This window comes from Sitophilus oryzae, unplaced genomic scaffold (genome assembly GCF_002938485.1).
Source record: "Sitophilus oryzae breed Bouriz unplaced genomic scaffold, Soryzae_2.0 scaffold_1297_pilon_pilon, whole genome shotgun sequence".
Lineage (NCBI taxonomy): Eukaryota > Metazoa > Arthropoda > Insecta > Coleoptera > Curculionidae > Sitophilus > Sitophilus oryzae.
In genome coordinates this window covers 9,997,087-10,285,444 of record NW_022145945.1, presented here as the reverse complement: position 1 = coordinate 10,285,444, position 288,358 = coordinate 9,997,087, and the positions used below count along the sequence as shown (strand labels likewise).

Sequence of the window (288,358 nt, the reverse complement as noted above, 5' to 3'; positions counted from 1 at the left end):
TGTCTGAGAGTTTTTTGACATGAAAAATTTGATTTTGATGTCATTATGACTCCTATTTGTAGAGGGCGCCACCTGCATGTGATTTAACTGTTTTGAAGAGTAATAACTTTTTGTCCGTACCTGTATAGAACTGCTGAGTTAAAAATATACATTTTCGTATTTTTTACGTAAAAAATGTCTCTTGGTAAAAATCGTTACGAGCAACCCTTCTCGAGATATTTAGAATGGGAATAGTCAATACATGTCATTATTGACAAAAAATAAACATGTTAAGTAGATAGTTATTGGACTAAAAAGATAAATTTGGAAAATTTTTATTTTTTTAAATTAATCATAAAATTTTGTTCGAAAAAATGATGATTGGTGATGATTTGGCACAAAAACATTTCAAATTTATGATTTCCGTCTACTAACTATTTAGTCAACATATGTTTAATTTATGTCAATGATGACAGGTATTGATAATTTCGATTTCAAATATCTCGAGAACTATTACTCGTAGCGATTTTTATTAAGAGATCTTTTTTACGTTAAAAACGTCGTAAATGTATATTTTTTTAATTAGTAGTTTTATACAGGTACGGACGAAAAGTTATTACTCTTCAAACCAATTAAAAATATGTAGGTGGTACCCTCTACAAGTAGGAGCCATATTGACATCAAAATCGAATTTCTTATATCAAAAAACTCCCAGACACCAAATTTCATCCAAATATTAATGTTACTTCAGAAATTATTTGGAAAAAATCGAAATAAAAATTAAACTTCTACACGCTGTATCTCCGAAACTAAGCATTTTAGGACATACATTTATAAGAACTTGTTTACTTATTTTTATCTGGAGAATATGCTTCTGAAGTTTCCGCAATACAATTCGGATCACCCTGTATAGATCCAGGAGAACTGGAACCTGAATGTATGTTCATGAAGCTTGGTGTTACACCAGACCCGACGGATCCGACTCTTTTAAAATACGTTTTTTTATGAAATCAGTATTGGACTAACGGCTATATAAGTTCTTTAAATTCTCATTGTTGGAAAAAAACAGTATTAAATTATGTACCCTACCATTTAAAACTCCGGAACTGATACTATCCTACTTGAAAATTCACCCTACAGTTTTATGTCCCAAAATTGCAATAAACTTAAACCACTTTCATCAAGTTTCAATACGAAAGCTTTATATTTGGCAATTTCAACATATGGAACATAAATATTTCCAATATTGTACTGAAATTTATTTATATGTTTATACAAACAGTTCATTTTAAAACAGAACCTTTATGCTTTGTTTTATAGACTTTCTAAAGACGCATTCGCCAGATATGGCATGTGGATATATTAAAGGAAGGAGATATTTTGACAAGTAAAGTATTCTAGTACCCTTGTACCTGTGTACCCTACAGATTGTCTTTACAAAGGGAAAAACTTTTTATTATTGACATTTTGAGAAAAATGCATTCTTCATAAAAGTTTTTGCTTGTTATAAAATGGTTAATCCCGTTTACCTTTTTCCAAATTTTCATACCGTTTTAGAGAAAATTTTAAAAAAATATGAAAATATAGTTGAATTTTAGTCCTAAGAATCAAAAGACGTTTCTATGGCAATATTCCGTAGGTAACATTCTATGATAGACTGTTATTTGATAGAATTTTAATTAACGTCATATTTTTTTACTTTACTGTTTTATAATGTTTAAGAAGCACAAAATTTATTTAGTTCAATGTTATGGAAAGGGTGATAATAGGTATCGGAAAATGTGACAGTTTAATAACAGCAAAAAATATGATAATCAAAATTAATAAGAAACATCTATCAAAGAATGAAATCAAAATGATATTTCCATAGAAACGCCTTTTTATCTTTAGAACTTATTCAATCATATTTTCATGTTTTTTTTTTAATTTTCTCTAAAACGGTATGGCCATTTGGAAATATATAAACGGGATTAAGCATTTTAGAACAAAGCAAAATTTTTTATGATGACCTTTTCCTATAAATATCAACAATAAAAAAGTGTTTCCTCTTGTAAACACAATTCAGGGACATACTGTATGTATAATTTAACTAAAACTATCAAATTACTTAACCGAAAACCAACAAAAGAGAAATAAAAAGTTAGATTAAGGTCGAGTTCACAGATTGTCGGACTTCAAAAATCAATCGACGTTTTTTTTTATAGTGCCAGTACTCCATTTTGTGCTCAATTATTTTTGATAAAGAGAAAAAATTAATCAAACAAGTCTCAAATTACAGGCAATTAGGTGCCATTTGAAAGCGTCAAAATAAATATAAAATAAATGTAAAGATAATATGAACAGAGATAATGGTCTAATTCTTTCCAGTTCTATGTTCCCCCGCTAGCTCTATTATAGTCCCGGTAATTAAATGTTACACTCGTTTGGTTTTGATTCGCTTGACTAGTTCTCTCACTCATCACGGTCAGTACCAACTGAGCGCCTATACAGGGTGAGTCTTAAATAAGTGCAAATATTTTAGGGGTAGTATATTTCAACACCAGAAACACGCCTATGAGGTTTTTTTCGCGAAAATTGTTTCTTGAAGATTTGTATTTTTTTTAGTTTTTCATTTTTTTTATAATATGGCCACGTATGAACTAAATTTACAAAAAAGAAAAACCAGAAAAGTTCCAGTGGTTCTCAAAATTTAAGCAAAAATCATTATTTTTATTAATTTTCAAAGTAAAATAACTCAGTTATTTTGGACTTATTCGAAAAAGGGTAAAGAGAAAATATGTTTGTTTTATCGAGATCTACCAGCCCCGAAAATATTAGCACTTATTTAAGACTCACCCTGTCTAATCGTATAATTTGTAAATATTAGTTTAGTTTTAATAATCTGCTGAGTATGCTAACATGGTTAGCGAAACGCGCGCCCGGTGTCTCAACGTAAAGTGCTTTGATGTATTGTGGTAACTTAGTGTTTTATTTTGTTGAAAATCGATTCATTCGTGTGAACATGTTACAAGTTTGGTCAGCTGTTTGAACAAAAATAGGATTTGTTCTAATCTTTGTTAGGGTCTTTGAAGGAGCAGTTGCTTGGTATACAAAACTAGAGCAACGTACAGCAAGGCAAAACCTGTGCAAAGTGCAGAGACTGGCATGTATTTGCATCACAGGTGCCATGAGACAACAGCAGTCCAACAGCAGCAATGGAGGTCATTCTAAACCTAACACCACTGCATATTGTCGTCGGTAGTTATGCCAATGCGACAATGATTAGAATGGTCATTGACGGAAACAGTACTGGGAGAATTTTGAGGTCAGGGGCTTGGAACACCCTCAAAAAGAAAATTCCACTTCTCCAACTCCCAGTGGATGACATACCAAGAATTTACAACTTTGAGAAACACCTCACTGTAGTATTGAGTAACAAAAATGATTGGAAGAAAGAAACGCTTACTCAGCATATAAAAGACCATACCATCACGTGGTATACTGATGCTTCCAAAACCAAAGCAGGGACAGGGATAGGAGTATTTGGGCCGAAAACTAAATACTCCGAATCAATGGGCACCTACCCCAGCATCCTTCAGGCAGAAATTTACGCTATCGAAAGATGCGTACAATTTATCTTAGATAGGAACTATTGAAAACAGGAAATTGCCATCCTATCCGATAGTCAAGCAGCACTTAACGCGATCAACTCAGTAACCATCAATTCGAAGTTGGTCAGAGAATGCCGAGAGCAGCTCAACAAATTAGGCAAAGAATATTATAAAGTCCTCCTACTCTGGGTGCCTGCTCACCAAGGGAGTGAAGGCAATGAAAAAGCAAATGATCTAGCTAGAAAAGGAGCGAATACTCCACTAACTGGACCAGAACTGTTCTGTTCTCCAAATGGGAACCAACTGAAAGCGGAACTGAAGAATCTGGAAGACTCCATCCGTAACTTGGAATGGGTGTCCTCCAACGGTCTAAGACAAACGAAAAAATTCCTCAGGACTTACGACCGAGAAAAATCAAAGGTTTTCTTTGATTTAAGTAAAAACAATCTTCGGATTGTCACGGGGTTTCTAACAGGACACTGTCTCCTCAACGAACACCTCAGTAGGCTGAAACTGAGAAACAACGGCGAATGCAGATTTTGTGGGGAAAATGGGGAAACACCAGAACACCTTATCACTGAGTGCGCCGAGACGACGACCATTCGTGCCATGAACCTTGATACGTCTGATGTCGAGGATGGAGAGCTGGCCTCTGTGGAGCCGTCTCAGATACTGGCTTTTGTTAAAGCCCTGAGACTGTATGATGAGTTATAACTCGTTATAACTCAAAAAAGGGGAACACACAATAGATCTGTAAGGTCGCGGTGATTAACTCCCCTCCTAAACATTCTACATTCTACATCCTAGGGTCTTAGAAGGTTGATATTAAAGCACCTCTATCCTAACTTATTTCTTTGAGGTGGTTTTATGATACCTCTCAAAAGATTTAGATATTCTTTATTACTCTGAACAACTAAACCATCAACTAACGGCTAATAAACAGTGTTTTACCTCGGTTTTTGCCCACTGCAAGGTCAATATCGCCCCGACAAAATGATGCAGTTATCGTTTACGATATAATGTATCGCTTTTTTCTTTCTACCTTGTTTTCAAGCTTAAAGGCTGTTTACACGTTGAATATAAATTATGCTTCCACTTTTATTCACGGTAAAATTAAAACAGAAACGAGGTGTAGTATTTATATTTGTTTATCAGCTCATTATTAATATCCTTGTGAAAATTTAATTTGTCACACGTTAGTTTTTTTGTGTCTATATATAAAATTGTAGAAATTTTTAATTATTTTCCAAGGTAGGGTATTGAAGTAAAAAGTAGAGTTTTTGCTGCCAGGACTTTAATCTGGATTGGGATTATTTGGTTTACCTACGTGGTTTCCGAAGCGTGTTCCTTAATATGGTTGAGAACAAATCTCAAAGTACTACCAAAGGCCTACTGATTTAACGAGGTTTATTTTCTCTTATTACCAATAAAATCGGGTAAACTTTTTTTTGCTGAAATCACTTATAGAAAAACAACAAAACATCTAGTATACAGGGTGTCCCAGACTGAGCGTGCATTAGAAGTTTCTAGAGAACTACAATAACTACATCGCAAATTTTTTGCACATCATTGTTTCACAACGAGATCTATCGATTAAAAATATTTTCAATATGGCGGCACTTCCGGAAATACACATTTTTTATTACATATTTAAATTCTCTGTAAAATTTTATGAATTTTGATAATAAACACTCTATACCTAACATTAACCGTTTTTGAGACAAAAAACATTTAAAATTTTTGGACCAAAAAAACTGCCTATCAAAAATATGTGTATAGCCTAAACCTCAAATTTAGTTATAGCCACTGTGCCATTAACTACAGCCACTGTGCCATATAAAGAGGAGACATGTGGATATCTATTTCAAAAATGAAATTGTTCGAATGTCATGTCGAATGTGTCAAATTTTCATAAATTATTTTTTCAAATGGAAGCCCACTTTTTTTTTATTTCGCTAGTGAAAAGGCTTTTCAGTTCGTTACTTTTTGACTATACATGTTCCTATACCTAAAATAAATTGTTTTTAAGTTATTTACCTAAGATTTAGTTTTAAAGCGTATATTTTTCTTCATTTTAACCAGTAGCCTATGACTCTAAACGTCAAGTGATGTATAACAATAGATCTGGCCATGTTATATTGTGATATTTTGTTCAAAAAGCAGTATGTTATCGGTCATCATTTCCAAGCCAACTTTGCGCTGTTTTTTTTTCAATCATACGGTATACTATTAATAATATCAACTATTAGATATCACTAAAGAGCGGAAATACGGGAATATATTTTTATAAATACACTTTTAAACTCCTAAGCAGGCAGTATTTATAATATAGGGAATTCAAATAATTTATTTTCTGACAGTCGGAAATAAATTGTCTTACTGTTTGACACGTAATGTCAAAGGAAGCTAGATTAAACCAAGAAAAATATACATTTTCAAACTAAATCTTAAATAACTTAAAAACGATTTATTTTAGCTATAGGAACATGTATACTCAAAAATAGAGATGAGCAGAAAATCGCAAACTGCGATTTAATCGCAGCGATTGTAAATTCGCAATCGCAACCTGTGATTCCTTTCCATAGCAAACTGCGACTTGCGATTGAAACATATATCTGCCGATTTTGGATTTTTAGGCAACCAATATTACACCAGTTGCGATTTGCAATCGCAGTGGGCAAGCGAACGAAGAGCTGCGAACGAAAATCACAGCATTGCGATTTTCGTTCGCACCGGCGTTGCATCGACACGGCACTGAGAAGCCGAACGATGAGCTGCGAACGAAAATCGCAATATTGCGATTCTCGTACGCCCCGGCCGGCGGCGGCGCGTCTTCAACACGGCAGTGGACAGGCGAACGAGGAGCTGAACGAAAATCGCAGCTCATCCCAGCATTGCGAACGCGATTTTCGTTGGCACCGGCGCGGCATCGGGAGTGGGCACGCCAACGAAGAGCGGCGATTGCGATTTTCGTTCGCAGCTCCCAACACATCGGCCTAGACTAGATCGCAAAATCACATTCGCAATCAGGGCCCCGTAATTTTTATGAAGCGTTGGAAAATAAGCTTATATATGTTTATATACCGCATAATATATATAATTTATTAGTTTTAAATTTTGATAATAGTTTCAGATTTATTATATAATTATGGATTGAGGTTAAAAAATTCTTGTTTTCGGTTATGACTAATTATAGTTACAGTTGCTCCCAGGTAATGATTCAGGTAAAATGATTCATAAGGACAGTTTTGGATTCAAATTATAAAAAAATTATCTATTTTTATCCTTTATTTACTAGAAGATATAGAACACGGAAAAGAAACAGCCCTTTTTATTTATTATATTTTGTTATATATTATATTATTATAAACATTTTTATAACAATCCATAATATAATATAATTTTCTGAATATACTAACAGTGGTGGATGGGCTGCTATGTTAATTTAAATACATCCTTTACAATCAGTTTTTTCATTTTAGAGAAATTTTAAATATAATAAAATGTGATATTGTCCTTTTATTTATCTAAAAGTTCGAAAGTTTGCACTTGCACTGGACGGGCCGTATCAAAGCCGTCGGCGTCGGCTTCTTTTGAGTTACATATAAAGAAAATGTTTTTAAAAGAAAACAAGATAAAATAAACAGTTTTTTTTCTAGTTATCTGAATTATGGTTGGCGGCAACCTTTTTTATAATAAATTTTTCGTTAGTATACCTACTGTCTAAAAGCACATTCGAATATTTTGAACATTTTATGTATTTTTAATTTCCCTTTTAAATTTATTCGGTCTGTTCTAATCAAAATGTTTAAAAAAGGAAACTAAGTTATTTGTGGATTTTTTTTGGTAGGTAATTGATGAAAATTTTAAGTGCAATATGTGTGCAGCAAAATATCATAAAAACACGCACTACAAATTTTAAAAGGCACATGGCATCGAAACACCCAACAGTTTCTTTGTAAGTTTTTATTAAAAAAAATTATTCCGCTATTTATTCTGTTTTTTATTAGAAATTTTGGGATTGAGCTTCCCAGATTACAGCGTACCAATTTAAAAATATCAAAATCGCAATCGCAGGTTACAGTCGCAGCGATTTATAAATCACAATCGCAGTTTCAACTGCGATTGGAAAATCGCAGTTTTGCTCATCTCTACTCAAAAAGTAACGAATTGGAAAACATTCATTGAAAGTGGGGTTGAAAAAGTGAAATAAAAAAGTGGGTTTCAATTTGAAAAAAATGATTTATTATAATTTTTTAATCGCTCAATTCCATGACAGCTACTGTCATTATTATATGACATTTAAACAATTTAATTTTTGAAATAGATAGCTACATGTCTTCTCTTTGTGTCACAGTGGCTGTGGCAATCACTAAAACTCACTTTTAGTCTGTACACATTTTTTTGACAGGTAGATTTTTCGTCCGAAAATTTTAAATATTTTTTTTTCCCAAAAACGGTTAGGTATAAAGTGTTTAACATCAATATTTATAGAATGTTACAGAGAATTTAAGTATGTAATAAAAAATGAGAAAGTTGCTGTCAACTTCCGGTATTTCCGGAAGTGCCGCCATATTGAAAATATTTTTAATCGGTAGATCTCGTTGTAAAACAACGATGTGCAAAAAATCTCCAATCTAGATATTGTGGTTCTCTAGAAACTTCTAATGCACGCTCAGTCTGGGACACCCTGTATAAAAGCCTCCCCAAACACAAAATCATAAAAAATTCTCTGCGGAAATTCATGTATCTCTTTTTTTTAGCTGAAAACATGTTGCTGCTTTACATTCTAAACACTTTCTTTCTGTTGGTGTGAACATTGGTATGAACTTAACCTAGTAGATACTGTAATTTAGACATCAATATCGTAGCGATAAAAAAACAAAATAAAGAACAAGGAACTAACAAACCAAGCCAAATCAAACCAAAGCAATCCAAACATGCTGTAAGCTAAAACGCACCTGTTTACGAATTCCAATTGCCAAGTATTTTTCAAATCTTGCTATATTTTACAATATGCTTGCTATATTATCAATAAAGTAAATGGTACACTTCCGCGAGATGTTTATGTTTAGAGAAATTTCTAGAATGAAAAAAAAACGTGGTTTCATGTAACTGGTTTCAGTTATTCTAAAGTTGAAAAACTGAAAATGATGCATTTCCGCAGAAAAATTTTTGTGACATGCTTTTCTAAAATACTTCCGAATACTAAATAAACAAATCTTTCTTACATAACTTATTTCAGTTAAACGAAAATCGAGCCATAAAATCAATCGCAATCAAGAAAACTTGAATAAAAAAATTAATAGAGCATATTTTATATTATCCATAATTTATAAGTCTCGGGTATAAACGTTTTTATTACTGGTTTTAAGTAGAATTCAACAACCACTTTTTTATTTTAATACGGATTACAAACAGCTGTTTCTGACGCGTATCTTCCAGAAAAAAGAACAAATACATAGTGACAGGTGTTTTCCGCAGGTCTTTTCTGCCCTCTTCGCTTAAATAATTATTAAAAAGGAAAAAATGGGGTAGCCGTTTTGTGTGTTAATTTATTTATTTTGTTCGCTTTTTTAATTTTTCCTCATTATTTGTGGTCGTGTGGTAAAAGCCAACAGCAAAGGGAAAGAGCAAAACGAAATTTAAGTTTGTTGACTTTAAAGGCAGGTTTGCATTGGTGCAATAGTAATAGAGCCAACTAGCATAGCTTTTTTCTAATATATTCTACTTTGCTCGTTTTGGTCGTGCAGCTGTAGACATATTTCTAGTAATTTGAAAAGATAGTACAGTTTACGGACAAAATACAGACATCAGAACCTTTTAAAATAAAAAAAAAATATGTGTACACTATGTGCACATTATTTGAAATAAAACGTCTTAATAACAGCTATTCAATTGGAGGATTTGAAGGACATGTTTGAAAATGTCACATACAGGGTGGCGCCGTTTTTATCCGTTTGTAGTTATCCGGGTGGCGCCGGCGCCGTTTATATCGAAATGAAATTTTGGCCGGCGTATGTAGGTTAACTGAAAGCATTTTATAAAAATATATAGTTATACAGGATGTCCTCAAAAAAAGTTACACATCAAAGTTGTGTTTTTTCTAATGGAACACTCTACATATTAATTGGTTTTCGGATTCTAGGAAAAAAATAAAGGTCAGTTTTATTAAAGAAGCATATATGTACCTAAAATCTAAGAATTTTGACATATTTCACATTTTGTGAAAATGAAGAGTAAATTTTAAATTTCGATAACAGCTATCTAAATTTTAGTTGACCTTGTATAGCCTGATATTTAATTACAGTAACAATTGTATGTTAAATCAAATTGAAATTTGACCCAAGAAGTTATACAGGGTGAGACAAAATTACAATGGAACATAAGTCACTTTTAAAAGCAAGTTACACCTTAATTTTAAATGGAACACCCAGTATATTTTTCTGGTGTTAAATGGGGAATTTATATATCTTCAAAATATTATTAAGGTTGCCTACCCCTCAGACAAAGATTTTCCTAGATATTTAAATTTTTATGATTTTGCGTCCGTAGATATTTATTATTTGAAAAAATCTAGGTGGCTGTGTGATATACATTTTGTTAATTTAACAGAAATTAAAAATTGTAGAGTAAAATACTCAACGATAATAAAAAGGAACACGTTTAAAACATAGTTTAATTATTACAGTATTAAAACTAGATATAAACCTATAATTATGCGACAAAAATTAGCTAGATGAAATCAAATGCTCAAAATGCTTCCTGTCCCGTAACTGCATAAAATGATTCTTTTCAAAAGAATTTTTCATTTTAAAAGGCACATGTTGAGTTCTACCTCGAAAAGCAGCTACAATAATTTCTCTCATGTTGTCGACAATAGTTGGTCGAGTTTTGTAAACACTGTCTTTAACATATCCGCATAAAAAAACCAGACTAGATAAAATCAGGAGCATTTAAGTATTCTATTAATCGGTGAATGCACACTGCATTCACCAACTAATAGAATCATATCAATTCTCTGTGATGTAGGATAAGTTTGCATTTTCGGCAAATTTCTGAGACATTTGGCTGACACAAAATAATAACTAGTTGTTAAAGTTGGACTAATTCTACAGCTATGTTGAAGTAACGCCAGACATATCACCTAGATTTTATCAAATAATAATTAAGATCTACTCGGATCAAATCATGTAAATGAAAATATCTAGGAAAATCTTTGTTTGAGGGGTAGGCAACCTTAATAGTATTTTGAAGAGACATGAACTCTCCATTGAATATCAGAATAATATACTGGGTGTTTTTTTTTAAATAAAAGAGTAACTTGCTTTTAAAGGTGACCAATGTTCAATATTAATTTTGTCTCACCCTGTATAACTTTTTGGATCAAGTTTTAATATGATTTAAAGTACAATAGTTTATTTAACTACATATTAGGCTCTACCGGGTAAATTCTAATTTAGGTAGCTTTTATTTTAATTTAAAAATTGTTCTTTATTTCTAGAAAATGTTAAATATGTCAAAAATCTTACATTTTAGCCATATACTTCTCTCATAAAGCTCACCTTTATTTTTCTCCCAGAATCCGAAAATAAATTAATATATAGGGTGTTCCATTACAAAAACATAACTTTTTTGGGGGAAACCCTGTAGAACTCTCTATATTTTTAAAAAGTGCTCTGAATTAACCTACATATGCTCAAAAAATTTCATTTGAATGCAATCTGTCGTTCTCTTTGGAGCCTCCGCGGCGGATGAGAGGCGCCACCCTGTATAATGCTGTTTTAATATAAATGTTATTTTCAATTTATTTCTGTAATCTGTACATTGTCTGTGTCCTCAATAGCCTGCAAATGTTGTGGAATACCACCCAAAATACACACTTTTATGCAAATGCCTAATAACGTTAACACTTAAATTTATTTAAGAAGAGAAAAAAGTTTGAACCTAACTAACCAATCATATTTATAGTGGTTTACAGTAATTTTGTTAAATTATACGAAAATGTTCGTTGATTATTGGTTTGAAATAAATATGACAATGTCCTCCAATGAACATGCAAGTTATTTAACTCTAAAGGTAGTATCAGACATAGCTACTTTTGTTGCGCAGCTTTATTAAAAACTGCGCAACTTGATCTGCTGCAAGTGTGAATACCTAGGCAACCTGCAACGTTGCGATCGCAGCTTGGTTGCGTAGGCTACTTTTTTGTTGCGCGCAATTTAAGATATAGCTGTGTGTGAACAGTTGTTGAGGAAGGTTGCAAGTGCAGCAAAAGATTACTAATCAGTTGAAACTTTTACTGCGGACATCCCTTACCACTTTTTTCTCACTAGCGCGTCAAGTCATGGTTAAGGTCATGTCGTGTCAAGGCCGTGGTGTGTCACGACCTTGAATGTTTACTCCCATCACGCGTAAAGAAGTTTCACTTTAAAAATAGAGGACGGGAGAATACAAGAATGCCACAGGCGAAACATTTTTTTGTAACCTATATCGTAATATAGAGGAATTTTTAACCAATTACTTTGACTTTGTAAAGTATAAAATAAAATAATTATATTATAAAAAAGTTTTATTTCAATTTCAATTCATTTGTTGTTCGAAATGTTTTAATTCAATATAAAAGCTTCCATCTGAATTTAAAAATTTAATATTAAAAAATGTGACAATAATAAGTTTCTTTATGAACCCGAGGCCGTAACTGCATTTACAGTTATTTGAAATAAAAAAATATTTAATTTAAAGGTAGGATACATATAAAATTAAACATACGCTAAAATATATTTTTTTTTATAAATGTATATCATATATTCAATCAATACTGAGAATTTTAACATCTGGCAGAAGAGACTTAGACACAAACTTCTTGAGTATGTAAGAAGAGTACAATGTATGCATTTATATGTACTGAACAAAGGGAGATTTTTTCTCATTTAAACATCTTACAATAACATGTAGTATAGTATTAACAATAGTATTACGATTGTGACGATATTCTTACACTCAATTTTGAAAAACACTATTTTGTTTCTGGTGTTTATCAACGACATTGCAAATCTAGACATTAGCGGTAAAATCTGCCTCTTTGCGGACGATACTAGTTTCACTTGGAGCGGCCCACATGTTATGCACCATTAAATTTTGGTGCTTTTCTAATCTCCTATGCCTCAACCTTTCAAAAACTAAAGTTCTGTCATATAAAAGTACTATACAACCTTTGGACTTAATAACACCACTATTGACGTCGTGGACTCTGTGAGATTCTTAGGATTTGTTGTAGACAACTCGCTAAAATGGGACTTGCACTTCGAAGCTTTATTAAAGAAACTAAGCGCTGCCTGTTTTGCGCTAAGATCAATTTCTAAGGAACTTAACTCATCAACCTCTAAAATGGTCTATTATGCCCTTTTTGAGTCGCATCCTCGTTATGCCCTTCCATTCTGGGGGTACTTGCTGCGCGACAAAAATTTGATCGTATTTTCAAACTTCAAAGAGAGCAGTTCGATACTTATTGGGACTAAACAGTAGAACTCACTGCCAGAATTTCTTTAAAAATTTCAAAATACTGACTCTTCCTTCCTTATTCATTTTTGAATCCGTTTGCTTAATCCGCAAGCACATATTCTCTATTCCGGAAAGGCCTTCTCACAACTATCCACTTAGGAATGCGGAGCACGATATTTATCTGCCAACCCCGAGCTCAGAACTAGTTGAGAGCTCAATACTGTACAATGCCAAGAAAATGTACAATCATTTGCCTTCGAATATCAAGTCACTTTCATTCTTTCCCGCATTTCGCAAAGCTCTGAAATTATACTTACTGGAGAGAGCCCTATATGCGGTAAATGACTTTTTTTTTATTTTTAATCATGAACAATTTTGAATTTTAAAATTTTGATCATCTCACATACTGGTTAAAGGTCTAGTATTTAATATTTAATATTTTATAACTCTTGATTTTATGATATATAACATGATTTTATCCATTTACAGTTTTCCTTTTGTAAAATTTTCTAGATACGCCTGTGTTCTCTTTTCTTTGTAATTTTATGACTATTTTTTTTTAATTGATTTGTATTGTATGATATTTTTTTTTATTATTTGTATATTTATTTTTGTGTTTTTTTGTTTTGTAAATGCTTTGTCGATGAAGCTGTTTTGGCTTTTTGTACAATAAAGCGTTGTTTTTTTTTCATTTCTTTCAGATGTCCCGAAACATAATGATATTATCTAGTTGTCTTTGCGAAAAAAAAAATAGATATAAGCTTCTTTCAACCAGGAAAACTCGCACCTGTATTTCCGATAACTGTGGCAACGCTGCAACAGCACACCGTCGCATTTTTCTCACTCCGACTTAATAATATCTAGTGATGGGATAACTAGAGCAAACATTCACTCGAGTACTCGAGTATTGAAATAACCGACATCGCTCGATTATGAACAAGCGATCCAAGTGACGAGTTACGAGCGACGAACGCAAGCGATCTCAGAATGAAATCCGATTTTAATGTGACATACTCGATAAAAAGCCGAGGGAATTTTCTACATACATTGCAGGTAGCAAATTTATACGACGTTATCCGTTGCGTATCTGAGGAACAAAATTTTACGACCTACATCAGTAGTTCCCAAACTTATTTTTCTCGTGGGCCACTTTCAAAATTTTACTGGTTTCGGTGGACCCCCTGCTGCTACATTTCTACCACATTCTTAAAGTCGCCAAAAAATAAAAATTGTGTCACTTCTGAGTTCTGTCCCTATATTACGATATGTAAAATAAAAACGAAAAATGGTACATTTTATATCACTTTATTTATTAAAAGAATAGAATTACAAGAAAAAATATTAAGGTAATATAGGTTCAGGTCATAATTTTAATTAATGGGAAGGATGTATCTGATGGAGTGTCAGCAAACGATCAATGTTTGGCTTTATTTTTGTGAGCAATAACCGCAAATCCCCCGCTCTGTGATGTTTAATTTGCTCCTTTTTTTTTGTTAAGAGGTTTGTAACGGCACTAAAACTCCTTTCGACAAAGTATGACGAGGGAAAAGCTATTAAAATTTCCTTGCGATTTCCACAGTCCAGGATATTTTTCGGGTATTTCTGCTTGCAGCCAAAATGTTGGGTAGCCTTTTCTAAATTTCACCTTCAGCTCCTCATTAGTGCTTAGCTCGAGCAGCTCCTCTTGTAATACAACATTGGCCACTTCCGTTTCATCAAATGGATTTATGATCCATGGTGGTATATCCATCGTCAGTATATCTTCAAACCTGGGTTTCATAGAGTCATTGCTCAAAACTTTGTTGCATAATAGGCACATGGGCAATTGTTTGTCTGCCTCTGATGGAACAAAACCATATTTCAAATAATCGATACTATATTGTCGATATTTTTTCTTTGCTGTAGCCATGTTTCGTGTCAGTTACCTTACCTGTAAAAAAAATGTTTTAGTAACCAAGTTTTTTTCTGAATATAGGTATCACACCGCAGCCTTTGTCAGCACGCGGAAATAGAATTACAGCTTGTAAAGGGACCAACTAATAAACCGCTGAGACAAATACAGACGTTTTCACAAAACGGTATCAATTTTAAAGTACATAATTTACCACTAATTTTTAATAGTATAAATAAAAATTGGTGTACTCAGTATCGAATACTGATCATATTTGTGTGGGAAAAATAAAAGTCAGAAATCCCAAAATTGTCCATAAAAACGATAACTAACATTTTATTAAATCAATGAGTTCACGCGCTCCGTGTATTTGCGTATTTTTTGTCTGCGGCTTCATTGTTAAAACGTGACAAACTGGCATCGAAGTCCAAGCCCCGCCCTTTTCCCGTCGCCCGCGCACCGCTCGCTCTTTCCGAAAAGGAATAGTTTTGATAAAATAGTTACTTCAAAACCAATTTAAAATGATTATGAAATTACTGTTTTATAAAATTAGTAGTTATTTGCAAGAAAAATTACAAAATTAATTGCTCTGCAATATTGCTTATTCGGCCTTTTTAGAGAGGCAGTGTTTCTCTCGTGAAAAAACAATTGAATAAAACGTGCTGTGTTTGTCTTCAAATCGAAAGAGGACAATTAAAATATCTGTAAGTTACTAAGTTACCTATCTATACAGGCCGTTTGTGATCAACCGACTAGTACACGTAAACAAAATACTTAAGTACTATAACAAAAAAAAGGTAGGTTACTTACTTTTCTCCGGCACTAGCAAACACAGATATAAATTTTCTCACAACTTTTTTTCCAAATTCCGCCTTTTTTTCGAAATTCCGCCTTTTTTTCGAAATTCCGGAAACAAATGAATGCGTTTGCCTTTGGCATCAAGTATTTATAGTGGTGATCAAGTTCATGTCTGAACAAGCATTAAGCATTGTCGGGCGGATAGCGCTTTGCAAGTCTGTACACGAAATTGTACGTAATATCGAATACGCAAGTTTGGACAAGTAACAGTCGCTTGCCTTATTAAAATATTATCTGCTTAGATAGGTACTTAAAACAATGTAGGTAGGCCCTTATAAAAACTATGCTTACATTTTTGCTCTTTACTATCAAAAGCAGATAAATTTTCGTGGACCCCCATTAACATCTTATGGACCCCCATTTTTTGTTCACGCCTACGTAGACCCCCAGCAAGTCTCCCGTGGACCCCTGGGGGTCCACCTGGACCACTTTGGGAATCACTGACCTACATCGATAATGCCTTGAAATAAACTAAATGAAGCAAGCGATCAAGCGAATCGCTCGTCGCTTGCTACTTGCTATTCGTCACCGAAAGAACATGTGATCTGCGCACGCAACTTACTGCTTGGCGTTACGAGTACAAGCAACAAGCGACGGGCGAAAAACCGTATTTTTAAATACGAGCGATATTTCGCTCGATTCAATAATCGAATACTTGATTATTGAAATCGCTTGAAATTAGAGTACTCGATTATTGAAATTAATCGGCTTTCCCATCACTTGTAATATCTCTACTAGATAATATCCCTACTAAATCCTATAGAGTTGACAAAAATAACAGATCTAGTATAAATTACGTACGATAGAGACGATTGTATTAAAAACTAGTTTTATATAGGATTATTTGTTTTGTAACATTACTAATGAATTCTAAACTGTATTGCGACATTTAAAATGAGTATTACCGGAAAAACATTACGGTGGCTCTACTCCAAATGCGTTGGCAAATCGTTACATAAAATTCTACAGATTTAGGAATCGTATTTTTGATAAATAATATCGTAATATGTATATCCTGTACTGGCATTTTTCCTGGAATGGAAACACGAATGTTAATGAGAATATGTGTAATAATGGATTTTATTTTCAAAACAAAGATAACTGCACATCAAACCATCTAAAGCATTATTAGGGATGCAGGTCTGAGATTCGACGAATATCTGTGCAGCCGTGCGAATGAGCTCTTGGTCTCGTAATACCCGGGTATTTAATTAGCTGGATACGTTTGAAATATCGGAATTTAGCTAATACGGAGTGCCTGCGTATTATGCAGTATGCGACAAAATCGACAAAATAGAAATGAGCATAGAAATATATTCGGATAACATAAGGGGGTTAACAATATATTACACAGGTCTACAATTTTTTTTCGGTGCTGATAATTCCATGTTATAATTTTGTTAACTAATGTCTAAGAAGTCATGCAGAGGGGTTAAAACAGTGAAACTACGTACAGGTTCATAACTATAGGTATTTACTAAAAATAGTTATATTTAGATATATTTAATGGTTACTGTGTATAGTAAACTTTTATTTCTGAAGCTATGCCTTATACTCGGCCATCTAAAGAGATACCGTATGATCGAATAAAAACGGCGTCAACGATGGCTATGAAATAAAGATCGCTGTCATTTTATATGTAAAATTATATGGGAAATGTCATCGATCGTCATTTCCAAGCCAACTGGACGCCGTTTTTTTTTCGATCATACGGTATTAACTTTATTCTATATTTTTTTAATTGTATATGTTGTAAAAATGACCTAAAATTGCTTCTTTTTTGTTTTTTTAAGCAACAAAGTGACGAATAATTTATTTAATTAATAGAATTATTAATTAAATAATATTAGAAAAAATTAATAGAAAAGAAAAATATTAGCTAGTTTTAAAAAAATATACACTAGTTACGAAACGGAACATATATTTCAAAACGTTAAAGGAGCATGAAAAGTGTCACTTTAATTGCCAAAATTAAAGTCAATACTACACAAGCAGCGTACAAGTAAGAAGCGCGCAGCATTACCTATTATAAGCACATAAAAGTAGCTTTTAACCTGCAAAATAATCTCATTACTTATTTTAAAATTGTTTATTTTCCTTTTTTATTATACCTGCAATTTCTCGAAAACTACACGTAGCATTAAAAAAGCAAGTATTCTTGTAGAATCAGGGTATCTATATATACTGTTGCGGACCCGTGTGGACTCGGCATAACCTAACTAGCTAAAATGTTCCGCCCCCATATGATCTTAATATCGCATTAAAGAATAGACACCGTAGTGATTCATTCGAACATTCGAGAACCATCGAGCTCCACTGGAATGGAATAGTACATACGAGAACATTCGAAACCTTCTCTATGCACCTAATGATCTATGGATTATTATAATAGGAGAATAGTCAATTCTGGTAATGTTGCTAAGGAAACATGGTCTATTGTGAATGAGTTGAGAAACAAAGCTTCTTCGTCTAGCAATATCTCTACCTCGCCTGAGAACCTTAACGATTACTTTGTAAATGTAGCGAAAAACTTAACTAATACCATATGTCCTCCTCATGATCCACTTTCTTATCTCTCTAATGATAATGTAAACTTACACAGTTTCTTTTTTTCGCCCGTAGTTCTTGAAGAGCTTCGGAGTACAATTAATACCATCAAAAATAAATCCTCTTCTGGGACCGACGGGCTAACTTTAAAAATGTTTTCGAATCTGCCAGAAAGCACTCTGAATCACCTAACAACTTTAATAAACATGTCGTTCCAAAATGGTATTTTTCCAAAATGTCTTAAGACGGCAATAATCATTCCTCTGCATAAAGGCGGAGACAAAGATGAAGCTTCTAACTATCGCCCAATTGCACTCCTTCCAACGCTATCTAAGATCATAGAAAGGTTGGTTAAAAGAAGGCTGGTATCTTTTGGAAGGCTTTTCTGTTTAAGTACAAAATACTTACTGAATATCAATTTGGATTTCGAAGCAACAAGTCCACAAATGACGCTATGTTTTCCCTGCTTAATAATGTTTACTCCAGCCTAAACAACCATCATTCTACAGCAACAATTTTCTGTGATTTTTCTAAGGCGTTCGATTGTGTAAATCATAAGATCTTAATTAATAAACTGCAGCACTGTGGGTTCAGGGGATCATCTCTCGAATCGTTTAAGTCGTATCTGAGCGACAGAAGTCAACTTGTGAGGGTGGATACCACGTTGTCTTCTAGCAAGCCAATAGAATGTGGAGTACCACAAGGCCCAGTACTAGGCCCTATTTTGTTTCTTCTTTTTATTAACGACATTGCTAACATAAACATCAGTGGCAAAATATGTCTTTTTGCGGATGACACTAGCTTCACTTGGAACAACAAGGACATCACGGCACTTCATAGGATTATATCAAATGACTTAATCACCATTAAATCTTGGTGCGATTCGAACCTCCTGACTCTCAACATTTCTAAAACTAAAGCTTTGTCGTATAAAAACTCGTTGCAGCCTTTTGTACTTAACAACACCACCATTGACGTCGTCAAATCTGTAAAGTTCTTGGGGCTTGTTGTGGACAATTCTCTGAAATGGGACATACATATCGAAGCTTTGTCAAAAAATTGAGCTCTGCCTGTTTTGCATTAAGGTACTGTTTCTAAGGAGCTTAACTTGTCAGTGGCTAGAACTGTTTATTATGCACTTTTTGAGTCGCACCTCAGGTATGCCCTTCCATTCTGGGGTACGTGTTGTGCGACTCAATTTGACCGCATTTTCAGGCTCCAGAAGAGAGCTGTTCTATATTCACTGGGACTAAACAGCAGAACTTTTTTAAAAAATTAAAAATATTGACTCTTCCTTCCTTATTTATATTTGAATCCATTTTCCTAATAGGTAAACATGTATCAGCTTCTCAAGGAAGGTCATCTCACACTTATCCACTCAGGAACGCGGAGCAAGATCTTTATCTACCTACCCCACGCTCAGAGTTAGTTAAAAGTTCAATACTATACAACTCGAAAAAAATGCACAATCACCTGCCATTTGAAATCAAATCCATAACATCATTTTTCATTTCGCAAAGCATTGAACTCTTACTTACTAGACAAGGCTTTCTACGCCGTAAATGAATTATATTTGAATTGAAAATCGAATTTGATCTTGAAAACACTGGTCTAATGTTTGCTATTGCTATATTTACTAATGACATCGAAATTAAATTATTTAGAGGTCATTGATATTTTGCTATAAACTGGCTAAATATTTTTGAATATTATTTTAATTTTTTTGTTCTTTGACATTGTAAACATTTATAAATGTTTATTTTAACAATAAGACTGATAATATTATTTATATAATGTTTTGTATTATCTTTTGTTTGTTTGTTTGTGTACCTTGTTTTTTTTCTACTTTGTTTGTTAGTTTACCTTTGTCTACAAATTGAAAAATTTTTTGACAATAAAGGCATTTATTTATTTATTTATTTATTCGAGAACTTTTTAGCTGTGGGTATAAAAGCCGACGGCCGGGGCCTGAACAGGACAGAATTAAATAGATGAGTACAGTTGACGCGCTAAATTCAAAATAAATTCTTTCTAGATAAATAGTTATAGATCGTTTGTAAATAGTTCTTTGAGTCTTTTATCGTTATTATTTTTGTTAATTAGTGTTAAATAAATTGTGTTTAAATAAATTGTGACTTTCTATCCACACGGAACCGACGAAAAACGTAACAATACTTAAAATCAGTTTTAGTTTTTGCGGCACCAAAATCATTGTAGACCTGTGTTACATGAATAAAAGGTTGATTCTCACTATACCTTCCCTTCCCATTCCATATCAGTTCCTTTTTTTTTTATTGTATTGACGCTATACGTAAGCTTCCGTTCCGTATCAGTTCCATGCTTTTTATTGTACAATTTATACCATTAGGAAAGTTTTATTTTAAAAATTTGTATCTATTGAAAAAGGTAATAGATTTAATTAAGAGGTGAAAGAATAAATAAATATCGACAAAATGCTAACAGAGCTGGTACAAATCTAAGAACATGACAACGCTGTTTCCGATACGCTTCAGTCCGTCCGTCCGCCAAAAAAATTTATGGAAGGAAAGGATATGGAACGGAAGGGAAACGGAACGGATAGTGCGTTTTTTTTCCTATTCAATTACATGTTATAATATTTTATGTAAACGGAAGGGAAACGAAAGGTAGCTAATACGCAAGGTATAGTGAGAATCAACCTTAATATTACGAAGTATACAGGGTCCGCCAAAAGTGCGTCGGGCATCTGTAGCTCGTAGAGTAAAAAAAAAACTTGGAAATTTTGTTTTAAGTGTAAACCTAAAGTATGTACTAGGATGTATTTCAGTATATTTTATAGATCGCTGCGTATACAGGGTGAGTCTTAAATAAGTGCAAATATTTTCAGGGCTGGTATATTTCGATAAAAACCCTATTTTCTCTTTGCCGTTTTTCAAATAAATCCAAAATAACCGAGATATTGTACTTTGAAAATTTCCAAAAAAAATATTTTTTGCCAAAATGTTAAGAACCACTGGATCTCTTCTGGATTATCTTTCTTGTAAATTTAATCTACTACCTATGTTGCCATATTATCAAGAAATTATGTTTTTTTAACTAAAAACTAAAAAAAATCCAAAAAAGTTTCCAAGAAATTCGAATAATACGAAATATACTACCCCTAAAAATATTTGCACTTATTTAAGACTCACCCTGTATACACGCGGCAGAGATTCCACGTAGACTGGACGAGTATGTCACCGCGAACCATTAATTTATCGAATTTTTATTCACGGGCGCTTCGCAGCGCCGGTTTATCCATAAAGCGGAACAAGCGGCCGCTTGGGGGCCCGGGTCCCGAAGGGGCCCGTATTTCGGTCATGAAAAAATATAAATATGAAAATGAAGTAGAAGTAGTAGTAAATATTTTAACTACAATTTCTTTATTATGTACAATATAATGTTCATAATCAACGATCAACCGACAAGCGTATAGTAGATATAAATGTCGGCTTGAACTGTGACGATGAAGCGGTCGCAATTTTTAAATACTTAATACTGACACTGTTCGCGTGTTCGATTTTACAAAATTACTACCCCGGCTATGAACCGAATATTGCCTAGTATAATGTCATAATGTTATATTTTTATTTTTATGTTAATATTTTTATGTATGTGCAAGTGTGATTTACTGTTTAAACTTATTTTAATAGGCATTTCTTATTCTATAAAAAATAAAAATTAAGTACAAGATTTTTCATAATTATTTTGTGATTCTTTTTTTATTATCACTTTTTATCGAAATAAAATATAAATAAATACGAATTATTCTAAATTATTTAATTCCGGTAATTGCGGTGTAAAATTTCTCTTAAACATCTTAGTGATACTAGATGGTCAGCCCGGGCTGATGCAGTTGCTGCTCTCAAACTAAATTATAAACCAATTATAGAATTTTTTTCTGCCATTGCGAATGACCAAGATGAAAAAGCAATAGCAAGAAATGAAGCCTCTGCACTTTTAATGAAAATGCAAAAGTCGAACCTGCATTGTTGACTACCATATGGTTTAAAATCTTAGAAAGAGTCAATGCTACGAGCAAAGCTTTGCAAGATCCATCACTAAATATATCTCCTAGCATCGAGTTATTGAAGTCGCTAGAATCATTTGTTCAAACAGTCCGTGGAAAATTTGTATGTATCGAAATTGAGGCAGCGACTTTAGTGAATGACGCTACCTATAAAGAAGATATTTCGCCTAAAGTGGCAAAGAGAAGTTTAAAGTGGAAGCCCATTATGTAATATGTGACTCCATAATTCAAGATTTCGAAAGACGAATTAAAAGCTATCACACTGTCATCGAACGTTTTAAGTGTTTTTTTTAGCAATATCGATGAAATAGCATTTGAAGAGTCTGCCAATATCTTGAAAAATACATATAGGTAAGTCGGATGTAGAAGGAGATGTATTAGTGATGAAATGGCTCATTTTCGAATACTATGTGCCAATATGAATAAAAAGGAAATGATTGAAAAATTTGAACTCGTGCAGTCACTAAAATCAACTTTCCCTAATGTGCTTACGTTGCTTGAAATTTATTTTACTATGCCAGTTTCTAATGCTAGCGGGGAACGCTCATTTTCTGCGTTAAAAAGGATCAAACTTATTTGAGATCCACCATCCGCCAAGAGAGACTCGATGCTCTTTCTCTGATCCACATAGAATTTGATCCTTCTATGTGGATCATTCTCGAAAAATTAGATTGCAATTTAATAATTGACTAGTTTGCAAAAGAGAAATGTAGAAAGAAACACATTTGATCATTGTCCCAAATTTTTATTTTGTTTACTTATTAAGTTATTTCGTTTATGTTCTGTTCAAAAATTATAAATGTTTTATTTTTGGGTTAAATGTTGTTTAATATTATTTAAATGTATTTTATAAAACGTTTAATAAAATACATTATGTTCGTTGAAAGTTTTTTTTTACGTAGATAATTTAGTAAATCATACAACACACAACACACTACATACCTAACCATAATCAGTATATATAACAAACGTAGGATAGGGGGGCCCGAAAAAAAATCCGCTTGGGGCCCAATGGCCCTTAAAACCGGCCCTGGCGCTTCGTCTACTTTTTTACGAGAAAGATAGATTTAAATGGTAGTAGACCGAGCTTGGAGAACAGTGCAGTTAATTTTAATTAATAAATAAGTTATTTCTTCTGATATTTTTTCTATATAGATTTTCCAAGTCTAAATATATATATTTTCTCGTTAAACACACCCTATGCCCTGTGGCACAAAATTGAACTTGTAGCTTGTACAATTTCGCCTACAGCTTAGGAAAATGCATTATCCTTTGAGCCAGGACGACAACCACTATCCCTTTTGCAATAAACTGTTCGGGTCAAGGTCATGATCACGGGTAATGTATTATCTGCAACAATATACCGATCTAATATTAGGTCTGTTTTAACAAGGTTAGGTACACCACTACATGCTGCCCAATATGTAATAAACCCGATACAATCGGAACTACTCATGATACGTAGGTATACTATAATTTATTTATTCTCTTTTTATCTTATTTTTGTCAAAAGTGTTACTAATTTAATAATACAGGTATCTAATTTTTTTTACCACTCATTATTTTTTAATGGATAGTCTTTTTTTTAATTGTAGTCTGTTCGCATCTTCGTTAGAAGTTTTTTCTATCTCAATTATTTTTTTATTTTATTTGCTAAAGATACAGTATGTCCCCGGATTGTCTTTACAAATTACAAAAGGAAAAACTTTTTTATTAAGGACATTTTGAGAAAAATTAATTCTTCATAAAAATTTTTGCTTTTTCTAAAACCCTTAATCCCGTTTATACTTTTCCAATGTTCCATACCGTTTTATAATAGTGAAAATTAAAAAAAAACATGGAAATATAATTGAATTTTTCCTAAAGAAGTCCTAAAATATAAAGGAGTATTAATTTTGATTAACGTCAAATTTTTTGCTGTTGTTAAAGTCTCACATTTTCCGATTAACCATTATCATCCCTTCCGTAGCAATGAACTAAATAAATTTTATGTTTTTTGACATTTTCAAACAACAAAAATTGTTTTTTGTAATTTTCTCTGAAACGGTATAGACATTTGTAATAGCATAAACGGGATTAACCATTTTAAAACAAGCAAAAATTTTAATAAAGAATGCATTTTTGTCAAAATGTCAATAATAAAGAAAATGTTTTCCTTTTGTAGAGACAATCCGGGGACATACTGTAGATATATTAGAGTAAAAGTCTCTGTTCTTCAATTTAAAATAAAACCTTTCGGTTATTTATACATTACCAATGCCCAAATCCTTGTTTTTAAAACATTTGTCTATCTGTCTGTCTGTGTTTGTTGTTCTAATCTCTTACACGACTGAGCATACATGTCGGAATATTTATTGACATATAAAAGACCCTTTAGTGCATACTCTATACCATATTTTCATTTCATTTTAACATTCATCTGTGGTACGTGATAATTTTTAATCTTAGATAGGCTGTAGGCCCTAGGTTCAAATTCAAATTCAAAATGTGGTTTACCTTCAAGGAAAATTTGATCAAGTGCGAGTCGGACTCGCGCACGAAGGGTTCCGTACCATTCATTATCTATACAACATTATACACTATATTATTACAAACTTTTTTCCGATTTAGCTGAAATTTTGAATGCGCGTATAAGTAATTAAAAAAAAATGAAGAAACACATTACTAAAAATTGTATGAATCAATAATAAATATGTAAAAAGTAAAAATAAATATGTAAAAATTAAAAAAAACGATTAAAAAAAGTCGCCTTGACTAGGATTCGAACCTGCCTTACTACGGCTCCAACGTCATAGCAGCGTAAAGTCCTAACGCTTTAACCACGCGGCCACCGAGGACTTGAAAGATTCTATGTAAAATTCTTACTTAAAAGATAATGTTTAGTGAAAGTACTTTTTTATTTATAAACATTTATTTAATTCTGTTTTTAGTATTTGTTCTTAAAGCGGCAACATAGATACATTATCTGTAAAAATTTCAACTGTCTAGCTATAACGGTTCATAAGATAGAGCTTTGTGACAGACGGACCGACGGACAGCGAAGTCTTAGTAATAGGGTTCCCGTTTTTACCCTTTGGGTACGAAACCCTAAAAATGAAGAAACGCATTACTGAAAATTGTATTAATCAATAATAAATATGTAAAAAGTAAAAATAAATATGTAAAAATATGTAAAAATTAAAAAAAAACGATTAAAAAAAGTCGCCTTGACTAGGATTCGAACCTGCCTTACTAGCTACGGTTCCAACGCCATAGCAGCGTAAGTCCTTACGCTTTAACCACGCGGCCACCGAGGACTTGAAAGATTCTATGTAAAATTCTTACTAAAAAGATAATGTTTAGTAAAAGTATTTTTTTATTTATAAACATTTATTTAATTCTGTTTTTAGTATTTGTTCTTATAGCGGCAACACAGATACATTAACTGTAAAAATTTCAACTGTCTAGCTATAATGGTTCATAAGATAGACTTTTGTGACAGACGGACGGATGGACAGCGAAATCTTAGTAATAGGGTTCCCGTTTTTACCCTTTGGGTACGGAACCCTAAAAAAGATAATATATAACCCTAACCCTAAAAAAGATTATATATACTATAGAATTCAATATGGAATAATTTGAGAAATATTAATTTCTTTTAAATTTAGTAATTTGTAATATTTGTAAATGTTTTTCAGTCTGGGAATTGCTTCTAACTACTATAAAAAGTGTCTTAAGAAAAACCAAAACCACAATCATTAAAACAAGAAAAAGAGTGCATCTAGCATCTACCATACACCTCCATTTTTTCCGACTCAACTCCCAGTTGATCAAAAATATAAACTTAAGTCATAAAAACGACTTAAATTACAATATATTGATATAAGTCTTTACGAAAATGACTTGACTTGAAATAAAACGATTTAAATCATTTTGACTTTCTAAACGACTTATTCAGACTCAAGATTTAAGTCTTTTTTAAACTGACTTATTGCAGCTCTGACAGTCAGTGTTATATCTCACCGATACTTTGTGTAATTTTTTTTAAAATTAAAGTCAGAAATTCTTTTAATTTCGTATTATCTTTTTCATGGTAGAATAAGTGATAGTAGACCTAATTCTTCAGTATTTTCCAACAGGACAAAAAATAATTTCTAATAGTTATTCACCGTGGCCTGGCTACAAACAACTAGATGCAAGAAAATGTTAATCTTTCCTTTGAAAAATGTTATAAAAAATGTTAAAATTTCTGAATGATTTTCGCAAAAAGATGTATTACCTAACACTAGCGTACTAATTAATTCTCCAATTACATCAGTTCCCTTTGGGAAACATGCCAAAAAACAACGACTTGTAATAACCAGAAAGCTTCACTTCAGTCTCTTTGAACTAACTCTTCCCTTACCCTTGGCGGAACTTTTATCCAAATTAAAAACGCGCCAAAAAGAGTAGTTTTCCACAAAATAGAGAAAATAAAATGCCGCTAAACCCGTAGAGTCGGCGTCGTTCCTAGTTAGCGGACTCGTGATGTTTGTGTACTCTAAAACTTTTTATGATATCTTTTAGGTAAAATATGAAAGTACAAACACCTCTGTAGTATTTAAAAAAAATAGATTAAAAGTACATACAAAATATCTACGCCAGAATAAATGTTTTTAAGTATTAAATATACATCTAAAATATCATATATAAAAAATAAAATGGCGTCAGAGTTGGCTGGAAAATGAAGATCGCATTAGTCATTTTATGAGTAAAATTATGTAGGCCTCTTTAACAGTATTCATTTATGAATTTTGCCATATTGTTAAAAAATGGAAAATAACATGGTTTTTAGATTTTCTAAAAAAAACTGGCATCAGCATCAACATCTTATTTTAAATATGAACATAGGTTTTTTACTATACTATTCAAAACTTTTTTATAAATTCAAAATATATTGCATTATAAAACTCATAGCATATGCTATTTGATTTTTTTTATTCGTATCGCAATTCCTGTTACCCCAATACGTTGTCAATAATTAAATAACTAATGAATAATAATTATTATTGATTGAACCACCTTGTAATATCTATTTGTTCTTACTAATTATTAGTACTTTCTTTATTTATACATTTTTTTCTAATTTTGACAGTTAAAACGACACATTTTTCATAATTTATTGATGTATGATCGAAAAAAAAACGGCGTCAAAGATGGCTGGGGAATGACAATCGATGATAACTTATTCGAGGTCAATTTCTAGAAGTCATTTCTTAAAAATTGACATAAAACTTGTCAAAAATTAATTTTATAAAAAGATTAAAAAAGGATAGAAAGTTTCTAGACACACAATCTATTTCCAAGAAATTAATTTTTCTGGAATTTTAAACTACACCATTTAATATTTGTATTTTCTTCAATATAAAAATAAATTGCAACCTTTAATTACAAGCCAACTGGCAGCAAGCGCCATTAAAAAATAAAGAAGAATACAGGTTAAGCAAATGACGTCTACACTGAACCAAAAGTTGACGTAAATATAATGAAAAAGTTCATTAATATAATGAATTAAATCATTAATTTTGAGCCGATGAACGATTTCATTGGCACAATGAAAAGTAATTCATTAACTCTATGAACTTTAAGTTCATTAAATCAATGAACAGTGTTCATTAATTTGAAGAACACATTCATTGGTACAATGAACAAATTTCATTAATATAATGTACCTAAATCCTTATATTAATAAACCGTTATCATTAATACAATGAAATAATTTCATAACCTATTTAGTTATACATTTAAAAGTCGACACTATTAGTAACTCTTGTTACCCCGTATAATCGATGATGAAGATCGCTGTCATTGATAGTCATTTCCCAGCCAACTACCTGTAATAATTCTACTAGAAATAGATTTCTATTTGAACAAGCCCTTAGCTACAAAGGTAACAAAATTACTAATAGTGCCGACTTTAGGAATCCTTTTACATTAGGGATTATTAATAAAAACAAGTGCAATAAACTAATAATAATTTATTAAACTCGATATAGCATATACAAATTAAAAATTTAAAAAATCGAATCGACGAAGAGAATAGTAATGTTATTATTAATTTTAGAGTAAATTATAATAAGAAAATTAATTTACCAGTCGATATCCTGAGGGATTTCTATAAAAAGAGCATTTCTTCATTATATTAGCTGTATCCTTAGACTTGATAACGTCTAGACAAATTTGCAACAGGCTTTCCAAGTCGCATCAAGTGGGTCCGATGTTAAATTGTCGAATTTGAGGGCTTGAAGGCAGGTCTCAACATCTTCTCCCGGTTCTAAAAGACGTATATCAAAATAATTAAAAGGCCAAATATTAAAAGAACATTCGAATTTACCATAATCAGTTCCATGCCTCGACTTGTTACTATGTTTTTCTTCTTTTTGTTTTTTATCTTCTGAAACATATTTGGAAACCGCTGTTCTAATGAGTACCCACACCCACGCCCACACCAGAGATCTCACACAGCGGAATTTGATTTGACAACACAACAAATTAACTACAATACGATAGGACTTTTATTTAAAATATTTAAAATATTGAAGAGAACACTTACCGCTCTAATGAAACTAAAGCACAACTAAAGCTTCATTGAATAACTCAACCACACAGATGTTATTAAAGTGCCAAAGTAACCGATCAACATGGCGGACATTTAAGCCCTAATATTTTATTCATGATATTAATAACCGCGTACATTAATATAATGTAGTATGTTCGTAGTATTAATAACATTGTTCATTGTCACAATGTACAACTCATTAATCAATGATTTAGTACATTAATATAATGAATATGTGTTTATTAAAGTTTCAGCACTGAAATAAAGAATGCGTTCATTGGGACAATGAACGCGTTCATTATATTAATGAAAATCTTACATTGATTTAATAACCAGATTTTCATTATATTGATGAAATTAGATTCATAGTATTAATAAATCGGACATCGATCTATGATTAACAAATCATTATATTAATGAAAAAAATCATTGTCCCAGTGTTCAATGTTCATTAATATTATGAACAATATTTTTTTCAGTGTAGGGCTTGACCTCGCCAAAATCATCATCGATTGTCATTCCCCAGCCGTCTTTGACGCCGTTTTTTTATCGTTTGGTATTTACGAAATATGTTTCTTTTCACATCTAGTGATCAAATAAATGGTTCGTCACTAGACACTTAAAAACCAAACCAAAACAATTTTTTGGGTATCATAATTAATATTATAATATTTAATTATTAGGTATATAATATTATATAATCAAACCAAACCATTATTATCTTATAAAGGTTTTTTTATATGACATATAATCAAGTGAAATAGACAATTATTAGTCATATATCTGTACCCGTTGTACCCTAGCAGCAAACCATGCAAGTCCAAATTGGCATATTTGAAATATAGGTCAAAGTATTTGAGATATATCGAGTATAGGTCAAGTTCCTTAGATTTACAAGTTTACTTTTTATATTCTACCAATTACTCTTTCTCGTTTTACGCTATAAGTACCAATAAATGAAATAGCGGTTAAAAATCAAATTAAATCCAATATCCCGGGGCTAAATGAATTTAAGTCATGTAAACGCAGCTTGGTCACTTTAGTATGTTATGTCCATGGGACCACAGTGACGAAAATTGATTTTGACAGTTTTGCTATTACCTATAGGGTAGTCAATTTAAACTTAATAAAGATAGTAAGTAAATTGGTTCCAAATTGCAACATACATACCTGATTTACAATTTCCTGTTAAATGTTTTCTTATTATATCAGTAATATACTTTTTTTCATAGCAACTGTTAAAATTGCCTTATATCTATCAAAAATAGTAGATAAAATAGTACTTTAACCGCAAGGGTAGATTAAATGATACTTTAACAGCGAGGATAGGTTAAAAACTTTATTTCTTCCCGCACGTTTTTTTAATTGCTTCCATTTTGAAAATGTTTTTATTTCCTTTCCATAAGTTATTCGGGATTTAAATGGAAGTAGTTTGGATATGGCGTTTGTCGCCCCAGCCTGAATATCTGTTGGTAATTTACTTATTTCGTTTTCAGCCATTTCTGGCTCCAATTCAATCAGCAATCGACACGAAAGAGAATTAAAAAGGGATTCTTAATATTCTATTCTTTAAACTCCATTTGTTACACAAAGTAGTCCGTTTCCCAACTAGGAGTACCTAGTTGTATAAATAACAATTTAACATTTAAGTCTTGAAATCAATTTCAATAAACAGTAATTTCCATTTCAAATACCGCTGTCACTGTTTTTCTTTAAATGTATGGTCAAAGTAAAATTAATTTTAAATAGAAATTATATAAATACTGTACAAGTTAAAAGAGGCAAAAATTATATTTAATTAATTAAAATTTACACAAAAATACTTAGGTAGTCCTAATATCTAGTATCATATTAGAATTATATTTTAATTGAAATACTTGACACAACAAATCTATATACTCGTAGATACCTAAAAAATATTCGCTTTTTTACCTGCCCCCTTAGAATCAAGATTTATATTGCGCAGAGTGGTGCTTTCCGGACCACCCTAATTTTCTTAAATCGACGAGGGGCAAACTAGAAAGGAAGCAAGCAAAGCAGAGGTACTTTTTAAAACTGCCTACCTACCTGGTTGTAGAGAGGGGTTGCGATTTCTCAAACAATAATATTTTTACACTGGACACTAGTGTAATTTTATGTAATGTTAGTTTCCAACGCTATCTAAGATCATAGAAAGGTTGGTTAATAGAAGGCTGGTATCGTTTCTGTTTAAGTACAAAATACTTACTGAACACCGATTTGGATTTCTAAGCAACAAGTTTACAAATGACGCTATGTTTTCCCTCCTTAATAAAGTTTACTCCAGCCTAAATAATCACCATTCTACAGCAACAATTTTCTGTGATTTTTCTAAGGCGTTCGACTGTGGGTGAATCATAAGATCCTAGTTAATTAACTGCAGCACTATGATGGGTTCAGGGGAACATCTCTCGAATGGTTTAAGTCATATCGGAGCAACAGAAGTCAACTTGTGAGGGTGGATACCACATTGTCTTCTAGCAAGCCAATAGAATGTGGAGTACCACAAGGCTCAGTACTAGGCCCTATTAAGTTTCTTCTTTTTATTAACGACATTGCTAACATAAACATCAGTGGTAAAATATGTCTTTTTGCGGACGACACTAGCTTCACTTGGAGCAACAAGGACGTCAGGTCACTTCATAGGATTATATCCTTAGATTAACAATATTATATCAAATGACTTAATCACCATTAAATCTTAGTGCGGTTCACTTCCATTCTGGGGTACATGTTGTGCGACTCAATTTGACCGCATTTTCAAGCTCCACTAGAGAGCTGTTCGATATTCACTGGGACTAAACAGCAGAACTCATTGCCAAGACTTTTTTAAAAAATTAAAAGTATCAGCTTCTCAAAAAAGGCCGTTAAATGCTGTGTTTAGCTGTGGACGTAATTTTAAATATTATATCTTTTTCCGACCAACTATAACGGTGCAAGCGCTACCGAAAGTTGATGGAGTTCGCACTTTCTGGGAAGAGCGTTAGCTTTGCACGAACATGGAGCGCAAAAGAGTGTCATTTACACCCAGCACACAGTCATTTGAAAAATAATTATCATTATGGACAATATATAGCTACAGATATGTAGTACAATTAAATAATTGTACTACATCAATATAATAATACATCAATATAATAAATTTAAAATATTTTGAATGTAGATCAGATATATTTTAAACAAACTATTTTGGGTTGATTTTTTCATAATTTTGTTTTCATAATGGATACCTAGTTATGAGTTCCACGGAGTTCCGCTTTTAATTTAATATAATTAAAATCACTAATGTATGTTGATACAGGTATAAAAAATCAGCTTTCCCAAATCTACCCTTTTTTGAAATAGCTCTTTATTTGCAAGGAATCTCGTGAGTTTCTAAGTTTACTACAAGCTTTTTTTCATATATTATTGACAGTAGAACGAAATTCAAATGGCTGTGCTCGGTGTAAATGACGCTCTTTTGCGCTCCACGAAAGGTGCGAACTGCATCAATTTTCGGTAACGCTTGGACTACTCTAGTTGAATGGAAAAAATTATATCTAAAATTAGCCCTACAAATGTAATAAGAAAAACAATGAACAATGTGTGGATAAACATACGAAAGAAAAATTAATCTGGATTTTTGTCAAGCTAAACATTACGCCAGGAAACGAGAATATGAATTCGGAAAAAAATAGTGTCAAAGAGATCATTGTTTTAAGTGGTTGGGTTGACCCTTAGAAGTAATATACCAAAAGTCCCCAGCCATAGACCTTGTGCGTTAGCCGAGGGGGAAGGGGAAAAAAAGACATGTTTATAGGTTTTTTATTATTATAAGCATCCTAGCGAAAAAAAGTTTTATACAAAATAATAGTAAATTTAATTGTTCACAAAAAAGGTTCTATTCATGTTTTCACCGTAAGCAGTAGTTAAGGGTGTATAATAGTTTGAAAATACGAATAGTTGGAAAAAACTGTGTATTGTGGAAGATTAACACAAACCAGAAAATGTTTTTATAAGTATATAAGTATTTAAGTTTTTATGTGGCAATATCAAGTACTTTATTGTTCGAGTTCATCGTCAAAATTATCATCATCGTAGTCGCCGTTGATGCTGATGATTGTAGGACCGTTGGTACACGAAGCGTGGCAAGTGCTGCACACAAGCGAACAAGGTATGCCTGCTTTACGGCACCCGCAACGGCTTCCGCAACCAGTCTTGCACCCGCAAAATATATTATTACCTATTTAGGGCAGATTCTGGCGCAACTGGGTCCGTGCTTGTGACAGGGGTGAGGAAGCCCTCCAACCCATTCAACCATCCCCAAGCAGTTGGCTCCTGCTGCTGATTTCCATGCAGCCAGTGCTGAAGCTGCAAATGATAATTAATTCGTTGTTGGTCATTACAGTAATACAAAATAAATGTTAAGGTAAACAAAGCATATATTGACACAAACCTGCAAATAAACTCTGAGGGAGTGCTGGCGAGCAGCGCCTCTAGTAGGTGGAAGTGCCGCAAAATCAGGCCTTCGCTTTCATTTTGTATAGAACATTTTTTTTCGCTAGGATGCTTAGTTTTCGAGATAATAGCGAAAAATATATAAACCGGCCCTTTTCACCCCTTCCCCCTCCTCCCACGGCTAACGCACAAGGTCTATGGCTGGGGACTTTTGGTATGTTACTTCTAAGGGTCAACTCTACCACTGAAAACAATAATTTCTTTGACACTATTTTTTTCCGAATTGCGGTATTTTTTGGTGTTCGTTTCCTGGCCTACATAGCATTTTGCCGTGTGTGCACTGGCAACAATAGTTTGAGGACTTTATTTTATTATCTTTGCCTAATTTGTTCAGCTTTTCTAGGCATTCTTCGACCAACTTCGAATTGATGGTTACAGAGTAAATCGCTTTCACGCTGCTTGACTATCGGATAAGATAGCTATTTCTTGTTTCCAATAGTTCCTCTCAGTCATTTTACATAAGAATCAGCTGGAAGGGATAAAGAATTGCAGACCAGTGTAATTTTATAAAGATCCGAGATTAGCCCATCTCTAACCCCGATAAGAGCAGGGGTTGTTGCTGGCTCTCGCACCACGCCGTCTTCGTACGGTGCGTGCCAAACGGAGCGACCCCGACCCCTTCCAGAGGGGGTTGGTGGTGTGTTAATTCACCCACCGACCGACGGCCTGTCTTGAATCGGCGCTCCGCGAACGAGCAGCGTCTCGATGCTCCGAGCGACCCTACACGAGGGTTGTTAGTTTAGTGGCGGCTTTTATTTGAGTGATCTATCTGTTTGTGCGTCGCCGGGCAATCTCGGGACGCCGAGGATTATAATTATTGTTTATTTGGACGCGGTGTCTATTGGCCGTTGAATAATCTGGTTGGTGAGTTTGGAATTAATTATCTTCATTTAACAGATAATATGTTGATTCAACAGAATGTCCCCAGATTGTCTTAAGAAGAATAAAAACTTTTTTATTATTGACGTTTTGAGATAAATGCATTCTTCATAAAAATGTTTGCTTGTTCTAGAATGATTAATCCCGCTTATACTTTTCCAAATTTCCATACCGTTTTAGAGAAAATTAGATAAAACATGAAAATGTAGTTGAATTTTGTCTAAAGCTTCATTCACAACCTCGTAATTAGTGGAATAAATTAGTGGTTTCAATTATACTTTATACTGTTTAGTTTACGATCATTCACAATGTTTAAAAAAGACAATTAAAATTAATAGAATATCCTAGCAACAGCTTGCGTTAGTCAGTTGTATCCATAGAGAAAGCCTAATATTTAACTTATAAAATAATCAACTTTTGATTTTTAACCACAATTTCTCTTGACGGAGGATAATCAAAGGCCAAAATGACATTTCTAGCAAATTTTGAAGTATAATTAGTGGTAAAATTAAAAGTTTGATAACTTTTTCTACTAATTGAAAATGTCTACCACTAATTTTGACGTTCTGAATGCTTACATGGAAATTAAAGGAACAAACTTCTACGCTAATTGAAACCACTAATTTATTCAACTAACTCCACTAATTCCGAGGTTCTGAATGAAGTTTTAAGCTTCATTCAGAACCTCTCAATTAGTGGAATAAATTAGGGGTTTCAATTACACTTTATACTTTTTAGTTTACGATCATTCACAATATCTAAAAAACACAATTAAAATTAATAAAATATCCTAGCAACAGCTTGCGGTAGTCTGTTGTATCCATAGAGAAAGCATAATATTTAATTTATAAAACAATAAACTTTTGATTTCTAACCAAAATTTTTCTTGACGAGATAATCAAAGGCCCAAATGACATTCCTCGCAAATTTTGAAGTATAAAAAGTGGAAAAGTCAAATAAAGTAACTTTTTCCAATAATTGAAAAGTACTACCACTAATTATAACGTTCTGAATGCTAATTGAAATTACTAATTTATTCCACTAATTGCGAAGTTCTGAATTAATCTTAAATCCTAAAAATTAAAAGGCGTTTCTATGGTAGTTTAGTTTCTATTTCAATCTTTGATAGATTGCTATAATTAATTTTGATTAACGTCATATTTTTTGTATCGCATATATATAAAAATACATATACATATTTAAAGTATCACATTTTCCGATAACTATTATCACCCTTTCCGTAGCATTGAACTAAATAACTTTTGTGCTTCTTTAACATTTTAAAACAGCAAAGAATATGACGTTAATTAAAATAAAATTCTGTCAATAATAATCTATCAAAGAATGAAAACGGAATTCTATTACCATAGAAACGCGTTTTGATTTATAGGTCTTTGAAAAAATTCAACTACATTTTCATGTTTTTTTTTTAATTTCTCTATAAAGGTATGGAAATTCTGAAAAGTATAAACGGGATTAACCATTTTAGAACAAGCAATAATTTTATGAAGTATGCATTATTCTAAAAATGTCATTAATAAAAAGGTTTTTCCTCTTGTAAAGACAATCCGGGGACATACTGAATATAATAATAAAAATTGGTCAAGAATTCTAATAAAACATTACCCCAGGATTTTAAAAGATTAACCTTTAACAACTAATAAAGAGCGGAAATGTAACATAACCGCTATGGTCCCGTGCGGTCTGGCATACCACTATGTTATTTTTTATGTATAAGATAGTATAAATAAACACAACTACTTTTATCAGGATCACTTATTCATAAATTACCTGAAATAATAATAAAAATACTGAACTACACTTACCGGCACGAAAAACAGGCACCTTAAAATGTTGATGTATTTTAAAGTTTACTATATTTTATTCTAGTGGGCCCGATTATAATCACTTTTTCAGCAATATATGTTCCTAATGTATTTGACTTTGTAGCTTCTCTTTCTAAATTAAAAACGAAACAATCTGTCAATTACATGAGAGAAAACAAAATGCTGATATTTTTGTGAAAATTTTAAACACCCTGTGGAATATCTTAAGACAGCAAGTAATTTAATAAGCATTTTCTCATTTAGCTACATTCTGTCTCGATAGTTTGTTATTTGGTTCATCTCAATAGCTTTATTTTTGTTAGAGATATTCGCTTTTGAAGAACATTTTTTCGTAATTTTTACATTAAACCATGCCTTTGCTTTTGGTTCTAGTCAATAAGCCTAATAAGTTGTGGTCCAGAAGCAGTCCTTCTTGACATAACATTTGCTTCGTTTATTTTTCTTCCGATCACTTACATATACGTTTCTTAAGTGCAATTAATGATAAGCTTCTGAACAGCTGAAACGGCACGGCGGTTTCTTAGTGATAAATCAAAACACCTTCTAACGTTGGACACATGAACATTTGCCACATCGTGTAGGAGACACATTTGTGAACTGCAATATTGTCGAAGCATACATATACCAAATAATGCATCCAACGTTGGTTCCAGCATTCATCATCGTGTATGATCAACTTAAGACGATCATCTCGATTCAAAGTTGTCATTTATTTTACATTTAATATTATTTATTTATGAACGTCTAGCATATGAACTTGTCTCGAGGAAGCGAGTGGAGTGTACTTGGTGCACACCTAAATCTGTTAGCGAGATAATTGTGATTAGGGAATGCAATCCCGCAAATGCTGGATCCCTCTGAGATTCCGCGGGATCAAAATTGCGGGATTTACCGTGCGGGATCTGCGGGATCGACACATTACTACTGGGTAACCGATTCGATTTCAATCAAGATCAAACCGCTTCGTTTTGGGCCGATGAGTCGACGCTCGGAACCCAGGGGATTCCCCTTACGGCTTGGCCATTAAAAATAAGTGAAACAAACAGGTTAGTTGTTAGATTTCTTTCTGACTTATGTGTGTAAGTGAAGAAAAGCGTTTAACTAGTACTTGTGGACAATTTCGTCAAATAAACTGCCGGACATAATTATCGGAACAAGCAAAATTTTAGGGTAAATTTAAAGGAGAATATCTCTTGAACTAAAAAAGATTTTGGGATGCGGTTTGGTTGGATACTATTTTTGTAAAGTACACATTCAGCGCTACAACATATTACGAAATAAGCAAAATCGATTTTTCAAAAATTTTTCGAAAAAATTCCTCGGTCCCTGTCGATTTTGTCAAAAACCGAAATTTCTCAGATCGCAACTAAAATATGCTCACTGATAGTAGGTTTTATGTAGAATTGAACCTCGAAACCCGTTTTCGGATATCTCTAACAGATTTCGAGTTATTTGAGAAAATCTACAAAAAAAAATATTTTTTTCTGTTTTCCGAAACATTTAACACCAAATATCTCTGGAACAAAAGGTGTGAATCTCAAAAACGATACTATTTTTGTAAAGTACACATTCAGCGCTAAAAGATATTACGAAATACGCAAAATCGTGTTTCCACAATTTTTCGAAAAAATTCCTCGGCACCCCCCTGTCGATTTTGTCAAAAACCGAAATATCTCAGATCGCAACTAAAATTATGCTCACTGTTAGTTCATTTTGGGACCAGGTTTCAGATACATCTATTGTGATTAAGATGCTATATGGTTTTCGAAAATATATTTAGTGAATTCTCGCATACAGGGTGTTTTATAAGTGTGCAAATTTGGTTAATAATCTTTTTTACCGCAAATTTACAATTTTTAAAAAATCGAAATTTTTACCAAGTACGACTAATCTGTATTGAAATTAGAAAAAACAATTTGATCGGTTTTTTTATTTTTTTTGTTTTAAGGAAAATACGACGTTTTTTTTCGAAAAATATGCATTTTTAATCATACGTATGGTCCTAAATGGTACAAAAAGCTTTGTACATTCTGCATATGCCAAAAAAGAGATGTAGAGTGTATCTAAAAGCAGATAACTAACACAAGTTAAAAAAAACTTCAACATCAGAATAATATTTTTATTTATAAAATAAGTAGATAAATTTTAATAAAATTTAAGTTTATTTAATATTAAATCTATTTTTTGAACACTCTGAGATAAACCAAGAAATAAACTATTGAGAAAAGATGCACCTAGATGATAAAATGACTTTTAAATTCCTTGCTTTTTTTCAATGCTAGTAAATATATAAACCCGTTTACCGGCGGTCATTCTTTCGTCAATTGTCTATACCGCCGGCTGTAATTTAGCCAGTTTGTATTTTATAGTGGTTTGAGTTTGGTTTTTGTTAATCGCATTTATATATATTTGATCTTGAGCCATTAATTTGAGAAAATGAACATATTCAATAACTTAAAAACCAAGTCTTTGGAAGGGTTAGTAGATCGGCCGGCGGGATTCTACATGCCGTGCAGTTGAATGAAAAATAAATGAAAACCGCGTTGCGCAATTTATTAATGACCCTAGGGAATAACGTGCGGGGCGGAGTCAGGCGTCCAGAGGCAAACGGTGGTAGTGGGTTAGTAGGACAGATAGAATACATAGTACAAAAAACTGTATGTCTTTTTTTAATCAATTTTGCATAATATGCTTAATAAATTTTTAAAATGGTAAAAAATATTGTTTTACATGGAGAAAATAAACCCTCAATGCTTTCACCAATTTTTGCGTATTTCAGATGGCTTATAAACGATAGAATTAAAATTTGCTTTAATCTCTGTTTTATTATTGAAATATTTTCACCTCTATTGGGAAAACAGTGTTTTCAACTCAGTAAATTTTAATAAGATTCAAACTGAGTTTGAATTACTTACTTTTAATAGAAATAAAAATGTATTATTTTAAATGACGTCTATACATTTTTTAACAGGAGCGTGGGTATTTCGCCACTGAAAGAAAAATTTAAAAAATAAAAAATGATGATTGAAAATGTCTTTTGTGAAATGCGTAGAATAAACGGAAACTAGCTTGTCATTGGCTTTTTTACTTGTAAAAAATTTGCATAACGAACAAAAAATTGTTATTAGAAGCAAAAGAAAAATCAGATAAAATAAAGAAAAAATATTTAAAATATTTAAAATATTGTAGACATTTTAAATAGTTTAAAAGTCTAATTAAAAAAAATGTTTCAAGTCAAGCTGTATTCCGTTTAGGGCATTCAATCCCGAAAGAAATTTTCAATACCGGGATTTCGGGATTATAATTTTTCGATCCCGGGATCCCGGGATTGGTCCCGGGATTCACCAAAAAATTAATTACGTTGGAATTATATTATATTTTCTTTCTTTACAAAATTTTATTGAACAAAAAAAACATTAACATAAATTAAACGTCATCCCCATTACAAAACAACATAACATATAAGTTTATTTAACAAAAAAAAAAAAAAAACATAAAAGGAACTAAAATATACATTTTTATTTAATTTACATAACCAATCGAATACAGCATAACACAGGATTACTAAGATACTAAAATAACAACTTATGCAGTAACAAAGATGAGGATCTAAACTTGGTTTTTTGGTTTTTGAAAAAATTTCTTAAAAAAAACAAGCCGATCAAGAGTATTATCACTCAAACTAGATCTTCATCATCTTCAAACTTGATCAAACATTCAGGGTTGTTTATAAGCGCATATTGTACTATCATGAAAGACTTGTGTACGATTTAAATTAAGGAAAAAATGTAATGATGAATCCCGAAAATCCCGGGATTAAAGAAAAGACAATCCCGGGATTTCGGGATTGAAAAAATGTCCGGGATCCCGGGAAACGGGATCCCGGGATTGAATGCCCTAATTCCGTTATAAAACTAGATTCACAAAATAGCTTTTTGTAGAACTTTGACTTAAATGTCACGAAATGAAGGAAAAAGAAGCGTTCCCTGGAACCTTGCCGAGTGTTGTATCTTAAAAGTTGATTAGGTAATTAACTTTAATCTTACATTATTTAAAATTATACTTACGACTTCTATTTTAAAAATACTTACTTTTATTGGTTAGGCTGGGCTATTGAAATATAGCGATACCAATTAAAATTTTAGTTACGTAAATGAGGACGCGATTTTGAAATTCATTGTTGCCAAACATGGACCTATTCGGCGCCGGGCTGACTAACTGAAATATAAATTTACCGCTAGGGATTCAGGTGGTAGCTCTGCTGTAAAAATTGTCAAGTTGCCACATTATTTATTTATTTATTTCCTGACATTGTCATTCGTTTTGACACATTAGTTTTGTATTAAGAGTTTTTGGCTTAAATGAATTGTGTTGTGATACTTTAAGTTTAAAAAATTTTACTAGCAGACCTTGCAGTCGAACATTGTTCTTTTTAGAACCTCTTTTAATACGAAAAGCTACGTTGCAAAAAAGCTCAACGCAACCTTATTAGAATATTTATTTCAACGGGTAATGGCCCTTTATGCCTCTTTAGTGCTGTTAAGGAGGTGAGTTTTGGTGATGTAAATAATAACTGTTTATATATATTTATAATTAACTTATTTTTGTTTCCGAAAATATTTTGATTAGAAGAAAATATGTAAAAGTGGGCAATGCTGTGGCGGTTAATCACGTGCGGTTAATCACGGCGGTTAATCTGCGGCGGTTAATCACGTTATATTTGTGTTTATGAATTCAGAAGCCGTTTATTCACAAGCCGAATTATTTCACTTATAGTTTTATACTCTTAGAAAATTATTACTAAGGTGGTAAGTTGCAAATTAAAGAAATATACCGATTATCAGTTACACGTAATCGTTTATAAACAAGGACAATGTTGTTTACTATTGAAATTATAGAAAAACAATAAAATTCATAGCCATTAATTATTTCATAGGCAATTCGTGTTTCCGGTTAACTGTAATTCCCTTTATATCTTTATTGTAATGCCGTAGTTATGTTTTAGTTGTGTTCTATTGTATTAATAAACGACTTAGGCCCGTATTTATAGTTGCATCTCGAGACGCCAAGACGGTCTTGGGCTCTCGAGAGCGGAATCCACAGAATACACAAGCAAACGTCATTTTAGAGATTGCGATTTTCATTTTGGAGATTGTCATTTTGGATAGTTTATGTTATCTGTGGATAGTTTCTTAACCTAACTTTTTTAGTAAACAAAATAAATCCCTTGTAGATCCGTTTTGTCTGATTAAACAGTTTTGAATTTTGAATATGTTAGAAGAGTTTGAGGATATTTTGGACCATGTGGAAGAAGAAAATCGTCTTCGAGTTCCAAAAAGATATATACGGGATGCAGGAAATCCAATAGAAATGTTTAGCGAGGGGGGATTTATGCCGATATAGGTTTAACAAGGCTACAATTACAGAAACTATTTTACCTCTTATAAATTGAAGACTTGCAAAAACCTACCAATCGTGGTTTACCCATTCTCCCCGTTATTCAATTACTAATTTGTTTACGGTTTTATACGACTTGTAGTTTTCAGATATTAAATGGAGACATGCTTGGTATTAGCCAACCTACAATAAGCCAGATTATCAAGAGGGTGTCCATTTTAATAGCAGAACATTTGGGTGAATTTGTATGATGCAACCATAAATGGTTGAACAGCATTATTATTCCAATGATACTGCCTTCAGCTTGTGCAGATGATAACAACAAATGGGATACATATATTAAGAATATAGAAAGAGCTATAAATACATCTGTGAATAAATCCACTGGCGAAAAAAACTCCTGAATTATTATATGGATATATTCCGAAGATTGAAGATGGATAAGTGAGATTATTGACGGTAGAGAATGAAAAGTATTCAATTACCTGAAAAATTGAGAAAAGAGGTCAAAGAACATATAGAAATGGAACAAAGGAAGTATAAAAAAATTATGATAAACATATAGATTTAAAGGTATCACAAAGATAGGAGACATGGTCTATATGAAAAGTGCTACTAAATATAAGGGACTATTTACAGTGACACAAGTTCTACCCCATGACACAGAAAAACACATAAACAGAAGTATTTAGAAGAATATGTTTAATGTTTAATGAATACTACTTTTGGTTTATTTAGTTTTGAATAGTTTCATAAATTTTTAAAATCTTTAAATATCATAAATTTAGAATGAATATTTTTTTTATTGTTGTAGGTAATTTTTAAGTTAGTTTTGTTAATTAAGTCTTGGAGACTAAGACATAGTCAGGTTGGACGAGTGTCAGAGAATAAATTAAATTTATAAGTAAAGGCAAAAATTGTCAGTCACTGATTTACGTAGCAGACTAGAAAAAAAAGAATAGAGAAGAATGTCATCTAGACGAGAAGAAATAAGGAAGCAGTAAAAACGCAATAATCATAGAATGTGTATTGTGAAATATTATTCTAAATAAAACTATAAAACATGGAGTATCAACTTTATATAGAGTGGTCAACTCAATAAGAATACAGAATTTACACCAAGGAATAAAATCTTGAAAATTATAGGTATACGGTATACATCCAATATTGTATATTATGTGATATGATATTTATATAAATATTCATGATGAAGAAAATAAAAAGACAATTTTTTTAGTTTTAATGTATTAGTGGGAAAATTCTGTGTGACCAGTTAAAACAAGCACTTAACTGTCTGGTCATAGTGAGCGTAAAACTACTAAGAAATCATATGTTATTTAAGTATAGAAAAACAGTATTTTTATGATAACTAATAATAGACTATAAGAAATTACTTAAAATATGTTACATGTAAATATATAAACACTAACTTAACACTAATAGAAAAGTAAATAAAATTATTATATAGGTACTAGTTACCTTGGAACATTACTTAACATATTACATAATTACTAGATATACATATATTAATACAATAAATACATTAATTTGCAAAATGTTGAATAAGATTTCTTCAAAAATCTAACCCTCTTCCTTTTTATTTATAATTGGAATGTGTAAATTAGCATCTTCAAAATTATCTAAATTTTCCCTTAAACCAATATTATGAAGAACAGCTGTTGCACAAATAATAGCAACAGTTGTTTTGTAAACCTCGGAGAAATGGAAGACGTTTTTACCAAGTCCCAAATAGCCTTTCAACATTTCGCTTTCTTCTATGGGCAAAGTTATACCTGGTTTCTTGTTGATTCCTAGCTGTAGAACAGAAGTCAATAGAATTGGCCTACATCTATATGCATTGTCTCCAAGAAGTAAATCACGAATATCACGCCTTTCCATTAGCATTCTTAAATTACTTCGATTGAATATAACACTATCATGACTTGACCCAGGATATCCAACTATAATATCCATAATTTCCCTTTTGGGACCTGAACATTTAGACTAAAAAAAATTTTTGCGATTTTGAAATACTTCCACATTATTGCATTATTCTTGATTATCTGGCTAATTGTAGGTTGGCTAACACCACGCAAGTCTCCATTTACCATCTGAAAATTACAAGTCGTATAAAACTGTAAACAAATTAGTAATTGAACAACGGGGAGAATGGGTAAACCACGATTGGTAGGTTTTTGCAAGTCTTCAATTTATAAGAGGTAAAATAGTTTCTGTAATTGTAGCCTTGTTAAACCTATATTGGCATAAATCCCCCCTCGCTAAACATTTCTATTGGATTTCCTGCATCCCGTATATACCTTTTTGGAACTCGAAGACGATTTTCTTCTTCCACATGGTCCAAAATATCCTCAAACTCTTCTAACATATTCAAAATTGAAAACTGTTTAATCAGACAAAACGAATTTACAAGGGATTTATTTTGTTTACTAAAAAAGTTAGGTTAAGAAACTATCCACAGATCACATAAACTATCCAAAATGACAATCTCCAAAATGAAAATCGCAATCTCCAAAATGACGTTTGCTCGTGTATTCTGTGGATTCCGCTCTCGAGAGCCCAAGACCGTCTTGGCGTCTCGAGATGCAACTATAAATACCAGCCTTAGACAAACTTCAGTAGCGTAGAGACAGTTAACATAATTAAAATTTTATTAATAAATAATTCTTTCTCTGGAGGGTTGAACACGAGGTTGAACATTTATTGAGTGTAAGTTTAGGTGAATAGCCTAAATTAAAAATTTTATATTTATTTTCAACCCGGCTTCTATTGGTATCACCTCATTTTTATAAGAAATGAATATTCGGTATTGTTTGGATTTCGTTCTAATGGTAAAACTGTAATAATGATACCTTTATTATTTTTAATACAGAGATAAAAATATTTTCTTGATTCGACACTATTGTATTATTGGAATAACAACATATTTTCTTCGATTTTTAAGTTTTTTGGTTGATTTTCCAAATTACTGTGAATATAAATTCTAGGATACAAGTATTTGAACTTTTCCTTAATTCGAAGAAAAATTTGTGGAATTTATTATACTTTTTGATACTTTAATTTTGAATTTTATTTTTATTAAGAATGATAAAAGTGTTTTGGCGCGGTCGAGTGAAACTGAGTAATATTTTGTTGTTAATATCAAAATTATTCAAACCTTTATTATTGTTCTAGAAGATGTCCGTCTAAAGAAAATAGTTTTATATCAGTTTATACCATTTACCATTACCAATATGGCTCATACCACATACGCCTATGGAATAGGGAATAGGAAGCATAATTCCGTTACAGAGCTCCATCTTTTCATGATAGTTTGACGCCGAATGGCGAAAAAATCGTCCCGTTTAAATGAAATTTTGTAAGTCGATAGATTAAACCAAGGCCAACTTGACAGGTGTCACTGAGACAGTTTTGACGCAAGAAACATCAAAAGTTATTATCGTCCGATCGTGACCAAATTTGGCGGGTAGGCTGTGTGAGCGACGGTACACACGGTCCCACTCAGCAAAGATGGTTCAGCTACTATGTTTCGTTTACATCTTCATCAGGTGAGACTAACGATTTGATGTTGAAGAAAAATGTAGGTCGATTTCGGCATAATAGGGGACGGGCTACAGGATGACGCCTTCGACGTTTCGAATCGATGTCTCTAAATGGACGAAATCATCAGGATTTTTCCCTTAATTATGGGTCGATTGGAACCAAACTCGGCACATGGATAGAGGTACTCAAGTGGAGTCCTCAGACGGCCAGGAGTAAGAAGAAATTTTACGACAAATATGTGCACACAATTTTTTTCTTTAGATATCAAATTCCAGCAATTATTAATATTTCTAATAAAGCGTCCACACGATGTGTCAAACACCTTCCAAGTTGTCATTTAAGGATCGTGTAGGAGACAAACTTGTGAATTGCAGTATTGTCGAAGCAGATACCAAATGATGCGTCCGACGTTGGTTCCAACGTTGGAAGCATCGTGTAGGACCGGCTTAACTAATACATCTAGAAATTCGAACTCCCTTGATAACCATTTTGCCAATTATAAATCGGAGAACAATGCAGCCGAAATAATTGAGCGTATAGATTTATCCGGCTTATATATTTGAATTTTGAATATATATGAATTTTAGGCAACGCATACAATTTTGGTACTAAGGGATTGGATACCTGCAGTTTTGTTACAGTTAATGTTACATTGTTTTAGAGTTTTTTTAATATCTGCTATCATCTTCGACTGCACTGTGCTCTATTAGTGCAGAATATGGCTTGGAACTAAACAAACGGAAAACCAAGACGATGATTGTTGACCGCCTCCGCAATAACTAACCTGATGTCCGAACCGTGGCTGGATACGAGGTTGTGAGCCAGTTCAACTATTTAGGTTCCATGATAGCAAACTGTGGAGGATGCGAGGCTGAAATCAGACGCAGAGTGGCAATGGCGAGGAATGCAACAACAAAGCTGACTAAGATATGGAAGACTTCAGCAATCACACGAAGAACTAAACTGCGCATTGCGAACTCCCCAATATTCCCCATAGCTATGTATGGCTCCGAAACATGGACACACCAGGAAAGTGATAAGCAAAGAATAAATACCTTGGAGATGTGGATATATCAACGGCTGCTGCGAATACCATGGACGGTTCATCGAACAAACATTTCCATTATAGAGGAACTAAAAATTGAGACACGTCTGGTTACCAGATTAAATCAGTCAATCCTCCGATATTTTGGCCATATTGCCAGGAGTGGCACCTCAGTTGAGAGACTGATGGTGGAGGGGAAGGTAAAGGGAAGACGATTACGTGGAAGGTCACCTAAGAGGTGGGTAGACCAAGTCAAAACCCTAGTGGAACACAACCTCCCGGAAGCTTCACATATGGCGCAGTGTCGAACACGGTCCGAGGAAGTGTCACCATACTCTGACGTAGAGTGAAGGACCGAAGAGAGATCATCTTCGACAAAATTACCTGAGTTTTAATCATCTGCTGATGACGCTAACATGGTTAGCGAAACGCGCGTCCAGTGAAAAAGTAAAAGTGCCCATTTTGGTGTATTGTGGTGAATTACTGTTTTATTTTGTCATTGGTTATGATTAAAACAAAAGCTCGTATTTCACCTGATACCCTTCTCGAAGTCTTACATAAAGTCCTTAACGATATAATCGTGCCCGGCAAGTAAATTATCACGAAAATTACTGCCACTCTCCGTCGCCGGTCGCGCCGTATGAACATAAAGTTTTTCCGGCTGCTGCGACGATTCGAACCGGTCCGGCAGCCGGTCTTTGTCTCTCGCACAAGTGAATGGCAGTGTCGTGCGACGCCCAAACGCAACTGCCTTATCAAATATCCTAAATAACACGAAACGCCACAATCGTATTGCAAGTTTGGTCTGGGAAAGTTTTGTTCAGAACTAACAATCATACCGAAAGTGGTCTATATAAGCCCCCAGGGGTGACTTAGAATATTTAGCTAGAATGTAGAATGTTTGGAAGGGAGTTAATCACCACACCTTACAGATCTATTGTGCCCCTTTCTTGAGTTTAATTCACCAAACAGAGACCAACACATTTGTCAATTACCCTCTCATTATTCACCCGAGATAAAATAATAATTGGCTTCGTCTGGGCCCGAATTCTGGAACTTTGAGATAAAAACGTTACGCTTTCAAAGCGGTAAGCGAAAGTATTCGATTAGCGGAACGCCAAGCAGTTGACTTTGGTATTCTCGTTACCGTGCGAATCGTTTTCTGGATACGCATTGAGCACATATTGGCAGCATCGCTATTTCTCAGGTATCCCTCTAATAGTCAAATATGGATAAGAATGAAAAATGTCAATGTTACGTGAATTTTATAACCTATTGTTGAGTTATGTCAACCTATGATATGTCATTATACTTATTGTACGGGGGAAATGTTGAAGACTCCTCTCAGCATTTTCGATGTTTTTAATAAAATTTATAGCTGCCAAATCGTAAATTATCAATTACTAATAATAATAGCTCCCGTATATAGCGTTTAACGCTTTGGGAGTAGCAAGGTACAGCTTGCTATACTAGATCCGTTCGGTATACAAGGAAGGTAATGTGGCTAGCACTACGCTTCAACCGCCTATTATTACCTCAGGATTGTGAATCCCAAGTACTTATTTAAGGCTGAGTCGACCTAGGTACCCAAACTATTTTTATTTTAATAAAAATAGTCGGCTGATGAAATGCCGGATGTGGGAATCGAACCCACACCTTGAGATTGGTAGACGAGAGCCTGTACCTCTACGCCACCGGGCAGTGGCGGATACAGAGGGGAGGCCCATGGGGCCCGGGCCCCCCCTAAAATCTCTAAATTGGGTTAATTATTAGCCTTTTGGGTTAAAAATGGCGCCCTAAAAAGCAAATTCTACATAATTTTTTTATTTGGGCCCCCCCTAAAATAAATTCCTGTATCCGCCCCTGCCACCGGGCACCTATTATCAATTACTTATTGAGGAATTTATAGAAGAACTAGTTTTCACTTAAGAGCAAGAGAATGCACATAATTACTATTTTTTCTCTTTTTACTGACAGTTCAACATGTAAAACGATCCTTTAAGGTAGCCGTTTTCGAACCGCTTCAAAACATCGGGAAAGCCAAAAATTCGCTGAATTCCCGACGAGAAGTTAAGAATTAAAATGGAGGAAAAAGGAAGGGGCCGTATGCACCGTTGCTCACATAGCGTACCAACAAAATCCTGACTTTTTGACGACGTTTTGTGCACTACTAAACCCCATCATCAATCAATCAAATTAAAAAATCGTCCGATTTAAATGAAATTTGGTATGTCGATAGAATTACCAGTCTATCTCCAGCATGTCGATAGACATGACCAAGGCCAACTTGACCGTGTAACTGTGACAGTTAGTTCTCACGTAAGAAACGTCAAAATGTGATGTCCGATCGCGACCAAATTTAGTGGGTATAGACTATGTGGGCGATGGTGCACACGGTCCCACCCTGCAAAGTTGGATACAATGTTTCGTTTACATCTTCATAAGGGTGGGACTAAGGATTTGATATTGAAGAAAATTTTGAGTCGATATCGGCATAATTGGGAACGAGCTACAGTATGATGCCTTCGACTTTTCGGACCGATGCCATTAAATGGACGAAATCATCAGGATTTTTCTCTTAATTATAGTAGATTGTAACCAAACTTGGCACGTTGTAGAATGTAGAATGTAGAATGAGTAAGAGGGGGGTTAATCACTGCGACCTTAAAGATCTATTGTGCCCCCCTTCATTGAGTCATCACACAATCCACAACCCATCATACCCCTGTTGTAGAGGCGACAGGGTCTTTCCCATCCTCCTCTGAAGGTACACAGCCTCCCACAGTTAGAGTTTAGCCCTCTGTGCCGCTCTTCACAGTCGAGGAGCTTGCCTCCGGCTTAGGAACCCGGGGGCTGGAGGCTGGAGGATCTGTCTCCATTTTCTTCCACCTCTTTAACTTGGTTTCTCCTTAGATTTGGTACCGGTGTTGTCCCGTATCTATAATAGAGGATATGTCCCTCTATCTCTATTGCCTCCTTGGATTTGAGGTCAATTCCTATTGTAAGGACCAACTTGGCACGTTAATGGAGTCCTCAAGCGGACAAACGGACTGACGGTCATTTTAATACAAATTTTGTGAGAGTGAATCAAATTATTTATTAATTTTTAATTTATTACTTTTTCAACATTTCAAACTATACATTTTCAAACATGTCCTGCAAATCCTTCAATTTAATAGCTGCTGATAAGAAGTTTCACTTCAAATACGCGCACGTAGTGCGTACACAATTTGTTTTTATTTTTCTATGTGTATAAATTCACATCTATAGAAATAAAACACATAATGGCTACGCTACTGAATAACTAGAGTTCTCTCCATCTACCAGTAAATTATATTACAACTAAACCACGAATAAGTTCCGAGATACTCGCTCTGGATGCGATTTAAACAAGAATTTTAATTGGTAGTAGTATTGCGACAATTATTTATGCGAAAGTATGCGTAACGCATAACAATATCTCGAAGGTAAGACGTAGAATTAAGAAAATCCGCCTTACGTGATAATAAATCACAATTATAACATAGTTATTCATTCATGACAATAAATAATACTTTTTTGATACTGAAATTGCACATACAATATTATACACAGGCAGTTCTAATGCATTGTAAATATTCATTTATCTGGACTACTTACTAATTTGTATAGAGACAAATGAAATAGCCTTCTCTCCGTCCGTGCATTTAGTGGTTATTTATAGTCTCTGTTATAAACTACACGGCTTTAGAGATCGTACATTAATGAATTACTTTATTTCGCTCTGGATTCGAAGTTCTCTTGTATCCTTTTCGTTTTTCAATATGAACAGAGAGCAGAATGTTCCGTACGGAGCAGCTGTTCGCTAATGTCAACTATCAATTAATGCTAATATGTTAATTACTTACCTTGCTCCAAGCAAGGCAACGCGTTTGATACTAACATATAAACGTATATTCGTATGATCGGAAAGATTATTTAATTTAATATTTAATTTTGTACTTAACAACACCACCATTGACGTCGTAAAATGTGTAAAATTCTTAGGGCTTGTTGTAGACAATTCTCTGAAATTGGACATGCATATCGAAGCTTTGTCGAAAAAATTAAGCTCTGCCTGTTTTGCATTAAGATCTGTTTCTAAGGAGCTTAACTTGTCAGTGACTAGAACTGTTTATTATGCACTTTTTGAGTCGCACCTCAGGTATGCCCTTCCATTCTGGGGTACGTGTTGTGCGACTCAATTTGACCGCATTTTCAAGCTCCAGAAGAGAGCTGTTCGATATTCACTGGGACTAAACAGCAGAACTCATTGCCAGGACTTTTTTAAAAAATTAAAAAATATTAACTCTTCCTTCCTTATTTATATTTGAATCCGTTTGCCTAATACGTAAGCATGTATCAGATTCTCAAGAAAGGCCATCTCACACTTATCCACTCGGGAACGCGGAGCAAGATCTTTATCTACTTACCCCACGCTCAGAGTTAGTTAAATGTTCAATATTATACAACTCGAAAAAAATGCACAATCACCTGCCATTTGAAATAAAATCCATAACATCATTTTCTTCATTTCGCAAAGCATTGAACTCTTATTTACTAGACAAGGCTTTCTACGCCGTAAATGACTTATATTTTGATAATCGAATTTGATCTTGTAAACACTGGTCTATTCTCTTTGAAGTAAAAATGCATAGAATATAGGAAAAGCTATAAAATTATATACAGCCCGAATGTCGACATTTCACAAGGAATACATTTTCTTAAAAATTAGTGTCATTATTTTCAGCAAATTAACCAGCTGTCATTGAAGATCATTGTTTTGGCAAAATAAACTTAAATCGCCTGACGAGTTGATGAAATCATTTAAAAATTATTTTTACTATAAAGTACATTGAAAGATCTGATTGACCTTATCACAAACTATTCCCCTATAGAACATTTTCTTTAATGGCAATAACTGAAAATAAAAGTTAAACTTTGCGAGCAGTCACCAGAGGCATAACTAATCCTTAAAGTCATAACAATTGTTGACGTATGGGGTCGCATTTGTCGCTATTTGAATTTTAGTTGATAAATATCCATTTGTTATTCCCATTTGTCAGTACCAGTACCAGTCAATATTTTTATTTCGGTCTATTTTGTGAATATTGAGTATGTGATTTTAACTATTTTTTTTCTTTATTTATACTCTCTTTTATTACACAGATAAGATTTGAGACAATGACAGAAAAAAGGCAGATAACTTTCATACCAATCCATTTATTTCACTAAAAAAAGTTTCTAATATTTTTTAAGTTAACTGTAGATGGATTTATACCGGGTGCGTCTCAAAAATGGCTCACCCCTATAACTTTTTTATTATTTCACATAAAAAAAAACGAGATTTGGTATATTAGTATATGACATAAATTAGGATTGATTGACGTATTCAATAATTATTTTCGGCCACTTCCTGTTTCACCTGAAATGAATGCAACTTTTGATTTTTAAATGGCGTCCTCCGTATTGTTTTACTTTATTCTATAGAAAATGACATTTTGAATAGAATGACATATCATATGTCAACTTTTGACATCTTTCAATCTAATTTTTAATCAAGAAGTCTTGGAAAAATAAATTTGATCGTCTAATGTTATTCGTGTCTTGTTCTGGTCGTTTAAAAGGTGCCCAATTTTTTCAAATGGAATGAGGGTGGCTCATTAGCATATTTGGAAAAAGATTTTTTTTGCGAATAATTCGGTATTTCGAGTGAAATTGTCGTTATGAATCGCATGTTACAATTTCAAATAAACCACATTCGAAAATTCGAAAGATTATGAGATAAGAATTATTATGAGAAAATTCGAAAGATAAGATATGTCATTCTGTTCAGAGTATTATTTTCTATCGAATAAAGTAACAAAATACCAAGGGTGCCATTTAAAAATCAAAAGTTGTAGTCATTTCCGATGAAACAGGAAATGACTGAAAACAATTGAATACGTCAATCAATCCTAATTTATGTCATATACTAACATACCCAATCTCGATTTTTTATCTGCGTCGTCTCTTGTTGTTTTTAACCAGTTTTATTGGTTTATTTCAAAAAAGACAGATGATATTTCAATATTATTGGAGTGATGGAATGAAGAATGCCCAAATCTGGTGTTTTTTGTTTTTTTAAGTTAAGCGGATATAAAATCGATGAAAAATTAACTGTAGACCCAGAGTACATTGTATAGTTAATATTCGGTGCCCAAAGAGCCACCAATAGCCACCAATAAAGTTTGTATACCATCTCGTATTTGGTATTAAAAACTAGAGTAGCTCTAAAATAACGATATCACACGATAGGTACATAATAAATAATAGATTTTAGTACTGCAGAGAGATAATGTCAAAAGATACTGTTTAAAAAATTAAGATTTAATAAATAAACATATTTTCAACGAAAAGAGTGATAGAACATTATGGTGGTCTAAATATTAAATAGAGTGTCTTGAACCCACTTTACATGCTGAATTTTCAGGTGGCTACCTTAGTCCCTCTAATTTGAACGACCTGGAAATGCTACACATGTGTTGTTGAAATAGTACGTAATGTGTTGTTATGCAAAGCGAGTTAATTACATATTATTCTCTGAGCAAAGCCTTATCGCTGTTATGGAGTGTTTGTAAACAGATTATTGCTATTTGAGTTCTACAGTGGATTGAGATATCAAACTGTCTGTATTGTTGCAGATAAACGCTACTTCCTAATAATTAGTTCTCGCTAACACTTTCGAAGTGAAAATATCAGCAATTGTTGTAAATAAATAAATATGTTTTTTTAGGTAATCGTTGCTATTTATTATATTATTCTACATGCATACAAGATGTTACAAAAAATATGTACCATCTCTCGTGGAGAGATTCCTCACGTAAAAATATGATTTGCTTTTCATAGCAACATAGCTCCGATTCTGCATTTTTTCGTAACTACAGGGTGTTAAAGTCTTAGTAATATTTCGAATGTTACTTTTAGTAATTCGAATGAAATTTTGAGGGTAAAAATTACCCAAATTACTATAAGTGCTACATATTTTAATGCTAAAGAAGTGTCGATAAGATTATCAGGGACGTGCATATGGGTTATCACTGGAATATTTTTCAGAAAAAAGTCAATGGCGCAAATATTTTTGTGCGCTTACTATATAGAACGCTTACTAAAAGTTATCTCTTGATATTTTGTCGAATTAGGCCTCTTTGATGAGATAAACGCAATTTTATTAATTATATCACAATTAATAAAATTAAAATTCATAAATTAATATATATTATACCTAATTTATTATTCAAAATTATTACTATTAATTTTTGTGACTGTTAGTCCAACATACATCAATTTCAAATAAAAAAATGATGGTATTTACGATAATTTCAAAAAAACTAATTTTTAAAAGTTTTAACATCCTGTAACTCTAAAACTATGTATTTCCATACCCATGTTTATAGGAACTTTTTTTATATTTTTTGATGAGGAATCAATGATTACTTAAAAAAAATCTATATCTATGTGGCGGATTCATCTCTCCAAAAAAATCCTTTATGGGTATTTCGCAACTGCACTGCAAGAAAATCTACAAAATAAAATAGTATTTTTTTGTAAACACTTTTGCGTTAAACCTAAACGGACACTGCTTGTCAGAAGTTATGTTTACAGTTATACAAATTTGCCTAACAAAGAAAGAAATGCTTAGCGTTCGGAAAGTTTATCTCTTTCCGTCGTTGGAAGCAAAAAAAATACAAAGAATAAAGAAAAAAAACTATTTAAAATATTTAAATTCAATTATTCGAGAACACTTTACTTTTTTAAAACAGATACGTCTACAAGAAACCGTTGACGTTCAGTGCAGTTTTCATGCAGTGCAGTGGCGAAATACCCATAAAGGATTTTTTTAGAAAAAATGATCACTTATTTAAAACTTTCGCAAGTTAATGATATTAAAATTTTTTGAAGGTTGCTATTAGACTTGCATCATAGCAAATTCATAAAAATGCGTTTATCTCATCAAGGAGGCCGAAAACGACAAAATAACAAGTGACAACTTTTAATCGGCATTAAACAGCTTACTCTATTTCGTTAACAAGAGAAAAAATCAGTGGCGTACATGCTTTTTTAGAAAAATATTTCAGTGATAACCCATATGCCGTCCCTGGTGAATATGACACCTTTTTAATACACAAAATTTCATTCGAAACGCTAATTAAACGCGAAAATTATAATAAATCGAAAAAATATTAAGACTTGTACCACCTTTGTAGAGCTACGAAAGAAAGCAGAATCGGACCTATGTTGATATGAAAAATAAATCTTATTTTTAAGTGAGGAATTTACCCACAAGAGATGGCACATGTTTTTTGAAATACCCTGTATAGACTCGGCAACTTGTGATTATACTGTTATGTTATAAAAGTTATCTGGAGCTATTGAAAAATCACGGTGGTCATGAAAAATGCAGTAGATAAAAGAAATGAAATATAAACATTTTTCCGTGGCTAATTAAACCAAGATATAAGAAAAAATATCGATTTTAAAAACTCTATAAAATATTTGAAATTTAAAACAGTTGTACAGGTTCGAGCATCAAGATTCCGAAAGGGTGTATAGTGAACAGGTAAATGTAAAGTTCTCTTTTTAAAAAAGGGGGTGAATAGTCTAGCCCTTTGCCGGTTTATTTTACCAGTTGCAAGTACCTACCAGACGTGCAGCTGTGCGTAAAATATTTATGTGCAGCAATTTTCATAAGGTGTTGAAAAAGTAGGCATTTAGAGGTTTTGGTATGTAATACTTTAAAGTGATTGTTTGTTGTTGTTTTTAGCTGTTCACTTTGACATTTAGTTTTTTTTATTTTCGTTATACAAGGTGTCCCAGAAATAAGTGCAAGTATTTTAACTGGTAGTATAGTTCAACCCCAAAAACACGCTTATGAGTTTTTTTTCGCGAAGAAACATTTTTGAAAATTCGGATTTTTTTTTAGTTTTTAGTTAAAAAACATAATTTCTTGATAATATGGCTACGTTAAATTTACAAGAAAAATTTCTCAAAATTTGAGCAAAAAATCATTTTTTTTTTGAAATTTTCAAAGTAAAATAACTCTGTTATTTTGGACTTATTTGAAAAACGATAAAGAAAAAATATGTTTCTTTTATCGAGATCTAGCACCCCTTAAAATACTTGCACTTATTTCTGGGATACCCTGTATATGTAGATAATACAAGAATTAAGAAGTCGTAGGTTAATTCCATTCGTACACTAAATGAAATACATATATTTGATATCAATTCAACTTTTAGTTACGTAATCGAGGGCGCGATTTTTAAGTTCATTTATATTTTTTAATTCCCCTTTAAATTCATTGTTGGCCAGCCATTGATATATTCGGCGCCGGGCTGACTAACTGGAATTTAAATTTTCCGCTGGGGATTCAGGTGGTACCTAGCTCTGCTGTAAAAAATGTCAAGTTGCCACATTTATATATTTATTTCCTGACATTGTCATTCGTTTTGACACTTTAGTTTTGTATTACAAGTTTTTGGTTTAAATAAATTGTGCTGTGATACTTTAAGCTTAAAAATGTTTACTAGCCGACCTTGCAATCAAACATTGTTCTCTTTAGAACATCTTGTAGTGCGAAGTGTACAAGATAACTCAATAGCCGTAAAAAACTCATCGCAACTTAATTATAATATTTTGAAAGGGAAAGCGGTAGTAATGGCTCTTTACATCCCTTAGGAGATGTTAAGAAGGTGAGTTTTGTTGATGTAAATATTAACTGTTTATATATTTTTAATTAATTTATTTTTGTTTCCTAAAATATTTTGATTAAAAGAAAATATTTAAAAGAGGGCAACGTTGTGCCGCTCAAGCTTAATCACATAGCTAAAAGTTTATTTGATATGAACTATACTACATTCAGTTTGATGAATGAGGGCCATTATTTTTCAAACAGATATTTTCATTAACATACCAGTATATTTCGTCCTATTGCTGCCAAAAGTCACTAACTAACATTTTTCCGAACAACCAAATTCAATCACTAACTATGTTTTGATGCGAAGAATCGATTGCAAAAGTCATTAACTACGATTTCTGGCTATTTATGTTTTATTTTAATACCAAATAGTTACTAACTATAACATCTTTATGCAATGCAATTCATCTTTAGACGCATTTTTCGCGGAAGTAATAAAAAGAAAGTTAGTGAATTTTGGCAGCAATGGGACGATTTAAATAAAAACTTAATAATTTTTTACTTACGAACAAAAATGGAAAAGGTAAAACAACAAATACTAAACAATATATTGAAGGTTGAAGTGCCAAAGGAGCTGTAATATCCAGAGTTAAACATTCTGCTTTATCACGTATTCGATAATATCCTATCAATTTATCGATACGCAAAGTATACAACAATCCTATACAAAGTACGAAATTCCATATTCAACAACAATGGTCCTAATCGAAACATATAGCGCAGGGAGAATTAGGGAAACAGGAAGGATAACGACCTGGCACCCCCTAAAATTGAAGGCCCAACAGCTTATGCGCGACGTCATGACCTACAGGTCATGGATGAAATTGTTTATAGCTAAGTCCTAGATATAAACTTTGATTGCTCTGGAACTTTTATAAACCACGTAATTAGAATATAAAGATTATGTGAGTATACCCCCCAAAAATAATTGTCGTATGCAAATCCAGTCAAATGTCAACATACGTTTTTCAATGTCAAATGTAATTTGTTGTGCTATCTACACTACTACGTTATAGTACCTAACTTTGAATAAGAAGACTAAGAAAGGAGCATATCAAAAATCTTAGGTACACCGCGATGGGTCTCAAATATGGCGGACTTAAATTCCGGTTTATCAGTGTCGTTCTAATTTTATTTAAAAAATGTAAAACTATGACTCATTAATTTGTTGTTTTATTTTACGTTGTGAATAAATGTTGGTAGTTATTAAAATTGTTATAAAAATATATAATTCTAATAAAAAAAGATAAGTTATAATAAGTATTTATTAACACAAACATCCGATACGCTACTGAAGCAGGTAAGTCAAATTAACGTATCTAAATTCTTTGACATCTAATCTTTGACAAGTAATAAATAAAAGCTAAAATGCAAGAAAAATATATAATTTAGTTAATTTAAGTGAATTTCATAAATGATCGGTTTACTACACGTATGTATATTATATAGACACTTACTAGCGAAAAGTTGTTCCATTATTTCACTCAATTTTTGCCGAGATCTACCGCACCCTAATGCATACCCTTGACTTAGTTCCTTAACCTTTGGAACTTTGGGTATCGTCTTTCATAATTGACAACAAAACCACCCAAACAATTCTGTTAAATCTCTACAAAGGGCCACCAGTAATGGCAGAAGTAAGAACAGGACGATAGAAGCAGTAAAGGGGGTCGGCGAAACGTCCTAATCACATCGAAGTTTCCAACTTACGACGAGTTTTCCGTTTTAGCCGGAACAATATATCGCGCCCGGAGCTTTTAGGCGAACGAGCCGGTCGGTGTCGGTGCACACGCCACCCCCAGTCCCCCCAGTCCGCCTTTCCCCCGACCCCCTTCGTCAGCGAGGTGGCTTGATTTATCGGCGGCTTTCATAAACACGCTGCAAATGGCGGATAATTATTTGCTCGTCGACGGTGTACGAAACTGAGCGGAATAGGGGTGTTTGTAGGACTATATAACACCCATACGCGATACGTGCATAGGACAAAGGAACAAGTTCAATAATTAGCTTGGCTGGGAATTAGATGATTGCAGTGTGCGGTATTAAACTGGATTGAAAGAAAATTGTTATGCTGAAATTTCATTGCACGTGTTGAATATACAAAAACGGAAAGATGTAGAAACAAAATATTTTATGGGTATACAGGGTGTCCCAGGCTGAGCGTGCATTAGAAGTTTCTATAGAACTACAATATCTGGATCGGAGATTTTTTGCACATTATTGTTTAACAACGAGATCTATCGGAATACCGGAAGATGACAGCAGTTTACTCTTGTTTTAAATGGGTACCCCCATTTTTTATTACATACTTAAATTGTCTGTAAAATTTTATGAATTTTGATATCAAACACTCTATACCTAACATTAACCGTGTTTGAGAAAAAAAAAATAAAACTTTTTGGAGGAAAAAAACTACCTGTCAAAAAAATCTGTATAGCCTAAAAAACAAATTTAGTGACTACCACAGCCACTGTGGCTTAAACAGAAGGCATGTGGCTATTCTATTTCAAAAAAAAATAAAAAATTATTTTAATTATAAATTAATAAATTGTCACGGAATTGAGCGATTAAAAAATTATCATTAATCGTTTTTCCAAATGAAAACCCAATTTTTTTATTTCACTACTGAAAAGGTTTTTTGATTCGTTACTTTTTGATTTTTGATTATACATGTTCCTATATCTAAAATTAATAATTTTTAAGTTATTTGAAATCTAGTTTTAAAGGATAATTTTTACTTGATTTTATCTAGCTTCTTTTGACATTAATTGTCAAACCATAAGACAATTTATTTTCTTCAGTCAAAAAACTAATTATTTGAATTTCGTATATTATAAATACTGCTGGTAAAACTTTATAAAGTGTATTGATAAAAATATATCTCGTATTTTAGTGATAGCTAATGGCAATATGACATGGATATAGATATAGTTTTACATCGCGTGACGTTTAAGCTACTGCTTAAAAAAAACAAAAAATATACCCTTTAAAATAAATCTTAAATAACCTAAAAACTAATAATTTTAAATATAGGAACATGTATAATCAAAAAGTAACGAATTAAAAAACCTTTTCAGTAGTGAAATAAAAAAGTGGACATTTGAAAAAAATGATTTATGATATTTTTTTAATTGCTCAATTCCATGACAGCTACGGGCAATATTATATGACATTCGAACAATTTAATTTTTGAAATAGTTAGCCACATGTCTTCTCTTTATGCCACAGTGGCTGTGATACCTAATCACTATATTTGTTTTTTAGGCTACACACAGGGGCGGATACAGCAATTTATTTTAGGGGGGGGGCCAAAATAAAAAGTAATGTAGAATATGCTTTTAGGGCGCCATTTTTAACCCAAAAGCCTAATATTTAACACAAATTTACAGATTTTAGGGGGGCCCCATGGGCCCCCTCTGTATCCGCCACTGGCTACACAGATTTTTTTGATAGACAGTTTTTTTCCTCCAAAAATTTTAAATATTTTTTTCTCAAAAACGGTTATTGTTAGGTAGAGTGTTTGATATAAAAATTAATAAAACTTTACAGAGAATTTAAGTATGTAATAAAAAAATTGGGGTACCCATTTAATATATTTATATTTTGTATATTTTTCTAATTATTCAACCTAAAATAATAAATTTCTTTAAAAATTAACGAACGGGGATAAGATTAATAATAAATAACAATAAATTGCGTTTTTCTCGGCTGCAATTCCCGTGTAGTTTTCATATACCTAGCCTTCATATTTACGAGAATTAATGTCGTTATACGTCACAAATGATGTCTGATACCGTTTTAACACAGTGTTTTCCGTGTTTTGACTCATAATGCTTTTGCTCCCTTAGAAAAATAGAAAAGATGTTTTCTCCTTTGAGAATATTATAAATTAAACTACTCGGGGCTTAATTGAACACAGGGCCTTAAATAAATGCCAAATATTTTTAGGGGTAGTATATTTCATCCCCAGAAACACGCCTATTGTTTTTTTTTCGAATTTTTTTTCAAAATTTGAAATTTTTGAAAAAATTTGTTGAATTTATTACATGTATTATAGAACATAATATATGTATTTAGAATAGGTAAATTTACAAAAAGTAAAACCCAGAAAAGATCAAGTACGTGGTTACTTTTTTTTAATTTTCAAAGTAAAATAACTGTTATTTTGAACTCTCTGCACGAAAACGGGTAAAAAGAAAATAATATGTTTCTTTTATCGAGAACTACCAGCCCTGGAAATATTTGCACTTATTTAAGACCAGCTCTGTATATTTTTCTATAAGGGTTTTTAATAAGAAAATCTAAAATTTTTAGACCTAAATATTGTCTATCAAAGAACAGTTATCTAACCTAAACGCGTCAATGTTAGTATTTATCTTAAAGAGAAGACATGCAGGACCTCAGTTTCAAAGATAAAATTTCAAAATATTCAATAAAAATGTGTCATTGCCTATTCCATTTTATCTACTTAAGAAAATTAAACGCCTTTTAAGTATTTTCTCGAGTAGAAAAAATGCTCCTAAAAAACACATACTAGGGTTGGCAAGCGATATGTTTGGGTCGAGATGTCCGTTATGGGGGTAAAGGTGCGTTCAGACCAGCTGCGCCGCGCAAATCATTTTTTTAACATACACTTTTGTGCGCGCTAAATAAACTTGAAAAGTACATGTTAAGAAAATGTTTTGCGCGGCACGGCGCAGCGCAGAGCGGGGCAGCCGGTGTGAACGCACCTTAAGAACAGTACAATGGCATTTATAATGTACTGAACAAAGAGGCAACAATAAAAACGTTGCCAATTTATTTATTATCGAGTCGTTGTTGTATTTTTCTTATATCTTGTAAATTTTTAAATACAAGTTGGAAATTAAACAACGACTGTAAAATACTCAAACGTTAGTAGTCGCGCTGTTAGAAATCTGAATTCAAAAATCATTACATTATCCATTAGAAATAATTGATTGTAGTTTGTTTAAAAAAACTTTATTAACGTTTTTGCTATATTTTCTTCACAGACAGTGTGTGAAAATCTTTACAAATAAAAAAGTTACACGATTGCTGAAAATTGCTCTGCACTAAAAGTAAATGGACGCGTTTTTTAAACTTCTTAAAGGGAAAAAACGAACCGGTCGAATTTTTCTCATTTATACAAAGTCTTATCAAGGACCCGAACTTCAAAATAAAGAAAAGAAAGTTTCAATATTTAAAGTACTTTTTGAGTTATCGCATGTTATGGTTAAAAAGTCTAGTTTTCAAATTACCGCGATTACTGACATTTTTCATTATACAAACCCTAGGTCACCCTAACGATATTCTTAACTTATTTCAGATGCCCGAAAACATATCTAATGATTTTATCTTAAGTTATCTTTCCGAAAAAAAAATAACTTAAAATAAGCGCCTTTCGACAGTGACTTTACTCCACTAGACAGGGAAAGGCGTACTTGCATCCTTGAAAAATGTGGCAACGCCGCAACAACACACCGTCGCATTTTTCTCACTCCGACTTAATAGAATCCCTAAGCGATTCACTTCCACACATGTAAATACCGACCCAAAAGTAAAAGTTGCTAGCGTGGTATAATAAATATCTATTATTTAAGTAAATAAAGTTATACGAAATAAAAAATCACTTTAACAGAATTCTAAAAATTATAATAACCGTATATGTTAATGCTCTCTGACATAATCGATGCAATGGAAAGAATAAAGTTATCTAGGCTTTCGAGAATGCATCATAAAACCGACGACTATATTGTTCGGTTTAAAATGGAAAAGTCGACGCGAGCTGGAAACTTCGATGTGATTAGGACTTTTCCTGCCGTGCCCGCGCCTTCCCTCTTGCCGCGTTTCCCTTTTTCTTTGTTGCCGAGATTTAATAAAATCTCTTTGTAGCTTTGTTTGTCGTCGTACGTCACCATTTAGGATGTTAAAAAAGATATAAAGATAAAGATAAGAAACTTGGAAGATAAGTATTTGCGGTATAAAGAAAGATTTAAAAAAGGCATCATTTTTTAAACAAGCTATTAACGAAACTAATTATTCTTTTTTAAAGTATCTCTTCAGTAAAAATATCACGTAATAGGTTATTATTAAGTTATGTGCTTAAGTAAATAAAAAATTCAAATTCCAAAAAAGTGTTTTTTTCCATAGCAACTGTTAAAATTGCCTTATATCTATTAAAAATAGTAAATAATATAGTACTTTAACCGCAAGGGTAAATTAAACGATACTTTAACAGCGAGGATAAGTTAAAAACTTTATTTCTTCTCGCACGTTTTTTAATTGCTTCCATTTTTGAAAATTTTTGTATCGGTCCTTGAAAAAGCTACTGCGAGAGTATTGAAGTCATGATTACAAAGTCCCGCTTAAGATGGGCTGATCACGTATGCAGAATGCAAGAAAACCGCATACCAAAATCTCTGCTTTACTGTGAGCTTGTAGACGGTAAGAGGAGGCCGGGTGGACAACTCAAAAGGTTCAAGGATATTTTCCACGAAAACTTAAAGGGAATTAACAAGCAGAATGAGTAGGAAAAGGCAGCTCACAATAGAACGGAATGGAGAAGAATTGTAAAATCAGTTAACAGCGACAACCAAAAAGTAAAGAGGCAATAAAGCAATGAGATTTTTGAATGTCTGGAGTGCGGTAGACAGATAACATCACGTATCGGGCTATTCAGCCACAGAAAAGCTCATGAAAGAAAACGCCTTGCGTGACCGTCTTCTGATGCGTGTCAAATACTCGTCAGCGAGTAATGGCAGTATGTATGTATGTATTCGGGATTTAAATGGAAGTAGTTTGGATATGGCGTTTGTCGCCTCAGCCTGAATATCTGTTGGTAATTTACTTATTTCGTTTTGAGCCATTTCTGGATCCAATTCAATCAGCAATCGACACGAAAGAGAATTAAAAAATATTGACTCAAAACTGACAACTAAAGAGACAGCTTTATTTATTTGTCAATTATATATTATATTAAAACGTATATTATTGTATACCACCCTCTTGTATAAAAAATAAGTATTACTATAATATAGGTCCCTAATATAAGTCTACTGGATCTGTGTCAGAAGGAAATCTCTGTGTGAAGGGAATTTCAAGAATACAGACAGAATATCGGAGTTTGATCAGTAGATCGCTACCTATACAGGGTGTTCCAGAAATAAGTACAGATATTTTAAGGAGTGGTCAAAAAAACGTCCCAGAAATAAGTACAGATATTTTAAGGGGTGGTAGATCTGGCCAAAAGAAACATATATTCTCTTTACCATTTTCCAAATAAATTTATAATAACTGAGTAATTTAACTTCGAAAATTAAAAAAAAAGTAATGGCAACGTTTTTAGAGCCGCCGCTCTGGCAGCAATCTTCGATGCCCAGTGTTGACACATCGACTAGTAACAAACTAAACCAAGCCGTAATTTTAATCTTGGTTAAGTCAAATTTCTTTTTTAAAAATTCATTTATGTTTGTGAATAAATGACTGAGTTAGAGAAAACTTACTATAAATTAGCTTCGCCTTTGATCCTCTGCACTGGTCACATACTTTAAAGCGGATTATAGGACACCTCAATAGAGAAGGCCTTCGTTAGAATCTGATCTACCCCTTTTTGTTAACTTCTCTATCCTCTATTCCAGACATATTAATCAGCTTAATAATTGTCTAGTTGCTAAGTTGGCTTTAAAGATTTGTTTATCATTTTGTACAATACTTTGGAAATCTCTACCTAGTATGAGTTACTTAATATCAATCAAAAATAATTAAAAACTATAATGGGATATAATCTACATAAATAAAGCAAAGTCGAATTAGTAACACCATTTATAACTCAAAAACGGCTGAGAACCGATTTTAATGGTCTTCGATTTGTTTGATTTTTCTTCTCTACCCAGAGGAAATAAGTTTTTGGATGTGTAGTATATGTGTATAATTATTGTTTATTATTTAGGGTTTTATTATTTCAGTTTACTAAACTGTAGAATGTTTAGTAGAGGGGTTAATCACCGCGACCTTACAGATCTATTATGTGTTTTCCTTTCTTGAGTTATAACGGGTTATTACACTCTCAGGGCTTTGACAAAAACACAGAGCCTCCACAGAGGCCAGCTTTCTATCTTCGACATCAGCCGTACCAAAGTTTATGGCACGGACGATTGTCGTCTCGGCGCACTCAGTGATAAAGTGTTCTGGCGTTTCCCCATCTTCCCCACTGAATCTGCATTCGCCGTTGTTTCTCTAATTCAATCTACTGAGGTGCTCATTGAGGATACGGTGTCCTGTTAAAAACCCCGTGACAATCCGAAGATTGTTCTTGCTTAAATCAAGGAAAATCTTTAATTTTTCTCGGTCGTAAATTCCGAGGAACTTTTTCAAGTGTCTTAGACTGTTGGAGGATTCCCATTCCATGTTACGGAGGGAGTCCTCCAGGTTCTTCAGTTCCGCTTTAAGCTGGTTTCCGCTTGGAAAACAGAACGGTTCTGGTCCAGTTAGTGGAGTGTTCGCTCCTTTTCTAGCTATATACTAAACTATAAAAAAGTTATGTAAAATAGTAGACGTTGCAATATACTTAATATACAGGGTTGATCACCACATACGACACGGAGTATTGCAGCTAAATGGTTAGATTTTTACAAATTATAAGTTTTGGGTTCGTTGAAGGACTATTAGAGCTACAATTTAAAAATATTTTTACAAGATACAGAGTGTCCCAAAAAAATAAAAAATATCAAAGTTATATTTTTTTCAAGTGGAACACCCTGTATATTATTACATTTTTAGTTTCTATGATTAAAATAAAGGTAAATTTGATTAAGGTTTATTACACTTAAACCTTACCGTTTTTGAAATATTTTCTATTTTGTGAAATTGCAGTCAAAACTTTAAGCCTTCATTTTTCCAAGGGTATCAAAGTTTTTAATACTAAATATTTACTGAAGTCTATTTGTCGATCAGTTATTGCGTTGCAATAATAAAAATAATACTACCTCATACAGAGTGTCTAAAAAATTATTTTAAATTATTTCTAGCTTTAAACGGCAATAACTTGTTTAATTTAAATGGAACGCCTTGTATATTTTAGGATAATCCGATGCACAATTTAATTGTCTATCAAATTGTATTATACCACTTTTTACCTAAAAGTTTTCGTAGAGAATGCATTTTCTTACAATTTAGATTATTTACTCATTTATCAATATACCCATGGAATGTTGACATTTTTTTAGATTGTTTTCAAAGCAACAAATGTACAAAATGTACAGGCTAGTATTATTATCGTTTATAGCAAAATGATAATATTTCTAGACCATTTGCATGTAAAAATAAAACTATATAAATCTTTATAAAAGAGTATACCATTAATTAAATGTACCATCATTATTTCCGCCCAAATACTAATTAATTACATACTTAATTATGTTCGTTAATAAATTATTCTAAATAAATGTGGATTTGAATCAGAAATCAATATAATAATAAGTTATGGAAATGAATGTATCTGTTGTTATAAAAAGCATTTGTCAAAAAATAAAATATCATTTTTAAGGTGTTACATTTTACGACACTGTCTAATACACATACAAAATTCAGTTTTTTAGTATTTTGGGGCAATTATTATTAATCAACGCAAATCATGTGTAATTAGTCAATTAATGTAGTTTGAATACTGGAATCATATTAATTGGTCCTCTTTAACAAATATTTAAACAGTTTTTTTTTTATTTTTTAATGAAATAAACAAACTCTATCGACAATATTAGTATCTGTACTCTTTAAAAATTTGGTACATCTTTAAAAATAACCTAAAATGTCAGTATTCCATGGGTATATTGATAAATGAATTTAAAATTACAAGAAAATGCATTTTCTACGGAAACTTGAAGAGACAGGTAAAAAATGGTATAATACAATTTGATAGACAATTAAATTGTGCATCTGATTCTCATAAAATATACAGGGTGTTCCATTTAAATTAAACAAGTTATTGGCGTTTAAAGCTAGTAATTATTTAAAATAAAATTTTAGACACTCTGTATAAGGTAGTATAATTTTATGATTGCAACACAATAACTGATCAATAAATAAACCTCAGTAAATATTTAGTATAAAAAACGTTGATACCCTTGGAGAAATGAAGCCTTAAAATTTTTACTGCAATTTCACAAAATTGAAAATATTTCAAAAACGGTAAGGTTTAAGTGTAATAAACCTTGATCAAATTTACCTTTATTTTAATCGTAGAAACTAAAAATGTAATAATATACAGGGTGTTCCATTTAAAAAAATACAACTTTGATATTTTTTATTTATTTGGGACACTCTGTATCTTGTAAAAATATTTTTAAATTGTAGCTCTAATAATCCTTCACCGAACCCAAAACTTTGTAAAAATCACAATTTGTAAAAATCTAATCGTTTAGCCACAATACTCCGTGTCGTATGTGATGAACAACCCTGTATAAGGTGGTCCGAACTGTAGTCCGGAAAATTCAGCAGCATATTCTGCAGATAAAAACAAGTAAAAAAATTCGCATACATGTATGTCCTAAATGCTTAGTTTCGGAGATACAGGGTGTAGAAGTTTCATTTTTATTTCGATTTTTTCCAAATAATTTCTGAAGCAACGTCAATATTTGGATGAAAATTGGTGTCTGAGAGTTTTTTGACATGAGAAATTTGATTTTGATATCATTATGACTCTTATTTGTAGGGGGCGCCACTTACGTGTGTTTTAACTGGTTTGAGAAGTAATAACTTTTCGCCCGTACATGTATAAAACTACTGAGTGAAGAAATATACATTTCCGTGATTTTTTACGTAAAAAATGTCTCTTGCTAAAAATCGCTACGAGCAACTGTTCTGAAGATATTTAGAATGGAATTAGTCAATACATGTCATTATTGACAAAAAATAAACATTGAGTAGATATTTATTTGACTGAAATGATAAATTTGCGAACTTTTTATTTTTCTTCGAAAAAATGATGATAAAACAGTTTCTGTTGAACTTTTGGCACAAAAACATTTCAAATTTATGATATCAGTCTAATAACAATTTAGTCAACATGTTTAATTAATGATATATTTTTTTTGCTTATTTTTATCTGAAGAATATGCTGCCGGAATTACCGGAATACAGTTCGGACCACCCTGTATAGTAAAATACAATGATTAAAAAATCTACAGTGAATAAAATTAATTTACATAAGTATTTTTTGTAGAAAATTATAAACATATAAAATATGAATAACGTAGGAGGCGGGAAGCGGCAACATTGCATTTTCTCAAAAAAATACTATAAACAAATTTCCGGAAACTGAACACGCACACTCAAAAGTTTTTCAATATTTTCCGGAAAATGTAAAGAGAAGTATAAAATTTTCAACAATTTTTTTCGCAAAAAAAACTCATGGGTTTGTTTCTGGGGTCGAACTATAATATCAGTTAAAATACTTGCACTTATTTCTGGGACACCCTGTATATTATTAGGTCATTATATTTCAGAAATCTGCCTAGTCTTAGGTCTATTCTGTCGTGTTAAACCAATCCAAAATTCCATGCACACGTGCTTGCCTTAATTTGATTAAGGTTTGCAGAGCTTCAGCATTTGCCATAAAATAGCGAACAATTTATTACAAAACCATATAAATTATATTATATCACTGTAATTATAAAACTTCATTCTATTTCCGTAATATAACGGAATTTTAAATTATGTCTTTATTTTCGAGAAAATTTAGTCCAAACATAAGGAATATTTTATTGATGTTTGACCATCAAAATCTTAAAAATAAAGAAGTTGTTTAAAAATGTGCTTAAATACGGATATAGTATAGTCCCTTATCTGTAATTTCCTTCTTCATTTGTGTAAAAATACCTAGCCAGTTTTACATAAAACGTTAAATGCCGAACGCTTATTTTGTTACTTTTTCGGACTAGTGAAATGGACTCTTAATCCGCAAAATATCGCAACTTTTAAAAATTTTTTAGGTCTCTGTGAGAAAGGCAATGTTTTGTTCATCTCTGGTATCTGATATTACATACAATCAACAAATCTTTTGAACCAGGGTTAGATACAAATCGGAAATATCCGAAGGAAAAATCAACCGCAACGCCTACGATCGTTCTCGCCACGGCCGGAGTAAAATACGATGGCGAAATAGGAAACAGCCGAGGCTGCGGGGCCCTAATGGCGTGCCGTGGAACGTGACCCACAGCCTAAACGCCGTAAACTTAATAACGCCCAGCCGTGGAGACTTTGAGGAAAGAAAAGGGGGAACGGGAGGGCTGAAGGGGTGGAAGCAGCGTCGGGACGCCGAGATATCGTAGGATGAAAGGACGGCGAGCGTTCTGACGCCGCTCAAATATTCATGATCGGGCAATAGAAAGTATGGAAAAGGGATATTGGCAGTTTGTTTGGGCTTGGGCGTAAAGAAGTTGAACATATTTTTAATATTTGAAAAAAAAAGTTTAATGTTTTTCAATGTCGATATCATCTATAGTGAGATGTTTGGACTGCATCTCAATGTCTCCAAGACCAAACTATTGGTCTTTTCTAAGACTCCAATAAATGCACACCTGCGTCTTAAGGGACAAACAATCGAACAAGTGACCTCAATAAAGTATTTAGGAGCTAACATCAATATCAATAGTCAGTGCGACCCGAAAAGAGAAATATTTTCAAGAATTGAGCAAGCGAGAAAATTCTTCGTGAGTATGAAATCATTTTTTACAAGATGAGACCTCAGTGCGGAACTCAGAACTCGAATGGCCAGATGCTACGTCTTCTCTGTGTTACTCTATGGATGTGAGAGCTGGACACTGGATTCACAGACCGAAAAGAGAATAGAAGCCTTCAAAATGTATGTGTACAGACATGGTACAGACGGATGCTGCGAATCTCATGGGTACAAAGGATCACCAAAGTTGAAGTACTCCAGCGCATGCAGAAACAAAAAGAGATACTGAACATCATCAAGGAAAGAAAAATGCAATAGCTGGGTCATGTGATGAGAGGTGATAGGTACGAAATACTGCGCCTCATAATAGAGGGCAAAGTGCAAGGGAAAAGATCAGTAGGAAGACGCCAGAACTCATGGCTAAAAGATTTAAGGAGATAGTTTGAAGGCTCGTCTGCGAAAATCTTAGATCTCACAATTGGCATTTGGATCGCCAAACTTCGGCAGGAGAGGGGGTGATAAGAAGAGAATATCATCTATATCCTTATGCAGTTTTCAATCTAATTATTGCTTGGTAGTTTGATTTTTATACACCCAGATGCAAAAAATGCAACAGGATTTTTTTCGTCAAATTTAAAGTTTTATATATTTTTATTGTTAGCCCTATTTTCATAAGTTTTTTAGCAAACTGTATATAAATATATCAACTTTAATTCTTAAAATAAGTATAATATAAGTATAAGAATATAATTCTTATTTTTTTGGTAAGAGGGTGGTTTAAATATAATTAAACAAACGGAATCACGTTCTTTTTAGAACCTTTCGTCCCAAAAAAAACTCGTCCCAACCTTATTAGAAGATTTTGAACGGGAAAGCGGTAATGGTCCTTTCTGTCCCTTAAATGCTGTTAAGCTGGTGAGTTTTGTTGATGTAAATAATAACTGTTTATACAGGGTGTCTCAGATTTTAATCGGGAAAATTTAATAGACGATAGAACTTGCAAAAATAAAACAAAAAGTTCATATCAACTTGTAAGTTTTAAAGCTTCCTTTTCGAGATACAGGGTGTAAAAGTTACTTAAAAAAGAAAACAAATTTAAGATATTTGAAAAACTATTTAATCGATTTTGATATAACTTGACCCGTTTATAATACCTACTATGGGACTTAATTTAAAGTAATTAGATTTAAGTTTAATGGCCAGGGGCGGCGGTGGGGTATCACTGTTAAATTATTTTAAAGGAAAAAATACGCACGCCACTGCTTTTTTAGAAGTTTAATATTATTTTTGGATTTAGTAATTAAAAATATTATTTTTTTGTCTTCTGACTTTTTTGTCTATCTTGCTCACTTCCTGCGAAAAAAATTAAATTCATTTATTCACTCCACCCTGGACAGTAAATTAAATAATAATGGTTAGTTACAACAATTACAATAATTGTTCGAATTGTTAGACGTGTTAGATTGTGGTTGTTTAGGGCCAGCCGCTTGGCCACCTAGGTCCCCAGACCTTACCCCTCTGGATTTTTATTTGTGGGGGACAGTGGCGGATACAGAGGGGGGCCCATGAGGCCCCCCCCTAAAATCTATAAATTGTGTTAAATATCAGGCTATTGGGTTAAAATTCGCGCCCTAAATAGCATATTCTACATGACTTTTTATTTGGCCCCCCCCTAAAATAAATTCCTGTATCCGCCCCTGGTGGGGGATAATAAAAGCAAAGGTGTATGAAACAGCAGTTAACACTAGGGAAGAGCTAATTTTTTGAATCCAAAAGGCAATCAATGATGTCAAAGAAAACCCGGTCCAGATTTCAAGCGCAGTTCATTCCGTAGTTCGTCGTTGTAGAAAATGCGTTGATGTTAGTTGTTATCAACTCGAACAATTATTGTAATTGTTGTAACTAACCATTATTATTTAATTTATTGTCGAGGGTGGAGTGAATAAATGAATTTAATTTTTTTCGCAAGAAGTAAGCAAGATAGACAAAAAAGTCAAGAGACTAAAAAATAATATTTTTAATTATTAAATCCAAAAATAATATTAAACTTCTAAAAAAGCAGTGGCGTGCCTATTTTTTCCTTTAAAATAATTTAACAGTGATGCCCCACCGCCGCCGCCCCTGACCATTAAACTTAAATCTAATTACATCAAATTAAGTCCCATAGTAAATATTATAAACGGGTCAAGTTATATCAAAATCGATTAAATAGTTTTTCAAATATCTTAATTTTTTTTTAAGTAACTTTAACACCCTGTATCTCGAAAAGGAAGCTTTTAAACTTACAAGTTGATATGAACTTTTTGTTTTATTTTTGCAAGTTCTATCGTCTATTAAATTTTCTTGATTTAAATCTGAGACACCTTGTATATTTATAATTAATTTAATTTTGTTTCCTAAAATATTTTAATTAAAAAAAAATATGTAAAAATGGGCAACGCTGTGCGGGTCAGGCTTAATCACGTGACTAAAATTTTATTTGATATGATCTATATAGTAATATAAACACCAAATACAAGATATACATTTTGTAGTAAGAAACTACTTAACTAGCGGTACAATTTTTTTTATTAGTTTGTACATATTTTAAAAATATTATATAACCAAATTAACCTTCTTTTTCGTACAGCCACATGTAATTTCATAGATCTATAGGGTGATTGAAGGCGATGGCATATTAGACGTTTATGGTTATGGAGAACCGGTGATAGAATTTTTTTTAAATTTGGATTTTTACATAAAGGCACCTGCTCCATCTTTCTAAAATACTTTCAGCATTACAGTGTTGCCGCATCATTCGAAAAGTGATAGCATCTTTCTTATTTTAAAGGAGACACCCAGTATATTATTAACCAATGTTTATTTAAGATCATGTTTTTGTCAATTTTACACATGTTTGATTTTTTATCTCGAAAACTATCATTTATTTCATCACATAAAAATTATAAGATATCAAAGTAGTTTTCAAAAATGTAATAACATGCCAGGTGTTCCATTTAAATTAACAAAGATGTTACCACTTTTAGTATGAAGTGGCAACACTGTAATGCTGAAAATAATTTAGACAGATGGAGCAGGTGCTTTTATACAAAAATCCAAATTTTCAACAAAATCCTATCACCGGTTTTCCATCGTGTCATGTCCGTGAATCACCCTGTATACATTACTATTAGTTTGAAGCCTTCTGTCTAGAAACTTAACAGTTTCTAAAGCTATTCTCAAATTTCAGAACTTCTAATAGTGTCTATTATTACATAGAAACAAAATATGAAATTTTCTCGCTGAGTTATAATTTATAAAATAAAACAATTTAAATTTGAATGATTTAGATATTTAATAACGTTTATTTGTTTAGAAAGCACTACTTGAAGTAGAGTCTTTGGTTGTAAAAATAGAATAGGGTTACGAAAACAGTTTATTTTGAGCCATTCAAAGTACCTTGTAAACAAATTTTAATTTGAGCTTATTGGCTATTTTAACAGAGAAAATATCAATGGCTGAACAAAATATAGTGAAGTTAATGGTCTTAACTCCTACATGTAGAAATTATGAGACTTTCAACCTCCCAAAAATAGTTTCTTTAATATAGAACCCTACTTTACTTTCAGTCCCATCTACGCTGCGGTTTCCTATAGAAAACAAGCAACCCTGTTTACTACTGATTACATTTTATAGGCAACAACACTTCGAAACAATTTAATCTGGAAATAGAGTTCGCGATAAATAGAACACAATTAATGATCTTAACGAGTATAACTGTTTTTCTATGTACGTTAAATTTAAAAGGCCAGGTATTACTTATGGTATACTTAGTAACACTTATTCAGTATTGGGAAAGTTAGTAAATAAACAGCTAAAATTATTACGTAGTAATATACGTAGTGCCACCACAATTAGAACATTATCATACATAATTATTAAACAAGACACTTGTATGCAACTATAAGTCTGTCCAACGACAAGATCCTTGACAGTGACAGATGTGTCTGTCATTTTAATTTCAAAGTAGTTTATTTTATTTTACAAAGGAATAAGTTGGTACAACTGGAACACATAGCAGGAAATTAATATATTTAAAATTTGACTGATAAGTGATTACTTCAAAATATTGTGAAAAAAAACTGTATAAAACTGAAAAAATGTAATCGAGTTATTTTATTTAAAAAACGGTATGTGTTAATACAAAACAAACAAGAACAAAACACCACCTACCAAAAAAATATAAAAAAAACTTAAATTTCATACTTTCAAACTTCAAGAAACTTCCCTCATTTATTATTATATTTATCAATATAACTTATGTGCAAATACAAATTTCTAATATTCCACAGGAATAAATAAAACAACATAAATAAATCAAACTATTTTATTAATAATAACACTTACCAAATTTTATACCTTAAAGGTTGATTAATTAACTTTAATCTTATTTTTTTTAAGCCAGTGCCTTTTGACATTATTTTTCTGCAGTACTAAAATCCATTATTTACATCGTGTGATGTTGATATTTTACAGCTACTCCAGTAGTATATGTTTAGTACGATCCTTGTAGCATATACGAGATGCACTTATCTACGACGAGATGGTATACAGACTTTATTGATGGTAACTTTATTGGTGTATAAGACTTTCTGTCTGGGCAGCGAGTATTAACTATCAACTGTGCTCTGGGTCTACAGTTAATTTTCCCTCGATTTTTCGTCCACTTGACTTCAAAAGACATAAAACACACGTAATAACACGAATTAAAATGCATCATCTTCCAAAACGCAGATATTTGACATAAGTTGACACAAAATTATAACCTATAATTTGGCAAGACTTTGACAAGTCTCAAAAATCTAAAGGCGAGTTCATACGAATCGGCGTTCGTTTGTCGTTTATCGTTCCGTCAAACCAATAAAATTGAAATATGATCTGTCATTTTTGAAATAAACCAATAAAACTGGTTAAAAACAACAAGAGACAACGCATGACGGATTTATATTTAAACCCATCCATAGTTAACTTAAAAAATATTAGAAACTTTTTTTAGTAAAATAAATAGATTGGAATGGGACGTCATCTGCTTTTCTTCTGTCATCGTCTGTCGAAATCTTACCTGAGAAAAAAAGACAGTATACACTGTACACTGTAAAGATGTATCTAATATACAGGGTCCGGCAATAGTGTGTCAGGCATCTGTAGCTCCTAAAATAAAAAACTTGAGAATTTTGCTTAACGGAATAAAATAAAAAAATCTAGTGTCACAGTTTTAGTGACCAAAATCCTCCGAAACGGCTTGACCGATTTTTATGAAATTTTATATGCATGTATATTCACTAAGTCTGAGAATAGATTGTTATCTATTTTTTACACCCCTAAGTGATAAGGGTGGTCCAACCCATTTTTTTATTTTAGGACAAAATTTTTTATTTTTATTCTTTATGATGTGGCATTAGAAAATACATACAACCCTAAATTTTCACCCTTCTACCATCAACCCCTATTTTTTAATAGCGCGATATTAGTAATTCAATAATTTTGAACCCCGGTTCAATTATTACTTGATCAGTTATCCCCACCAGGCATAATCATAGGAATAATTTATATGTCAAAACAAAGTTTACCGGGTCAGCTAGTAATTTTTTTTATAAATATTAAAAAAATCTATAAATAATAATAAGTGAGTAGTAAAGAATCATGATATTTTTACTATAGTCACGTATTAATTTAACAAAAATCAAACATATAAATCGAAAAAGTAATGGTTGTGTGTCTTTGGCTTTCATAAAGACCGGTTACGACCGGAGGGTCGATGAAGAAACCCTCCCCATAGTAAAAAGAGAAACGAGACAGCATAGGGGAGTAAAGGATGGAATGAGAGGGAAGGTCTAATAAAGATTAGAGGGTAAGCGTTTTGGGTAGCTTAAAATTCTGCTAATACAGGATACAAATTTAATAAAATTTTAATATATTTTTGTACTTTACGTACTATGTTGTAGTTACCTAGGGTTTTTTTTATGACGAGACTGAGGCAGTTACCTACATAATGTTTCGATCAGATGAAATTAGCTGATCAAAGACATTAGACAGTTACGGCACAGGATTTATACGTATCTCGCAATACGTAATAATAGACAGCTAAAGCACGACCAAAGACGTATAACGCTGGGGCGGGAAAGTGAAATAGCAAAAGCGCATAGATAAATGAAACAAGTTTAGATTGGAAAGTGCCCATAAGGACAATGTAAACACTATTTGGCGCTATTCTTGCAACGGTCGCGACCCAAAACTTTTGAAAATTTCGGAGAGGTTCGGCTTATTCCGGAATTATATCGCCAAATATTGTTTATTCAAATTTATTATTATTTTCGTTTAATTTTATAAATAAAATACAGTGTGTTGCATACAAGAAACTTTATTTTATGTAAGGACGCATGTATGAAATACCTATGAAACATTGGAAACCGACGTTATGCCACGATCCACGATGGTTTTTGCAGTTCACAGTTCTCAGCACAGCTTTTTAAGTTTTTAATGCCACTTTTTCACAATTATCACCGGTTGGAGTAAACAAAACTTGAATTAAACTCACAAAATAGCAATAATTACCTACTTTGAGAATGGACGCTATAGACACTTTTCGGAATTTCTTTAATGAGAGCGGTTTAGATTTTGAAAGATTATTATGATTTTTGAAGATTCTGACTTTGACAAGGGAATATTATTTCTGTTTTTGTTTGCCGTTGTTCTTAGCGACCGCTATAGCAGCGCCAGATCGCGTATAACGGTCGCGACCCAAAATAATTTCGCGACCTAAAATTTTTACAGGCTTTCCAATCTAAACTTGTTGCATTTATCTATGCAAAAGCGGTTCCACCGTTTCCACGGAAATCTCAAATAAAATAGTTCCAGCCCTAGTCACTAGGTGGTAGTGCAATTAATTTTTAGGTTAAGAAGTTGCTACTAGTTATTGCCAGATGGCGTTAAATCAGAATTTTTTTGTAGTTTCCATAGTTTCCAACGCCATTGTCATATTATTGTCAAATTCTCAAAAAATATTAACGTTGTCATAGCGCCAATCATAATATTATCAAATAAATGATTATCAAAACGTTTTTCAAACTATAATTTGTTATATGTGTTTTAATTAGACAATTCCTTTTGTTTGTGGCCCTAAAAATATAATGTAAGTCTTTTATTTTTGCCATCATTTAAGTACCTATTTATATTTATACCATTTACAAAACTTTGGGCGTATTACGTTGGTCTTGTTTTATTACAATAAACGATGTTTAAATATTTCACTTATAAATAAAAACTTTAAATAATAAATAATATTTCACATGTTTGGCCTTAATTTTATTTAATAATTGTATAAATTATACTTTTAAATCTTATTTTTTACACATCACAACGATACTTGTTATTGTATTGTTGAATTTGTGTAAAAAATAAGATTTAATAATCAAATTTAATTATTTTAGAGTAAAATTCAATAAATACGCTCATTTAAAAAGCCCGCGCTTCGATCCATTTAAAACAAGCCCTACTCAATAGATGGCACCACTTCTGTAGGACCATTTTTCAGTAAGGCAGAGTCCATGCTTTTTCTAGCTAGGTATATTCTTTGGTATAACCCTTGTTTATATATTAATAGTTAGTCAATGTGCCTGTATAAGTCGATGCTGCCAACTGGTGGCAGAAATTAAAACGTAAAAAGGGGCGGAGACTATTGAATTTGGCAAAGAAGTAGGGACTAGGAATTCTTCGAATTTAATTCTCGGTAAAGAATAAAATATCTTATCTGCTTTGAACCGAATTTTTACCTCAAAGCGTTATTTACATTTTTTATTTTTGGATATGGATTTATATTTATTTTGATTTTCATGGCCCCTTGTTAAATACTAAATGATTATATTAGGTATATATGTATATATTTTATTTCTAGATGGATAATTAAAAAAATATATGAAACTATACCTACCTACCTCTGTAACTTTGTAAAAAGTATGACGGATTTAACATAATGTTTTTTTTTTAAATGTAACATGCTATTTTATTTTAGATCCTGCGTAAAATTATTACTTTTTTATGTATAATCCTTGTATAATGGTGTAACCTAAAACTAGTTTTCTAATATTTCAATTTGTTGATGAAGAAAAAATATTAGATACTATGTAGATATTTAAGGCAGAGGGTGTTTAAGGCAGGCTACAGGGTGTTCAACATATATTAATGGTTAATTCTACGTATTTAAAATTAAAAAAATATCTGCAGACTCTTTCAATGACACAGCCTATACTGAGTGTTTTTTTTTAAAGTGGTTCACCTCTATAACTTTTTTATTTTTTCAGATTCCGAGAAAAAAACTAAATTGGGAATGTTAGTAGGTATATGACATAAATCGAGATTGATTCGTATTCAGTTAGTTTCGGTCACTTCCTGTTTCACCGGAAATGTATACATTTGATTTTTAAATGGTACCCTCGGTATTTTTTATACCGTAAGATCGAATAAAAACGGCGTCAGCGATGGCTATGAAATGAACATCGATGACATTTCTCATATAAATTTACATATAAAATGACAGCGCTTTTCATTTCATAGCCATTGCTGACGCCGTTTTTATTCGATCATACGGTACTTTATTTGATAGAAAATGACATTCTGAATAGAATGACAACTTTTGACATCAACAATCATATGTCAACTTTTGACATTTTCAATTAAATCAAAAATAGCATTTTAAAATTCAATCTAGTGTCATGGCTGTGTTAAAACCATTATTTTTTAATCAAGGATTAATCAAGGAGCTTTGGAAAAATTGATTTGGTCGTCTAATATTTTTTGTGTCTTTTCCTGGTCAGTTGAAATATGCCCATTTCGTATTTTAATCATAACTCAATTTTTTTTAATGAAACGAGAGTGGCTCATTAGCATATTTGGAAAAGCATTTTTTGATACCTAATAAATTTTGGTACCTAATTTTGGTAAATAATTTGGTACCACACACTCCGTATGTCGAGTCAAACTGTCGTTATCTTTACGACCGGTTACATGTTGTTTATTATCATGGCACTCTACTAGATTGAACTTTAAAATACTATTTTTTAAGTAAAAGAGTCAAAAGTTGACATTGAATTATTCTATTGAGAATGCCATATTCTGCAAAATAAAGTAAAAAAATACCGACGGTACCATTTAAAAACCAAAAGTTGTAGTCATTTCCGGTGAAACAAGAAATGACCGAAACTAATTGAATACATCAATCAAGCTACTTTTGAAAAACACCCGATATATTATAATTCTTTCTGATAGATTTTACAAAATCCTTCAACTTCTATTAAGAATGTCATATAACTAAATAAATCACTTTACTTAATGTTTAATAATAAATAATTTTTGTTTTGTCATATGGCAACTTGTTATAATGTAAATGAATTAAAAGAAGGATAAAATTCAGAACAGATTGCAAGCTGTTGAGTATAGGTGTACTTAATATACTTTCTTAACAAATGTTGAAAGGTTTTGTAAAATCACTAGAAAAAATAATAATATATATATCGGATCAGCCAAAAAAAATGTTTGAACACAGTGTAGCATCTAACTGCAAGTATTTTTACATATAAATATATTTTTTTTTCATCTCTGTAAAACACTCCTACCAAATTTGTGTAGTCCAACTTCGGAAACAACTGACAGTTAAGTAACATAGGAATAAAATTTTACTTTTTTTTTAAATTGTAAATACTTACTAACGTTATTTATAAAAAAAAGTTATAGAATTTTAGGCAGAATCGAAAATAAAATAAAAATGGAGTTTTGCATTAAAAAACATGTATCCGCCACATTTTTTGAAGCAACCAGTATACTCAAAAATAACATTTGAACTGTGTCTCTAAAGATTCTCTATACCCTTTTTTTTATTTTTTTGGAATTCCCAAAACAAACGAGATAATTAACTTTATTTCTTTCGTGATATCTCATTTTATAATATTTCGGAAGAATTAATCAGGTATCTTATTTTTATAATTATTAGAAATAAATCGGAATTAAAGGATAAGGGATATGTAAATATATACCATACGATAAAAAAAAACGGCCTCAGAGGTGGTTTGGAAATGAATATCGATGTCATTTGTACGTAAACAAATAGACGCCGTTTTTTTTCGCTCATACCGTATAAGAAAAAAAATTTAATAAAGCAAACGCATTTATTAATACATGTATATAGATTTACATGGTATGAAGAAATTCGCATTATGATCTCTGAAGGTCCCACCAATGCTTGGTTAGTGGCGAGTACGACCACTTAGCAGTCACACCTATAATAATTTAATAAAATATGAATATAATAAACAAACTTATTTCTTTTAGATTTTTTAAAAGCGAGTTATATGTGTTAAGTGGTTTTTGATTATTTTAGACTAATTTTTTTAGACATATGACTTTTAGAAAGTTTCATTTTCACCAAACAAAACTACGTGTGTATAATAAATTGCAGTATAATCAACTATAATGCACGATATATACTGGGGGCGTCAAAACTAGATGTTGGGCTTTTCTCAATTATTTCGAACAGAAGTCCAATTTTTTCTCCAAAAATTTTGTCCAACTTTGTTTTGAAAAATAATTTTTAAATCCATAATCGATGTTTATACAGCAATGTCCTCTTTTAGAATAGATAATTATTTTCAGCTGCATCGATAAAATAAATCATATTTACTGATGCCAAGTAAAAAAATAATTAGGAAATTATTTTAGACATCTAATTCTTAATTTTTGTCGCTGATAAATAGATACATCACTTTTGACGACAAACCTACTAATAAAAATTGCGTAAAACAAATCATGTTTATTCGCAAAGAGACAATTGAAAACAATTTAATAACTATTAATTTGGGATATAGATCTTAATAAAACAAAAGTTGCATAAAAGCTTTGTTGATTTATGATATAAAATACAGTGTTTCATTTGAAATAGCAAAGAAAAATATAATATCTAGTTTTGACTCATCCTGTATATAATAAACAATTTAGTCTATTTTAATATTATTATATGAATTATATAATTATTAATTATTAACTTAAATTAGTTCCAGTAAAAAACGTCGATATTACCTATTTTTAACTTAACTTAGAAAGAGAGGGCTTTAAATATATATTTTATTATATAAACAATAAAATTCAATCCAAAAAGGGTCAAAATATATTCTTTGGTCAAAATGAACTCTATACGACTACGAATTATGGTATTTTTTGGAATGACAATTTAATAACAAATCCACCAAGCAAAAATACAAAATATAGCCTTTCTTTTCACAAACTCATAACCTTTGCTCATAACTAATAACTTTAAAAGTAAATATATATTTGAATCATCCTGTATATCTATAAAAATACCTCCCTGTCAAATTTACGCTACTTTTGCAAGCATATTTTACAAAAAATATGATTTGAGTGAAAATATAAAATAGGAAATCTGATATGAAGCTTTATCTAAACACAGGGTTGACTGTAGATAAAAAATATTTTACGTTATCAAGTTATTAAGAAAAATTCTCGGAAAAATTATAAAATACACAATATATCTGACAATTCCAAAAAAGCAAAGTGAGAAATGAAACAATTTATAGCATAAAATCAGTATTTTTTTAAACTTTTAAGCAAACTGGGCATTATCGTTTAATCTATCTATCAATCTATCAAATGTTTATTATTAAACTTATCTCAGACTCTATAACATTTTTCCCAAGAGTGATTTAAAACAAATTTATATGAATTTAGAAATAAATATGAACAGTATTTACTTACCTGTAAAACAGATGCTTTTTGCTTAATTAAATATGTTGGAAAATATTATCCAGTAGGTACAAATACACAACACTTAAACACAACAAAATAAACTAATAAAATAATAGTTTCTAATCCAAATTTCACAAATACTGTTTATGTTTCTTCGCGAGGGACGAAAAAACTGAATTTTTTAATTACTCAGATATGCATTAAGGTATATTTCAATTCAAAAGCTTATAAATATTTATTTTTATAACCTAAACGAAACGAAATTACAAGTCGAGAAAGATCAACAAAACTGCCGAATTTAGAAGCGAATATAACTTTTTTTCCTTTTTTCTTGTCACAGTTGAAACAAACAAGGATAAAGCTATTTTCGTAAAACATGGGTGAAACGTGCTAATAAGTGGCCCAATAGATGTGACCTCGCGCCCGTCCATTTTTGAACGATGGGCGGGTTTAACGGATTCCTCTCAAAGAAAATCGTAGGGGAATACAAAAATTCAGAACGGGCAAGGCGCCACCTAGAAGACGGGCTTGTACTAAGCCCTCATTGTACATCTATTTATACATAATCAAGGGTATAACGTATCATTTGCCATGTACGCCATGTACGCTTGCGCAGCGAGAAATTCACTTGCGTTTGCGAATACATGAGACATATCTTTGTAAGTATCGAGCTGAAGGAATTACGATTTAACCCGATTGCTCGTTTTTCTTGCCGGTGAGTGTATATGTTACGGTTAAGGTCCGATGTCCGGTTGGTGTCGACATTACCCGGTTAATATCGAGAATAACACACAACAAAACAACGAAAAACATAATCTAACCCAAACATTAACCTGTTAATTTCGACATTAACCGGACATCGGACTTTAACCGTAACATATATATTACGCTCAATAGTCGAATTCGGGCAATGCCCGAGAAAAATAAGCAAATCTAGTTTTGAGCAGGAATATTTCGGAGGAGGTTATATTTATAGGACTTTAGTTATTTGCTCGGTTATTTGGCGAGTTGGTTAGCGTGGTTATATGGAGGTTGTTAATTCATGGGTTAGTGGGTTTTTCGGGTTTGGGATATATTCCTTGCTCAAAACTAGATTTGCGTATTTTTTTCGAGCATTGCCTGAATTCGACTATTAAGCGTAACATATATACAGGGTGCTACAAATTCGGGGTACGAGCATTGGTATCTCGGAAACCGTAATAGATACGAAAATGGTTAAATTAAGACAAAGTTGCTTCTTGGGATGTTCACCAAGATGCCATAAAAAAAGTTCTAAAAATTTCAAGTATTGCTGAGTTTTTTGGAAAAAAAAAGGATTTTTTTAAAATCAATTTTATTTTTTCCTGTCGTTACTTTTTTGAAAATCAAAAAACGAATTAAACATTCTCATAGCCACTTTATTAGGGCTATCACACAGAGTTTTTAGTTTTTCAAATTAGCTGATAATTTGTGAGATACAGAAACCAACTTAATTTTTTTAAATACGGACCTCCTGAGTACAATGATATGCCACACTTGATACTTTTTTTTGTTTTGGGTACCTTAACAATAACAAAGCTATTTAATTATTATTTAAAATAAGTCCGACCCTGGTTTTTTAAATTATTTAATCTGACTATATTCATATTCATCGCAACAATATTGATCAGTGCTAATTAACACTGAATAAGGACAATCGAGCCAACTGAAAGATTCAAATAAATAATATCCAGGTCAGCAATTTAAAGATATTATGTTTAACTTTTTTATTGTGAATTTGAAATATCAGTGTACGATCTAATAATATTAATCGTAGTTATTATAAATAAATCAACTTCTACAATACTAGTTTCTAATGCTCTACATGTTCGAAGGGGTTACCGCCCTTCCTAATGCACCAGTTAGTTTTTCGTTCAATCTTATTTATAGCTCATTGAACATAATCTTCTTATACTTCCGAATGCATTTTGTACTCTTTATTGTAAATAAATGTTGAAATATTTTGATTTCACTTTTACAAATGACACGTCATGCAGCGTATAATCAGATAGCCCTAATACAGTTGTTATGAGAATGTGCAATTAGTTTTTGATTTTCTAAAAAGTAAAAATTATCTATACCTATGTGGCGGGTTCATCTCTCCAAAAGAATCCATACAAAAAATACCCATGCGGGATTTTTTTTGGTGTAAAAAGTAAAGACAGGAAAAAATAAAATTGATTTTCAAGAAAATCCGTTTTTTCCTAAAAACTCATCAATCCTTGAAATTTTTAAAACTTTTTCGATGGCATCTTGGTGAACATCCTAAAGCGCAACATTGCCCCAATTTAACCGTGTTCCTATCTATTATGGTTACCGAGATACCAATGCTCGTACCCCGAATTTGTAGCACCCTGTAGGTGCCATCAAGGCATAGAACAACATCATAGTTGTCTATGCCTTGATTGCATTTTAAAGTTTTATATTACAAGTTTTTTTGAGAAATCTGTGTTTGGGCGTTGTGAAACAATGTTTTTAAGAAAGTAAGACAAAATAAGCTTGTGGATTTATATTCAACGCTAGCCTAAAAATACAATGATATAGACTTTTACTCATGTATATAAAAAAATAGTACAGCATTTCCATCACACACATTATTAGGACAAAAAAATATTTCCGTTGCCAATTAAGATAAATTCAGGATTTCCATCACATATTACTAATACCATAAAGAGTAATGAACCTCTTCAGTTCGTTTTCACTGAAAATTATATTTTTCATGGTACGAGCTTCAGTAGATGCCTCGTTATACATAGAATCGCTTTCAGAATGAACCGTTATGAAACACTTGGTAGTAGGTACACGGTCGTAATCGGTATTGTAAATTTGTCGCTGGTGAAGCGGACTGCCTAACAGTAAACTGCTTCGGTTACTCTAAATATAACGACCTTAAAAGATACGATGTTGTAAAATATTGTTAGGTATTCCGTGGATCTTTTTGGTCAAATACGCTAACTAATTATTTAAAGTTAATCAGTATTATAATATCCTCCTTAAAATGGACAATATTAGAGACCAATAAATAATAATTGTATTATTGTTGACTATAATTTAATCAATAAACTTACTTCATTATCATCAATTTCAGCTTATTCAACCATTTCCAATTATGATGTAGCCTCCCTCACATATTTACATACTCTCTTTGTAGTTGGGCCCATTGTCACAAATTAACTACAACAGATGCGAAAGAACACCGAATTACGCGTTCAGGTTTCTGTGACCTTCAGAAAGAGTTCATAGACAATCCGCATCAATGTATAGTTTGGGTTATTATTTGTTTGGGTGAAAATAATCTGCACCAATATGTTATCGAGGCATACAAAAAGGTCCACAGACTTCGAGACATACGAAAAATCAAGTCCATTTAGCGTGTGTCGCAATTTTCACACCTTAAAAAATTATTTTTTTATAGCTATAGCAACTGCAGCGACTATGAAAAAAGCTGTGTGATTTTCATAGAAAATAAGGGCACCTGTAATTCATTTGAGAATGTTATAAATCGCTAAAAGAGGTAATATTAAATAAATTTTATTAAAAATTGAACTAAAATTGTTAGTATCATTAAAAACAATTCAAATTCAAAAACTGTATCAGTCAAATTCCCTCATTTAAGTTGAATATTAAAGTAAATATAAATACAGCTCATTCTAAGCTCTACTTATCTTTAAGAAAAATTTAAATCATTGTTGCAATTGGGCCTTAATACCATTTCGAATGAACAATAGTATTAATAATGTACATTATAATAATAATAAATTTTATATCATAGTGTGTATTAAAACTACTAAACACTTTTAAATTGGTATTATATTAACAACTTTTGTTTTTAATCCAAAAAAAGTTACCAATTTTCTCAATCAAAATATTTGTGGTCCTGAAAAGGACCTTCGTTTTCCCATGTTCGTCAAGGTAGTTAATGGGTAAACGGTAAAAAAACAGGATAATGAAATTTAAAAAATTACAAAAATTGTTCAAAAGTGCCTCCCTCTCGCATTAAACAATAACCCAAACGACCATAAAATCCCCTCCTCACATTGGATAACATATCAGGGGTGACAGTGTCAAAGGCATTAAATATTTTCTGCCTTAACTGCTCCAAGTTTTGAATTTCTTCATGGCCGTAAATTTTAGATTTTATGTACCCCCATAAAATGAAATCATTCACCGAGAAATCAGGTGAAATTAAACGTCAGTCTAAACAAAACTGTCATTTTTGAAAACTTGTCAAAATTTGGACACACGCTAAATGGACTTGATTTTCCTATGTCTCGAAGTCTGTGGACTTTTCTGTATAATCTCACAGTAATTTAATAGATTGCTCGTCATGTTATATCAGCTCGTAGGAGATTAGGAAAAAAAAGATATTTTTAGTATTATAAATAAACACATTTGCATCCCATTTTAAATAAGATATACAAATTACCAAAACTTAGAAATAACAGTTCAAAAGTTCAACAAAAATCGTACACGCGTTTTTAAAAAGAAACATATAACCACGCACTATGTCATTCCAGCAAGCGATTACGACACAGCATAGGTTTCCGGACTAAACTACTGGTGTATTTACACCACTCAATAGGCGTGTCGGGTTTGCCGAGCGGTTGCCGATGCAGTCGCTTTCTTTCGCATCTGTTATAGGTAATTTGTGCCATTGTTGTCTATTGTTGGCTATGCCGGACCAAGTTATCCCTGCTAATTTCCTAATATTATGGTGTTATCTCAGGTTCGGTCTTCCTCTAGGTCTCTTAATTCCTCCTGAGTACCATGCTGTAATGTTGTAATTTTTGTAATCCATCTGTTATCCGTTCTTCTTGCCAGGTGTCCTACCCTCCTACCCATTGCCATTTGAGGGATTTGACTCGGTGGATGACATAAACTTATTTAATAGCCATTAAAAATAATAAAATTATACGAGGCTTTTGTAACATAAAACATAGCGTAGAAGTTACACACGTGTTAAATTTATTTTTCCCTCAGTGCGTGTCATGGTGCGTGTTAATCAGTAAAAAATCAGTTATGCATTTTCTCAGTTAATTAGAAAACTAGTTCTTGCAATCAGATAAATAAAATGCACGCGAAAAACTTTGATTAAGATTGTAACGGTACTTAAAAATAAATCGTTTCGTTTTTTTAATCGGCCACTATGTATTTTATTATTATATTTGTATGTATAAGTACCTAATTATTAATTATTACTAATTATGGTCTCTCTAAATTATGTGGTCCATCTGTTGTCCGTTCTTTTTGCCAGGTGTCCTGCCGATTGCTGTTTGATGGATTCGACTCTGTGGATGACATCTATTACCTGGATCTTTTGTCGTATCCACTCTATTGCTTTACGATTTCTCTTGAAGAACATCTTCACGTGGGGGTGGATCAGTGGAGGCACGTTCTTTTTACGGACGAGTCCCGTTTTCGACTAAGAGTATACAGAAGACCGAATGAACGGTATCTGAACACAACAATCAGAGAAGCAATTCATTTTGGTGGAGGTTCCGTCATTGTATGAGGAGGTATAACTTTAAATAGGCGTACGCACTTGTTTGTCTTTCTAGACGGCACATTTAATGCTGAACGATACAGAGATGAGATTCTTGAACGATATGTTATTCCATTTGCTGCTCAACATGGTCCAGAATTCATCTTACAACAGGATAATGCCAGGCCTCATACTGCAAAAGTATAGTTGCTCGATACCTTGAAGAGTCCAATATCACAATTATGGATTGGCCTGCTAATAGCCCTGATCTCAATCCTATTGAGCACCTTTGGGATCTACTAAAGAGAAGAATACAAAGTCGTCCACAAGCACCAGATCTTCAAACTTTAGGAGAAAATCTTCGAGAAGAGTTGGACGCCTTTCCTCAAGAGATTATTAGGAGCCTCATTCATTCTATGGTAAATCGGTATACAGAAGTGCGTAGAAACCGCGAAGGACAGCACACATTATTAGGAAAAAAATATATTTCCGTTGCCAATTAATATAAAAATTGTTCAGCATTGTTTTCGATACATATTGTAGTCATTCATAACGTAATAAAAATAAAATTTTCAGCAGTCTGACAACTTTTTTGGTCATGAACATGAACACCAAGGTGTGTGTGTGTGCATACACTATATTCAAACTTAATTCCTATGGAACACACTACTAAGCTGATATTTTTAAATAAATATATTTTCTTTGTTTAAACGAAATTTATCAAAGTGATCCCTAATTCGTTTTGACTAGTTAATATCTACGTTCTTGTCCCTTCATGTCCATTCACGGTTAGATGTACGAAATTAGCCGTGTCTGCTAATACCGTATGATCGAAAAAAAGGCGTCCAGTTGGCTTGGAAATGACGATCGTTGACATTCCCCATATAATTTTATATATAAAATACCAACGATCATCATTTCATAACCATGGCTGACGCCGTTTTTTGTTTCGATCACACAGTACTACATAAATATAACAAAAAGCATTCGTTGTGTCAAAATCATGCGTTAATCCAATATCAATAAATAACTATAAAAATTGGAAAGTATAATGGCCGTATTCCCCTCTGCTCTCATAAAAACGTCCATTTAATACGCACGGAAACGCGGGAATCATGTGAAATAATATAGAACAAAAAGGGGAACAAAGAGAGAAAGAGGGGAATAAAACGGGATGGAAAACTATGTCGGTCAAGAAGGGTCCTTTTCCGGCAATATTCAGTTTACAGATGATTTTATTCGACCGTTAGGTGGGATTGGTATAAATTGGACGCGTGTGTGGATTGGGGTGGGGGGTAGAGATATACATTCGTCCCATTCCCCCATTTATTATTTAAGCAGACGGCAAAGACCCCCTCGGCCGTTTACCCACTTTATGGGTATTGAATCGGTCCTCTTCAGACGCAGCACGCTTTATGTTGGATCGTGTTTGTTGGTACGAAATGAACCTCTTTTTTCTTTTCGAAATTAACTAGGTAGAAATTAGATGAAAATAACATTTAATAGTTAATAATATTTTATTTTGATTTATGAAAATTGGATAATTTATAATTAATATCAATATTATTTAAGATGAGAAAAATGGAAAAGCATCAGGGAACGACGGAATAACAGCTGAAATGCTTAAATACGCCGGTAGGAGAACTTGGAAAAGTCTAGCAAATATATACACCAGATTCTAAAGAGAAAACATAACACTGGAATACACTGGAAACATAACACTGGAATATTGCCAATATAATTCTAGTTCATAGAAAAGGTAGCAAAGAAGGCAGCTGATCCCATACAGACACTAATAGAAAATATCAGCCAAACAAAAGAATACGAACTTCCACTAGCCATAGCTTTTATAGACTTTAAGAAGACTTTTTACCGGATCCTAAGGTCCTAAGGCAATAATAAAAACCCTAGCGATGTTGACAGACCTTATATAATATATAGGAACTCTCGCCAATATACAGGGTGGTCTGAACTGTTTTCCGGAAACTGCGGCAGCATATTCTGCAGATAAAAATATGTAAAAAAGTTCGTGTATATATAGGGTGTACAGAGTGTTGAACTTTCATTTTTATTACGATTTTTTCCAAATAATTTCTGAAATAAGGTCAATATTTGGATGAAAATTGGTGTCTGGGAGTTTTTTGCCATGAGAAATTTGATTTTGATGTCATACTTGTGACTCCTACATATTTTTTAATTGGTTTGAAGGGTAATAACTTTTCGTCCGTACCCCTATAAAACTACTGAGTAAAAAAATATACATTTACGACGTTTTTTACGTAAAAAAAGTCTCTTGGTAAAAATCGCTACGAGTAATAGTTCTCGAGATATTTTGAATCCAAATTATCAATACCTGTAATGATTGACATAAATTAAACATGTTGACTAAATAGTTATTAAACTGAAATCGTAAATTTGAAATGGTTTGTGTCAAAAGTTCAACAGACACTGTTTTATTATGTTTCAGTATGTTGATAAAGAGATAGAGAAACCTTTCTTTATCAACATACTGAAACTGAGCGCCAATAACCTCGTCAAATTTTGAAAACAGAATTATATAAAGAAATGTTCACATTTTATCAATATCTATTCATTCTGTTTTTAATCATATACTTAAGACCATTTAGTTAAAAGCGCTAATATAAAATGAAAAGCAAAAGCACAAAATACAAGATTAAATTATCTGTAAACTGAATATCGCCGTAAAAAAACCTTCTTGGCCGACATCGACTCTAGGGCTGCTGTCTCTCTTTATCTCTATTTCTATCTCACTCTTCATCGCTCTCTTTGTTCCCTGTTATTGCGCTCTGTGTTTCCCGTTCTTTCGGTCGCACTAAATGGGGACCTTTATGAGGGCAGGGGGGAATAAAGCTATTATGCTTTCCAATTTATATGTGTATTTATTGTCGTAGGGGTAACGCGTGATTCTAACACCATAAAAATGTTTTTGTTTTATCTTTAATTACTTTTAGAAATTTATTTCCTATTTTATTATATTAGTATTTAAGTGTATTAAGTATATTAATCATTAACCCACATTTTTTTCTTCAATATCAAATCCTTAATCCAACCCCGAGGAAGATGTAAACGAAACGTCGAATCCAACTTTGCAGGGTGGACCGTGTACATCGTCACTCACACTCACGTAGCCTACCCACAAAATTTGGTCGCGATCGGACGACATTAATTTTTGACATTTCTTACGTCAAAACTAACTGACAACTGACACAGTCTCGTATACGGTTAAGTTGGCCTTGGTCCAATCTATCGAAATACCAAATTTCATTTAAATCGTACGTTCTAGTGATGGGCATTACGATTCCAAATCACACGATTCAATTTCTGATATTGACTCGACTCCTACGATTCGTTCATTTGAACGAACCACATGCACAATTTACGTTTCACAAAAACTAGAATCGTAACTGGCTAGGTTATGACACTAGCGTAATCAGATTGATTATTTTACAAATAATATTAAATTATCAATCCCATATTATACTATTAATTAGGGAATTCTTAATACCAATTTAATATTTTTAGAGCCATATTTTAATTCCGATTTAATAATCAAATAATAAATAGTATATAATACCGTATGTTGGCTTGGCAAATGAACATCGATGACATTGCCCATATAATTTTACATTATATAGGTCTCGTCTCCATAAATAAGTACAATGTAGTTCCCTTTTCTCCGTGCGGCGACCACACATTTTAAAGCCTAAACAAACAAATTTCAACATGCCCCTCGCTTCCCTGCTCCCTTACCTCATTATATGCCCTTGCATCATTTCTTATTTAGTCTTTTTTTGTGTGCGGTACGACCCACATCGAATGTCGCGTAAAAGATATCGATCGGCTCTCGCTCCGTAGAGCGGAGTGTTTTAGATTATCTTAAACGGATGGATAAGCGATTAAAGTTATTAGAAAATAAAAACATGCATAAAAGAAAAAGATTAGTGACAAGTTCGGAAGAGGAAAGTGTAACAAGTTTTGAGAGGCAGGCGAATAGTAGTGATTATTCGCAAGATTCTGAGGACGAGATTAGAAGCAGTGTTTGAGATGTTAGAAATAAAGGTAAATAAACATATAACATATACATATACAATACCTGAATAGTAGGGGGAAATTTCTTCTAAGCTTGGGTTTCTTCTAAGGTATTGTGGGTGAATACCTTAGTGAATGCTTATATTATCTAGATTTTTCCACTTATCCTTATATTACACTAATATGGCAGAGTACGTTGGTGGTTACTCTAGCTTGGTTTATAGGACATTAAATTTATTCACGTTAATTGTAGCGGAGTACAGTGGTGGTTACTCTAGCTTGGTGTGTAGGTATTGTTGGTGAATACCTCAGTGAATGCTTATATTACCTAGTTTTTTCCCACTTATTACATTAATATAGCAGAGTACGTTGGTGGTTACTCTAGCTTGGCATATATGTATTATTGATGAATACTTATCGCATGGCTGTCTTATTATACTAATATGGCAGATTACGTTGGTGGTTACTCTAGCTTGGTTTATAGAACATTAAATTTATTCACGTTAATTGTAGCGGAGTACAGTGGTGGTTACTCTAGCTTGGTGGGTAGGTATTGTTGGTGAATACCTCAGTGAATGCTTATATTATCTAGTTTTTCCCACTTTTTACAGTAATACAGCAGAGTACGTTGGTGGTTACTCTAGCTTGGTATATATGTATTATTGGTGAATATTTATCGCATGGCTGTCTTACTACAATAATATGGCAGAGTACGTTGGTGGTTACTCTAGCTTGGTTTATAGGACATTAAATTTATTCAAGTTAATTGTAGCGGAGTACAGTGGTGGTTACTCTAGCTTGGTGTGTAGGTATTGTTGGCGAATACCTCAGTGAATGCTTATATTACCTAGTTTTTCCCACTTATTACATTAATACAGCAGAGTACGTTGGTGGTTACTCTAGCTTGGTATATATGTATTATTGGTGAATACTTATCGCATGGCTGTCTTGCTTTTATTTTCAAAGTTGGTAGTCCCATAAGGGCACGTTGGTGGTTGTCCTTATGGAGTGACGTTTTGCTAAGCTAGCTGTATAAGATTTATAAACTCCTTAAGCATGAGTTAGCCCCAATATGTGTTTACATATCATGATATTTTCTTATAGGTGAAAGCGCTAGTACACTTATTGAAAAAGGTATTGGAAAGAGCCTACCTAAACCTTTCTAGGAAGGTTTATTAGCGGTTTTAGGAGATAAGGTAGACGGGAAAAATACCACGACACCACCGATTGAACCGGAAATTGCAGAAAGATACATACACATCGCAAAAACCGGCCTTGAAGAACCCGTTCTTAACCTATTAATGGAAAAGTACCCCTCTCCAGAGAATGCCACCTCTTTAGGACCACCACAGTTAAATTTAATGGGGAAACAGGCCATACATGATAATGTGGAGTGCAGAGATGAAATTGGCTAAAATTCAATCAAGATTAGCAGCCAGTTTGTCGGCTATAGGCCAAGTAATGGCAAAAATTTTAGAGGAAAAGGGAAAGGGGGGAGAAAGGAATATAAAGCATTATATAGAGACCCTAAACGACACAGAACGTTTTATAACTGGTGTTATCCATTCCAAGTCAATATCGAGGAGGGAACTAGTGTCTTTCGATTTAAATAAAAATTGGAAAACCACTCTAACGGAATCCCCTTTGGATACCTGGTTATTTGGTGAGGATTTGGAAGGAAGATTAAAGGCAGGCAAAGAGTTGTCCGCCTTTAACTGTCATCCAGTCAGTTAAAGACTGTCAGAAGTACTCCAGGAAGAATCGTATCAAATGCAGCCAGATCTCGGTCCACGCCGCATTTAAACTTCAAAAGTCTGCCTCAACATCAGCAGGGAGGGAAACGGGTCAAAGGCGGACCTGGAACCGAATACAACACTTCGGCGTAAGGTCGCGTTCTCAGGGAAGATGTATAGGGATAATAGATGTATTATGGCATGGTTGCAAGGTTTTAAAATTCCGTTTGTGACGAGACCATCACATAACATAATCTCAGGTAGACATAAATGGTCGGTGCAACAACATAAGACAATTGAGGGCAACGTTCGGAGATTGCTTAGTATAGGGGCTATTTCTAAGGCACAGCCATGTAAAAATCAGTTTATTACAGAGATATTCACGTTTCAGTTGTTTATTTAGATGATTTTTAATTACTAGGAGATTCTTATGATGCATGTTTAGCAAATGTATTAGAAACAATTGGACTACTCGAATATGGGGTTTATTGTAAACTATAAAAAGAGTATTATCTCCACAAAAAATTGTGACGTTTTTGGGGTTTAAATTAAACTCTATGGATATGACTATTTCTGTTCAAGAGGAAAAAATCACAAAAATAATTTTGCATTTAAAAAAGTTTTTAAGATGGAAGAAATGCACTACAAGGGAGTTTGTAAGGCTAACAGGGAAGTTGATATCCATATGTCCAGCCATAAGTACGGTTATTTATATACCAAATTGTTTCGAGAGAGAAAAAAATTTAGCGTTAAAGAGTAATAAAGGAAATTATAACGGAACTATGAAAATTTCTAAGAAGTTATGTGTTGATACCGATTGGTGGATTCGAAACATACCTATTAGCAAAAACTTATTATCATATAGTAAATACTCTATGGAAATATTCTCTGACGCATCAGATATTGGATGGGGTGTTTGTTGCAATAACATAAGTTCTCAAGGTCTCTGGCCTACCTACGAATGAGAAGAACACATAAATTTTAGGGAGTTACAAGCTGTTTATTTTGGCTTGAAAGGCTTTGCTAATGACTTATCTAACGTTTCTAGCTTGTGCAAGGTAGACAGTGTTGTCTACCCTATATGCCAGTGCAGTAGTGTTACTGCACTGGCATATACCTATATTACATAGAACATAATGTGTTCAATTTCCAAGTTAAACAATATCCCTCGAATAATTTGGCAATGGTGTGAGGAAAGGAGATTATTTATCGTAGCCTCTTATATTAGATCTCAAGAGAATAAGGAAGCTGACAGGGCTTCCAGGGAATTTAAGGTCGAGACAGAATGGAGTTTAGCGAGCTGGGCATTTGGGAAATTGGTCACTATAAGTGGGGTTTACCGGAAATAGATTTGTTTGCTACGCATATAAATGCTAAATGCAAGAAATACATATCGTGGCACAGGGACCCAGATATGTACGCCATTGATGCCTTTACAACAAACTGGGAAACATTTTATTTTTTGCTTTCCCTCCATTTTCAATGGTCCCAAAGGCTCTGCAAAAAGAAAAAAAATTATTTCTGATCAGGCAGAAGGTATAATGGTTGTACCCAACTGGGTTTCGCAACCTTGGTATTCGGTTTTAAGGGCGATGTTAATAGATGAGCCGATTATTTTTTTAAATTAATAAATATTTACTTCTTTTAGCGGATCTCCCCACCCGTTAGCCAACATCTTTCTCTGACGGGAGGTCCGGCTATCAGGCAAGCCTTGCTCTTAGGGAATGTTCCAGAAGAAGCGCTGGAAATTTGCATGTCTTCAATAACAAGTAACACCTTAAAACAGTCTAACTCAGGGCTTAAATAATGGTGGGAATTTTGTAGCGTTAAGAACTTAGATCCCTTCTCGGTTTCGGGTTCCAACGTTCTAATATTTTGACTCAACTCTTTAACGAAGGCGCATCTTTTAGCTCATTAAGTTCTTATAGAGCAGCCATAGCACAGATAGCGGGCCCAGACCTCTTACAAGATTTTCGTATGCAAAGGTTTTTTAAGGGAATATATATGTTGAGACCTAATAAGCCCAAGTCCGAAAATACCTGGGATCCTACGTACGTAGTACTTAATTATTTAAAAATAAAAAATAATTATGAGTTAACCTTGGAGGGGCTTACGCATAAATTAGTGACATTACTGGCCTTAGCATCGGGTCAACGTTTACAAACACTATCGCTTATTGATATAAGGGAAATTTTTCGGAAGTTAGGGGAAATACATATAAAAATTAGCGCAAGATTAAAAACATTCGGTAGAAATAAGCCGCAACCCTTTTTACGCTTACCTTATTTCAAGAAAGACGCTAATTTATGCGTAGCTAGCACGTTAGTAGAGTATCTAAAACGAACAGAGAGCATTAGAGGAAGTATAACTTCTGTTTTCGTAACAATCAAGAAACCGCATAAGAAAACATCCACTCAAACCTTGGGGAGCTGGATTAAAATTGTCCTAAATAAGAGTAGGATTGATACGGATCATTTTACCGCTCATAGTACACGGCATGCTGTAACTTCAGCAGCTGCCAGGAAAGGGTTAAATTTTGATACCATCAGACTCGCTGCTGGTTGGTCTAAAAATTCTAGAATGTTCGCTACTGTTTACAATAGATCCTTGATGGATAATGAGAATAGTTTTGCTGAGAAATTAATCTTTATATATTTTCAATATAGAAATGGGAGAAAAGATTATGTTGTTGTTATTACTTTAAAAATCTATTTTGTACTTATTTATGGAGACGAGACCTATATAATCACAAGATTAAACGAACTTACCTGAAGTGAAGTTCAATCTTGATTATATGAAGGTCTCGTCGAAATAAATAAGTTCCCTCCCACCCTCAACCTCAATTTACAACAACATAATAAGTATCTTTAAATTGACTAAATAAGAAATGATGCAAGGGCATATAATGAGGTAAGGGAGCAGGGAAGCGAGGGGCATGTTGAAATTTGTTTGTTTAGGCTTTAAAATGTGTGGTCGCCGCACGGAGAAAAGGGAACTACATTGTACTTATTTATTTCGACGAGACCTTCATATAATCAAGATTGAACTTCACTTCAGGTAAGTTCGTTTAATCTTGTGATTATAAAATGACAGCGATTTTCATTGTATAACCATTGCTGACGCCGTTTTTTATCATATTGAGCAGAGGCCAACAATATTTATTTTGACTTGCATAAAAACACGATTTCCTCTTTTAGTCCGACATTTAATGGTTTATTGTCGGTAATATTATTTTAACAAAAATATTAACGTAAAAATTATTAAATACCTTACAGATACTCCCGTACTAAACACAGTTTAAATAAGTTTTTTTGTAAATAACATTCTTATCGTTTGTATTTTATGCCCATGATGTTTGTTTAGGGCTTTTGTTAAAGTCTAAATATTGCTGCCTGACTATATCACCGCCGCGCCGTAGAAACTAACCATCGCATTGTGATCCCATTCAATTCTCACGATTCTTTTTTATGGCTCATCGTTCAAATCTTATGGATCCATGCTGGCCACGATTCAATTGAACGAACCATATTGTAAGCAATGAATCAATTTTCACGACTCTTTGAACAAACGATCGCATTGTGATCCGATTCAATTCTCACGATTCTTTTTTACGGCTCATCGTTCAAATCTTATGGATCCATGCTGGCCACGATTCAATTGAACGAACCGTATTGTAAGCAATGAATCAATTTTCACGGCTCTTTGAACAAACGATCGCATTGTGATCCGATTCAATTCTCACGATTCTTTTTTACGGCTCATCGTTCAAATTTTATGGATCCATGCTGGCCACGATTCAATTGAACGAACCGTATTGTAAGCAATGAATCAATTTTCACGACTCTTTGAACAAACGATCGCATTGTGATCCGATTCAATTCTCACGATTCTTTTTTACGGCTCATCGTTCAAATCTTATAGATCCGTGCCGGCTACGATTCAATTGAACGAACCGTATTCTAAGCACTGAATCGAATCACAAGATTCATTTTTAATACTCTTTCAAATGAACGACTCGTTCAATCTTTGCCCACCTCTAGTACGATGGGGCTCTGCGAGTCCTATCTACTTTACCAGTTTCAGCCCTCTAGCTCTCCTATATAGAACCCGAGTTACGATTACGACGCCTCTAAAGGCCTATCTCAACTTTTTACTAAGCGTAGGCTGTCCTTGTCACTTTTCCTCTCGTGTGTCGTGTCACGGCTTTGAATTTTTACTCCCATCGCGCGTAAAAAGTTTCACTTCAATTTTTTTTATATTTCTCCTTCAATAGCAAAATACCAGTATTTTTTCAAGAAATTTAAGAGATTATTTTTGCCTTTTAATCATAAAATTACTTTAAAAACTTCGCTTTTACTAAAAATATAGTTTACAAAATTACTTTTATGTAGATATTGCTGTTAATTGAATAGCATTTACTTTAAAAATATTTTAGAGAAATCCATATATGAAATAATCACAAGATTAAACGAACTTACCTGAAGTGAAGTTCAATCTTGATTATATGAAGGTCTCGTCGAAATAAATAAGTACAATGTAGTTCCCTTTTCTCCGTGCGGCGACCACACATTTTAAAGCCTAAACAAACAAATTTCAACATGCCCCTCGCTTCCCTGCTCCCTTACCTCATTACATGCCCTTGCATCATTTCTTATTTAGTCAATTTTAAAGATACTTATTATGTTGTTGTAAATTGAGGTTGAGGGTGGGAGGGAACTTATTTATTTCGACGAGACCTTCATATAATCAAGATTGAACTTCACTTCAGGTAAGTTCGTTTAATCTTGTGATTATATAGGTCTCGTCTCCATAAATAAGTACAATGTAGATTTTAAAGTAATAACAACAACATAATCTTTTCTCCCATTTCTATATTGAAAATATATAAAGATTAATTTCTCAGCAAAACTATTCTCATTATCCATCAAGGATCTATTGTAACCAGTAGCGAGCATTCTAGAATTTTTAACCAACCAGCAGCGAGTCTGATGGTATCAAAATTTAACCCTTTCCTGGCAGCTGCTGAAGTTACAGCATGCCGTGTACTATGAGCGGTAAAATGATCCGTATCAATCCTACTCTTATTTAGGACAATTTTAATCCAGCTCCCCAAGGTTTGAGTGGATGTTTTCTTATGCGGTTTCTTGATTGTTACGAAAACAGAAGTTATACTTCCTCTAATGCTCTCTGTTCGTTTTAGATACTCTACTAACGTGCTAGCTACGCATAAATTAGCGTCTTTCTTGAAATAAGGTAAGCGTAAAAAGGGTTGCGGCTTATTTCTACCGAATGTTTTTAATCTTGCGCTAATTTTTATATGTATTTCCCCTAACTTCCGAAAAATTTCCCTTATATCAATAAGCGATAGTGTTTGTAAACGTTGACCCGATGCTAAGGCCAGTAATGTCACTAATTTATGCGTAAGCCCCTCCAAGGTTAACTCATAATTATTTTTTATTTTTAAATAATTAAGTACTACGTACGTAGGATCCCAGGTATTTTCGGACTTGGGCTTATTAGGTCTCAACATATATATTCCCTTAAAAAACCTTTGCATACGAAAATCTTGTAAGAGGTCTGGGCCCGCTATCTGTGCTATGGCTGCTCTATAAGAACTTAATGAGCTAAAAGATGCGCCTTCGTTAAAGAGTTGAGTCAAAATATTAGAACGTTGGAACCCGAAACCGAGAAGGGATCTAAGTTCTTAACGCTACAAAATTCCCACCATTATTTAAGCCCTGAGTTAGACTGTTTTAAGGTGTTACTTGTTATTGAAGACATGCAAATTTCCAGCGCTTCTTCTGGAACATTCCCTAAGAGCAAGGCTTGCCTGATAGCCGGACCTCCCGTCAGAGAAAGATGTTGGCTAACGGGTGGGGAGATCCGCTAAAAGAAGTAAATATTTATTAATTTAAAAAAATAATCGGCTCATCTATTAACATCGCCCTTAAAACCGAATACCAAGGTTGCGAAACCCAGTTGGGTACAACCATTATACCTTCTGCCTGATCAGAAATAATTTTTTTTCTTTTTGCAGAGCCTTTGGGACCATTGAAAATGGAGGGAAAGCAAAAAATAAAATGTTTCCCAGTTTGTTGTAAAGGCATCAATGGCGTACATATCTGGGTCCCTGTGCCACGATATGTATTTCTTGCATTTAGCATTTATATGCGTAGCAAACAAATCTATTTCCGGTAAACCCCACTTATAGTGACCAATTTCCCAAATGCCCAGCTCGCTAAACTCCATTCTGTCTCGACCTTAAATTCCCTGGAAGCCCTGTCAGCTTCCTTATTCTCTTGAGATCTAATATAAGAGGCTACGATAAATAATCTCCTTTCCTCACACCATTGCCAAATTATTCGAGGGATATTGTTTAACTTGGAAATTGAACACATTATGTTCTATGTAATATAGGTATATGCCAGTGCAGTAACACTACTGCACTGGCATATAGGGTAGACAACACTGTCTACCTTGCACAAGCTAGAAACGTTAGATAAGTCATTAGCAAAGCCTTTCAAGCCAAAATAAACAGCTTGTAACTCCCTAAAATTTATGTGTTCTTCTCATTCGTAGGTAGGCCAGAGACCTTGAGAACTTATGTTATTGCAACAAACACCCCATCCAATATCTGATGCGTCAGAGAATATTTCCATAGAGTATTTACTATATGATAATAAGTTTTTGCTAATAGGTATGTTTCGAATCCACCAATCGGTATCAACACATAACTTCTTAGAAATTTTCATAGTTCCGTTATAATTTCCTTTATTACTCTTTAACGCTAAATTTTTTTCTCTCTCGAAACAATTTGGTATATAAATAACCGTACTTATGGCTGGACATATGGATATCAACTTCCCTGTTAGCCTTACAAACTCCCTTGTAGTGCATTTCTTCCATCTTAAAAACTTTTTTAAATGCAAAATTATTTTTGTGATTTTTTCCTCTTGAACAGAAATAGTCATATCCATAGAGTTTAATTTAAACCCCAAAAACGTCACAATTTTTTGTGGAGATAATACTCTTTTTATAGTTTACAATAAACCCCATATTCGAGTAGTCCAATTGTTTCTAATACATTTGCTAAACATGCATCATAAGAATCTCCTAGTAATTAAAAATCATCTAAATAAACAACTGAAACGTGAATATCTCTGTAATAAACTGATTTTTACATGGCTGTGCCTTAGAAATAGCCCCTATACTAAGCAATCTCCGAACGTTGCCCTCAATTGTCTTATGTTGTTGCACCGACCATTTATGTCTACCTGAGATTATGTTATGTGATGGTCTCGTCACAAACGGAATTTTAAAACCTTGCAACCATGCCATAATACATCTATTATCCCTATACATCTTCCCTGAGAACGCGACCTTACGCCGAAGTGTTGTATTCGGTTCCAGGTCCGCCTTTGACGTGGGCGGTTGTAGGAAGTTTCTCGAACATGAGTCTGTCCCGTTTCCCTCCCTGCTGATGTTGAGGCAGACTTTTGAAGTTTAAATGCGGCGTGGACCGAGATCTGGCTGCATTTGATACGATTCTTCCTGGAGTACTTCTGACAGTCTTTAACTGACTGGATGACAGTTAAAGGCGGACAACTCTTTGCCTGCCTTTAATCTTCCTTCCAAATCCTCACCAAATAACCAGGTATCCAAAGGGGATTCCGTTAGAGTGGTTTTCCAATTTTTATTTAAATCGAAAGACACTAGTTCCCTCCTCGATATTGACTCGGAATGGATAACACCAGTTATAAAACGTTCTGTGTCGTTTAGGGTCTCTATATAATGCTTTATATTCCTTTCTCCCCCCTCTCCCTTTTCCTCTAAAATTTTTGCCATTACTTGGCCTATAGCCGACAAACTGGCTGCTAATCTTGATTGAATTTTAGCCAATTTCATCTCTGCACTCCACATTATCATGTATGGCCTGTTTCCCCATTAAATTTAACTGTGGTGGTCCTAAAGAGGTGGCATTCTCTGGAGAGGGGTACTTTTCCATTAATAGGTTAAGAACGGGTTCTTCAAGGCCGGTTTTTGCGATGTGTATGTATCTTTCTGCAATTTCCGGTTGAATCGGTGGTGTCGTGGTATTTTTCCCGTCTACCTTATCTCCTAAAACCGCTAATAAACCTTCCTACAAAGGTTTAGGTAGGCTCTTTCCAATACCTTTTTTAATAAGTGTACTAGCGCTTTCACCTACAAGAAAATATCATGATATATAAACACATATTGGGGCTAACTCATGCTTAAGGAGTTTATAAATCTTATACAGCTAGCTTAGCAAAACGTCACTCCATAAGGACAACCACCAACGTGCCCTTATGGGACTACCAACTTTGAAAATAAAAGCAAGACAGCCATGCGATAAGTATTCACCAATAATACATATATACCAAGCTAGAGTAACCACCAACGTACTCTGCTGTATTAATGTAATAAGTGGGAAAAACTAGGTAATATAAGCATTCACTGAGGTATTTGCCAACAATACCTACACACCAAGCTAGAGTAACCACCACTGTACTCCGCTACAATTAACTTGAATAAATTTAATGTCCTATAAACCAAGCTAGAGTAACCACCAACGTACTCTGCCATATTATTGTAGTAAGACAGCCATGCGATAAATATTCACCAATAATACATATATACCAAGCTAGAGTAACCACCAATGTACTCTGCTGTATTACTGTAAAAAGTGGAAAAAACTAGATAATATAAGCATTCACTGAGGTATCCACCAACAATACATACCCACCAAGCTAGAGTAACCACCACTGTACTCCGCTACAATTAACGTGAATAAATTTAATGTCCTATAAACCAAGCTAGAGTAACCACCAACGTACTCTGCTGTATTACTGTAAAAAGTGGGAAAAACTAGATAATATAAGCATTCACTGAGGTATTCACCAACAATACCTACCCACCAAGCTAGAGTAACCACCACTGTACTCCGCTACAATTAACGTGAATAAATTTAATGTCCTATAAACCAAGCTAGAGTAACCACCAACGTAATCTGCCATATTAGTATAATAAGACAGCCATGCGATAAGTATTCATCAATAATTCATATATGCCAAGCTAGAGTAACCACCAACGTACTCTGCTGTATTAATGTAATAAGTGGGAAAAAACTAGGTAATATAAGCATTCACTGAGGTATTCACCAACAATACCTACACATCAAGCTAGAGTAACCACCACTGTACTCCGCTACAATTAACGTGAATAAATTTAATGTCCTATAAACCAAGCTAGAGTAACCACCAACGTACTCTGCCATATTAGTGTAATATAAGCATAAGTGGAAAAATCTAGATAATATAAGCATTCACTAAGGTATTCACCCACAATACCTATATACCCAAGCTTAGAAGAAATTTCCCCCTACTATTCAGGTATTGTATATGTATATGTTATATGTTTATTTACCTTTATTTCTAACATCTCAAACACTGCTTCTAATCTCGTCCTCAGAATCTTGCGAATAATCACTACTATTCGCCTGCCTCTCAAAACTTGTTACACTTTCCTCTTCCAAACTTGTCACTAATCTTTTTCTTTTACGCATGTTTTTATTTTCTAATAACTTTAATCGCTTATCCATCCGTTTAAGATAATCTAAAACACTCCGCTCATTAGGTATTTTTGAAATACCCCACGTTCCCCTGCACCTTGTCGTACATTGCGATCGGTAAAAATGCGGCTTCTATTTACCCCGGCTTCCACTCCTGTTTTCATCGAACTCCGGCGTATCGGACGAGGCGGCTTCTGGCTTTTGATACGCGATTTTCAAAGTGCCGATGCTAAGTGACCGAACTTATATTTTATTCTGTAAACTTTGGCTCTACGGAGCGAGAGCCGATCGATATCTTTTACGCGATATTCGATGTGGGTCGTACCGCACACAAAAAAAGACTGACTAAATAAGAAATGATGCAAGGGCATGTAATGAGGTAAGGGAGCAGGGAAGCGAGGGGCATGTTGAAATTTGTTTGTTTAGGCTTTAAAATGTGTGGTCGCCGCACGGAGAAAAGGGAACTACATTGTACTTATTTATGGAGACGAGACCTATATAATTTTAATTATACGCCTATTAAATTGTTATCAATATCGCTTTTTCGGTTGATAAAGGAATATCAATTTGCAATAAAATTATGTACGCTTATATTTACATTTATAAACCACGTGATCACTAGACTATTGATTGAAATTAACGTATGTGTTAGGGATTTCCTAGTCCAATTAAAAATTCTAATAGCGTGCTTTTTGAATGTATTTCAATTAAAGTATGTTTAATGGAAATATTGAAACGTTGTTTTAGATATATTTAAATATTTCTTTTTACTTTTAAGTTACTGTTAATGGACAATTAACAAAAAAAACAGTATGTGCACTACACGCGCATATTTGAAGTGAAACTTCTCACTAACAGCTATTAAATTATTGAAGAATTTGAAGGAAATGTTTGAAAAGTGACATATAATGCTGTTTTAATATAAATATTATTTTCAATTGATTTTTGTAAACTGTACATTTTCTGTTTCCTCAACAGCCTGTAAATTTTGTGGAATACCACCCAAAATACACACTTTTATGTAAATGTCTAATAATGTTAACGCTTAAATTTATTAAAAATTACTAAATTACTTTAAAATTACTTTGAAGCTAATCAATAATTTGTATTTATATGGTTTACCGTAATTTTGTTAAAGTATACGAATATTCTCGTTGATTATTGGTTTAAAATAAAATATGACAATCTCCTCCAATGAAAATGCGAGTTGCTTAACTCTAATAATTCTAATTTTGAGCTAGCAAATGGGCTAGATGCTTTACCTAGACCGTTATGCAGAAGCTACAAACCTATCGATGGAAATAACCATGAAAATTTACTTCCTAGTACACAACTAGAACATATTAGTACAGTATCAAGTTTATTATAGTGATTTTCTTAGCTGTGTATGGCAAAGATCCTTACCCAGAGCGAGTTAAATTGTTTTAAGAGGGGTAAATCGACCCTGAATGGGATAGCTGTGGCAACACTGTCGTTACCACTTTTCCTGACGCTAACTCGTGTGTCACGGCCTTGAATGTTTACTCCGAACGCGCGTAAAGAAGTTTCACTTCAAAAACTTTTGAATATATGTGTTGGTTTTGGGTTTTATCCATATATGGGTAAGTTTAATCAGTTTAAGCTATCAATAATTACTAATCTACTACTAGTATTATTACTATAATCACTCTACATTCTACTATATAATCACACTTTTTTATTAATTGTTACCTTGGTCTCCAGATTGAAATCATCAATTGGGATCGATAGTCTCCTTTTTTTTCTGATTCAGCAGTTAATAGCAGTTTAAAAATACTTTCAAACATAATTTTATATAACAGTACATTAGAACGTATAACATTTTTTTTAACAGCCCTCGACGTTTCGAACCGATGCGATGCCTCTAAATGGACGAAATCATCAGGGTTTTTCTTAATTATGGATCGATTGGAACCAAACTAGGCACGTGGATAGAGATACCCGAATGGAGTCCTCAGACCTCAGACTGTCATTTTAATACAAATAATGTGAAAGTAAATTTATTAATCTAACACTTTTTGAAATATGTTCTTCAAATCCTTGAATTTAATAGTTTTTAGTAAGAAGTTTTACTTCAAACAGGTATGCACACATTATACACATACATTTTTTTTTCCTTTTATAGAATATTATTCTTTATTTTGTAGTACACCTGACAGAAATTTTGTGTAAAACTTCAAAATTAAAGATAATGTCAGCCAAAAAAGATATTTTATTTCAATTCATCATTTTCTACCACCTTCAAAAATATGTATCAAGAAGAAACTTAAACAACTCTGTAATAAATAAATGATATAATTTTGAAAATTTCGAAGAAACTTAATTCTTTAAATTACATGTATATGTTACGGTTAAGGCCCGATGTCCGGTTAATGTCTACATTACCCGGTTAATCCCAAACAATTAAAAATTACAACCCAAACATTAACCTGTTAATGTCGACATTAACCGGACATCGGACTTTAACCGTAACATATATATCATCTAATTCATTGTAGCCCAATCTGACGATAATAAGTGCAACGCGTTGACTTGTCAGATAAAACATCATGCATGTCGTATCGATTTTCACTTGTTAAAAGTGTGTCGATTAAAATCGCCGCCATCCATAAAGCATATGACATGATTCTAACGCAGTTCCGAAAGAACCTCCTTAATTTTAGTTCCTTTTAACGTCTGACGGCCAATAAATGATGATAGATAACGCATGCTTTCAAGATTTAGGTCACTGAAAATGTTCCGCAACGTTGTGTACGACTTTGCGGCATGCTAATGCCATATAAAACGATTTGTTTTTATTATGTAGCAATTCGCCGCTTCAAAGTTGTAATCATACTCGTTTTTGTCGAAGGAAGTTTAAGAAAAACTTTTAAACTAATATTTTCAGGACAACTTGCATTTTGTAAGGGATACAGTTACAAAGTAGTAGGATTGTTTTTAATAAGTAATAAGTTGAAAGATCTTTTTGCTGACGTGTGTTAAACTAACCCCAGAAGACAGTTGCACAGGAGTCATAAATATACTACAAAAATCCCAGTAAATAGGAACAAAATAATGAATTATGTGTATCAATTCAGCATGCCCTATAGAAAAAACATAATTGTATGATTTTTCAAGGGTTCGTGTGGATAATTCAAAGTCAAATTCAATATATTAACAAAAGAACAATTAACAATAACATTATCTACAACTTAAAACTAATAGATATACTGGGTGTTAGTAATGAGCAACAAATCGCAAACTGCGATTCAATCGCAGCGATTTTAAAATCGCAATCGCATCCTGCGATTGGCTCATAGAAAACTACGACTGATATTTTTTTCTATTTGCGAGTTTCGTTTTAGGCAACCAATATTACTTTAGTTGGTATTTGCGATTTTGCTGTGATTTGCGATTTTGTTGCGATTTTATTACAATTGTGATTTTGTAACTAGGCCCTTGATAATGTTGCGAATGTAATTTTGTGGTCCATTGAAACATTTTATAGTAAACTTCGATGGAATTTTTTCCCTGATTTTATTTATTTATAGAGAACATATTATTTTCTAAGGATAAGATCATAATATATACTGGATGTTCCTCAAGAGTGGTACGCCTCTATATATAATATATACTATATATACTCTATATATATATATATATATATATATAACTTTTTTATTTTTTTCTTATAAAAAACAAGATTTGGTATGTAAGCTAGGGTTGCCAACCCTCCACTTATCCACATTACAGTCCTCTTTTTGATCTCACTGTCCTCTTTTCTCTCGCGTATTGAAAAAGTCCTCTTTTTTACCAAATTCAAAATCTAAAAAATGTTTGTGTATCGCCACAATGCTTTAAAAAATTGTTAATCTGTGTCTTTCGCTACTCCCACTCGTTTGTAGAGAAAAGAAGTCGAAGAAATATGTATCTAAAAGAAATATTTGTGGAAGCAATAAACATGTTTAACTATTTTATGTTTACTAATGTTGGCTAATGTTTCGAAAAAAGTTTTGTTGAAAATGGTTTGTTTTATTTTAACAAGTTTTGAGTATAAATATGATATAAATTAGAATAGATTGACGAATTCAATTCGTTTCGATCACTTCCTGTTTCATCGGAAATGACTATAACTTTTGATTTTTAAATAGCACCCTCGGTATTTTTTTTAATTTAGTCGATAGAAAATGACACTCTAAATAGAATGCCTAGTACAATATTTAAATACAAATATCGCAATCGCAGGTTACATATCGCAATCGCAGCTTCAATTGCGATTGAAGAATCGTTTTGCTCATATCTACTGGGCGCTTCTTAAAAATTGGCGCACCCCTATAACTTTTTTATTTTTTCATATAAAAAAACGAGATTTGGTATATCAGTACATAACATAAGTTAGGACTGATTGACATATTCAATTGTTTTCAGTCACTTCCTGTTTCACCGGGACTTTTGATTTTTAAATGGCACCCTTGGTATTTTTTTACTTTATTTGATAGAAAATGGGACTCTGAATAAAATGACATATCAACTTTTATGTTATTAGAAGTTTCTCTTACTCTAAAAGATACTCCCGACACGAACAATTAATTTATTTTTATCAAAATTTTCGTAAAAATTTCTTTATTAGTTTTTCAAACAATATAAAAAAGATATAATCGTAATTTATAGGATCCGCACACATTTTTTGGGATGAAAATCTGACAAAGAAGTAATTTAATTCGGCATTTCTTTTGAAATATCGTTCGTAGATGGCTGAGAGATGGCCCTGTCGAAAGCTATTGCCCAATCCATAATATGAATTGTTTTCCGAACTGAATAAATCGGATAGAAAAACAAATAGTCATATACAGCTGTTGCTTGAGTGATTTTTTATTATTGCTACATTACCTACAAATATTAGAGGAAAATATCCAACAATATTTATCAATTATTGATCTTTTATTCAATGTTCTTGGTTTCTTTTTTACAGGATTTCTAGTACAGTCCAATAGCTTCACTGTGGTAAGTACCTACATATAAAATGTTATTGTCATTACCCCATGATACAGGATAAAATAGGTATGTACAGGATGGCGCCTCTCATTCGCCGCGGAGGCTCCAAGGAGAACGACAGTTTGTATTAAATGAAATTTTGTGAGCATATATGTAGGTTAATTCATAGCACTTTTTAAAAATATAGAGAGTTCTACAGGGTGTTCCCAAAAAAAGTTACATATCAAAGTTGTGTTTTTTATAATGGAACACCCTATATATTAATTGATTTTCGGATTCTGGGAGAAAAATAAAGGTTAGTTTTATAAGAGAAGTATATGACTAAAATGTAAGGTTTGTGAATACCTAACGTGAACAATTTTTAAATTACAATAAAAGCTACCTAAATTGGAATTTATCCGGTATAGCCTAATATGTAGTTAAATTAACTATTGTACTTTAAATCAAATTAAAACTTGATCCAAAAAGTTATACAGGGTAAGATAAAATTAATATTGAACATTGGTCACCTTTAAAAGCATGTTACTCTTTTATTTTAAATGGAACACCCAGTATATTATTCCTCTTCAAAATATTGTTAAGGTTGCCTACCCCTCAAACATAGATTTTCCTAGATATTTTCATTTACATGATTTGATCTGAGTAGATCTTTATTATTTGATAAAATCTAGGTGTGATATGTCTGATGTTACTTCAACATAGCTGTCTATTAGTCCAACTTTAACAACTAGTTATCATTTTGTGTCAGTTAAAACAAAAAAAATTCTCAGAAATTTGCCGAAAATGCAAACTTATCCTATATCAGAGAGAATTGATTTGATTCTATTAGTTGGTGAACGCAGTGTGCATTCACCAATTAATAGAATACTTAAATGCTCCTGATTTTATCTACTCTGGTTTTTTTATGGGGATATGTTGAAGACAGTGTTTACAAAACTCATGAGAGAAATTATTGTAGCTGTAAAAAAAGTAAAGTATTTGTTATAAACTAAAGTTTATAACAAACAGAATTTACGAATTAAAGTTGATATATTCATATACAGTTTGCTAAAAAATTCATGAAAATAGAGCTAAAAATAAAAAAAATATAACTCAAACTTGACGAAAAAATTATCTGTTGCGTATTTTTTGCATGTGAGTGTAGTACAAATTAAACTTTTACTATCATATCGAAATGACCATTAAAATAGAAAGTATTTAGTTATTAAAGAGCCACTCGATAAAGTGCAAACATTTTTATGCCAAGCGTCGTTGTAGTAAGTCTGCCGTGCAATTAGAAACTTCATTTTATTTAATAACCTTTTAGATTTAATGAGAGCCTCGTTAATTTGTCGCGGTTTTTTTTATTTATATTCTCTCTCTTCCTTTTAACGTTTCGTGTTACACAGATTTGCGATGATTATTGTCGACTTTTAATATACATAGATCTTGGTTATTTAACTAACGTGTAAGATTTTAGAGGTGTAATTATGTAGGTATAATATTAAATGGATTTTGTAGCCTACCTTTTATGATTTCATAAAATTTTACTGTTGATTTTGCAAACTGACTTATATAATATTGCATTCATGTATATACCTGCATACTAGTAAGCAAAGTGGAGTCGACGTTCGAAACAAGAGAAGTGCTTTTAGGGGCATTCCTCGACATAGAAGGGGCGTTTGATAACACCTCATTTCAGTCACTGACGAGAGCTACAAGGAACCTCAGATTAGAGGAGACCTGCTGCAGGTGGATAGACTCCATGCTCAAAAGTCGAGTGGCATATACCACCCTACTAAATGAGACTTTTGCAGTCCGGGTGGCGGGAGGATGCCCGCAGGGGGAGTTCTCTCCCCTCTGCTGTGGAATCTCGTTATGGACGGACTGCTTAATAGTCTCAACAGGGCTGGTTTCAACACTCTGGGATATTCAGACGATTTGGTCGTGTTAGTCAGAGGTAAGTTTAACACAACAGTAAGGGAGCGAATGCAAAGGGCCTTGAAGATTGTGGAATCATGGGTGACACGGGAGGGACTAAATAATAGTCCTACAAAGACCGTAATAATCCCCTTCACCCAGCGCAGAATACTTGAGGGACTAGGCCCTCTAAGACTCTGCGGTGATGAGATTCCTCTCTCGGGGGAGGTCAAGTATCTAGGAATCACGCTTGATACCAAACTGACCTGGAACCGACATTTGGAAAATGTCACAAGGAGGGCGGTGACTACACTAGCGGTAGTCAGACGCCTTCATGGAAAAATCTGGGGCCTTAGACCACAGATGGTGCACTAGCTGTACACTGGAGTGGTGAGGCCTTCAGGAACATATGCATCATTGCTATGGTGGCCTAAGGTAATGCAACAAACAACAATGCTCAGCCTCAGCAAGGTGCAAAGACTTGCTTGTCTGAGCATAACAGGGGCGATGAAATCAACGCCCACTGCATCAATGGAGGCGCTTCTAGACCTTCCGCCACTTCACATAGTGATCCAGGCGGAGGCATGAATGGGACTCTATCGACAACAAAGTGTCTTGTCTCTGGGAAATAGGACAGAAACAGGACACTCAAAGATGGGAAATCCTATCGGAGGACCTCTACTCCAAATGAGATCGGACCAAATGACCCCTCTTTATCACTACCACAAACCATTCGAGGTGAACAAAATGGATCGAGGAATGTGGACAGATATACCATTCCTTCAGGATGGACTAACCTGGTATACAGACGGGTCAAAGACCGCTGAAGGAACAGGAGCTGGAATATTTGGGGAAAGACCAAGGGTAAGTTTATCCTTTTCCTTGGGTAAACACTCAACCGTATTCCAGGCAGAAATCTTCGCCATTCTACAATGTGCGAGAGAAAACAATAGAAGAGCTTATTCAGATAAGCTCATCAATATATGCTCAGACAGTCAGGCGGCACTTGGGGCGCTTATGAGCCCAAAGGTATCGTCGAGACTCGTCTGGGAATGCCTAGGTGAACTGGAAGCTCTGGCTCGACGGAAAAGAATTAAATTATTCTGGGTGCCGGGCCACAGGGGCATCCAAGGCAACGAAAAAGCCGAAGAGCTAGCTAGGCAAGGATCATCGGCATCTTATCTTGGTCCAGAGCCAGTACTGGGAATACCCAAATGTATGGCCCATAGTGCACTAAAACTCAGGATCAGGGAAAAGCAGAATGTCGACTGGAGAAACAGACAGGAGCACAGGCACAGCAAGGCTTTTATCCAAGGACCTAGCTCCAAAACCGCAAAAGAACTGCTAATACTTAGCAGGAATAAATTGCGGATTACAACAGGCCTCTTGACAGGACATATGGCTGTCAAGTGTTACCTGAACAAGCTCAATCTGTATCAAGGAAGTATTTGCTGCAGATAAAGATCCTGAAACAGCGGAGCACATAATATGTCACTGCGAGGCTCTAGATCGCAAGCAACACTTTTTATTTGGGAAAGCTAGGCTAGAACCGGAGGAACTATGCTCCCATCCTATCAAGGACCTGCATAAGTTAGTGCAGGGCACAGGGATAGGAGAATGGGTGCAGATATAGAAAGGGGACAAACACAATAGACCTCACAGGTCGCAGTGTTTCCGGCAGAGGACGGCCCCTTATTGTGGAAAAAAAATATACCTGCATAAATATATTTTAAATGTATTAACTATTACTGTTTATTTTAGTATTTAACCTTATTGAAAATTGAATTTGCTATAAAAAGCAAGTTTTAACCACAGAACTCTGCGTACAAAACGAAAGGGGAGATATACAAATTACATATAAACAGAAAAATTCTAGGTTGAACTATGGAAACGAAGCAACTCCAAGGAAATTATATTTCCATACAGTGAAAAAAATAAATATTTCCTAACAAGAACTATATTTTGTTCATCGAATGCACGGAGTAATCAAATTTACCGTTCTCAAAATCATAGAATATTTTGATTTTTACTTTCAAAAATCTGATAAAAAATGTCAATAAAATGTCACGAATAATTGCAACACATTTTTTATTTAAACATTTATAGATTTTTGTTAATAGATGTATATTTATCGGCACGAAAACTGAAACCTTAAAATTTAATGTATTCTAGAGATTTATACCCTGCTGGCAAGCGAAACTTTGGGTCGGCGTTTACATGTATAGAAGTGAGTCGCTATGGCAATCAAGTAAGTCGGAGAGAGCAAAAATATGAAGTGTTTATTACGCTGACGCTAGATTCTAGATTCCATGCGCTTGGGAAAATACTCGCCTTCTGTCTTTATTCCGTACATCTTATTTTACTAAGCGTGTTGACCGTATACTCTCGTACACATGAAAATCGCCACCCAAGACCAGAAATGCCAACCCTAGTATATTGTGTTCTAGTGGACGGATTTTGGATGGTCTTTGAGCAAATGTTAATATTTTGGTGAAACTTTGGAACTCCCTGTGGAATATGTTAAAAATGCAAGGAATTTGAAAATAATCTTATCACCTAGATGCATGTTTTCTCGAAACTTTATTTTTTGAAGATATTCGCTTTTGAAGAAGACATTAACATTTTTTCGTATTTTTTACATTCAAATTATGACTTTGCTTTTGGTCCCACTCAACAGATCTATGAAATAGTGCTTAAGCTTTATGTAATGTCACTGTTATTGAAAAACCCTATTATATTGTTTGTTGGCTGTTGGGTAGTTACTCTAAAAGAGATGGTTTGGTTTGGTTTCCAGTTTCAAGTCCAGAAGTTGTATTCGCCATAGTTGCTTTAATTGAAGATTATAAAGATCAAAATTATGTCATTAACAGATTTAGGTGTGCACGAAGTAGAGTGCAGTCGCTTCTTCGAGACAAGTTCATGTGCATTCAGGAACCTTCTTATGAGAAATTCGATTCCAGATGTTCGACTTATCGCAAGTTTATCACTAAGAAACCGCTGTTTGCCAGCTTTTCAAATGTATAATGAATTGCACATACGAAACAAGTAAACGGACTGTAAGAAGTTTAAACAAAGCAAACCTTGTCAAGAAGGCCTGCTTCGGGACCACAAATTACTAGGTCTGTTGACTAGTAGATAGTGACTGATCAAATTCCAATAGATCAAATTCGTCAAAATTACAAAAAAAAGTGTCTTCTTCAAAAGCGAATATCTCCAACAAAAATGAAGCAATTGAGATGAACCAAAAAACAAACTTTCGAGAAAGGATGTACCTAGACGATAAAATGGTTTTTAAATGCCTTGCTATCTTAACATATTCCACAGGGTGTTTCAAACTTTGACCAAAATATCAACATTTTATTTTCCCTCGTATAATTGACAGATATTTTTAATTTAGAAAGAGATACTAAAAAGTCAAATAATTGCTTAAAAAATCATCAAAATAAGCACCCTAGAGCAATATATTAAACTTTAAACTAATAACCCCACATTTTAATGTGCTTGTTTTTCGTACCGGTATGATATAATTTGTTGACCTATTGTCATAAAAGTGTTGAAGTATATGTTAATACGAATTGTATTTCTAAAAAACATTCATAGATTAGTGAGAGTAATCAGGACGTAAAAAATTACAGTTAGAATGGAATCGCCCATAAAAGCAGAGACCTTCATCTTCGTACGGCGATGCCGAATCTATCGACTTCGGCTACTAGGCAAAAGTAGAACTGCAACGGCGCGATCTACTTTCTCTTTCTGACTTTCACCCTTGACAACACAATTATGAAATAGCGATTAGCAAGTTATAGAACGAAGTATATGTGCGTATATTTCTCTGCTAGGCGATGTTATGGCCATCTACAGCAGGTGGTTCTGGTAATTTAAAAGTAACGCACATAATTGAAGTTAACAATCGATAGTATTAAGTAGAACTTCTCTAATTTGGACATGCGACAAATCGGACACTCCAGTAGTTAGACCATGCCCAACAAAAAATGCAAAATTAAATTAAAGGATTTTTCTTATTAAAAGGAATTATAACCAGTCGCCGTGGAATGATGGACCATTAAGGTGCGTCCACATTGCTCGCGAGCAGGCCGAACGACCACGTGAAACATGACACGAAAAATCAGTCGGAGCAGAAAATTAGTAGCGGACATGCAATAAAAATTATTAAAAAAACATTCTGTCTGTTTGTAAATCGCGTAGATGTTTACTTTCACTGTGCTGGGATCTACTTTTGAAATTATTAGACATCCAACACCGCCTTTTTTCACTTTGTCTCCTTCGTTTTGCAAAAATGATCGCACTAACAGCCGCTATTAAAAATACTTCGGTATCATCCAAGCCCGAACAGCACCAATTCAAGCACTACATTACAATGTGGACGTGGACTCCGTTGCTTGCGAGCCGAAAGATCTTGAGAAACACGACAAACAGGATGCGCAAGCAACGCAAGAAACAATCAGAAGCAAGAGCACGAGCAGGACCACGAGCAATGTGGACGCACCTTTAGATGCAGTATATAGTACTTTGTGGTACAGCAGTGTCGTATCATCATCAGCCTATATACTCAACCATTTCCAATTATGGTGTACCCTCCATCACATAATATACATAAGTACTGTCTTTGTAGTTGGGTCCATTGTTGTCTATAGTTGGCTATGAGCCCAAGTTATCCCTGTTAATTTCGTAATATCATGGTCCCATCTCATGTTCGGTCTTCTTCTAGGTCTCTTAATTCCTAATTATTGTGGTCCATCTGATGTCCGTGTTATCCGTCCTTCTTGCCAGGTGTTCTGCCCATTGCCACCTCAAATTAACCCGTTATTTTACTTTAAGAATTTCCCAAAAAAAAATTATTAAAATTTTGGGAACCACTGCAGCTTTTCTGAATTTTCTTTTGTGTAAATGTACTCTACTACCTATGTTGCCATATTATCAAAAAATTACAAAACGATAATAATAATAGTGATACTACATATTTAATTTAACAGACCGAAAATCGTTAAAATTTAGTACAAATTGAAAGTAATAATATAGCCATTACATTTTTTATTACTAATAATATTTTACTATAATATGTAAGATAGTAAGATAAGTAATAATGCTATTAAAATACAAATAAACTTTAATGGGTACCCTTAATTCAAGAAGATGGTTTTTAAAAAATATAAATCGCAAATATTCTTGTGTTTTAATATTAAAATTAAGATAATTGTTGTCTGGAGGGCTTATGTTAGTTTAATAAGAGTTAATAATGCTGTTTACCCAATTTGGATGAAATTTTTTATACATGCACTTTTCCTCTATCAAATTACATGGATAACAGTATAAATAAATTAATTGTTTATTAAATGTCGAGTTTTAACCTTCAATCCTTTGCTACTCTAGGTTGAAAGTTTAGTTAGTCTGTACGCATTTTAAATACACATACATAGAAACACTTCTTCAGGCTTTCAAAAATCATAAAGTAAATTATAATGTTTTTCCAATACAAATAATTCTGTTGCATTAGGTATTATTATTAATGATTTATTAATTTATTTTTAATACAAAATGAACTAATATTTACGTGCCAAAATATTCGATAACAGAAGATAAATAACTGTAAAAAATCCCAAATATTTAATAGATTATGAACTATGTATATTATACGTACAGTTAATGTATTAAAATATTTGTTATCGGTTTTAATTGAGAAGGTAATAGAATTAAAATGATATCTGGAGATTATTAGGTTTTGATCTGGAGATTATTAGGATATCATCGATATAAAATTATAATAAGATACAAAATAACAGCTTAAAAAAATTTAGTAATAAGATGAATTAAATAAATATTAATCTTAACAAGAAGAAGAGAAGAAGAGAATTAATAACACAGGGTATTCTCCAGTTTGATTTCATTACAGACTTAATATAATATTTTTCAAGATATGACAACACTGGCAGTTTCAGGATTTTCGTAGAGACAGACAATGAGTATTGAATAAATAAGTATCTCGATTCCAAAATTATTTAAGAATTATTGATCATTATATTTCTTTAATCATAAGTAATTAAAGAAAAATAAACAGAACCGTATATATACAGGGTGTCCCAGAAATAAGTGCAAGTATTTTAAGAGGTTGTAGATCTGGCCAAAAACATATTTTTTCTTTACCATTTTTAAAATAAATTGATAATAACCGAGTTATACCAATACTTTTTGAAAATGTTAAAAAATAATAAAAAAAAACATTTTGAGAGCCGCCGGTAGCAATCGATAATCAGCCGCAAATACCAAGAAATTACCACATTCTCAGCTTGTTCGTCCCACAGTGTTGACACATCGACTAGAATGATTTTAAAACGACTTCAGATGAAAATTCAGATTAAAAGTAACAAAATTACCTAACATTAGAAAACTGGACTCCGACAAATAGCAGATCAATGTAATTAGGTTAGAGCATCGTTTTATTATTTATTACTTTACCTAAAACCGCAACACTTAACAACACTTAATTTAACCTTCCTCCTTAAAATTCTGCATTGTACCTATATTACAGACGTTTGGGTACACAAGCTCATAGTTTATAATTCTAAAGGCGCATTCTCACGACTCGTGTACTTGGCAAGTATTTTTTATTGGCCTACAGGGTCTGGCGGGAGTGCAGCGTAGCTCCTATAATAAATAACTTGTCAACTACACGAGCCGTGAGAATGCGCCTTAATATTTATTTTTTAAACGAACAGTATTGTAAGCAATAAATCAATTCTCACTTTGAACGAACGAGTCGCTTTGTGATCCGATTCAATTCCTGCGACTCTTTCTTTACCATTCATTCGTTCAAATTTTATAGATCCGTGCTGGCCGCGATTCAATTGAACGAACCATATTATAAGCAATGAACCAATTCTCATGACTCTTTGAACGAACGATCCGTAGAAATAAACGAGTCGCATTGTAATCCCATTTAATTCTCACGACTCTCGTTTACGACTTCGTTCAAATTTTATGAACGGTTAATTTGAATGAGCCGTATTGTGAGCAATGAATCAATCCCAACGACTCTTTGAACGAACGAGCCGCAGAAACGAACGAGGGGCATCATTGTGATCCGATTCAATTCTTACGACTCATTTTTACGACTCGTACGTTCCAATGTTATGGATCTGTGTGTATATATAACCAGACAATTCGGGACGTATTGCTGGGTGCATTATGTTTATGTGTCATAGCAACGATAATAATATGCAGTTTTGTGTCTGCCGTTTTTCAATAAAAGTTTACTTAACAATATAACACCGTACTGGCCACGATTCTATTGAACGAACCGTATCTAAGAGTTGAATCGAATCTCCCGATTCATTTTTAATACTCGTTCAAATAAACGACTCGTTCAATCTTTGCCCACCTCTAGTAGAGAGTATGACACTGGAAGATTGAGTTATACATGCATATTTTCTAAACCTTATCTATCTAATATGGAATTATTACAGTTGGGGGTTGGAACATTTGGTGTTACAACAGCAAACTAAAACACTAATGCACCACAATACACCAACACTTTACTTTTAAACACTGGAGGCGCGTTTCGCTAACCATGTTAGCATAATTGAGTTCTAATCATCCAACATGGTTGTAACTCACGTCCAGTGTTTAAAAGTAAAATGTTTTGGTGTATTGTGGTGAATTAATGATTAATTTTGCTAATACGGATTTAATAAAACCGCGTATAAATAAGTTACTGATGGTGAAAAGTGCAAAAGCGTATAGGCAAAAGGCACGTAAAAATATGGCTGCCTAAAAACGAAGAACTCCTATAGGTAAATTTATTTATAAATTTCGATCAATTGGAAATTACCATCATAAAAATACGCTACATCTACATGTAGAATTATTTTCAGACGGAATTTCTCAAGGATATTTTTTAAGAAATTCTACAAGGTCGTTGTCTAATCCCCCTCAAATTACGCCAATTTCTATACAAAACATACAAATACTCTTTCTTCTTCTTCGGCAGAAGCATACTATATATTGTGCTATATATTATTATTTCTTCATCGGTGGAATATTTCAAGTAAACAACAACACATAATATAATGCTGGTCTTTCGTTAGTATTTTTGTTGGGAAGGCCTTGAGAACGCCAGTAGCGAGCAGCTGGCAAGGTAAAAGTTGTTACCTTTCTGCTATTATCTGTCTATAGCAATAATATATATTCGTATGACCGTCTTTAGGTTTTGAATACAATTTTAATAAAATGAGGTTGTAATGTTTAAATACGGAAATAATATTAATATAAGCTCCGAATTGGAATTATTAATAAATAGCGTATTCTTTTAAGTAAATAGTGCAAATAAAAATACCTAGGTATCCAAAAATTAACTACTATAGCTTTAGACTGCAATAACTTGTTAATCCTATCTATTAAACTGGATTACGCCATCTAGTCATCGTTTACGTCGTCCTCAACTTTTTGTAGAAAATACATATCTTTATAAACCACACTTTACACTTTATTTACCATTATTTATCGATTTTAACAAGTATGTAGGTAATATTTGTCTCAAACATAAAGATACCAACGTTGATTGAAGAAATAATAAGAAGATGCGCAACCTTATGAGTGATTTCGTGGCACAACATATTATGTCCGAGATATAGCTGGCGCGTTACCGTTATATGTTCGAGACTTAGTTTCGCTCTGCGCCGCTGCGCGCTGATAGCCGTTTACAGCGCAGCGGTTAAAGAATACCGATGTACCGTAGTTCTGCTTTCAGTCGACAGAGTGCCGCAGACAGTGTTGCCAGAATTACGGATTAACCCGTATATTTACGGATTGTGGGTACAGTACGTTAATAATACGGATTTTCTATCATTAAACCATTTAATATAATATTACATGATTAAACAAAGAACGACGTCAGAGTTGGCTTGGAAACGAAGATCGCTGTTATTTCATATATAAAATATAATAATACATGTCAATAGTCGTCATTTCCAAGCGAAGTAAACGACTTTTTTCGATCATACAAAATATTTCGTACCTACCTGTAAAAGAATTTTTATTTTTGTTGTTTATTCTATCTTTAACAAGAATAAATTTTCGATACATAAACGCGGATATTTCCTCCCAAGATATTTTCGTCAAAACGTATTACAGATATTACACATTTCCATACACTGTCGCTTTTAGTTCCACGCCGTCTTTCATATACATATATCTTCGCTAGCTGAATTAGGTTGCCTATCTTCCCAATTCTTTCAATCAACGATACTAATATGTATTGCTGATATCGTTAGCTTATTTGCATTGCAAACATTTAAATATTTGTTAAAAAGTATGGTTTCGATATATCTCCCCAATTTTGCGTGGATTACTACAGTACGTCTGTCCGTTCTGTAGCTACGGGGTATCCGTAGGAGGGGAAACGATATTTTCTCGATGTTTTTCGGAAAAAATTAGACGACGCGTCCCATCAATAAAAATTCGACAAATTTGCAAGTAGCCAATAAAATGAGTGGGTGGAGCGATTTGCGGTGACGTACTCGTCAAGTCGACGTATAAAATATATTGCTGTTTATTTAAATGTTTTTTGTCCGCATTCCTTTCATAGACACAGATCCAGCAGACGTACTATAATTTAGTACTGTTCTAAATAATAAAAACAATTGAATATTGCATGTGTATATTAAACAGTGTGTTAAAAAACTATATTTGTTTATTGACAAATAAATTAGTTATAACAACGGACAGGTTCCCATACATAATATTTATTAATATTCTGATTCAAAGCCACATTTATTTAGAACAATTTAACAATTAACACAAATAACCAATTAAGGTTTTAATGGCCTAAATTGGACTATATTTATTGGCACTCTATTACAACAATATTTAAATAGTTTTTTTTGTTATCAAATAAACTAACCAAATTAACACTGTTCGTGCTAATATTGTTAGTGTGGAAAATTGGTAACTTCTATTAAAAAATCTAAACTGTCAAGATTCCAGAGTATATTGATAAATAATTATAAATTAAACAGGTTTATTTTATTTTTTTATGTCATAAATTAATGGACACTAATGGAATCTGATGAAAATAATATTTACTATACCCTGTGCAGAATAACATAAATAAAACTGTATAGTTAATACACTTATTAACTTATTTCTCATTAAATATTCTCAAAAATTTGATTATTAATATAGCACCATTAATTATTGTCTTTTTGTAGAAAAAAATTAAACTACATTACTTCTATGTTTCTCGGATATGTTTAAGTATGGTAATTCAATACAAAAAGCCTGAAGCAAGGTCAACATTATGAAGTAATTATGTGCTATGTAACCTTTAGAAGAAGTGTTTTTCAGTAACAGTAATCCAAGTAAGAAAAATAATTATATATTACTCATATTATTACACTTATGAATAAATTTTATACGATTGTATGTTAAAAGTTTTTAAATTTAAATCTTTATAGCTGTGCAAAAGTACTAAAACCAATATTTTTTTTAGAAATAAAAATTGCCTTGATTTATTTATAGTTCTTTATAGGTTTTGTTTAGTTTTATAAATGAATAATAGAAAATTAAACGACATATCATAAAAATTACCCTTTTTCAAGTTTTTTGTTAATAATTAACATATTACATCTATTCAAAAAAGAAAGAGTCAATTATTAACTTCTTTGAAATAGATGCACCTATTATGTTTCTTTCTGATCTATTATGAAAGAGAAAATTTCCAGTTTATAATAGGCAGCTGACGCAATAAAAGATTTTCCAAGTAAGACTTAAAGAACTGTAAAGAATTATTTATTTTGTGTTAATAATTATATTTCCTTGTAAGCTTGTATTTTTAAACATTAAAAGAATAATAAAAACATGATAAAAACTTAGAAATATTTCTACATATGTAAAATAATAACTTTGAAACAGTATTAAATACATACTGTATTAAATACAACAATATAGCAAAATTAAAGTTTATAAGACCTGCATCAGACCAATAATGACATACATATAGCATAGAAATCCGAGAGGAAACACTACAAGAAAACAAACAAGACCAAAAGCATGTTAAGAGTCGCTGAAATGAAGAACTTAAGAACAATAATGGGGAAGACTAGAAGAGACAGAATTAGAAATACAAATATCAGACAACAATGTGGAATACAGGACGTAGTGAGATGAGGTAGGCAAAGAAAAAGATAATGGTTCGCACACGTAAAACGCATGGAAGAAAACAGGCTACCACGCATAGCTCTTGAAGGGAAACCAATGGGTAGAGACAGCCAGGAAGACCTCCAAAAGATGGAAAGACAGTTGGTAGTCCATCTCCCAAGAAGTCCTACAGAGGCAAACTTAAAATTAACAGATCGACTAGATCTTAAATAAGTAAAAGAAGAAGAAGAAGACTGTATTCAATAATAATAATAATATTTTTATTCAAGATTATATTCACATAATTATTAGTTATTAGTATTACAATGATATATTAGTAATGACTAGGTAGGTATGGCTCAGAAACCACGAGAGGCCTTAAATTCATACGGGGAAAACCTTAAAAATCGAAAAAATTAGTGCCTTTGGTTAAAAAATTTGTTATAAACTCACCTCTAAATATTTCGAGGGTCTTCATTATTAAACTGGTCCTTCCTGTATTAACCATGTTGGATGATCAACCATGTGACGAGAAAAAAACAACGTGTCAACAAAGTGCCAAATATAGTACCAAAAAACTCTAACTAATTTGGACTCAACAAAAATTCTATCCTAAAAATATACAGTGAGAATACTGAATCGAGAAAAGCCAATATCACATCTGTACCTCTTTCATTGAAATTCGAACAATATAGCAAAATTAAAGTTTATAAGACCTGCATCAGACCAATAATGACATACATATAGCATAGAAATCCGAGAGGAAACACTACAAGAAAACAAACAAGACCAAAAGCATGTTAAGAGTCGCTGAAATGAAGAACTTAAGAACAATAATGGGGAAGACTAGAAGAGACAGAATTAGAAATACAAATATCAGACAACAATGTGGAATACAGGACGTAGTGAGATGAGGTAGGCAAAGAAAAAGATAATGGTTCGCACACGTAAAACGCATGGAAGAAAACAGGCTACCACGCATAGCTCTTGAAGGGAAACCAATGGGTAAGAGACAGCCAGGAAGACCTCCAAAAAGATGGAAAGACAGTTGGTAGTCCATCTCCCAAGAAGTCCTACAGAGGCAAACTTAAAATTAACAGATCGACTAGATCTTAAATAAGTAAAAGAAGAAGAAGAAGACTGTATTCAATAATAATAATAATATTTTTATTCAAGATTATATTCACATAATTATTAGTTATTAGTATTACAATGATATATTAGTAATGACTAGGTAGGTATGGCTCAGAAACCACGAGAGGCCTTAAATTCATACGGGGAAAACCTTAAAAATCGAAAAAATTAGTGCCTTTGGTTAAAAAATTTGTTATAAACTCACCTCTAAATATTTCGAGGGTCTTCATTATTAAACTGGTCCTTCCTGTATTAACCATGTTGGATGATCAACCATGTGACGAGAAAAAAACAACGTGTCAACAAAGTGCCAAATATAGTACCAAAAAACTCTAACTAATTTGGACTCAACAAAAATTCTATCCTAAAAATATACAGTGAGAATACTGAATCGAGAAAAGCCAATATCACATCTGTACCTCTTTCATTGAAATTCGAACAGATGGTACAAATTTTGCAAGGAAGAAGTCAACAACTCCACATTACAGCCCAGACTTGTGATAGCTGGCGACTGGCGACAGATCTCAACAATGAATCGAAGTAAAATGACCAAAAATGCAAGTGGCGGACCAGCAACGCCGCAAACCAAATGTTATAACAACGTTGCCAACTAAAGGAAATTCAAAACTAGACAAGGATTAGATCAGAAAGCGGTTTGCACAAACCTGTGCCACTTTTTTGTCAGATGCAGTCAACAAAATTTTTATAACCCTTTTTGTTTCTGAGCTACAGGGTCTTTTCGAAAATTTTGCAATTTGGGACCGCCCTCGTATCTCCGTTATTATGGATGATATCGAAAAGGTGAAAACTGATTCTTGTAGAACTTTTTACGTAGAATACAGAGGCGTAGTCTGTTTTTCTACGAAAAAAATATTTTTGAAAATATGGACTAAAGTTATGTTTTTTCAAATGGAACACCCTGTATATTATAAATCATATGATCCGCTTTGATATAAGCTTCTCAAATATATATATATATATATATATATATATATCACTCTATATTTATTTTCACTATTTACTGCAATATTTAAAATATATCATTTTCTTATTAGTAGGCCGTGATAAATAACAAAATCAAAATGGTATTTACTAAAATAGACATGCACATATTAAAATTTTATTTGGAATTGATATATTTTACTTTTGAACTGTTACCACTGAACCTCTAAATAGATTTTTCTCTTTTTTATAACGGAATTTATTATAATGGGATAGGTTTGCAAATATCTAAAAGCTTGCATTATTAAAGCATTATTCAGGTGTTCAACATCGTATTAGTTGCCACGATATATTTCATATTTCAAAAATCCCCAAAATCAGAAATCGAGAACAGACAAATCCGGGAATCAGGGATCATATTATGGGTACATTGGTTCCAATTGATTGATTTGAGAAATAACAATTTAACAAAATTCTAATACTTTCGTTGTAAGTTAAGTTGTGAGAGGGAAACCATCTTGCTGAAAGTATATTTAGCTAAAGGAATATTTAAAAGTTCCGATACGATAGCTTCCAAGATTTACAAATAGCGGTAGAGATTTAAGTTTCCCTAATATACAAAGAATTAATTAGTGGCTCTCAAAATAAAACAAGAGACAGATAGCAGTATTACTCTTAATAATTCTTTAGTTTCTTTTATCAATCATGGCCTACTAAAAAATGATCTTTTAATATGTTTTTTTAAATATTGCCTTAAATAATGAAAACAAATATAGAGTGTTTTGTCATTTTTGAGAAGCTTATAACAAGCCAGATCATATAATTTATAAATATACAGGGTTTTCCATTTAATAAAACATAACTTTAGTTCATATCTTTAAAAATATTATTTTCGTAGAATAACACACTACATCACTGTATTCTACGTAAAAAGTTCTACAATAAACAGTTTTCACCGTCTCAATACCTTTAACAATAACAGAGATACAGGGGCTGTTCCAAATTGCAAAATTTTCAAAAAGACCCTGTAGCTCAGAAACGAAGAGAACGATGAAAATTTTGTTTACGGCATCTTCCATTTGACAAAAAAGTGGCTCAGGTATGTGCAAACCGCACCCTTCTATCTTCACGAATAATGGAGATACCGTATGATTTCAACCAAAATGGGACACCCTGTACATCAAAGGTACATTTTTATTTATGTAACTATATACCTGGAGGCAGTCTGCAAAAATCAGAAGTGATGATGCACAAAATGTTGTAGGTGTAGATCATTTGTAGGTATAGTCACAGATTATACAGATTATAAACTTATCGTTAAAAGCATTGTTTTTCGTGGTTCCAATTTTCGGAGTCCGTGCACTAGTTAGGTTACTAGTTTGCGCACCAGCATGCCCACTTATGGCCTCTAAAATTGTGCACAGCGCCTGACCGGCCTTGTGACCGGCCCAATTATTACGCTGTTTAAACGGGAGTTTATTTTTGCGCACAAGAAAATGTACTCGTTTGCTCATCGTCATAAAAAACAATTTTCGTACCACGTATTAGGGACAAGATTTTTATCTGTATACTTATAGGATACCTAATCTGTGGTATAGTCGTAAATGACCATACAAAAACTATAATTTTTATTCATTTTACTTTGTTTTGTTTGTCACACTTATTTTTTAATTTTCTCTTAATATTTTCCTTTACAATAGGTTTTCAAATTTCACAGATCACAAAAAATTTAAGAATTTGTCAACTTTTTACAAAAAATACTAGAATAATATCTTTAAAGATTTGTGATTAAAAATTATTTCGTTTTTATTAGCATTGTACATTTTACACAACCCTTTAAAATATGTTTACGCGCTGCAAAATTTCCTAACAGAAAGTCATAAAAATTCGCAGAGGAAATTGTTGAGTTTTCCGTAAGTATTTCCCCGCATAAAAATAATGGGAACGCTACGTCGGATTGTGTCAGGTTCATGGAACGATTTTATTTGGAGATTCCTCTGGCGCAATATCTAAAATTGGGTACAAGGTCAGGCCAAGTGCGCCGCCACTGAGCTGTTACCTGCAGGTTCACGTGTCGTCTATACGAACAGAAATATGTGTGTCATTGGACAGCGAAACATAGGATGATTAGCTTTTAATCATTTTCCTGCTATGTGAAAAGAAACGATTGAAAGAAAAATATTACTCTAATAAATATACAGTCTAATTATACAGTGGGAGTCTTAAATAAGTGCAAATATTTTTATGGGTAATATAATTCAACACCGGAAACACGACTATGATGATTTTTTTTTGAAAATTTGGAATGTTTTGTCAAAAAATAGGTCATAACGAGTAGTACACATTGATCGTATATTTTCTTCTTTAGTTAAAGTGTCATTCTAGATTTGAATATGATTGAGTATATCTCTCTCTCTCTCTCTCTCTCTCTCTCTTCCATAAGTACTCCATGCTAACTTAATTCTTCTTATGATAGTTGATTTCTGGTAGTACAGATCCCGAGCTGTGTATTAGTTGCCTCAAATATCTATATTTTTATATTAATTCCAGTGTTATATTAGAATGTCTTTTCTGTTTACCAGTTCGTTGTACAGGGTGTCCCACTAAGAATAGCTCTCGGCTGTATCTCGGAAAGTATTAGCCATAGAGCCTACGGAAAAAAATGTTTATAACTAAAGGGACTATGAGAAATTGCTGGAAATTACTTTCAAGTTTGTTAAACGGCCGCTAGAGGGCGCAACTACTATGGAAAATAATATAATAGAATTTTTACAGAATTTTGCCTATAGATAAGGGGTGCTATAAATAATAGCTCCATAATCTTCACTACATTTTGGATTTTTTTTTGTTAGAACCATTTTCCCCTATCTGCTAAAATAAAGTGGTGGGGGAAGGTTAGATCTGTCTTTATTTAAATGTCAATAACTCCGGACTCTGGATGATCAGAATCCAACAAACGAGGGCTCCTTTAAAAGAGCGTTTCTTACTCTATGTTATACCATAAAAACAATAATAATAAGGTTTTGAACGTAGACGCTAGGGGGCGCTTTCTTCAATTTAACAAACAAAGCGCGTTTTTTAAAAAAACGCGTTTTTTTTAACGAGTAGTTAAAGCTTAAAAAGTCAGCGAAAACCGCATCGTGATATCTTCTTTCAAATCGAAGATATTAGCAAAATTATAATAAATACCAAAAAATAAGCCCTTAATTACCTTATTTTTACAACACGGTATCAGTAGCCATCTTGATTATGCCCATTCTAACAAAAAAATAAGATAGAAACAGTTTGTTTTAAAATCTACGAAATACCAGAATACCATAATACCAGATGTATTAATATCTAATAATTAAGATATTAATAACAGTGAAGAAGAAACGATGATTCAGTGAAGTCATGCTAGCTTTGGAAAAAAGTTGCTTTTGACGTAATAGTTTAAACGTCAAATTGTTATTAGATCAACATTTTGATAGTCTTGTAGTCTAAGAGCTAGCAACGTTTTCGAGAAAGTATTTTAAGACGTCTGGCTCTTTGATATATCTTTTACTATGCCCTCTGGAAGAGCATGCGGCCCGTCTGGCTGCCGATACCCGTTGCGTTCACTACTGCGCATCGGAAGAAGATCCTATATTTTTTATTACTTTAGTCCTATAAATTCTAGTATTGAATATAAACCGAACATGTCTCCATAGCGCAGTGCGTAGAGTTTCCGACTACGAACTGATGATTCAGAGTTCGATTCCGGGTCAGGTCAAAGACTTTATTATTTTATTTTCGTTTATATTCTGAATTCTGATAGTAAAGTATTAAATAATTCTGGTAATTAAAAAAAACAAATATTTAATACTTTACTATCAGAATATAAACAAAAATAAAATAAAAAAGTCTTTGCCCTGACCCGGATTCGAACTCTGAATCATCCGTTCGTGGTCGGAAACTCTTCACTGCGATATGGAGACATGTTCGATTTATATTCAATACTAGAATTTAAAGGACTAATAAAAATATGGGATCTTCTTTCAATGCGCAGTAGGGAACGCAACGTTTACCGGCAGCCAGACGGGCCGCATTTTGTTCTAGAGAGCATAGTAAAAGATATATCAAAGAGCCAGACGTCTTAAAATACTTGTTTTTCCGACGTTGCTAGCTCTCGTACTATTAACAGGGTTTTGATTATTATATATAATTTATTATATTTAATTTTTGCTAAATTCATTTTTTGAGACCTACTTCATTGCTAGCTGCATTTAGTTCGTCAATTATTTGAAGTGTTTATTATATTATACTTGCTTTAACAACAAATAAATTAACTAAAAAAACTAAAGAAACTACTCTGTAGATACATATTATGATATTTTTGTTAAATACAAGATTGTCGTATTATTTTAAAGGTAAATATAATATAATCAAGACATTCATATGCTTGGAGTTTCTGTGCAAATCATATCGTAAATTCTTTACAAGGTCTTTTGTTTAAATAGTGAATGTAATGTTAAATCGAGCAAATATAAAAACAAAATTACTTTATTTAAAATGTGTTTTATTATTTAAAATTGCTTTGGAAGTCTAAATCGATAAAATGTACTGTAGTTTTATATTTTTCTGCGTGTAAATCACATACTTGCACATTGTCATTGGTAGATATGCCAATGCGACAATGATTAGAATGGTCACTAACGGAATTAGTACTGGGAGAATTGTCAGATCAGGGGCTTGGAACACCCTCAAAAAGGAAATACCACTCCTGCAACTCCCAGTGGACGATATGCCAAGAGCGTACAACTTTGACAAACATGTCAATGTAGTATTGAGCAATAAGAAGGATTGGAAGAGCGAAACGCTTGCCCAGCAGTTAAAAGACCATACCATAACTTGGTATACTGATGCTTCCAAATCCAATACGGGAACAGGGATCGGAGTGTTTGGGCCGAGAGCTAATTACTCCGAACCAATGGGCCCTAGTATCCTACAGGCAGAAATCTACGCTATCGAGAGATGCGTACAACTTATCTTAGATAGGAACTATCGGACACAAGAAATAGCCATCTTATCTGATAGTCAAGCAGCGTTAAAGGCGATCAACTCAGTATCAATCGATTCGAAATTGGTCAAAGAATGCTTAGAGAAGCTGAATAAATTAGGCAAAGAAAACAAAGTCCTCCTACACTGGGTGCCTGCTCACCAAGGGATAGAAGGCAATGAAAAGCAAATAATCTAGCTAGGAAAGGAGCGAACACTCCACTAACTGGACCAGAACCGTTCTGCTTTCCAAGTGGTAACCAACTCAAGGCGGAACTCAAGAACTTGGAAGATTCCATCCGCAACCTGGAATGGAAATCTTGCAATGGTCTAAGACACTCGAAGAAGTTTCTGAGGGCTTATGATCAAGAAAAATCACAGATCTTCCTGGGTCTGAGTAAGAACAATCTTCGGATTGTCACGGGGTTTTAACAGGACACTTTCTCCTCAATGAACACCTCAGTAGATTGAAACTAAGAAGAAACGGCGAATGCAGATTCTGTGGGGAAGATGGTGAAACACCAGTACACCTCATCACTGAGTGCGCCGAGACGACAACCATTCGTGCCATGAATTTTGGTACAACTGATATTGGAGATGGAGAACTACCCTCTATAAAACCGTCCCAGATACTGGCTTTTGTCAAAGCCCTGGGACTCTATGATGAGTTATGATTCAAGAAAGGGGGACACAATGGATCTGTAAAGTCGAAGATTAACCCCCCTCCCACTCATTCTAAATTCTAAAATTCTAAAAATCACATACTTCGACCTATTTAAATCTTCTTTCCTCTGTGTTATTAACGTTACATTAAACTAAATCATTTGTTTGTTATTTTAGAAAGTATACCTGTACCTAATACATGATTAGTGGAATTTACAACAAATATGAAAACATATCCTTTCACAAGTTAGTATTTTGGATTATAAAATAGTATACGAGTATTAAAGAAAATATATGTTTGTTAACACTGGTTTTCTGTTTTTATGAAGGTCTTGAAACTATATCACTGTGTGTCAATTAAATTGTAAATCAACAAAGGATGTGTGTACACTTCGCTACATACATGATGGATCAAAACTAATCAATGTATATTGTTAGTCCTATGTATTTATCCGTTAACAACCTACAAAATATTTACCTGGTAATCATAGCAAAGTATGTATTACAAAATATTAGTTTTAGTCTGGCATTTTAAATTCTACAGATTATTTACGTATTATTCCATTACTATCAAACAAAAAGTTGAGGAAGTTAAAATACGTTTTAAAAGAAGAAACTGACTCTCCTACAGTTTACGTTTAATTTCATCCAATTAAAATTTTAATTATCCTATTAAAAGTAACGAAGAGAAATATATATTATAGAAAGGTTTTCTTGCTCGCCGTTAATTATATTTATTAATATACTGAGCAAACATTCAGCGGCAGATAATATTTGCGTAGCACGATACTTCACCATAAACTTCTAACTACACTAATTCAGTGTACCAGGTGATATATCAACGAAAACGCTGTAGAAACTATTCGATTACTTTTTATCTAACAAATTTAAAACTTATTATGCAATTCGTGAAAAGTAATATTTTTTTAATGATTTTATTCTCCAAACCTAACATCCCAAATAATTTGAATTTTTTCTCAACCTAAGAGGTAAATTTTTTTCTTTAAAAATATTAATCTCTGGACATTTTCTGATGTTAGTGAAGTTCTTGTAAGTTTTACAATATGCCCTGCTTTTTTTAGTTTTGGAAATCTGGTTTCCTGTTTCCAATAATCTAATGGGTCAGTTACAAGTTCGGTTTTCAATAATCCAATGGGTCAGTCGTGTTGGTTCATGTAAATATAGTTAAATTTCTGTGAATTTCTTCTTATTAACAATTTTAACCTAACCTCAAAATGTCTAAAATCAGCCGCGCCGCTGTGTCAAACCAAACCAAACCACTAACGCCGTTTAAATAACGACAGAGAGAGACCGGCCAACAATTTTTATTTATTACAACGATTTGACACAAGAAAAAAGTATCTAACAGATACTATGGTATCTGAAGTACTAGGTATCGGCGAATATCGGAAAATAGTCAATATCGGCCGATACCCGATACTGAGTATCGGTATCGGTACAGCCCTAGTACTGGTTTCACAGAGGCATGCTTAGTAGAAGGATTATTCTGTAGTATATGGCCAATATGGCTGTATTCGTTCGGAATGCCCTTTTCTTCCTGATGTCATCGTTTTTACGTAATTTTATCTGACAAGTATTGCTACTACAACTTAACCAATATTTCACCATGTTAATTACCGTCATTAGGATTCATCCTGATTGAATATAGTCATTAATTTTAAACAACTGCTTCTGTGTTTTTTCTCTGTATCTTATCTGGCGCACAATACTTTTAGTTTAGTATATTTAATTAGTCTTTCTCTAGTGAAATATGAACGAACCTACCACCCAGCCTCTCTGAACAATACGAGTAGCCAGCAGTAGCGCAGGGGTAACAATTAGTAACAATTTAGTTTTTTTTATTTACAATAAGTCCTTAAGAGTCCATTTCACTAGTCCAGAAAAGTAGCAAAACAAGCGTTCGGCATTTAAAGTTTTAATTAAAACTTACTTGGTATTTTTACACAAATGAAGAAGGAAATTAAAAATAAAGGATTATACTATATCAGTATTGTAGCACATTTTTAGACAACTTCTTTATTTCTAAGATTTTGATGGTCAAAGATCAACAAAATATTCCTATGTTTGGATTATGTTTGGACTAAATTTTCTCGAAAATACAGACATAATTTAAAATTCCGTTACAATACGAAAATAGATTGAAGTTTTGTGATTACAGTGATATATAATTTATATGGTTTTGTAACAAATTGTTCGCTATTTTATGGCAAATGCTCCGCAAACCTTAAGCATGCCTTAACTAAAGCATATGTGTTTGGAATTTTGGGTGTGGCTTAACACGACAGGATCAGGCTAAGCCTTATACAGATTTCTGAAATATAATATATATTTCCTTCGGCCACACACCCGCTTTACACGACCACTGAGAGCGACCCGAACAGAACAGCGTATAAAGTACACGCACAGCGAACGCGCCGCACGCGCCGCATTATTCGCTATTTTGTTTCTTTTTGCCCCTACTACACCCGTATTTGCCAATCGAATTTCTCATCAGTCGCTACCAGAGTCCTATCTGCGGTGACAAGCGTGTTTTTTTATATTTCTCGACAATGAATGACAACAAACAAGAATAAATAATTATTATAAGCCCCTTGCTAATAGAAGAAGAAATCACGAGAAAAAATCGAAAGTTATAGGTTCAAAATATTTGCAAAAATCCACATTATTTCCATATTTAATTGAGAATGAATTAAAAATTTTTCAATATAAGCCATGAAAAATTTGCGAACTTTCTTAGCATATTGAATTTCTAATCTCCTCTTAGGCTACCTACGTAGAGTGGAAGGAATTGCGTGTGACGTCAGCAGCACTAGCCGCATTTACCGAAAATCATTCTGGCCCAACAATGCTGGCCGCCGATGCGATTCGTGCGGCTCTGGTTAGTGTGCGCACCTTCATTGAAAGTAACACAAACAATATTTTTCTTATGTCGATGCGGCGCGTGCGGCTCTGGTCAGTGTGCGCGTACCTTTAGACTCTTAATATATAAATAAATCTGCTACACCCTCGTGAGAAGAAAGAGTACGAATTAAAGATTTTAATTTTTAATCGATTGTTAGTCAGATCGCTTCCTGAGAAAGAGGACAACATGTTTCAAATTTATTTAATAAAACATTATCAGATGGTTATTTGCACAACCATGCCATTAGTGATCTTCCGGTATACGAGTTTTCGTTCGGAAGTTTAGACGGTCTCACCTAATTTATATTCTGACCTGGCCGCCTTCAGATACATATTTCTATAAAATAAACGAGGCGATGCTCCGGTGCGGTTTAATCAGTGGAATAAATAAATAATTTGAGTTTATCCGTGACACGGGGCCAGCAAAAATAAACCAAAACTGCAGTGATGTACAAGGCGTCTAGTTAGCAGGCTATATTTCTGTCACTTCGAGTGGAAACCGGAAGGTTTTTTTAACCGTATCTTATTTATTAACATAAATTAAATAAAAAATTAAAAGAGGTGGTCTTTTTATACAATACTGTCGGTGAATGCACTAAGAACACGGACCTTTATATGAACCATGAACCATAAGGCTCCGCGCGCACTGCATCGGATCGGACCGACCAGCAAAAACGACTGCGACCATCGTACATATAGACGGCGCCGGCGTCCACTAAAACATTTCGGCCTGTAGGGGCCAGATTCCTACCTCTACCTATCTACGATAGTCGAGTCACCGCCTTCGCCGTTTCTCGCCGGACTGTTACCGATTCAGTGCGCGTACACCTTAAGAAAACTAAATTCATGATCTCCAAAAAATCCTGGGTATTTGCATACAAATTTGCCTAAAGAACAAAAAAATGCTTAACGTTTCGGAAAGTTTATCTCTTTCCGTCGTCGGAAGCAAAAAAATACAAAGAATAAAGAAAAAAAAATAAAATATTTAAATTCAACTATTCGAGAACACTTTAGTTTTTTGAAACAGATACGTCTACAAAAACCGTTGACGTTTTGTTAAAATTACATTATATATCAAGTTAAACTTCAAAATTAACAATTAGCCTACCTGATATAATTGCCAATAGGTAAAACCAAAATAGCCCCCAAACTTTCTCTATGATTATTTTGATTTTTTACATTATGTTATGTTTATTTATGTTATGTTCTTTAAAATCAAAAGCGATTGCCATACATTGCATCTACAGATGCATGAGCAATACATTTATTTTTATTAGATTGTATTAAAAAGCCTCTTTTATTTTTCTTTTGGAGGCTATGGCTTCTTTCATTATAATTTTGGCGTTATTAAAATTTATTTTGTGCCCTGTGTCCCATGAATGCTGACAAATCTTAGATTTGTGAAAATCTCCCTTTCTTAAATAATCTTTATGTTTTTTAATTCGAACATTTAAGGGTCTAGATGTTTCACCAATGTAAAATTTATCGCATTCGCATAGTATTTTTTATATTACATTTTTTGTTGTTCTGTATTCATTGGTTTAGTAGGTATGTGATAAAACGGATCTAGTGTATTTTGTGTTTTGAAAGATGTTCGTGTGTTATATTGGTTTCCTTCCTCGTTATTTTTTCCCAAACCCCTCGTATGTATGGCATTTTAAGTTGTATATTATGTGTATTGTTATCATTGTGTCTATGATTTGGGGATTGTACTTCGTTTAATGTGGAAAATAAATAAATAAATAAATAAAAAATAAAAAAATAAATAATGATAAATTCATGATAGTTACTCGCAAGCCACAAGAATTTTAAAACGCAAGCCTACCAGTGGCGGATACAGAGGGGGGACCCATGGGGCCAAGGCCCCCCTAAAATCTATAAATTGGGTTAAATATTAGGCTTTTGGGTTAAAAATTGCGCTCTAAAAAGTATATTCTACATTACTTTTTATTTGCCCCCCCCCCTAAAATAAATTCCTGTATCCGCCCCTGAACCCTACCATATGACAATCAAGCAATTGAACGTAACTTTAAATATATAAGTAACTTTAAATATTTAGGAACGCGGCTCTGTGAAAACTGGAAATCCGGCCTAGAAATCAGATGTGGATTCTCCTAATTGCTCTAGTTTCGGTAATTAATTGTTATGCTCGATTGGTTTTAACACGCTTGGCTAGTTTTTGTTACGCCTACTCCCTACCAACTGAACGGGTATATAAACGCTCAATTTATAGATACTAGTTTAGTATTAATCATCTGCTGATGATGCTAACATGGTTAGCGAAACACGCGTCCAGTGCAAAAGTAAAAGTGTTTTTGTGTATTGTGGTGAATTAGTGTTTTATTTTGCTGTTGTAACAGGAAAGGTTCCATCCTCCAACTGTAATAATATTGATGAGCAACAGGTCAGAACTTGCTATGTTATATAACGCCAAATTCAAAGGCAATAAATAAAAAATCGATGATAATATGATGCGGACATCATTTATGACACTATACAGGGTGTTTCAAGAAACATGTGCCATCTCTCGCGGGGAGATTCCTCACGTAAAAATAAGATTTATTTTTCATATCAACATAGGTCCGATTCTGCTTTGTTTCTAGCTACGGGGTATTAAAGTCTTCATAATTTTTCGATTTATTATAATTTTCTTCCACGTACTTTTAGTGATTTGAATGAAATTTTGAGGGTAAAAGTTACTGAAGTGCTACCTACATATTTTAATGCTAAAAAAGTGTCGATAAATTCAGCAGGGACGTGCATATGGGTTATCAGTGGAATATTTAAAAAAAAACATGTGCGCCACTGACTTTTTTCTTTTGATATCAAAATTGTGTAGGAGGTGTAATGCCAATTAAAAGTTATCTCTTGATATTTTGTCGAATTCGGCCTTCTTGATAATACCTTGCGTTTACCAATTTTATTATCACAATTAATAAAATTAAAATAAAGATGAAATTAATAAAGTAATTATTTTACCTAATTTATTACTAAATATTATTACTATTAGTCCTACATACAGCAATTTCAAATAATAAAATTATGGTATTTAAGATAATTACAAAAAAAAACTATTTTTAAAAAGCTTTAACATCCTGTAAATCTAAAACTACGCATTTCCATACCCATGTTTGTAGGATTTTTTTTTTCATATTTTTTGATGAAGAATCAATGAGTACTTATTTAAAACTTTCTCAAGTTAATGATAATACAGTTTTTTATAGGTTGCTATTCGACTTGGATCAAGGCAAATTAATAAAATTGCGTTTATCTCATCAAGGGGGCCGAAATCGACAAAATATCAAGAGATGTGGCGCGAAATATTCAAGTGATAAGCCATATGCACGTCCCTGGTGAATATAGAGTCACTTTTTTAGCCTTAAAATATGTCGCATTTATAGTAACTTTTACCCTCAAAATTTCATTCGAAACGCTCAAAGCACTTGGAATAAAAATATAATAAATCGAATAAATATGTGTGATAAACTCACCGAACACTTTAACACCCTGTAGCTAGGAAACAAAGCAGAATCGGACCTATGTTGATATGAAAAATAAATCTTATTTTTACGTGAGAAATCTCCCCACGAGAGATGGCACATGTTTTTTGAAACACGCTGTATATTGTGTATATTCATAAATTTTAACATTTTCTTTTTACTGGTCGTCATTTCTCGAACTTAATCTACGGTCATGGTCTATTCCGTTTTTTAAGAAGGAAAATTTACATAACATAACAATATTCTAAAACAAAACCATTTTCGACAAATACAATATTCATACTCGTATATTTTATGTTGATAATGTTATTTACTAAACGATATATTTATTACTGCAGCTACATAATATAATCTCCAGTCAATAATGCACATTACACTTGAATGTTATGTTTAGTATAATGTATATGCGTGAAATTAACATGAATTTCCATACCAAATGCAATCGGTGTTGACTTTTAATCTCGAATAAAAACAATAAAAACAGAGTAATATGAATTTTAACGATAATAATTGTCATGGCATTTTGAAGTTGCGAAAACAAAAGTTTCAACTAACAATATATTTAATTTTCAGTCCTTTGAAAATTAAAGAGTTTTTCGCTTTTTGATTTACTTTGGTTTGTTATTTTTGTATGCAACAGGTTTTATTTAAAAACATACAATTATACAGGGTGTTTCAAAACAAATGCGAAAAACTTCAGGGGGTGATTCCTTGTTCAAAATAAAGGGTAGTTTGCTTTATAAACGTTGGGTCAAAAGTCAACCATTAGGGAGATATCGCGGTACAAAGATAGCGGAAAAATAATGTTTTTATTTTTTATCTTGAAAACGAAAAGAGATAGACTAATGAAATTTTACGGAAGCATTACTGTTATGAAAACACACTTTCTGGTAATTTTTTCACTTTTTTAAAATGAGTGGAAGGGATTGAAATAAACTACCCCTATCATTCTTGTTAACGAAATTTAAAGAAAAATCTTATTCTATTATATTAATCATTAAATATATTTACGACGTTTTTTACGTGAAAAAGGTCTCTTGGTAAAAACCGCTACGAGTAATGGTTTTCGAGATATTTGGAAAAGAAATTATCAGTACCTGTCATCATTGACATAAATTAAACATGTTGACTAAATAGTTATTAGACTCAAATCATAAATTTGAAATGTTTTTGTACCAAATGTTCAACAGAAACTGTTTTATCATCATTTTTTGCAGAAAAATTTATGATTAATTTAAAAAAATAAAAATTTCCCAAATTTATTATTTCAGTGAAATAACTACTCAACGTGTTTATTTTTCGTCAATAATGAGTATTTACTGTTTCCATTCTCAATATCTTAAGAACGGTTGCTCGTAGCGATTTTTACTAAGAAATATTTTTTACGTAAAAAATCACAAGGATGTATATTTTTTCGCTCGGTGGTTTTATACAGGTACGGACAAAAAGTTATTACGTTTCAAAACAGTTAAAACACATGTAGGTGGCGCCCTCTACTAGTAGGAGTCACACTGACATCAAAATCAAATTTATCATGTCCAAAAACTCCCAGACACCAATTTTCATCCAAATATTGACGTTATTTCAGAAATTATTTAGAAAAAATCGAAATTAAAATAAAATTTCTACACCCTGTATATCTGAAACTAAGCATTTTAGGATGCATTTATATGAACTTTTTTACTTATTTTTATCTGCAGAATATACAGTCTGACAAACGGATCTGAAACAACGGGGCAACGGTGAGGGGCTGTAATTTTCTAAAATCATGACCGATTTCATTCATAAAATATCCACGAGCGTGCGGTGTTTCATAAAAATATATCAGGAATTTTTATAATATTTTCCAGTAAAGTTTATAATATTATTTTAGTTTAAATGTACCTACATTTTGTTTAGTCATTTGCTAAATATAGTAATATTTGTTAAAACGCGTGTACTAATTACAATAAACACAAATCAAGTTAAAGATATAAAACACAATACAATAACATCGCCACTGGATTTTTCAATAGTAGTGACTGTTTCTACTATAGCTAGAGAGGGGCATAAAGTTGGGGGTAATGGCGGCAAGACGTGCGGGAATCTCGACCAATCAGACTGGTTGAAACCGGGATGCCATGATGAATTTTGTCAGCGTTGCCAGCTTACCCTAAGCGGACATTATCTTAAGGAAATACTTGACCTTTTATAATAGGCAGAATGAACGAAAACTGTTAATTAGATAAATATACATTATTACAATAAGAACTACGTCAACATATTAGCATATATAATTATGTATGCTGAAATGAACTAAAATTTATTCAATTTATAGGTAATATCGAGCAACTTTGCTTTTCTATAATTAAACGTGACAACATCGACTTTTTTGCCCGAATTCCTTCCGCTGTTTTAGATTCGTTTGTCAGATAATACTGCCGAAGTTTCCGGAATACAGTTCGGACCACCCTGTATATACTTTCTTCTTATAAATAGATATTTTATAAAAATAATACTAAAGGTTTTGTAATATGATTCACAAAACGACATATTATCAATCTCTAAACGTAAATAAATATTAATTCAAAAGATTATGAGAAATGTAGTTTTTTTCGTCTAAAAACTCATGAGGGAAATAATAATTTAGCGAAATACAGTTTCCTTGGCAACTGACAACTTTAAATTTTTAATTATTCGCCATTTCATTAATCCGCACTTATTTCGTATGCTGTACATGCATATTACATTAATAAAATTATTCCATTCCGTACTACTGATTACTAAACAGGTATGAGAGATTTCTAGCCAATTTAAAATTTAAATTTCCCGCTATTAGTCTGACACCTTTTATAATCGAATCAAATAAACTCCGTGGTCTGTTTAATATTAATTTCTATATGCTCTAATTATCTAGAAGATTAAAAATATACTTGGCTTGTTATCAAGTACCTATATAGGGTGAGTCAACGATAAGTCCATTATCGCATTTGTTTCCAGATTTACAAAAAAATATATGTATATTAATTATAAAAGTTATGGGGAATTATGATACACATTTTAAAATTAGTATAGAGCATACAGGGTGCTTCAGAACAGTGTGGCGAATATAATATATTTTTTTTTAAATGCAACACCCTATTTTTTTTATTTTTGGAACTTTCTTATACTATACAGGGTGGTCCGAACTGTATTCCGGAAACTTCGGCAGCATATTCTGCAGATAAAAATAAGTAAAAAAGTTCGTATAAATAAATAATATGTCCTAAAATGCTTACTTTCAGAGATAGAGGGTGTAGAAATTTCATTTTTATTTCGATTTTTTCTAAATAATTTCTGAAGTAACGTCAATATTTGGATGAAAATTGGTGTCTGGGAGTTTTTTGACATGAGAAATTTGATTTTGGTGTCAATATGACTCCTACTAGTAGAGGGCGCCACCTACATATTTTTAACTAGTTTGAAGAGTAATAACTTTTCGTCCGTGCCTGTATAAAACTACTGAGTAAAAAAATATACTTTTATGACGTTTTAAACGTGAAAAAGGTCTCTTGATAAAAATCGCTACGAGTAATGGTTCTCGAGATATTTGGAATCGAAATTATCAATACCTATCATCATTGACATAAATTAAACATGTTGCTAAACAGTTATTAGACTGAAATCATAAATCTGAAATGTTTTTGTGCGAAATGTTCAACAGAAACTCTTTTATCATCATTTTGTGCAGAAAAATTTATAATTAATTTAAAAAATAAAAATTTTCCAAATTTATTATTTCAGTGAAATAACTATCTACTCAACGTGTTTATTTTTCGTCAATAATTACATGTATTGTCTATTTCCACTCTAAATATCTTAAGAACGGTTGCTCGTAGCGATTTTTACAAAGAGATATTTTTTACGTAAAAAGTCACAGAGATGTATATTTTTTCGCTCGGTAGTTTTATACAGGTACTGACAAAAAGTTATTACGCTTAAAAACAGTTAAAACACATGTAGGTGGCGCCCTCTACTAGTAGGAGTCATATTGACACCAAAATCAAATTTCTCATGTCAAAAAACTCCCAGACACCAACGTTCATCCAAATATTGACGTTACTTCAGAAATTATTTAGAAAAAATCGAAATAAAAATGAAATTTCTACACCTATACACTTTTATCTCTGAAAGTAAGCATTTTAGGATATACATTTATACGAACTTTTTACTTATTTTTATCTACAGAATATGCTGCCAAAGTTTCCGGAATGCAGTTCGGACCACCCTGTATAATGTTATATACCTAAAATTAATAGTTTTTGTAATATTTAAATTTGTTTAAACAAATGTTAGATTGCAGTGTGGTAAAAAATTTTCATTGATGCCATTGTTTCTGAAGTTGGACAATTCAAATTTGGCAGGAGAATTGTATAAAAATATAGAAAAAGACGTATGTAAAGATATTTTAGTTAGATGCTACAGGGTGTTGAAAATATATTTATGAATTTAAACTACTTAAAGTTAAGAAATTTCATATTTTTTAAATGGTACACCCTATGTATTATAAATTTTTCTGATAGATTTTACCAAACTCTTCAACTTTTATATGGTATATAATATGTATACCTATTTTATTATTATACATATAATATGTATACCTATTTTTAATAGTTTGCCACTTTTGAATTTTTAAAATTTTAGTCTTTTTTTAATTCATTTATGCTAAAACATCATAGTTGCCATGATGAAATAAAAACATTTATTATTATTAATCATTAACAAGTAGTTTACTAATTAATTACAATTATTACTATCAGTTTATATTAATTTACTTTACTCAATTAAATTAAAATCTCAATCGTGAAGTTCTTGAAGTATTTCTATATTATGAAAGATCACACTTGGATTTTCTCTTGGGGAGTTCTAACTAAAGTATCTTTACATGTATCTTTTTCCTCATCTCTATAAAACTCTCATACCAAATTTTAGTAGTCCAACTTCAGAAACAATGGTACCACTGACTATTTTTTCCCACACTGAAATCTAACATTTGTTTACACAAATTCAAATATTGCAAAAACTATTAATTTTAGGTATATAACATAACATTATATATAAAAAAGTTATAGAATTATGTGCAATATCTAAAAACTAAATAAAAAATAGGGTGTTTTAAAAAATATATGTTATATCCGCCACACATTTTTGAAGCGCCCTGTATACTCTATAATAATTTTAAAATATGTATCTCAACCTTCCCTATAATTTTTGTATATAACATTTTTTTGTAAACCTCGGAACAAATGAGATAATAGACTTTACTATACAGTATGTCCCCGGATTGTCTTTAAAAGTGATTTTTTTTTATTATTGTCATTTTGAAAAAAAATACATTCTTTATAAAAACTTTTGCTTGTTCTAAAATGGTTAATCCCGGTTATACTTTTCCAAATTTCTATACCGTTTCAGAGAGAATTAAAAAAGAACATGAAAAAATGGGCCTGTTTAAAAATTTACTATTTATTTTATATATTCTTTTAAAAATTGTGAATTGCTATGAATTTAAAATACTTTCGACAAACTATAACAAGGGAAGCAGACGATTGAAGAATTTTTACCTGGCCCAAAGAGAGTTAGTCTCTAAGTCAATTAGGCTGGCACAAGCTACTAAATGGTCTCCCTGATGACTAATGCAAATTGAAGTGAGCTTTAATTATACAATTTTGTCTGTTTAAATACCAGATGTTTTTCAGTGAACTATTGAATTACCACCGGGAACATTTTATGTTTACGGTTAACTTATTTAATCTTTTTGAATAGATAATTCTAAATAATCCTTATCTAATTTGTTATCTAATAGATACATTAATGGATTTTTTTTTTAATTTGTATGTCTTAATGCAACTCATATATTTTTAAAATACTAAAAGTATTTACCAAAACTATTGAATAAAAGTTATACATATGTCGTAGGTGTATAGAATAAGCAGGCTTTCTGAAAAAAAACTAGACAAATTATAACACCGGCTTTTAAACAAAAGAAAGCATTTTTTCAAAAAGCCTATCTATTTTCAGTCGCTTTGCAGAAACCCTAGTCAGAATTAGGCATATATTAAACAATGAGGATATTTTATACAGTGTGGTCCAAACTGTATTCCAGTAACTTGTAAAAATGTATGTCCTAAAATGCTTAGTTTCGGAGATACAGAGTGTAGAAGTTTCATTTTTGTTTCGGTTTTTTCCAAATAATTTTAAGTAGGTAACGTCAATATTTGGATGAAAATTGGTGTCTTGGAGTTTTTTGACGTGACAAATTTGATTTTGATGTCAATATAACTCCTATTTGAGGTGCCCGGTGGCGTAGAGGTACAGGCTCTCGTCTACCAATCTGAAGGTAGTGGGTTCGAATCCCACACCCGGCATTTCATCAGCCGACTATTTTTATTAAAATAAAAATAGTTCGAGTACCTAGGTCGACTCAGCCTTAAAAGTACTTGGGATTCACAATCCTGAGGTAATAATAGGCGGTTGAAGCGTAGTGCTAGCCACATTACCTTCCTTGTATACCGAAAGGCTCTAGTATGGCAAGCTGTACCTTGCTACTCCCAAGGCGTTAAACGCTATATACGGGAGCTATTATTATTATTATTATTATAACTCCTATTTGTAGAGGACGCAACCTACATATTTTTAACTGGTTTGAAGAGTAATAACTTTTCGTCCCTACCTGTATAAAACTACATATTAGGTAAAAAATTATACATCTACGAAGTTTTTTACGTAAAAAAGGTCTCATATTCTTTTTGTTCGTTGGAAAACAATTCTCTATATATTTGGTATGGAGGTATTTCATGTCCAAAAGCACATCTTAAAGCTTCAATCGCTGCATCAAAAAAACTGATACTTTCTTTAACACCCTGCCACCAAATTCCAGCTTTATGTTCCAGTAACATTGGTAAACCCTTAAGAGCATTTTCTTCTGATATGTTTACGCAGTCTTTGTATACAAGAATAGAATCGATAAAAGCATTAACGTCGGTGCCTTGTTCACCGTTATAACGTGCACTACATTTGGCAAAATTTCCTCTTTCAAGGTTTTGGACATTAACGTTCGGACTCAAGGTCATTCCTTGTATAAGTTGCTGTAACATCTCTGGGGTCATAACGATTTGTTGAATACCAATTTCTACGTTATCTTGATTCATGTTTTGTCGTTAAGAGACGAAATATTAAATGAAGTGGATGCTCGATCAATTGAAATTCACTTAATGCTTAAAAAAAATCTTCTTACTTGAAGTTTTCACGAAATGCTTTCTTCTTATTGTTCTCTGTTTGATCTCAACTACAATTTTCTTGAGGCTACACGTTGGATGCGCCACTATGACGGGAAACTCTGAGGTGTAAAGGATTTACTGAGCTTCGGTCGTAGATTCTTTTTGTTGATTTTTACCTCTAAGGTTTGTAGTTCGACCATTAAACAAATAAAGCACTTGTTTTACTTGTTAATTAAACCTGACTTTTATTTAACTGATTTAAACAAAGTAAAGTAAGAAAATTAGATTTTTGTGGGAAAACGTATAATAATGTCTAATGTCAAATCCCTTCTGTCATCCGTTAGGGATGGGCACTATCGCCAGTTTCGATATTGTAGCGATGGTCGGTTACAACATCTCATTTAATTACAGGCAGTCCTCGTACTTACGGCAGGTAAGGTTCTTCAAAATAGCGCCTTAAATCGAAACGACTTAAGTCGAATCTTATTTTGTCATAAGATCCTATAGAAAATGGAGAAGTTAGGTACTTTTGTAAGATAAAAATACAATGAAACAAAGAAATGTGCGTTTGTATACAGGGTGTTTCAAAACAAATGCGAAAAACTTCAGGGGGTGATTCCTTGTTCAAAATAAAGGGTAGTTTGCTTTATAAACGTTGGGTCAAAAGTCAACCATTAGGGAGATATCGCGGTACAAAGATGGCGGAAAAATAATGTTTTTATTTTTTATCTTGAAAACGAAAAGAGATAGACTAATGAAATTTTATGGAAGCATTACTGTTATGAAAACACACTTTCTGGTAATTTTTTCACTTTTTTAAAATGAGTGGAAGGGGTTGAAATAAACTACCCCTATCATTCTTGTTAACGAAATTTAAAGAAAAATCTTATCAAATAATAATTTGGATAGTTTAGTTTATTTAGAAACTTTTTTATCTCTTGTGTTCTTTTGATAAAACTCAATGATTTGAAATTAAAAAATAAAATGTAAAGCATTACATGTCAGGACAAAAAACATTTTTAGATAAAGAATCTAGTGGGCAGCTGTAATTTTTTTTAGGAAAAAATCTAGTCGGCCGCTATTACTTTTTAGGATGTTCCTAATATTATTTTATTTGACATTACTCTACTGCAATACGTTATTATCTAGATGATTATTATTATCGTTATTATCACTAGATTCTTAATCTAAAAATGTTCTTTGTCCTGACATGTAATGCTTTACATTTTATTTTTTAATTTCAAATCATTGAGTTTTATCAAAAGAACACAAGAGATAAAAAAGTTTCTAAACAAACTAAACTATCCAAATTATTATTATTAGCATTTGCATGTGTTTGATAAGATTTTTCTTTAAATTTCGTTAACAAGAATGATAGGGGTAGTTTATTTCAACCCCTTCCACTCATTTTAAAAAAGTGAAAAAATTACCAGAAAGTGTGTTTTCATAACAGTAATGCTTCCATAAAATTTCATTAGTCTATCTCTTTTCGTTTTCAAGATAAAAAATAAGAACATTATTTTTCCGCCATCTTTGAACCGCGATATCTCCCTAATGGTTGACTTTTGACCCAACGTTTATGAACCAAACTACCCTTTATTTTGAACAAGGAATCACCCCCTGAAGTTTTTCGCATTTGTTTTGAAACACCCTGTATATCAATATTATTGTATTTTTAAATAATTGAGGTATGAGAAACAGTGTATTGTGTATGTAGTTAAACTTATTAATAATACAAGAAACAAAAAGAAACGAAAAATCAAACAAAAATATAAAAAAGTATTTTTTTATGAAAAACAAATTAGGGCGAGTATTTTTACAGTCCCGGCTTTTTAATTATCTAATCAAATTTTTTTTTTAACTATCCATAATAGTAAATATAATACCTATACTAATATGACAACTACAGAAATACCAGAGAGTAAAGTAAACATATTTAGAAATTATATATTTATTTTTTTGGTTGGAACTTTTATTGTGGGTGTCGTCAAAAGTCGTAATAGTTGCTAATTAAATAATGATCAACACTGTCCCGCTTTTTCATTATGAGGATTTGTCAACCCTGCTTGTATGTTACTAAAATTTTATTGTTTATGTCCAAACTTCTTTTAAAATTTGGATCGTTCTTTTCCAAAAATGACGTAACTCGAAACAGTGGGACGTAACTTTGAGGAATAGTGACAAAAATTTGTTCGACGTAAGTCGAAACGACGTAACACGAAACGACGTAAATCGAGGACTGCCTGTATTGTACTCTAGAATTCGATCCTGTGTCTAGGGCTGCTGCTTTGTGGAACTTTTAGAATAAAATTAATTTAGATCTTTATAACAATCGTCCTTAACCATACTCTCATTAACAGAATTACCATTATTTTGTATCATTATTTTCTAATTTTGAAAGAGAAGTTCAAGAAATGGCGTTGTTTAAATTTAGATTAGTTATACCAACACCGCGTAAAATGTTTTGTGCAATATGACTAGTGTTCATTAAGGATTTTGAAGATTGTCTGAAAACAAGCGACCTTTTTGCAGGAACGTACAGCAAATATCATCATTGTTTAATTTGCCTAATTCTCATTAGGCATTTTGCAAAGCGACTGTAAAACAGATAGGCTCTGTATAAAGTTTCCTTCTTTTGTTTAAAAGGCCAGCCGTTTTATAATATGCCTAGTCTTTCTGAAAAATATACATATGGATGGCCAAATTTCATAGTTCTAGGTCAACGAAAAATACCCTATAAATTTTGATTCCTTTGAGAGTGTCGAAATATATGTCTTCTTTGCGTCATAAACGGCCGTATCTTTTTAACATTGGAAATGTTTATGTTCGTATATGGGTGCCAAATTTCGAGTTTTCTTTCAAGGTCGTCAGCAACAGCAGGTTAACTTGGAAATTTTATTTTCTCACAACTTCCAGGGACTGTTCCCGAGATAAACAGACGAACGGACAGAGGACAGAGAACAAAGTCTATAAGGATTCCGTTTTTCATTTTGAGGTACGAAACCTTAAAGACCTTAAATATCTTAAAGACAATATATATGTTGACTTCTAGTTACTGAGAAATATTATACGTATAACGTTTGAAATGCAACAGGATTCTCGTAACATAAAATAGTTTTAGACCACCTTTATTTTAAAATTTCTTTTGATACCTATCAACGGAACAATAATTGCATGGAATCCCAAGCAGGTAAAAAAATACGACAGTCGAGTTGGGGCCCATTTCGGTTATACCAAAGTTTACAGAATAAATAGAGAATAGTATATATTCTGTAAACTTTGGTCTTTTGTATAGTTACGTAAACAGAGAGTACCTTTTCTGGTTTTCGACACATCATTATATATTTTTAACGTTTATGTTTCCTGACGAGATGCTCTGTCATATCAAAGATAGTAGAGTCCACTGAACTTATCAAAATATTCTTATTAGGTATAAAAATAAACTACAATAAGTTGTGTTCCATGATATAAAATGCTTTGTTTCGGAGATGTTTCATTTTTATTTCGGTGTTTTCCAAATAATTTCCGCACTAGTCGATATTTGAATAAAAATTGGTGTCTGGTGGCTTTTTGACATGAGAAATTTGATTTCGATGTCAATATGACCTACCTACTTCTAGGGGGCTCCACCTACATCTGTTTTAACTGTTTTAAAGAAGACTTTTCGTCCATGACTGTATAAAACTACCGTAAAAAATATCTCTTGGTAAAAATCGCTACGGGCTACCGTTCTCAAGATATTTAGAATCGAAATAGTCTATACATGTCATTACTGACAAAAAAAATATGTTGAATGGATAGTTATATGACCGAAATAATGTTAATGACTATATAAATTTGAGAACTCATTATTTTTTTAAATTTTTCTTCGAAAAAAATATGATAAAACAGTTCCGACGAAAAGTTATTACTCTTCAAACCGGTTAAAAAATATGTAGGTGGCGCCCTCTATAAGTAGGAGAACTATTGACATCAAAATCAAATTTCTCATGTCAAAAAACTCCCAGACACGAATTAATCCAAAATATCGACGATAGTTCAGAAATGATTTGGAAAAATCGAAACAAAAATGAAAATTCCACACCCTGTATCTCCGAAACTAAGCATTTTATGACATATGAACATTTCTACAAACTTTTTTATTTATCTACTGAATATATGCTGCCGAAGTTTCTCAAATACAATTCGGACCACCCTGTAAATATATGATTTTCTGTCTCAGTTTTCATCAGGATAATAATAGTCCAATAGATATTTTTTCAGTTATTTAGAAATTGCAAATTTGTATGACGCATTCAAAAATAATATAGATAGTAAAACACCACTGTAATAATATAATAGACAATTTTATCAGCTAATTTTAACAATTTTTCAAATACCCCCAATCTTGTTGTAAGTACTCAAAAACATTCACCACGACTGTTCGGGCTATAGAAGGTCGATAATTAAATCGGTAGTCAGCTCTAGTTTTGAATATTAACTTATACTATTATACAATGTTATGAAATTGATACGCCTCAAAACATCAATCTCAGTAAATAATGTTACATTATTTTGCATCCTATTACAATGATGGAAATTTAAATATGTTCCGAGATGTTTGAAAAGTTATTTTGTACCCTATTCTTCAACGTCACTATCATTTTGTAATTAGGCTTTCAATAGCCAACCATCCGCATTAAACTAAAATTTCCTCTGTAAGTGAAATATCCAGAGTGTGTTCGTTTAGCTATATTTATTGCTATTGTATGGCATCACCGACAGAGTTTGAAAAAGCAATTTTGTACGAAATTATATTACGACTTTTTTTCATTATTCCTATTTTTCCATTTTTCATTCTAGTGTCTTTGAAATCATTTAATACATCATTAAAAACATTAATTAACTTTTTAAAGTCATATACTTCGATGCTAATAAAACAAACAAGTGTAAAATGTTAATGCCGGGAACCCACTACCCAACACGCCACGTCATGAAGATCTGTGCGTATTTGTTTCCATACACTAGAAAGTCCTATATGGGTATTTCGCCACTGCAAGAAAATCTACAAAATAAAATAAGTTATTTTTTGTAAACACTTGTGGGGGGGGGGGCGTTCATCCAAACGGAAACTACTTGTCAGAAGTTAGCTTTACAGATATAAAAATTTGCCTAACGAACAAAAAAATGCTTAACGTTTCGGAAAGTTTATTTAACGGTTTTTGTAGACGTATCTGCTTTAAAAACTAAAGTGTTCTCGAATAGTTGAATTTAAATATTTTATATAGTTTTTTTTTTATTCTTTGTATTTTTTTTGCTTCCGACAGACGACGGAAAGAGATAAGCTTTCCGAAACGTTAAGCACTTTTTTATTCGTTAGGCAAATTTGTTTATCTGTAAACCTAACTTCTGAGAAGTAGTTTACGTTTAGATTAACGCAGAAGTGTTTACAAAAAAAAATATTTTATTTGGTAGATTTTCTTGTAGTGGCGAAATACCCATATAGAATTTTTTTGAAGAGATGATTCCGCCACATAGGTATAGACATTTTTTATACACACTAGGCAACACGCCACTCCACGCCACCCCACGCCATCCCACACCATTCCACGCTATCACACGTGTGATGGGCGATTCGTCAGCCCCATCTCCAGATGTACACTCTTTCCCACGTCGCGTCGGCGTCGCAACAAGTGGGCTCACGTGAACCCACATGGAATAGCGTGGCGTATGGCCTAATGGGGTCCCGGCTTAACGCTTCGTCCTACGTGGGCGAGAAAAGCGTACGATATGGGCGATACGACCGACGCGACGTTATGTTTTCTTATGACTTCGTCCTGCGTCAGCGATGCAGGACACTTTCATGCAGTTCCTCTATTTTTCACCGCTAGTCTGCCGCGATAAAGCGAGAAGAGGGAAGCCGGCGTACTGTGGCCGTACGCTAAGGATAGATAACAGAGCTCATCAGTTTCATTAGGAAGTATTCATTGTTCATAAGGAAACGTCTTTTGATAATATCGCGTCGCGCCTCGGTTGTATCGTGGGGCGGTTGTATCGCGCGCTTTTGTCGTCCACGTAGGACGAAGCGTGATGCCGGGATCCCATTAGCCAACACGCCACGCCATACCACCCCACGTCATGAAGATCTGTGCTTATGTTTCTCCATTTAATTACATGTATTGCATACACACTAGGCAACACGCCACTCCTCGCCATCCCACGCTATCACACGTGTATCGTCTGTCCCAGGTCTCATGTGTACACCCTTTCCCACGTCGCAACACGTGAGTTCACGTGGGATAGCGTAGCGTGTAGCCTAATAGAGTCCCGACTTAAGTGATATTTTTCTTACAAATTCAGTATTTTCATCTGTCTAGCAATCTATCTAATACCGACTAAAAGTCGCTTATGCATCGCAGGTCGCCTAATTCCGACCTACGCTATTCGGAACACCGAAAAAAACGATGGCCTCCCCACAGCCCTCTCCTTATCGCTTCGGAGATATACGCCGTTATGTTAAATCGACGCCGCCTGCGTCGCGCGCGACGTCTCCTGCGACGGCGACAGGTCAGTTAACTTAAAAACGAACAATATTTTCACAGTATTTGTTTTGCTTTGGTCGGGCGCGGAGCGTAGCTTGTTCTCGCGCGCGCACACGCCAGGCAACGGTTCACCGTGCGATTAGGAGAAGCGTAAGCGCTAGGCACAGCGGCAACGGGTCGGTTCGGCCCGCTTTGCTTCCAGTTGGAGTGCGCGTTTCTCGATCCGATCGCAGGCGTGCGTCCTTGACGACTTTTAACATCTTTTTTCCATTATTATTAAAAGGCGACCGACTCGGACTATTTTCCTTGGCGAGAAGCCGGTGCGATTTGTTGATTCGTTTCGTGCGTTTTTTCGAGATCGGCTGTGCGTTTTGGATTATTTCAAGCCGGACCTGACTTGTTTGGAATTTTTCAGTTTGTGGATTCGAATGCGAGAGAAAGGAATATTTGTATAACGGTGCGTATTAATTAAATATGTTCAAATAAGGTGGAATTAGGTATATATATTTTTTTATGGTTTCCATTCTGCGTAAAGAGGAACTTGTTATTAATGTCATATACATACATAGGTAAATATCTAGTTACTACAATTACGCCAATTTTAATTTCAATGTTTTCTTTGGTTTGGACTTTTCTGAGAAATTGAAGAACGCCAAAATCGAAAAGCTTTGTACCTCAGATGCAAAAAAAGCGCAACGGGGCATTTTTTCGTCTATTTTAAAGTGTTAATATTGTTTTTAACACTATTTTCATGATTTTTTTTAGCAAACTGAATATAAATCTATCAACTTTACTTCATAAACTCAGTTTTTTTCATAAACTTTAGTATTTGGCTGACTATACAGGGTTAATTGAATGGTTGTTTTTTACCTTAAATTTAAAACACCCTGAGCAATAATTTCGTGAGTTCCTTTTTCTAAAACATTATTTTTCGATCAGAACCATGTCTCCTGAGCATTTTCTTATTTGACTCATGTCAACACATGCCTATACAGGGTTAATTGAAGGGTTGTTTTTTACCTTAACTTTAAAACACCCTGTGTAATAATTTCCTGAATTATTTTTCCTAAAACATTATTTTTCGATCAGAACCATGTCTCCTGAGCATTTTCTTATTTGACTCATGTCAACACATGCCTTGGTTAATTTTTAAGAGCGAAATGAACTTGCCACCAACAATTTGCAATTTTTTCAACTATCATTACTTGATAATATTATTTTTTAATATCACTAGGTGGCTTTGGTTGCTATTGATTTTTTTAAAAGCAAGCGATGTGAATTTTACTTACAAAAAAATAGATATTTATACTGTCATTTGCAAAATGTGTAGTTTGTTCAAATGAACGAATCGTAAGAGTCTTCCTTGCCCATTTCGAGTCGTCATTTGCCCAATGCCCATCACTACTTGTTAGCATCATCAACCGATACATAAATAATTAAAACTGAGAAATGTATTTTACGATAATGAAAGATTAAAATAACTTATTAAAATTTTTTCAAACAAATGTTTTTTGTTTGTTTTGGTTTGGTTAGGTCCAAAAAGAAACTCCAGGAAATCAGTTGAATAACGGTCTTCGTTGTTATGAGTGAAAGAAGGATAAGTAATGTAAAATGTCTTATTTTCTTCAAAAAATATACCTATAGGTAAAAAATCCTTTGTATCCTTAGGTAAAAAATCCTTAAAGTCGTGGCAGTCTCCGAGAATGAAATATATAACAACCGAATGAAGAGAGTGATTTTTGATTTTTTTGACTGTACAGATCTGTACCAAAGAATCATTCACATAATAGTCCCTTAGTCAAAAATTCTTGTAGAATGAAAGAAGTAATATAAGAAGTAAAATGCGATATTCAATTCTTGATATTTTCCGTTCCATTATTAAAACAAACTCAAAAATATGTACCTGTAAAGCTTTATTGTATTAATACCATTAGATCATTCAGTTTACTTGTCTCTGTAAAACTATAACGCAAAATCTGAAAATAACAAATATAAATCACCCGAGAAATCACCTAGATAAATGGATTATTTCAACGAATAGCAGAAGTCAGATAATTCCAATAAATATTTTTTAAAATAATGTTACAATTTTAACGTTTCCTTTTACAATCTATCAATTTATGTCGTCATTTGTTGATTTGCTTTGTATTTTTCCTTTTTATTTATGCACATGAAAGTGAATTCTGTGTATGTTACAACTTAAATAAAGTCTCTCCAACAAGAGGATCCATGACAGAGTCGTTTTAATTCACAAGAAATTGTAATTCTGTCAATTTTTGAATGTCGAATGTCTATATTATAATCTAAAGAAGCATTACATGTCGATAACTATATTATAGAATGTATAAGTGAATATACTTTCTATAACAACATTCTGTAAAACTTAAAACATTCTCTTTTTCTTTTTCAATTAACCAATGGTACGTCGTAATCATTTTTTTGTTTTCGCAGATATGTATATTACTGTTAATTAATTCAACATATACATTAGTTATTTGTAATTATTTATAAATAGCTTATAATTAACATGATAACTGTAAATAAGTATTGCAATAAACACAATATGTACTTTTAAGGACTATTTATCATAAATATTATTCTTGCGAAACTTTCGTCATGTATCTAGAGAAAAAAAACGGAATGTTAACGTATTTTTGGTTCAATAATATTATTTTACAGGTGCTATTCAGGTACTTTTTTCAGAAATTTTGCGGTTTTCTACACAAGATTGTAAAAATATTTTCAGATAAATGACAAAATTTAAATAAGACAAAGTAAATCTAATATAAAATAAAAAAAAATTATCAGTAACAAAAGTCTAAATAAAATTACTCATACTTTTCTCTGATTGTTGATATAAATTGTGAAATTATTAACTTGATCTATATTATTCTATATTGACACACCTAGATTTGTTGCCCTGTTTTTATTTAATTATAAAAGTCAAATATACCAGTGCGTCTCAAAAGTGGCTTATAACATTTTTATTTTTTCAGATAAAATAAAAAAAACAGATTGATTGACGTATTTAATTGTTTATAGTCACTTCCTGTTTCACCGGAAATGACTCTAACTTTTGATTTTTAAATGGGACCCTCGGTATATTTCTACTTTATTTGATGAGATGACCCTCTGAATAGAATGACATGTCATATGTCAACTTTTGACATTTTCGCTTTAAAAAATCGTATTTTAAATTTCAATCTAGGTTAAAAAAAACAGTAATTTTTAATCAAGCAGCCTTGGAAAAATAGATTTGGTCGTCTAATGTTTTTCGTGTCTTGTTCTGGCCGGTTAAAAGGTGCCCAAATCGTATTTTTAATCATATCTCACTTTTATCAAACTGAACAACAAATCTTACGCATATTATTTGTAAAAAGAATTTTTTACGAATAATTTGATACCACACACTTGGTATTTCGAGTCAGATTGTTGTTATGAACTGCATGTTACAATTTCAAATAAACCATATACGAGAATGTCAAAAGTTGACATATAATATGTCATTTTATTCGGAGTGCAATTTTCTATCGAATAAAGTAAAAAAAAATCCGAGAGTGTCATTTAAAAATCAATAGTTGTAGTCATTTACAGTAAAACAGGAAGTGACCAAAAACAACTGAATACGTCAATCACTCCTAGTTTATGTCATACACTAATATAGCAAATCTCGTTTTTTTATCTAAAAAAATAAAAAATTTATAGGGGTGAGCCACTTTCGGGACGCAGCCGGTAGATGTCAATATTTGTTGATAATATATACTTATTCATTTTAGAGCGTCGTTCGTTAAGTTATTGAAGGCCAGTTTTTAAGATTTTTCAGTGTTAACCAAAGTGTTATCTTTTGTAGGTATCATATATTTATATTTTAATATTTATTAATTAAGAGTAAGTAACTAATAAAGTTATTCGTTTGTTAAATTTTAAATAATTTCTACTGTGATTCATACTGACACACTTTATTTTGGAACTGACACACTTATAAAAATCATTTATTTAGGTGTGTGTAAAAAAGGAAAGATAATAATGATAATAACGTAAGTCCTTGTTTTCTTTTATAGGTACATTAATAAGGCAATAGACTTTTTAAAATATAATTAAACCGATTAAATCACATTGTAAATGTCTCATGAATGAAATCCTGTTTACACCAGAGATATAAATATGTGTCCATATTTTTAATTATATTTTAAAATGATATTTTTTCAAAGAATAATATTTTTTAAATATGTTATCAATGAGATTGTTATTTTCTAATTATTTTTTAGATAAATAATGAAATAATTTCTGGCATTTTAAAATAAATCGATTTCTTCTATTTTTTTTCAAAATCGATGCTCAAAATAGTCATGCTAACTAAGCAGTAAAAAGTAAAAAGTCATGTTAACTATACTTGAAAGAGATAATAGTATATTGTTTTATTGGGAGTAAATGATATTTTTTGTTGCGAGATTTAATAACATATTTTCCTATTTTTATCCTTAGGCTTCATCCTACGTGGGAGCGTGGGAGACAAAAGCGAGCAAGCGACGCGTGCGACAACAGAGGGCGATGAGCGCGACTAGCGCAACATACTTAAATTGCTTGCGATGCCGCTTCAGTCGCGCGACTCTCCTACCTAGTACAGCTTCGTAAAAAAACGTTATTTGATAAATACGCGTCGTTCGCACCGCCCGAATTGCGCGCTTTTGTCTCCCACGTAGGCGTAGGACCAAGCGTAGACGTAAAAGCGCTTAACTTTTACGCCTAAGCGTTAAAATGACATTGTTATATTGTCAATCACATCGCAAAAATTAATACTTTTGTGACGTTTGAAAAAAAATATTTAAGTGAATATTTTAAAAATAAAAGTCGCAGAATATCTACATAATACCCAAGTAGCATTTGGACGTTATCTAACGTCGGATATACGTCGCGTTCAATAAACCCGACATCGGGTACCAACGTCGGTTCGACTGCCTGACGACCCGTATTTGCACCTAAATGGGGAATACAGATTCGGGTCGCCTCGACGTCGGTATCTGACCTAATAGGGAATGTAATTCTACCAATTACCAACGTCATATTACGTTGGATTTTAGTCACTTAAAATTTGTCGCTAAGCACTTACGTTACTTTTGGTTTCATATTCGCTACCAAGAATACATAAAAACCTAACCAAACTACCTAATTACAAATGGATTCATAATAACTCCTCGAATATAACTATAAGTGCCTACCTAATTTCATATTATTATAATTCTGAATCATTAATCCAGACATCAGTTTTGTCAACGGAAGTCACTTTTTTGATATATCTGATTAAAATACTCCGGAAAACAACGCCTTCAAAATTAGGTAGATTTATGAAATAAAAATATCTATAAAAAAGTAACTCGCAAAATATTTTTTTTATTTTCTAGCTGCTTTAATCATAAAATTGTACTCTGGTTCCCCCCAAAATCAACCTTATCAATATTATTCTACTAGAAATCGGAATGTGAATATAAATTTTAAAAACAAAAAACGATTTTAAAATGGCTGACAATCGGATACTTGTTAAGAATGGCGGATTTCTGTGTCCGACTTAATATGAACTACCAATATACCAATTCCGACCGGGTCTCCAACATAAGTCGTCTCACACGACCGAAGTCATCAAACCGGACGATCGGCAATCGTATTATGACGTATATAATTCCAACGTACGCCACGTAACCTCACTTTGCGTATCAGTGATTTGTGGATTTGTGCAACTATATTTTAGTTTTTGTTTTCTCCTTAAAAAATGGACAGCCACATTTTTATGATAGTATATATACAAAATTTAAAAGAATTGGAACCAGTACCTCTCATGTGGGAGGGGGATGGAGTCTGCTGGTTTCCTAAGCTTAAAAATGAAATTAAGATGCACCAGTGTAATACAGCATCTCTTCCGGATAAAAAACATTCGTGGGTGAAGGCAAGATATCACTACTACTATTATTATTTTGCAAAAGCCTCGACCTCTTTCTGTAAAATGTAGATGAATGTCTAAATGCCTTTTTAGTGTTTTTTAGGCATAATAAAAAAAATTAAGTTTGTTTACAAAAACTTTTTATTAGGTTATGTTCATGATGTTCATTAGGCTGCAAATGCTACTTAATGGGTTGTATTTACGGACGTAAATAGAGATACGTAAATTAGGTTATAAATATGAACATAAAATACAACAAAATATAATTGGACGTTACTTTAGGGATTATCAGTGAGACGTATCCTATTCGGACAACGGGTAGACGTCGGGCTAGTTCAAGTATATGTACGTCGTGCAAGCCAACGTGGGAACGACGTTGGGAAATTGATAAAAATGGTACGTTGTTATTTTGTATGTCGCAGATCGTTGGATTTACCGACTCGGATCCAACGACGTCGCTTTTAATTGGAAAGCGACGTCACCGGTCGTATCACCAGCACCCGACCTAAATTTGCACAAAGTCTGACGTCGCTTCAGGTCAGATTTAGTTCGAAGTCAGATAGATGCTACTTGGGTATCTTAAAAGGCAGACTGTGTCGATTACTGTGCGAATGTGTGCAATTTAGATATCGTTGACCATGCAATGAATGAATGTCAATTTTTTTTTTAAATTTAATTATTGTATTCAATAATAAACGTACTATATAGTATATGTATGTTTACCCTAGTAAAACCAGGGGCTTTATATAGCACTAATTTTGATTTAATAGTCTCCCTATATTTAGTCTGCTTATCAATAACATAAAGTAGAACATATTTTACGTTATTTGCGATAAAAATATTTATGTATTGTCACATTGTGACGTATTTAGGACCATAATTAACTAGAGGAGTGAGTAAGCAATGTTTCTTTTAGGGTTGTTTTTTTAATAAAAAAAATCATTTTTTTTTATTAAATCTGTTATAGAGATTGATAGATACATTTTAATATTGATTGATATTAAGTGTCAAATTCAACGAGTGTACAAATTTTTGCTCGATATACCGTATGATTAAAAAAACGGCGTCAGCGATGGTTATGAAATAAAGATCGCTGTCATTTTATATGTAAATTTATATGGGAAATGTCGATGATTGTCATACGGTATAATTACTTACAAGGTATTATTAGGTACAAGGTAAATAATTATTTGTAAAGTTTGAAAAAAAATAGTATGTTCTATTCGGAGTAAAAAATACTTTTTGTGCCTCCCTGTAACGTACAGCACTAGTTAAAATTTAGTGGTACAGCCTCGTCAAAAAGGATTATTCCTAATAAAACAATACACTATTGTTCGGAAATAGTTTTCTTACTTATCAGAATATGCTGCCGAAATATGCCGAACACAATTCGGACCACCCTGCATAACAATTAAAAATTAGACCACCGTATAAGCATTAATTTAAAAAAAGTGACTTCAAAAAATTAAATAAACTAATATTTGACCTGGGTCATGTTCCACAGACAAACTAAATAAATTGAATACGCCTTAAACTTCACTAGGAAGTGAATGTAATATAATTTTAATGAATTCTTGAAAATTTCCCAAAGAACTAAGTAGTAAAAGAAAAATAAGATAGAATCGTAAACAAGTTTATTACGTTCTAAAAGATCATACCTCGGTATATTTATCAGTTAGAAATGTCACAAAATTATTATCGTAATTTAAGTTTGTTCAAACCAAATAAATTCAGTACTCGAAGAAACTGTTTATTACTGTTTCTTTATTGTTTCTTTCCACTATATGCGTGTGTGTTAAAATTACACCTGGTCGATTCTCAAGGATATCTAGACTAGGCACAATTGCAAAATAAAAATACTTTTCCTTACACCAACTCGTAAATGACGTCATAACGCCGTGCCAATTAGCAATAACCAAGAAAATCATCTAATAAAATAATGTTAATATTGTAAAATAGAAATTTGGTTTTGAAAAGTTTAAAAAATATAAAGAGAATATTGACAAACGCTTCCAAATCTATGAACCAGAGTTGGCATGATTTAAATCAAGTAATTTTTTATTGTGTGATTTAAATAAAAAATCAACTTTTTTAAAACTTTATAATAAATCGAAAAATTAACTGTAGATACGATAAGATCGGCTGTTATCACTAGCGTCAAAACAAACTGAAAATTAAATACCTAAATTTGATGTTTATTAATTTTTTAAACCAGATAAATTTGATTTAGATTTAATCTGAGTTTTCTCTAATTTCCCTTTATAGGTTGATTTCACTGACTATTCAGTCGCGTGGAAGTGTATTATGGCCCAGTTTGTTTGCTATGCTTATTTCTATGCGCCCTTTGACTATTTAATCAACCATATCTAAACTTTGGTCGAATTGGCCCGAAAAGTTAACGTAAGTGGTTGAATATTCGACCAGTGAGCATTGGTGACATGAGTTCGCTGTGTGTCATATAGGTAATAATCGTAATAATAGTCGTCTAAGCATTTTGTATGCATATTTAGTGTAATAAAAATTTAAAAATATAGAAACAAATGTATCTGTGACATTTATTTCTTTTTATTTAGTGCACCAAATTTACGGCTCGGATGATATTTTCTAAAATCGTATCATAATTATATATGTACTAGCGTGTACCAGCGACTTCGTTCGCGTCGAATTAATCATTTGTAATGGTGGTGATAAAGCAAAGCAAGAATTTCCATTAACATACAAACTGGATAAAATTTTCTCACATTTATGTCAGCATGAGAAAACAATATGGCGATATTATTATATAACTTTTATATATAAGCTGTCTACGTCAAGCAGTTTAAGCAGAATCGTGGTTAAGAAATTACCCAACTTTTTGGAACACCCTGTATGATTTTTTAAAAAATTTCAAAATATGTAAAAAAACCAAATAAATTATGCTTGTCCAAGCGTTTTCCCGAAAGAATAACCGTTTTATAAATAACAAATATTGTAATATTTGAGGGGCGTTTTCACCCTCTTGGAATTTGAGATTCGAGAAACCCTTCCTTATCGATCCTCTGCACCCTACAGTCATTCCGTTTGCTAAAAATCAGCTTTAAACGCCAAGCAGTTTAAGCAGAATCGTGATTACTCAATGGTCATATTTTATGAAGCACCCTGTATAAATTTATAAAAAAATCTTAAAATATGTAAAACAACAAAATAAAATATACGTGTTTAAGAACAGCGGTTTTTAAATAAAAAAATATTGTAATATTTGAGGGATAGTTTCTTTTTTTTACCCCCTTATAGAATTCAAGTTTCGAAAAATCCCTTCTTATCGAACCTCTACACCCTAAAGTCAATCTGTTTTCCAAAAATGAGCTTTTAACGTCAAGCGCTTTAAGCAGGATCGTGATTAATCAATGACCGGATTTTTCGAAACATCCTGTATATTTAAGCGTTTTTTCGGAAACTTGACCGTTTTTTAAATAAAAAAACATTGTAATATTTGAGGGGTGGTTTCACCCCCTTAGAACTGGAATTTCGAAAAATCCCTTCTTATCGAACCTCTACACCCTAGAATGAACCTGTATGCCAAAATTAAGCTTCTTACGTTGAGTAGTTTGAGCAGGATCGTGATTAATCAGTATGTCAGTCACTTAAGGATTTTATATATTAGTATAGATATAGATATATGTATATCATTCTAAAAACATATCCTATATATTTTCGATCATTTCTCACAGGATGCGAGTTTATCGAAAAACAAAATTTGATTTACTTAATATGGACATATTTTTGAGTAAAGAGTTAACAGAGATAATCAAAATGATACATAGGTATAGTATCTGGTTGAAAAGTCGACTACCACCACCCCACTCACTTATTTGTTAACTTTTTGAAGAAATTTATTAATTTTTGACTGCTCCTGCTCCATACCAGTAATATAGAGGTGATAGGCCTAATTGAAATTTCAGATGACCTATAAGACCTAATAATAATAATAATAAAGTTTATGTCTCTCCATAAAATCCTATATGAGTATTTCGCCACTGCAAGAAAATCTACAAAATAAAATAGTTATTTTTTGTAAACACTTCTGCGTTAATCCAACCGGAAACTAATTGTCAGAAGTTAGGTTGACAGATATACAAATTTGCCTAAACAAAAAAATGCTTAGAGTTTCGGAAAGTTTGTCTCTTTCCGTCGTCGGAAGCAAAAAAATACAAAGAATAAAGAAAAAACGTAGACACGGAAATACGGAAAACTGTATCAGATTTATGTATGTTACATTGTTAACGAGGTATAGAAAATTACATTGTTTCTCTATCACGTATGCCATTATACCAGAGTATAAGTAAATACCTTATTTTTAACCACTTCAACTTACCAATGCAAGCCTTCTGGAACAAATAATAAGTAATTATGTCAACTTCATTTCAAATCAATCATATTGGCAAGTTCTAACATATGTCCTGTTATATTACAGGCGTTGTTAAATATTTGATGGTTTTAAGTATTTTATAGTAAAAAAACGTATCGTATCGTATCTCAGCTGGCCTAGTTTTTCAGAATACGTAAAATATGCCTAAACTGTTTTTTTAGAATCAAATATTAATATATTTTGCGGTTTGTTTTATATAAAATATGTTTAAATCGAGATAGAACTTATAGATAGATATTATTCATTGAAAAGCATCATTAAATTTATAAAAATATGCTAATCACAAATGAAGAGATAAAAAATGTATGGCGAAAATGTGTTTTTTGGTTCTTTTGTGGAAAAATAATATGAAGCAATTTAAGCAATAAATTTACACATTACAAAAATAGGAATGCTCTGAATATCAATATACATTAAAAATTACTTTAGTTTTTACACAAAAAATCACTGAGTTAACGATTTAATTTTATTTTATTATAATATGTCGTTACTGTTTTTTATGTAGAATCCCAAGTAGCATTTTCACGACTTGCGACCACATGTTTACTAAACACAACGTTGGATTAGTTACAAAAAATAGTTAGCTCCCTACCTTGGGTATTAAAATAAATTTAAACGTTTTTATAACGTTGTGCCGACGTTGGACTAGTACTACAGCAAAGTAGAAGCTTCTGCGACGTCGAATAAACGTTATCATGTAACCTTTTTTGCTTAAGTGATCTTTAGGTGATTCGGACAACGTAGTTACAACGTTGGACAATATAGAGTTTTCCGACGTCAGTTTCAGGACCTATTCCAACGTTATGCAAACGTCGTCTGTTTTACTAATTCCAACGTTGTTTAGATTTCCTTATTCTTACGTTGGTAGGACGTCGAGTCACTACCTTTTTTCAACTGTATTGAACCATAACCTTAAATCTTAAATTTTCACTTCATTGTTCTGTTCAGTCAGACAGTTCAGTGCTGTTTTTGTTTTTATAAAAAAAAACTTAATTAAAATGGGACATAAGAAAGGTACATATAAAACTAAATTTAAATATACATCGACATATATTACCGATGTTTATCCACTCCCTCGTTTATTTAGATTATAGAGGGCGGCACAAGCTATACTCTAGGATGATTAAATTAGGCAATCTTGCGACTAGTATACTACATGTTAAGGCCGAACTGCGACTTTATTAGTCCAGTATGCGACTACTCGAACTACTCCATCTTAATCTCCAAAACAACAAAGTGAAAGCCGCCATGTTGAAATAAGAAAATATTTCGTTCCTAAAATAGCAATTCCTGCTTTTTGAATACATTAACTTGAAATATTTGACCCTAAAAAACACGCGGAAACAATTTTTTCGACTGTGAATAAATTATTCTCATTTTACTAAAAAAAATTCAAGAAAATTTTTAAAACATCTTTAATTTTAAGGCCCATTAGTATTTTTCAAAGTAGAAACAATACATTTATCAATAAAGTTGTTTGCGTTTAACTTTTTTGCCTTGGGTAACGAGTTACAGAGTCGGTTAAAGTGTTTCAATAATTATGATCTTCAAACATCCTCCACACTTAAATACTTTGTTTTGTTTTCCTTCACTGCCATCTGACATATGTCTCAAACTAAATCATAAAAATAATATTTTTATGATTTACTATAATTATCCCAATTTAGGATAAAACGCGACTTAGACGCCATGTTAGTTTTGTATTTCTGTGAATTAGGATTTTAAACAACGTTGCAGTTTGTACTAAATTAGGCTTCTAGCCAACGTCGGTATCCAACGTCGTTTCGACCCAAAAATTATTCTCCAAACTAGTGCAGACTAGGGTTGGCACGAGGTTGTGCCGACGTTGCGCCCCGACGTTTGGTCGCGTGACACAACGTTGTCCCGACGTCCAAATGCTGCTTGGGATGTAGAAGGTTTAGGATGGGGATTAATCACCGCGACCTTACAGATCTATTGTGTGTTCCCCTTTTTTGAGTTATAACGCGTTATAACTCATCATACAGTCTCGGGGCTTTGACAGAAGCCAGTATCTGAGACGGCTCCACAGCCGTACCAAAGTTTATGGCATGAACGGTTGGCACATTTACAATGCCTCCTATGTGACAGCGATTGCTCGTCTCGACCAGTTAGAAATTGCACTGCATCAAAGTGTACTCCAATCCCTCATCGGGCAGGACGAAAAAGGTGCGCCGCGGGAAACTTTGCTAAACGTATGAACTTAACGTAGTAGATACTGTAATTTAGACTGTAGTTAATACCGTACAGAGAAAAAAAACCGAAAATAAACAAAAATGAACCAACAAACTAAACCAAACCAAAACATACCTAACCAAAGTAATCAAAACACGTTGTAAGCTAAAGCGCATTTTTTCAAGAAAGTATTTTCATGTACTCTTTTTGCACTGTACGAATATGTGCCCAGCTTTAAGGCACACGTGATCGCCATGCACGATGAGGGATTGTAGTGCATTTTGCTGCAGTGCAGCTACCTCACCAGCTAGTTTCTACCTAATTGTACGCATCTTTCGATAGCGTAGATTTCTCCCTGAAGGATACTGGGGTAGGTGCCAATTGGTTACAATTTTTTTTATAGAAACTAACTAGATTTTCAAGTAGTTTTTATTTATACCAATATTTTTTATTGTGTTTTTTTTTTACTATTTTGAAAATTCTTCGACTTATATATGCCTGAATTCTTTATCTTTAATATTGAAGGAAAAATATGATACAAATACTCTAAAATAATTTAAAGAATTTTACTGATCTTTTACAGTAGAAAATCTCCTATGAATTTATTTTTGTATTGAAAAAATCTCAGTGTGTTATTCCACATTTTACGGTCTTGTAATTTTGCATGATTGTTTCGTAAGTTGTTCATTGTATTTTAAATAAACCAAACTTTTTCTGTTATTCATTATCTACGTGTAAACAATGAATTTTCCTAACCGTATAACCAAAAAAAAAACACGTATTTTGAAAGTAATAGCATACTAATTATAAATATACCTTACCTTACCTTGTGAAAGCATAAAAAATGTGATTTAATAACATTAAAATTTTATTCAGGGTAATAAATGAGGCGTGTGTTCGGAAGCTTTTTAAAATGGTTAGAAATAATTTTTTACCTGTGAATACGTCCTTAATGAAACATAATAATATGGTCGAAAAAAACGCTGTATGAGTGGTCGTTCAAATGAATTTATTACAATTTGAGATTAAGACTTGTTAAAAATTGATACTTAAATACAAGCACATATATTATAATACAGTTGAAGACTAGACTGGAAAAACCAGATATGTCACATTTTTACAGAAATTAAGATAGCGACACAACTCTATAGGCCATCCAAGAAAGCAGTAATACACAAGGTATGCGCACACTGACCAGAGCCGCACGCGCCGCATCGACCGAAGAAAAATATTGTTTGTGTTACTTTCAATGAAGGTGCGCACACTAGCCAGAGGCGCACGAATCGCATCGACGGAAATGCGGCCAGCATTGTTGGGCCAGAATGATTTTCGATAAATGCAGCTAGTGCTGCTGACGTCACTGCTTATCACCGCAGACAGGACTCTGGAAGCGACTGATGAAAAATTCGATTGGTAAAGTTGTAGTAGTTGTTCGGGTGTTGTAGGGGCAAAAAGAAACAAAATAGCGAATAATGCAGCGCGTTCGGTACGGCTCAGTGTGCGCGACAAGAAAAAAAAAGTGCGATTCGTGCGGCGCTGGTCAGTGTGCGCGTACCTTTAGTCCCAGAGATATTACAGCTTGGTTAGTTTGCCATACAAGGGAAACAGGTAAATGCTAAAAACCAGAGATGTCCTTACGCATAGACGACAAGCATCTTGCAGTTATTATTATTACATATATGGTATGTATTCCAGGTTATGTTACGCAAAGTAACCTATTAACCGGTTTTGTTTTTATTTTGAGAAAAACTGTTTATGTATAGCTGTAAAATGTGATTTTTTTTCGAAATTTACCAGTAGAAAAAAACACTGTTCTTTAAATGTTTACTTTTTGTAAATTTATGTATTCTAATAAAAACCTACTTAAATATTAATTTTCTTCCTATAAAAAAATTGGACCTTCCTGGTTTTCCTCTGTTTTGTTTTGCATTTTCACATTTTTATTTCGGTATTTCAGAATCTTGTAGAATAATAATTTAGAATTGGTAGTATATATATTTTTCTAATTATTCAACCGAATATAATATATTTCTTTAGAACTTAACGAATGGGGATACTATTCTAACACTAAATTGCATTTTTCTCGGCTTCAATTAAAATCGAGATTAAAATAGACATGTTTCTCCCGTTTAGTCTTCATATATCCATCAATAATTAATAATAAGCCATCAATAATTGTTATTCTTTGTTTGGCTACTTTTTTCTAACTTAAGAATTAATTTTCAATACGACATATGAAATAAAAATCTGTAATTTTACATCTAACTTTAGCAGAGTTAAATATGTTTAGCTAATTGCTAATTCTCCATAAAGAAATATCTAACAATCTAGAAAAATAGTTAAATAGAAAAAAATAATGTAAGCTTACTTAAAACCTAGCTGGTGCTGATTATATCCCCCCCCCCCTAATCTGTACCATAATAGAGTTCACGTACCTACCTATTTAGCCGAATTTGTTATCTATAGTGTACCTACTAAAGGTATAATATATTAACATTGTTGCGAATAACGTGATAATAATATTTAACAACGAACGTAGATAATGTAAATAATTGATTAGCTTAATTAAATATTAGGAGTTATTTTTCTGTTATATCGAGTTTCTCTTTTTGTTTACACCTTCGTTAATAAATTGGGTTCGATATAAACGTTTTTTTGTTCAGATATAAAAAAAAAACGGCGTCGGAGATGGCTTCGAATTGAAGATCGCTGTCGTTTTCTATGTAAAATTATATGGGGAATGTCATCAATCCTCATTTCCTTATTTTCTAGACCTGCTTTTGAATAACTAACTTTTCCGAATAGAAAATAAATGTATACTTAATAATTAATTATTCTAGGTAATAAGTATAGATTCAGAAAAAAAACCTTTTTCTGTAATTGGCCTCGAATATTCGATTTCCGGGCGAATTTAATACTGTATTAATTGGTTGAAATTTATTAAATTTTTTATATTATAGAATCAAAATTGAAAAACATTTACAATTATTGTTACAAAAATTTGTAACTTCCACGATATTTAGAGAAGCCGGGATACTTAATTCAGATATTTCTATCAGTATCGTTGAAAAATTAATTGTTTTATCCAACAGTCACTAATTATTACATTACTAACATGTATACATGCATATAAAAAAAATAATAACACACGCGTGAGTTTTTGAAATTATAACAAACTAGTGTGCTATTGTGGTGCTATCTTGACCCTATCATATACGCCACGAGACTTTTCTGGCAGTATTTGTGCTGTAGCCGCCTCTGCCTGGTTAATAATTTCTTGCGGAAGATCTTCCTGAATCATTTTTCTTTAAAATCTGACTTGCTGGTTGATAATTCACTATTTTATCGTTAAAAAATCACGATTTAACTAAATGACGTCTATGTCAGTGCTATTTATTATTTTCAGCAGATATATATGTTGCATAGTAACATAAACGCACCCTGATAATTTATTAATTCGCAACAATGAAAGTAGAACTGGTAGATCCTTTTAAATCAACTATACTTTAGAGATTGGTCATGAAACAGTTCTGCTGTTGGATAAAATTTTGTATGGTACTCGCGTGTTATAACATATAAGTCACTTGAGAAAATTAGCCCCCAAGCTAAACATTTCGCAACGAATGCATTTCCGGAACACTTTGTTTATCCCACAAAATAACAAAGGAAATCTAATTGTAATCCACAAATGACTAATCGGAAAAAGTTCGATCACTTTTAAACCACTTTACCTTTGAACGATAATAAATGTATCAGAGAAATAAGTAAATAGAGAAACGTCTAAATAACTACTGAAAAAATTTGCAGAATATTGTATACTGTATGATCGAAAAAAAACAGCGTCATGGACGGCTGAGGAATAACAATCGGTGACAATTTTGGCGAGGTAAATCTCTATAGAGTATAGAGCGATCTATAGACACATTATAGAAAGATTAAAAAGAATAGAACATTTCCAGGCACAAATCTATTTCCAAAAAATTGTTTTAACTCGATTTTTTTAACTACACCATTTGCAAATAAGTCATTTCAAGTAATGGCGCCTCGAGCTTGACCCGAAATTACCATCGATTGTCATTCCCCAGCCGTCTTTGACGTCGTTTTTTTTTTCGATCGTATGGTAAGTTGATATCTAAACAAAAACATAATTATTGTATCGAAAAATATCATTTCAAAGCTCTTGTAGGTTTAATTTTTTTCTGAGGAAGTTATACAACAAAATTACAAAGAAAATTAGATCACACCAAGCCACTTTGAAGCCTTTGAACGATAATAAACAGATGGTGTTAGTAAAGAAACAGCTGTAGCTGGTTTTACTGCAAACAGTGATAAGATTGCACCAGCAAATACAAAAATAAACCAATTTTATTGACCTCTATAGAGACCTCTATACGTGTAACGAGTTAAATCGAATTAGAATAAACATCAATTTGTATGATTACCAAAAAATAAATTCATGTAAAATAAAATAGTGAAAATCAATTACAATATTTAATTATTGTATTATATTATTAACTTTTATTTAATTCTGTAATTTACTATTCAATTAACCATTGGCTAAATATATCGACATGACTTTTTCAGTGATGAAAATATGTTTTTGTTTTTCATAGCTATACATACTATTAATCGCAAAGGAATTTTCAAGCTAATACTACCTCTGCTCTGACGTCAGCTGTTTGTAAATGCAACGTACAAATATAATTCCATTCTAGATCCTTGAAGACTGAACAGTAATGAAAGCATCATATACTAATCAAGTTCATAATATAAAAATGGCAATTTTTTATGTCTTATTTTTAAACAAATTATTGAAACTACTAGTAAAGTGCCATACTAAATATAGCACTATTCGTCAGAGAAACAATAATTATTGTTTAATAGAAATTGACGTCGGTTAATACGTGCATATGACGTCATTTATTATTAAAATCGTTCCCAGTAAATAAAGAATTGTTTCAACATAAAAAATCTTGCAAACTCGTCATGCAATGACAGTATTTATAATTTTTATTAAAAGTTTTATATATATATATATATCATGGATTAACTGCAGATTTATATATTAATTCAAATTCTAAAATATTTAAACCATCTACAGTACCCGCTAAAAATTTGCCATATCTTTTGATCGGTACTGTATAAAACGATTTATTTAATATCTAAGGTGTGTCTGAACTTTACAACGCTTCCTGTTAGTGTCACCGGAAATTGACGGTTGTTTGTGTAGTAAAAATTGTTATTTTTTTAAACGAGCTTCCACTTAATTCGAGTATTTTTAATAAGCGGAATGAAGAACGTGTCGTTTCGGCTTGCATTCGCAAGAAGCTTGATAAGCTTTGCTATTTTAAACGGAATATCACAAACACTTACGATATATAAATAGAAATTGGTGGTCGAGTAATGAAAACAAACTTTACGGTATATATATAAACACGCTGATAGAGAAAATGTTTCTGTTTTCATTCAATTTACATATTATTTTTTTTATAATAGATTCAAATATGAGATAGACAATAAATTATTTGTTCCAAACATAAGTTGCAAAAGCCTGCAGGCATGGAACATTGTTAATTTTTGAAGATTCTCTTTTTGACAAGGGAAAATTCTTTGTCTAAATTTACTGGACGTTTTTTTTTCGATCATACAGTATAAAGTATTACCTATTATTGAAACCACTAATTTATTCCATTAATTTCGAGGTTCTGAATGAGACTTAAGGCTTTACGGTATTCCTTGTAAATAACAGCAAAACCTTCACCTGTATATACTTAACAATGGGCTCTTTCACTATATATTACGAATTAGCATAATTGAATAAAGCAATTAATTCTAGAATTTTCTGCTATCTCACTTTCGAAAAATTTGAAGTCGTTCTTAAGAAAATAAATAAAAACAAAAAAGCCCAGAATAAAAATCCGCACTTTATTTTTAATACGTCACACCTGGCATGTTGAAAAGCGGCAACACAGCCGCGGCCATCGTGCTGACCCACCACCACCTCCAGACAAGGCCGTTCAACCTTTTCCAATATGGCGGAGATAGAAGTGCTTTATTTGGCGCGTATTTTAGAACATGTTTTATTTCCAAATAGACATTTTTCACACAAACGTCGGGTTAGATTACGTAATATTTCACTAATATTTTAATATACAGGGAGTCTAAAAGTTCTCCACATAAGTATAGAATTTTTTGTATTATTACTTTTATGAAAACATCAGTTAGTTACTTTTTATAAAAAGGTCTGCAGAAAATAGGTAGTGTTAAAATATTAAAACTTGTGGTAGCTTATATATGGGGTGTTCAAAAACATCGGAAAAAGAAATAACCAGAAATATATGACAGAAAATAGCAATATAAACTAAATATTCAATTGCAAACACTTACCTACCGTAGTTTAGAATTTACTGAACGTTTGGGTCAAAAAATATGGAATATTTTTTCTATGTTTTGCAGCATTACACAAATGGGAATAAATTTAATCTATAATAGGTGAGGATAAATAAAAAATATTTTGAACATTACCTTTTTGGGGGTTCGTAAGTAAAACTTACGCTTAGCGTAGTTTTCTTTACTCTTTCTTTTACATAGGGCATTGTCTTTGTGGTAAAGACGTCATTCCTTTTTTTTGTATAGTTCTTCAATAAAATATTGGATATTCTGAACAAGATGGATTTAATAATAAATTCTGACGTATGTGAGGGGCAATTGTGACCTAAAAAAAGACTTACATCCAGGCCATTTATATTTTCAAATGTCAATGTTTTCAATATCTTTCTGTGATCTTTTTGATATAAAAAGCTTGATTCTTCTTCCAATATTTTACTTATAGTGTGGTAAGTGTAAGCAGTAGCCATAACTACATCCTTATCATTATAGGGTAACAGAGCCTTTGGCCTTTTTGAGGCATATTTCTTGCACTTTTTACCCGAGAACTACTAGTAGGAGTGAAATTATCTCTTTTAATAGCTGTCAACCATTTTTTACGAAGCTCGTCATTTTTGAGCAGTATAAAAGCAGAAACCTTGGGACCCCCTCTATAATTCCCGTGACAATTTGGAACAGAGCATGTAAAAGGCATGCTACAATAAAATGTTAATACCTACCCTTTAATACCTATCTTTTGATTATTGTAAGTAACCATTATAAAGTACTAGCAGACTGGCGGCGAAGGTTTTTTACTCATTTAGGTGTAATATCTTGATAAATACTTCTAGTTCTTACCTTAAAATAATTAATAATAGAGAAATACGACAAGCACAAAAGTTTGAAGTTCCCTATGTGGAATGTCTGGTTTGGATTTTTATTACACTGTTATTTTATCACAATTTAAACCAAAAACTCGTAAAACAAAACTAAAGTGTCAAAACGAATAACAATGTCAGGAAATAATAAATAAATGCGGCAACTTGACATTTTTTACAACATAGCTACCACATGAATCCCCAGCGCGGAATTAAAATTCCAGTTAGTTCAGGTTGGCAACAATGAATTTAAAAATCGCGTCCTCGATTACGTAACTAAAAGTTTAATTGATATCAAATATATGTTCGTTCGATACAACACATTACAGTGACAGTTCTCTGTCATTTCAATTCGAAAGATAATTGTTTTTTAGCAAATTTTTGGATGTAGTCAATCGAAATCATTCGTTTTCTCTTTAAATACATTTTAAATTTAAAGGAATATTAATTGAAATAACGGATGAATTAATCAACATTGTTTTTACTGAAACCTATCCAACGAAATGTTGTTTTGCTCGTAAAACGTATTGCCGCCTGAAAGGAAAATACGCTCAAAGCCAATTAGCCCATAAATTGATTGATATTTTCCGGATTCAAAGAGAATTTTTGATAGCGACCAGTTTTTACTCTTTTGCAAAAATGCATAAAAGTCATAAAGCCATATAGGTAGAGAATTTTTAGAATTTAGAATGAGTGGGAGGGGGGTTAATCACTTCGACCTTACAGATCCATTGTGTCCCCCTTTCTTGAATCATAACTCATCATACAGTCCCAGGGCTTTGACAAAAGCCAGTATCTGGGACGGTTTTATAGAGGGTAGTTCTCCATCTCCAATATCAGTCGTACCAAAATTCATGGCACGAATGGTTGTCGTCTCGGCGCACTCAGTGATGAGGTGTACTGGTGTTTCCCCATCTTCCCCACAGAATCTGCATTCGCCGTTTCCTCTTAGTTTCAATCTACTGAGGTGTCCATTGAGGAGACAGTGTCCTGTTAAAAACCCCGTGACAATCCGAAGATTGTTCTTACTCAGACCCAGGAAGGTCTGTGATTTTTCTTGATCATAAGCCCTCAGAAACTTCTTCGAGTGTCTTAGACCATTACAAGATTTCCATTCCAGGTTGCGGATGGAATCTTCCAAGTTCTTGAGTTCCGCCTTGAGTTGGTTCCCACTTGGAAAGCAGAACGGTTCTGGTCCAGTTAGTGGAGTGTTCGCTCCTTTCCTAGCTAGATTATTTGCTTTTTCATTGCCTTCTATCCCTTGGTGAGCAGGCACCCAGTGTAGGAGGACTTTGTTTTCTTTGCCTAATTTATTCAGCTTCTCTATGCATTCTTTGACCAATTTCAAATCGATTGATACTGAGTTGATCGCCTTTAACGCTGCTTGACTATCAGATAAGATGGCTATTTCTTGTTTCCGATAGTTCCTATCTAAGATAAGTTGTACGCATCTCTCGATAGCGTAGATTTCTGCCTGTAGGATACTAGGGTAAGTGCCCATTGGTTCGGAGTAATTAGCTCTCGGCGCAAACACTCCGATCCCTGTTCCCGTATTGGTTTTGGAAGCATCAGTATACCAAGTTATGGTATGGTCTTTTAACTGCTGGGCAAGCGTTTCGCTCTTCCAATCCTTCTTATTGCTCAATACTACATTGACATGTTTGTCAAAGTTGTACGTTCTTGGCATATCGTCCATTGGGAGTTGCAGAAGTGGTATTTCCTTTTTGAGGGTGTTCCAAGCCCCTGATCTGACAATTCTCCCAGTACTAATTCCGTTAGTGACCATTCTAATCATTGTCGCATTGGCATATCTACCAATGACAATGTGCAGTGGTGTTAGATCTAGAATGACCTCCATTGCTGCTGTTGGACAGGTTCTCATGGCTCCTGTGATGCACACACATGCTAGTCTCTGGACTTTGCATAGGTTTAGCCTTGCCGTCCGTTGCTCTAGTTTTGTGTACCAGGCAACTGCTCCATAAGTAATCATGGGTCTTACTATCATGGTATACATCCAGCGCAAAATCTAGGGGAGCAGCCCCATCTATTTCCGGCCAGTCTTCTGCATATCATGAGAGCCTTTATGGCTTTGCTGGTAGTGTTCTTAATATGCCTGTTCCACAGGAGTTTACTGTCCAGGGTTATTCCCAGGTATTTAACTTCCTGGGTTGGCAGTATTTCCTTTCCATCTAGTTGGATGCTTTTCAAGTTTTTCAGACTTCGCCTTCTGGTGAATGGCACTATCGCGGTTTTGTCTGAGTTGATACTCAGCCCGACAGTCCTACACCTACCAGCCATATAGGTAACAGTTAGATAATTATAGTCACAAAGTTTTTCTCTATTTGCCTTAAGCCCTATCTACACGTAACGGTAACGGTTTACCTGTCAGTCTTGCCTGTTAGTGACTTTTTTATTTCAATCATGTGATTTAAATAGAAATCAACTTTTTTAAAACTTTATAATAGGAAGGGCAGCATATTATATATTCTATAGATAAAAATAAGTAAAAAAGTTCATATAAATGTATGTCGTAAAATGCTTATTTTCGGAGATACAGGGTGTAGAAATTTCATTTATGTTTCAATTTTTTCCAAATAATTTCTGAAATAACATCAATATCTGGATGAAAATTAGCGTCTGGGAGTTTTTTGACATGACCAAACCAAACCCATAAAAAAATTAATCTTATTGTTGCCCAAATAACCAAAACGACTCTACAAAAATACTATTTTTTCCAACTTAGCTATTTTATATTTTCGTAAATATTCCCCCTTAAAAAAATATTTTATCTTTACTTAGTTGCCAATTTTATTTGTATTTTTTTTAATTTACGCTCTGTATTTTGTTTTATCTGAGTTTATTTCAACGCCAGAGAGATAATCCAGTTCAAAGGATTCCAGGCTATCCTTTATTTTCAATTATTAATTAGTTTTAATCGGGATTTTAATAATTAAACTTTATTTAGTTCTAATTAATTTTGTTTTGAACACATGCTTTGGCCTGTTATTATAACACCTCTTATTGATGATAATAATTTATAGAGCTAATTAATAAAGTAATTTAAACTTCAACGCTACATACAGGGTGCTGTCCAATAATACAGAACTTAGAGTGTGACTTTTTATTTAATTGAACAACTTGTATATCATTGCAGTATCCAGAAATCAAAATTACTCTAGGTTTTTTACTAGAACTGAATTGTACTTACCCTATTATAAGTATTGTAATTGTAATAATTAAACTTGTACAGAATAGTCAACATTTAATATCAAAGTATTGTTATCACTATATAGTAATATAAAGTTTTTTTTTTCACCTTGTATGTTAATATTCTTTTAGATACAGAAATAAAATAATAATAACTTTGTGTATAATAATGTTTTGAGATATTTGGAGTTTTATAATACCGAATGATTAAAAAAAACGGCGTCAGAGATGGCTGGGGAATGACATTCGATGATAATTTTGGAGAGGTCAATCGCTTGACGTCATTTACTTAAAATTTATATACATTATATCAAATTTTAACACTGACGAATAGAAAGGTTACAAAAAATACGGCGCGGCGTTTCCAGACCCACAAATTTATTCTAGGGCTTGACCCCGCTAATATGATCACCGTGTCTTTTCCCAGGCGTCTATGTCGCCGTTTTTTTACGATCGTATTGTGCTACTATGAATCTTTATGACATACAATTATTAAGCGGCATTGATAAAAATCTACTGTTCCTATCACAAGGTCGATGATTAAGCAAACCTATGTGTGATAAAATGTATAGAGGATTATGAGTACTGATTCTATTTGAAGATACCTTTACCCATTTAACTAACTGATTTTGAACTCGTCGAGTTCAACAAACGCACATTATTTTTGTTAACGATTAGCGATAGCTATGAAATCAATCAAAATCATCTATTTTTATAATTAAGGCATTTGGAACACAATTAGAATAGATAATAATGAATAACACATATTTCCTGTATGAACACAGAATGTTTTTATATATAAAATATTTTGAAATAGAATGACGACTACCCATGGTCTGTGTGAGCATTCTCAAAAACGACAATGCACTTGAAGTGGAGATTAGATAAGATCTGATGTAAATAGATAACAGCTGTTTTAACCATATATGTATGTATATAGTTATAATTATTGTAAAATGAATCCATATATACATTAATGGATTAATTTTTCACATTCATTAGATAGATGTAAACAGAGCATGAATATTTACCAAATAACATTCTTATTTAGAGATGATTAATTTGTTTAAACGGACTTATTTTTCGTACTTTTTTTAGTAATGTTTACAAAATTTATGTAAACTTTGTTTATATCGTAGGTAGCTTGTTTTACGTTATTTAATGAGTAAGCATGGTTTACTAACATTTTGTAATAAGTGTATAAGTAAGAGGGAATAACCCAAAATAAAAAATTACTTATTAGCACTGTTTGTTGGTATACGCAGTATACAGGATGGCTGAGTGTTATATACAGATTGTTAACTGGATGGTTACTTATTGGGGAGCAGAATGGCAACACTGCCTAGATTCCAAATGAGCACTAAGCTTAAGCTGCCGACTCCTGTCGCGTCGTCTCTCGACGAGCGGGCCGAGGTTGCTATATTTCAACCATAAAGCTCTTGCCGCAAGTAATATACAAATTAACAACCTGTATATCAAACTTCACTCTATTTTCAGTCTAATATTTTTTTTATATAAAATACGCGAGCACACTTTTAAAATATTTCGATAAATAGAGGATTATATTCAAATATATTTTTACACTATTGGACTTTTATTTATTCAATGTTTATTCACTAATTCTGTTTTATAATGCTATATGCCATCAACACAGTAAATCAAATTAATTACATTGTCTAAATTTCAATACCGGGTGCGTCTCAAATGTGATAGCTCACCCCTATAACTTTTTTTTCAGATAAAAAAACGAGATTTGGTATGTTAGTATAGCTAGTTGATTTTTAAATGGCACCCTCGGTATATTTCTACTTTATTCAATAGAAAATGACACTCTGAATAGAATTACATGTCATATGTCAACTTTTGACATTTTCGTTTAAAAAAATTGTATTCTAAATTTCAATCAAGAGTGCCATGGCTGCGTTAAAAACACTAATTATTTTTAATCAAGGAACCTTGGAAAAGGTTCCCTGATTAAAAATAATTAGTGTTTAAAATTTTTAGATTAAAAAGAGATTTGGTCTTACCCTGGCCAATAATTAAAAGATGCCCAAATCGTATTTTTAATCGTATCTCAATTTTTTCAAATGGAACAAAGTTGCTCATTAGCATATTGGCAAAAAGCATTTTTTACAAATAATTTGGTACCACACACTTGGTATTCCGAGTCAAATTGTCATTATGTACCACATGTTACAATTTCAAATAAACCATATGCAAAAAAGTTGACCTATGATATTCATTCGCTTCCGAGTGTCATTTTCTAGCGAATAAAGTAAAAAAATACCGAGGGTGTCAATCAAAAGTTGTAGTTATTTCCGGTTAAACAGCAATTCTACTCAGAGTGTCATTTTCTATCGAATGTAGTAAAAAAATATCGAGGGTGCCATTTAAAAATCAAAATTTGTAGTCATTTTCAGTGAAACAAGAAGTGACCGAAAACAATTGAATACGTCAATCGATCCTAATTAATGTCATATACTTACTAGCATACCAAATTTGTTTTTTTATCTGAAAAAAAAATAAAAAGTTATAGGGGTGAGCCACTTGTGAGACGCACCCGGTATATCTCTACATTTTAATGAACCCGATATACCTCCTTAAGTGAAGAACTCATGACAAAAATAATCTCAAATTTTCTTACAGATAGATAATATCACATTTAATGACAAACGTCTACTAGTAAAAAAATAAAAATCAAATTACGTGTTATATTTTCAAAGAATCGAAATTTTTGGATACAGGACAGGAAGTGCGTACCAAGTATTGATTTAGATATGTCAACATTTACCTACTAAGAAAACCGGCCTGTATACAAAACATTTCAAAATTACTTCCTGGACATTTTCCAACTAAATCCAATTCAAATTTTCAACTATTTGACGTGATAAATTAAATTATTTATTTCATAGTCGTAATTAGGTAAATATGGCTGGTTTTAGATAACGCCTTCTAAGAGGCAAAGTTGCTGCAATTCTGATAATATACTATCAATACCCACGAGACAGAGTGCCGCCAAAATTTCACCAATACTCGATGATAATTCGCTATCTTTACTAGACAAGTGAATTTGAACTTGACTGACATAATTCGACGATGACAGCATTGTCCAAATGTACCAACCGAGAATTAATTATGTATAGACATTAGACATAGACGGCACTAGACGGTTCAATACGATTTGATATCGCTGCATACACCGCTAGCGAAGAGTATAAACGTATTATTAAACATATAATAATTTATTTTTTTTACTTTATTTGCTACAAATAAAAGTGGTTTTATACACAGTATGATCGAAAAGCGTATGGTATACTAATAATAATAGGCAGCAATACAGGACCAAGTAATTCCAACTAAAAACTATAAGAAGTTCATATCAAAAGAGAACTTACCTGATACATCATGCCGCTTGGGCTACAAACAGGGGGAAACAAATACCTCAGCCTTGTGAAATAGCCAAAATCATTCGCCAACAACTGGGGCTGAAACAAAAAATACTTAAAGAGTAAAAAAACTCTAAAAACTACTTAAAGTAAATAAAGGGGCATGTTATAATTAGCCTGAAGCAATAATCCAAAATGATTCTGATATGAGCATAATTACAGGTCAACTAGTACCCAATAATAGACTTCATATCATGCTGTTGGAAAAACAAAATAAAGAACTTACCATTATTGATATTGACGTGTCAATTCCTGTAGATGAAACAAGGAAAAGATGGATAAATATAAGGGTCTAAACGCTGAGCTGAAGCCAGTGTGGAATCTAAAAACCGTAAAAATTTTGCCAATAATTATTACTGCCAACGGTTTAATGCATAAAAACTTACCCGATACTTTAAGGCGTCTGAGATTGCGAAGATCAGTTCTTGTTCTATTACAAAAAGCAGTAATTCTGGGTACTATAGCAATTGTGGGACAATTTCTAGCCAAGTGATGTGGAAATGTGGTAGCCTTGATTAAACCCCGGTGAGCGCATATGAAAACCCTGTGAAAAGGAAAAATAAATAAAATGACAGAGTTTTCTACAATCATGACTTGTGCACAATTGTAATAATAATCCCCACCATGTTATATGGAAGCGAAACCTATTGGGTGCCTTACCTCCGGCATATGAGCGCATTAAACAAGTTGCAATAGTATCAAATGTTATCACCATGTCTCAAACGTATAGGATAGGTCCTTGAAAAAGAGAGCTACGAGAGCACTGAAAGCATAATTACTAAATCCCGCTTAAGATGAGCTGGTTACGTATGCAAGATGCAAGAAAACCGCCTGCCGAAATCTCTTCTTTACGGTGAACTTGTAGGCGGTAAGAGGATACCGGGTGGACAACTCAAAATGTACAAGGATATTTTCCACGTAAACTTAAAGGGCATAAGCATCTAGAATCAGAGGGAGGAAGCAGCGCACAATAGAACGCAATGGAGAAGAATTGTAAACTCAATTAACATCGACAACCAAAAAGTAAAGAGGCAACAAAGCAAAGAGATTTTTGAATGTCCGGAGTGCGGTAGACAGATAACATCACGTATCGCGCTTTTCAGTCACAGAAAAGCTCATGAAAGAAAACGCATTGTGTAACATCTTCTGATGCTTGTCAAATACTTGTCAGCAAGTAATGGTAGTAGTAGGAGTAGTTAAACATTAATATTTAAATTTTAGATTTTTTATATGGGGTGCTTCAAAATTGGAGAAACAGAATAATATAAATATAAGGACTTAACGAATATAAAAACATACTCAAAGAGGTGAAACAATGAAGTTAGATAGTGCAAACCATTTGTGACCCAAGAACCGTGTCATTAAAGTGGTAGAAGAAGCACAGGTTCTCCACAATTAATCGCCAACTTTCAAACAAAATTAAAGTAAATGCTTTACTTTTGTGCTTATATATTCCCAGTCACAACAATTCTTACAGTATAATTATAGGTAGTGCAGCTCTTGGTTATTAACACAGGCAAAAAACGATATAACGTAAATGGAAATTTCTGAACTCGCAGAATTTTTAATTACTACCTACGTACCTAGTGCATCAGCCGCTTGAGCCAGGCGAGTGGCCAGTCGAATGCAAGTCGCAATTAAGAAGTGGAAAAAAATACAAGCGGTACCGTTCGTTCGGAACGCAAGAGATAGAGATGTCGGAATTAAAAAAATATCGATAGTCTATTAACTAAAAACTTTTTAATAACGGACGACCGAAATTAGAATTATTGTTCGTTGTGAAGAGTCGTTTGCAACAGGGTCGGACTGGCCATATAGTCAGGGTGGCGATTGCCAACCTTGCCCGTAAAGGCCCCAGCCTTTGCGGACCCCCTGTCTTAGGACCTACATGTAAAATAGTTCATTGTGTTAATGGAGTATGGATTATGAATATCCGCTGACGATACAGTCTTAATCGCTTTTCGATAATCTCCAGAAACCCAAATATGTTCGAAAACTCCACCATAACATTTAACACAACGCCCATACAGGGAGTCAGTTTAAGTACTTGGGCATGTGGCTCTTCGAAGATTGGACATCAGACAAGGAAATTACTGTTGAAATTAGCTGATTATAAACCTAACTAAGACTAAGATTCGTTAAGTGCTTGTGTCGTCGATGCTCCTTTATGGTATAGAAGACTGGTCAGTGAAAGCAACTGCCATTAGCAAATTAGATATCTTAGATTATTTAAGATATCTTAGAGATATCAGTGGCGCATCTAGAGTATGGGGCCAGGAGGGGTAGTGGCAGTATTTAAGTTTAAGAGCACTAGATTTACATTACATTTTCGCTGAAAGGTATTGTGACACTGGAAGAAAATAAACTTGAACTGATGTGGATTTTCTATTTTGATTAGTATTATTAATTTCTTTTGTGGCAATTTTATTTTATACCCCATTTTATGTTATTTATACAGGGTGGTCCGAACTGTATTCCGGGAACTTCGGCAGCATATTCTGCAGATAAAAATAAGTAAAAAAGTTCCTATAAATGTATGTCCTAAGATGCTTAGTTTCGGAGATACAGGGTATAGAAGTTTTATTTTTATTTCGATTTTTTTCAAATAATTTCTGAAGTAACGTCAATATTTGGATGAAAATTAGTGTCGGAGTTTTTTTTAACATGACAAATTTGATTTTCATGTCAATATGAGTCCTACTTGTAAAGGGCGCCACCTACATATTTTTTATCTGGTTTGAAAAGTAATAATTTTTCGTCTATACCTGTGTAAAACTACTGAGTAAAAAAATATTCATTTACGACATTTTTTTACGTAAAAATGGTCTATTGGTAAACATCGCTACGAGTAATGGTTCTCAAGATATTTGGAATCGAAATTATCAATACCTGTCATCATTGACATAAATTAAACATGTTCACTAAATATGTAGTTATTAGACTGAAATCATAAATTTGAAATATTTTTGTGGCAGAAGTTCAACAGAAACTGCATAATCTTCATTTTTTCGCAAAAAAATATGATTAATTTAATAAAAATAAAAATGTATTATTTCAGTGAAATAACTATACTCAACGTGTTTATTTTTTGTCAATAATGTAATGACTATTTCCAGTCTAAATATCTTGAGAACGGTTGCTCGTAGCGATTTTTACCAAGAGACATTTTTTACGTAAAAAGTCACGGAAATGTATATTTTTTTCACTCAGTAGTTTTATACGGGTACGGACGAAAAGTTATTACTCTTCAAAATAGTTAAAACACATGTAAGTAAAAATAGGAGTCATATTGACATCAAAATCAAATTTCTTGTATCACAAAACTCCCAGACACCAATTTTCATTCAAATATTGATGTTATTTTAGAAATTACTTGGAAAAAATCGACATACATTTATACGAACTTTTGTACTTATTTTTATCTGCAGAATATGCTGCCGAAGTTTCCGGAATACAGTTCGGACCACCCTGTATGGTTTTTCCTGGGAGAGGTAATTAAACCCCTTATTTTTTTTGTCGAGATACCTACACAACATATCTTCAAAAAAAAAGAATATCGATATTTAGGTATATCGGTATGCTTTGCCCATCTCTAATAGGAGATGGTTCCTGGCCGGTGCAGTGCCGTAATCGATCTGTTATTAAATCGTCCGAGGACCGCGTACCGCAAATCGTTTCCTGGATCTTAGATAAGCAACCTGCGAGTAATATTGGACGGATATTGGCCATTCGCGGTCCACGTGCCTACTAGCTTATTATCATCAGTTAGTTTCTGTATAGATGTTATCGTACGTTTTTCTAGCGTGATCGTGATTATTAATTTTCAAATAGTTTTGTTCTTAACTAACACTTATCTATTAGTACCGTCAGTAGATAATTTATACGCTATGAAATACATATCATATTATTAACGTTTTCTATTATGTACACTTTACATTGTTGACTAATTTTGTTACTAATTTTTTTGTTACGTGACTTGATCGTCATAATATAGCGATTTTACGCCAAGCAATTTATTTGAATAATTAGTTTGATTTTGCATCTTCGCACATGCTTAAAAATTCTCATCACAGCCAAAGTTCGCATATGATATGTCATTCTATTCAGAGTGTGATTTTCTATCGAATAAAATAGAAATATACCGAGTGTGCCATTTAAAAATCAAAAGTTGTAGTCATTTCCGGTGAAACAGGAAGTGACCGAAAATAATTGAACACGTCAATCAATCCTAATTTATGTCATATACTAACATACCAAATCTCGTTTTTATATCTGAAAAAAAAGTTATACAGAGTTGTTCACCACATACGGAGTATTGTACCTAAACGATTAGATTTTTACAAATTGTAAGTTTTGGATTCGTTGAAGGACTATTAGAGCTAAAATTTAAAAATAATTTTACAGATAAAGAGTGTCCCAAATAAGTAAAAAATATTGGAACATGGAACACTCTGTATATAGAACACCCTGTATATTATTCTATTTTAGATTCTACGATTGAAATAAAGGTAAATTTGATTGAGGTTTATCACACACGCCGTTTTTGAAATATTTTCAATTTTATGAAATTGCAGTAAAAATTTCAAGGCTTCATTTCTCCAAGGGTATCAAAGTTTTTAATACTAAATATTTACTGAGGAGTATTTATTTATCAGATATTATGTTGCAATAATAAACAAAATACTACCTTATACAAAGGGTCTAAAAATTTATATTTAATAATTTCTGGCTTTTAACGGCAATAACTTGTTTAATTTAAATGGATCACCCTGTATATTTTACGTGAATCAGATGCGCTATTTAATTGTCTATCAAATTGTATTATACTATTTTTTAACATCTCTTCAAGTTTTCGTACAAAATGCATTTTCTTATAATTTAAATTTAGACTTCATTTATCAATGTACCCATGGAATATTGACATTTTAGTTTTTTTTTAAAGCAACATAGAAAAAAATGTACAGGTGGTAAAAATAAAAATATTACAAGCACATTTGTTTACCAAAAGAAAACTATTTAGATCTTTGTAAAAGTGTATTCCAATTAAATATAAAACACCATTATTTCAGCTCAAAAATTAGTTAATTACATTCTTAATTGTTTTAATTAATTTCTAAATACCTAAATGTAGATTTGACTATCAATATAATAATAAGTTATGAAAATGAACGTCTCTGATGTTATAAGCATTCGTCAAAAAATGATATAAAATTTATAAGCTGTTACTTTTTACCACACTGTCTAATACACATACAAAATTCAGTTTTTTAGTATTTGGAGCAATTATTATTAATCAACGTAAACAGTCAATTAATGTAGTTTGAATAATGGGTTCATATTAACTGGTCATCTTTAACAAAAACATATTTAAACAGTTTTTTTTAATTTTTTTAACGAAGTAATCAAACTATATCGACAATATTAGTATTTGGTACACTTTGAAAATTTGCTACAGATTTAAAAATAATCTAAAATGTCAATATTCCATGGGTATTATAAGCGTTATATTAAATGAGGTCTATATTATAAGAAAATGCATTTTCTACGAAAACCTGAAGAGATAGGTAAAATTCATAGGTAAAAATGGTATGATAAAATTTGATATACAATTAAATTGTGCATCTGATTCTCGTAAAATATATGTAAGACACTCTGTATAAGGTTGTAATAAAATATTTCAAAAACGGTAAGATTTAAGTGTGATAAACCTTAATCAAATTTACCTTTATTTCAATCGCAGAATCTGAAAATAGAATAATATAAAAAAACACAACTATATTATTTTTTACTTATTTGGGACACTCTGTATCTTGTAAAAATATTTTTAAATTGTAGCTCTAATAGTCCTTTAACGGACCCAAAACTTACAATTTGTAAAGATCTAATCCTTTAGCTACAATACTCCGTGTCGTATGTGGCGAACAACCCTGTATAGGTGAGCCACTTTTGAGACTCACCAGGTATAAGCGATACGAAATTAGCCGGCTCTGATACAAGAATAAATCAAAAATTAGTGAGGAAGCTAGAGGTTTTATCACAGGAAAATAATTTTAATTTATTAATTCAACAGTAAACAAATATAAATTGCTGTAGTTTTCTGAATGAATACGAAGAAGGTTCTTTAAAATTAATCCTTATTCCACTTTTACTATTCAGCCATCTAAAAGACACCTGTCGCTTAAACTTATTAAAATGAATTTACCCCAGTCAGTCATCAAACATGCTTCTGAAGTTCTCAGGATTGTGTTATAATTTACCTTATTGTTTGCATAGCAACACATTGCTGTGCCAAGTTACCTTTTGTTATTTGAAGTTTTTCCCCACCTTATTACGAAAGTTCCCTCACCGTATGCCTTTTTATTTCCCAAATATTGCACCTGGCCTTTGCGTGACGCTCACGCATACCAACAAGCAGCTTTTTTTAGAAATGGTGAAAAATATCGATATATTTTTTTAATATCGATATATCTAAGATTTCGGAAACTATTTTTCAGATAATTTTTGAGAGGCTTTTGAAAGTGAAAACTAATTGGTAAAGTTTTCATTTCTTTGTTGTATTTTCAAAAATCCGTAAAATAATAAGTATGGATTTTATTTTTAGAAGTAGAAAATAAAACTGATTTAAAGCTGTGTTATATGAAATAAAAATACAGGATGTTCTATTTGAAATAGCGAACAAGTTACTGAAACTTTAGTTAAAAACGATATATCTGAAAAGTGGTTAAAAACTAGAGTGGAAGAACTCTATTAATACTTAGCGATATTATCCTAAACATCAAGAATATACCCGCGAAGAAAAGTTACATTACCTTATACAGGGTATTTTTTATTGGTTCGCCAACATAGTAATATTTAGAATGCTATGTTTTTTAAATGCAACACCGTATATATTATTTTTCTTATAGATGCACAATTAAATAACGAACATTTTATGTATTTTACGTGTTAAATTTTTAACGGTTTTGCAGATATTCACAATATTATATTACATATTTTTATCAATGATCTTTGTCTAGTAGATAATATTATAAAATATAGCGAATATCTAAAAACAAAAAACAAACCGGCTAAAAAATTAAGAACACTTTAAATACAAAAAATGTTCATTTTTTAATTCTGCATCTAAGCAAAAAATAATATATAGGGTGTGGCAGTTAAAAACATTGCAATAGAGCATTTTAAATATTGCGATTTTGGCGACGACATAAAAAATACCTTGTAAAGGATAATGTAAATTTTCCCTCGCGAATTTATTCTGTAATCCTTAGTGTTTAGGAAAATATAGCTAAGTATTCATAAAGTTATATTCACTCCAGTTTTTAACCGCTTTTCGGATATAGTGTTTTTAACTAAAGTTTTAGTAAATAAAAAATTGAAAAAGAACACCGTATAGTATTTCAAATATAAATAGAGTATTATATGCAGAATTTTATGCTGAATCCAATTATATACAGAAAATACAGAAAAATGTGGGTGAATTTAAAAAAAACTTAAAACCCTATCATAACTTTTTTGGAACACCCCGTATGCAACAAAATATTTTTAGGATATACACCATTATAAACCATGCAATAACACCTGTATAAAAAATGTTTCCATATATTTGTCAACAACTTTATTGGACTTCGTCGCTCTAATGGGTCACCCTGTATATATATTTACACGTTCTAGTATTAAAAAACTAAAATATAGATGAAGCTACATAAAAAAAAAATATAGGCAGAAAAACTATCGAAATGTTATGCTATTTGTGTCGACTATGCTATATTTTAATAATATCGACAGAATATATCGATATTTTTCTCTATCTAGATAGACATCCCTAACATTGCGTAAAAAAGGAAATCAAGAATCGTGCGAGTTGTATAGCAATCGATAGAAGTCATTCCGATTTTGATAAAATTTAGCAATTTACGAAGCGATTCGGTTTGCAACAATAAGATAACTGGGCCAATTATACGCTCTTTATTTTTCTGTAACCCACTTTGAATTCTTATGAAACACCGTTTTACTTTGTCCTTAAACCATAGAAGAATTCGCGTTGTCCAACAGAGAAGATAGTTCGGTATATATTTCAAAAAATAAATTTGTGAAATCTTTGAAAACTAGCGATAGTATAATGGTAATATAAAAATAGTATATAGCCTAAAGGCATCTTAAAATAAATAAATTCAGATTCATCTACGGTTACGTATATAGGTAAAGTAAGATGTTCACAATTCTACGCCAATGTTTCTAAAATATAAAATAATTTTTCTTCATTTTTTTTTAAATGGAACACCCTATATATTATTTTTCAGTAGATGGAGAATTAAAAAATTAACATTTTTTGTATTTAGACTATTTCAAAATTTTTAACGGTTTGGCAGATATTCGCGATTTTATATTTTATTTGGAATTTTCCACAGTAAATTTTTAGCAAAACCACTAAATGATTTTTCTCTCGTATTTTACCGTTAAAAGAGCCACATGAGCTGATAATGCGTGAATCTGCGAAACCATTAAAAATTTTAAAATACTTTTAATACAAAACATTTTCAGTTTTTAACTCTCCATCTAATAAAGAAATAATAGGTATACAGGGTGTCCCAGAAATAAGTGCAAGTATTTTAACTGGTAGTATAGTTCAACCCTAGAAACACGCCTATGTGGTTATTTTCGCGAAAAAAAAATTCTGAAAATTCGAAAGTTTTTGAAAAAATTTTTGGAATTTTTTTTAGTTAAAAAAACATAATTTCTTGATAATATGGTAACAGGCATTAGTTTAAATTTACAAGAAAGAAAATCCAGAAAAGATCCAGTTTCTCCAAAATTTAAGCAAAAAATCATTTTTTATGGAAATTTTCAAAGTAAAATAACTCCGTTATTTTGGGCTTATTTGAAAAACGATAAAGGGAAAATATGTTTCTCTTATCGAGATCTACCACCCTTTAAAATACTTGCACTTATTTCTGGGACACCCTGTATAGGGTCCATTTAAAAAAAACAAAAAAAACTTATTTTATATTTTAGAAAGTTTGGCGTAGAATTTTGAACACCCTGTATGATTTAATATTACTTTATTTATAGCAAAGTAAGTACAGACCATCTAAAGTTAATCTAAGACCACCTAATATAGTTTTGATTTCAGGACAGTTATTTATATTTTTAATAATTTTTTAAGGGAGGTTGAAAGATATATATTTTTTATTTATTTATTAATATCTCTAAAACTATCGAAATCTATTTACTCATATCTTAGGATTACGTAAAGTAGGCTGAAAGGAAGCCAAAAACGCAATAATATACAGTTCCATTAAAAAAAAAGTCATGCCGATCCACTCACACTTTTCTGAGCCACCCTATAGAAGTTAAAATATTTTCCTGAAATATATCCTCGTACATACTGTAGGTTTGCATTTAAACAAAATTCACATTTTTTTTATTCTAGGAGCTACATATTACAGATGCCCGACGCACTATTGCCGTACCCTGTATATTTATGGCCGTTTTCCCAGCACTTATTAAAGATTACTTTAAGTTAAGTTGAGCTTTAAATATGACAAGCAAATTTAAAAAGTCACATATGAAGTCACATTGAAAACTACACTTACCTTATACGTGCTGAGAAAGCAGCCATTGGCAAGATAAATAAGATTCTCCAGTATTAATTTTACAAATAATATAATAAAATATGCTTATTACCTTATGACATCCACAAGAAATGCGCCATCCTGAATAGTAGAAACTATACTTTTATATATGTGTTGCCACACACAAGTTTCCTACAACACAGAACATAAAACAAATAAACCTGAAGCCTGAAGGTTACGTAAAATGTTTAAATTTTTCGTATACTCATCGAGAATTTTTTGTGGCGATCGAAAAACCCTAAAAAACCGGAGCAATTTTGTTCAAAACAACATTATCCAAGCGGCATTCTCATTCTCTATCTCCCCCGCATTGAAATTTTCGATTGATACCGTCGTTCTACGCGCAGAAAACACATCGCACTTGCCATGAATTAAAAAACTGTCGCCATGAAGTTGTCACTGTATAGGTTAAAAAATACAAAAATAATAATACGGAAAATAGCTTTTAAAATATAGATTTTCAAAAACTTACCTCTGTAAAAGACGTAAGAAACTTCTTAGAAAGATCGTATAATGAAAAAATCACTCGCGCACAAATATATCCGCAAAAATACGAAGACAAAAGTTCGAAATAGTTTTCGGTAGGCTTTTCTACTGTCTCTTTGCTAATTACTGGCAAAATTGTTGGGATTTAGTAGCGTGCTGTGACTGATTGTCAACCAATGACGAGATGTATTTTACTTCTGGTACTAGAACAGACATACTGTGATGGTTGACGGATATTTTAATAAAAATATTGTTCTGGGAGATAAATATTTTGGAATTACATAATAAATGGCTGGCTTATAAAAAATATATCATTTTTAGTAATGCTATTTTTAAAAAAATTATAATAACTTCTGGAAATATATGGTTATTGGAGTAAATAGTACATTGTTTCTTCAAAAGAAACACACTTCTTCCCGAATTTTGGAGGATTCTCACTTATAATATTAAAAATAATGCACTTTCCTATACAGGGTGGTCCGAAGTGTATTCCGGAAACTTCAGCAGCATATTATACAGATAAAAATAAGTAAAAAAGTTCGTATAAATGTATGTCCTAAGATGCTTAGTTTCAGAGATACAGGGTGTAGACGTTTCATTTTTATTTCAATTTTTTCTAAATAATTTCTGAAGTAACGTCAATATTTGGATGAAAATTGGGGTCTGGGAGTTTTTTGACATGAGAAATTCGATTTTGATGTCAATATGACTCCTACTAGTAGAGGGAGCCACCTACATGTGTTTTAACAAAGGTTTTAACTGTTTTGAAGCGTAATAACTTTTTGTCCGTACCTGTATAAAACTACCGAGCGAAAATGAAAAGAATATACATCTATGTGACTTTTTACGTAAAAAATATATCTTTGTAAAAACCGCTACGAGCAACCGTTCTTAAGATATTTAGAATGGAAATGGCCAATACATGTCATTATTATTGACGAAAAATAAACACGTTGAGTAGATAGTTATTTCACTGAAATAATAAATTTGGGAAATTTTTATTTTTTTAAACTAATCATAATTTTTTCTGCAAAAAATGATGGTACTTTTGGCACAAAAACATTTCAAATTTATGATTTCAGTCTAATAACTATTTAACTATAGCTTACATGAATTTAACTGTAGCCTACATGAATTGAATATGCAATCTTTAGCGATTATCCTTCAAATATACATCCGTTAAAAACTACATTTTTTATGAAATCCGCATTAACTATTTTGTAACTGACAATTTCTCTTTCTTTTCCAGGTGTTGACGAAGTTATGAGAACGCCCCAGATGATCGACCCGTTAGCAGAGCCGATGGACGACTGCGACGACATCTTCGGCCCGCCCCGCGCCTTCCCTTCCGGTTACTACACCAGAAACCGTCCCTCCATGATTTCCGCCAAGTACAAGCAGAAAGAGGAACGGCGCAAAGTGCTCAAGATCAGCCTGAACAAACTAAAGAAAATCGACGACCCCGAAGTCAGCTTGTGCCGTTCCGTGCTCATCAATAACACGATGAAGCGGCTTCAGCAGGAGACCAGGGACGAGAAGCTGCAGAAACAGCAGCTTAACTATCCCAGGTGCTACAACAATGACAGTTTTATCAATATCAAAAGCGAATTTTTGAAGAACGAGAAGCCACCACCGCCGGCGGTCGAGACTGTGGTGAGTTCTAGTGCTCCGATCGAAGATTTAGTGATAGAGACTGACTTTCATGCCAAATTGGAGGAAGAAATTAACCACGCTACCCAACATCAATCTTCTAACGCGAGCGAAACGTCTCGTAAAAGACAGTTCGATGATCTGGACGATTGTGACGTGCAGGATGTTCTTTCGCAGTTCTACCTTCCCCCTACGCCCCGCATGTTAACGGCTTTAGACGAGGACGAAGACGTGGATGTTGTAACGGAAGACCCTCTAATAAAACGCCTCAAATTGGAGGAAACACCTCCTTCCACACCTTCTTACTCCATCAACAACAACCTAACTGCTCGTTACACGAGCGCAACGTGTTTGGACTCTAGTGAAACAAGCTCATTCAGTTGTGGTCACGCCTCGATGTTCGGCGAATTGCAAAGCAGCGTCTACCAGAGTCTGATTACGTCGCTGGAGACGTAACAGCGTCGTGACGTCGCGGGGGATATGTCTGTCCCCCTCCCCCACCCCTGCTTCAATGTGATAGACTGGCAGTAGCTGCTCTCTTCTTCATTCCGAGGACGAAGATTCTCGAAGATTCTCGGTCGTTATCAATCCGTTGTTACCTCTTTAAGTTAATAATTATTGAGAACTGATTACACGACAAAAAGTGCTTAAACGAGAAAGAAAAAAAATAAGCGAAACCGTTCTTTTGAAATGATTTATATGTCTTAAAATGGTAGAAGTATACATATACCAGGTTCAGTTGAGCAAACAAGTGATTTTGGCGCTTTTTTAGCCGAACCACTATACCCTAATAATAGAGCTGCAACAAGTCGGTTTCAAAAAGATTTAAATCTTAAGTCATTTCCATAGATAAATGAAACAAGTTTCGGTTGGAAAGTGCCCATATAATGACAATGTAAATACTATATGGCCCTCTTCTTACAACGAACGGTCGCAACTCAAAGCTATTGATAATTTCGGAGCGGTTCGGCATTTTCCGGAATTATGTCACCAAATATATTATTTATTCAAATTTATTATTATTTTACTTTAATTTTATAAATAAAATACAGTGTTTTGCATACAAGAAACTTTATTTTATATAAGGACATGTATGTGAAATACCTTGAAAAGACGTGACATGAAACATTGGAAACCGACGTTATGCCACGATGGTTTTTGCAGTTCACAGTTCACACAGCTTAAGTTTTTTTAATGCCACTTTTTCACAATTATCAGGGGTTTGAGTAAATAAAATTTAAATTAAACTTTCAAGATAGTAATAATTACTATGAAAATGGACGCTTTAAACGCTTTTTGTTATCTTTTCAATGCGAGCGGTTTAAATATTGAAAGCTTTTATAATTTTTGAGGATTCCGATTTTGACAAGACAAAATTATTTCTGTTCATGTTTGCGGTTGTTCTTAGCAACCGCTATAGCAGTGCCAGATCCCCGTACAACGTATGCGACCCAAAACAATTATGCGTTTTAGCGGGATGCCGAGCATTCCAATCTAAATTTATTTCCTTTATCTAAAGTAATTTCTAAAACCAAACTGATTTAAATCTTAAGTCAATTTCAACATAAAGTTTAAATGATTTTTTTTTTCAAGTCAAGTAATAACTTAAGTCTTTTCTAGAAAGACTTAAATCTTTTAAAAGGATTGAGCCTTTTTTTAATGACAATTCTTTTTCTATTTCGGAATAAAGATTTAAATCACAAATCATTTTAAAAATTACTTAAATTTTAAGTCTTGAATCAGATTTCGAAAAACGACTTTAAATCAAATGACTTAGGTCATTAAAATGATTTCAATCAAAAAACACTTAAGTTTTCGGTGAGCTTGCGGCTCTACATACCACACTTTACTACAGTAGCATAAACGCAACTTTTTTAATACTGACATACTTTGTGTAGCACATCCTTGTAAAGCTCGTTGCTTTCTCTTTAGGCTCTTATAGCAGAATTATAAATTGTACAATTAGCTTTTGTTGGTTAAAAGTAAGTAACAAAGACGCCATCAGGAAAATTAAAGTTCTCATTGCAATCTACAATTTGTATTTGAAATCTTCATAATATTATTTTATGTCTAAAATATATTTTCGATTGCCACTTTTCAAATGGTAATTGTACTTGTACGTACGTGCATTCTAATTTTCCAGATAAAATCAATGTGATAACATGCTGAACAGTATTGTTTTTTGTTTGATACGCGTTGTACACTAATATAATTCTCTTTACTATACAGTATATATACCGATTTGGTCATTTCACAAGTAGTGTGATCTGGATTTTAACACGTATGATAGCGATGTAGGCAGCTTAATGGAAAATCAAATGCATTAAAAAGAGATAAAAGTTGGGTTGATTCTTCTATGCGGTATTGCCGGATTTTGCATCAAAAGTTCAAACCGCGCAAGTAGGCATTTATGGAAACTGTTGCATCTAGGATTGAAACCTTATTTTTCACAAATAGTTACTCATTTTACTACAGATGTAATATATTATATTTAGCTTAATATATTATCTTCATTTCAGTTGTAGTATACATGAAATTTTTTAAAATTATTTTTTTTCTACACAAATTTTCCTACAAACGTAAAAACCGGCAACACTGTCAACCGGTCATTTATATTATTATTCTCTGTCTTACACGATAAAATCCAGACCACACTTCTAAAATAACCAAATCGGTACTATATATTAATGTTACGGTTAAGGTCCGATATCCGGTTAATGTCGACATTACCCGGTTAATCTCGAGAATAACACACAACAAAACAGCCAAAAACATAACCTAACCCAAACATTAACGTGTTAATGTCGACATTAACCGGACATCGGACTTTAACCGTAACATATATTAGCGATACCACATAAACTTTTACTGACGTGATTAAACTTAACCGGCTCAGCATTGTCCACTTTTTCATATTTTCTTTTAATCAAAATATTTTAGGAAACAAAAATACATTAATTATAAATATATAAACAGTTATTATTTATATCAACAAAATTCACCTCCTTAACAGCGCTTAAGGGACATAAAGGGCCATTAATAACGCTTTCCCGTTCAAAATATTCTAATAAGCTTGCGATGAAGGTTTTGCAACCAATATTAAGCTATCTTGTACCTTGTACCACATCGTACTAAAAGCGGTTCTAAAAAGAACAGTGTTCGACTGCAAGGTGTGCTAGTGTGGTAGTAAAAAAACTAAGCTTAAATTATCACAATTCATTTAAACCAAAAACTCGTAATACAAAACTAAAGTATCAAAACGAATGACAATGTCAGGAAATAAATAAATGTGGCGACTTGACATTTTTTGCCACCTTAATTGACAGCGAAAAATTTAAATTCCAGTTAGTACCGGCGCCAAAGTTTACAGAACATCGGCGCCGAATAGTTCCATGGTTGGCAACAATGAATTTAAAAATCGCGCCTGCGATTACGTAACTAAAAGTTTAGTTGGTATTACTGGTTGTCTCTGGTATTACACGTATTACACACCTTGTAATCAGGGTTCGGAAAACTACATGTTACTTTTAAAAACTACTAAACTACATGACATGTAGTTAATGTAGTTTATGTAGAGGGTGTAGTTTATGTAACTTATGTATGTAACTTTCAAATATCAAAGGTTTGAGGTGAGGTTTTAATAAGTTGAAGCTTTAAAAACACATAATGTATTTAAGAAAACAGAAGAAATATGGCTTTAAATATAATATTTACATCATATTATCTCTATTACACCTCATACAAAGGAAAATTATTCATAATATCAATACATATTATATTAACGTAGTTTTCATGTAGTTAATGAACGGAAAAAGACATAGTTTTTGAAGAAAAACTACACGTAGTTAATCAGGTAAATTACGTCTTAATTAACTACTTCCGAACCCTGCTTGTAATATATGTTCTGAAGTAATTCATTGTAACAAAAACAGTGTTATCCTTTTACTGAAAAAGCATGGTTTAATTGTTTGTTATTCTGAGTCTTTTATTTAATAAATACATTTAAAGAAATATAACGTTAAGGTCTCAAGTTATATTTTTATATGGATAAGCAGATATTTTTGTCGTGCAACATAGTTTTCTAAGTAAATAATATAGAGAGCAATCGATCTGTGATATGTACTTAAAACATGAAATAAATCCTATTTGTTGTTAAGTAAATTAAGAAATAGCATTATACGTAGCTGAATTTTCAAGTATTTTATTAAAATTAAACAGAACTTGTAAATGTGCACCTCTCGTTATCGACCTGCCAAATTATTAAGATATTTTTAATTTCTTTCTTGTTCTTTTTTCAGTTTCCATGAAAATCGACATTGAATATTTTAGATCTCAGCTTCTGAGATATTGGCTAGATAGAAAAATAATTGAAGGGCTTATTGTAATAACATGATAGCCACTCAACCAGAAATCAGTTTTATATACTAGTAAATAGTGTTTTTCTTGCCTTTTATCCAACAAATTTGTTGATAAATACTTAGCCAGTTAAACTAAAATCAAATTTATATTTATTTAATTTACACATTTTTCAAGACGGCAAAGTCTAATAATTCAGAATTATGGATTTGTAGCATTATCATGTTATTATTACAATAAGCCCTTCAATTATTCTACTTCACATAAGCATAGACCACTTTTAATTTATTTTATTGATATTTAATTTGAAATAAGTACTTAATGTGAAATAGTCTATACAGGTAGATTAAAATATCATTTTCCAAAGTGATATTTTGTGAAGCTTTTACAAAAAAAATGTTCTACGCCACTGTGAAAAGAAAAACGATATTATTTTTATATTTAATGGAAGTTTATTGTGACTCCCATCATAACAAATAAAATTATTTTACCATTCCATAACAAATTTAAGTTGATTATGTTGTTTTAAATATAGAATATTTTTTGAACGTATTTACGTTATACTGTATTTGTTTTGAGAGACATTTTGTACAGTTTCTTTTTTAATCGCCTCTGTAAATATGTACAGATGTTATACGTATGTATTTTTAGTTATTTAAATAGGGTCTCAATGAAAAAGTTACTTTTTTTGTTTATTTTACGCTATTTTTTAGACGTGTTTGTGCTTTTTTAGTTCATCTATGCGTACACCGACATTTCTAAACTACATAGATAATCAATATAGTCTCTCCAGCGAAGCGATACTTAACATTGACATTTCTTGTTTGTCGTTTTAGGTCACAGCAAAATTGACCTACCTGTCATTTTTGCATGGCGTCTGACAAAATATTCTCGTTGGACAGACTTTATACATCAGTTCTAAACAAATTTTAATAATAGAATAATATACATACGTATCTATAAATTCGTGTTAATTTTGTTTTAAGAGTGTCATATCCTAAGAAATGTTCCTGTACGTAATTAGTTTATTTTGTTTATTATATTTTAGATTATCTTATTCTTAATAATTCAAAAGTTATAACTTAATTTGTTTAGTTATTTTTTAATAGGTTCTATTCTGTTTGGTTATTTATAAAAAAATAGAAAAAAAACATATTTGTCTGTTGAAAGAAACACAATAATGTTGATCGATGTACCAAAATATGTTTCAATGTTACCATCGTCCAGATCATGTCATATTTATACACACACCTTACCATTATGTAAATTCTTATTGTATTCATTAAAAAAATAGAATTTAAGTCAAGTCTTAAATATCGTGTATATGTACATAAAGGCATTCTTCTTCGTAGAAAATGCAATAAAGTACCTGGAAAATTATTGTTGTTTTAATATTACCGTTACTGTACCTTCAATACTTAATTAAAGTTCCTGCAAAAAAAAGACAAGCCTGCAAATATATAAAATGATAACGACCTTCATTTCAAAGCCATCGCTAACGCCGTTTTTTTTTATTATATTTTACTACAAACTTTGAAATAAATACCAAATTTATTTTCTCTTAAAACATACAGAGACATCTACACAAAAAAGCACTAAGCCAAATTACAGAATACTATAAAATTTCAAATAGAAGTTTTCTGTTTTACAATACAAGTGACATCTATGGACGACTAACTAAAGCTGACGTTGGAAAATAGTTTCAGAATTCTTTACATTATTTGTACAGAGACATCTACACAAAAAAAGACTAAACCAAATTACAGAGTACTATAAAATTGCAAATAAAAGTTTTCTATTTTATAATGGAAGTGACATCTATAGACGACTAACAAAAGCTGACCTAGGAAAATAGTTACAGAATTCTTTACATTATTTGTACAGAGACATCTACACAAAAAAGCACTAAGCCAAATTACAGAACACTATAAAATTTCAAATAGGAGTTTTCTGTTTTACAACATAGGTGACATCTATGGACGATTAACAAAAGCCGACTTTGGAAAATAGCACAGACTAACCTAAGTTAGTTTGTGAAAATAGTTAATTCTTTACATTATTTATAGTTTTCTCTATCATTAATCTATGCACTGCCATCTCTTATAAATTTTCTAAACGTCAAATTCTGACCAATAGAACAATGCCACACCTGACAGTTACCGGTTCTGTGGACAACGAATTCACAAATCAGCTGTTTTGGTAAAATATGTATTGCTTTTCAATTTTCTGACGTGGTTTAAAACGTTTTAATTCTCCATTTATCAAAGAAAGCTGAATTAAAATTGAGACATCAAGTACCAACAACTAACCGATTTGAATATTCACCCGTATTAAATACATATATTTAACGGTACATTGAGGTTTTTAAGTTAACCTCCAAAATCGTTTCCATACTTTAGGTAATATATCTTAATATTTATTGTTATATATCATCTATAAATTGATTAATTTTTCAGATATAGTCAAACGCAATGCGAATATCAATACTTTTATTTAGCTTATTATTATGCTACATTGGAGTAACAAATGTAGTTTCTATAGCTGTTATGTCTGTTGATTTGGGTTCAGAATGGATGAAAGTCGGAATAGTATCACCAGGAGTGCCTATGGAAATTGCTTTAAATAAGGAATCAAAAAGAAAAACACCGGCCATCATCAGTTTTCGAGATAATGTAAGACTGTTTGGTGAAGATGCCCAAACATTAGGTCTGCGTTTTCCAAAGCAAGCATATGGTTATTTGCTGGATTTACTGGGGAAAAGTATTGATCATCCATTAGTAAAACTGTATCAAAGAAGATTTCCATATTATGACATAATTGCTGATGAAGAAAGGGGAACAATTTTATTCAAACAGGATACAAATACAACTTTTAGCCCGGAAGAATTAGTGGCACAGTTTTTAACAAAAGCCAAGGAATTTGCAGAAAGAGGGGCAAATCAACCCATTAAAGAATGTGTACTGACTGTTCCTGGATTCTTTAATCAAGCTGAAAGAAAGGCCCTCTTACAATCTGCTAGTTTGGCCGGTCTTAAAGTCCTTCAACTGATTAATGATTACACTGCTGTAGCTTTAAACTATGGTAAGTTAATTATTACATATATAAACAACAACTTTCACCGAAATATTACTTTAGAAATTATTTGGAAAAAATAGAAATAAAAATTAAACTTTTTCACCCTGTATCACCGAAACTAAGTATTTTAGGACATAAAGTTGTATGAACTTTTTTACTTATTTTTATCTGCAAAATATGCTGCCATAGTTTCAAGAATATAGTTTGATCACCCTGTATATCAAATCAACTGATCAAACATTTTTCAAATTATTCTTCTTGTGCCATAAATTCTCAACATTTTGATTTTTTATTCTCATTCATTTTAAGACACTAACTACAGTATCATCAGTTTACAGTGCTTTGTCTTTTTAAGGTATATTCAGAACAAAAACATTTAACGAAACGTCCCAGTATATCTTGTTTTACGATATGGGAGCGTCATCTACAACTGCAACCTTAGTCAGTTATCAAACAATTAGGACAAAGGAAAGAGGTTTTGTTGAAACTCACCCTCAAGTATCTATACTTGGTGTTGGTTATGACCGTACATTGGGTGGCCTAGAAATTCAACTCAGATTACGAGATTTTCTGGGAAAGAAGTTTAACGAATTGAAGAAGACCAAAAATGATGTATTTAAGAATCCCAGAGCTGTGGCCAAGCTATTTAAAGAAGCCGGAAGGCTTAAAAATGTGCTTTCTGCGAATGCAGAACATTATGCTCAGATTGAAGGCCTTATCGACGAACAAGATTTTAAACAATTGGTTACAAGACAGGAATTAGAAAACTTAATACCAGATTTATTAGATAGGGTAGCTAGACCTGTGGAGCAGGCCCTGAAAACAGCTCATTTGACTATAGATGTTGTCAGTCAAGTGGTATTAGTAGGAGCAGGTAAAATGTTGAATTTTTTAGTTTATTATATTATTTTTCCTGTAGCAAATAGTAGTAGACTTTATGTTTTATAAGTAAGTAAAAAAAGACTTTTAAGTAAAGTTAAAAAATGATTTTTTAACTTTACCTTAAAATTAAGTTTTTGTTATTGCAAGTTATAAAATTGGGCAATAGTATTTTTCAACGTTTTTTATTACCCTCAGATGCAAAAAAAAGCAACAGAGATTTTTTTTTTACTTTTAGCTCTATGTATATGAATGTTTTAGCAAACTGTATATAAATCTATCAACTTAATTCATAAACTCAGTTTTTTATAAACTTTAGTATTTGGTTCATTATACAGTGCTTATTATACAGAGTGCTTATTACTCGCGGCAAGAGCTTTATGGTTGAAATATGGCAACCTCGGCCCGCTCGTCGATAGACAACGCGACAGGATGAGTCGTCAGAAAACCCTATAAGTGCATACGTTCAGGTAGTGTTGCCATTCTGTTCCCCTATAAGTAACTGTCGAGTTAACAACCTGTATACAGGGTGATTCCTGTAAGTCGGTCATGCTTTCGAGTAATGATAGGGGACGTCGAAATATTAATTTTGATATAGCACACTATGGGTCGGAAATGCCTCTTACGCAAGATACAGGGTGTTAAAGTTTTTGAAAAATTAAAGATATTCTTTAATAGCTTTTTAACAGTTGAAGGTATCGTTATAAAATTTCATTATAGGAATCTACCTAACAGCAGAGTACGTAGATCGCCGAGTAGCGACAGAAACCGTCGGCTCTTTTGATGTGGTGGGACCAAATTTTCTTTCTCTCTCTTTTGACGTGTTTGACAGATAGACTACGTATTTAACTGCTCAACTTATGAAGTGGTCCTATAAACATGGTATACACTGCTCATAATTTGAAGTGGAATTAATTATAAAGTTTTATACATATCTTTTTTGTTTTGTTTTATCCTTATTTCTAAATTTGAATGTATAAAATATCTTACTGCTAATAAATAATTAAAAAAACGATTCGTTGCCTGAGGTATACTTGAAATTAAGTATATAGAGATATTTGATAAATGGCAACAGTGGCAACTTCGCTTCTTCGTATGACAGATAACCTACTTATTTCGCGCAGCCGCAAAGAAAATTGAAAACGGGACTGTCGCTACTCGTCGGTTTAGGTACTCTGCTAACAGAGACACTTTAAATGTGAACTTTAGATGTGTTGCCACTGATAGAAATAAAAACTTCGGAGTTTTTTTATTTACTCGGTTTATTTCCAAGAAAAAATGTCTCTTGCAACTTTCTCCTATCTAACACCATTTTGTCACAATTTAAAAATTAATAGCTTTTTAATGAGAATCTTAAATACAACGAATTATTATAAATATAGGACAGAATTTATAGGGCATTCAATCCCGAAAGAAATTTTCAATCCCGGGATTTCGGGATTATACTTTTTCGATCCCGGGATTGGTCCCGGGATTCACGAAAAAATTAATTACGTTGGAATTATATTATATTTTTTTTCTTTACAAAAATTTATTGAACAAAAAAAACATTAACATAAATTAAACGTCATCCCCATTACAAAACAACATAACATATAAGTTTATTTAAAAAAAAACATAAAAGGAACTAAAATATACATTTTTATTTAATTTACATAACCAATCGAATACAGCATAACACAGGATTACTAAGAGATATTAAAATAACAACTTATGCAGTAACAAAGATGAGGATCTAAACTTGGTTTTTTTGGTTTATGAAAAAATTTCTTAAAAAAAAACAAGCCGATCAAGAGTATTATCACTCAAACTAGATCTTCATCATCTTCAAACTTGATCAAACATTCAGGGTTGTTTATAAGCGCATATTGTACTATCATGAAAGACTTGTGTACAATTTAAATTAAGGAAAAAATGTAATGATGAATCCCGAAAATCCCGGGATTAAAGAAAAGACAATCCCGGGATTTCGGGATTGAAAAAATGTCCGGGATCCCGGGATCTCGAGAAACGGGATCCCGGGATTGAATGCCCTAGACAGAAACACATGTGCATCGTTAGCTCCCTTCATCTTGGGTAACTTTAGTACTTTTTCCTATTAGCTCTAAATAAATTTTTAAAAAATTATAAATATAAACTAGAATTTTTTTTATTGTTAATAATAAAATTCGTTGTTTTAAGGTAGTTATAATATTTCGCATATTTAAGGTTCTCATTAAAAATATATTTATTTTTAAATTGTGACAAAATGGTGTTAGATAGAAGAAAGTTGCAAGAGACATTTTTTCTTGAAAATAAACCGAGTAAATAAAAAACTCCGAAATTTTTATATTTATCAGTGGCGTACTATTTTTTTTTTTGAAAAAATTACCCGATGCGTATCCCATCTACGCCACTGGTTGATACTAAAACCTCTACTTTTTACATTTAAAGTATCTCTGTTAGGTAGATTCCTATATTAAAATTTTATAACGATACCTTCAACTGTTAAAAAACTATTAAAGAATATCTTTAATTTTTCAAAAACTTTAACACCTTGTATCTTGCGTAAGAGGCATTTCCGACCCATAGTGTGCTATATCAAAATTAATATTTCGACGTCCCCTATCATTCCTCGAAAGCATGACCGACTTACAGGAATCACCCTGTATATTTGAAAGGCCTGTTTTTTACCCTAACTTTAAAATTTGTGCCTGAAAAACACCTTGTGCAATAATTTCGTGAGTAACTTTTGCTGAAACATTATTTTCGATCAGAACCATGTCTCCTGAGCATTTTGTTTTTTGGCTCATGTCAACTTGCATTCAACTTGTACTCGGTTAATTTTTAAGAGCGATATGAACTTGCCACCGACAATTTGCAATTTTTTTAACTATCATTACTTTATGATGTTATTTTTTAATCTTCTTAACGAAGCAATATAGGTATGTCAAATGTCAAATACATTATGTTTAGAAATATATAATATAATGCAGATATCTGTAATGATTTTTTTTTGGAAAAACCAACCCCAAGCAAGGGGTGAAACTCTAAGGTAGCATTATTGTAAATTCATCGCTGAATATAAGACAGACTTATAAAGCCATATTAAGACAGACTTATAAAAAGGAGATTTTCATTAGCGTAGAATTTACTAATTTTACGAAAAAAATTGTTCATGGCGAGTAGAAAGGTGTGATATAATAATGAACACAAAAATGTAAAGTAAATGGACTTTCCAAATTGGAAGAAAAAGAAGAGAAATATATCTATAGAATAGATTTATGTATTTAGTAAAAGTAATCCCCAAACAGATTTAAATTAGTAAAACGACACGCAACGATTATGACGAAAAAAAATGTTTACAGAAAAATGGTATATTATAAATAATTTTATGGCATTTGTAATTAGTTAGTCACTCTCGCTGTCTGAAAATTCCTCGTTGACGAGCTGTTCCTTTTCCTCGTTATCTTGTTCTTCAATTCAATAACCAATAAATCTCTAAGTTCATTTTCTACTTTGGTTTTCTTGTAGTTCTTGGTAGAATATGAACTTATGTATGGATCAGAACTTAGCAGTAAACGATGAAAAAAATCCTCGTTTACTTTAAGCGCATTAAACTACCTTGTGAAGCTTTCTCTGTACCTTCTTATATCCTTGTTTTTTTGATTCTTGGGCCTCTCCGGACAATTCTCCGATAGAAACCATTGCATTCTTCACAAAGATTGATCCACGAATGAGAATTTTGTGGACTGTTGGGGGCAAGTATAGTTATTGATGCATATCAATGCGATTGCGTTAACGCGCAGGAACAAATGAATCACGACTGTCTTGCGCAAGGGACAGACAGTGGCAGCTGCACTAACAATTATGATGTTCATAACATTCCAAACAATATTGTAATGTAAATTTTAGCATGTCATCTCGTGTCTCACTAAAGATATTCTACGATTTACTCATACATTTTAGGTAGATGGCATGCTATTAATTAATTAATAAATTACATAATTACTAAGCAGTATTTTGATAATTATAAGTATTCAAAATAAAGAAGAAAGACAACTCTTTCATATCATATATATTAGGATGTGATTACTTACGCTACTTAAGTATGGAAATTCTAAGAAAATGACATTGTTTTATTTATATTGTGCAATTCAAAGAAAATTATTGATTTTTGTCAACTTTGGATATGCAGAAATATTTTTTGGGTATAAATGTCAAATGGGTAACTTGTTCAGAACTTGAGTAACACATATGAAATTATAATACTTTAATTTGAATTTCGTATGAAGAAATTGAATTCTTGAATTTCGATCACGAAATTGCGATTTTTGATCAGTGTGCGTCGGTTCAGACTGTTAATGAGGGTGCAAATATATCGTGTTTAGTGTTTCCATTTTTCTTTATGGACCAAGCGAATATTCACAATTTCGGCCATTTTCAACAAGATCAATAACTTTTGCACAATATTCGACACTAAGAACCATATTTAATCGAACACAACTCTTTATAATAAATTGAGTTTACAAATTAAAGTTGATATATTTATATACAGTTTGTTAAAAATTTCAAGGAAATAGGGCAAATAATAAAAAATATAACATTTTAAATTTGACCAAAAATTTTTCCGTTGCGTTTTTTATTGCATCTGAGTGTTTTTGGTTTGGTTTAAATAGGTACCAGAGTGCCTAAGGTTCAAGAAATACTCCAAAAAACTGTGAATAGAGAATTAGCCAAAAATTTAAACACTGATGAAGCCGCAGCAATGGGCGCGGTTTACAAAGCTGCCGATCTTAGCACGGGTTTCAAAGTCACTAAATTTTTAACTAAAGATGCTGTCCTATTTCCCATCCAAATTACATTCCAAAGAGAAACAGGAGATAGTAAGTTGCAAAACTATGTTTTAACAAGTCATTTGGTAATCTTAACAAATGTCTCTAGGTATAAAAACAGTGAAACGCACTCTATTTGGCCTGATGAATCCGTACCCACAGAAGAAAATAATCACATTCAACAAGCACACCGACGATTTCAGTTTTGTGGCAAACTATGCCGATCTGGATTATCTACCAGCGGAGGAAATTGCTCATGTGGCCATACAGAATATCAGCGAATATCGGCTAAAAGGTGTCGCTGAAGCGCTCAAAAAGAATTTGGGGGAGAACGCGGAAAGTAAGGGAATTAAGGCCCATTTCAGCCTTGACGAGTCTGGTGTTTTGAACATAGTTAATGTAGAATTGGTTGTGGAAAAAAACGTCACTGCTTCCGATGATGAAGGAACGTTATCGAAAATTGGTAAGTGTACATTAAAAAGTAGAAAAATCTAAATTTTGTAACATTCTGAGGATATCACCATTGACACAGGGTTTTTATTAGTAAAAATATGCATATAGGAAAATCGAACGCACGTCGCAATGTTGCCAGTGTTGCCACGGCTACCTTTTTACTTTGACTTTTGACAAGTGTCAAATAAAACTCTTAGTTTTGTCACCGATTTATAACTTCAGTTTTATACACAATACATACAGGGTTATTGACGTAGTATTGTAGCCAAATTATAGTACAGAGTGTCCCAAATAAAGAAAAAATATCAAAGCTGTATTTTTTAAATGGAACATCCTGTACATTATTACATTTTTAGTTTCTACCATTAATAATTTTTTTTTATTATGATTTATTAGCAATCAGAATATTTGCAAGGAAATTCTATGGGCTAATTTGATGACTTGAGAGCAATGACACTCCAGTTAACTTGATGAGGTTTTCTCCAATGAAAAATCCTCCTTAATATTCTTTCAAATCAGATGGCCATTGTCTTTTTAGTCTTCTTTTAGTTTCTACCATTATATAAAGGTAAATTAAACTAAGGTTTACCGCACTTCAATCTTACCGTTTTTGAAATATTTACGACTTTGTAAAATTGCAGTAACAATTTTAACGCTTCAGTTCTTTAGGCGTATTTAAGTTTTAAAATCAAATATTGTTTTGAAGTTTTTCTATTTACTAAATTTTGTGTTGCAATAACAATAATAATAATACTTTATACAGAGTGTCTAAAAATGTATATTAAATACGTACTAGCTTTAAACGGCAATAACTTCGTTAATATAAACACCCTGTATATTTTACATGGATCAAATGAACCATCTAATTGTCTATCAAATTGTTTTATACCATTTTTTACCTTCAAGTTTTTTTTACCTTTATCTCTTCAAGTTTTCTTAGAAAATGCATTTTTTATAATTTAGAATGATATCATTTTAGGTATTTTTTTATAATTTTTATCCATTTTAGCTACATTTAGACATTTTAGGTATTTTTTTTAAAGAAACAAATAATGTACAAAATGTACAGATGCTAAAACCGATAATAAACCCTAATCAAATTTGCCCTTATTTTAGTCCTAGAAACTAAAAATGTAATAATATACAAAGTATTCCATTTAAAAAATACAACTTTGATACAAATGATGATTTTTATTTGTTTCAAACACTCTGTACCTTTTGAAAATTATTTTAAATTGTATCTTATAGTAGTCCTCCAATGATCCCATAACTCACAATTTCTAAAAATCTAATCGTGTGGCTACAATACTGTGTGTCGAATGAGGTGAATAACCCTGTATACAAATATATTTAACATTACATTGTCTATGATTATTATACAAATTCTAAATAAATAAAGTTATTAGCAAGTTTTCTGAATAAAAGTTGAAACATGTAAAGTTCTAATTGGATAATATAAATCTTAAAAAACATAATTTTTTGATAATATGGCAACATAGGTAGTAGATTAAATTTACATGAAAGAAAATCCAGAAAAGATCCAGTGGTTCCAAAAATTTATGCAAAAAGCATTTTTTGTTTAAATTTTCAAAGTAAAATAACTCATTTATTTTGGACTTATGTATTTGAAAAATGGTAAGGAGAAAAAATATTTCTTTTATTTCTGGGACACCGTGTATATATTTTACGCTATTCGATGCTACACAAAATTCTAAACATATTTGATGTGTAATGTTCTATACCTAAGTAACGTTATTTAAAATATTTTCTTTTCTAATGTTATCTCAGATAGCATTTGTAGTACAAAAGGTAATTAAATATTTTTAGCTATAACAATTCTACTGCATATTTGAAATGGTAAGCTCAATTGTTATTTTAGCTTTATTCAGCGTCTATAAAGTGTTTTATTTCAAATAAATCAGCAATTATTGCTTTAAAATACTATTTTTTATTTATATTTTTAGGAAGTACTTTGGGAAAACTGTTTGGAGGCAAAGATAAACCGGTTGAAGAAGAACAACCTTCTGACGAAAAACCGGTACACGAGGTGCACGATGAAGACAAACCAGACCCTCCAAAGACAGAAGAGAAGCAATCCGAAGAAAAAAAACCTACGGAAAATACCACTGATGCGAAAAACACTACAGAACAAGCGCCCAAAGAGAAGAAACCAAAAATCGTTACAATCAAAGAACGCATCCCATCTTCGGAAACCGTTCTTTCCATCGCCGAATTGAGCAAAAAGCAGTTTGGTCAGTCTCTAGAGAAAATCCAACAACTTGACCAAATTGAGCACGATATAAACCGCCGAGCAACCGCCTTGAATAACCTAGAAAGCTTCGTGATTGACGTACAAACGAAACTGTATGAAGATGAGTATCTTCAAGCGGCCGACGAGGAAGAAGTTGAAAAAATTAGACAAGCTTGCAGCGAAGTGTCAGATTGGCTGTATGAAGATGGATCGGACGCAGATGCCGATACTTACGAGAAAAAATTAGATGAAATCAATAGTCTCACCAAACCTCTGTTTTCCAGAGTGTGGGAGCACAAAGAACGGCCTGAAGCTCTCAAAGCCCTACAGTCTTTGTTAAACCATTCCACAACTTTCCTCAAAAAGGCTCAGAATCTAACAGAAACAACTAATCCAGAAAGAGACGTTTTCAAAGATAGTGAAGTTGCAGATCTTGAAAAGGTTATAAAAGACACAATAGATTGGCGGGATAAAGCAGTGAAAGATCAGGAAGCTTTGAAGAAATCTGAAGCTCCAAAATTAACTATAAAGCATATTATGGATAAGATGGGCGCTTTGGATAGGGAAGTGAAGTACTTGATCAATAAACTTAAATATTACAGGCCGAAAAAGGTAGATAAACCGGAAGGGCCGTCGGGAAGTGGCGATAATAGTACGGCTGAAGAAGTGAAAGTTGAGGAGGGAAATGAAAATGTTGAAGAAACAGTAGAAACGCCCGAAGACGGCGAACAGGCTACTGAAAATATAAATCCGTCGAAATCGGACAATGAAAGTGACAAAGACTCTCATTCTGAATTATAACTCAATTTCCTAAATCAATTTTCATAAACAATTTATTCTCTTGCATTACTTTTGCGGTGCGATCATTGAAATATCATTATTGAAAATATTTTTCTATTACTATTAAATAGTTTTCTCACCCAGTGTATTTATTTAGGAAGTTTTTTGTATGTTGATCTGTGATTAAATGGATTAAGTTGTAGATAGGGAATCTTTTTCAGAGTAATTGTCTAATATTTTACCAAGTGCAGCATTTAATTTATTATCAATAAAATGGATAACGATTGTAGGGAAAATGTGTTTTTTTTTTATTCTGGCCAAATTGAAAATCTTTAAGAATCTCTCGCACCCATCAACTTTTTATATTCTATTATTAAAGTATAACTCAATGTCGAAAAATATTCCTATTGGAGATTCTTGCTCCGATATAAATTTTTACAACATACATGGCAACGGTAAGCAGAGGTAAGCACTTTTATAATTTGTCATAATATGTAATAAAAAAGTATGATAATCAAATATCCCAGGTGAGTCTCAAAAGCGGCTCACTCCTATAACTTTTTAATTTTTTTCAGATAAAAAAACCAGATATGGTATGTTAGTATACAGATTGTTAATTTATTCATTACTCGCGGCAGAAGCTTTAGGGTTGAAATATAACAACCTCGGCCCGCTCGTCGATAGACGACGCGACGGGACGAGTTGGCAGAAAAATCAATAATGCATGCGTTCTCAATAGGCAGTGTTGTCATTCTGTTCCCCTATAAGTATAAATGTCGAGTTAACAACCTGTGTATAACCTAAATAAGGATTGATTGACGTATTCAATTGTCACTTATTCATTCACTTCCTGTTTCACGGGAAATGATACACTCGGTATTTTTTAACTCCATTAGATAGAAAATGAAACTCTGAATAGAATGACATATTATATGTCAACTTTTGACATTTTCGCATATGGTTTATTTCAAATTGTAACATGCGGTTCATAACGACAATTCGACTCAAAATACCAAGTGTCTGGTACTAAATTATTCGTAAAAAAATGCTTTTTCCAAATATGCTAATCAGCCATTCTTGTTCCATTTGAAAAAATTGAGATGATTAAAAATACGATTAGGGCATCTTTTATCCAGTCAGCACAAGATATGAAAAACATTAGACGATCAAATCTATTTTCCAAGACTTCTTGATTACAAATTAGTGTTTTTAACACAGCCATATCACTCTAGATTGAAATTTAAAATACGATTTTTTTTAAACGAAAATGTCAAAAGTTAACATATGATATGTCATTCTATTCAGATGGTCATTTTCTATCGAATAAAGTAAAAAAAATACTGAGGGTGCCATTTAGAAATCAAAATATGTATATAGTCGTTTCCGATGAAAGAGGAAGTGACCAAAAAAATTGAATACGGCAATCAATCCTAATTTATGTCATATACTAATATACTAAATCTCGTTTTTTTATTGAAAAAAATAGAATAGTTATAGGGGTGAGCCACTTTTGAGACGCACCCGGTATATTTTGACACTAAAGATATTTTATAAACGGACCGCTAAAAGAGCCACACTTACACACTCTTATACAGGTTGTTAATTTGTTTATTACTCGCGGCAAGAGCTTTATGGTTAAAATATGGCAACCTCGGTCCGCTAGAAAACCCTATAAGTGCACGCGTTCTCAATAGGCAGTGTTGCCATTCTGTTCCCCTATAAGTAACTGTTGAGTTAACAACCTGTATAAATTCTAGCTAAGGATGAACATAAAAACAAAAATGTTGGTTCTTTAAAGAATATTTATTATCCTCTACCATCATACATCTCTATAGTTCTACCAATTAAAATTATATGATAAAGAATTAGCACATCCTTAACCTAATATAATTATCACAAAAAGTCCCTCCAGACTTTATACAGTAATACCATTCAACGGTTTAGAACTAACAAGTGATTTTAATACCATGGAAAAAACTTTTTTTTATTAAGTATTTGAGTATCACATTGCTTTAAAGCACATATTTTTATTTCGTGTGTGGAAAAATCACCAAAAAATAATTAGTTGAACACCCAGGTATAGGCTAGTTAATATTAAATACTATTGCTTAATATATAATTCCATCAAAATCTAAAGGCGAGAAATCTTTTTCATGTGATTACATTAGTATACTATCTACTGTAACTAACGTATAAATGTTTACAATCTGTCTGACTAAACAAAGAACTATTTCGACAAATGACATCTAAAAACACTGTTAAAAACATAGAAAAACACTCTTACTTTTGAAGTAAAATAACAGACGACATGTATGTCACTGACATTTCTTTTTTCCGATTGGGCACGCTAAAATTTGTAATTTTAATTTACATGTAAATTGTTTTATTTACCATTTTTTGTCGTCTGTCTTCCCTGACTCCTTGGACAAACTTTATTAAATCAATAAAAAAATAGTCAGTCATAGTGAAGGTAAAAAGACTGACATATTCAATATGGGACAAAGGTTTAAAGATATTCGCCACTTCAATCTTAAGCTGGATTTATAAACTCGGGAGTTGGCATTGGCGTTCAGTTGCAGTTGGATGTTCGCGGTAGTTGAGGTTCAACATTTTTGCATTTATAAACAGTCAGTTTCAGGTGTGGGTTAGGTTTTGAGTTGTGAACATTTCTAACGTTTTTCTTTGATTTAAAAATACTTTTGATATATTTTTCAAAGTTCATACATAATAATCCAAGATTGCGCAAAATATAAACATTATATAAACAGAAATAATGAAACAACAATAAGGGTCATTTGTCATTTTCCACTGCATCTCTATTCTGTGCTTCACGTGACCGACAGGCGCCTACTCATTGGCCAACTGACGAATGCCGCAAACTGCCGACTTAAATATTGATCGACTTCTATTGACATCTCTAAACTTCGCTGAACGTAAAACGAACTGCCAACTTTTCGACCACTTGACTTTATAAATGCGCTCATTCATTTCATAGGGTTGAACATTTTAAACGTCAACTGAACTTAACTGCCGAGTTTATAAATCCAACTTGATGGTTGTATAGTCTATATTTTCTTATATAATTTGTATTTTCAAATCAAACCTGGAAGATAATTAAATATTTATGATACTATTCGTATAGTAAATTTAAAATGTACAGGGTGAGTCTTAAATCAATGCAAATATTTTCAAGGCTGGTAGATCTTGATAAAAGAAACATATTTGCTATCTACCGTTTTTCAAATAAATCGAAAATAACAAAGTTATTTAAGTTTGAAATTGATATGTTTTTAAAAAGTTTTGCCACCAGATTTTTTATGTTTTTGGCATCCCTTTTAGTGTCGTAACCATAGAGTAAAGCCGTAATCATGGAAATATCAGGGTGCATCCACACCATCATAGGAAAAGCAGAATGGCAGATCGGTCTCCAGCAATTTTATTGGTTAGAATTTTTGAGAGATGAATTTTCGAAAAATTTCTGCCAATATAATTGCTGGAGAACGATACTGCTTTTCCTTAAAAGAAAATACACGATTTTCAACATCTTTTTTAGTAAAAAAAAACTCATAGACGTGTTTCTGGGGTCGAAATATACCACCCCTAAAAATATTTGCACTTATTTAAGACTCACCCTAAATATTTTGAAAACGAAATAGTCCATCCAACATAATTATATATTTTATCATATGGTGATTTAATTTCATATTTTCACTCATAAAAAATATAAAAATATTGTTATTGTTATTAAAGATTACGATTTTATTGAAAGATAAAACCTGGATGTGATAAACATCATATATCAAAAAGTTTTATTATAAGATGGTTTTGAATTCGACAGTTAAGAAAATTTAATAATGAAATTTTTCATCACAATATCTTTTAGTCCATTATCCACAGAACACTTGACTACACTCTACATTTAATTTATATTTTACAGTCTACTTTTCCGAAATTCCACACACAGCATCTTAATAATTTTGCAGCTGATGACAGAAAAATCAATTAAATCCAACGAGTTAAACACTTTTGGTGTTTAGGCAATGGAAATCCATTAGTATAACAGAAATGACTATAAAATACGATAAATAAAAGAAAAGACATAAATCACAAATCAAACGGGTTTCTTAAATGAATCTCATCATCATGCTAAAGTATATTCACTTAGATTCACAATTATTATTTGATTACAAATTAAGATAATTCAAAAAGATCAGAAGTAATTGTAAACTAGATCGTTTATAATTATGAAGTTATTTAAAACGAATACAGTTATAAGCGATATTAAATAAATGTTCTAAAATAAAAAAAAAAACGTTACAGTGACATTACAGATCGTCCAAATGAATTTGTGATAGTAGCCGTATGATGAGCCTCAATCAAAAATTTATGATTTTTGTAAACTATACATTTCCCTTCCTTATGTTATTATTATTTTATTTAAACTAAGCTAATACAACCTTACATCGACATTTCATCATGAAATTGAAGAACAAAATAATAAAACTACATGGCAGTTTTAAGTAAAATATATCTTTTAAAAGCTACAACGTCTATTAGACGTTTGATTATCACATAAATTTTAAATATAATAATCAGGCTTGGCCCAATTTTCCTTTTTTTAAAGCAAATTTATAAATAAATGTTAGTTACTTTACTGTGATTTTCACTCACAACATTAAATATGTTTGAACTACAGAAACAAGAAATCAAGAGTCAATCTTATACTATTATTCCAATTTTATACAGGGTGTTTCAAAAAGCACGTGCCATTTTTCGTGGAGAGATTCCTCAGATAAGAATAAGGTTTATTTTTTATATCAACATAAGTCCGATTCTGCTTTATTTCGTAGCTACAGGACGTTAAATTCTTAATTTTTATTTTTTTTTCGTTTTATTATAATTTTTTTCCAAGTGGTTTTAGTTATTTTAATGAAATTTTGAGAGTAAAGTGTTACAATTACGATATTTAGTATAAGTGTAAGTTAGTTAGTATAAGTGTTACAATTACGATATTTTAATGCTGGAATACTGTTCTAAAAAATGGAATATATTTCTAAAAAAAACATGTGCGTTTGCGTTGCAACTAACATTTTTTCTCTTATTTGCAAAATTGGATAGGCTATTTAAGTCCAATTAAAAGTTGTATTTTGATATTTTGTGGATTTCGATCTCCTTGATGAGAAATAACGTAATTTTATTAATCTCAATTAATAAAATTAAAAATAAAATTAATTATTTATTTTATATAATTTATTATTAAATTTTATTAAAATTTATAACGCTGATGTTCAGTGGTAGCTGTGTTGCTACAAAAAGAAAATTCAAAAACAATAATGGTATTTAATATAAATACACCAGACATATTTTTTAAGGTCTGGTGTAAGTTTTAACATCCTGTAACTTTAAAACTATGCATTTCCGCACACTTGTTTATAGAAATTTTTTTTTTATATTTTGTGATGAGGAATCAATGAGTACTTCTTTAATACTTTGGCCATTTAATTACATTAAAAAATTTGATAGATTGTTGGTAGACTTGGATTAAGCCAAATTAATAAAATATCTCATCAAGGAGACCGAAATTAACAAAATATCAAGAAACAACTTTTAATCGGCATTAAACGGTCTACACAATTTTGCTAATAAGAGAAAAAAGTCAGTGGCGCACATTATTGATAATTATTGCAGTGATAACCTATACGCACGTCTGGTGAATATGTCGACAGTTTTTAGCATTAAAATATGTCGAATTTATAGTAACTTTTACCCTTACAATTTCATTCGAATCGCTAAAAGCACTTTTAAGAAAATTATAATATATCGAAAAAAAATTAAGACTGTAGCTACGAAATAAAGCAGAATCGGACCTATGTTGAAAATTAAATCTTATTCTTACGTGAGGAATCTCCCCACGAGAGATGGCATGTTTTATGAAACACCCTGTATACGAGTATATCTCCTATTAATAAAAATGTTCCTGTTTCCACGTTTAAACATAATCACATTCTCCTATTTCTAATACAAAGGTTAGAAAAATATCGTTATGTATTTATTAGTGAATGACATAATAATGAAAGAAATTATAATTAGATTAGTAGTGGTGTTAAGTTTTACACTTTTTAAGCTGCTTATTATTCCTAGCTAGAGGTTGTACATTGCCCTCTCTTCTTTTTCTGTAATCCTATTAAACATACGTTTCGTATTTAAAATTATGAAAAAACAAATATCACAAAGACTACGGTATTTTTTAAAAACCACCATAGCCGAAAATAGATTTGAAATTTTTTTATTTTTTTTCAAAAATATTTTCGCATGCGTGTATGTATAATGATCCTTGTACATGTAATCCTGTACAGGATGTTTAGATATATTATTAAGTAAGTAGTATATAAATATAATCCAAATATTTACTTAGTTTCGCTGACGGTTCTCCGTTTACACTCGATTTTGCAGATTATCAGTATTTCGTCACCAGACCTAATATTGTAGCTGTACAGTTGTTTTGAAGGATACCTCATTTCCTCTGGACCCTGAAATATTAATATAGTATTTTATTCGTGTCAAGATTCATGGAAAACAGGGCAAAAATAAGTTTTAGCAATGCAAAACATATAATAAAAAATAGCTCTAAACAAAAAATAAGATATGCTTTTCTAATCCAATCAAATTAGTGGTGGTTATTTTAGATAACAGTTGAAACAGTTACTCTTATTTATATACATATAGCAGCTTAAAAACAACTAAAAGAGAATACGCATTGTCCAAATTGTAGTAAAATTATAAATAATGTACTCAAAATATAAAATTTATAAAGAAATCCAACCAAATGTTTTAATTTTTAGCATATGTTTATTATATTATTAATAATTAATAATTATTAAAAAAATCAATATTAATTTTCAAACAATAATTAGCTTAGACAGTCTTTATTTATAGAAGTAGCTGAAAAGCCCTTAATATTTCTAATCTATTCTAGTGATTAAATTATAATTCATTTAATCACTAAATTTCTAATCACCATTCACAATTTCGATATATATAAAAGCGATATAACTGTTATAAAATAACAGATAGTTAAATAATAACCCATCTCTAAATCAAATATAAATAAATGTCCATGTATCTCTAGGTGTTAGCAATGTATCGGTATATTATTTGCAATGTATAGTCATCGCTTCAGGTTACCGTTAACATAAGTGTAAATAGCTTACCTGCATGTCCCTCAGGTCTTGATCGACGTAAAACAGTCGCATTTTGGCAGCTGAAAAGCCGGCAAAGGCTTCCAATTTCGATTTGAGATCGCTGACTGTGCGGTAGACGTCCACCGACCTAACTTCGCTGTTAGATCCACAAGTGAATGTCACCCTCACCCTTTTTTCTGGTCTGAGATCGACGTTTACCAATGGGTCTAACTTTCCATGGATCTGAACCAACTCGAAATATCTTAAATACAAAAAACAACAAAATATAAATCAAATACCAAACAATTTGCAAAATTAAAGTAAAATATGACATTACATATAAGAATGCACACTATAGAGCTATATCGCTGCTGTTTACAGTGGTAGTGGTTTAAAAACCGCCACACACCTATTTGGCATCCAACATGGGGCGTGTGTTAACACAAGATGTGTGTTGTATAGCTTCTAGCCTCCTTAGTTCCTGAAATACAGGGCGAATTTATGATGCGCAGTAATGAACAGATACTGTTTGCAGTGGTAGTGGTTTAAAAAACGCCACACACCTATTTGGCGTCCAACGTGGGGCGCCAAATAAGTGGTAGTAATTAAAAAAACGCTACACAATGATGCGATTTTCACATTACTTTGCTACTTTTTTATGAAACTAAATATGCAAACATATGTGTTGTCTTAGCCTCCTTAGTTCCTGAAATACAGGGCGAATTTGTGATGCGCAGTAATGAACAGATGTTGAATACAGCAACGTTGAAAACACAACGGCAGCCAGACGGTCCAACATCCACTCTGTTCAGGAGCATAGCAAAAGATATATTAAAGAAACAGCTTTCTTAAAATTCACTCTCGAAAATGTTGTTAGCTCTCGATTATAAATAAAACAGCGAAATCGTTATGGAAATAAAAATATAAAATGACACTAGTCACGTAAATGACACTAAGCAAATCGTAATAAAATTAATATCGTATCAACGATGCATGAAAAACAAGCTTTACGACCGAGAAAAAGGAATGATTTTCCTTTATTTAGGGATGGAGAACTAACCTCGGTAAAAGCGTCTCAGATACTGGGTTTTATCATAGTCCTGAGACTGTCTGATCAACTTATAACTCAAGATAAGGGAGACACAATGGATCTAAAAGATCGCGGTGATTAACTCCCCACTCCCATACAATCTATAACCTACAAATAGTGCTTAATATTATTTGTTTATGAAATTAGTACCTTTCTGGACGGTCACTTTCCGGTTTGTCCATGTAATATCTGATAAATGCCCTCTCTGCATCTTCTCGTTCTTCCGAAGTGATCTCGCCACCACCATTCAGTGTCTGGACATTTGGCAACCTGGCAATCAGCAGCTGACGTCTTTCGTGTTCGGTGTACTCGTTGCTTTCCCACAAAGGACAGCCCTTAAATAAACATATAATTATATTAAATGCCTTACTATCTACAGGATGTTTCAAAAAACATGTGCCATCTCTCGTGGGGAGATTCCTGACGTAAAAATAAGATTTATTTTTTATATCAACATAGGTCCGATTCTGCTTTGTTTCACAAATTTCACAAAAAAAAATCTACTTTGTTAGCTACAGGGTGTTAAAGGTCTTAATATTTTTTCGATTTATTATAATTTTCTTCCAAGTACTTTTACAATTTTGAGGGTAAAAGTTACTATAAATGCGACATATTTTAAAGCTAAAAAAGTGTTGACATATTCACCAGGGACGTGCATATGGGATATCACTGGAATATTTTTCTAAAATAAAGAATGTAGAGCCACTGTAATGTAAAGCCACTAACTTTTTTTCTCTTGTTAGCGAAATTGTGTAAACAGTTTATGCCGATTAAATGTTGTGTCTTGATATCTTGTCGATTTCGGCCTCATTGAAGAGATTAACGCATTTTTATTAATTTGCCTTGATCCAAATCTAATAGCAACAATTAAAAATGTTTAATATCATTAACTTGCGAAAGTTTTAAATAAGAACTCATTGATTCCTTATCAAAAAATATGAAAAAAGGTTCTTATAAACATGGGTATGGAAATGCATAGTTTTAGAGTTACAGGATATTAACACTTTTTAAAATTAGGTATTTTGTAATTATCTTAAATACCATTATTTTTTATTTTAAATTTCTATAGGTTGGACTAATTAATAGTAATAATAACTCATAGTAATAATATTTAAATAATAAATTATGTAAAATATATAATTTATTAATTTTATTTTTCTTTTAATTTTACTAATTAATGATTAATAAAATTGCATTTATCTTAGTCTTTATTAGTTATAAAATAACAAGAGATAACTTTTAATTGACATTAAACGGCATACACAATTTTAATTTCAAAAGAAAAAAGTCAGTGGCGCACATGTTTTTTTTTGAAAAATATTCCAGTGATACCCATATGCACGTCCCTGATGAATTTATCGACAATTTTTTAGCATTAAAATATGTACCACATAGTAACTTTTATCCTCAAAATTTAATTCGAATCACCAAAAGTACTTAGAAGAAAATTATAATAAATCAAAATATTATTAAGACTTTAACACCCTGTAGCTACTAAACAAAGCAGAATCAGTGTGCTGTGCTGATCTGAAATTTAAATAAATCTTATTTTTACGTGAAAAATCTCCCCACTAGAGATGGCACATGTTTTTTTAAACACCCTGTATATGTATGCTACTACATATTATTTTTTTTAAGTATTAAGACTACACATATTTCTTAGAGTCTTAAATAATTTTGTTTCCAATGCCTCGTTTTTAATTCTATTCTTTTCAATTTGTCTCTGACTTAATCTTTAATCAAAGACATCGGAGATAAATTACCTTTAAGTTGTTTTAAGTTCTACTGTATAAGTTTGTGATATTTTCACATAAAATATTAAAGAAAACCAAGAACGCATAAATAATACCTTTTATAACTACTTAAAAAGGAAATTGGAATATGCGGGAAGGGCAATAACAATTTATATTCAAATTCAAACTGGTTTAATATTTACAATTGATAAGTGAAAGTGAATTGATGCAGTATGAGTACATATCTAAACAGATACGAATATGTAATTAAAAATACTAAATATACATAATATGTAAATTATATGATAAGTAAAAAAATTGTGTTTTAAATTTACTAAATTAGAGGATATGTAAAATATTCTTTTGCAATTTAAACACCTTTCATAAAACAGGTTTGTTTGAAATTGTCACCGTGTGACCTCATAACAAGACCACTCGCCATTAGCAACAAACTTGCAATAAAAAGAGATTTATTTCAACAATGTAATTGACCGAAACAACTCGGATGAAAACAAATTGTCGTGTAAACAATAGAACTGTTTTAGTAGGGCACAACTGATGATTAATAAACTGGTGGATATTATGGAGAGGTCATATTTTTTTCTATTTGCATAATTTTCACCTCGACGTATATAGAGATACTTTTTTTTAGTAAATTTATATTTTATTATTTAAAACTTATCACTAACATATGGGGTGCGTCTCAAAAGTGGCTCACCCCTATAACTTTTTTATTTTCTCAGATGAAAAAACGAGACTTGGTATGTTAGTATATGACAAAAATTCGGACTGATTGGCGGTACATATTCAATTGTTTTTGGTCACTTCCAGTTTCACCGAAAATGACTACAACTTTTGATTTTTAAATGACACCCTCGGAATTTTTTACTTTATTCAACAGCAAAGGACATTCTGAATAGAATGACATATCATATGTCAACCTTTGACATTTTCGCTTTAAGAAAAATCGTATTTTAAATTTCAATCTAGGGTGCCATGGTTGTGTTAAAAACATTAATTTTTATTCAAGGAGCCTTAGAAAATAGATTTGATCGTCTAATGTTTTTCGTGTCTTGTCCATTGGCGTAACTACAGGTGTGCCCGGGGGTGCCCCCCCCATGTACTGCTGGCACCCCCAGAGAAATCCTGAATTATGACTCTTGGCTACGTATTAATTTTCATTTGCTTGTGATGTAGTAAAAATGACGTTTTCTAGTTTGGTTTGGTTAATATTATTTTGTTGTGTTCAAAAAATGTGTTAATTTTTATTTTTTTTTAGAAAATTTGTAGGTATTTAAGTAATCTACGGGAACACGGTCTATATTATCTTTTGATTTATATTTATTTATACTTTTATATTTATATATTGATAACCACGTCTATGAAATTTATTGATAGAGAAATTCATGTAAACGTTTTATTCAAAAAATGTGTTTTTTAAAATTATTTTTCATTTTTAAAAAAATAAAAGCCCTAGGCCCCCCTGGGCCCTACCCCAGGCCCACCCCAGGACCCCCGGAACCCACTGAAATTAATAATAGTAAATACACAAACACAAAAGTCAATGATAAACAAACGAACACGATTTATTTAATCATGCGAAAATTTATAGTCGTAATAAATGTCAAGTTAATAAAAATTGAGCTACTCATCTGCATTGTCTGTAAATCTGATACGAAACGTTAATCTCTTTGTAATGTATAAACAGTTCCCTCCTCTCCAAAAATAAACAGATCCCGAGACGCAGTATCTGATTATTTGCGTCTTTCTTAATAAATTTTAGAAAAAATCCAACGAACTTTCTAAGATGTATATAACTACGCCTTCGCAATTAATTAACCTTTAAAGTATGCGAAAAGAATCAGTAATTTTTACACTTATTGTATGTGGGAATAAAGACAATAATTTCCATTTTTTTCGATAGACTCATTTCTTATTCTTTTATATTTTTATTAAAACCATTGACAAACCTTGATATTTTCAAATATTATCTGTATTAGTAGGGGTACTGACAAATTTGGCATCGCTATAAACTACTAAGCAGCCTTGTATACAGGGTGTCCCAATATTCCGTGGACATAGAATTACTACGTATTTTTGGAATAAAAATAAGTTCATTGAACAGAACTTACCTCTATACAAAAGTGCTTCGTTTGTCCGTTAGAGGGCATTAATCTTTCAAAAAGAACGAGATTTGGGGTGCTTATGTTTTGCTAAGCGCTTTAACATTTGACTTCTACAAAAAAAAGAAAAATTACGGGAATGGTGAAAACTAACAAAACTTTTAAAGTCTGATGCCCTCTAACAGACAAACGAAGCACTTTTGTATAAAGGTAAATGGGCTCTTTCATTATATTTTGGAATTCGCATAATTGAATATACCTTGATATACCTCAATTGAATAAAGCAATTAATTCTATAATTTTCTGCTATCTCATCACTTTCGAAAAACTTGCAAGTCGTTCTTAAGAAAATAAATAAAAACAGAAAAACCCAGAATAAAAATCCGCACTTTATTTCTAATACGTCACACCTGGCATGTTGAAAGGCGGCAACACCGCCGGGCCACCATGCTGACGTTAACCATTTGGGCGTCAACTTTAGGAAGGTTATCAGATGACGCCTTTTCGAATCCAGGTTCTGGTACGACCATGATAGAACAAATTATCAAAAAATAACAATTTAAAACTTAAAATTTGATTACAAGCTTTCACAAACGGAGTAAACAAAAAATTTAACCTCAAATTTATTATTCAACATGCACGTCAAATTAAATCGCAATGTTGCCAGTTGTTGGCTGGCGCACGAGCACGGTTCTGCAATGTTTGAGATTGATTGGGCGTATTTTTCACACGTCATCAATTGGCACTTTAAAATTATTTCAAATTAAAGCAATTTTGAGGGCATATAAAAAAATTATTCAATGTCATGGAACTTTTTTTTTGGATAAATATACTGAAAATAGCCTTCTTGTTCAGATTTGGTCTTTGAATTGGGTATTTTATTTTTTGTGAAAGAGCCCATTGCACTGTGTCCATTGTACTTATTTTCACTCCAAAATACGTAGTAATTCTATGTATATACGGAATATTGAGACATTCTCTATACTTAAATACAGGGTTAATCTTAAGTACTCCCTTTACCTATTTTAAAAATGCAGTTAAAACATTTTTAAGTCATTTTCGATAAGTTTTAACAACATAATATAGACTAATTTCATAATTTGTTGGTAAGTTAGCCTAGTTTGTTAATTACAGTAATTATTATCTTATGTGTTAGGAATCTATAACTCAAACAAAAAAAAATATACTAACGTTAAAAGTTATTGAAAAAAGAGATGGTGGTATATGAATAAATAATTATTCTAGATGGCTATAGTTCTTATCAAGTAACACTTCCCAATAATAATCAAATCAAAGCTTCTATTTTTTAATTTGTATCGTAAAAACAAGTTGGAGTGAACACAGATGTAGACTAAATTAAAAATATTTAATAGAAAAACAACTGTCAAAAATATATGTATAGTCTAAACGTCAAATCTAGTGCTTACCACAGCCACTTTGCCATAAAGAGAAGATATGTGGCTATCTATTTCAAAAATTAAATTGTTCGAATGTCATATAATAATGGCCTTGCTGTCATGGAATTGAGCGATTAAAAAATTATCATAAATCATTTTTTTCAAGTGGAAACCCCCTTTTTTATTTCACTAGTGAAAATGTTTTTAATTCGTTACTTTTTGACTATACATGTTCCTATACCTAAAATAAATCGTTTTTAAGTTATTTAAGATTTAGTTTTAAAGCGTATATTTTTCTTGATTTTAACGAGTAGCCTATGACTTTAAACGTCAAGTGATGTAAAACAATAGATTTGACCATCTCATATTCTGTTAGCTGATCCAATGATCATCCAGCAATTCTATTGGCTGGTTTTTCACATAATGAATTTTTCGAAAATTCATTATGTCAAAAATTTCTTCTGTCAAATTCATCTGCCAATAGAATTGCTGGAAATCGATTGAAGGTCGTTACGCCGATACGCCGCCGTTCCGCTTTTTCTAGGATGATGTGGATGCACCCTGACTGTTTGATACTTAATGTCACAGGAAGCTAGATAAAATCAAGAAAAATATCCGTTTTCAAACTAAATCTTAAATAACTTAAAAACGATTTATATTAGGTATAGGAACATGTTTAGTTAAAAAGCAACGAATTGAAAAACATTTTCACCAGTGAAATAAAAAAAGTGGGTTTCCATTTATTTGAAAAAAATGATTTATGATAATTTTTTAATCGCTCAATTCCATGACAGCTCCCGCCATTATTAAATGACATTTGAACAAATTTAATTTTTGAAATAGATAGCTATATGTCTTCTCTTTATGACACAGTAGCTGTGATAATCACTAAATTTGATTTTTAGGTTATACAAATTTTTTTGACAGGTAGTTCTTTTCGTCCAAAAATTTTAAATATGTTTTTTCTCAAAAACGGTTAATGTTTATTAGGTATAGAGTGTTTAATAAAAATATTCATAGAATTTTACAGATAATTTAAGTATGTAATAAAAAATGGAGGCACCTATTTAAAATAAGAAAGTTGCTATCAACTTTCAGTATTTCCGGAAGTGCCGCCATATTGAAAATATTTTTAATCGATAGATCTCGTTGTAAAACAATAATGTGCAAAAAATGTCCAATCTAGATATTGTGATTGTCTATAGAAACTTCTAATGCACGCTCAGCCTGGGACACCCTGTATATATGGTTCTATCATACCTGTACTCGTACACACTGCAGCGCTGGAAACTTTGACAGCCTCTCTATATCGTCCCACGTGGATAGCATCGTCGAGTTTAAATTAAGGATTTTGAGCGACTTGAAGGCATCGTAAGGGGCAGGAGTAGAGTCAGTTTCGCGTTCTTCGCAGTTCTTGTTGGAACATTCCCGGCAGGGATGTTCCACGTCCAACGATTTGATTGGACATTCGGCCAATACCAACGATTCCAAATTCGGAAAAGCATAACCTAGAAAATTCACTTAACTTAAAACTTTCATAATGGGTGGCAGTCTATATTATTAGAATAAGCAAACTGCTATTATACATGGTGGCGCCTCTCATACGCCGCGGAGGCTCCAAAGAGAACGAGTTTGTATTGAAATGAAATTTTGTGAGCATATGTAGGTTAATTCAGGGCACTTTTTAAAATTATAGAAAGTTCTACAGGGCGTCCCCAAAAAAAGTTACATATCAAAGTTGTGTTTTTTTTAATGGAACACCCTATATATTAATTGATTTTCGGATTCTAGGAGAAAAATAAAGGTGAGTTTTATAAGAGAAGTATATGACTAAAATGTACGGTTTTTGACATATTTAACATTTTCTAGAAATAAGGAACAATTTTTAAATTACAATAAAAGCTACCCATATTGGAATTTACCCGGTGTAGCCTAATATGTAGTTAAACTAATTATTCTACTTTAAATCAAATTAAAACTTGATCCAAAAAGTTATACAGGGTGAGACAAAATTAATATTGAACATTGGTCAACTTTAAAAGCATGTTACTCTCTTATTTTAAATGGAACACCCAGTGTATTATTCCGATATTTAATGGAGAATTCCTGTCTCTTCAAAATACTATTAAGGTTGCCTACCCCTAAAACAAAGATTTTCCTAGATATTTTCATTTACATGATTTGATCTGAGTAGATCTTTATTATTTGATAAAACCTAGGTGGCTGTGATATGTCTGACGTTAGTTCAACATAGCTGTCTAGTTCAACTTTAATAACTAGTTATAATTTTTTGTCAGTTAAAACAAAAAAAAATTCTCAGTAATTTGCCGAAAATGCAAACTTATCCTACATCAGAGAGAATTGATATTAGTTGGTGAATGCAGTGTGCATTCACCAATTAATATAATAGTTAAATGCTCCTGATTTTTTAATATTCTGGTTTTTTTTTATGGGGATATGTGTTAAAGACAGTGTTTAAAAAACTCGACCAACTAGTGTCGACAGCATGAGATAAATTATTGTAGCTGCTTTTTCAGGTAGAACTCCACATATGCCTTTTAAAATGAAAAGATCCTTTTGAAAAGACAATTATTTTATGCAGTTAACAGGAAAGGAAGCATTTTGAGCATCTAATTTCATCCAGCTAATTTTTGTCGCATAATTATAGGTTTATATCTAGTTTTAATTCTGTAATAATTAAAATATGTTTTAAACGTGTATTTTTTTATTACCCTTGAGTATTTTACTCCACAATCTTTAATTTTTGATAAATTAATAAAAGGTATATCGCACAGCCACTTAGATTTTTTCAAATAATAAAGATTTACTGACGCAAAATCATAAAAATTAAAATATCTGGGAAAATCTTTGTCTGACGGGTAGGCAACCTTAATAATATTTTGAAGATATATAAAAAAATATACTGGGTGTTCCATTTAAAATAAAGGAGTAGCTTGCTTTTAAAAGTACTAATGTTCCATATTAATTTTGTCTCACCCTGTATAACTGTTCGGGTTAAATTTCAATTTGGTTTAACATACAATGGTTACTATAATTAAATATCAGGCTATACAAGGTCAACTAAAATTTAGGTAGCTGTTATCGAAATTTAAAATTTACTCTTTATTTTCACAAAATGTGAAATATGTCAAAATCCTTAGATTTTAGGTATATACTTCTTCAATAAAACTCACCTTTATTTTTTTCCTAGAATCCGAAAATCAATTAATATATAGGGTGTTCCATTAGAAAAAACACAACTTTGATGTGTAACTTTTTTTGGGGACACCCTGTATAATTCTATATATTTTTATGAAATGCTTTCAGTTAACCTACATACATATGCTGCCAAAATTTCATTTCGATATAAACTACCGTTCTCCTTGGAGCTTCCGCGGCGTATGAGAGACGCCACCCTGTATTTTGATTTCTAGTGTAAAACTAGTACCTGTAACTGTTATCTAAACGGGTAACAGACATGAATAAAACTGTTATTTCTAAATAACAATTCTAATTGTTGCAGTTATTTATGAACAACGGTAGCAGTTCCTCAGATTAATATTAAAACTTAAATAGATCGATGACATTACGTGGCCCTAAGCTTTGGCAGTTTTTGTTGTAGAGCTGAAATTAGGCTGGGTTATGGACATTATGACTTTCGCATTTTTCTTCTTTTTGTTAGACAGTTATAAGTCAATAATATATTAAAATAAATTATCTCATAATAAGAATAAATATTACAGATATTATCGTAAAAGCAATAAAAAACAGAAACCTAATAATAATTAAAAGCAGTTCAAACTGTTATTTAAAAATAAAACTTTAAAAAGACCAGTTTCTTCTGAACTTCTACTCTAGATCAGAGTACTTTTGAACTAAAGAATTCTTACAACGTACGTCCGACTGAGTTTTTGGTTTAAATGAATAATTGTGATGTGATACTTTAAGCTTAAAAAATTTACTAGCAGACCTTGCAGTCGGGCATTTAACCTCTTTTAGTGCGAAGTGTACAAGATAGATTAATAGAGGTTGTAGAAAACTCATCGCTACCTTATTAGAATATTTTGAACGGGAAACCGGTAGTAAGTAAGGAGGTAAGTTTTGTTGATGTAAATAATAGCTGTTTATATATTTATAATTCATTTATTTTTGTTTCCTGAATTATTTTGATAAAAGAAAATATGTCAAAGTGGCCAACGATGTGCCGGTGAAGCTTAATCACGTTTATTTGGTATGGTTTGGTTTAAAAAAAAATGGTTAAATTTTTTCTAATTCTTTTTTTCAACGGTTTGACCTTTTGTTGTAATGGCAACAAATAACAGAAACCAGTTATTTTAGTCAGTTATTTATAAACACAAGCAGTTCCAACTGTTATTTAGAAATAACATTTTAATTAGAAATAACAATTTTTTTGTACACGAAATGAGCATTACGGAACAATTTAAATTCTAAACCAAAAAATTTTTAAACCGTACAAAAAAGTTTTTTAGTGTTGTATTATATTTACAATAAAACATGAAATTAAATAACATATTATCTAATAACCTTCTATCAAACATTGCATTTTGTTGTTGGTAAATCTCACCTAATTTACAAACTTCTTTCCAATCCTGTATGGGGTTACCCGTAAAATGTAAAATCTTTATAACTTTGTGCTTGTGTTTGAGCTTGTAGATTCGGCAATTGCAATTGTCGTTCTTGTTTTCCGAACATGCGCAGGTGCTTTCCGTCTCGTCTCTATGCAACTCGACGTTGTTGTAGTCGTTGAGACTGAGATGCAGCTCTTCCAGGCAGGGCAAATGGTCCAGGATTTCTTGCACGCTGTCCCAATTCACGTAGGTCGAGTTTAAGACTAAACTTCGCAGTTCCTCCCACTTTTTTCCTTTGTCTAAGCTAACTTCGAGTGGTTTCGAGAGCACGTTAAAGCTGAGGTTAACAAATTTAAGGCGGGGCATCTGTTCCAATATTCCGAAAACCTGAAAAAGTGTGAAAAGTATTTTTAGGTTATGATATTTTTATCCAATGGTAACGAAAATCTCTTGTAACAAATTATCTCGAGTTTATAAATGGTTAAATGTTATAAAATACCTCGTGCCAATGATTCAATTTGTTCTTAGCTAGGTCTAGTTCTTCTACGTTGGAGCATTTTGCTACCAGTGCTTCACGTTCTCCAGCTGTAGCTATGTCGCAGTCGTTGAGTACCAAAAGGGCAGGAACGGCCGCTCTAGGGGGTCTAAAAACAAAAATTACAATAAAATTAAATTTTAGCTTTGAACAGCATTTAGATGCAGTTTATGAAATTTTTCAAGAAAGGTATTTTTTGATATAGTTTTTACAGTTTTATTGTGAGAATATAATAATACTATTATTTGGAATGTTTAAAATTAGTTTGAAAAAAATAGCATGTTCTATTTGGAACTTTTAGTTTTTTTTTTCTAATGACATTTTGTGCCTCGCTTGTAATGTCGTCAAACGTACAGTCTCGCCGCAAAAAGTATCATTTTTACTTCTAATAAAACAATATACTATTATTGAGATAAAAAAATATACTTATTGTTCTCAACAAAATAATGAAATAAGCCAACCAAGGATTTTATTGTGCTAAAATATGGAAAGTATAAGATATACCGAGAGTTTTATTGTATAAACGATGGTCAAAATTCCATTTCCGGTAAAACAGGAAGTACCTTCCAATTCCTTACATACTCAGTACGTTTAATCAGTGTAAAAACGGATGCAAGAATTCACTTTTAAATCATTTTTATCATATTTACGGAAAATAGTTAATTTTAAACATAATAATACTGTTATCCTGATTATTTAATACTGGGAGCTGTATGATTACTGCTAAGAGGTACTTTCTTTATACTTTTGTTGTTTATGTAATGTTAATTTATTAGAAACTCTTTAAACTTTGTCTTACGCTTATAATAAGCTTCTCAAATGAAAATAACTGAATTATTAATAAAAATTATTCTAATTTACTTAATAATTTACAAGTGTTAAAAAAGGAAAATGTTATACCATAAAAAATTACTTGAGTGATAGAAAATATTGATCTCTCCTATTTTTCTAATGTGATATTCTTATATCATGTCCTCAACCTCCCCTTTGCTGTGGAGCTTGGTGGTGGATGAACTACTAGATGAATTAACTCTAGCGGGAATACACTGCATTGGGTATGCAGATGACATAGTCATAATCGCTCGGGGGAAACATGAAGGCACCTTGTGTGATATTATCCAAAGAGGACTCCGTATCACTGAGAGATGGTGTAGGACTGTCGGGCTGAGTATCAACTCAGACAAAACCGCGATAGTGCCATTCACCAGAAGGCGAAGTCTGAAAAACTTGAAAAGAATCCAACTAGATGGAAAGGAAATACTGCCAACACAGGAAGTTAAATACCTGGGAATAACCCTGGACAGTAAACTCCTGTGGAACAGGCATATTAAGAACACTACCAGCAAAGCCATAAAGGCTCTCATGATATGCAGAAGACTGGCCGGAAATAGATGGGGCTGCTCACCTAACATTTTGCGCTGGATGTATACCATGATAGTAAGACCCATGATTACTTATGGAGCAGTTGCCTGGTACACAAAACTAGAGCAACGGACGGCAAGGCTAAACCTATGCAAAGTCCAGAGACTAGCATGTGTTTGCATCACAGGAGCCATGAGAACCGACAGGTTGTTGGACAAACAGCAGCAATGGAGGTCATTCTAGATCTAACACCACTGCACATTGTCATTGGTAGATATGCCAATGCGACAATGATTAGAATGGTCACTAACGGAATTAGTACTGGGAGAATTGTCAGATCAGGGGCTTGGAACACCCTCAAAAAGGAAATACCACTTCTGCAACTCCCAGTGGACGATATGCCAAGAACGTACAACTTTGACAAACATGTCAATGTAGTATTGAGCAATAAGAAGGATTGAAGAGCGAAACGCTTGCCCAGCAGTTAAAAGACCATACCATAACTTGGTATACTGATGCTTCCAAAACCAATACGGGAACAGGGATCGGAGTGTTTGGACCGAGAGCTAAATACTCCGAACCAATGGGCACTTACCCTAGTATCCTACAGGCAGAAATCTACGCTATCGAAAGATGCGTACAACTTATCTTAGATAGCAACTATCGGAAACAAGAAACAGCCATCTTGTCTGATAGTCAAGCAGCGTTAAAAGCGATCAACTCAGTATCGATCAATTCGAAATTGGTCAAAGAATGCATAGAGAAGCTGAATAAATTAGGCAAAGAAAACAAAGTCCTCCTACTCTGGGTGCCTGCTCACCAAGGGATAGAAGGCAATGAAAAAGCAAATAATCTAGCTAGGAAAGGAGCTAACACTCCACTAACTGGACCAGAACCGTTCTGCTTTCCAAGTGGTAACCAACTCAAGGCGGAACTCAAGAACTTGGAAGATTCCATCCGCAACCTGGAATGGAAATCTTGCAATGGTCTAAGACACTCGAAGAAGTTTCTGAGGGCTTATGATCAAGAAAAATTACAGATCTTCCTGGGTCTGAGTAAGAACAATCTTCGGATTGTCACGGGGTTTTAACAGGACACTGTCTCCTCAATGAACACCTCAGTAGATTGAAACTAAGAAGAAACGGCGAATGCAGATTCTGTGGGGAAGATGGTGAAACACCAGTACACCTCATCACTGAGTGCGCCGAGACGACAACCATTCGTGCCATGAATTTTGGTACGACTGATATTGGAGATGGAGAACTACCCTCTATAAAACCGTCCCAGATACTGGCTTTTGTCAAAGCCCTGGGACTGTATGATGAGTTATGATTCAAGAAAGGGGGACACAATGGATCTGTAAGGTCGAAGTGATTAACCCCCCTCCCACTCATTCTAAATTCTAAATTCTATATCATGTTAATATTAACTTTTAACTTTTCAATTGGACATATCAAAAATAACTCTTTTTAAAACCATATCTGCTAGAGTAACATAGTAGTCGAACTACATCTAATTTACATTAAAAAGTCCTAGCTTTAATTTTCATTTTTTTTAGTTTATTTCGATTTTTTCTAAATAATTTATGAAGTAACGTCAATATTTCGATGAAAATTGGTGTCTATTGGTGGAGGAGTTTTTTGACATAAAAATTTGATTTTGATGTCAGTATGACTCCTACTTGTAGAGGGCGCCATCTACAAATTTTTAACTGGTTTGAAAAGTAATAATTTTTGGTCCGTGCCTGTATAAAATTAGTGAGTAAAGAAATATAAATTTACGACGTTTTTTACGTAAAAAAGATCTCTTGGTAAAAATCGGTACCAAGTGATGGTTCTCGAGATATTTGGAATCGAAATTATCACGACCTCTTATCATTTAAATAAATTAAACATGATGACTAACAGCTATTAGACATTATTATATTATCATCATTTTTTCGCAGAAAAATTACGATTAATTTAAAAAAAAATTCCAAATTTATTATTTCAGACCTTTGAATAAGAAGACTAACAGCGCTTTCTCAGGCGACGGACCGTCCGCGACGGAGCGTCCGTGACCTCGAGTAAGTACCATGAGTTTATATGAACAATTTCACATAGGCGCGTATGCTCCGTCCGACGGAGTTTGTTCGACGGCTATCTTGAAAAAACACGACGGACGGTCCGTCGCGGACGGTCGGTCGCATGTGAAAACGCTGTAAGGAAGGAGCATATCAAAAATCTTAGGTCCACCGCGATGGGCCTCAAATATGGCCGACTTAAATTCCGGTTTATCAGTGCCGTTCTAATTTTATTTAAAACATGTAAAACTATGATGTAGGGTAGACGTGGGGTAGACTCAATAGTTTGTTAGTTTATTTTACGTTGTGAATAAATGTTGGTAGTTATTAAAATTGTTATAAAAATATAAAATTTTAATAAAAATAGATAAGTTATAATAATTATTTATAACCATAAACGTCCGATACGCTACTTACCTGCTTAAGTCAAATTAACGTAGCTAAATTCTTTGACATCTAATCTTTGACAAGTAGTAAATAAAAGCAAAAATGCAAGAAAAAATATATAATTAGTTAATTTAAGTGAATTTCATAAATGATCAGTTTCCTACACGTATGTATATTATATAGTTACTTACTAGCGAAAAGTTATTCCACTATTTCACTCGATTTTTTACCTAGATCTACCGCACGCTACACAACCAACTATTTAACAGTTTTTTTCGATAAATCGCAATAGTGTCACTGTTAATTTAAGTTCTGCCACAATTTCCATCTAGATTTACTCCCTTCATACAACTATCAGTAGTAGAATAAATAATAAATAACATAAAATAAGCTCCGTAAAGACTGACAAATCCACAAAATTTCAAATCAAATTCAAATGTGTCAGATGAATCGTCAAACAGAACTGTCAAGGATCCCCACCCTAGAGTGCTTTTTCCGCCCACCATGCAGGAATACATGGATAGCATTATGCTCCTTCCTTAGTCTTCTTATTCAAAGTTTCAGACAAATAACTATCTACTCAAAAGGTGCTTATTTTTTGTCAAGAATGACATGTATTGAATATTTCCATTTTAACTATCTTGAGAATGGTTGACTGTAGCGATTTTTATCAAGAGACATTTTTCATGTCAAAAAAAACCGAGATACCAATTTTCATCCAAATATTGACGTTACTTTAGAAATTATACGAAAAAAATCGAAATAAAAATTAAAGTTCTACACCCTGTATCTCCGAAACTAAGCATTTTAGGATGTACATTTATACGAATTTTTTTTATTTATTTTTATCTGCAAAATGCTGCCGAAGTTTCCGGAATACTGTTCGGACCAGCCTGTATATTATTTTTATTTAACCTTTCGAGGGCTGTAATTTCTTCGCGAAGCATTTTAGGGCATATGTTCATAGGAACTTTTTGATTTATTTTTATCTGTAGAATCACCCACCAAAGTTAGAGACACTATTTTTTTGACACCCTGTATAAAACTTTAAAATACATGAAAATGTTAAGGTGCCCGTTTTTTGTTCCGTGATACATTTTTGTTGTAGTGTTACTCAGTGTTATTAGACAGTTAAAGCAAGGCACAATACGTATACACGTAACGCAGAAACCTAGGTTACGTCTGCCGTTGCGTTGTCGTGTAAACAAAAGTTAAAGCAAGTATTTTGACGTACGTAACCATAGACTTAAAATAAAATATAGACTACACTATTTACATCTCAACGCGGACAAACAATATTTTTTGTACACATGTTTACTTCTGGGTACAGTCAAAGTTTACAGAATAAAATATTTATAAGTCGGATACTGTTTAAAAAGGATAAGTTCTTTACAATATGACAACACCGATTAGAGGCGAGGGAGCCTATTCATTCATTTATTACCTTGTATTACGCGTCGCACGTGTGCGGTAAAGCTTTGTTGCCGCTATCTCCCCGGCTGTATAAACGCATTTTCTTAGCTTGTAGTCCTTAAGTGTTTATTTTATTGACTTTTTCTGTTCAAGAACTATAAAATATGGTTTGCCAGTGCCAAATTTGCAAGAAATTTGACTTAAATAATCCATTTAAGTCTTGAAACGACTTTTGACCGGTAGGCAACTCTCAATTTACCCATTGGGAGTCAGTGGCGTTGTTGTAGAAAGGCGCTTATTTAGATAATATTTTAGTAAAATGTAAAATCTGAATATTTTCTCTTACATTACATTATTTACTTACTTACATTCTTACATGTTTTTTATTAAAAATATATTCCGGTTTATTCTAAAATTATCTTCAGAATCTAAAATAACATACAAGAATTTTAAAATGATATTACATTATGAAACAATATTTTTTAATATACCGGGTCGTCTCAAAAGTGGCTCACCCCTATAACTTTTTTATTTTTTCAGATAAAAAAACAGATTTGTATGTTAGTAGGTATATGACATAAATTAGGATTTATTGACGTATTCAATTGTTTTTGGTCTCTTCCTGTTTCACCCAAATGATTACATCTTTTGATTTTTAAAGGCACCCTCGGTATATTGCTACTTTATTCGATAAAAAATGACACTCTGAATAGAATGACATATCATATGTCAACTTTTGACATTGTCGCTTAAAAACAAAACCTATTTTAAATTTCAATCCAGGGTGCCATGGTGTTGTTAAGAACACTAAGTTTTAATCAAGGAGCCTTGGAAAAATAGTTTTGATCGTCTAATAGGTTTCGTGTCTTGTCTAGGCCGGTTAAAAGATGTACATATCGTATTTTTAATCATACATATGTCAATTTTTTCAAATGGAACAAGGGTGACTCGTTAGCATATTTGGAAAAATCATTTTTTTATGAATATATTGATACCACACACTTGCTATTTCGAGTCGTTATTGTCGTTATGAACCGCGTATTACAATTACAATTAAACCATATGCGAAAATGTCAAAAGTTGACATATCATATGTCATTCTATTCAGAGTGTCATTTTCTATCAAATAAAGTAGAAATATACCAAGGGTGCCGTTTAAAAATTAAAAGTTATAGTCATTTCCGATGAAACAGGAAGTGACCAAAACAATTGAATGCGTCAATCAATCCTAATTTATGTCATATACTAACATACTAAATCTTAGTTTTTTATTTGAAAATATAAAAAAATTATGGGGATGAGCCACTTTTGGGACGCACCCGGTATAATAAAGACAGTACCGAGTTAAATAAATGTAGTTTTCATTTTATCCACTTCCTATCACCTTCCTTGCTTTAATGGATTGGATTTATGTTTTCTCTAATTTACATAAGACATAACTTAACCAGAAAAAAATTACAACAATCATATATTATTTTTTTCTCTGTCGCCGATTCTATTATATCTGTGGAATAGATCCTGTTTTGATTAATATTAGGGGTTGTAAATGTTTGACTAAAATTAATAATTTATTATTAATTTCAAAAATCACGTAATTTCGATTATAAAATTTCTTCTATAACGTGTATTTTATTATTTTTATCCTTTTTGGACTCTAAATTGTTTTTTCTAAACTTTTATTTAAAAAACCTGTCCTAAATCTTAATAAAATATAAAAAAGTTCAAATACGATATATTTTTAATTTAATTATAGCTTCATTAAAATAAAAAAATTACCCGGCTATGATACGGAGAGTTCAGGTGTACTTGAGAAACGAAAGACAGTGTTGTGTTTCTCGGCAGAGTCGTCAGGGAACGACCATTACGACAGAGACAACCTATCTATCGCTCGTGTCGCACTCGTTATAACCTAAAACAATAACACAACAATAACAAGACAGTGTCTGACCGCATGTTCCAGCTATTTATGAATGAGATGCCCAGTCAATATTTTATTTTAAGTCTATGTACGTAACGCAAATGGTACATTTGCAATTCTAAATTATTTTGTGAAACAATTTATTTAATTTTAAAACTGAAAATGGATATCTATTATTCCATTGATTCCACATTAAATTTATAAAAGTTCGAAAAATGAAGAAAATTATAAATTAATTTATTACAGAAAGTAGTCCTTACAACTTAAAATGCTCTTAGTAATAAAAAATATTGTAAATCAGACACAGTTTTATGATTATTTATTAGATTCCATCTTTTAGAATCCTCATATGGATTTTGGCTAAGAACTAGCATTTATTAAATAGATTCCAAAATGAGTTTATTATGATGCTTAATATTTTCATACTAATTTATTGTAATAAAATAGGTCCAGTTCTATTACACTCGCCCCAAAATTTATGAAATAACTTAATTACTAGCCAGTTGTGGAAACGAGTTATTTGCGAATTTGTACGTTCGGCATCATTCGGGTGAAAATCAAAACTCCTTCGGCTCGATACGTTTGCGTTTTGTACGTACATAAAGACACGTAAAGATACGTATCACGCATGGTACAAAGAAAACAAGGTATGATCGATGGCGGCTCCAATTTCGTTAAGTTTGCGCATACCACCTGTGACGTCATACGCCAGACAAAAAAATATCCATATTGTTCAATTGCCACTAATAAAAAAGACTTAAAATAGGGAAGAATTAGGACATAACCCCAAAAGTTGTGTCAAATTATCGAGCTTGACATTTGAAAAATGATTTTCACATTTATTATGTCATCTGTTTGATAATTTGAAATTGGCGCGCGGAGCTTGCCGACCCATGGTACCTTTATCACCTGTGACGTAGTGACCAATGCGCGCAATTTCATACCTTGTATTCTTTGTATCATGCGTATCACGCATCCGTAAACGCAAGTGAATTTCTCACTGCGCAAGCGTACATGTTAAACGATACGTTTACGTCTACGTCTTTGGCCTTGCTTTAACTGTCTATTTAAAGAAATTAATTGTCTCTTTACCTGCATGGTACAAATATTGCTACCGATATTCCTGCAGAGTCAGAGTCAGGACTGGAGTCCGAATCGGCAGCTTCCCCATACTTTTGTTCGAGGGCTTCCAGTAATGACGGCATTGTTTATGAATCTAGCTGAAAAACAAGACCAGAAAAAAAACATTATAAATACGGCAACTTTCATTTTCGTTTCACAATTCGTTTCAATCAAAAAAACAATTAACTAGTTAAAATGTCGGTACCTATTTCGAGTGATATATCTAATTTGCATTTTACACCACGCTGGTACCTTTAACAAGTCTATTACTAAGTAAAATAGATAAATAAAAGTATTAATGAATAGTTAGAATAATTATTAAGTTAAATAATGACTCAAGAAATCCCATATGATCGAAAAAACGCCGGAGATGGTTTGGAAACAAAGATCGGTATCAATATACAGGGTGTTACTTAATGACATGCCAATATTTAAGCAAGCGATTCTTTGGCCTTTTCTAAGAAAAAAAAAACTTCATGTGAATGATGTCCTAAACACCTTAAAATTTTCGTAATAACTCTGATGATATTATAAATATATTTACGAAATTTGTTACACGTCGATTATGCCTAAAATAATTATTTATGGTACTAGTGTGTTATCTTACATATAAGTCACGCTGGGAAATGTTTAGCCCTCGAGGCCGTAGGCCGAAAGGGCTAATTTTCTCAAGTAACTTATATGTTATAACACGCGAGTGTCATACAAAATTTTATAAATGGAATGTCCAATCTCTAAAGAATAATTGATTTAAAATGATCTACCAGTTCTACTTTCATTGTTGCGAATTAATAAATTATCAGTGTGCGTTTATGTTACTATGCAATATAGATGTGCGTTTTTTTTGTAAATAATAAATAGCACTGACATTAAGACGTCATTTAGATAAATCGCGATTTTTTAACGATAAAATAGTGAATTATCAACTAGCAAGTCAGATTTTAAAGAAAAATGATTCAGGAAGATCTTCCTCGAGAAATTATTAACCAGGCAGAGGCGGCTACAGCACAAATACTGCCAGAAAAGTCTCGTGGCGTATATGACAGGGAATTCATAACACACTAGTTTGTTATAACTTAAAAAACTCACGCGTGAGTTATTATTTATTTTATATGCATGTATACATGTGAGTAATGTCTTTATAAGTAGGGGCTGTTAGATAAATAATTTTTTTTTGATGTTCAAAATTTGTTTTTTTTTGTCTCTCTGAATTGAAGCAGAATGACTTCCACACATTAGTAATTTGACCCTTAAGTAAAATGACTTATATTTTTAAAGCAAAAACTACCAGTGAAACGAATGAAGATTTTAAAAATAATGTTTAATTTAAGAGAAGTGGGTACCATTTTTTTCTTCAAAAATATATTCAATTTAAAACCCGTATAGGACTCACTGGTTGATTTTGTAAAATTTTGAAAAAATATTTTAGAACATTTGACAGTATGTCAAAAGTTAAGAAGTTTGGGACATACGTTCATTATGAAGTTTTTTGCTTAGAATAGTTTCAAGAATCATTTCCTTAAATATTAGCAAGTCATTACGAAACATGCAGGAATATGCAAAAATATAAAAATGTTTGATTGTCATTTCTAAAACCAACTTGACGCCATTTTTTTCAATCATACGGTCATGGTAGTATAAAAAGTTTTCGGGTTTTTTTATTTACAAATAAGGCAGCTTTACGGTTTTCGAAAAACTAATCGGAAGCAAGTTTTTTATTCTACGTATTATTATTACAATTTTGTTTCCGGTGTTATAAAAAAATTGGTTGGGGTTCGTAAAAACCCCAAGATTCTATCTTTATAAATGAACAAAAGACCCTTCGACTTTCAAAAGAGCAACTAAAATGGGGCACCCTGTACAGGGTGGGTCAAATTCGACTCTTTTAAATGGAAACACCCTTTTCTATAGGAGATAGACAAAAACTAATATCGGTGTCTGGAGCTCAATTTTTGTCAAAAACATGATGGTGAAAACCGCATATCGATATCTGTTAGCGTTTCGGAGTTACGGGGTGTTTTTCAAAAATATGCATTTTTAACAAATCGCTGTAACTTTTTTGCTATGGAACATTTTGTATTTTTATGAAAACATTTCCAAAGCACCTTTTTACGTAGAATTTAATGGTTTAAGTATAATTTTTTTAAAATTAATAATTTAAGAATTATCAACAGAAAATTTGATTTTTTATATGAGACACCCTGTATATTTTTAATTTATTGAAAATTTCACACCTCTACTTTTCAACCAATAACATGCTTTAATGTTGACTAGTTACCATGGCAACTGAAAAAATTTCCGGAAATTTTTTCGAGGCGCCACGAAACTTTAGTGGAAATTTTTTGACAGTTGAAAAGGTAAACATAAGATCTACAATCATAATGTGAATGAACTACAATGTCTATATATTGAAATATTACCCATTTGAGTTTTAGCAATACCTTGGCCAACTTAACAAATTGAAATTATTTTAAAATGTCATGTTGGATTAATTTTTTTTTTTTTCAAATTTAGGTGTGAAATTTTCTTACCGAATACCACGCAAGCTTAAATTATTCCTGGAAATTTTCTTTCGGGCACGAATATTTTAGGAAAATTATCCCTCGTCTTCGACTCGGGATAATTTTCAAAATATTCGTGCCCTCAAAAAAATTTCCGAAAATAATTTAAGCTCTTGTGATATTATAAGTGAAAAGAATTTAAAATTACCTTTCCAAAAATATAACACACTTGATATTTTGCTCGATTCCTCTTCGAGATATAGAGTATATCAAAATACGGCCCGCTCTAAATAAGTAGGCTTTGAACGGCACTGGCTGTAATGCAAAAAAAATTCTAGCTGTGCATCAATTAAAACGAAAATAATATTTGCTATGAGAGATGCAGAATTTTATAACAATTTAAAATATATTTAACCAACATCAACACATTTAAACTATATCTAATAACAATAAAAATAAATAGCAAACCAAGACATGAGATTTTGCTACAGGTGTTCGACATCTCGACCGTCTTCTGATATGAACAGACGGGGCAGTTTTTGAACATTTCTCGCGGAATTCATTAACTCAGTAGGGGTGAAAGATACCCTCTCATAACTGCTACGTAACCGCAAATATATCCATAGGATTAGATCCATGGGCACTAAGTCAGGCAGCCTCGACGGCCAACGGCTGAGATCTTGGTTAGCTGCTATTCAATTATTCTTGAAATTGACTGCAAAAATTTGCTGATAACTTCAGCGTTCAGAGGCGGTGCGTCGTCTTGCTGGAAAAATATATTTTCGAGTTCCGTTAAGGGCATATCATCAATAAGGGGTCCAAAGCCTACTAGTTAAAAGTGGCGAACTTTTAAAAATACTGTATTTCGATGGGGATTATAACAAAATATTAAGTGTGCTATATTTTTGAACAGGTAATTTTAAATTCTTTTCAGTTAATTAAAAATATAGAGGGTGTCCCAAATAAAAAATCAATTTTTCTGTTGATAACTCTTAAATTATTAATTTTAAAAAAATTATACTTAAACCATTAAATTCTACGTAAAAAGGTGCTTTGAAAATGTTTTCATAGAAATACAACATTTTCCATCGCAAAAAAGTTACAGCGATTTGTTAAAAATGCACATTTTTGAAAAACACCCCGTAACTCCGAAACGGTAACAGATATTGATGTGCAGTTTTCACCATCATGTTTTTGATGAAAATTGAGCTCCAGACACAGATATCAGTTTTCATCTATCTCCTATAGAAAAGGGTGTTTCTATTTAAAAGCGTCGAATTTGACCCACCCTGTACATTAGTTGATTTGCATATTCAGTGTTCAGTGATATATGACCAAAGCGACAAGTTTTAGGTGCAGCGTTCATTCTCTGAAACAAAATGTCTAGATTGTTGACCTCTAAATTAATTACGCTTGGCAGGTTTACGAAGAATCAGTATTTCAGTAAAAGTAATACTTCACATGCAAATCTACAATACCATAAGAAAAAGAGAAATACTAGGATCAGCCATTTCAGTAATTTTATATCATATTCGATATACAGGGTGTCCCAGGCTGAGCGTGCATTAGAAATCTCTAGAGAACCACAATATCTAGACCGGAGATTTTTTGCACATCATTGTTTTACAACGAGATCTATCGATTAAAAATATTTTCAATATGGCGGCACTTTCGGAAGTACCGGAAGTTGACAGCAACTTTCTTATTTTAAATGGGTGACCCCATTTTTTATTACATACTTAAATTCTCTGTAAAATTTTATGAATTTTGATATCAAACACTCTATACCTAACATTAACCGTTTTTGAGAAAAAAACATTTAAAATTTTTGGACGAAAAAAACTGCCTGTCAAAAATATGTGTATAGTCTAAACGTCAAATTTAGTGACTACCACAGCCACTGTGCCATAAAGAGATGACATGTGGCTATCTATCTTAAAAATTAAATTGTTTGAATGTCATACAATAATGGCTGCAGCTGTCATGGAATTGAAAGATTAAAAAAGTATCATAAATCATTTTTTTCAAATGGCAACCCACGTTTTTTTATTTCACTAGTGAAAAGGCTTTTCAATTCGTTACTTTTTGACTATACATATTCCTATACCTAAAATAAATTGTTTTTAAGTTATTTAAAATTTAGTTTTAAAGCGTATATTTTTCTTGATATAAAGTAGCCTATGACCTTAAACGTCAAGTGATGTAAAACAATAGATCTGACCATGTCGTATTGTGACACTTTGTTCAAAAAGCAGTATGTTATCGATCATCATTTGCAAGCCAACTTTGCAAAAAAAATCTCCGATCTAGATGTTGTGGTTCTCTAGAAACTTCTAATGCACGCTCAACCTGGGACACCCTGTATATTCCATTACTTATACAGGGTGGTCCGAACTGTATTCTGGAAACTTCAGCAGCATATTCTGCAGATAAAAATAAGTAAAAAAGTTCGTATAAATGTATGTCCTAAAATGCTTAGTTTCGGAGATACAGGGTGTAGAAGTTTCATTTTTATTTCGATTTTTTCCAAATAATTTCTCAAATAACATCAATATTTGGATGAAAATTGGTGTCTGGGAGTCTTTTGACATGAGAAATTTGATTTTGATGTCAATATGACTCCTACTAGTAGAGGGCGCCACCTACATATTTTTTAATTGGTTTGAAGAGTAATAACTTTTCGTCCGTACCTGTATAAAACTACTGAGTAAAAAAATAAACATTTACGACGTTTTCAACGTGAAAAAGGTCTCTTGGTAAAAATCGCTACGAGTAATGGTTTTCGAGATATTTGGAATCTAAATTATCAATACCTGTCATCACTGACATAAATTAAACATGTTGATTAAATAGTTATTAGACTGAAATCATAAATTTGAAATGTTTTTATGCTGAAATTTCAACAGAAACTGTTTTATCGTCATTTTTTGCAGAAAAATTTATGATTAATTTTATGAAATAACTATCTACTCAACGTGTTTATTTTTCGTCAATAATGACCTGTATTGACTATTTCAATTCTAAATATCTTGAGAACTCGTAGCGATTTTTTCAAAGAGAAATAAAACAAATTCTCTGTTAGCGAGCTTAAAATATAGCGTGCTATAAATATTTTAAATATTACTTTCTTATACAAGAATTTTAAATATGTGATAAGTTTTTCCAGGTAAATGAGACATAGTCTTTATAGAAATTAAAAAATTCAGAAGAAAAACAATAAAAAATTAATAAAACAACGCAACTATTTTACCGACAATGACTGCACTGTTCTCCTTCTCGGTCTACTATCGGTTTAATCGATCTTTCTCGTAAAAAAATATACGATGCGTCCCATCAATAAAAATTCGACAAATTTGTATGTTTTGGTGTATTTTGACATACCTGCTCGTCAAGCCCACGTGGACTCTCTACCGCTGGTGTATAGGTTCTTCTTTAAAATATATTGGTATTTTGATATATTTTATGATGTTTATTTAAATGCGTTTTGTATTAAATTGATCATACTCCCATATTATATGCCTGCATTCTTGATATTCCTTCCATAGACAAAGATCCAGATCAAGTAGACGTACTTTATAGGTTATCTTTTGTTACTACTAGCCCTGGTCACTTCATCCATATACGTATTACTTTTTACAAATATACTCGCCTAATCTCCAAAAAGTGAAGCCCAAACAGTAAAAGAACAATATGGAATTCTGCATAAGTCTATTTCACCCGGATATTCATTTAACTGAGCATGCCTCACCTGAAGAAGTTTTCATTGGTCGATGTTTTTAAAGGGAAGTGGTTGACTGACATTTCCCCTAACCTTCAATTTTATTTATATTTTTATTATTTATAACACATTATCATGGAGTTGGAAAAATATCAAAAAATAGTTGGAAACAATAAACTAAACAAAATCACTCTTTTACGCGCACAAATAAAAAGTAATCCAAACAGAACTAAAATAACAATCAATCGGAGTTTGGCGCAATCGCAGTTGAATCCATATCCGGGGAAATAGACTTATGCAGTTTTAATATGGAGCTGGGTTATGTTGTCTTTTTCTTACGGCACAGAAATTGCACACGGGGTTAAATAGGGAACCCTCAGTATATTTGTAAAAAGTAATACGTATATGACTTCATCTGCGTGGTCTGTATTGTATGCGACAGAGATAAATATAAAACCGGTTGACAGACAGAGACAAAATAAAAAGCGGCATACAGTGTTGCCGGTTTTTACATTTATAGAAAATGTGTGTAGAAAAAAATTAACTACTGAGATGAAGATAATATATCTAAGTTAAATATAATCTATTACAACCGTAGTAACATGATTAACTAATTATTGTGAAAAATAAAGTTGCAACCCTAGATGCAAACTTTTCATAAACGCCTACTTATGCGGTTTGAAATTTTGATGTAAAATCCGGCAATACCGCATAGAAGAAATGTATCAACCAAACTTTTATCTCTTTTTAACACATTTGATTTTCCATTAAGCTGTCGATATCACTCTCTTAAGGTGCGTATTCATTATCCGAACGAACGAACGAATGAAAGTGCGGTATATTTAGACGGGGACCGAACGCATGCGGCCGTTCGTTCGCTCGACCATCCGTTTCGAGTCGGTACATCAAAGGCTTTCGCGTCCGATCTTGTCGTGCGGTTCTATCGTGCGGTCCTGGCGGTCCCCGTCCATACCACTAGCGAACATTCGTTCGTTCGTTCGTTCGTTCGGATAATGAATACGCACCTTTACACGTTAAAATCCAGAGTTTCGATGACCAGATCGGTATATTCTTTGTGTTGTAAGATTTTATAGTAATGATAAAATGCACAATTAGTTGTTTAAAATTACAAATACGTAGACAAACTTGAGAGAATATGTATTGCGAAATTCGAAAACAATATGAGTAATTGCGTATTTATTATATTATGATTAAAAATATCTCCTGGTGTTATTTTATTCGATAAATCTCAAGACTTATGTAATCTAAAACAAACAAATTACAATTTACATTGTAAATATATTCTTCCGGATTCGTATAATAAAATAAAAAGCTATCATTGTAGTATTCCCTATCCCTATTATTTTGCGTAACATCATACACACAAAAATTAGGATACTACCGTATGATCGAATAAAAATGGCGTCAGCGATGGCTATGAAATGAAGATCGCTGTAATTTTATATATAAATTTATATGGGAAATGTCATTGATCGTCATTTCCAAGCCAACTGGACTCCGTTTTTATTCGATCATACGGTATTTTCATATAAATATTATGGGACTATTTTCAGGGCTATATTTCAAAGTACCATAAACATTAAGAAAACATGAGAGAGGACATCTGTGGATGATTTTGGATTGTGAAAAGTCATTGTCACCAGTGTCGATTTTTGTGATTTTATATTTGTAATAACTTAAATCACTTTTAAACACACGCCGAGCCCTAGACGATGAGAGTCAAAAAAAATTGACATAACTGAGATGTACAGCTGGCGACGAATGCACAGAATTCCTTGGACTGCCCGACGAACCAATGAATCCATAATCCAAGAACTGAATATCACGGAACGTTCCTCAACTTCTATACAATCGCGTATACTTAAATATTTATGAGGTTTTATACAGGGTGTTTCAAAAAATATGTGCCATCTCTCGTGGGGAGATTCCTCACGTGAAAATAGCTACAGGGTGTTAAAGCCTTAATATTTTTTCGATTTATTATAATTTTCTTCCAAGTACTTTTAACGTTTCGTATGAAATTTTGAGGGTAAAAGTTACTATACTATAAATGCGACATATTTTAAAGCGTCGTAATTTAACAGTGTCGTAATATTCACCAGGGACGTGCACATGAGTTTTCACTGGAATATTTTTCTAAAAAAAGCATGTACGCCAATTTTTTTTTCTCTTGTTAGTCATCATTTGTATGTCATCATGTATCAGTTTAAAGCCGATTAAAAGTTGTCTCTTGATATTTTGTCGATTTCGGCCTCCTTGATGATATAAACGTAATTTTATTAATTTGCCATGATTCAAGTCTAATAGCAACCTTTAAAAAATTCTAATATCATTAACTGGCGAAATTCTTTAAATAAGTGCTCAGTGATTCCTCAAAAGTTATGAAAAAAAGTTCCTATAAACTATAAACATGGGAATGGAAATGCAGTTTTATAGTTACGTTAAAACTTTTTAAAATTAGTTTTTTTGTAATTAAGTTAAATGCCATTATTTTTTTATTTGAAATTGCTGTAGGTTGGACTAATAGTAATAATAACTAATAGTAACAATATTTAATAATGAATTAGGTAAAATATTATAATTTATTAATTTTATTTTTATTTTATTAATTGTGATTAATAAAATTGCGTTTATCTCATCAAGGAGGCCGAATTCGAAAATATCAAGAGATAACTTTTAATTGGCTTTAAACGGCCTACACAATTTTTATATCAAAAGAAAAAAGTCAGTGGCGCACATGTTTTTTTAAATATTCCAGTGATAACCCATATGCACGTCCCTGAATTTATCAACATTTTTTTAGCATTAAAATATATAGCACTTAAAGTAACTTTTACCCTGAAATGATTTCATTCAAATCACTAAAAGTACTTTAAGAAAATTAGAATAAATCGAAAGATTATTAAAATTTTAACACCCTGTAGCTACAAAACAAAGCAGAATCGGGCCTATGTTGATATGAAAAATAAATCTTATTTTTACGTGAGGAATATTTCCAGGAGAGATGACAGATGTTTTTGAAACACCCTGTATATTTTTATTAGTCCGCCTTATTCAGTTTTATATCCTGAAACTAAATAAAACGAAGAAGCACCACAAACACGACTCCTACACCTCAATTGAAACAATCTGTTCGCCATGGAACGCGCAGTTAATTAATTGGCATAAGAAACGGCAAGGCTGCAAATCGGAATAATGTTTGCTTTATTTTAAGACGCCAAGGTCTTCGGCGCCTAGATCATTATGAAACTCCGCGGGGCATTTGGTTTTTCGCCGCCGAAATTACGTTGCAAAATATTGTACTGGATACTGGCCGGGGCGAGTAACCAATCAGAACTAGAGATGTGTTTTCTTAAATATCGATATCCCAGAGAAATCAGTAAACATAGGGGATAGAGTTACCGGTACAGGTGTGTAGTTCATGAACGAACTAGTTCCCATGAACTATTCCGACACCAGAATGAAAGGAACTAGTTCCCGGTTTTTCAAAGAACTAATTCCTCAGGACGTATTCCGGAATCGAGACTGTGACCGATATACAGGGTGTCCCAGAAATAAGTGCAAGTATTTTAACTGGTAGTATAGTTCAACCCCAGAAACACGCCTATGACTTTTTTTTTGCGAAATTTTTTTTTAAAAAATTCGAAATTTTTTGGATTTTTTTTTAGTTTTTAGTTAAAAAACATAATTTCTTGATAATATGGCAACATAAGTATTAGATTAAATTTACAAGAAAGAAAATCCAGAAAAGGTCCAGTGGTTCCCAAAATTTTAGCAAAAAAAATTTTTTTTTGGAAATATTCAAAGTAACATAATTCCGTTATTTTGGACTTATTTGAAAAACGATAAAGAGAAAATATGTTTCTTTTATCGAGATCTACCATCCCTTAAAATACCTGCACTTATTTCTGGGACACCCTCTATAATAATATATGCGACGGCGACGGATCGGCCAGCGCGATCGTAGCCCGATGCTAAGCGGGAGTGGAGAGTGCCAGTCGTATGTTACCCATTATACATATCAAATCAGTTAGTTAATATATATATGATGTTACCTGTATTGGACCGAAAAGACTGAGAGGGACTAGAAAAACTAATTAAAAGACTAGTTCACGGGAATATATTCAGTGGACAGATCCGAGATATAATACAAAGCGACGACGATGGATTCGACCTTGTCTATTACCACAGCCGGCATAATTACCACAGAAAACACTAGAGATTAGACTAGATAACCACAGAGGAACTAGTTCCTCCCAAGAAACTAGAATACCCACCTCTAGTTATCGGACATATGAATTATATTGATTTGTGATCATTTAATAGATACCAACCATATGGATCTAGTCATCGAAACTGCGTTGTCTGGATTTTAACGTGTAAGACAGTGATGCCGACAGCTTAGTGGAAAATCAAATATATTAAAAACAGATAATAGTTGAGTTGATACATTTCTTCTATGCGGTATTGCCAGATTTTGCATAAAAATTTCAAACCGCACAATTACGGTTTACGAAAAATGTTGCATCTAGGATTGAAACTAATGACTAAAGAATGCAAGGACAAATAACACCCGAAACCAAATTGTTACCATACCACCAAACAGTGCCGTGGCACATATTTTTATTAACTTAGCTGCTTGAAGAGATATTTATATTTTTTTATAAATATTTTGACTACGCCTATGGTGGTATTATACTAACTAATTACGAATAAAACGTTAGTTAATTACGAATAAAACGATTAAAATGGTACAAAACTAGTATCGACGTATAGCATACAGGATGTCCCAGAGTGAGCGTGCATTAGAAGTTTCTAGAGAACTACAACATCTAGCTTAGAGATTTTTTGCACATCACACTTTCACAACGAGATCTATCGATTAAAAATATTTTCAATATGGCGGCACTTCCGGAAATACCAGAAGTTGACAGCAATTTTCATATTTTAAATGGGTACCCCCATTTTTTATTACATACTTAAATTCTCCGTAAAATTTTATGAATTTTGATAAACACTCTATATCTAACATTGACCGTTTTTGAGAAAAAAAAATATTTAAAATTTTTGAACGAAAAAAACTGCCTGTCAAAAATACGTGTATAGCCTAAACGTCAAATTTAGTGATTACCACAGCCACTTTGCCATAAAGAGAAAACATGTGGCTATCTATTTCAAAAATTAAATTGTTCGAAAGTCATATAATAATGGCCGCAGCTGTCATAGAATTGAGGGATTAAAAAATTATCATTAATCATTTTTTCAAATGGAAAACCACTTTTTTATTTCACTAGTGAAAAGGCTTTTCAATCCGTTACTTTTTGACTATACATGTTCCTAAACCTAAAATAAATCGTTTTTAAGTTATTTAAGATTTAGTTTTAAAGCGTATATTTTTTTTGATTTTAACCAGTAGCCTATTTTTTTTTATTTTAACCAGTAGCCTATGACTTTAAACGTCAAGTGATGTAAAACAATAGATCTGGCCATATCATATTCTGACGCTTTGTTCAAAAAGCAGCATCATTTCCGAGTCAACTTTGCGCTGTTTTTTTTCGATCATACGGAATATTACTAATAATATTATATTAGATATCACTAAAGAGCAAAAATACGAGATATATTTTTATAACTACACTTTTTAAACTCTTAAGGCAGCGTTATTTATAATATAGGAAACTCGAATAATTAGTTTTCTGACAGATAGAAATAAATTGTCTGATTGTTTGACATTTAATGTCAAAAGAAACCATAGACAAACAAATAAAACGAGACTGACAAATCCCATGGTAAAGAGTGGGACCGCGTTCCCGTAGCGCAACTCAGAATAACAATTTTGATACCAATTAACAAGACCATGGCAGGACGTACGTCTTTATTGTTATCTTTCTTTATTATGTGTGCTTTATATGAAAAAGAAAGAGATAGGTATAAAACGTATCGTAAGACATTATCGCACATTCTGGCTGGCGGAAAATTTTAGTATTCTTTCATTCTGAAACTGAAAATTTTCACTTAAACTGATTTATTCCCTATACCACGTAAAGGGAACGTGGGTACGTTCCCTTTACGTGGTATAGGGAATAAATCAGTTTAAGTGAAAATTTGCAGTTTCTTTCAGAACGAAAGAGTACTACTATTATAAGGGAAATTATAAAAAAAGCAAAAATTGTACTGTTTTATAAACATATTTATTTATACATAAAAATAAATAAACTTTTTATAATATAATAACAAAAAATAACAGTGTTTATTCCACCCACCTACCAATTTTAAATGCAGAAGAACTGACTGTTGCAGGAAACGATCGGCCAATTTTTTTAAAGGGCATTAAAAATCTAATTTTCGAAAAAACTGCCTAATTGCAATAACAAAGTGAATCTCCAAGCAAAGAAGACTTTACGAGAATCATAATCCTGACCCATTTTCAAGTCCAGTTTTAAACCTAAAACAAAAGTAAAATAGGTATATTAATAAAGTTTCTGGTTACTATAAACCTGCTATAAAACTACCCAAAAAATGAAAAAAATTAATTGTATTAATTTGTTATGTTAAGAGAGGTTCGAAATATTTTTGACACTACTACTTCTACATTTTTCTTAATAAGATGATAAATATAACTACTTACTTTTATTTTACCGGGTGTCTTTAACATCTATCAGAGAAAGGAGGCACCAATACATATAAAAAATAGATGATACTGACTCCTGCAGCAAATAAAATAACAAATAGTATAACCGAAAGTTATAAGTAACAAAATATAAATACCTATATGGAACAAAGGAATTTGTTCCCTATCCATATTCATAAGTCAATAAAATGGAGTGTTTAGAAAAAAAGGTAAATCACCAAAAGAAAAATTAACAAACATGACGAATTGTCATGATGTTGTCATCCATATCTTGGTTGTCATGATGACGAAAACGAAAAGCGATTGTTCTAATTTCTATTTAGAAATTACGTTTTATATGGTTGCTTCTTTCTCTCTTGTTATATTAGAATGAGATAGTGGACCCAATAGACATAATGGGCAGATCAACATAAATAGAACGAAATTTTGCGTTCTGAGTTGCGCTACGGGAACGTTGTCCCTCTCTTTGCCAATTAATTTGCCAGTCTCTTTTTATTTGTTTGTCTATGAAAGAAACTAAATAAAATCAACAAAAACATACGTTTTAAAACTAAATCTTAAATAACTTAAAAACGATTTATTTTAGGTATAGGAACATGTATAGTCAAAAAGTAACGAATTTAAAGACGGGGGGATTAAAAAAAGGGGCTTCCAATTGAAAAAAATGATTTATGATAATTTTTTAATAGCTCAATTCCATGACAGCTACAGCCATTACTATATGACATTCAGACAATTTAATTTTTGAAATAGATAGTCACATGTCTTCCCTTTATGTCACAGTGGCTCTGGTAATCACTAAATTTGACTTTTAGGCTATGCAATTCTTTTTTGACAGGCAGTTTTTTCGTCCAAAAATTTTAAATATTTTTTTCTCAAAAACGGTTAATGTTAGATATAGAGTGTTTCATATCAAAATTCATGAAATTTTACAGAGAATTTAATTATGCAACAAAAAATGGGGGCACCCATTTAAAATAAAAAAGTTGCTGTAAACTTCCGGTATTTCCGGAAGTGCCGCCATATTGAAAATATTTTTAATCGATAGATCACGTTAAAAAACAATTATGTGCAAAAAATCTCCGATCTAGATATTATGGTTCTCTAGAAACTTCTAATGCACGCTCAGCCTGGGACACCCTGTATATCAAGTACATATCATATCAGAAAAATAATTATCAAATTCAATAAGAAAACGCTAAAAAGGTGGAGTGGACTGTTTATTTCCCTATGAAACGTAACTCCTAGTTCTTGCTTATCACTGCGGTTTTTACACTTGAAAGCTGAACAACTAATCACCATTGTAATAAAGTTTATACAAAGTTCACTACACTAAAATTGTACAAGATATTCTTAATTGCCAATTTTCAAATTGCCACCCTGTAGACACCTATCCCAAGAAATAAAAATATCTACGTTAATAATTTCGATTCTGTGTTTAATAAGTACAGTGTTTAAGTGTATTAGTGTTTTATTTTGCTGTTGTAACACCAAAATTGACCAAACGTTCCAACCTCCAACTGTAATCTTCGATTCGATAATGTCGATAATAAAAATATTGATAGATTAGAACATTCTTAATTAAAATTGACCCAGTCGTTTGGCATGGCTGCCTTTGTCAGACGTAAATGAGTATTTTACGACATATCATTGTTACAATAATTTTAAACGCTATGGTTACAATGTATTTTTATATTATAAGTTAAATACTGCTAAACATAAAATAGGTACCTATTATTTCGTTAGGAATAATGACTACATTTGTTGCCAAATACAAACTTTTATATTTTCTGGTGCGTTATTCATAAAAAATAATAACTTTTATTTAAAATATGTTATAGGTAGACAGATTTTATATGAGTATTAGAAACAAGGGTATTAGTCTATAAACTATATCTCAACAATTTTTTTTATATTGATATAAGAACTTTTTGTAGTGGAGAACAGCTTTGCGAGACTTGGGACCTAGTTTCTTTTTATAGGTCATCCATTATTTCTCGTTTTAATATGTCCTTCAAAATAACATTAGTAAATAAATAAGTATGCCTTTCAATCAAATCAATAATAGCAATCGAAATATAAAATGAAAATTGTAAACTTATATTACGATCTGCGCAGATCGATACAGCAGCTGATTAAAAATTTAACGTAAAACCGTTGATTTGAAGAAATAAGAAGATGCGCAACCTTATGGGCAATTTCGTGGCACAAAAAATGTCCGAGATGTAGCTGGCGTTACCGTCAGAATGTCCGATATTTAGTTTAGCTCTGTGCCGCTGCGCGCTCATAGTCGTTTAATCGCAGCTGATAAAGAATACTGTACCGTAATTCTGCTTTCAGTCGACAGAGTGAGAGGTTGCCGGAGAGAGTGTTGATAGAACTACGGATTAATCCGTAGATTTACTGATTTTGGGTATAGTCTGTTAATAATACGGATTTTCTATCATTAAAATCTATGAGTATCCATATCCGATATTAGCGTACCAAACTTTATGGCATGATTAGTCGTCTCGGCGCACTCAGGAATTATGTGTTTTTGTGTTTCCCAATTTTCCCCACAGAATCTGTATTCGCAGTTGTTTCTTAGCTTCAATCTACTAAGGAGTTCACTGAGGAGACAGTGTCCTGTTAAACCCCGTGACGATCCGAAAAGTGTTCTTACTTAAATCAAGGAAAATCTTTGATTTTTCTCGGTCGTAAGTTCTGAGGAACTTTTTTGAGTGTCTTAGACCGTTGGAGGATTCCCATTCTAGGTATAGAATTTGGAAGACAAATTCTTGAGTTCTGTTTTAAGTTGATTTCCACTTGGGAAGCCGAACGGTTCTGGTTCAATTAGTAAAATGTTCGCTCCTTTTCTAGCTAGATCGTTTGCCTTTTCATTACCTTCTAACCCCAGAGTAGGACTTTATTTTCTTTGCTTAATTCTTCAGCTTCTCTAGGCATTGTTTGGCCAGCTTCGAATTAATGGTTACTGAGTTGATCGCTCTTAAGACTGCTTGAGTCGCATAAGATGGCTATCTTTTCCTATCTTTTTTTTGGTGAGGTGGGAAAAAATGTAATACCAGTGATGTTGTGTGATATTTGGTAGTGTCGGATTTCTTATGGACTAAAAAAACCTCCCCCACTCGTTTTGTCTTCTATATACCGGTAACACCTCTCGCATTTCTTCAGTGCATTAAGCTGTCTAAAGAAGCTGTTCTTTTTCTTTGGTCTCCATTATTTTTCTGGCAGTCTTATATGTGCCTTCCCAAGATTCTATGCTTTTGACTAAACTTTCCATCATATTAGAGATATTAAATGTAAGTGCTGTAAGTATTAATATTTAACATCGATGTCTTTGTTGACTCCATCGGGAACAGTAGTATAAGGTATGTTCAACATCATCCACTATGCCACAGTATTTGCAAAGATCAGTATTAGACCTTTGTCGTTTGTAGAGATACTGTCTAAAACACCCGTATCCGATAGTTCTTATCTAAGATAAATTGTACGCATCTTTCTAGTAGTATTTCTGCCTGAAGGATACTTAGGCTACACAAGGTAGGTTAGTTTGAAAAATAAAGTTGGATGATTATCTTCTTAACAGTGATATTGGTCTAAGGGGCATTCTCCATTGCTTCTTTACAAATTGTCATCCCTGTATAATTTTGTCAGCCTTAGTAATTTTCATTGCTTATTTCGCATCCACAAAAATCACTAGTTACTCGATATGACTATCGAAAAACGACACACATAAAAAAGCATTAACGTGGTAGCCAGTGAACAATCGCAATTTCATTTCCTGGTCTCTGTTGTGCAGCATAGCACAGCGGCGGACCGGCGGAATATTATCTTATCGATCCGTGAAATAATACGAGGTTACGTCAGAGAAAAACGGCCAGTCCACCACAATAATTAGTGTAAAATGAAAGTGCCGCCAGACGGTTAGTCAGTTAGATCGAAACGAAATGTTACGGCAAAACTGCCTTTGTGCAATTGTAATCCGATGCAATGTCTTTCGTCTCGATGGCTGAACTGTGTTGCCCCTTATGCACGATACATTTTCACGATTTTTTGTTATCTCGGCTAAGGGGATATACAGGGTGTCCTAATATTCCGTGGAAGTAGAACTACTACGTATTATTTGGGATCAAAATAAGTTCAGTGGACACAATTTACCTCTATACAAAATTGCTTCGTTTGTCCGTTAGAGGGCATCAAACTTTAAAAGTTTTGTTAGTTTTCACCGTTTTGGGTACCTAAGACTGGAGAATGTAATCAAGAGATATGAGAACCACAATATACAGTACGTCCCGTTTTTGAGAAAAATGTATTCTTGCTTGTTCTAAAATGTGTATACTTTTTGAAATTTCCATACCGTTTCAGAGAAAATTAAGAAAAACATGAAAATAGTGTTGATTTTTTCCTAGTCCTAAAAATTAAAAGGCGTCTAGTCCTAAAAATCAAAAATTCGATTTTATTCCTTGATAGATAGTTTTATTAATTTTGATTAATGTCATATTCTTTGCTGTTGTTAAAGTATCACATTTTCCGATAACTATCATCGCCCTTTCCGTAGCATTGAACTAAGTAAATTTGGTGCTTCTTTATCATTCTAAAACAACAAAAATGTTACGTTAATTAAAATTCTATGAATAACAATCTATCAAAGAATGTAAACGAAGTTATATTACCATAGAAACGCGTTTTGATTTTTAGAACTTCAGCTTCATTCAGAACCTCGCAGTTAGTGGAATAAATTAGTGGTTTCAATTAGCGTATAGAAGTTTGTTCCTTTAATTTAAATGTAAACCAAACCAAACCAAAATTAGTGGTAGACATTTTCAGTTAGTAGAAAAAGTAAAAATTATCAAACTTTTAACTTTTCCACTAATTTTATACTTCAAAATTTGCAAGAAATGTCATTTTGGCTTTTGATTATCTTCCGTCAAGAGTTGTTGAAAAAGCTTAAAGTTTCATTAGGAGCATCGCAATTAGTGGAATAAATTAGTGGTTTCAATTATACTTTATACATTTTGGTTTACGATCATTCACAATATCTAAAAAACACAATTAAAATTAATAGAATATCCTAGCAACAGCTTGCGGTAGTCAGTTGTATCCACAGAGAAGCCCTAAAATTTAGCTTATAAAACAATTAACTTTTGATTTCTAACCACAAATTCTCTTGGCGGATGATAATCAAAGGCCAAAACGACATTCTTCGCAAATTTTGAAGTATAATTAGTGGAAATTGAAAATGACTCCCACTAATCTTGACGTTCTGAATGCTTATATTGAAATAATGGGAACAAACTTTTACGCTAATTGAAACCACTTATTTGTTCCACTAATTGGGAGGTTCTGAATGAAGCTTTAGGAAAAATTCAACCATATTTTCATGTTTTTCTTAATTTTCTTTGAAACGGTGTCGAAATTTGGAAAAGTATAAACGGGATTAACGATTTTAGAACAAGCAAAAATTTTTGAAAGAATGCATTTTTCTCAAAATGTCAATAATTTTGATCAAAAGATCAAAAAATATTGATGCAGTGGTATAAGCCACTTCATGAAATCTAATCTAACATTTAATGTAGATAAGTAATTTGTCCAATTAGTCAAGGAAGATATGGACACACGACATCCAAAAATGTATATGTTACAGTAAAAGTTGGAAATCAGTGATTGTTAACAAATACTAGTAGAAGCTCACGTTCACTGATTTGCTAATACTACGCACAGGTAATACAGCAGTTTATCTCTGAATCAAAAAAGACATTAAGGGCGCATATGTACGGAAGGGGTAATGGGGATGAGATGACGCGCCTATTTAAAAATAAACATATTATATACTACATAGGTACTCCCAAAAAGAAATTTATAAATAATAAAATGTGGTATAAAATAAAATTACCACCAAAAAAATACCAATCAAAATAGCAAATTCAGACCAAGTTTATATCTAAAATTGATACAAATTTAAAAATACCAAATATTGGTATTTCCTTTAAAATACGATAATTTTTCCCGTCCGGCAACATCGAAATGAAAAGGCCACCGAGACCTTTGTTTACATAACAAAACGATGGCGTGCGAACAAAGCCGAAATCGACATGACTTACCTGCTAAACAAAGGCGAGCGCGTATCCGCTATTTTCTTGTTTCTCTGCCGAATTACAGTCAGAAACCATCTATAGGGTTGCTACACGGTTGAATCCACCCGGAAAACCGAAGAAAACGTCAATATTTTGAAAGAAAACCCGATGGTGTTTTGCCATGTAAAAGCGCGGACCAATCACCGGTCATGCACCGCTGTTCGCGTCCGCTCTCCGACTACTGCGATGTTGGGAGTCCATTTTCCGCGACGACGGTGTTTTGTTTTCACGATCAGCTGTGTCAAACAGCTGATCCGGTGTAAACCTGATTTTATCAGTTACCGTAGCTTTAGTTATCGTTTTTAAACTTAAGGCTACAGTGTTATGTAGTCTAATGTCGAAACTTAAAAATCGCTTATTGTTTTCAAACATAATCATCCGTTTCAACAAAATATATTAAATGCGTCGATACAGACAAAAGCGTTCAAGGATAACAGGTCCAGATAATCGACCCACTCGAATTCCGTATTCCTTAAAAGGGTCAAAATGGTCAAACCAGTTGAAAGTCAAGGTAAAAATCGTTCCGCTTGATACGAGTGGAGTTCGCGTCTTCTGGCATTTGAAAATAGATCTTCATGATTAAAAACCAGTAGATTGCATAGTGGGTATTTTAAGAGATGTCCACACATTTTTAGTAAGTGTGTCAACTGTGGAAAAACTGGAACAAGAATTCAGCGATTTTGGGTCACGGCATCCAGGCAACCGGTGTGCGATTTATTTTGGCAAACGTGTCACCAAATTCCATGAGATTTTATTCCTTGAACAATGTTATGAAAACATTCAACATAAAGATATATTCTTATCGTTCTTATCTTGAAAAAAAACGTTGCACAATAATTACCTAGCTAAATTTATAAATACTTACGAGAATTTGTCGAGTTGTTAAAGCCATATCTACTTTTTAGTTTTGAAATAAATGTTGATAGCAATCTATTCTAAAAGTAAAAAGTATTATAGAGAGGTATGTACAAATAAAATATTTGTTAAAAGGTACCTTGCAAATCTCTTAAAATTTAGATAAACATTTTATCACTTTATTTTAATATCTAATTTCTTCCTAACATGTTTCCTGTCATTTGACAACAAATGTTTAAATGTCAAGTAGGTACGTGTGAATTTCAAACAAATAACAAATTTATATTTAAATATCTATAATTTTTTTCGCAAACAAGACATAAAAAGAAAATTAAACCGAGTTATATTAAATAAATTTATTGTATGCCTATGTGGAAGAAATTGAAATTAATGATGATAAATTCCGCCATCTTTCAACGCTTAGAATAACTGAATTTTATTCTTTTTATCCACTGAGAGATGGCGCAACTAAAAATCATTATTTTGCACCTAAAGTTTTGCACAGTTCTGCATTCTATCTCAGAAAAAAATATTTGATTTTATAAGGATTTTATTGATAAGCTCAGATATTAAAAAGAGTTTGTTTTTATAAAATAGTAAATATTTTGTATACTTTAAAATTAATATTATAGAATCACTATACAATGATGAGTTTTATGTTTAAATATCTTTGGTTTTATGCCACGAGTATTTTATAGATATTTCTAAAATTTTATTCTGGAAAACCAAATCATAAAAGCACAGAATATCTAGCTACGCAACAGAAGCCTCGTTACATGTATAAAATTGTAGGTAGCAAAAGGAGACAGGCTTTAAAAGTCTGTCTCCAAATCAGATATTTTGATGTGGTAGTTTCGCTACTACATAATAGAGGGCAATAAATTTAAAAGAAAACAGTTTTCTACAAACAAAATTTAAAAGAATTTTGTGCAGTGTTGTCATTGTGTAATTCATATCGTAATACTTCCTGATAAAGCCTACCTTCAAATTTGCTACATCATTTAAACATATTAAAATAGATCAGAGCTGTTTTTTTTTCAGTTTGCCATGTTAGTTGGAATGAAATCTTATGAGCTAAATTACAATCACTTCCTGACGTTTGATTGTATAATTGAATCCTGAATTTTCATTGTAATTCGGCGACAATATAATAAGTATTGTTCTACTATTATGATACTACTTCCTGACGTTCGATTGTGTTCATACCAAGTTCATATTGTACAATCGGGAAAAAACGGCGTCAGCGATAGCTATGAAATGAATATCACTGTCATTTTATGTTTAAATTTATATGGGAAATGTCATCGATCGTCCTTTTCCAGCCAACTGGACGCCGTTTTTTTTCAGAAGCATATCCAAGTGATACCATAATATAGTACTATATTACGAAACATGGCGTTCGATTGGGCTTAAACTTGGTATACTATATCTTCAGTGACATTGTAATATTATGGTACCATGGAGCATATAAAGTGGTACCTTCTATAGTACCATATTTGATGACATAGCAATATTAGGTACATGGCGGCAATAGGGCTTAAACTTGGTATACTACGTATTTTCGGTGACATTGTAATATGATGGTACTATGATGCATATCATCTGGTACCATAATATAGTACCATATTATGTACATGGCGTTCGATTGGGCTTAAATTTGGGATACTACGTATCTTCGGTGATATTGTAATATTATGGTACCATGGAGCATAATAAGAGGTACCATAATATAGTACCATATTACGATACCATTTCCTGGCGTTCGATTGGACTTAAACTTGTTATACTACGTATCTTCGGTTACATTGTAATATGATGGTACTATAATGCATATAAAGTGGTACCTTAATATAGTACCATATTTTAATACCATTTCCTGGCGTTCGATTGAGCTCATATTTGATATATACTTGCGTATTTTTGATGACATTGCATTATTATGGTACCATGAAGCATATCAACTGGTACCATAATATAGTACTATATTACGTACATGGCGTTCGATTGGGCTTAAACTTGGGATACTACGTATTTTCGGTGACATTGTAATATGATGGTACTATGATGCATATAAAGTGGTACCTTAATATAGTACCATATTACGATACCATTTCCTGGCGTTCGATTGGGCTCAAACTTGGTATACTACGTATCTTCGGTTACATTGTAATATGATTGAACTATGATGTATATAAAGTGGTACCTTAATATAGTACCATATTACGATACCATTTCATGGCGTTCGATTGTTCTTAAATTTGGTATACTACGGATCTTCGCTGACATTGCAATATTATGGTACCTTAAAGTATATCGAGTGGTACCATAATATAGTACACTATTATGATATCATTTCCTGGAGTTCGATTGGGCCCAAATTTGGTATACTTGCGTTTCTTTATAAAGATTTGTTTAATTAATAATTTTAATTTATTTTATGAATTTTAATTTATTGTTCGATGTCGTGACAGCAACTTTTATGCCGAACTAATATATTATTAATTGTACCTGTGTCACTTTTTAAAATCTACCGAGGTCTATAATATATAAATAACGTGGCAAACGGAAGAAATTTGTTATTATAGTATTTTTAGTCAGTTAACGTTTTTTGTACTGCATTTTAATAAATTATTTCCATATTTCATTACTAACGTTCCAGCATTAATAAATATCACTATCAATCGCCCTGTATATTATTAATTTTAAAGGTAATTAAAGGTATTTTCTTAGTTAACATTATAAGGTATAGTGTATATTAAAAATGTATATGTTTTGTAATAATATACTTAAAACTATTTTAATAGCCAAAGAAATAATTAATATAAGTGTATCTGACAAGAAAAGAAGAATAGAAAGAAACACATACTGCATTATACACAATAAAAAGAATGGGATGCCAATTCAAGTCTTTTTGAATCTGGCAACTATGCATATTTAGCCGAGCTATAAGGCCGTCGACGAGCCGTCGATCCAAAACCGAAAGTTCAAAATTTCTAATTATATTCTGATTATGATATTGTCGCGCCATCTAGTATTCTATTTGTGCAATTTTAGCTCTTTCATTTCGAGTATTTTTCTGTTGCGTAGCTAGATATTCTGTGATAAAAGATAATAACTTGTAAAAAATATTGAATTTTCTTTATTAAAGGTTGTCATATAGTTGATACTTTAATTTGAATTTTTATCTTATGAAAGTATAGAAAAAAGTAAAAATGAAATATATTTTCTCCTTTATTTACCAAGTTTATAAGATCCAAGTTTTTATTATAAATATTTATTATAATATATATGTTTTTTATGCCTTTTTACATTGTTTTACGCTAAAATATAATGAAATTATATTCCAATCCTGTAAAAATAAAAATATGTATGATAGTGCCATCTATTAACCACCGTCCAATGATGAACAACATTTTACAGTAATCTTTAATAAAATAATATGACAGAAATGTAATGATCAGCTGATAACGACATACAAACATACAAGGTCAAATGAAAAAATATAAACAAAGCGATAACACAGATATTCTAATTTATTTCAGATTATTTTACCACAATATATAAAATAATCAAAGAGCAAGTAACCATGTCAAAGTTTAATGGAGTTAAAATAGTTTCACGATATTTTAGCCCCTCAGGCGAGAAGAACTTAATTTTTAGACAGGTAAAATATTTTATTCTGTTCAATAGTAAATTATTTCTTGTGATTTACCTAGTTTTTTGATCATATTAGCAGCACATACACGTATCTCCTCGGCTGCGCAAAGACAAGAGAATGTATTCTCATAGATCCGGTATTGGAACAAGTAAAAAGAGATTTTCAAGTAACTCAAGACCTCGGTCTTAAATTGAAATATGCTGGTAAGTGCAATATTATATTCTATAATAGAAAGTAAGAAAGTTATTTATTTCCAGTGAATACTCATATGCATGCAGATCATGTAACAGGAACTGGTTATTTAAGAGCTTTGTCAGGCTGTAAAACCATCATCTCGAAAACAAGCAGAGCTCAAGCAGACATACATGTTGAAGAGAATGACAGTATATGTTTTGGAGATCACGAATTAAAGGTGTTAAGCACTCCAGGACATACTAATGGGTGTGTAACATATTACTTTCCTAGTCAGGTAAAAATAGTTTAAAGCTTTAAATCTCTGTAATATCTATTGTTTGTTTTTTTATTTAGGGCGTGGCATTTACTGGGGATGCTTTGCTTATTCGAGGCTGCGGCAGAACAGATTTTCAAGAAGGCGATCCAAAGATTTTATACAAAAGTGTTCACAGTAAAATATTTACTTTGCCTGAATCAACCCTATTATTTCCCGCACATGATTACAAAGGAATGATGTGCACCAGTGTGGAAGAAGAGAAGAAATTCAATCCTAGACTTACTAAAAGTGAACAAGAATTTGTTGAGATTATGAACAACTTGAATTTAGCGTATCCTCAGCAAATTGGTAAGTATTTTTAATTAACGTTGAATGTTTGAATTTAAAAAATTAATTATTATTGTAGATCGGGCTTTGCCTGCAAACAGAGTTTGTGGCATTTATGACATTCCTAATGAAGAGAAGAAAAATTAGTCTAAAGCCTTAAAATTCTATATTTTATACTTATATGTACATGATTTTTTTTATATAGATATTGCTAAGTCTGAAGTGCTTTAAGATAAACCTAACGCATTAAATATTTTGATTCATTTAGAATTAACTTTAAACTTTGTATTAACTAACAAATATATATCTACAATTAAGCCAAGGTGTTGTTAGATTAATATTTAAAATTATTTTATATATGTATATACATTATACACATGTTTTAATAAAGAATGTTTAAAATTAGGGTTTAGGATGTCTGTTAATGTTCTTTTGAGTATTTTTGATATCTAAAAACTAGAATAGGTATGTGTTGTTTGTAAAAATGTAGAGTAGAGGAAGATAATATAGAATAGGACTTTTGAGAACATGATACTGATGATACTAACCATGCATAAAAAATTTGTTCCAATCTTGTTTCAAAATTAATTAGTTATTTAACAAAAAATGGGGTCACAGTTGGCCTACAAATACAAATCACAGTCATTTTATATGTAAAAATATATTATGAAAGTCATTGATCACCAGCTCCAAACGCGGTAATTTTGAGACGCAATTTTTGCCATCATACATAAGTAAGTATATATTATGATGATGAATTTGGGATATAGCCTCTCTATCGAAAGACTACCTGCTTTCAATAGATGCATTTGAAAATATGACTAATTATGAGTAATACATATCCCATAATTATACAGAGTGTCAAAAAAATAGCGTATCTATCTTAAGTGGATTTTGGATTGGGACAGATAAAAATAAAATAAAAAGTTCCTATGAATATATGCCAATTAATTTTCGTTTATTGAAATTTCTATATCTATAAGGATAAAAGAAGTACCACTATATACAGGGTAGTCCGAACTGTATTCCGGAAACTTCGGCAGCATATTCTGCAGATAAAAATAAGTCAAAAAGTTCGTAGAGATGTATGTCCTAAAATGCTTAGTTTCTAAGATACAGGGTGTAGAAGTTTCATTTTTATTTCGATTTTTTCCCAATAATTTAGGAAGTAACGTAAATATCTGGATAAAAATTGGTGCCTTGGAGTTTTGTGACGTGAGAAATTTGATTTTAATTTCAATATGACTCCTACTTGTAGAGGGCCCCACTTACATATTTTTTAACTTGTTTGAAGAGTAATAACTTTTAGTCCGAATCTATATAAAACTACTGAGTAAAAAAATATATATTTACGACATTTTCTACGTAAAAAAGGTCTCTTGGAAAAAATCGCCACGAGTAATGGTTCTCGAAATATTTGGAATTGAAATTATCAATACCTGTCATCATTGACATAAATTAAACATGCTGACTTAAATGGTTATTAGACTTAAATCATAAATTTGAAATGTTTTTGTGCCAAAAGTTCAACAGAAACTGTTTTATCGTCATTTTTTCGCAGAAAAATTTCTGATTAATTTAAAAAAATAAAAATTTCCCGAATTTATTATTTCAATCAAATAACTATCTACTCAACGTGTTTATTTTTTGTCAATAATGGCATGTATTGACTATTTCCATTCTAAATATCTTGGGAACGGTTACTCCTATACAGGGACGCGCCGTCCATATGGGCAAAGCCCTAAAAGCGCCTGCGATCACTGACTTTAAAAAATAATAAAACCGTTTTTTGGAACTTATCAACAAATTAACATAAAATTTAAGTAATACTTTTATCTACGAACGCCAGTGATGAAAATATATTATCCACCAATGTCGAGCGCCGCGCCGCTGGTCATTGCAAATTTTGGCTTAATATTATAATATTGGAGAAAGGCGCCTACCCTTATTTCGCACGACGGCGCCGAAAATACTTGGCGCGTCCCTGCTCCTAGAGATTTTTACCAAGAGACATTTTTTACGTAAAAAGTCATGGAAATGTATATTTTTTTCACTTAGTACTTTTATACAGGTACGGACGAAAAGTTATTACTCTTCAAAACATGTAAAACACATGTAGGAGGCGCCCCCTACAAATAGAAGTCATTTTGAGATCAAAATCAAATTTTTCATGTCAAAAAACTCCCAGACACCAATTTACATCCAAATATTGACGTTGCTTCAGAAATTATTTGGAAAAAATCGAAATAAAAATGAAACTTCTACACCCTGTATCTCCGAAACTAAGCATTTTAGAATATACATTTATACGAACTTTTTTACTTATTTTTATCTGCAGAATATGCTGCCGAAGTTTCCGGAATACAGTTCGGACCACCCTGTATAGTAGTACTCTCTACCCTAATGAAATGAAAGTACCCTTTCATGGCTGTTACTGTTCGAGGGCTGGAATTCTTTCGGGAAGCATTTTAGAATTACCTACACTGAAATTAGATATTTTTTCTATCGAATAAAATAAAAAACTACCAAGGATATCATTTAAAAATCAAAAGTTGTAGTAATTTCCGGTGAAACAGGAAGTGACCGAAAATAATTGAATACGCCAGTCAATCCTGATTTATGTCATATACTAACGTACCAAATCTTGTTTTTTTTATCTGAAAAAATAAAATGTTATAGGGGTGAACTGCTTTTAAGAAACACCTTGTGACATTTTTTCGTTGAACAGATGATATACCTATCCTTATACCTATTACCTTTACTACATAAAAATAATTTTTAGATTCTTTGTTAATTATTTGTTGCATTCTTTAGCAATTTTAATTTTATCATATTTTTATATTCTTTATTTAGAATTTAATAGGAGTTTATTACTTTCATCTAACATTGTATTAGAATTTTTTTATTGCTTTTTATTGATGTTTAATACATATAAATTATTTTTCTATATATTTTTTAATAAAAACAGTATTTGTATAACAAAAAAAAACAATTATATTATTTTTACCTACATGTAATCATATTCTTACTCTAAATATTTATATTTTTTTTTTGTAAAATCAGGTAAAATAAAATAAATTTCCAGAATTCTCTTGTATATATTCTTAAACATAACACAGTAAAATAGTGAGATTTATATCAAAAATATTCATTATTCTAACATTACACTCTTATTTACATATATTTATTGATTAAATATTCTAGCTTCATATAAATAGGTAGTCTTAAAGATTATTGATCATTTTTCAGCCGAATATGATCCGTCAGTAGCCAACATCTGAGCAAAGTGACTCTTCTTGTTCTCAATCAGATTCAAAGGATTATCAAACTCGACAATCTTTCCTTGATCCATGACGATAATCTTATCACATTCTATAACCGACTGTAAACGGTGAGCAATAATGAACACGGTGCATTCAGCAAAGTTCCGTCTAATCGCAGCCTGAGCCTGCACCTCGGTTTCTGGGTCCATGTTGGCCGTGGCTTCGTCCAACACCACAATTTTGTTTTTCTTGATGATGGCTCGTGCCAGACAGATGAGCTGTCTTTGGCCAGTTGAGAAGTTCGACCCGTGATCTGTGATGGTCAGTTCGAGGCTGTTAATGTGGTCGCGCATGTGAACCTTCTCCAAGGTGTCCCAGATTTCTTTATCCGTAAATTTATCGTAGGGATCGATGTTTTGACGGATGGTTCCTTGGAACAGTAAGGGATCTTGAGGAATTATCGATATGTGGTTCCTCAGATATTCCAAGTCGACAGTCTTGATGTTTAAACCATCTATCAAAATGGTACCTTCGTAGTCGTAGAGTCTAAATAAGGTAGATATAATTGAAGATTTCCCGGCGCCTGTTCGGCCTACTATGCCGATCTTTTGTTTAGGTTTGATTTCAAAACTAATATCTTTTAATACCTTCTCTGATTTATAGGTCAGTGACACGCTGTTATACATAACTGAACCTTTCAAAGGCCAGTTATCGGGTTTGTCACCTTGATAGTTGTCCTGAGGTACTTCGGTGTATTCGAGAACTCTCTCTACAGACGTCATGTCGTTCTCTAGATCGGACCATTGCAATAATGCGAACTGGACTAGCATAGCTAAGGCTGAAGCCTTGGTGATGGCTAATCCTACATCAGCACCTGCTTCGCCTAAAAATTAAAGTTTTATTGTAAAAATTATAAAAAATGTATAATTTATAAAAATTATGCAATATGCGTCTCAAAAGTGGTTCACCCTTATAACTTTTTTTATTTTTTCAGATGACAGAACGAGATTTGGTATGTTAGTATATGACAAGTTAGGATTGATTGACGTATTCAATTGTCTTAGGTCACTTCCTGTTTCACAGGACATTACTACAACTGATTTTTAAATGGCACTCTCGGTATTTTGTTACTTTATTTGATAGAAAATTACTTTCTGAATAGAATGACACATAATATGTCAACTTTTGACATTTTCAAATATGGTTTATTTGAAATTGCAACAGGCGATTCATAACGATAATTTAACTCGAAATACCAAGTGGTATATCAAATTATTCGTAAAAATGCCTTTTCCAAATATGTTAATGATCTACCCTCGTACAATTTGAAAAAAATCAGATATGATTAAAAGTACGATTTGGGTATGCGGCCAGGACAAGACATTAAAAATATTGGATAATCAAATCTATTTTTCCAAAGCTCCTTGATTAAAAATTGGTGTTTTTAACACAGCAATGGCACTCTAGATTGAAATTTAAAATAAAATTTTGTTTTAAGCGAAGATTTCAAAAGTTGACATATATGTCATTCTATTCAGACTGTAATTTTCTATCGAATGAAGTAAAAGATACCGATGGTGTCATTTGAAAATCAAAAGCTGTAGTCATTTCCGGTGAAATAGGAAGTGGCCGAAAACAATAATACGTCAATCAATCCTAATTTATATCATATACAGTACGTCTGCTGGTTCTGTGTCTATGAAAGGAATGCGGACAAAAAACATTTAAATAAACAACAATATATTACATACGTCGACTTGACGAGTACGTCACCGCAAATCGCTCCTCCCACTTATTTTATTGGCTACTTGCAAATTTGTCGAATTTTTATTGATGGGACGCTTAGTCTAATTTTTTACGAAAAACATCGAGAGAATATCGTTGCCCCTCTCACGGATACCCCGTAGCTACAGAACGAACAGACGCACAGTACCGTACTAACACACCAAATTTCGTTTTTTTGTCTGAAGAAATAAAAAAGTTATTGGGGTGGGCTACTTTTGAGACGCACCTGGTATATTTGATTAATTTAGATTTAGAATACTTTTTCAATTTATTTATAGGTAATGTTTATATTTAAGATAATAAACTACTTACCAGTATTGTAGAAAAGTAGTTTTCCAATGATGATGGTGACGAAAATGGTGGATAGCATATCCATAAAGAATCCAAAGGCTCTTTTGATACAGAAAGACATATAGTGGGCCGAAGTATATAGATCTTGATGTCTGTCAAATTCCTCCACTAATATTTTCTGTGCTTTGGATGCTCTAATGGTGGTGACACCTTCCATGGTGGCGTTTAGGTGTCCAATGAGTGGGCTACGAGCTATATAAGAGAGTAAAATAAATATTATAGTACCACATTTGGCTTTAATACCAACATGTTTTGAAGTGAAGGATAGCCTATGGTTTAAAAAAATTGTCCGATATAAATAAAATTTGGTATGTCGATAGGTTGGGCCAAAGCATAGACAAACTAACAAAAGCTTTTGTTAGTTTGTCTATGGGCCAAAGCCAACTTCACTGTGTATGACACGTATCACTGTAACAGTTAGTTTTGACGATGGTTTTGACATAAGGAACGTTAAAAGTTGATGTCGTCCGATCCCCAGACAGCACATAATATCTTAAAGACGTCTTTTTTATATCTTACTTAGATCCAACGCCTAAAGACTAAAATAAGACAACTTTTGGACATCATTGTAAAGATATTCATAAGATGACGAAATAAAACATCTTTAGGATTTTTAGGATTTCTCTAAAATGACATTACTTTAATGAAACTTTAGGATTTCTCTAAAATGACATTAGAAATGATTAGAAATTTTAAATGTAATTTTTTCTATTTATCTCGTTTTTTTCTAGAGTAGGCGATAATCATAAAAAAGGAGAGTATAATCTGGTATAATATGGCATAAATATGGTATAATCTTAACAGAAATAAAAACATTATCCTGATTTAATTTATAGGCGCAAATATGACGATTGACAGGCGTGACAGTTATCTTCTGTGGTTGTGGTTGATGTTGATGTGAGGTTATGTGATCGAAAATCTCTGGAAAACCTCGTGAAAAATGTTTGTTCTTATCGTTGTTCTAAGTTGTAAAAAGGCGCGCAAAACCGTTTGGCAAAGGGACGTGATATAAAGTTTTATCAGAGAATTTAACCAAAATTTCATCATTAAAGCTGATCAAAGAAGTTAAAGCTGATATTGTAGGTAAGCCAAGTAAGTTTAAATCATTTAGGTTGTTAGATATATTTGAACAATTATCTTATTTCTATGATTCATATTTTAGATGCGCATGATAACACATCTGAAGATTTCCCTCCAGTGGTTGTCCAAGAAGAAAATACCAATACATAAAGTTTCGGTCAGATATATCACTATTATAAAATGTTAACTGTTCATTTCATATTGGTCAGTGTAACATCTGAGAGAAACATGCTTAATTTAAAAATTAAAGACAATGCCAGTCCAAGAAGATGTTTTATTTTATAATTCACCATTGTCTCCCATTTTCATTCATATTAAAAGACATTTTCAGTACATTGTTAAAATATATCTTAAAGACATTGTACTCAAGACGTCTTAAAGATGTTTTTTTAACATCAGACGTTGGTAAGATGCCTTTAATACGTCTAAAGGCGAAAATAGACGTCTATGAGATCCCAGTAATCTTGAAACAAGTTGTCTTATAGATGTATTTAAAATGTCACTGTGCTGTCTGGGATCGCGACCAAATTTGGTGGCTATGCTATGTGAGCGACGCGACGGTGGACACGGTCCCACCCTGCAAAGTTAGATACGACGTTTCGTTTGCATCTTCTTGAGGGTAGGACTAACGATTTGATACTGAAGAAAAATGTGGGTCGATTTCGGCATAGGTGGGGACGGGCTACAGAATGACGCGCTTGAGGTTTCAAACTGATGCCTCCAAATGGACGAAATCATCAGGATTTTTCCTAATTATGGGTCGATTGGAACCAAACTCGGCACGTGGATAGAGGTACCCGAATGGAGTCCTCAGACGGGCAGACAGACAGGCGGAAGTAATAAGAAGTTTCACTTCAAATATACGCACATAGTTTTTTTTAAGTAAAAAGACCAATTAAGTAAATATATCAATTTAAAATTGATGGCTTTCAAATTTACTGGAATAAACAAAATTATAAACAATCAACAACTGATCATTTCAGAAAAAAAAGTACTCTCATAAAAAAGTACAAATGTTTTATTAATGATGTTATTTTTTTTTGAAAAAATATACCGTGTCATTTCTTTGTTGATTGCTATATTCACACACGTCCTTGTAATTAAGCTTTTTGAAACTAAAACCCAACATACAAATTATATTATACTACTTAACATAGTATTATTAGCGGCCTTCAAAACCTATTGTTACATATAGCCCAATCTAAATATACGGTTCTTAATATAGATATCCAAATTTTTTCATTTCCATTCATAAAACCGAAATTCATTCAGTAGGTTTAATAGACATTTAAAAATTGTTTGCATTATATTTAAGTACTTATAATCAAAAGCAGTTTTTTTACTTTGTTTGCTATATCCTTAAGCACTTACTTGCAGATTCTAAACGTTTGAGACTCCTGGCTGCAGGTTGGTAAACTCTCTGTAAGAGGGCCAGTAAAACCACCAAGACACCTGCAGGGATCAAGAATCTCCAATTAACCGATGATACCAATGCTACTATACCACCAACTGAGAGGACCACCTAAAATCAAATCATTTTGTAATACTTAACTAATTTTGAATGTACTATGTTTAAATTTTTATTCTCTATGCTTTATCGCAATAAGGTTGCTATTTCAGAAATACGTTTGTATTTTTTAACATCACTTTGTGTGACTTACTGCAAAAGTATAGTTAAGTAATATGGGAATTATTATTTTTGTCGTTGTTTAATGGACATAGAAGCATACTGTGTATACAGGGTATCCCAGAAATAAGTGCAAGTATTTTAAGGGGTGGTAGATCTGGACAAAAGAAACATATTTTCTCTTTACCATTTTTAAAATAAATTGATAATAGCCGAGTTAGGTGCCCGGTGGCGTAAAGGTACAGGCTCTCGTCTACCAATCTCAAGGTTGTGGGTTCGAATCTTATACCCGGCATTTCATAAGCCGACTATTTTTATTAAAATAAAAATAGTTTGGGTACCTAGGTCAACTCAGCCTTAAATGAGTACTTGGGATTCACAATCCTGAGGTAATAATAAGCGGTCGAAGCGTAGTGCTACCCAGATTACCTTCCTTGTATACCGAACGGCTCTAGCATGGCAAGCCGTACCTTGCTACTCTCAAGGCGTTCAACGCTATATACGGGAGCTATTATTATATTTATCTAACTCTCGAACCACTATAAACAAATTCCCGGAAACTGAACAAGTGGCACTCAAAAGTTTTTCGATATTTTTCGGGAAATGTGAAGAAAAATATAAAAATTTTCACATTTCTTTTTTCGCAATAAAAACCTCATGGGACTGTTTCTGGGGTCGAACTATACTATAAGTTAAAATAATTGCACTTATTTCTGGGGCACCCTGTATATTTTTGAAAAGCTTGTAAATCGTCAAATCAACTTCATGACGAATATGTAGATTATCCCGTTTAAGAAAACCTAAACATTGAACATTATCTCAAAGATAGAACTATCACGGAAAACTACTGCCCCCACTGGATTCTCTCTAAAATGTTCTTATTTCTCTGCGGAATGAGTTATTATCCTTTTGATAAATTGTCAGACAGCTGAGATATGAGGAGTCATGTGAAATTGTAGCATTTTTAAAATCAGCCTGTGATTAAAGAGGCCATGATGCAAATTCAGTTTGCGGTTTTCAAGTTCGTGAAAACTGCCTGATTTTTTCTAAAGGGTGGTTCTCATCTCTCATATATCAGTCTCAATGAAGTAGTTAATGACTGATGTAGTTAACAGTTAACACGTATTAAGAGAATCGATTAGTATATTCATACTTTCAGTGAAAGTGAAAGCATTTTAACCAAAATTTTAGCTCAAAAAATATTAACTAATAGAATCTTGTGCAGATACTTACCCTGACAAAATGATTTACAGTGTGCGGCAAATGCTCATCAACTTTTGTCAGATCTTGCGAGAACCTGTTCAAAATATTACCAATGAAGTAGTTATCATAGAACGTCATTTTGGCGGTGGTTAGCTTCTCAATCATGGTGTTGTGCAGATTTACAGAAGCCTTTCTGGAAAAATTGATAAACAGCCATTGTTTCAGGAGGTCCAGAACGACAGAACCCAGGATCATTCCAGAATATAGCTTCAGTGTGAAACTGGCTTTTTCCTGAAGCTTGATAAAGGGTTGGGAGTGCATAGCCGTTTCGTTACCTGCACCTACATTTGAAGCTTTTTGTTCCAGGTTGATCCTACACAGAGAAACATACTTTAAAAATACGAATAAATAGTGTAAATGAATGTCAAATTTATCTTAACATAAAACAAAAAATCATTAGATGGCTTCGATAGAAACTTACTGGTATATGTTATGAGCCATATGTTACAGTACGTCTGTCCGTTCTGGAGCTACGGGGTATCCGTGAGAGGGGAAACGATGTTCTCTCGATGTTTTTCGTAAAAAATGAGACCACGCGTCCCATCAATAAAAATTCGACAAATTTGCAAATAGCCAATAAAATGCGTGGGCGGAGCGATTTGCGGTGACGTACTCATCAAATCGACGTATAAAATATATTGTTGTTTATTTAAATGTTTTTGTCCGCATTCCTTTCATAGACACAGATCCAGCAGACGTACTGTATATTGCCCCGGTCGATTCCATATAATTTTACAATTAAAATGACAGTGATCTTCATTTCCAAGCCATCTCTTATACCATTTTTTGTCGATCGTATATTATAATTTTAAATTATTCAAAGTATTTTCAATAATTTATAAAAATAACAGCTTTTAAGTATGTAGGTAAACTTAGCAATATTTACCAACCAAATATAACTTTATACTTAAGCAAATTGTTTATTGTAAGCTAATTTTATACAGACGGACCATAGGAAAATTTTTAATGAGCAATTGTTCCCTATTGTTACTTTACTTTATCTACGACTTAAGTTTGATTTTCATGCGTCCGTTATCCGTTGATACGCTGCGATGTTCCGACGGCGCTGTGATTGGTTTAGCGTTTTCGCACCATTTTTCATCTGTAAATTTTTTACTCCAGCCCGCCAACGGAGAAAGATCGTACGATAACGGATTTTTTGACACTTTTTGACAAGTTTAATCTAAACTTAATAAAAATTTAATAGTACAAGAGCTAGCTCGGAAAACGTGAATTTTAAGAAAGCGGAACTCTGTAACTAAATAGCGATCGGTAGCGATAAAGAATACTGACCTTGCCCGTACAAAATAAACGACAAGCGACAGTATTCTTCATCGCTACCGATCGCTATTTCGTTACAGAGGTCCACCATTTAATAAATCTTTTGCTATGCTCTCCTAACCAAAGTGCGGGCCGTCTGACTGCCGGTAGATTACTGCGGTGCACTACTGCGCATCACATCTGTACAGAGTATCCCATTTTCGTGTGTTTTATGGGATTTCCCGTTTATGAGTAGAGATACAATCAATGACGAGATTTTCACATTACTTGAAACTAAATATATGCTACACATATGTTTGTTCTAGCCTCCTTAGTTCCTGAAATACAGGGCGAATTTGTGATGCGCAGTGTTCGATGTTGAATACAGATATGATGCGCAATAGTGAACGCAACGTCTACCGGCATAGCAAAAGATATATTAAAGAACCAGCTTTCTTAAACCCAATCGAAGTCTTTAAATTCAACCAATAAAATTAATATCGTATCATCGTATCGTCGGACAACGGATGCATGAAAATTTCTCAGAACTTCATAGTGTCGCCAGCGACATGTCAAAAAAAACAATGAGATTTGCATAAAATTCAAACAGCTGTCAATATTACATTTAAAGAACCCTCATTGGTTCTTTGAAGTATCAACCAGTGTAGCCAGCGACATAAACATATTAAATAATATGTTCCTGTCAATATAGAAAATTTAACTTTTTTAAAATATAACCGATTATTTATTTAAAGTCTCATTTTTTTTCAGTTATTTTACTGTTCTTTGGTAAATAAATGTAGTGTTCTCGAATTTAGTTATACTTTAAATCGATTTTCTCTATTCATTTTGTTTTTTATGTTAAAATGTTAATGATATGGTTTGTGAGCTTACCAATTAGTCAGTAGCCTAGATGCGTAACTCTCGGTGAATTCGGAGCCCAAAAACAATAAGGTGATGGCCAGAAACACCAGAAATCCACCACCGAAAGCAAAATACTTTCTAAATACAGCAAATTCAACTTTCCCAGTCTTCTTCACTTCGCTATACACCTTCTTCCTTCCACCCGGCTTCCTCTTAATCAATTTCGAATTTTCCGTAGCCTTATCATTTTCATCCTCTTCTTCTTTTTTCTGATGTTCCTCGTTTTCTTCTAATTCAATTTCTTTGATGATATCTACTTTCACCTCGGCGGGTCGACCTTCGTATTTTACCTCGCCTTCTTTCATTACGATTAAGGTATCCGCGCTGTTTTTATGTTTGAGATTGTGCGTGACCAGGACGCAGATCTCGTCTTTGAGGAATTGCTGGATACAATTCTGGAAAATGTAGTCCTGGACTTTCGGGTCGAGAGCGTGAAGGGGGTCGTCTAAAAGATACACGTCGCTTATTTTGTATATGGCTCTGGCCAGATTGATTCTAGCTTGCTGTCCGCCGCTTAGGTTGATTCCTCTGTCTGCCACGATGGTTTCGTCACCTTTATCGAACATGTTGAAGTCGTACTGAAGAGCGCACACCCTTACCACCTCTCTGTACCTTTCTTCGTTGTAAGGTTCACCGAAAATGATGTTTTGTTTAATGGATGAAGGGAAAAGCCACGGATCTTGGGAGCTATACGAAAACGTAGCTTCGGACAAGATTTTTCCGTCGGATATTGGGTAATCTTTGAGGAATAACTTCAGTAAGGAGCTTTTTCCACACCCTAAAGGACCTGTTACTATAGTTAATCCGGGTTTGAGTTCGACAGAGATGTTTTTAAGTATAGGGTTCTCTTTGATATTGACGTCGACGTTGGATAGTTTGACTCTGGGTTTTCCCATAGTGTGGTGTTCGTGCTCGTCCAATTCCTCGGCACCAAGAACTTTGTTAATTCGTTGGGTGGCTGCAAATAATTCCGCGCCCCTTCCCAGGCCGAAGGGGATGAGGATGGCAATAGACTGTCTGATGTCGCCGAAGACTTTCATGGCGTAGAAAATGACGCCGGCGTTGGCGGTTTTGTTGACGTAAATGTAGGTCATGATGAGGGCGTAAAAGCCCACTTTGGACATTAGCATGCCGACAATGAAATTGGCCGTACGTAAATAGAGCGACCTCATCAGGAACGTCATTTCCAGTCTGGAAGGAATTAAGCGAATTACTTTATTATTTAAGTTTGTAGAGGCGTCGATTAAGGAAGACATTAATTTGTAGTTTAGAAAGGATTTTTCTTGCATATTAATTACTAAATCATCTGATATTATTTTTTATTATAAAAAACACTAAATTTGCCATAAACATTTTGCATTTTTTTCAATTATCGTTACTTTTTGATCATATTCTTTATAATGACGACGTGGCTTTGGTGCTTATTGTTGTGTACGATTAAATATGGTCTTTAATGTCGAAGATTGTACAAAATTTATTAATCTTGTTGAAGATGGCCGAAATTATGAATATTCGCTGTGTACTTGAAGAAAAATGGAAAAACATAACACAATATATTTGCAGCCTCATTAACAGTATGAACCGACGTTTACAGACAGTTATAGCACAGATTAGGTGTCCTATAAGTATACAGATAAAAATCTTGACCCTAATTCGTGGTACGAAAATTGTTTTTTATGACGATGTGCAAACGAGTAAAATTTCCTCTGCGCCAAAATAAATTCGCGTAAAATAACAATAAACAGCGTAATAGAGAGATATCGCTAAACCGAATAGCGTGCATGGACGTTAATAAGGCGCCAGGTATTATTTCCTTTACGTGAGGTGGTATTAACTCTCTTCATTTATAGTTATCGGATCGGAAAGAATTCTGTTCGCTTCGCGTCCGCTATTTAAACTTAACCTAACTTTGAAATTGTTTTGTTTACTAGGTATTTTAAAACTAAAGGGCTAAAGTGCGTATTTCCGTTTTTATTGTTCAACGTCTGCCAGTGGGTTTAGGGCAACAAGCAACAAATTCTCTTAGAAGGGCTAAGTCGTCATCTGCTGTAAACCTAAGCCTCTTTATAGGTTCTTTAATATTGGAAGAGGTGTAATCCATATTTTGGGCCATATTTAATTAATTAAAACTAATCCCAGCTACTTAAATATCAAATTACCTAATAAAACTAAAGTAATAATTCAAAACAATTCAATTCAGTGTTGCGTTAAAAATTGACTCGCGCATATCGTAACCATGATAAGGTACACGTAAATACTGCATGACGCTATTTGGTTTTCCGATATCTCTCTAATAACTGTGCCGGTCAGGCGCTGTGCACAATTTTAGAAAGCCATAAGAGGGCGTGCTATGTGCGCAAACTAGTAACCTAACTAGTGCCCGATTCCGAAAATTGGAACCACGAAAAACAATAAGGAAAAAACAAAGTTTATAATCTGTATAATCTGTGGTTCTAGTACCCAGGGAGCATTTAGCTATTACAGTTATTTTTTTAATATACTTAGTTTTGTTAGTGTTAATAATATTTTTTAAAACCAAGCCTATATCGTTAATTTTTAGCGGTGTTTAAATTTTCATATAGAGTTCTAATCAGTGTCGATATGACATTACGACAATAGTTTCCAAAGCCACTTCTTGATATTAAAAATAACATCATAAAGTTATGATAGTTTGATGAAAAAATTACAAATTGTAGGTGGCAAGTTCATTTCGCTCTTAAAAATTAACCAAGGCATGTATTGATATGAGTCAAAAAACAAAATGGTCAGTAGACGTGGGTCTAATCGAAAAATAATGTTTTAAGTAGTTAAAAGTTACTCGCGAAATTATTGCACAGGATGTTTTACAGAAAGTTAAGGTAAAAAACAACTCTTTAATTAACCCTGTATAATAAGCCAAATACTAAAGTTGATGAAAAACTGAGTTTATGAATTGAAGTTGATAGATTTACATACAGTTTGCTAAAAAAATCATGAAATAGGGCTAAAAGTAAAAAAATAATTAAAATTATTCGTTGCATTTTTTTGCATCTGAGTGTATTAAAATTTGTGTTAAAAATAATTAAATAATAATAATTTCTTAGTTTTTACACAAAACTCGAAAATAAACACTTGCAAATCAAAATTAATATTTAATAGTTAGTATAAGAAATATGTATACTCTGTAGTCAACGAGTTTAAATTTTATGTCAGCTGAAAAAAAAACGAAAAAATATCTGGTAAAAATAAGGATATATCTTTTCTAATTGAAAAGGAGGTATTTTACCCATAATTACCGATTGCCTTTATTCTGATGATTAATGGTGACTTCTATATTAAGTGATATTTCTAATTATTTCTTCTCTCCAAAATCCTATATGGCTATTTCACCACTGCAAGAAAATCTACAAAATATAATTTTTTGTAAACACTGCTACCTTAATCCGACTGAAACTACTTGTTTACAGATTAGGTTTACAGATAAACAAATTTGCCTAACGAACAAAAAAATGCTTAACGTTTCGGAAAGTTTATCCATTTCCGTCGTCGGAAGCAAAAAATACAAAGAATAAAGAAAAAAACTAATTAAAATATTTGACGATTGTTAAAATCAACGGTTTTTGTAGACGTATCTGTTTAAAAAAACTAAAGTGTTCTCGAATAGTTGCGTTTAAATTATTTTAAATAGTTTTTTTCTTTATTCTCTGTATTTTTTTGCTCCCGACGAAGGAAACGGATAAACTTTCCGAAAGGTTAAGCATTTTTTTGTCCGTTAGGCAAATTTATTTATCTCTAAACCTAACTGCTGACAAGTAGTTGCCGTCGGATTAACGCAGCAGTGTTTACAAAAAATAACTATTTTATTTTGTAGATTTTCTTGGCAGTGGCGAAATACCCATATAGAATTTTTTTGGAAAGATGAATCTGCCACATAGCTATAGACATTTTTTATAATTATTTCTTGTCAAAATTTTTGTTACAAAATTTAATAAAAAAAATCATTACCTTCGCCTCTCCTCAACTTTTCCAGAAAATATTCTTTCCCAAGTGTACATTTTTATGATTTTCATCGCCGACAGCGTTTCCTGGGTAGTTTGCAATCTTTCGTCGGTCTTCTTGCATAAATCCAATCTCATGTTTTTGATTAATTTTGCCACATAAACTGCAAACACATATTTTCCTCTTAAAAATGGAACAAAGTTGATTAAAAGAAAATTAAATTTCACATTTAACAACTGAAAAAAAAGATTAAAGAGAAGTAAATACTATTTTTACATTCATTCATTAGTTTTTTTCTGTTATTCTGATTCTGTTTCTCTTGGCAAATTGATTTTTTTAATTTGTTCCGTTTTTCTACGTTTATTTTGTATTATTTCTTGTTTATTTTTTAATTGTTTTATGCAGAAATATGAAAAACATTGCAGATTTTTAGAGATTGCTATAGCTAAATTCAGGAAAAATTCCGTAGAAAAAATCTGGGATAGTAACCAAGGGTAAAAAATGGCAATCAAAAATAAAAACGGCGCGGCGTAAAATTATACGGGGTTATATACCACATACGACACGTAGTATTGTAGCTAAACGATTAAATGTTTACAAATTGTAAATTTTAGGTTCCTTGAATGACTATTAGAGCTACAAATATTATTACAAGATACAGACAGAGTGTCCCAAATAAATAAAAAATGTTATAGTTGTATTTTTTTTTAAACGGAACACCATCTACATTATTGCCTTTTTATATTCTACGATTGAAATAAAGGTAAAATTGATTAAGGTTTATCATACTTAAACCTTACCGTTTTTGAAAGATATTTAATTTTGTGTAATTGTAGTAAAAAAATTTAAAGCTTAATTTCTCTAAGGATATGAAAGTTTTTAATGCTAAATATGTACTAAAGTTTATTTATTGATCAGATATTATATTGTGATAATAAAAATTATACTACCTTATACAGAGTGTCTAAAAATGTATATTTAATAATTACTCTAGCTTTAAACAGCAATAACTTCTTTAATTTAAATGGAATGCCCTATATATTTTATAAAAAAAATCTAAAACGTCAATGGTTATATTGATAAATGAGGTCTAAATTATAAGAAAATGCATTTTCTATGAAAACTTGAAGAGATAGGTAAAAAATGCTATAGTACAATTAAATTGTGTATCTGATTCTCGTAAAACATATAGGGTGTTCCATTTAAATTAAAGAAGTAAATTAACGTTTCAAGCTAGTAATTATTTAAAATAAATTTTTAGATACTCTGTATAAAGTAGTATAATTTTTATTATTGCAACACACAATTATTAGTAAATAGAAAAATTTCAGTACAATATTTGGTTTTAAAAACTTAAATACACCTAGAGAAATGAAGCATTAAAATTGTTGAATATTAATTGAATATTTCAATGATAAGATTGTATATTATTAAATGATAAGATTGAATATTATTAAATATTTCCATGATAAGATTAAAATGCAATAAATCTTAATCAAATTTACCTTTATTTTAATCATAGAAACTAAAAATGTAATAATATACAGGGTGTTCTATATAAAAAAATACAACTTTGATATTTATTTGGGGCACTCTGTATCTTTTAAAATATTTTCAAATTGTAGTCCTTCTTTTTAATTTTTAAATTGGAGTCTAACAGTTCTTGAATGAACCCAAAACTTACAATTTCATTACAATTACAATACTCCTTGTCGTATGTGGTGAATCACCCTGTATGAAGAATGACGCATTTTTTGGACGTCGCACAGTGGAACGGATTAGCAGAAAGTGAGAGACATTAGAATAAAATAATTTTTATTCTTTTATAATTTAACTGCCATGGTTATTTAGAAAAATACTCTAATTATTATTATCTTATTGAAATTTTGAGACATACTATCCTGATTCGTTAATATTTTGGTACAAAGGTAACTTATCGCCAATTTAGATCCTTTTGTAATATATGCAACAAAGTAATGCCAAAAAAGCGGGCCCCTAAGGGACATCCGCCATCCGCCAGTATACTGGTGGAACGATAATATTGCAAAATTGCGGAAATAATGCTTTAAAAATAGGAGGGCATATACTCGGCACGTAGGTAAAGGGTATACTTCAGTGGACGCTCTATTAAATGTTTATAAGGAAAGTAAAAAAAGACTGCGTGATGAAATAAAGACTGCCAAAAGAAAATGCTGGAAAAAGCTTTGTGATGAAGTTGACTGTGATATATTTGGGAATGGATATAAAATTGTTATGAAAGGGATGATCGGTTTTCCCCCTCAACCAAATCTCTCCATGATAGCAATGGAGAAAGTGGTAAAATATCTGTTCCCTAACCACAAATCTGTGATATTTAAGTGCTGTGATATAGATAAGTTTGAATGTTTTACAAAGGATGAACTACTAATGGCTTGTGATAGGTTAAAGAATAATAAAGCACCAGGGCCTGCTGGTATTCCTCCAGAAGTTATTAAACAGATGGGCAAGGTGAAGCCAGACTATGTGTTGTCAGTGTATAATCAACTTGCCCGGTCAAACTGCTATCCGACTCGGTGGAAAGTTGCAAAGTTATTATTAATCCTAAAACAAAATAAAAATATAGGCGAACCAACTGCATACAGGCCCCTCAGCCTCCTGGACGTTGAAGGGAAGATATTTGAACACCTAATACTGGGAAGATTAAACAGCGAAGTAGAGAGAACTGGTGGACTGTGCGACAGACAATTCGGATTTAGAAAAGGACGCCAAACGGTAGATGCAGTGATCCAGGTTATTAATATAACTAAAAAAGCAGCAGCATTTAGTCATCGAAACCGCAGGTTGTGTGCGCTGAAAACACTGGATGTTAGGAATGCTTTTAATAGCGCGTCATGCCAGCTAATCTTGGAAGATTTGAGGGAGAGGGGCATTAAAAATAGCCTAATAAATATAATAAGTTCTTATCTGTCCGAGAGAAAAATCTTGGTGGAAACTGAAGAGAGAACGAAACTGGTAAGAATAAATTCCGGAGTTTTGCAGGGATCTATTCTTGGTCCCACATTGTGGAACATTTTGTACAATCCCCTATTAAAGTTGGATATGCCAGAGGGTATTACTCTTATTGGATTCGCGGATGATGTAGCAATGGTAGTGATTGCTGATAATGAAGAAATACTTATGAATAAAGCTAACACCGGCCTCTTGAGAATTTCTAAATGGATGGCACAAAAGGATTTACAGCTAGCACTACAAAAGACTGAGGCGGTAATTCTATCCACCAAACGAAAACTGGCACCAATTCTTGAGGGAACTTTGATCGTACCTAAGAATGCTGTAAAATACCTCGGAGTCTGGTTAGATAGTAAAACAACATTTTGTGAACATGTTACCCAAACAATTACTAAAGCGGAAAAAACTCTTGCTGCATTATCAAAACTAATGCCGAACATACGGGGCCCTAGGTCATCAAAGCGTAGAATTCTTGTAAGCGTAATACATTCACAATTGTTATATGCAGCTCCGGTATGGTGTAAGGCAATGGACAAAATAAAAACAAAGCGAAAGATAATAGCTCTGCAGCGCAAATTATGTATTAGAGTTTGTAGCGCTTACAGAACTGTATCTACTGAGGCAGTTGGTATCATTGCGGGCATTCCTCCTATCCACTTATTAGCTCATGAACGAGCGGATACATACAAGGGAGAGCTCAAACAAATAGCCAGGAAAACTATGATGGAGAAGTGGCAGGATCAGTGGGATAAAGGAAAGTACGGAAGATGGACCTGGAGACTTATACCCAACATCGAAAAATAGATTGACAGACCATATGGTGAAGTGGGATACCACCTGACACAAATGCTGTCTGGACACGGGTGCTTCCGAAAATACCTCTATAAGATGCGGCGGGCAAGCTCTGAATCATGTTTATTTTGTGGTCAAATAGACGACGTTGAACATGTGTTCTCCTGTCCAAGATGGAAGGATGAGAGAGATCATTTTAAGAAGGAGAGTGGACTGGATTTCACTGAAACGAACTTAATGAGAAGCCTTGAGGGAGGTGAATTATTACGGGAAACAGTAAATAAATGTATAAATAATATACTAAGTAAAAAAGAAGAGGAACAACGCCACATGGCGTAGGCAGCCCCCACGTCGAAGTAATGCGTAAGCGGTTCCGGCGTGGTGTGCTTACTTGAACGAGAAGGGTTTTTTTAGCCGGTAGGAATCCGGCACTACCCAGTTATGGGTGTCTTATGGAAGATTTTTTCCCTCCTCATCGCAAAAAAAAAAAAAAAAAAAAAAAAAAAAAAAGATGTAACGTACCGTCAATAAATAATAAATATCAAGAAATAAAATAAAAAGAAATTTTTGAAACCGGTAAACTTCTTTATTACACAATTGCCAAATCATAAATCATAACCAATGTTTTTTTTTTAATTTCTGCATTTAAATATTATTTTGATTATCAGAAATATAACATCAAGGAACTAGATGAAAATACACAAACATCAAAGTTTTTGAACTATATAAATTGAGATTCGACCGGGATTCGCTCTACCACTTATATCCATATAATTATTAGTTATAGTAAACACAAAAATATAACATTTATCTGCTACCGTGATAATTTTGGAAAAACAAAAGTTGAGCGTACGGACAAAAAGTCGTTTTTTGATAGTAAAAAAAATAAAGGGGTTTTCTTAATAACATGTTAATATATATTTAAAAGGGCCATTCTTGAACCTACTCTAAAATACAGGGTCGAAAATTTTTCCAAAAAAAAAGTTTTTTTTTTATAATAACTCTTATGTTATTATAGACATTTTTATCAAACTTGATCTACATTTTATATACAGCAAAACGTCTTTATTTTGTTCAAACAAAATTATTTATTTCAACCAGTGGCGTCCGGACGGGTTTTATATAGAATATATTTCGAGAAAAAATGGTACGCCACTGACTTAAAATAAAAATTATTTTCAAAATCTTCATTTATTTCTAAACAATTTTCGTCTCTTCATTATTTTCATTGGACGCATAGTTTTTGCTTAAAAAATTAAAGTACTTCAGGCTCAAATTGCTAAAAATCTTATGTGATTGTTGTGTTGAAATCGTTTCTGCTTCGACTAGATGGAAATTGAGGGATACAAAAAACTTTTTTGTACTTAAAAATAATAATTTTTATGCATAGAAGACGTGCATCAAATTTCATAAAGACATCTATAAATAACATCAGAGTTATAATAAATTTTTTTTTTTTTTTAAATTTACCACCCTGTACCTCAATAATTAAGATGTTTAAGATGTACATGTTTATTTTATTCCACACCCCAATGTGTAGAAAAACTTTAATTTGTGAAAAGCATATTCAAGTACGTGTTTTATTTATATTTATTTTAAGTGAACTTCGTGAAAAATTCATTAACAATGGAGAATTGAGATTTGAAGTTTATAATTATCTATGTTTGACCGTATAGAAAAATTAATTTTGTAAGCAGAAATAAATAAATATATAAATAATTATGTATTCAAGTATAAAAATCTGTTTTTCTTGTCATGAATGCAAATATAAGTAAAATTTTTCTAAATTATCACAATGTCTCTCTGTCCTCATATAGTTGTTCCACTATGCGCCGGGGGATTAGCAAAAGTAGTTATTTAACTAATTATTTAAGTTTTTGTAAACATCATTGTTGGTTATAATATTTGATCAGTTTTAGTGATTTACAACGCCACTTATATTTCTACAAAAAAATTATACTCACTTTGAACTGGAACTATGATAAGCAACACGCCAACACCCACGAATCCCGTCACGCCCATTTTGTTGTACAACAAATAGCAGACGACCGCCAGCCGGATCAGCTCGATCCACATGTCGTTGAACAGCATCATGTTGTGCTCGAACACCATGACGTCCTTGGTGATGATGGTGATGACGTTGCCCAAACTGATCTCGTTCATGGCGGTGGGGGTGAGTTTGAGCGCCTTGCGGTACACCAGCGAGCAGAACGAGGTCCTGATACGGATGGCCAGCTGCTGCACGTAGATGAAGTAGTTCTGGAGGTAAAGGGCGTGGCCGAACTTCAGTCCGATCTTTACTCCGGCGTAGAAGATTGCATCTTGGAAGGTTATGGTGGTTTGCTTGGGGTCGAAGTAGGAAACGAATTTTGAGATTGCTTCAGGTTCGTATATACTGTAAATAACGGTAAAGTATAAACGGTCTTGGTTTTAAAATTTCGCTGCTTACTGGTATACGATAAAGTCAAATCCATTATCGGTTAAACGTTTGCCACTTTGAAAATACAAATATTTTAAGAGTCTATTACGCTGTAATGTTCGGGTCGCTCTCAGGGACCGGGTAAAGCGGGTGTGTGGCCGACGGAAATGTATATTATATTTCAGAAATCTGCTTTAAGAAGGCTTAGCCCGATCATGTCGTGTTAAACCACATCCAAAATTCCAAAAACACGTGCTTTGATTAAGGTTTGCAGAGCTTCAGCACTTGCCATAAAATTGAGAGCAATTTGTTACAAACCCATATAAATTATATATCGCTGTAATCACAAAACTTCAGTCTATTTCCGTATTGTAACGGATTTTTAAATTATTATAATTTTTTTAGAAAATTTAGCCCAAATATAAGGAATACTTTGTTGATGTTTGACCATAAAAATCTTAAAAATAAAGAAGTTGTCTAAAAATGTCCTATAATACGGATATGGTATAATCCTTTATCTTTAATTTCCTTTTTCATTTGTGTAAAAATACCTAGCCAGTTTTACATAAAACGTTAAATGCCGAACGAACAAGAACTCTTGCAAGAACTCTTAAGCTTATCTATACCTACCGGACTAAGATATTTTTATTGAAGCAGAAGTTTATTTTTTCCTAAATATTTTTGGCGCCAATAGGGATATTAATTTTTTGTCTATTTTATAAAGATCCTGAAATTATGCCATATTGCTTTCAAATCTTGTAAAAAGTTTGTCTACATTTTTTAAAAGGATTGTCTACATAAACAACGTTACCTACACAATTTTTGACTTTTTTTTAATAAAATGATACATAATATAAATGACGAAAACAATTAATTACCTGCTAACTAGTTTCCAGGAAAGATTTAAGGCTCCCAAGAAAATATACTGCCAGCCGAAACATCGCCACATAACTGGCAGTATTGAAGTTTTTCCTTTGCTCACGTGACCTCTCCATTCTTTTTCGAATTTATCACCGTTTTTCTTAGCTTCACAAGATCTTACTACATCGTACAAGTCGTCCTCTTCCAAATCTTTCTTCCAAGATCTTTTGAATAAACCTCTTGTGTACCTGTGAATATTTTAATATGTAAATTTAAGTAAATAAGTCTAACTTGTATTATATTTTATTATTCAACCTAATAAAACTTTTTAGACTAGTTTAACTACAGTAGCTGGCATAGTTTTACCCTTGTTTATATATTAAATCAAGGGTTTGCAACGCAACCATTATGCTAGCGGAGACATAAGAGGCTATTTCGGTTATAAAAATATACATATTTTTTAAAGGTACACAATTATAATTTTAGAAAATGTTAGAAAGAAGAATAACCAATAATAAATACCATTAATTTTAGTATTGTTTTTCGACCGTACTCTTAGTATAAAAGATAAAATATTAGATTATATCGGTATTTGTATCGGCATTTATTTATTAAAGCCTCTATATTTCGTTAATGGTTACTAATATCATCAGGAGGTATCATAAATATTGCAAATTATAATTATTTATCCTTTGGCTTCCTTATTTTGGCACTTTGTTTACTCACTTGTTTCATCGAGCTACTTGAATCCATTTTTGCTTTTGACCAAATTGGTGTAAGAAGCTGTGTAGCTATAAAATGTTATTTCGGGAGAGTTGAATATCCGGGAAAGTTGAGTTATTGACTGTTATTGCACCCAATAACCACGTAATTACGTTCTCATTAAGGTGTTAACATTTTTTCGACAATTTTATTAACATTTGAAATTGTCACAACATAAAGCGACGCTCAGTTCGGGTTCTTTTTCACTACCCGAAACAGCGTTACATCACACAAATCTCGTACCTGAGTGTTTTATAGTTTCAATAACTGCACTATTAAAAAAAACGTGTGTGCACTATGTGCGCACATTTGAAGTGAGACTTCTTACTTCCGTCTGTCTGTCTGTCCATCTGCCCGTCTGTCCGTCTGGGAACTTGATTCGGGTACCTCTCTCTATCCACGTGCTGAGTTTGATTCCAATCGACCCATAATTAAGAAAAATCCTCACCATTTCGTCCATTTAGAGACATCGGTTTGAAACGCCGAGGGCGTCATCCTTTAGCCCGACCCCAACTATGCCGAAATCGACCCACATTTTCCTTCAATATCAAATGCTTAGTCCCACCCCGATGAAGATGTAAACGAAACGTTTTATCCAACTTTGCAGAGTGGGACTCTTGTGCACCGTCGCTTACATAGCCTACCCACCAAATTTGGTCGCGATCGGACGACATCAACTTTTGACGTTTCTTTCGTCAAAACTAACTATCACAGTGACACGTGTCGTACACGGTAAAGTTGGCCTTGGTCCATTCTATCGACATACCAAATTTCATTTAAATCGGACGATTTTGATTCATTAATGATGGGGTTTCGTAGTGCACGAAACGTCAAAATATCATTAAAAGATGGAGCTCTTCGAGCCTCATCTACATTCCGAGTTTCAGCCCCTAGCTCACATAGAGCCAGAGTTACGAAGCTGCAAGATCAGAAAGTCAACGTTACCACTTTTCCTCTCACGTCTCGCGTCTCGCCGTGTCACGTCCTTCAATCTATCATTCGTCATTCAATTCCTATCGCCCGTATAGAAGTTTCACTTCAAAAATAAAATACTTAAATATTATGACAAAGTCGATTTTAATGTTATTACTTCTTATTTCTGCCGCATTGAGCGCTGCGGTCCGAATTTTTAAATCAACTGAAATGTACTAAACTGATAGGTACTTTTCGGAAAATCTGTTAGAGTGGAAGAACTTACTTAATTTATTGTATGAGACTATACAATTCCCAAACCAAGCAATAATAGACGTTTTTTTCTTGTTGCATTATACTGCGACCGTTGAAGAATGACGCGATTTAACATTTAATGCTGCGTTTTAACATTTTAATGAATTTAATACTTTCATTTCTTAATACATTGATATGTTCAGAATTGGACTATTATGTACTGTTATCTGTTATTAGCCAGAAATAAATAACATTGTTAACACAACAGTCACCAGTCGATACACCATTCCAACTCACTTAACTAAACCTTGATCACTACCAGCATAAATAAAATGACGATATACTCACGTAAAAGTTAGCTTAGAAGCCACATTCGCTCTTTCTCTTGCGTTTTGCTTACGCTTGACCACCCCCACGTGATCCATGGCGATATGGGTGAAGAACCGACCGATCCAGAACCACCCTAACGATTACATCCACACGAACAGCACCGAATCTCGACAACTAAACGGTTCTTCTCCCAGTTTCGAGTTGATATAATCTCCAGAATCTCGATGATAAGAATCCGCAAAATGTCGTTAGCAAATAAAATTAAATCCCCATAAAGGCGTTTTCGAAAAATTCGACTACGTACAAGATGAAAATAAATAGACAGCTAACAATGGGGAAGATAAATTCGTGTACGAAGGACTTAACTTCGTCATTGTTAACTATATTTTTATTGCTCTCATTGTTGCTTGTTGATTTATGTCGGTCGATGCCGAAGTGAATTGGCACGTAAAGGATAGAGAAGTTTTATTTTACTTTAAATTCAAGAAATGAATGCAGCAATGACATTCCTGACCTTTTTTTGTCTATCAAAATCTATCAAATTTAATTTCACGCCATGGACATGCTTCTCATTGTCATTTATGTATTTGTCACAGACGTATCGAATAACTCGGCATTTTGTAATATAATTTTTTTGGCAAGGCATTGCTAATATAAACATCAGTGGTAAAATATGTCTTTTTGCGGGCGACACTAGCTTCACTTGGAGCAACATGGACGTCACGGCACTTCATAGGATTATATCAAATGACTTAATCACCATTAAATCTTGGTGCGATTCGAACCTTCTGAGTCTCAACATTTCTCAACATTTCTGCAGCCTTTTGTACTTAACAACACCACCATTGACGTCGTAAAATCTGTAAAATTCTTAGGACTTGTTGTAGACAATTGTCTAAATTGGACATGCATATCGACACTTTGTCGAAAAAATTAAGCTCTGCCTGTTTTGCATTAAGATCTGTTTCTAAGGAGCTTAACTTGTCAGTGGCTAGAACTGTTTATTGTGCACTTTTTGAGTCGCACCTCAGGTATGCCCTTGCATTCTGGGGTACGTATTGTGCGACTCAATTTGACCGTATTTTCAAGCTCCAGAAGAGAGCTGTTCGATATTCACTGGGACTAAACAGCAGAACTCATAACCAGGACTTAAAAAAAAATGATAATATTAACTCTTCCTTCCTTATTTACATTTGAATCCGTTTGCCTAATACGTAAGCATGTATCAGCTTCTCAAGAAAGGCCATCTCACACTTATCCACTCAGGAAAGCAGAGCAAGATCTTTATCTACCTACCCCACGCTCAGAGTTAGTTAAAAGTTCAATATAATACAACTCGAAAAAAATTCACAATCACCTGCCATTTGAAATCAAATCCATAACATCATTTTCTTCATTTCGCAAAGAATTGAAATCTTATTTACTAGACAAGGCTTTCAACGCCGGCCGTAAAGAGTTATATTTTGATAATCGAATTTGATCTTGTAAACACTGGTCTAATATTTGCTATTACTATATTTACTGTAAACTTACTAAATATTTTTGAATCCTATTTTTATTTTTTTATTCTTTGACATTGTAAACATTAATAAATGTTTATTTTAAACAATAAGACTGACAATGTAATTTGTATACTTGTTTTGTATTCTCTTTTGTTTGTTTGCTTGATTTGTTACTTTGTTAATTTGTTTGCATTTTATGTACTTTACCTTTGCCTACAAATTGTAAATTTTTTTGACAATAAAGGCATTTATTTATTTATAAAACGCCGGCGTTTTTAACAATAGAAGGATATTTTGCACAGAGCCTATCTGGTTTCAGTCGCTTTGCGCAATGCCTAATGAAGACTAGTCAGATTGCACAAAACATTTTACGCAGGATTAGTAAAACTAACCTAAACGTATTCAACGACATTTGATGAATTTTAAATTAGAAAATAATGGCACAAAAAGTAATAATTCTGATAAATGGAGTATGGTTAAGAACGATTATTATAAAGATCTAAATTAATTTTATTCTAAAAGAATAAATTCCAAAAAAAGGAAGCAACACACACCGCAAAGAGGCTGCCCTGTACCCTGTACACAGAATCAAATTACAGAGTATAATAATTAAACGAGATATTAATATTAAGGTTTTAATATATTTTGTATTTAAAATTTTGTTACTTACAATTATAATTTATGAAATAGGGTTCAAGTTGTTTTCGTCTAAACAAAATAAAATTTTGACATAAATTATTGTTTTTGTAGAATAGGAAAATGTGTAGTATTTTTATTAAAGCATAAATTATTATACAGGGTGGCCCATCGAAAACGTTCCGCAAGGCATAACGGCCATGGTAATTTTTTTTCAGAAAATTCAAAAACACGTCTATTTTGTTTGTGAGGGGGACAACTTTTGCTCCAAAAATGATTGCAAAATCCTCAACCCTCTAAGCGGAGGTGTCATCCCCCAATTTTTTTCAAATGGGAAGGGGGGTCAAGTGGTACCGCAATGAAAAGGGCTTTCTATTCTCTATACTTTCCCGCTTCGTTTTTGAAAATTGGTCGAGTCATTGAGAACATATGAAGGATTGAAATTTGAAAAGTTTATTCAAACATTTATCAGAGTAAATGATAAGGATAAATTCCTTCGACCAATTTGCTGTTTTTTCTTATTATTTCTAGATGTTTACTCATTTTTTTACTTGCCACAAGGTTGAACGATCAGGTGCGGTAGTTGCTAGATAGCTGTTCTGTGACTTATGCATTTAAGTTCTTCTCAATATCGTTAAACTTTTTAAAAATTATGTGTACTTACTTGCAGAAAAAGTGGAAATAAACGAACTTTATTTTAAAAATAATGAATGTGGCAATCGGGTTGCGCAGATATTCAATGAACGCCATCTTGACAAACACCTTTATGGCTGAATTGTTCACGAGTTAGTAGCAAAATTTCACGAAACTGGTTCCGTTATGAATAAAAAGAGGCAGAAGGAAAATCCTGTAGTCATGAGAAATCATGAGAAATCCTGTAGTAAATGAAGCTATGGAGGTATTCGTATTAGGCCAAGTTGCCATGGACAGTACGCTGAGTAAAAGAAAATTAGCCAATGAGACCGGCGTGAATCGTACAAGTGTCCAAAGGATATTAAAAAAACACAAGTTCCACCCGTACAAAATTCAGTTGGTACAAGAACTCAAAGAAGACGATTTTGATCGTCGCTTGCAATTTTGTGAATCTATGAGTGAACGAGTGGCGAATGATAATAATTTCCTATTTAATTTGTGTTTTTCGGATGAGTGTATTTTCTTTTTGAACGGTGTAGTTAATCGGTACAACTGTCGGTACTGGGCTGAGGACAACCCCAGAGTTTTTCACGAGGTGCACACACAAACCCTTCAGAAATTGAACGTGTGGGCTGGTACTTTTGGAAATTCTATTGTAGGTCAGAATAACAATAATTGAGAAGAACTTCAACGCATAAGTCACAGAACAGCTATCTAGCAAATACCGCACCTGATCGTTCAACCTTGTGGCAAGTAAAGAAATGCGTTAACATCTAGAAATAATAAAAAAAAAAACTCAAATTGGTCGAAATAATTTATCCTTATCATTTACTCTGATAAATGTTTAAATAAACTTTTCAAATTTCAGTCCTTCATATTTTCTCAATGACTCGACCGATTTTCAAAAACGAAACGGGGAAATATAGAGAATAGAAATTTTTTTTCACTGCGGCACCACTTGACCCCCTTACCATTTGAAAAAAGTTGGGGGATGGCACCCCCGCTTAGAGGGTTGAATATTTTGCAATAATTTTTGGGGCAAAAGTTGTCCCCCTCACAAACAAAATTGACGTGTTTTTGGATTTTTTGAAAAAAAAAAATACCCTGGCCGTTATGCCTTGCGTAACGTTTTCGATGGGCCATCAATTTTGACCATTTTTGAATCTTCCTGGCCTGGATTTGGCATTTTGTAAAACGACTGAAAACATGCAGGCAATCTTTTTGCAGAAGTGTACAGAAAATATCGTTATTGTTTAATAAGCCTAATAATTCTGATTAGGCTTTTTGCAAAGTGACTGAAAATAGATAGGCTTTTTGTAAAAATTCCTTCTTTTGTTTAAAAAGCTGGCGTTTTATAATATGCCCAGTGTTTTTGCAAAAAGCCGGATTATTGTATGCGCCTGCGACATATTTACTCCTGAAATCTGGTACTAATATATAAAATCCTTAAGTGACTGACATACTAGGTCTGTTCGTTTTCCTGTTATTATCGATTCTGAATCGTCCTAGAACTCTCCAACGCATGCGCAAATGAAATAATGTCTTCATATTTCCTTCTGCGCATACGCATCACAATTCTAGGAGGGTTCAGAATCGGTAATAACAGGAAAACGAAAAAAGCTACTGATTAATCACGATCCTGTTCAAACCACTCAACGTAACAAGCTCAATTTTGGCATACAGGTTGATTCTAGGGTTTAGAGGTTCGATAAGAAGGGATTTTTCCAAATTCCAGTTCCAAGAGGGAGAACACCCCTCAAATATAACAATATTTTTTATTTAAAAAACGGCCAAGTTTCCGAAAAAACGCTTAAACACGTATATTTTATTTTGTTTTTTTACATATTTTAAGATTTTTTAAAAATGTATACAGGGTGTTTCGAAAAATATGGTCATTGATTAATCACGATCCTGCTTAGAGCGCTTGACGTAAAAAGCTGATTTTTGGAAAACAGATTGACTTTAGGGTGTAGAGGTTCCGTAAGAAGGGATTTTTCGAAACTCGATTTCTAAGGGGTTGAAACTATCCCTCAAATATTAAAATATTTTTTATTTAAAAACCGGTGAGTTTTTCAGAAAAACTCTTAAACACGTATATTTTATTTTGTTGTTTTACAAGATTTTTTATAAATTTATACAGGGAGTTTCATAAAATATGACCATTGAGTAATCACGATTCTGCTTAAACTGCTTGACGTTTAAAGCTGATTTTTGGCAAATGGATGGACTGCGGGGTGTAGAGGTTCGATAAGGAGGGGTTTCTCGAATCTCAAATTCCAAGAGGGTGAAAACGCCCCTCAAATATTACAATATTTGTTATTTTTAAAACGGTTAGTCTTTCGGGAAAACGCTTGGACAAGCATAATTTATTTGTTTTTTTTACATATTTTGAATTATTTTAAAAAATCATACAGGGTGTTCCAAAAAGTTAGTAAATTTCTTAATCACGATTCTGCTTAAACTGCTTGACGTAAAAAACTTATTTTTGGCAAACCTATTTTTCGAAAGTCAAATCCAACGAGATGAAACTACCCCTCAAATATTACCAAGTTATATAATAACTAAGCTTTATTGTTTTTTCTCATGCTTACATAAATGTGAGAAAATTTTATCCAGTTTGTATGTTAATGGAAATTCTTGCTTTGCTTTATCATCACCATTACAAACGATTAATTCGACGCGATCGAAGTCGCTGGTACACGCTAGTACTTTATATAAACCCGTTCTGGTATTACAATTTCCCCTAGTTATTGAAGCAGTTATTCAAAGTTTGCATCACTTTTTTTATCGTGTTTATTTAAAAACCATCACTTTTTCAAAGTACACAGGGTGAGTTTTCTACGATGTTCTCTATGGGTATCTCGGAAACTACCGATGATAGAGAGTCGGTTAAATGGGGAAAGAATTGCAGTTTTGTGGGATCATATCTATGCGCACGATTTTTGAAAAAGCTCATGGCTTACTAGATAGTTCGAAAAAAACAAATTTCGGCTATTTTAAAAATTGTCTCTAATTCCATTATAATTTATTTTAGACAAAAAGTTTTCAGATAAAAGTTGTAGATAATCACATCCTTATTGATATTGTGTCCTCCTTTTTTTCTAAAGCCTGTCATCTTTGACATATGACACAAACATATGTTTTTTTTTAAATGAAAACCATAGTTGGCTATGACCTCATAAAAAGCGCAATTTTTTAAGCTTTTCGGCGATATAAGCTATAATATGTTTTTTTCGAAAAATTATTGTGTTATAGCCAGTTCTTATCATTTTTAAACAATTTCACTTAGTTAGCCATGGAAACAAGTTCAATCGTCGTTGCTCTCAGAAATGTGAATTAATTTCTTTTTAAATGTTCATGTATTTTAATAATAACATGGTTATTTTGGACTTATTTGGAAAACGGAAAAGAGAAAATATATTTCTTTTATCGAGATCTATACCAGCTCTGAAAATATTTGCACTTATTCAAGACCAGTAGCGTAACTTTAAATGTGAGGCCCCCCCGCAACATTTTTTTGGGGCCCTTATATTAAAAAAAACACACTAAAACATAATATAGCTTTATGTAAGTTTTACTTGGCTAAAAAATATGTGTTTAAAATTAAAATATACTACATTATTAAGGTAACAATGTAGTTTAAAAATTAAATCAAGTCCAAAAAAAGTTAAAGTTTTTTCCTTTTTATTTTTGGAAATTGTAGAGGACTAGGGGACGCTGTTCACATATGTATGTATTTAGTAAATAAAATTTGAGGTCCCTGCGGGGCCCCCAAGGTCACGAGGCCCCCCCGCCATTGCGGGGCCTACGCTACGCTACTGTTCAAGACTCACCCTGTAGAGGAATATCGCGCTTTTGATAAATGTCTACCGCTGATTAAACCCCGATTTTTTTGTCCGCTTTTTTGCATACGCCTTTTTAAATAAATAAACAGAACATTCAACCAATCGGCATGCATGTATGCGATGATTTTTTGTCAAATTTCATACCTCTTTCGCGTTGTCTGCGGGCATTTTGGCCACGAGAAAAATTTCTGCCAACAATTTTCCACGTTTTTTAATAATACATAAAAGCTATTTGGCAATTATAACTCGTGTGCCTTATAATATTTTTAGTGTCAAAATTTCACCCTTTCGATTGGCCTCCGCTTTAAGGTACGCGCACACTGACCAGAGACGCACTCTCCGCACGCGCCGCACGAGTCCCACTTTTTTCTTGTCGCGCACACTTAAGCTGTACGCACACTGGCGCGATCACGGCCGCGATCACGATCACGATCAGGGCAGCAATAATATGAGCGATCATTCTAGCACACACCAACGCGTTCACGTTCACCGCCGCTCGTATATGTAGTGAGCTATCCTGTAGGAATGATCGCTCATGTTATCGGTGCCCTGATCGTGATCGTGATCGCGACCGTGATCGCTCCAATGTGCGTGTAGCTTCACCCGAACGCGCCGCATTATTCGCTATTTTGTTTCTTTTTCCCCTATTACACCCGTATTTGCCAATCGAATTTCTCATCAGTCGCTTCCGGAGTCCTGTCTGCGGTGATAAGCGTGTTTCTCTTAATATTTCTCGACAATAAATGACAACGAACAAAAAATAATTATGAGCTCCTTGCTAATAGAAGAAGAAGAAATCACGAGAAAGAATCGAAAGTTATAGGTTCACAATATTTGCAAAAATCCACATTATTTCCATATTTAATTGAGGATGAACTAAAAATTTTTCAATATGAGCCATGAAAAATTTGCAAACTTTCTTAGCATATTGAATTTCTAATCTCCTCTTCGGCTACCTACGCTAGGTAGAGTGGAAGGAATTGCGTGTGACGTCAGCAGCACTAGCCGCATTTACCGAAAATCATTCTGGCCCAACAATGCTGGCCGCATTTTCGTCGATGCGATTCGTACGGCTCTGGCTAGTGTGCGCACCTTCAATGAAAGTAACACAAACAATATTTTTCTTCGGTCGATGCGGCGCGTGCGGCTCTGGTCAGTGTGCGCGTACCTTTAAGGTAAGCGCGCATTTGTTCGCACCGGACGCAACGGACGCATCGTACGAATCGCAATATTGTTATCGTCGCATATTATATTCGGATTTCCTTCCCGCATTTTCATTTTAGTGCAATCCTCGAAACGGGCTAGTACGAAACTTCTGTTTTTTACGTTCGCATCCCAAATGAGTAGTAGTTCTGATGAAGAATTATTTGCAATTGCATGTGCATTTGAACAGGAAGAGCAAAGGAACAAGAAAAAAAACGAATTTGGGTCCATAATGTAAATATGAAGAGGAAATTGAATGGAGAATTTCATTCTGCAACCTTGTTTGATGACTTGATAAGAGATGAAGCAAAATTTTTCCAATACTTTTGGATGACCTATGAAAAATTTAGAGACGACAATCAAATTGTGCAAGTCGATTCCTGTTTATATCGCGCATTTGATCGAATTTACGAACGACGTCATCCGCACGCATCGTATATACGGATTTAATTCTTTTTTTTTTCACGGATTTCCGTGTCTACGATGCGTCCGATACGTATGTATGTGCGTTATCTCATTTAAAATAAGACAAATAATAATTTTCGTCCGTTCCGTGTGTCCGATACGTCCGTCCGATGCGAATAAATGCGCGCTTACCTTTAAGCCCCGGAATCGCGCTGGCAGACATGACTATTTCAAATTGGCTACACAAAAAGATACTTTGCAAGAAAAAATAGCCATGTAACGACGATAAGGTTTTTTATGTAGCCAGCTCTCCGTCTATAAGAAGTTTCACTTCAAATATGCGCAAATAGTACACACACAATTTTTTTCTTTTATTTTTAGCTGTAGTATCGCAATCTGAAGTATTATGACACACTACTTTCTTCACCTTTTCTATGCAAATATTAATAACTTATGTTGATTTCTAAAAAATAAAACGCAAAATTATCTTTTTTGCACCGGTAATAAAACAAATATTATTGTACTACAAGTATGCTTATTATTAAAAAGAATCCTTAAATTACCTAACTTTCATTGTCTCGTTTAGATAATTAACAATTTGTAATTTCCATATCTTTTATCGTTGAGTTGACAGAGATAATGAAAAGTTGGTTTTCAAATTACCTGAGTGCATTTGACATTTCAAAGAGACGTGTATCCCCTCTACATTTTGGCCAGACCAATGCGCAATGTGGACGTAACGAGTAATTTATTTCGGTTGAAATATGCTCTAGTGCGCGACCTGTATAAACAGACATTTTAGATTTAGTCGAGGATTTAGTTGTCATTTGATGGTTTAGAGTATTCAATCAAATGGAATAGACATTTCTTTATTTTTAGTCAAGTTTCTACAAAATAATATTGCTTTCCCCATAGTTATGAGAGCTGTCTCTAGTCATGGGATAATTGTTTGGCCAAAGAAGATTTTTCGTATACTTTACATTAGTGATGGGCATTACGATTCTTTTTAGACAGTCGGACCACCCGATTTCTTATAATTACATTATAAAATATTAATACATATTACTAAAGTAATCATTACTGATCTACATATATTTATATTATTGTGTGTTATTACCTACATTACAATATTAATTTTTAAACGAACAGTATTGTTAGCAATGAATCAATTCTCATGATTCTTTGAACGAACGAGCTGTAGAAATCAAGGAGTCGCATTATGATCCGATTCAATTCCTACAACTCTTTTTTATGACTCGTTCGTTCAAATTTTATAGATCTGTGCTAGCCGCGATTTAATTGAACAAACCTTATTGTAAGCAATGAATCAATTCTCACGACTCTTTGAGCGAACGCGCTGTAGAAATGAACGAGTCGCATTATGATCCGATTCAATTCCTACGACTCTTTTTTACCACTCGATTGTTCAAATTTTATAGATCTGTGCTAGCCACGAGTTAATTGAACAAACCACGTTGTAAGCAATGAATCTTTTATATATTTTATATTATGGGGTAAGATTATTTCTTAGCCTACCATGCTTACGGCTTTAATCTATGGTTTCGACACTAAAATGTTGGCTCACAAAATTATTTAAAAATAAATCAATTTCTTTTTAAATCTGCATGTATTTGAATAACTTGGTTAATTTGGACTTATGTGGAAAACGGAAAAGAGAAAATATGTTCCTTTTATCGAGATCTACCAGCTCTGAAAATATTTGAACTTATTCAAGACTCACCCTGTAGAGTAAAATCGCGCTTTTGATAACTGTACACCCCTGATTAAACCACGATTTTTTTTGTCTGCCCATACGGCTTTTAAAATATATAAAAGAACATTCCACCAACAACTTGTTTCTCACGACTCTTTGAACGAACGCGCTGTAGAAATGAACGAGTTCCATTGTGATCCGATTCAATTCCTACGACTCTTTTTTACCACTCGTTCGTTCAAATTTTA

At 32.6% G+C, this 288,358-nt stretch overlaps 6 protein-coding genes and 4 long non-coding RNA genes across 14 annotated transcripts; 4 read left to right on the top strand and 6 right to left on the bottom strand.

Moving 5' to 3' along the window:
• Positions 1 to 41,551: 41,551 nt before the first annotated feature.
• On the top strand, positions 41,552 to 43,323 carry LOC115874744. The gene is made up of 2 exons (XR_004048884.1): positions 41,552 to 42,778; positions 42,870 to 43,323. It is a non-coding gene; the product is annotated as an uncharacterized LOC115874744 (long non-coding RNA).
• Positions 43,324 to 78,853: 35,530 nt separating this feature from the next.
• LOC115874448 lies at positions 78,854 to 80,698 on the bottom strand. The gene is made up of 2 exons (XR_004048846.1): positions 80,468 to 80,698; positions 78,854 to 78,978 (listed from the first exon to the last, which is right to left on the bottom strand). It is a non-coding gene; the product is annotated as an uncharacterized LOC115874448 (long non-coding RNA).
• Positions 80,699 to 119,720: 39,022 nt separating this feature from the next.
• LOC115874495 lies at positions 119,721 to 120,061 on the bottom strand. The gene is made up of 3 exons (XR_004048852.1): positions 120,040 to 120,061; positions 119,826 to 119,984; positions 119,721 to 119,771 (listed from the first exon to the last, which is right to left on the bottom strand). It is a non-coding gene; the product is annotated as an uncharacterized LOC115874495 (long non-coding RNA).
• Positions 120,062 to 120,606: 545 nt separating this feature from the next.
• LOC115874457 lies at positions 120,607 to 121,001 on the bottom strand. Its single transcript, XR_004048851.1, has 3 exons — positions 120,926 to 121,001; positions 120,712 to 120,870; positions 120,607 to 120,657 (listed from the first exon to the last, which is right to left on the bottom strand). It is a non-coding gene; the product is annotated as an uncharacterized LOC115874457 (long non-coding RNA).
• Positions 121,002 to 140,286: 19,285 nt separating this feature from the next.
• Positions 140,287 to 140,715, bottom strand: LOC115874479 (activity-regulated cytoskeleton associated protein 2-like). The gene has a single exon (XM_030889628.1). The coding sequence runs from the start codon at positions 140,713 to 140,715 to the stop codon at positions 140,287 to 140,289; it is 429 nt and encodes a 142-aa protein (XP_030745488.1).
• A 6,660-nt stretch (positions 140,716 to 147,375) lies between these two features.
• Positions 147,376 to 186,062, top strand: LOC115874743. Its single transcript, XM_030890018.1, has 2 exons — positions 147,376 to 147,762; positions 185,106 to 186,062. Exon 2 carries the CDS (start codon positions 185,120 to 185,122, stop codon positions 185,960 to 185,962), a length of 843 nt encoding a protein of 280 aa, XP_030745878.1. The 5' UTR covers positions 147,376 to 147,762; positions 185,106 to 185,119; the 3' UTR covers positions 185,963 to 186,062.
• A 5,950-nt stretch (positions 186,063 to 192,012) lies between these two features.
• Positions 192,013 to 202,410, top strand: LOC115874742 (hypoxia up-regulated protein 1). The gene is made up of 6 exons (XM_030890017.1): positions 192,013 to 192,261; positions 192,319 to 192,943; positions 193,293 to 193,811; positions 198,475 to 198,681; positions 198,740 to 199,093; positions 201,048 to 202,410. The coding sequence occupies exons 2-6, from the start codon at positions 192,334 to 192,336 to the stop codon at positions 202,133 to 202,135; spliced, it is 2,778 nt and encodes a 925-aa protein (XP_030745877.1). The 5' UTR covers positions 192,013 to 192,261; positions 192,319 to 192,333; the 3' UTR covers positions 202,136 to 202,410.
• Positions 202,411 to 208,150: 5,740 nt separating this feature from the next.
• On the bottom strand, positions 208,151 to 249,082 carry LOC115874739 (tubulin-specific chaperone cofactor E-like protein). 3 transcript variants are annotated; one of them, XM_030890011.1, is made up of 10 exons: positions 249,026 to 249,082; positions 248,897 to 248,966; positions 228,997 to 229,124; positions 220,727 to 220,871; positions 220,224 to 220,614; positions 216,899 to 217,146; positions 210,536 to 210,720; positions 209,326 to 209,557; positions 208,526 to 208,644; positions 208,151 to 208,295 (listed from the first exon to the last, which is right to left on the bottom strand). In XM_030890011.1, the coding sequence occupies exons 3-10, from the start codon at positions 229,107 to 229,109 to the stop codon at positions 208,256 to 208,258; spliced, it is 1,473 nt and encodes a 490-aa protein (XP_030745871.1). In that variant the 5' UTR covers positions 229,110 to 229,124; positions 248,897 to 248,966; positions 249,026 to 249,082; the 3' UTR covers positions 208,151 to 208,255. The 3 variants fall into 3 exon arrangements, with proteins under 3 accessions (XP_030745871.1, XP_030745872.1, XP_030745873.1); XM_030890012.1 differs by lacking the exons at positions 248,897 to 248,966; positions 249,026 to 249,082 and adding an exon at positions 247,999 to 248,230; XM_030890013.1 differs by lacking the exons at positions 248,897 to 248,966; positions 249,026 to 249,082 and adding an exon at positions 247,999 to 248,221 and having other exon boundaries at positions 228,997 to 229,120.
• Positions 248,002 to 253,727, top strand: LOC115874740 (persulfide dioxygenase ETHE1, mitochondrial). Of its 3 annotated transcripts, none has more exons than XM_030890014.1 (6): positions 248,002 to 248,542; positions 252,429 to 252,550; positions 252,603 to 252,747; positions 252,802 to 253,013; positions 253,073 to 253,343; positions 253,402 to 253,727. In XM_030890014.1, exons 1-6 carry the CDS (start codon positions 248,518 to 248,520, stop codon positions 253,467 to 253,469), a joined length of 843 nt encoding a protein of 280 aa, XP_030745874.1. In that variant the 5' UTR covers positions 248,002 to 248,517; the 3' UTR covers positions 253,470 to 253,727. The 3 variants fall into 3 exon arrangements, with proteins under 3 accessions (XP_030745874.1, XP_030745876.1, XP_030745875.1); XM_030890016.1 differs by lacking the exon at positions 248,002 to 248,542 and adding an exon at positions 248,900 to 248,992 and having other exon boundaries at positions 253,402 to 253,716; XM_030890015.1 differs by lacking the exon at positions 248,002 to 248,542 and adding an exon at positions 249,061 to 249,136 and having other exon boundaries at positions 253,402 to 253,716.
• A 2,677-nt stretch (positions 253,728 to 256,404) lies between these two features.
• LOC115874738 (probable multidrug resistance-associated protein lethal(2)03659) lies at positions 256,405 to 278,368 on the bottom strand. Its single transcript, XM_030890010.1, has 9 exons — positions 278,191 to 278,368; positions 275,931 to 276,161; positions 274,598 to 275,028; positions 268,860 to 269,016; positions 264,846 to 266,066; positions 262,662 to 263,004; positions 261,173 to 261,323; positions 258,683 to 258,913; positions 256,405 to 257,468 (listed from the first exon to the last, which is right to left on the bottom strand). Exons 1-9 carry the CDS (start codon positions 278,265 to 278,267, stop codon positions 256,561 to 256,563), a joined length of 3,750 nt encoding a protein of 1,249 aa, XP_030745870.1. The 5' UTR covers positions 278,268 to 278,368; the 3' UTR covers positions 256,405 to 256,560.
• Positions 278,369 to 288,358: the final 9,990 nt, after the last annotated feature.

Coding starts and splice junctions, on each gene's coding strand:
- LOC115874479 (XM_030889628.1), bottom strand. CDS start 140,715: ATGAATCAAGATAACGTAGAAATTGGTATTCAACAAATCGTTATGACC.
- LOC115874743 (XM_030890018.1), top strand. CDS start 185,120: ATGAGAACGCCCCAGATGATCGACCCGTTAGCAGAGCCGATGGACGAC.
- LOC115874742 (XM_030890017.1), top strand. CDS start 192,334: ATGCGAATATCAATACTTTTATTTAGCTTATTATTATGCTACATTGGA. Junction 193,812..198,474: donor AGTGGTATTAGTAGGAGCAG/GTAAAATGTTGA, acceptor TGGTTTAAATAG/GTACCAGAGTGCCTAAGGTT. Junction 199,094..201,047: donor AGGAACGTTATCGAAAATTG/GTAAGTGTACAT, acceptor TTATATTTTTAG/GAAGTACTTTGGGAAAACTG.
- LOC115874739 (XM_030890011.1), bottom strand. CDS start 229,109: ATGCCGTCATTACTGGAAGCCCTCGAACAAAAGTATGGGGAAGCTGCC. Junction 208,645..209,325: donor AAGACCTGAGGGACATGCAG/GTAAGCTATTTA, acceptor TTAATATTTCAG/GGTCCAGAGGAAATGAGGTA. Junction 208,296..208,525: donor AGAACCGTCAGCGAAACTAA/GTAAATATTTGG, acceptor TATGTTTAATAG/GATTACAGAAAAAGAAGAGA.
- LOC115874740 (XM_030890014.1), top strand. CDS start 248,518: ATGGTCAAACCAGTTGAAAGTCAAG. Junction 248,543..252,428: donor CAAACCAGTTGAAAGTCAAG/GTAAAAATCGTT, acceptor AATTTATTTCAG/ATTATTTTACCACAATATAT. Junction 253,344..253,401: donor AGCGTATCCTCAGCAAATTG/GTAAGTATTTTT, acceptor TTATTATTGTAG/ATCGGGCTTTGCCTGCAAAC.
- LOC115874738 (XM_030890010.1), bottom strand. CDS start 278,267: ATGGATCACGTGGGGGTGGTCAAGCGTAAGCAAAACGCAAGAGAAAGA. Junction 266,067..268,859: donor AAAGTTGAGGAGAGGCGAAG/GTAATGATTTTT, acceptor AATTCCTTCCAG/ACTGGAAATGACGTTCCTGA. Junction 261,324..262,661: donor CTGTAAATCATTTTGTCAGG/GTAAGTATCTGC, acceptor ATTTGATTTTAG/GTGGTCCTCTCAGTTGGTGG.